The sequence below is a fragment of the Brugia malayi genome (genome assembly GCF_000002995.4).
Source record: "Brugia malayi strain FR3 genome assembly, contig: Bm_v4_Chr3_scaffold_001, whole genome shotgun sequence".
Lineage (NCBI taxonomy): Eukaryota > Metazoa > Nematoda > Chromadorea > Rhabditida > Onchocercidae > Brugia > Brugia malayi.
Window position 1 is genome coordinate 6876128 of NW_025062477.1, and position 264760 is coordinate 7140887.

General features: G+C 32.3%; 25 protein-coding genes and 1 non-coding gene across 33 annotated transcripts in view; 15 read left to right on the top strand and 11 right to left on the bottom strand.

Moving 5' to 3' along the window:
- Window positions 1–759, top strand: part of Bm1017 (Uncharacterized protein) — a gene marked incomplete at both ends in the record, with an annotated part of 2377 nt that extends 1618 nt beyond the window's left edge. Inside the window, 2 exons of the mRNA XM_043080228.1 lie at window positions 102–160; window positions 692–759. Of these exons, the coding sequence (XP_042936162.1) occupies window positions 102–160; window positions 692–759 (127 nt within the window). The remainder of the gene's footprint in view (window positions 1–101; window positions 161–691) is intronic.
- Window positions 760–8989: 8230 nt separating this feature from the next.
- Bma-scpl-1 (Uncharacterized protein) lies at window positions 8990–17037 on the top strand (the record flags this gene model as incomplete). 2 transcript variants are annotated; one of them, XM_043080229.1, is made up of 8 exons in its annotated part: window positions 8990–9902; window positions 11027–11140; window positions 11405–11574; window positions 15087–15191; window positions 15471–15620; window positions 16105–16203; window positions 16490–16576; window positions 16864–17037. In XM_043080229.1, 8 exons carry the CDS (start codon window positions 8990–8992, stop codon window positions 17035–17037), a joined length of 1812 nt encoding a protein of 603 aa, XP_042936163.1. The 2 variants fall into 2 exon arrangements, with proteins under 2 accessions (XP_042936163.1, XP_042936164.1); XM_043080230.1 differs by lacking the exon at window positions 8990–9902 and having other exon boundaries at window positions 11083–11140.
- A 4632-nt stretch (window positions 17038–21669) lies between these two features.
- Window positions 21670–22178, top strand: Bm12834 (Uncharacterized protein; the record flags this gene model as incomplete). Its single annotated transcript, XM_001900999.2, has 2 exons — window positions 21670–21901; window positions 22081–22178. 2 exons carry the CDS (start codon window positions 21670–21672, stop codon window positions 22176–22178), a joined length of 330 nt encoding a protein of 109 aa, XP_001901034.1.
- Window positions 22179–22799: 621 nt separating this feature from the next.
- Bm3008 (Uncharacterized protein) lies at window positions 22800–33168 on the bottom strand (the record flags this gene model as incomplete). Of its 3 annotated transcripts, XM_001901000.2 has the most annotated exons (25): window positions 22800–22937; window positions 23085–23197; window positions 23359–23427; window positions 23586–23733; window positions 25859–25984; window positions 26725–26865; window positions 27508–27774; window positions 28077–28169; window positions 28243–28353; window positions 28627–28802; window positions 28885–28963; window positions 29189–29396; window positions 29483–29593; window positions 29666–29786; window positions 29860–29924; window positions 30014–30125; window positions 30622–30805; window positions 31063–31226; window positions 31358–31401; window positions 31595–31763; window positions 31839–31974; window positions 32229–32340; window positions 32419–32565; window positions 32930–32982; window positions 33079–33168. In XM_001901000.2, 25 exons carry the CDS (start codon window positions 33166–33168, stop codon window positions 22800–22802), a joined length of 3177 nt encoding a protein of 1058 aa, XP_001901035.2. The 3 variants fall into 3 exon arrangements, with proteins under 3 accessions (XP_001901035.2, XP_042936165.1, XP_042936166.1); XM_043080231.1 differs by lacking the exons at window positions 27508–27774; window positions 28077–28169; window positions 28243–28353; ... (14 more) ...; window positions 32930–32982; window positions 33079–33168 and having other exon boundaries at window positions 26725–26844; XM_043080232.1 differs by lacking the exons at window positions 25859–25984; window positions 26725–26865; window positions 27508–27774; ... (16 more) ...; window positions 32930–32982; window positions 33079–33168 and having other exon boundaries at window positions 23586–23682.
- Window positions 33169–35734: 2566 nt separating this feature from the next.
- Bm14360 (Uncharacterized protein) lies at window positions 35735–36607 on the top strand (the record flags this gene model as incomplete). The annotated part of the gene is made up of 3 exons (XM_043080233.1): window positions 35735–35843; window positions 36099–36271; window positions 36437–36607. 3 exons carry the CDS (start codon window positions 35735–35737, stop codon window positions 36605–36607), a joined length of 453 nt encoding a protein of 150 aa, XP_042936167.1.
- A 2085-nt stretch (window positions 36608–38692) lies between these two features.
- Bma-pept-3 (Uncharacterized protein) lies at window positions 38693–42834 on the bottom strand (the record flags this gene model as incomplete). Its single annotated transcript, XM_043080234.1, has 10 exons — window positions 38693–38959; window positions 39135–39445; window positions 39743–39900; window positions 40008–40252; window positions 40363–40596; window positions 41293–41434; window positions 41721–41874; window positions 41963–42116; window positions 42288–42558; window positions 42671–42834. 10 exons carry the CDS (start codon window positions 42832–42834, stop codon window positions 38693–38695), a joined length of 2100 nt encoding a protein of 699 aa, XP_042936168.1.
- Window positions 42835–53455: 10621 nt separating this feature from the next.
- On the bottom strand, window positions 53456–54261 carry Bm1622 (Uncharacterized protein; the record flags this gene model as incomplete). Its single annotated transcript, XM_043080235.1, has 2 exons — window positions 53456–53583; window positions 54201–54261. The coding sequence occupies 2 exons, from the start codon at window positions 54259–54261 to the stop codon at window positions 53456–53458; spliced, it is 189 nt and encodes a 62-aa protein (XP_042936169.1).
- A 918-nt stretch (window positions 54262–55179) lies between these two features.
- Window positions 55180–67486, bottom strand: Bma-abts-1 (Uncharacterized protein; the record flags this gene model as incomplete). The annotated part of the gene is made up of 21 exons (XM_043080236.1): window positions 55180–55336; window positions 56401–56633; window positions 56759–56893; window positions 57146–57284; window positions 57578–57757; window positions 58238–58413; window positions 58674–58838; window positions 59102–59248; window positions 60363–60491; window positions 60779–60901; window positions 60992–61120; window positions 61266–61496; window positions 61671–61901; window positions 62096–62224; window positions 62313–62387; window positions 62578–62682; window positions 62871–63065; window positions 65267–65446; window positions 66024–66127; window positions 66305–66583; window positions 67156–67486. 21 exons carry the CDS (start codon window positions 67484–67486, stop codon window positions 55180–55182), a joined length of 3573 nt encoding a protein of 1190 aa, XP_042936170.1.
- A 12310-nt stretch (window positions 67487–79796) lies between these two features.
- Window positions 79797–80877, bottom strand: Bma-ubc-16 (Uncharacterized protein; the record flags this gene model as incomplete). Its single annotated transcript, XM_043080237.1, has 3 exons — window positions 79797–79810; window positions 80168–80438; window positions 80707–80877. The coding sequence occupies 3 exons, from the start codon at window positions 80875–80877 to the stop codon at window positions 79797–79799; spliced, it is 456 nt and encodes a 151-aa protein (XP_042936171.1).
- Window positions 80878–82238: 1361 nt separating this feature from the next.
- Bma-nepr-1 (Uncharacterized protein) lies at window positions 82239–84983 on the top strand (the record flags this gene model as incomplete). Its single annotated transcript, XM_043080238.1, has 6 exons — window positions 82239–82266; window positions 82444–82515; window positions 83186–83259; window positions 83358–83470; window positions 84512–84566; window positions 84933–84983. The coding sequence occupies 6 exons, from the start codon at window positions 82239–82241 to the stop codon at window positions 84981–84983; spliced, it is 393 nt and encodes a 130-aa protein (XP_042936172.1).
- A 3357-nt stretch (window positions 84984–88340) lies between these two features.
- Window positions 88341–90626, top strand: Bm5828 (Uncharacterized protein; the record flags this gene model as incomplete). Of its 2 annotated transcripts, XM_043080239.1 has the most annotated exons (7): window positions 88341–88357; window positions 88777–88977; window positions 89144–89277; window positions 89591–89700; window positions 89834–89943; window positions 90124–90226; window positions 90534–90626. In XM_043080239.1, the coding sequence occupies 7 exons, from the start codon at window positions 88341–88343 to the stop codon at window positions 90624–90626; spliced, it is 768 nt and encodes a 255-aa protein (XP_042936173.1). The 2 variants fall into 2 exon arrangements, with proteins under 2 accessions (XP_042936173.1, XP_001901041.2); XM_001901006.2 differs by lacking the exon at window positions 88341–88357 and having other exon boundaries at window positions 88784–88977.
- Window positions 90627–92878: 2252 nt separating this feature from the next.
- Window positions 92879–105039, top strand: Bma-fln-1.2 (Uncharacterized protein; the record flags this gene model as incomplete). The annotated part of the gene is made up of 31 exons (XM_043080240.1): window positions 92879–92944; window positions 93580–93693; window positions 93791–93962; window positions 94069–94304; window positions 94367–94483; window positions 94607–94903; window positions 94994–95111; window positions 95235–95396; window positions 95483–95664; window positions 95966–96131; window positions 96278–96557; window positions 96664–96829; window positions 97652–97841; window positions 98060–98298; window positions 98454–98633; window positions 98905–99189; window positions 99253–99417; window positions 99668–99779; window positions 101170–101276; window positions 101360–101456; window positions 101683–101835; window positions 101919–101995; window positions 102158–102374; window positions 102467–102666; window positions 102992–103090; window positions 103203–103424; window positions 103579–103873; window positions 104149–104187; window positions 104339–104424; window positions 104531–104681; window positions 104855–105039. 31 exons carry the CDS (start codon window positions 92879–92881, stop codon window positions 105037–105039), a joined length of 5175 nt encoding a protein of 1724 aa, XP_042936174.1.
- Window positions 105040–108319: 3280 nt separating this feature from the next.
- Bm3573 (Uncharacterized protein) lies at window positions 108320–111002 on the bottom strand (the record flags this gene model as incomplete). Its single annotated transcript, XM_001901008.1, has 7 exons — window positions 108320–108499; window positions 108843–109025; window positions 109157–109273; window positions 109826–109916; window positions 110114–110311; window positions 110423–110613; window positions 110859–111002. The coding sequence occupies 7 exons, from the start codon at window positions 111000–111002 to the stop codon at window positions 108320–108322; spliced, it is 1104 nt and encodes a 367-aa protein (XP_001901043.1).
- Window positions 111003–112892: 1890 nt separating this feature from the next.
- Bma-cup-2 (MGC82342 protein, putative) lies at window positions 112893–114478 on the top strand (the record flags this gene model as incomplete). Its single annotated transcript, XM_043080241.1, has 4 exons — window positions 112893–113045; window positions 113263–113439; window positions 113735–114021; window positions 114340–114478. The coding sequence occupies 4 exons, from the start codon at window positions 112893–112895 to the stop codon at window positions 114476–114478; spliced, it is 756 nt and encodes a 251-aa protein (XP_042936175.1).
- Window positions 114479–115819: 1341 nt separating this feature from the next.
- On the bottom strand, window positions 115820–124669 carry Bm6261 (uncharacterized protein; the record flags this gene model as incomplete). The annotated part of the gene is made up of 25 exons (XM_043080242.1): window positions 115820–116049; window positions 116339–116415; window positions 116538–116680; window positions 116872–117033; window positions 117373–117446; window positions 117562–117720; window positions 117883–118094; window positions 118533–118793; window positions 118970–119148; window positions 119336–119506; window positions 119981–120085; window positions 120399–120506; window positions 120633–120765; window positions 120887–120998; window positions 121065–121161; window positions 121251–121385; window positions 121536–121669; window positions 121759–121853; window positions 122166–122309; window positions 122507–122703; window positions 122997–123143; window positions 123235–123341; window positions 123691–123820; window positions 124002–124154; window positions 124511–124669. The coding sequence occupies 25 exons, from the start codon at window positions 124667–124669 to the stop codon at window positions 115820–115822; spliced, it is 3624 nt and encodes a 1207-aa protein (XP_042936176.1).
- A 2361-nt stretch (window positions 124670–127030) lies between these two features.
- Window positions 127031–127136, top strand: Bma-mir-5861. Its single transcript, XR_006228138.1, has one exon. It is a non-coding gene; the product is annotated as a pre-microRNA Bma-mir-5861 (primary transcript).
- Window positions 127137–127955: 819 nt separating this feature from the next.
- Window positions 127956–133630, top strand: Bm1624 (Uncharacterized protein; the record flags this gene model as incomplete). 2 transcript variants are annotated; one of them, XM_043080243.1, is made up of 11 exons in its annotated part: window positions 127956–128166; window positions 129138–129301; window positions 129552–129689; window positions 130006–130100; window positions 131125–131254; window positions 131577–131650; window positions 132035–132136; window positions 132350–132456; window positions 132636–132799; window positions 133101–133172; window positions 133610–133630. In XM_043080243.1, the coding sequence occupies 11 exons, from the start codon at window positions 127956–127958 to the stop codon at window positions 133628–133630; spliced, it is 1278 nt and encodes a 425-aa protein (XP_042936177.1). The 2 variants fall into 2 exon arrangements, with proteins under 2 accessions (XP_042936177.1, XP_042936178.1); XM_043080244.1 differs by lacking the exon at window positions 133101–133172.
- Window positions 133631–135128: 1498 nt separating this feature from the next.
- Window positions 135129–159431, bottom strand: Bm12835 (Uncharacterized protein; the record flags this gene model as incomplete). The annotated part of the gene is made up of 61 exons (XM_043080245.1): window positions 135129–135337; window positions 135423–135546; window positions 135843–136033; window positions 136121–136238; window positions 136512–136634; window positions 136719–136831; window positions 136919–137081; window positions 137481–137601; window positions 137676–137813; window positions 137922–138049; window positions 138296–138532; window positions 138930–139136; window positions 139257–139488; window positions 139661–139872; window positions 140291–140557; window positions 140775–140972; window positions 141148–141276; window positions 141347–141505; window positions 141880–142110; window positions 142344–142469; window positions 143284–143442; window positions 143560–143707; window positions 143817–143986; window positions 144107–144333; window positions 144498–144669; window positions 144770–145030; window positions 145153–145365; window positions 145503–145688; window positions 145887–146000; window positions 146186–146371; window positions 146776–147051; window positions 147249–147392; window positions 147705–147890; window positions 148109–148301; window positions 148468–148569; window positions 148812–149068; window positions 149330–149549; window positions 149922–150115; window positions 150403–150498; window positions 150642–150898; window positions 151109–151241; window positions 151381–151593; window positions 151756–151981; window positions 152307–152523; window positions 152853–153112; window positions 153347–153465; window positions 153539–153655; window positions 153733–153842; window positions 153923–154190; window positions 154408–154615; window positions 155042–155192; window positions 155295–155448; window positions 155693–155947; window positions 156093–156272; window positions 156486–156663; window positions 156996–157160; window positions 157913–158103; window positions 158196–158372; window positions 158521–158671; window positions 158910–159097; window positions 159324–159431. 61 exons carry the CDS (start codon window positions 159429–159431, stop codon window positions 135129–135131), a joined length of 10956 nt encoding a protein of 3651 aa, XP_042936179.1.
- Window positions 159432–162158: 2727 nt separating this feature from the next.
- Window positions 162159–202003, bottom strand: Bm7639 (Uncharacterized protein; the record flags this gene model as incomplete). Of its 2 annotated transcripts, XM_043080246.1 has the most annotated exons (27): window positions 162159–168038; window positions 168290–168784; window positions 170230–170457; window positions 170697–170841; window positions 171107–171292; window positions 171468–171670; window positions 172339–172590; window positions 172684–172778; window positions 172886–173082; window positions 173275–173509; window positions 173735–174020; window positions 174794–174991; window positions 175486–175731; window positions 176941–177069; window positions 177232–177412; window positions 177729–177879; window positions 178118–178220; window positions 179218–179565; window positions 181289–181477; window positions 181782–181967; window positions 186181–186318; window positions 186515–186592; window positions 187869–187958; window positions 189172–189233; window positions 196699–196913; window positions 198561–198692; window positions 201702–202003. In XM_043080246.1, 27 exons carry the CDS (start codon window positions 202001–202003, stop codon window positions 162159–162161), a joined length of 10950 nt encoding a protein of 3649 aa, XP_042936180.1. The 2 variants fall into 2 exon arrangements, with proteins under 2 accessions (XP_042936180.1, XP_042936181.1); XM_043080247.1 differs by lacking the exon at window positions 179218–179565.
- A 6434-nt stretch (window positions 202004–208437) lies between these two features.
- Bm12838 (Uncharacterized protein) lies at window positions 208438–211087 on the top strand (the record flags this gene model as incomplete). Its single annotated transcript, XM_043080248.1, has 8 exons — window positions 208438–208551; window positions 208979–209157; window positions 209369–209500; window positions 209589–209677; window positions 209758–209856; window positions 210023–210129; window positions 210439–210579; window positions 210809–211087. 8 exons carry the CDS (start codon window positions 208438–208440, stop codon window positions 211085–211087), a joined length of 1140 nt encoding a protein of 379 aa, XP_042936182.1.
- Window positions 211088–220376: 9289 nt separating this feature from the next.
- On the top strand, window positions 220377–230851 carry Bma-lin-17 (Uncharacterized protein; the record flags this gene model as incomplete). The annotated part of the gene is made up of 10 exons (XM_043080249.1): window positions 220377–220499; window positions 220676–220780; window positions 221070–221216; window positions 224001–224137; window positions 224934–225212; window positions 227128–227349; window positions 228645–228765; window positions 229243–229410; window positions 229782–229982; window positions 230501–230851. 10 exons carry the CDS (start codon window positions 220377–220379, stop codon window positions 230849–230851), a joined length of 1854 nt encoding a protein of 617 aa, XP_042936183.1.
- A 2155-nt stretch (window positions 230852–233006) lies between these two features.
- On the bottom strand, window positions 233007–235229 carry Bm3752 (Uncharacterized protein; the record flags this gene model as incomplete). 2 transcript variants are annotated; one of them, XM_001901019.1, is made up of 6 exons in its annotated part: window positions 233007–233171; window positions 233592–233796; window positions 234031–234236; window positions 234423–234584; window positions 234752–234910; window positions 235119–235229. In XM_001901019.1, the coding sequence occupies 6 exons, from the start codon at window positions 235227–235229 to the stop codon at window positions 233007–233009; spliced, it is 1008 nt and encodes a 335-aa protein (XP_001901054.1). The 2 variants fall into 2 exon arrangements, with proteins under 2 accessions (XP_001901054.1, XP_042936184.1); XM_043080250.1 differs by lacking the exon at window positions 235119–235229 and having other exon boundaries at window positions 234752–234787.
- A 2424-nt stretch (window positions 235230–237653) lies between these two features.
- Bma-wdr-12 (Uncharacterized protein) lies at window positions 237654–240754 on the top strand (the record flags this gene model as incomplete). The annotated part of the gene is made up of 11 exons (XM_043080251.1): window positions 237654–237718; window positions 237864–237961; window positions 238311–238408; window positions 238556–238662; window positions 238837–238958; window positions 239131–239334; window positions 239498–239574; window positions 239705–239834; window positions 240028–240150; window positions 240278–240407; window positions 240622–240754. 11 exons carry the CDS (start codon window positions 237654–237656, stop codon window positions 240752–240754), a joined length of 1287 nt encoding a protein of 428 aa, XP_042936185.1.
- A 771-nt stretch (window positions 240755–241525) lies between these two features.
- Window positions 241526–244339, top strand: Bma-cir-1 (Uncharacterized protein; the record flags this gene model as incomplete). The annotated part of the gene is made up of 8 exons (XM_043080252.1): window positions 241526–241597; window positions 241686–241780; window positions 241875–241991; window positions 242399–242550; window positions 242821–243080; window positions 243310–243392; window positions 243533–243645; window positions 244074–244339. The coding sequence occupies 8 exons, from the start codon at window positions 241526–241528 to the stop codon at window positions 244337–244339; spliced, it is 1158 nt and encodes a 385-aa protein (XP_042936186.1).
- Window positions 244340–245653: 1314 nt separating this feature from the next.
- On the top strand, window positions 245654–248078 carry Bma-tsp-7 (Uncharacterized protein; the record flags this gene model as incomplete). The annotated part of the gene is made up of 4 exons (XM_043080253.1): window positions 245654–245716; window positions 247016–247285; window positions 247495–247696; window positions 247924–248078. The coding sequence occupies 4 exons, from the start codon at window positions 245654–245656 to the stop codon at window positions 248076–248078; spliced, it is 690 nt and encodes a 229-aa protein (XP_042936187.1).
- A 2453-nt stretch (window positions 248079–250531) lies between these two features.
- Bma-mom-5 (Uncharacterized protein) lies at window positions 250532–255297 on the bottom strand (the record flags this gene model as incomplete). Its single annotated transcript, XM_001901023.1, has 7 exons — window positions 250532–251001; window positions 251355–251614; window positions 251917–252181; window positions 252405–252540; window positions 252767–253057; window positions 253710–253859; window positions 255202–255297. 7 exons carry the CDS (start codon window positions 255295–255297, stop codon window positions 250532–250534), a joined length of 1668 nt encoding a protein of 555 aa, XP_001901058.1.
- Window positions 255298–264760: the final 9463 nt, after the last annotated feature.

Consider the following 264760-nt stretch of genomic DNA (forward strand, 5'->3'; position numbering starts at 1 on the left):
TAAATAATGCCTTAAGTTTTCAAAAAGATCGAGAACAAGTAAAAGTGAAAGGAAACAAAATCTAAACGTTTTATATTGTTTTACTTTTCTGGATTTTACAGTGCTACCCAGAAGCTATTAATCTTTAATGGCAAATTCAGCGGGCAGTGTAACTACTCAAGTAAGCTATCCTCTTTCTGCATTGTTGAGATAAGAAAGAATAGTGTCTTTCTAAAAATTTTTCCATTGCAATTGATCACCTTTATCCTAGTGACCACTCGCACTGTTTAATATTTTTTCAAATAAAAAATAAAAGACGCAAATTGTTTTCTTTGCACAATCTGAGTATATAAATTTATATTTGTTTTAATTTTGTCATAATTTTTCTGATTATCCTGCCTGTCTCACGAATATTTTGACTTCAAACCTCAATATATATGTATTGTAAGATATAAAATGAAGCTTAGCATTCTATAATTTTGCAAAGAACATAACTGGTAGTTGTTAATGTTTAGTAACATTTCTTTTTTTCTAAAAGGGGAAGCGTATTTTCACTCTTTGTTCTTTCAATTTTTTTCAAAACTAGGACTGTTCGCTATTTCAAACACTTAATTGTATATACTCATTATTATTTCTGTGCAATCATATGTTTGAAGGGTTGTTTCAAAATACGGACTGATGTTAGTTTCACACCTATTTAATATGCTTTTAGGTGAAGAAAGTGAATATAGATATGGAAAATCAATGTTTTGCCACAGAAGAATTCAAAAATGGGAGTGAGATGTGTAGGCCATCGATGAATTCTAATAACGATAGAACCCAAAGCAAGAACTGCAAAGGTGTCACTACATCTGGTTTGTCCTTCTCCCCTACAAATTTTTGAATAATAATTAACATTCCCAATTCAATTCTGTATATTGAAGCATTTCTTAAAATATTATACTTTTTGCTATAGAAAGTGACACGACATAAGACTCGAGTGAGTTTTAACTTATGCGAAGTAAAGTGTTTCGTTTTTGTGTTTCTGTTTCCATTGAAGAAAATGCAACTTTAATTTTTAGCATTAAATCTTCTTGATTCTGATTCATAAAAAAACTTAATTTTAGATTTTTTATTACATTCTCAATTTATTAATATTAGATCAGATTAAGTTTTTGGTTGTAAAGAAAGTAAAGCTAATCATGAATTACCGCCATACCTGTTTGCCTTGTTTTCCTGTCGGTACGTACCTAGCTTCTAGAATTTTTTACTAATTCTGGAAGCTGAGTACGTATCTGCAGGAAGTCTATTTACGTTTTTGGGCATGCCATTATAAAATACATTTGTTTTAATCAAAAAATAGCCTATGCAATAAAAAATTAGTTTTCCTTCTCTTGTATATATATAGCTAATTCATGAAAGCTCTTTACTTGATAATTTTCTTAAAAATGAATATTTTGTGGAGAATTTTATTAAAAAGAGAATCGAGTAGATTGGTTAGATTGGGCTGGCAAAAGATTAGAGACGATGCGAATAAGGGAGCCATCAATTAACAAATATCTCGCGAGTTACTCACCAGGATGTTCTGCATATTAAGTGATTGAAGTTAGAATTACAGCAAATGTTGAGTATACCCATTATCAATGAATTGCCTGATTAGAAACAAATGCCGTTTTAAGACTGTGTGAATAATCAAGATGGTGTGCTTGGAAACTTCTTTTTCTTAATTGAGAAAATATCGACAACGCGATTTTCTTAAGCGAAACTAACTACCTGATTGATTGTCAAGCAGTAAATAATTTACTGATGAATAAGTTGACTAATTTCTTAAGATTGCAGTTAAATTAGATGGCATTGATGGCGTTAATGTCTTTAGACTTTTCAGCTGTGGAGAATCTGCATGAATTAATGTTTAAATCTTTAAAAAAAAATAACTTTTTTTTGTTTTTAATGTTTTAAATCTTTAAAAATAACTTTAAATTTCTGATATATTTTTTATCACAAATTATCTTGTTCTTAAAAATTAGATATATTTTATGAATGAAATTTTCAGAAATGGAGAAAAGAAATTTTTCACAAAAAAAAAATAATTGTAATTATTGTAGCCCTAACAAAAGTTCATGTTTTGGGTAAAAGACTTACAGAATTTTTTCTCTGTTGAATTGAAATCGTATCAGTCAAAAATTCATCATCACTTTCATTCATTAATGTAAGAGAATAGTGAAAGGCTATGCTGCCTTATTGTTCAACTGTAGTTTATCTTTTTTATAGAGTGAAACCTTTCACGATAAAGAGAAGTAAGCATCATTTTCCCGATTCTTAAAAATTTTATTAAGGTTTTTGAACAATTCCGACAAAAGGCCCTATTTTCATTTTCGTACTCAATAGTTGCTGTTGATATTGACATGTGGAAAATCTTTTCAAACAATGAACGGTAAACCCGCGAAAGTTGTTTGTGTCACTTGCCTAATCAGTGAGTCCGTAAAACACGATTCTTTCTTCTATCTTCTTCGCATTTTATAATATTCACTTCATTGTTATGGTTTAATTCTTTATCACTTCTCTTTTCTATCCCACTTTTATGCACATAATTTCGATTATTAGATCTGTAATGCATAAACAATGCAAAAGGGATAAAATGGGACGCAGTTCTATACTGTTAGTTCTGTGGCTCGCTCTTTAACCCGATCTCCACCGGTTTGCAATGGTTTTGCTTTAGTAGAGGTGAAATAAACAGTTTCTTCTTCTATGAATATTTCTGTTATCTTTTGACTTAATTGATTACAGTTTTTATCATGTGGAATCTCTACATTTCTGCATTATTTTTGGCTCTTAAACATGAGTTTTAAATTCTTTTGATTATGTTTGCTGAAGTGAATTGCTTCAGAGTAGAGTAGGTCAGAAAATTGAGGTGTAACTTGATGAATATTCCAAAATTGTGTAGAGTCCGGATTAATATATGCGCAAGTTCATTTCTAAGAAATAATACCATTTTTTGTTGATTTTAAACGTGTCTCAGGGAATGTATATTCGGCTGAAAAGAACAGCTGCTTCACTTTCATTTGCTACTTCATGTTTCCAACGATAATATCTGTATTTGCATACAAAAGCGTTATGAGTTATTCAGAAAAATAAATTAAGAAAAACAAACTTCTTTATTTTTAGATGCAACTGCATGTTCAACATAATCCATTTTCCATTTAATAAGCGATAGATTCCAGCATTCTAAGATTATCATAGCGAATTTGAATATAGCTTATATCAAATATGACATATGAAAATAAAGTAAGCTAAACATAGCTCAACTCATCGAATAGTCTTTTTGGCATTGAATCAGAATCAGTGTTGGTTTTGAAGTTTAACGTTTTTCCAAACATTTTAACAAGAGAAGATGTTCTATTTTGCCCTAACTTTTTCTGATTCCAAAATTATTTCTTTATCCTTCCTTATCATCCGAACTCGATGTTGAGCTTATCTTGTAGGATATGGTAAGCGTGATGAAGGGAAAAGAGTGGATGACAACATTGGGTAAAGTACACTGAAGATGGTTGTAAAGCTGAGTGCTTAATAACGTTTAATCATTTAACAATTAAATATTTGATTGGTTGGTCAGTTAACGGTTTACACTTGTTTTTGAAGAGAATTACCCATATAATTTCTGCAGAACATGTTTGGTCTGTAGCGAAAATATGAATGGAATTTTCACTGTTTCCGTTAAGGGAATTTTTTGCTGTCTCAGTTGTACCATTTAGCCACTGCGCTAACCCCTCCGAGAGTTGACTGTCAGTGGCGAAGAGAATTGTTTTTGAGTGTAATCATATGTAAAGCAAAACGAAACGATACGTTATGTAATATTACACAGTTTGTCCGGCATTTCGGAGAATTGTGAAGAATGGCAAGGTCAGCCACGTATTTTTCCTTTTTTCTTATCCACTCTTAAAATTTGAAGAAATACCCTTATCATCATATATGGTCTCAGTTTACTCGAGTGCACTCATTCCTCTTGTTCATCATTTAATGCTTCTGGTTTCAAGTCCTAATTTTAGCTTTGTTTTCGGTGTTACTTTTTGGTTCCCTTTTCATGAGAATGACATAATCAACGCGAGAATGAATTGTTCGTATCCTTATTCCTTGCAAGATAAGAGTAGTATTTCTGGATTGCACCGAGTGGGATTTCTGGTTGAGAATAAAAATGTATTATGACATTCGAAGAAAACATCTTTTTCCGGTATTGCAGTTTTCAAAAGCTTGGAGTAGAAATAAAAGTAGTCAAAGTAAATATACTGTTCATATTTATGAATAAACATTTAGTTTTCTTCAAATCCATAAATTGTTAAAGTTGATTAGGAGGAGGAGGAATAAGCGATCATTCCTAAATAATATCGATTCAATTTTATCTCAAGGATTTATTCTTAAATGACGAAATTTCACACTTTCTGTTACTTTATTTGTGGATTTAGTCGTGTTGTGAAAAGAATTATGATACTTCCCATCAAGGGAGAGGGTGGACAAGAGAAGTAGATCGCTCGGTACTATGATTGCATCGTTCGACAAGATTTTAGCTGGAGAGTTTATGCTTGCGTGACTACCATTACACGTGCTACTTGCGCTACTCGACTCATTGTTCTCGTTCATACTTGGCGGAGTGTTCCTACTATATAAAGTTGGAAACAGAGGAAAAGTAGTTTTTTTAATTAAATGTTTTTCATCATTTTAATTAAATGAATTTCATTTTCTTGTGGCACATCATTCTCACATTATCACAGTGGTTTCAGTGCTGTAACTGTATTAGTGTAGTCTTAACTTTGTTTTTGTATTTTTCCAAATCATAATTTTGAATTATACTTTTTTCCGTAAAACAGTATTATTCATCCCGTAATATTAGGATGTTGAATCATTTGCCTTTTGCTTTTTCACCAGTCAGGAGGCTTTTCCTCTAAATCTTAACTTTATGTATGGGTTTGTGCAGTTTGTGATTCATCCACTCTGGTTTGAATCTAGCTTTACTGATCGTTTTTCGCAGCGGTTATCCCATCTATTAACTTCGTTTACGAAATATGTGATGGTTTGTCTAACAGTAGTTTTGCCAAACATTGTCATTAAAGATTCTTCATGTTGTAACCATAGCTTATATCAGACTTCAGATTTTCTTTTTTTGAACTTTCTACTTTTTATTTGATATAAACATTTAATATGAAGCGCAATTTTCTGCTGGTTCATCATTTTCCAGTTGTCTTTTCATCGTCAGCAAGAAAAATATTTGCACAAGCAGTCAACTTTTTTTTTTTTGTTTTTGTACTTGAAGTCATATAGGCAGATGCTGAACAAATTTTTGATTCACTATGAAATAACAGCAAACAACTAACTAGTTTTGGTAAAGGAATTATCAAATTTCAACAAAAGTGTTTACATTCAATGAGTGATAAGTTGCGGTAAACCGGGAGAAAGAAAGAAAGGAAGTATATTTACCGTAAGAGCTTAGACGGCGGGGAAATGACAGATATTGGATAGACATAAATCATGACTGTAAACTTAGAAAACTTCATGTTTATTTGATTCTCTGTTGCACTGTTTCTCTATCTTTTCCATATTTGGCAAGAAGTTTCTCATGAAATAAAATAGATTTCTTAAATGAAAGCTATTATTCTGTGTCTAAAGAATGAATAGTTGATGTGGTGATAATAGGATGATTCGAAAGCGGAATTTTTTGTAGTTTTTTGAGGGATTGGTGTATGATTGCCACATTTCGGCCGCTAATTCTACTTTCTGAAGAGGATTTCCATTATCCTTAATTAGCAGTAGTATACTACCGCTATGCTTGAGCTAGATGACTTCTTAAAACTACTGATAAGGCGTTTCTCCCAATCTTTCCTTTTGGTATTGGTTGATGGAATTCTCAACCAGTTATGGTATTGAGCACGCTCAATATTATATATATATATATATATAATATCAGGTACTCCCTAATATCATCTAAATGATGCTTTTTCTACTATGAAGGACGCGACATTTCGTTTTACTCCTTTATTGCTTCACTCATTAGTAAGCTTTAATCCCATTTAATTTCTAATAAAATTGTTTTACTGGTACAAATATACTTCACATCTCTTTTATGGAATAATATGAAGTATGTACAGAATTTTTAATTCTTGCAGCTGCCTCTTTATATAATTTGAATTGCGATCTCGTCGCAGTTGCGGAAAGTAACGTTGTAGTATTAGTTCCAGAGAAAGGTTATGGTTGTTACTATACCCTATGTAAAAGAAATATAATCATAATTATTGAAGAATTTCCTATTACTGGTTGTTTCTAATACTGTGGTTATTCACAACAAGTCGTTACGCAGGTTCACTTCTCCATGCAAGATTATAGTGGCCAGAATTGCATCTTTCATTTCCAAAGCTAAATTCACCCATTTGTCTTTGCCTTCAATTTTATTGCTGCATTTGTCAGTCTTCTGCGTTATTTTTAGATATTCCTGAACTGAAAGAGTATCTACCAATACGGTATTATGAAAGTTACTCTTTATCTGATAGTGATGGAAAAGATTTGAGTTATCCGCTGTGATATATATCCGTTTGTGACAGTGCATGCTGCAAAGTACGTAAAGGATAGGTTGCGACGTTTGCAACTCAGGACGTGACGCAGTCCACTGGAGGGAATTTCTCGATATGAAATGAGGGGAAAGAGGTATGAATAATATGATTATTAACACGATGCAAGCATTTTGCCAGCGTGCTTGTACTGTACTTTGTGCAAGGATAAACGACAATCCCTTAAGGATCAGTGGTAACGAATTATAGTAACACAAAGTAGTAGTATTGAGGAGGTGACAGAAGTATGCTGTAACACAGTGACAACCTCGAGCAGCAGAGGAAGAGAAGACATGCAGCCAATGGTGCTAGTTAATGAAGGCCTGTCAATCTAACATCCAGACAGACCGAGCCGCTCCTCCTCCTCCTCTTGCTGATGATTTTTACCATTAGCCATCACACCAGGCAGTCAGTCTTGTCCTCCCTCGCTATCATGCGTTCATCAACTGTTGTAGATAGTAGCAGTAGCTATGTGTGAACATGTGGTACAAGTCACAATTTCAGCAAGTAGAGAGGAAGAAGCCTGTTCCTCTTATCCCTCTCCCTCCTTTTTTCTCTCCTCCTTTTCCACTTCACATCATTATCCCTTCCCACCTTCCTTTTCTTCGTCCCCCGCCACTTAGTCTAATTATAGGTGTTCATTATTAATTATCTTATTAATTTGTTACATTCTAATGGATAACCGTGCACCGAATAATATCATACATTAAAAGCAAAAGCTACTGCTGGGATGCCGTCCCTACTTCATGATAACATTCATTTTGCTCACAACTTCTTGCATTCAGATATGTTATTATTCTTCTACTTATTATTGGCGTTTTATGATGCACGATTTATGAATAGGGTTGCTTTCATCAATTAAGTATAATCTCTTCTGTATGGCTCTCTTTATGATGAGATAATCCTGAAATGTGTTACTTTTTTTCAGTGAATCAGTGATTATTATCCGTTCACATGTCTTCAAATTCTCTCTTTTCTCCTATTCATCACTTTTCTTACTTTATTTCCTAGTTTCCTTAATAATCAAATTGCTCAGTTTTTTTTCCTCTTTTGTTCTGTCGATAGTAGATATTACATCTTGACTTTGATTTCTGCTGCTAATCGTTCTTCATTAGAAGATTCCTTACTCTTCTTCAGATTTTATTTGTCTTATAAAAAGGAATTGAAATTTCTGATTATTGCTTAGTAACGATGGGTTTTGGTGATGCTTCTTTTTGATAAATGATTTATTTTAAATCCTAGGAGCAATGTAATTGTGATTTCTAAGTCGGTGATCAAGCATTAAAACTAATGCTAATAAATTAATCAAACAATCTAGAAACTTTGATTTACAATCTCTTGCGAGAATGAATATTGAAAACCAAACTTTGATTTACGGTTTTTTTTATTATTAGAGTGAGATATTTTTCGAAAAGATAATACTGGCAGCCGAAAATATTAGAGTGGCGGAAAAAAAAATTACATATTGCTGTTAATGGTTTTGACGTAAGTTTCATTAAGCTTTTTACTCTTAATTACTATTTTTTTTTTGAGAACGACTAAAACATTTTTCGAATATTTGCGTTTAATTGTATTTTTCTCAAATTTCTTGCTTACATATATCTTTAAAGAGCTTCTTTGATTTAAACTGGTATTATGCGTAGTTTGAGAAAGCCGACCGATTTTTGATCAGTTACATTTGATTTCCAACCACCTGATGATGGAATATATAAGAATTGATACATCTTTTCAAATACAATGTTTTGAGTATTAGTCGAAGCTTTTGCTAAACTTTATCTTTCATTCTATGTCTGCAACTTTTTTCTTTTTTGTCAGTCTTGATTCACTTTTTTGTGCAGCAAAAGATAAATAGCCCTGCAGACTTCAGCAAATTAAATAAATATTTTCGTAAAAATTGTGTAATCTTTATTTATTTATTTGCGATTAAGAATGAAATAAAGAAGGTGGTTATAATACGTTTATAATTCGTTCTGATCTCGTTTTAAATGTGTGATAAATAAATTTATTTGAAAAATGAATAGGACAGGCCAATCTTGAAGACTTTTTTCATTGAATCTCCGGTCATCATGTTTACGGATGACTTATTCAGATGAGCTCGCTGCATTTCATTTTCGAAGTGACGCTATAGAGGAAAACCACACAGTCTATCTATACGTTTCTCCTGCAGCTTACCTTATTGTTATTTTGTATTTCGATATGATTTCCATCTAGCTACTCATTCAGAGCCAAATATTGAATATGAAAAAAAAATTACACGCTCCTACGATTGATTTTTACGCAGTTCCATCGTGCTTTTTGCTTTTAACTATTTTGTTTTTCCAGGTACGATCGAAAAAGTTCTCGAAAATTTGCCGTATAACCGTATATTTCCCAATTTCCTTACTTAATCTCTCTCTCACTTCTTATTCTGAGGGGAATTCCGTAAGCTCTATTTTTCAATGAAAAAATCGGATGAACGGAACGGTCAGTCACTGGAAGGTTCTTCATTACCAGTTCATGGCTTACGGCGTCTTAATGTACGACAGGGGACATCTCTTTCAAGCAGCAATGTTTTAAGAAATTGTAAAGGTATTGAAGTGTTGGATGCCTCAAAATCTTTGTACCGGAAAAATAAAATTCTGAATTCATGGTACAATGCTGAGGACAACATGAGTGCAACTTGTTTTTGGAATCACGATGATATAGAAAGGACGAAAAATGACATCTTGTTGCTTGAGAATGTCATTACAAGTACTTGTACTGGCGTGGCGTCTGACAGCAACATGAATCTGAATGAAGCAAACCATAGCAGAGTAGAAGGAGCAACTTCACAAGGACTGCAGAAAATCGTTCCATGTGGTTATGCGCCCAATCGCTTTCCAGTAACTGTTACTTCTACACCTCGTTCATGTTGGCCAAAAACCTGTTACGAGAATCCATCGTATACTTCTTCCGGTGCTGTTTCTTTGCCTTCATTAAGACTTATGCCTGGTCCTCCATCTATAATGCAGCCGGTACCGTCTACATCCGACTTTGGTATATCGTCTGCTAACGAACAAATTATACATTCAAAATCGATGTTAGCATCCGATAGTGGTCCCGGTGATAGATCTCAAACGCTATTGGTCGGATTACTTCGTCGATTTGAAAATGGTACTGGGATGAGATGTAAAAACTTCACCAAAATTAATTTAGCAGACGAATTTTCCTGTCAAAAATTATCTTTTCCGAAACATAGTGCTGTCAAAGAATGTACTAATGTTGATGGAGGAGTGTCACAGCTAAACACACTCGATAAGAAAGGGTATGTTGTGGAAGGTGCTAACAGTAAACATGATGCATTGTTCATTTGGTCATTATCTAATGATAAAGGTGATTTTTTTTTGATTTAGGTTCTTATCCTCTATGTTTTACTAAGCCTGTGGTTTTTAATTTCATTTTAAGATCCTCTTAAATTTGAATTTACTAAAAATTTCAAAATTTACTATTGCTAAGTTGTTTTTTCACTTGAATAAACATGAATATTTTCTAACGTTGAGATATTAGCGGATATTGAACAATATGGTAGCTTATAACATTGATAGATAGTCTATCGTTTTCATGGAATACTTCTTCATATATTTTTTTAGTTTATGCAGATAGTACATCATTTTTTGTTCAATTTGCAATTTAGAATAATTTAATTAAGATGATTTTATCTAAACCATCTACTGCATTTCTTCCGTATTTCATATAAAATTTTTAAATTTTCAGTAGTTTAAAAAATGATTTTATCAGCTTTTCAAAATTACCGTGGGTTTCCCAAAATTGCATTTGGTTTCATGAAAATTTCATAAATTGAAGGCGACTAGTTGTGTAGATTATAAAAATAAAACAGTAGGTGCGATTGAAATTGGATAACTACTATTTGCCAGGACTACTGAAAATCAAGAAAGTGGATTTGTTGCACAGAGTTCTTCAAAGCGCCATAAGCTTTTGTTATTATGCTTCTTACAATTATCTCATTGATTGGGATTGGATTAGATGTTAACAGCGGCAGTCTATTTATAAGAATGAATTTTAGTATTGCAGTATTTTAGCAATCGGAGTTTAGCATCATATTCTTACTTTTCCTTCTCCTTAGGATTCATTTTGTATGGTGTAGTTCTTGATCTTTTCATGTTTTAGTTGAGATTCAAAATTTTGTAATTTTAGGAATTTCCTACTATCAGGAAAGCAATAGTATAGGATATCTTACGGATATGTAAAACAAAAGATCTGGTTGTCAGATTATTTTGTTTGAAGTCTGCACAATTTCATTTGGTTATTGTAACGCTTTTGAAATGCTCTAAGGTTTTGGAGCTGGGTTTTTAAGTGAATGAATTAAATAACACGTAAAAATGCAATCTTTTTTACTTTTTAATTGGTTGGATTTTTAACGGCATGAATTAATGAAGTATCATATTTTTGTATTCCATATACTGTTCAGTATCCACTAATTTCTTCAAAATTTTTAGAACCAAAAAATATCCGAAATAAATCGTCGAGTGTCGCATCACGTGGAAAGCCGCATATGCCCAAATTTCTGCAGTCATTTTGCTGTTGTATACGATCCGAAGCTACTGCTAAAAGTTCGTTTTAATTTTTTATGGACAGCTATACAGTGTAGAACTGGTAATGCAATCACTTATAGGATTGCATTTCACTAAAAATTTCCTAAATTCAGTTTATCTTTATTTTCATTAATTTTGGCTATAGCAGTTGCTGTATTATTTTCACTGAAAAGAGGCGGTGCTTTGTTATGTCGTACACTTTTTTTATTATACTATTTATTTTATAGTTGTTTGGATTGTTTTCTTTCTAAGGCTTTTATATTCAACATTGCTAATTGTTAGCGAAACGACGAACACTTCATCCATTTCCATCAACTTCAACTCCGCAATCACTGATTACTCAAGAAATAAAAAATTCGCAAAACTGTACGAATGTAAACGGAACAAATGTCAGTGTAAATGATTCCTATTCAGCTGATAGTTACGATGATACTGGCGAATACGTTCCCATGGTCAGTTTTCTTTTCAGTTTAACTGCGGTCATTGGATTTTCTTTTTATTAGGATTTTAAAATTTAAAGCTGTGTTGTTCTGATCAGTTTAAAAAAAAAAATTCATTTGGATTTCTTGGTTTATTTTTTTTAAATATAATTATTTGAAATTTACTATCTTCAGGTTACAGTAAAATAGGTTAGGACTTTAACTTTTTTTTTTTTTTATTCACAGTAATTTTTTTTAACGTATATTATTTATTTAGAAAGATTTTCAATTTTCGGAGTTTTTTGTTCAAAGACTAACAGTACTTTAAGTTTTTTACTCATTTTTGTTTTAAAAATAGTTGGCACACTTTGACGTCAAAACGTCTGTGCTCTTTTTTCTTCAATATCCAGTGTTTCGAAAAAGAGAATTATTTGTGTGGTTGTATTTGTGGTTATATTATTTATGAGGAACGTTTTTTACTTTCTTTTACGTATTAGATAAATGATGGATTATTGAACATATTTATATGACTGAACTAATTGTATTACTGTGCTGTATATACTTATATATATATATATATTTTATTTATTCATGTGATATGGCATTCGTTATATACATTCGGTACATTCATTATATGGTTCATTTCATACTGCCTACGAGGACGGTAAATTTCATCCACTAAGCACCAGCGCCAGATGTACTTCATAAACTTAAGATATGAACTGGTCAGGAATATCGGTAGATTCTCCCATCTTTAGTATGCTAATTTAATTTTACCTCCTCCGCTGACAGTAGTTGAATTGAGTTCAAATTGTAATACTTTAAACAGTCGTGTGATTAATGATTCTTTCAGTAAAAATTTAATTACTTTGATACAACTTAAGTATTTTGTTTTATTTTGAGTTTGTTGTCAACGGAGGTCGTTTTTCTTTTTAAGTAGAATTTATTTAACCAAATTCTCAAGTTAAGATTTCTTTTAAAAAGGTAAGGTATATTTCTCTACATCTCTTTATATTATCTAGACCTACTTATATTTTTTGCAGATAATTTCATGGGATTTTTCGAAGTCTTAAAAAATTGTTTTTCGAGGTTGTAAGGCATGAGAATATGAAACGTGAAAAACAACAGAAGAGTGAATAAAAGATCTTGGTGAAAAAAATGATATTTCACTTAGCATATGTGTTCTCGTTTTTCTCATGTTTTCTCATTCTACTGTTTGAATTGAAGAATGTGTTTGGTTGAGTTAAAAGCAATCGTTTTGTTAGATCAGTAGATAAAATGAGATGCATCTAGTGAAGCATGTGAAGTAAACAAATTTAATTTGCTATTTAATTACTCCAAGAGACCAGATTTAATTAACTAAGCCAAACGGAGTGAGGCTGCAGCACACTTTTAACCTGTTTTTGATGGTGAGAAGGTTATTTTATTGATGGGTTAAACTTCATTCCTTTTGCATTGTCATTTTTCCACAGTGAGAGCTTTCTTGTTCCATTTAATTCTCTCCTACAGCAATAACTCACTTCAGTGTCATCGTTAGCAGTAAAAAAACGGTCTGAGGAATGCTTGACAACAAATGTCTTATGGAAGTGTTTTAAGTGAAATAAAAAAGACAATTCATGTGCGCACTTGGTGAATTGATCTCTAGTTTTCTTGATGATAAGCCTGCATTAAAAGTGAGTTGCTTTTCTTGCACTTGCCGAAATGTTTGGAAAGTTTTGTGGTCAACAATGAACTAAGCGGTAAAAGAATGAAAGATTCTATATCATTTTTTTTTTTTGAAGACATAGAATTGGATGAAATAAATGAACTTAATCTTCAATGGAAACAAAATTTTAAATAGTTTCCAACATCTCATATTATAATATATTTTTTATATTCTACACAATTTATCACTTAAGTGGTAGTATCATGTGTTGCATTTTGAAAAAAATATATGAAGATTTTGACAACCATCTCTAGCCGCCTCCTTAACAGGTAACTTCGATTTCTTGAAATGATATCCCGAAGAATTCATTACAATCCTACTATCATGGGAAATTTGGGTTATTACTCAACATTGCTATTCTTTCGAAATTTTGTCTTTCACTAGTGCTTTAGTCTTATTATCTTTTTGTTCTATAAATCTGAACATCTGGTTTTGAATTCCGAACAGTTTTATCACTGTTCTATTTAGTTGTGTACTAATTGAAGGAAGAGATATTACTTATCTTTTGCAGCTAAATTGCAGCTAAATTCATTTCAATTGAATTTTAAGTATGTAATGAGTGGGAGCTTTTTTTTTCGCAGTTGTGTTTCCAACGATTGAGCCAAGTACGATTAGCTTTTTTGAGCTACGATTAGCATTAGCTTTTTTCATTTGGTATTATTATTTGTCATCTAGTTGTAGCGTGTTCACTGGAAACAATCTTATTTTGAAAAAGATTTACAGATAGCAGGCATGACATCGTTTTTAAGTTTTAAATGGTTGAGTGAAATGAAATGAATCCGTGCTTCGGCACTACATAACTCTTTTTCATGCCCGCTTTCGTGCTATATACGCAAAATATGTGGTAAAACTGATGTGACAGAGTTGGAATTCGCTATTTCACTAATACGCGAACTTTTGCTTTATGAAATGCACTTGAATACGTGGTTATGATCGATCAGTGTGGTCGTTACTGTTTTCGTTGTAGCGGTGGGATAGAAAAAAAGTGCTATAAAGCATAACGGCATATCACAGAACTGGATTTAAAAAAATTTTATTTGTCGTGATAAAACGTAGTATTCCCTTTGTTTTTTCATTTTTGAGATTATAATTGTTCGTTTAACGTTTGCGATCATTTAGTGTTTAAGTCATTTAGCTTATCTCTTCAGAATCACAAAAAAGTTTGATTCAGTGTTTTTTTTAACTTCCTAACTAAAAGCATGAAAATGCAGAATCAAGGTTGTGAAATTTGCAACTCAAAAAGGATTTTAAAGCAGGAAACATTTTGTTTTTTTGTTAAAACTTTGTAAGGATTGAGAAGAAAAAAATTGAACATAGGATTAGCAAATGCTACTTATTACGCCTTTTTTATATTAGATTCAAAAATTGGTCCTTTTTTTTCCTTTTAGCCTTATAAATTTTTGCGACATAGTTTTTGGTATGAGAACAAATAGTAATTAATTGCTGCTATCAAAGTTAGCCGTGAGAGTTAATTTAATTAGGTCAATACAGCTAAACTGCAACTGAGGAAGAAATGAAGTCGAAAATGTTCAAATGTAGTGAAAAAAGTGAAGTGTTGTCGTTTCAAGTGTTGGATGATGTGAAGTTAAAAATGCAAAGCACTATGTATAAATTGAAATTTGCGAGTGAAAGTAAAATTTTGAGATATGAGAGAATTTAGTATCAATGAAAGTCAGATTGGCTGCAACATTTCGTCCCTTATTTTTTTGCGCAAAGCGTAAGTTTTTATGGTGATTGGCAGCTTTTCGAATTTCGAGTACTTTAAAGGCAGTCAAGAAAATTTAGTTTATGTATTGTTTTTGAGATTGAAATATTTCTGAGAATAAAAATGAAATTTTAGCAACTCTCCGACAAGTTATTGCTTCCTCCACTACGTCCGTGTGATGGAGATAAAAAGTGTCTTATTATTGATTTGGATGAAACATTGGTGCATTCTTCATTTAAGGTTAATTTTAGCAAATTTCAGATTTTGGAGTAATTCGTTCTGGATTGTTGCATATCACAAACTTTTTTCGTGTTCGTATGTGATTCCTTGTGGAGATTTATAAATTCAAGAATTTGAAAGTCAAGCTTTATAATTGGGATATTTGTTCTAGGCCTAATATAAGATTGGAATGTTTAATTTGGTTCTTAGGTAGTTCTATCTGAGGAATTTCTTTTTGGAAAGAAATGACAAGATGTGTGGTCTTTGTCTTCCTTTTGTTTTTAATTAAATATATTTCAGCCTGTGAAGAATCCGGATTTTATAATACCAGTTGAAATCGATAACGTTATTCATCAGGTTTATGTGCTAAAACGGCCTTATGTGGATGAGTTTTTGGAAAGGATAGGTGACAAGTTTGAATGTGTATTATTCACAGCCAGCCTTGCCAAAGTATTTCTTTCCTAAGAATTGCGGATTATGGAGGGAAATGTGCAGTACCACAAAGATCTTTTAAATATCAAAATTTTGCTAGCTGTGTAGAAACACTGCTAAAGGATATTCTTGAAATAGAAACGGAATAAAATTGCACATTTTCTGCAGCGATAATAAAGAATGATTATTTCAGTTAGGATAGGAGCGCTTCTAAATGGGAGATGTAGTGAATTAGTCAGATTTGATAATTTAAGTACTTTGTTTACAAGTATTACCTTTCAACTGAGTCGGACTGATTTCTACAACTTCCATACTTTTTACGGAAGAACATTCACACAACCCTATTTCGTTGTGGTTCTCTTTATCACCGTGAGTAGAAAACGACATAAAGAAGCGACAAAATCATTCTTCCAGAGGGATTCAGCATTATTAATGAATGATTAGTAATGTAATAGAGATAAATTGCTCTTGAAATAATTTCGAGATTCTTTATGAATTTCAGTATGCCGATCCAGTTGCTGATTTTTTGGATAAACGAGGTGTGTTCCGCGCGCGTTTATTTCGAGAATCTTGTGTTTTTCATAAGGGTAATTATGTAAAGGTTTGCTTTTGTTTTTTTGTTTTTTTTTTTTTTTTTTCAAACATGTTTTCTCTGCGCTTGTTTAATCTCTCTGTTATATTATACTCCAAAGATGTTTGCAGAGATTGAAATGGTATGCATCGTATCATAATCAGTAAATAATCGCTTTCTTGTTTTGCATCCTTTAACAAACGATTTTAGCACATTCTCTGCAAATATCTTTAAGTATAAAATCGAAAATAACAGAGCAACTACAATAGGAATCGTATTTTCTTGTTTAACATTTTATTTTCTCTTCAATTTTCAGGATTTGACAAGGCTTGGTCGCGATTTAAAGAAAGTAATCATTGTAGATAATTCACCGGCTAGTTATGCTTTTCATCCCGATAATGCGGTTTGTTGATTTATTGATCCTTTTTTTTTTTTTTTTTTCATCGTCTTGTGGTCAGAAAATGTTTCCGTTTTTTACCGCTGCACTCTTGATCTATTTAGAAAACTGAGTTCAAACAAATAGGAAAATTTAGGGTATCATGGTAAATCTTGGGATATAAAACAGCTATTATTCTCTCGACATATTCGCAAGAATTTTTATTTTTGAATTAGAAGTGATGAAAGGAAAAATTATTGTAGTATTATAGCATTTAGCATTTCCAATGTTATCTCTTGAAAACACGTTTTAAGATTCCGGTACAAACATGGTTTGATGATGCGAACGATGTTGAATTGTTGGATATAATCCCAGTTTTGGAACAGCTTGCTGAAGTGGACAGTATTTATACGGTGTTAAGAAATAGTAACGATGATATGCGGAGAAGTATTTTGTCGGAGCAAATTGATACCAGTAAATCATCCTGAAATACTCTACATACTAGGTTATTATTATTGTTCCCAAGGCAAATGTGTGTTACTGGCTGAAGTCTGATTGCCATCGGTGATAATTTAAAAATCATAGTTGTTAAAAATTTTGATCTAAACTTGTTCTGTTTTGAGGAAGATAGGAAAAATCGACCTGCTGTATTAACGACCTGTTCTATATTGTACTGACTAACTGCTTTTCTAAATTTGATTTAAAGCTTTGATTTTTTGGCTACTATTAGTAAATATTAATGCATTTTTATTGTCATCCTAATTGTTTCTTTTTTATTATGAAATACAATCGTAATGTAATTTGGTTTTCCTAATTGCCTTAATTGTACACACTTATTCATTGTTTCTTGTTCTTCTCTTTGTTCTCATATTTTTTAGGAAGTTTCCCTTTTCTTGCTGGTATTTTCGCTTTCTAGCTGATATCGGTTTAACTTTTGATGTAACTCTTGTTTTGCTGCTATGTGTCATTTACTTTTATTTTTTATTTTTAGGGAGTATCTATCGAGTCCATCTTCGAAACGAAGATTTGAATTGATATGTTAAAGTAAAGAAGAGTTCACTATTGTTTTCATTATTTGTTCTTGGTTTAGCCTAGTGCATCAAGATGATTGGAAGGGCGTATTTGCATGTTTATTAATAACATAAAATAAATATCAGTTCAGATAGTTATACCCACTGATAGAAAAAGCGAAAAATGTAGAAATTTGTGGTCTCTTACCTGTATTGAATCATGCATTGTTATTAGTGTTGTTAATAATTTTGCTGAGCGTTTTATTTTTTAACTACGTTTTATTTTTTCTCCAATTCATATCATCTCCTTTATCGTGCCTTTTCATCTTGTTTAGTTTTGCATTTTCACTAGCTCGACAATTTATTTTTTCACTTACTCATTTTTGCGCAGCTTTTTGCTTCAAAACATCAAAGGAACCGGGAAAGAGAATTCAAATCTGAATTTGAATTATTATGCACTGATTGCATTTGAGTTATTTAAGTGCTTTATTTCTTAAAAACTTTTGAGTTGTAATTTGAGTAGTAGGTTTTCCCATCAATGCAATGGATTCCTCATGATGTTATGGTAACGGGAAAAAGCTAGTATGCTTAAGTCGATCGATATTTACAGAATTTCCAGACGAATAAGTAGTGCAGATGGCGGCGAGAAAAAAGTTTGTAAACTGTAGTTATTGAAATATATTCATCCTGGATGTGCCTTTTGGAATGTTATTTTCATTTACATAACACTGTCATTGTAGAATTTTTTTTTTTTGAAATGTTTGTCTAAAAGATAAAATGGATTTAAAATCTAGTGAAATGCGACGTTTATGGCTGGCTGTCCAGATGATGCCCAGTTTCATAGCTATTTGGGACTGGGTTGCAAATGAGCGTTAACCTGAATGCAGTAGATCCCATCAAATACACCACGTATGCTGATTTGTAACTGATCCAGACGAGTGCAAAATAGCGGAATGGGAGCTCACTGCTCTGCTAGATTAGTTAGTAAACAACAGACATATGCTAAGAATGGAACTAAAATATCATAAATTTTTTTGCTAAGGAATATTTTTCAGTATCGCTTACGCGGACTGAGGATGATGACTTCTTTTTTGCATGGGTGTCGTCTTTATATCCAAATAGTGTGGATGTTTGTTTATTTGAAGACCGTAAAAATAAGCTTATGTAGAGATTTAAAGTTTTAAAATGAAAACGGAAGGTCCCTGAATTTTCTTGTACTTGGTAAAATTTTAAAATATTTTGGATTTGGAAGGTTACTGCATCGTGCACTAATTGGAGAAGTTGTGTCATCACTGGTTGCAGACTGTTCTGTTCTATACTGACTGCATCGTTATGATAAATTGAGTGAGAGGTTCTTTACAGGAAAAGGCGGGCAATTTCTCAGCAGTTAGTTTATTTTCGACATCTGCATTACGAAATGAATTCTTGGTCTTTTAAGCGAACTATTAGGTAAGAGTCTGTGCCAAATGAAAGTGTAAATTTGTTTGAAAGACAAATTCCTAATTAAATTAAAGCTTAGACTGTGGTAAATCTGTGTTATTCAATTTTATTGTTGCGAATTGATCCGACTTTCTTGCAAATTTAGATACAACGGAGTAAATTGAAGTCGGTTAACTACTGTATAATTAGTCATTAAGGCTACAGACCAATTTGAGGGCGTCATGTGCTTTCGCTATTGACATTTTCGAAGCTAGTATGTTGTGATCACCACATTAAGTAAATTTGACTTCAGGTATATAAATATGATTACGAATGAAACTGTGACATTGTAACAATTGATTATTCTACTTCATCGTCGGAAACTGAACTTTTTATTCTACTGGATAAGCTTAAAGACGTTCCTTTTTTTAAAAGGCTGAAAATATTAAAACAGTGGGTATAATTTTAAATTAATATGAATAACTCAGTTTCTTGTCATAGAAAAAAGCAAAGTTATCACATGAAATTATAAGTCATTTTGGAAGAAACGATTACATTAACTGAGATTTCATTTGACCAATTTTCAAGGCATATCACAAGGGTAACTAGTAATCTCAGGAAAAGCTAGCTGTTCATAAGCAAGTATGAAGATTTAATAAATCAGCCTGCAATCTGAGAAATAAAAAATGAAATTCATAAGATTCTAAGGTGCTCTGAGTGTTTTAACTTCAGGGCTTTATATATCTGATTTAACTTCAGGGATTTATATATCTGAAAGCTCGGAGTAAAGTTCCTTCAATCTAGAAATTATTGTAGTCTTGGTAAAACTTTATTTTTAAATGTCTTCCTAATTGCTATTATATTTTTAGCGAATTAACAGATTAATCAATTTAATAAACAGTTCAATTGTTTGGAACCGAATGTTGATTAATTGTTCAATTGTATTTTACAGTTTTTTTGGATTACATCATATATTTTATTCGACATGCAAAATTCACTTAAAATTGCCGTGGAAGCACATCTTATTAAAACAATAAAAAATTTCACGCTAATTTTGATTCCCTGGCATTTTAAATGTTTTCAGTCTTCTTACACATAAATTTCAAATCAGCATCACATATTTCTGAAGTGTATGGGAATAATCTACTGGAATATAAGTAAAACAAAAATTGTATGGAAATGCAGTAAAATATTTAAACTTATATTGAATCTAACACCAATGCTGACATTAATTTCTACAGTTTGTTATTTTATTCTAATACTGCAGTTCGTTATATCATCATATCATCGAACTCTTCTATTATATACTTGACGCTCAAAATATAAACATTACAACTAAACTGACAGTTGAAGATAACTATGGGCATAGTCTTGCTGATTTATCATGGTAGCAAATTTTGAAATTAATTGTAGTTGACATCAATTCGTATTTCTCCTTTAAATGTTACTAAATTTTATGCATTTTTCAGGAATTCAAATTCATTACCTCATAAAAATTTGACGTTTTTTCATTCTAGAAAAAGTTCCTTGGTGGTGATTCCTGGGATTAGTCAAATTTTTTAAAATCTCAATAAATTTTGAACGATTGTCAGATCCAGCATTTCTTATCAAGAAGAAAAAACTGTACGGTGCAAAAAGTGCTCAAGAGTAAATGAATCAATCACACACACCCACACACTGGTTAATTGTTCATTAGCGACAGTAATTAAATGATGCTATCGCAAATACAGTCATCAGAAATGCACGTCTCCCTGTTAATTTAAAGTCCAAAATCAGTTTAAACGAAATAGAATTCAGCAATTTTGGAATTTCAAAGTTTTTTTTTAAAAAAAAAAAGTGGAGTTTTGCAGTCCAAATATATGCAACTAATAATTTAGAAACTGATGATTCATTCTAAGTTAATTACCATCATTATGTGTTATAAAAAAACACTTCCCATATAATAAGATATAAAAAGCAACTAAACACCATCAACTCAACTTGTGGTATCTCCAACTATTCAATGTAATGAAGAAAACTAATGACTGGAAATTTGTGATGGAATTAATTTCCAATCAAGAAATGACCATCATTATCATGTCAGTAGGGAAAGCATCAGCAAAATATCTTGTAAAATTTCTCAAACACTGTAATTCAAGTTTCAAATGTACAAAATCACAAGCCAAAGTAATTTATTATTTCGTAGTGATGAGAGAAATGAACCAGCTCCCTTTCATCAATTGTTAACTTCTTTCAAAGTCACATTCTTTGTCCCGATTTTGTGGCTATAAAAATGCTCCCTTTGAAAAACAGAATGCATCAACTTTCACTGCAAATTTCTTTCACAATTTTCGACCTTTTTGTAATCTCTCCTTCAACGTATTTTATTTTAACCTATTACTGGATCAAAAATCTTGCACTAAAACGGATTCATTTATTTGCATCGTATCATTTCAAACCAGGAAAATGTTAAGGATTAGCCACAAGCTCCTCTAGTCAAGCGAATTGATTTCTATGAATTTTTATAAACTTCGAACGAAATTAAACGGAATGTTTAGATGGTTCAGATTTTTTGAGAATTAGTATAATGAAGATTCGAAAATGGAGATAATTACTATTCACAAAGAATAAATGTAGAGACCATTTGGATATGTAGATTATGACTACAGCTAAATATTTCTAGTATCACTAAGTCAGATTTCAGGAAATAACATGGTTTTTAGAGGTATTGCGGGAGAAACTTTGCTGCTGATCGCAGTAAATCTCTTAGCAATATCACTAGTGGATGCAGTTCCCTATGGATACGCTAGACCTTCACCCCTAAAAGGTAATGGTGCAGAAAAACCATATGATGGCGGACCTGGACCGAGCGATGATGTAGGATATTACCAGAGTGTCAAAGATGGACAAGATGAAAGCAGCAAATATTACGGCGGTAAAAAAGGTAGCTCCATGCAGCAATTTTTATGTTCATTTAACGGAATTTTAAGACTCGAACTAGCTGTTCTCGGAAACATTGTATAGACTAATATTTTTATCATTAATTTCTACTTTTTTTTATTTAAGGTATTCAGTTCAGTTCACTTAGTTTGACAACACTTAAGTTTTTTTTTTTTTTTTCAGATATGATGCTACCCCAACCACGCGCACCTCCTAGCAGAGGATATGAAGCCATTAGCAAAAGAGGCCAAATGTCGTATGCACGTCCGAGTTATAGCTAGGAGCACTGCCATTTCTCGCTTGCAAATTCAAAATCGTCTATCATCTACTTCGTTTACACCGTCTGTCTTTAACTTTCTGCGAAGAACGTGAATTATTTCGATAAGTAATTTCATCTCCACTCTCAAGGACAAACCAAGTTTCTTCCTGTGTATTATCACTGTTTTGAGAAAAATAATAATTTTACGTAGTAAAACAATGTACAATATGATAGAATGGGACGAAAATTGCTTATAACTATCACTTTGTCAAAAAAATATAGATACAAATCTGAACATGAGGGAAATATAGTTAGTTTGCCATCTTACTAGATAAGGAGATGTTTCTCCATTGAAACACTTTTCATTCACACAAAAAATGAACAACATATTCTTCATTGATCAAATGTAATTTTGCTCTCAGAAATAAAACGACATAACTCAAAAAAATTATCATAAACACAACAGCATCTCTTTTACTACATCATTGAGAAAATGCCTTTTTTGCTAGAATTCAATTTGATGATTTAAAGATTGACTAAAATTAAATTCAGGACCTACAACTATGAACTCCTAATTGAAAATTTTCATATTTAAAGATGAAATGGCACAAAATGCATAAGAGAAAAACTTATTTGTAGTGCCTCATAAAATGACTGGTAACAATGGGTCACGTGGAACCAAACCCAAAGATTGAAGAACCACTTGACATGCTTGAGCTTTACCAGTTTTCTTACTAGTTGATGGGACTGATGGTTGATATTCAACACCATTAACAACAGCCTGGAACATGGACAATGATGGAATTTACTAAAAAAGATACAAATAGATGAAATACTATGATATTTAATCACCTATGATTTAATTCTATTTGACTAGGATTTTATTAATACCCCGCGATAGAATCTAACTATATATATGCATTCTCACCTTCCAAAGAAATCTTCGGTTATTTGATGGTCCACTCTCCAAACATGTGAATTGTGGGGCATGCCATCGTTTTTTCGAGCAAAGTTCCATAAGAACAGATACCGGATGCTTCCCTAAAATAAAAATGACTATTTTACTTATCATGCTCTTGAAATACAATTTAAGGAATCAAAATAGTTCCAAAAAGTTTGTTTTATATAGAAATTCACACCGATTTATATTAAAAAGTTATAAAGTAGTGTGAGGGAAAAAAAAAAAGGTTAAGAAATCGTACCAGCTAAATTTTTCCCAGAATTCGGGCGTAACTTCTTCAATTCTGGAAGTTCTTCCGAAGCTACCAAACCTAAAATGTAATAACTGATTAATAAACATACAAATTCATAGAACAATTATTCATAAAATTGCATTAAGTATTTTACAAGTATGTAACATCTTATATATGCCATCTTCACGATTGAGACAAATTGAACTTTTACAGTGCTTGAAAAAGTATACACAAACCTTTTCTGTCCGATTTAATGTCCAAAACTAATGGCTCAAGAGGACCATCTCTTCCTTTCCCTAGGCCTTCACCAGGTGTCCAACCCATTTTCTGCATCAGCTTTAAACCTACACCACTGTTTACAGCATTCGTCTGTTTCAAAAAATCCTGAAATACAAAAAGTTTAAGTAAGATGTACGGGGACTTGAAAAATAAAATTCAGAAAATAAAAAGAAACTAAAAGAGCCATATACAAACTTACGCCAACGGCCGTATGATCACTATTCAAAAAGGTCAAAACATCAGCTACAGTAGAAATAAATCCTTTCCCATCATCAGTTACGCTCAGCAACACCTAAACAATTTCTGTCCATGATCAATGACACGAGTTGCAAGATGTACACAAATAGCGCATGGTATAAGGATGACTTAGTAAAACATTACTTCAGCACAATCATTGTTTCAGAAAAGTAAAAAGTATTAGATATGATGAAAAATAAAAAAAAAAGTAAAAAGTACTATGCAGATATTCTAATTGAAATACAAAAAACATTTTTACTCATGCATTTGTATGTTAATTCAGTTCACTTTCTAACTAGGTCGTTAAAAATATATACACAATAAGTGCATGTCTTTCCTTCTACAATTAAGCATATTATATAAAATACCTAGAACTGTTATTAAGAGGAAAACCTGTTATTTTACGCGCAAAAAAAAAAAATGCAACTCGTGTCATTAGACCATTAATAATCTATTTCTTGTGGTAGATAACTGTTCGTCCACTTTCAACACTTTTCGACCAAAACATGAAGTCGATGATGGAATATCCATGATGAACCATTTCAAATACTGATAATCTAACAAGTAATACAGAATTGTTAATTTCTTCTAATCAGTTACTGATGCCAAAAAAGCCAGGCAGTAAAAACGATAAATGACACAAACAGGCTATATTGATGGACCAGGTAAGTGCCAAACTATAAAAGAAAAGCAATGCATATAACTGACCAGGCTTTCTGCCTACATCAAGTGCATCACTGATTAATTGTTAAGAACAAACCGCGAATTTTAGATATTTCAAAAGAAAAAAAAAAATGAATGATTCGAGGCTCCAACTGGATTCTGACAAAGGTTCTGATGAAAAATTGCAACTCAATTCAGAGACATTTAAACCTTAAATTTGCTATGGAAAAAGACTCAGACTGTTTATATAGAAATATGACAGAAGGCACAACGTTCGATAAGTCTAAAATCTGTTGTTTCTGTTGAAAAAATTTTGCTTATAAGAAATACAAAATCGTTCTCAAACATATAACAGTCTTCTCGCAGTACCTCAGAACCATTTTATCTTTAGCAACAGCAAACACATGGGCACAGAAAATTTAATGAATTACAAAGATATCTGAAATGATCTAAGCAGAAAATATTAGCCATTTCATAACATGTTAACTGCATTATTTTACGACACCAACACCAACAGTGTCACCTCGAAGATGTGAGAGAGTTTCTTAAAAGTCAGTGCTGATCCCAATAATGATCTCTAGGCTGAGAATTTTCTGCCAGTTTCACAAAAATAAGCAACGTAGAGAAAAATAAAACGAAGAATCAAGTCATAACATTCTTCATTACAAGCCCATCGACATTGCCACTGGATATGAGTGAAGCATAAAGTTCAGTTTTTAACAAGAAAATATACCATGTATAAAGAACTCACTTTCTATTAAACTGAATGTTGATCATATATACAAAGATAGCACTCTTTTCCATAGATTTTTTTTTCTTTTTTTTTTCAAAAACTTATTTGTTCGCCCGTCTATATTGGTTTTATTTAAACATAAAAAATGAATGGCATCTGCTGCAGTTCTTACAAGTCCTTACCAAAGCAATAATGCCTTCATTCATGAAATCTTATATTTCACAGTAAAAATAAGCAACTGTCTGGGACATATGACTTATTTATCATCATCGGATTTTCCACTGGCAGTTGCTTCTGGAGGAAAGCACTTCATGGAACGCAAAAGTGCAAAAACAAACACACTTAGCATTACAAAGATTATTTCGCATTTTCCTCAACCTTGCCATACAGAACCGAATGACTTCTAAAAGTCTTTATGACAAAACATTTAAGACTTTGGCAATACATTTTTTAAATAGATTTCATAGTTCAAATAGACCTTACAGGAAGAATAAAAACTTTACAAGAAATAATAAAAACCTTGAGTCATATAAAAATCTTGGGTCATGTAAATGTAGCAAAATTTCCATATAAATCTTCTAGGGCAATCCAACAAACCTTTTTTGCCCAAACACTGAAGCGCGGATCATCCGGGCCAAGCTGATCAGCTTTCAATATATTCACACCGGTGGTTCCAGTAAATTTTCCAGGTAAATTCTTTTTACTCTCAGCCCATGCTCTTATCTGTAAAGTGGCATTCACCATTTAAGTTCCAAATCACGAATGAAAAAACTTCCGATAACAATACGCATAGGTTTTAACTGGCAGATATTTGCGAAACCCAACTGAAACCTCGGATCGGCGGTTCAAACACCGTCTTCTATTTCATATGCAAAAATTTCTTCCTGCCCTTATTGTATTTTAAATTATCTACAGAAAATTCAAACTAATTTTTGATCTTGAAATCTCCAATCTTGAGACTTAAACATGTGCTAGGCAGAAAAGGGACACGCTTTTAAAAAGGAATTTTGACCAGAAAGCTAACGACTTCCAATGGTCACAGGATCCTAACTTGGCGCACTTTACTGGCTGCAACAAAATTGCAAAGGCAATTCCTCGTAAACGGAAAAGTAATTCATCAGAGATAAAATGGTTCGCATGAAAGAACAATTATATTGTTACGCATCTTTGACACACTAGTGAAAATACACAAGCATCCTGAGTTCAGTTCTACGCTTCCTTTATTATATCCACTGTGAAATACCTTAAAATCATGAAATGATCGAAAGGTTTGGAAGGTGGAATTAACACGCAGAAATTGTTGCACATATAAATTCACAACAGCATTGACATCGGACTTCCAGAAACTTCTCGCACAGAACCTAAACCATTCGGCCACTTCGCCACTACCACTCCACCAAATGAACATCCTGCGCTATACTTTTCCCTTATTTCCCGCTACACCTAGTGGATTTTTCAACCACTTTTATTATCTGGATAATAGAAAAAGTTGCCTGATCATCAGCTTCTTTCAACAGGTGCCTTGCTTCATAGTCATTCGGATCTTTCGCTAACAGCTTACTTGCTTTTATTCGTTTTGCCATCACCCTGCCAACATTTGCCGGCTAAAACAAAAGAATTTAAATCTGTACCCGCAGATACGAATGGTACCTCAGTATTGAAGTTACCAGCAGAAAATCAGAAATCGTGCACATCATGTAGGTAATCCGCAATATTTATCGAAGAAAATATGACCGATTCATAAACTTGAACCCATGGTGAGGAAATTAGAAAACACAAAAAAAACTCAGTTAGGAAACAGAAAATCATGTCTGCCGTTCCCAAACAAAGGATATTTTGCTTCAGTTGGAAGGGATCCTGTACATTGTAGCCGTATGATTCTTACTAAATTTGAGCACATAAATAGCAACTTCCAAATACGTCGTTTTCATTTATCCACCGCATGTTACTTCAAATACTAAAAAAATTACATATTCGAAGATTCTTTAACGGTGGAACACTAACCAGAAAAAAAAAAAAAAAACAATTAACAAACACACCACAAAAAGTAGCAAGAAATCAATCTCTCCCATACTTCCGATTAACACACACACACAGAAAAAGACAGAAAAACTAAGTAATGATACAACTACTGCAGCGAAAAATATCCTAACAAACAGACAGACTAGATACATCTTCTTAACGACATTTAGGACCTAGATTTTCAAATTAAATTTTGAAACAAAATTTTTTTCACAATTATATACCGTATGATGGAGGGATTCTGGTTCCCTGAATACAGATTCTTCTTCTGGCACTGTGACAACATTACCATAGTTTAAGCCAAGAGAAGATTTCTGTTGTTGATTCTGTGAAGCGTTGCAAGAACCAGAAAACAAATCAGGTGGTGGCGGAGGTGGAGGCAAATTCAACAAAGAAGAGGCAGACTGCGTAAACGACGCCAATATTGGCGGTGTTGGAGGTGGAGGCAGGACGAATGATCCGGCAGCTACGATTTCAAATGTATTGAAGATCTGAAAAAGAAATTTTTGATGATTCTGACAGTATAATTCAAGGGGTTAATTAAATGTTAAAAAGAACCTGAGTATTTCGAAACATATTTGACATATTTGAGCAATTTTTTTGTTAAAGGAGATAACAAAAATTTTACAAAAGTTATCAAATATACTCCCAGAAAATTCGAACAGTCCAATAAAACGTTAAAAGTATATTATCTATAACAAATAAGAAAGAAGCACGTAGAAATTAACAAAATTTCATACAACCAATATAGCAAATTTTTAGATTAAACTATGTTGTTTAAAAAAAGTATGACCTTTTCATTTTCCTTAGAGACTGAAGCCAATCTCGCTTTCTGCATTGGACTACAAACTGATGGTATTTCCTCCTTTTTAACTGGTATCCATCCCTACAAACAAAATTATTACATAATTCAAAATAGCGTAAATCAAGGACTAATAAGTATATTTCACTAAACTTACATTGTCCTTTTCTCGGTGCTGCGCCCCTGAAGAAACCGGATAAGCAATACGTAACTGACTTTCTTCTAACGTCCTCTGCGCAGGTGTTTTAATTGGAAGTGGAATAGAGTTCTGGAAAATAGCTCATTTAGGCATTATTTAGAGAAGTATCATCAATAAAAGTCTAAGCTCATACAAGAGGAGAATGTCAGTTGAAATAAAAATTATATAAAGTGATTGCCTGATTCCAAAAACTTCTTTTAGATTACCTAATATGAGTGTATCTTAACGTATCTTAAATATTATAATCAGCTATCAAAAACAGGGATTTATAGATTGTCCGAAGATACTACGGTCTAAAGTAGCACTAAGCTGGAAAATCAAAAATATTTAACATCAGCTTACCGGAATGTTAATAGTAATTGGAGCAGCAGGTTTCAAAGCAAAAGGATGTTTCAGGAAATCAGTATCATCTTCACCTCTTTTCTTCCTCGGTGCTAAGTCTTCATCACTCGATACGGCCTCTCCTTTCTCACGTCGTGCAGCCTTATCTTGTGACCGCTGTAATCTCTGACAAAAATCTGAAACAATAAAACATGTAAGGAGCAACACGGTCAGCATAAGATACAGCATCTAATAAAAACCAGACATGAAAGCAGTTACCAACAAGTTGATCGACAGATTGTCCGCCTGCTTTCAGTTGGGCTTTTGTTTCAAGAGAAGTATTTGGTAAATAACCGAGCTAAAATTAAAATCTTTATATACTGGATTTCATAAAAGGAAGATTATTATACCAACGGTTTTCGGAAGATGAAGAGAAAAAGTGCATCTCAGAGCGATCAATCTCAATAGAGTTGGATCTTCCCAAAGTTTTGGAATCATAACTCCTTGAAAAGATATTAAAATGGACAAACTGAGAAATTGTTGGAACTGACTCTAACTAAAAGCATACGAAAGTAAGACGAACTTGTGCCATTTGAGCTGCATTTCTTTGTGCAATCTCCAGTAACTTCTTTTTGTCAATTTTATGACTATATGATTCATCGTCACTTCGCTTTTTACTGTTACTTTCCCGATCACGATGATAATAATAATGATTGTGACCACGAAAAGAGCTTCGGACTTTACGATAGTGAGATGAATGAGAGCTTCGTGATGAAGTACTTGATAATGACCTATAAATTTTACCAATAAATTCATTGAAAATTTAACACAAGTGCAATATGCTGAAATACCAAGTAATTACACGCAAAACTAAGACCTTGTGCGTGAATGTGAACGTGAGCATGAACTTGATGGTGATCGCTTTCGCTTACGTTCCATATAAGGACTCTTCAGAGAACGAATTTGCCTCCAGCCTTTCGAACGTGTACTGAAAATGACCTCTTAAGCATTCAAGTCTCCAAACAAAATTAATCCACTTTCATATCAAAGATTTACTTACTGCATAGAAAGTGTACTAGTTTTTTCTTTTACATCTTTTTCTCCACGATTCCACTGCCATTTCGAACCTTCATGCACTCTTTTATTACTGTCTACGTAATATGATTGTACATAAAAACTGCCTAAAAATTACTTACACTTCAATTCATGACAGACAAAAATACAATGTGAAATTTTTTGATGTCAAAAACCAACCAGGCCGCCTACGAATCTTGTCAAATTCTCGTCCTGAGTATCGTGAATGCTCCTTCACTTTGTTTCTGAAAATTCGTGCGTCTAATACGAAAAAAAAACAAACCAGAATTACGAAAAATATAAAAATCGATCAATCACAAAAAAATTTTTGCACTTCTTTTCTAAAAGTTTCCACTCCTTTTCACTATCCGATGACAACGAACTGTTGCGCTTTGAATATCGCTTTCCATGCTTTTTATCTCTGCTTTCTTTCTTCCTTTTCCTTTCTGGAAAAATATTTCGAAAAAAATTTTCGTAATATGTAAATGAAAAGGAATTCAAAACAGACTAAAACTCCTCAATTTCACTAAAAATTTCAAAACTGCATTAAACACACATAATGAGAAAAAACCAAAAAAAGCAACAGAAAACTTTCCCTAATCTAATTTATATAGCCTTTTTAATGCTTATCTGACGATTATCGATGTATCAGTGTAAAAAAAAAAAAAAAAAAAAAAAAATCATACAACACGTACCAGCAACGAAAAAACAAGAAGACAAATATGCTCAAATGGTCGAACATGAAAGGATATATTTTAAACTTAATAAATGAATGCAAAGAAGTTATGATAACATTATGTATATGAATGACTCAGAGTTAGTAATCCAGCGCCTTAAAAAAAGCAAAATAAAACCATTCACCAAGGATTTTATAACCTTTGCCACATGAAAGATGAAGTTAAATTAAATGAGAGACATTTTAATGACTGATCTTTATCTTACCATCTGTTTTTCTTTTTATTTCATTTTCATTACCACTCATTCTTCGTTCCAATTTTGAATGTTTTTCAGCAACCAGTTCATCAACAGTATCATAATTTGAAAAAGAAGGTTCCGCACTTGTATCACTTACTGCGATCTCTCCATCTTTTCCCATTTGACCTCTTTTCTCATCACCAAATAGTACCTAAAAATAATTTTCATAAATGTTGCAGTTTATAAATAACTTGAAGATTAAATATTGATATAACATAGTTCTAAATTAATATTACACCTACAACTACAACCGAATAAAGTGTTCATAAGAGATACAAATCGATTTTTGAATATGCAAATATTTCACTCAAAAATTTTAATTGCAAACTGATGCGCATCCTTTAAAGAATTTCAGATAACCCAAGACTCAATAAATATTCACCAAGAAACGCAGAGTGCTACAGTTACCTTGCTTATAGTGGCGATTTTAATCAATTTTGAAGCTTCAGTTTGCTTTACTTTAAGAGGAGATAACTGCAATTCATCCTCGTCTTCAGAGATTGGCTGTGTTCGAAGAGCTTCCACTGGCCTTGGTCCATACTCAACGTCATCATGTCTAGCACCATCGTTCTCTGCAAACCCATAAAAATATTAATAGTAATGGTACCTTCCTAGTATTATCAATATTATGAAAATATGACAGATCACATCAAGCTTTCTAAGGACTCACAGAAAATTCTATACAATCGAAAGCAAAAATTACTTGGAATTATATGACTGACCACATCTGTAGTTGACTCACTAACACTGCAATGCAAAACATATAATATTTCAAAATTCAATCATGTATATAATATATAATAAGCCAATGAATAGCAACTACAAAAAGTACCAAACATTGATACGAATGTTTAAGCATGATAAGATATATGGTTTCATCCCGAGAAAGTTCGATCTTTTTTGAAAAAAAAAATATGCAAGAAATACTCGACTCAATTACCTTTTTCCGTTTTCTTGCTTCAATTTGATATTACGTGGTACAAATGTGCTGTCTCTTTCAGCTCGTACCTTCGCTAGAATTTCCGATAATGGGCGGGGTTTCTTCAATACAGGTGGACTTTCTGACTTCTTTTTCTTCTTAGCCAAAGGAAATACTTCTTCATTAACATCTGTATGACGAAGACAATATAGTTATCCTTTCGAGAACAAGTCATAAGGTGACAAAAAGAAGTAAAAAGACTTACTAAATTCTTTTGTTTTATTTTGTGCAACATTAGGAATAACTTGAAATAATGTACTTTTTCCATCCATTTTTGAACTACTAGCATTAACACTGAGGAAGTCTGCACCAACAGGAAGATCATCCTCATCATCTGAGATCTGAAACCATCACACTTTTTTCTTATCGCCAACAAGGTTGAGCTATATCAGTTTCAACTTTTATCGATTTTTTCAAATATAAATTGCTATAGGAACTTCAAAAAAAACATTTTCATTATCAAAAAAAAAAAAAAATTTTTTCATTGTCTAAAAATATTATATCAAATTTAACAGCTTAAACCACAGTATTCTTCAGCGAACAACTATCAACATGTATGGTGATCCTTAAGTTTCATAAATTATGACTGAAAAACCTTTTCCATAACAGCTTCAACGGATGGTGGTATAGTATAAGTGACAAATTTTTCAGTATTTCCATGATAAGTTTTACTCTCTAGACTTGTAGAGTGACTGTGGCTTCGATGTCTGAAATGATTTTAAAGGTAAAAGAATGATGAAAGGTAAAGCTTTTCCTCATCAATATTCTATCTCATTACAATGTACTTTTTCCTTTTGCGTGATGGTGACTTTGACTTGGATCGTAATTTATACTTCGACTTCTTGCTCTTTTTAGATTTTTTGTCCCTGTGACGTTTTAACTTCTTGCAGTATCCGTGTAATGATGAAAGAGTTTCATCACTTCTTGCTTCTCTGAAATGGAGCAGTGTTCAACACACATTATGATTAAACTATAGCAAAAATTAAATTCACATTAATAAGCAGTCACTGACATGTTGCTGAATGATAAGTTAGATGTTTTTGCATGCTTAAAACACATAATAACTCTCTTTAGGAAAAAATAATTTATGCAATTTACAACAATCAACCAAACAAAGAACTTTTGACACTCTAGAATGAATTCCAGGCTGAGTTGCAAAGAAATAATTTGTTACCTCAAGTTCATCAAAGATACTTTTAAACGACAATTAAAAAACTTCAGAGTATTGATCATACATAACAAACGCGTTTATACAAATATAACTACTCACACTCGTTCGACGCAAATTAGACTTACCTTTTTGTTGTAACTTCGAGTTTCCCACCAATTAGACTTTTCATATCGAAGGGCTGAAAATTCTCTCCTTTTGTAATGACTTCTTCATGGATTCTGTTATAATAAATGAGTTTTTTTGGTACTTGAATAAATTCGGAAAAATCAGTCACCTCATTCGTTTTGCGTACTTCGTTAATCAATGATGCAATAATGGCATCACTAGACGATGGTATTACTTCGTCTTCCTCTTCTCTTGCCATCCAGCAACTAACTAGAAGTATGAATAAATAAGTCAAACGAAACTTACGTGATTCGTGCATTCTCAAAGGACCCGTTTCCCACCTTATCAACAATATAACATAATATCCCACCAAAAACTCACAAATCCTTTTGTCCCATCGACACAGCTGCACAGGTACAGATATTGTCACTTACTCTTCCTCTCTTTCTCTCTCCGATAATTGGACTATACACTATGCAACTGTCGCGTCCTAGCCTGAAAACCTTTTTGGACGTAGAATTTTGTGTGCCAAACAAGTGGTCTCCGTATCGTGGGAGTGGCTGGTCGTTGTCGTTGGATTCGTTGTTGTCTATAGAACCCCGTGGATTACGATTGAGGATTACGAATTGTCCTAGAAGGAGGAAGTTAATCAATTGCCACTGATAATGAAAAGTTCATCTACAAGCCTGTAGTTCACCTTGATATTAGCAAAAAACAAATTAAAAAGAAAGAGCAGTAAACTCAGTGAGAGAAATAAAAAGCTAATGCATACGAAAAATCATTTCGACAAAAGAGGTCTGATGATTAGTGGAACTGAGGTTATCAGGGATGAGCAGATGAGTACTTATGAGCGCACAGAAACAGGTTTTCCACTCCATTCATATCTAAATAATTTCTACCATTCTCATATGATTCGGGAAAAAACGGTTATTGATGTGATGTGTAATTCTGCACTACCTTTATTTCCACCTTTCTGTTTTTGAATTACTCATATTTTGTCCATCTTTTCTTGAATTCAGTTTTTGGGTAGCAGCTAATCATTATTCACTTATTCGACTTTCTGTCTTCATGAGAAGGAAGTTAATCAAATGACACTGATAGTGAGTTAAAAATCCATCAACAAATTATGTCTCTTTTGAGAAACAAATAAAAAAGAAAGTATATTATATACCTTGAACCGTTCTCAAACGTTCTATGTTTTCGGGTTTTATTATTTGTACTGTTATTCAAAAGAATGTTTGAATTCCAAGACTTGACGATTTGCATTATTCAGGTTAACGGCATCATTTGTACTTTCTACAAAAGATGAATTCAGGTTGTGCATGATAGCATTATAAATAATAATTGAATAACCTCAAGAATTTTCGAAAATTTTTCAATTCCAATAGTGCAACTTCTTAATAAATTTACAAAATGGTTTTCAAAAATTAAAGACTGTACGTTAACTTATTCAGTTGAGAGATAGAAAAGAGATTTCTTGTAATTATTCTACTTGCTTAATATTCATTGAACTGAATAACATGGTGCAAACTTTTATTGTTAAATGGTAAAGGAAGACAAGATTATCATCCATCGGTATTCCTTTATCACGGGTTAATTCTATAGCTGATTGAAGAGGAGTACGGAATGGACGATGAGATGCTTCTTGAAGGAAGTGATTTAAGAAAAAACTGAACTAAACAAGTTCAGTTTTCAAATCTAATTTATCTTCTACTTTGAAATTGGATTCACGCCTTGAAATCCACTTTTCCTTTTTTTTTAAACTCAGCAATTCTAGTAAGAAAGAATGTTTACTGAATGCAGAGTAGGTGTCCAAATACGGACTGGTTCACAAATGAGTTCAAATCCTTTTTTTTTTTTTTCTTTTTGATCATAAAGCTGTATGCATTTGGAACAGAAGACTCATTGATATCATAAAGTTGAACGTGAAAGTCATTTCTGTCCTCTTTAGATATTTCTTGAATTTTATTCTCTTGGTTTTGTGAAATGTACCTATATTGCGCTTAAACTAGAATGACACTGTGATTCTATTCAGTCAGATAACCTTTTTGTTGACTTGCTTACTGGCTGAAGAAAGTTAACTTGTGGTAATCAGTACATGTCTGAATAATTTAGGCAGTTAAGAACCTCATCGGCATTGCTACAAACCTCACGATAGTAATTTTTCCACCTCTTCTTACTCTTTTATTGAACGGAATCGTCAAGCAAATTGATATGTCATTCGACGTTTTGATAATAGCTGCATTTGTTCGATGATCAGTTAAACTTGAGAAGAAGAAAGTTGCCAACAATTTAGTTGCCCAGAAATGAATACCAACTAGCCAGAATATGTCTCCATATACTAGAATAAGAGTATGCTTCGACTGAATCCGGTTATCATGCTTGTATTATTACGTCTTTCTTCTAACCAAGTTTTTCTAGTTTTTCGAAAATTGTTGACTACTGCTTAATAACAATAGTGAATAAGTTAGTTACTTATAATTACTTAGGATTCCTTCTAATCTAATATTACCAATATTGTCATAATGGAGTGGCTTTGAACGCAAAAATCTTTCATTTTTGTTTAATTTATCACTATTTCTTGGAAATAAAATTAATATAAAATAGCATTATTTTCGGAAACTGAAATTAATCTTCTTAACAATTATTAGCTCGTTATGACATTTTCAATTAAATGTTTTTGTTGTCTTCAAAAAAGCATGGGTTCAATTACCTTTCTGCCAAGCAATAAGTTCTATAATGATTTGATAACACAGTAACATCGATTTACATAAGCATTAATTTAAGTATGGAATTTCAGTGCATTAGACAGCAATGCCATCCGAATGATTGAATCCGTTGGTTCCAAATTTTTCAAGTCGATTACTGAAACAGCTGACGATCTTGGAGGCCGATTTGAAATTGCCTTTACGAATTTTTCCAATAAAATTACAGGCTGGTTGATTGGATTCACTTTAGTGAAATGTTTATTTCTTTAATCTATATTTCACTCTATTTCGAAAAGAATCTGTTTTTGAAATCTTGAAGTTAGATACCTATATTTGAATAGTTGTTTTCTTAATTCCCTCAAAATACAATAATCTATTCCAGTTAATGACAAGATACTCTTTATTACCTTTTCATACATTTGATTATACGTATCCACTGATACGCTCTCATCCACTTTCTGAATAAACTTAACTGTTGCAGAAAATGCCGATATATTGGCTTCAGAATTTATATCGTTATCAAGTCTTATCAAAATCGTACTTTCCATATTAATTATACTTCTTCTACTAATCATTTTCAAATATTTAACCCTTGGGACATTGTTTTTAAAAAATCGATGGCTTGGACGCCATAATCAGTTGTCAGAGGCACAGGTAAGAGCAATAATGAACTCGCATATTAGATACATGTTTATATTATTATCTCAACTTTTACTCAAAGAAATGTTTTTTTTTATTTCTTTACTAACATTTGAAAATATTAATTTTCCAATTAACAGTCAGTTAGCTTCCGATACTTTCATATTATAAATATTTCAGTTCCTTATCTTCATAACACCAGTGAAGGTGGAAATAGAATCTGCAACTTTAAAAAAACAGTACGATAGTTTAACAACTGTCCTTCAACTCCGAGCTACAACTTCTGATGGACAGTTCCTATCAAAGTTTCTAAAGAAAATGAAATGTCAAAATGAAGATCAACTCAGATAAATTACTTGTTCAATTCGATTTGATATCACTTGTGACTTCATAGGATTATAATGCAAGATAAATTAATCATTCTTTATTTAATTTCTTTCACTTACATTCAGTAGAATGTCTTTTTGCACTCCAATCATTTGGGTTTCTATTCATGTCTTTTTTTTCTTAATTTATTCTTACAATTACTCAGTTCCATATTTTCTTTTTAAATAATATCACGAATACTTACTGATTGCTGCCAATCATTGTTTCTTAAAGTGAGTATAGGTACTTACCAAAATTTGTTTCAGAAACTTCCTTTTAAATTGGCGTATGAAGAGAGTCTCTTTATCTAATTTTTTTTTTTGAGTATTTGAACTTCTATTTCATTCCCGATGCAGTTAGCCTTGTACTATCATTTTCAGATTAGGTACGCATTGCACTGTTTTTTGTATTAACCCCTATTAGTGCGAAAATTGGCGAAGAAATTTTTTTGCATTATTATTTATTTCTATACTCTGAATTTCCATCTGAATGCCTTCTTTACATGCTTTTATAATTTCGGTTTACAATTATCGTTGCTTTCTCAGTTTTTACTGAGAAAGATATTAAATACTTAAGAATTCCTTTCTATTCTCTATTGAACTGATCTTAGCATTTTAAAACCAACAAGAAATTTAAAGGTTATGATGCCGATGCGACTTTTTCACAAGACGTCATGTAGTCATTCCAATCGCTTCAATTTATGATTGTAAATGAAGTTTTCTAAAGACATCATTTTGAAGTTCCATAACGAATGCAAAACAAATGGGTAACATAAAATTAAGTTTTAGTTTTATAGGGTATGTACGTGCAAATCATGTGAAATTTAGAAGTCAGAAAAGTTTGTACACATATAAATTCATTTTGTCATTAAGTCCAACATCCCTTTGTTAAACTAATCTGATTTTGATTAATTTCTTTGTTTTATATTCATCAACGATTTATCTGTGTACATTATTTACTGCCATCAATACAATGCTATTAGACGTTATTTAGAGATGTGCATGAGGATTACGACGAAAAATATCATATATTCTGTGAGGAATGCGTTTAATCTCATGGTGTTTTCATTTTTAAAGTTTATTGGGTTATGAATAATGATTGGATGAAGAAAACGATAGTGTGGAATGGAAATAATTTTTGTCCACTTATTTTGTTTTCATTTCGCCATTACCTTCAATAGCGACCAAAAGAAGTTTCTGTTTTCTCAATTTAATAGTTAGTAAATCACAAACCAAAAGCCTTCTCTCGACTTTCATACAGGTTATAGAATCATTGTAGTCTAATTCAATCTGCTCTTTTTTTTTAATTTGAGGCGAAATAGATATGTTAAGAAATGTCTCATGGAAAAATTCCAAAATTGGAAAATTCTTGCTGAGACTTATTTAAAAATCTGAAAAAAGCCAACATGGAGCAAGTCTAAAAAATTCAAAAACTTCTGAAAAGATGGAGAACGAAGTACGAGGTATTGATCTTATAGACTGTTCGAGTATTAGAATATTTTAAGATTTCGGAGTTAGATCAGAAGTCATGAAGAGAGCTTTTGCCTCACATATTAAAAGGATGTCACTTCTCTGTCCAAATTGGGATGGAAGTATTTTCAAAAAGTACACTAATACTAACAGTTTCAATGTATAACTTTTTCATTTTTATCCTATTCAGTTATAGAGCATATTGCCATCTACTTAAATCACTGTCTGATTTTAGCCTGAGCTCCCGAAGTGCTAAGTTTAGAGCCAGAATGAAATGACTTCGGAGAGCCCTTCATTTACTTCATTCATGCTTCCCAAACAATTGTGAGGACTGCTGGAAAATGACAAAATCGGAAATTAAAAATATTAACACTAATTTGTTGTTCATTCTTGCACGGGTTACACTTTATTATTATGTTACAACAGATACAATACCATTTCAACACCAATTCATAAAATATTTCAAAAACCCTTTTCCTTTCTTCCAAAAGAAGAATCTAGAGATGATACATTAAGTCATACTAATCACATCCCGTTGCACACTAAGATAGTAAGATAAAAAATTTTAATTAAATTATGGACACTATTTTAACATCTGGTATTATGACGGAATGTTGCCGGAAAGTATGCCACTTTTCATTATAGTGTCCTGAGATAACGGCTTTTCGATGTATTCCATCTGTGCATCTTTATCTTCCTTATAGTTATTGTAGTCATATCTAATTGCAAGTCCGATGAATACTCCAATTACAATAACCGTCATAAAAGCATAGACGAAAAATTCGGTTGCCGGTTCGGCAACAATATGGGATCCAGAAATTAGCATATCTATCACATTTCCCAAGAATACTGTCATCAACCAAATGGCCTATAAATCAAACAAACGAATCTGTCTACTACCTGTTCCTTTTTTTCACTGTTAACTTGGGATTAAATTCAATACTCCTATCTTTTGCAAAGAAATATTTGAAAATATAATATCAGTTATTCAAATTTCACTATAAAAGGTGAAGGATCATTGTTCCACCTGTAACAAATTTTACCTGTAATACAGATTTCATATTTGGTGCTGCTTGTGAGTATGAGAATTCCAAGCCAGTTACCGAAAATAACACTTCACCAACGGTTATGACAAAAAATTGCGGTAGTTGCCAAAGGATATTGACCGTGTTTGGTCTGACAACAGTGTAGATATCAATGGCATTATCGGTGATGTACACTACATGAGCACCACCAGCTTCTGCGTAAAGAGTATAATTGTATGGACAATCAGTAACCGAGCAATTACCAGGGCCAATTTTTAACACATATTCCGGTGAACTGATTAGTGCCGGACGGATATCCAAATGTTGACCTGAGAATAATGAACTGAGATAAACGATAATTATGCTTATAAATTAAGTATAAACGCTAATAAACTAAAGCACCTTGATTGATTTGAACCGACAGCACAGCAAAGGCTCCTATTTTATTCAGAGCCTCAAATTTGTTTGTCAGGTTAGTTTTAGTTTATGACAAACTATGTTACGGAAGAAGTGAAATGAAATAAATGATCTATAATCAGAGGTTTTTTCTTAACCAATATGCAGATTATTCTTGTTACTATATTGCATTTGAATCATGCTTATTCAAAGTAAGGATAAAAAGATGCCTGATTTGGTAACTGCTTTTTGATGAATGTTCCCATGAGCATCGACAATGTAAAAACTTCCATTTGCTAGTATGGAGTCATCTGCAACCATAAGATACAATCGTGTCCCACCGTTTTCGGTTTTTTCACAGCTATAGGGGAAAGAGGAAAAACTGTTCCTGAAATGATAAACATTACAAAGGGGGTAAGAGTGATAATCCTAGGACTGATAATTGTCACATAATGTTTGACCCATAAAAACAAAAAAATTTGAAAGTGGACTGGCTTATTTCGAGATGATTCAAATAATCCGAGAACATATCCAGATCCAGCACTTGACAAATTCAATTGAAAACTTTGAGCATTTTCGATCGAACTCGATGTTACAGTATAAAGACCTTCTGGAAAATCGGTTTTGCCAAAAGTAAGTTCTGTTCCGTTGATCTCGTAGCTATACGAAGAGTTACCGATTAATTGTAGGATCACTTTACCATGCTCGGGATGCGACTCCATCGTTTTGTTCACTTCTAACTGTCAAGAAAATTTCAGTGTAATATATTATCAATTACATTGCATATTTCAGAATTTTTCCATTTTAAAATCTATATGTTAGTAAAAATGTTTACTATTAGAAGTATTACTTGCAATAGTCCAGCCAAAACAAAGGCTAAAGCAGCAAGACAACCACCAGCAGCCATTTTCCGAAGAGGTGTTACTTTGCAAATCCTTTGAATTATTGGATAAACCCATGCTTCAAATATGGGTACAGTGATAAGAACAATAAGAGGATTAAGGGTATTCATTTGATCTGGTAGTATCATAAGTGAGCCAATACGACCATTCATACGACGAGCTTGCAGCACCCATGTGCTGCCCTGAATGAAAAAAAAAAAAACTTGATAAAACTGTCACATCTAAATAATATAAATAATATTCTCATCCCATAAGCAAACTTTCCACATCCATTGACTAGTACAGCTTTAAGTTTTACTTTACTGGTGGTTATTTCTGCTTTTATGAAGTTATTGAATTATACAGACAGATATAGATTGAAAAGATTTAGTTATCAAATGACGGAATATTTTTAAAATATTACTTGAGTATTTTAACTTCATAAAAGGAATTTTCTCAAATTTAGGTAGTGGAGAAAATTCCAACTAAAAGCTTATTTAAAAAAATTCCTTTTAATATTTTTTCCCTTTAAATTCTTTTATTAGGAAAGCTGATCCAACTTTCTTTCTCCCCTAAATTTAATATCCGTAGCGGAAACATTTGTAATCTACAGATGCGTCCATTATTTCTCTCTTTTCAGATAACAAATAAGGAGAGAAAAAAAGAAAAAATCTTCCTAATTATTTAGATTTTTTTCTTCGAGAGTTGCAGACACAGATGTATTTTGAAATACTATAAATATGAGCGAACTGAAGGAAATAGTTTACTGTTTGCGAAAAACCTATTATCACAAAACGAACATGCAATAAGTGCCATTATCATGAATTAATGCGAGAATAACAGAAGTGATTTCTTAGTCAGTCCTTTGTTATATTTGTTTTAATTAACAAACTACTCACTTGCTGGTCAAACAATGCCCAAAACAGTACAACTGGTCCGAATAAAATTGAAACAGCTACTAAACTTTTAACGCCACGCAAAAATTGATTGCTATACTTGGGTGCAGCGTAATCGAGCCAGTGTTCAACTTTGTGTTGACCTCTACAGAGTACATTATTTTTCGTTATTCAATCGACTCAGCAAGAATTAATTTTGACTTTATCAGATAAAAAAGCTATGATTCACTCTAAATTTTCAATCAATATTTGATAATGATGGATTCAATATCCAATTACAATTCCTTTTTTCTATCCCCTCAAATTTTAATGAAGTTTCTTAAGACAGAGTCTTCAAGGAGATCTTAGTTCTTATAATAATCATTAAGCATTCGCATTCTCTTCTTACTGACTCAAATAATGTTTCATTTATAAGGAATTAAATATAGCACCTCAAAACGTTGCGTAATTTTTCTCGAACTGCGTAACAAATACAACAGATGACACTGAAAACGACGTTACCCTTTGCTGGTGGCACTATTTTATAATATTTCCAACCGGCTAGAAATAGTATGAAGGCCAGCAACATCAGTACACCGGGAACACCTGAATTGGAATATTTCATTAATTTCCTTTATGTCGTATCATCCTGTTCGCGAAAGAATACAAATTCACATTTATTATTTTCACTTACCAAACGCTAGTGGAAAACAATATTCAGAACCAAAGCATTTCACTCGTCCTCTCAATATCGGTGTCAATAAAATTGCTAGCAGGGAACCAGCATTGATAGCAAAATAAAAAAAGGAGAAAAACTGATTCCTTTCATACACTTGTTTTTCTTCAAACTAAATACTTGAAAATTAGATAAAAACATTAAATAAATCGAATTAAAAAAAAAAAAAAAAAAAAAAAAAAAACTTATAAAAAAGATTTGAAAGGGCAAAAAAAATAGCACTTAAAAACAAATTTACAAAATCCTTTCAATACTTTCTCATTTTTACCGCAAAAGATTCAACCTGATCAGCAGCGAATGCAGAAACACAAGGTTTTATACCACCGGTAGCAAAAGCAATGACAGCTAATCCGCCGAAATCGAATATCAAGCGGAAACTTTGATTCAGTTCTGGTATAGCACCGACTGATAACAATACATGACCAATTACATAAATAGCAGACATCCAAAGTATCACGCGAAATCGACCGAAATAGTTATCCGCTGCGACGGATCCAAGCAACGGTGAGATATAAGCAAATGCAATGAATGAATGGTAGAAAAGCGATGCTTTACTGTAAAGTAACTATATATATATAGTATGGTAAACAAATTTAATTCAATTTGATTCTTGATTACATATTTAAAAATGGCATAAAATGATAAAACATAAATGATATTGTATACCTTTCAGTGAAATGGTGCTCGGTGATAAGATACAGAATTAAGACGGCTCGCATGCCATAAAAACTGAAACGTTCGCAGAATTCATTGCCCAGCATGAAAAATACTCCTGGCGGATAGTTGCGGATACTGCTCAGTAATCCTTTACTGCTGTCACTCATATCCATGTTGCAGTAATCACGATGATGCGACTTCTTAGATGATATCAATAAAGGCTGTTGTTGGTTTGGTTCCAAAACTTTTTTTTAAATTAAAGAAGAGAAATAAGATTAAGACAAAAAGGGAAATTGACAATATTAACAATCGCATACCATTCAATGAATTTTATTTAACGATTCAATTTTTACTTAACTGGAAGAAGGGTGGAAGGGAATGATAATATTCAGTGGAAGATAAAAAGAGGAGAAACTATCTTGAAAAAAAGTGGGATAAAGAAAAGGAAAGGCGTGATCTGAACAGCAACAAATCATTTCTCTTTTTAATTCTGCTTATTTAATAACAAAGACAAACAAAGATCTCTCTGATACTATCATTTCGTGATAGACTGACAGGTATTTGAATCATCACAACTGAAATATAAGTGATAATAACCTATATTGTTGCTCTGTGCTATGTGTATTTATAGCATAGAGCTCCTACTGTTCTTTAATACCTTCTACTGTTCTTTAATCATTGTCTTTTGTTTGCTAATGTACACATAAAATAAAAATGTTAATTCTTTTATAACCGTCACACACATGATTCTTTCATAATTGTCACATTTATTGTGTGCAAATAACAACGCTTGCAACCTCTAACATTTATCATTTCAAATTATAACATATTTTATGTATGCATTAGCAAACAAAAGACAATGATTAAAGAACAGAAGGAGATATAATTATAATATATACCACAGAGTAACACCATAAAGTTATTACTACTTACGCTTTAGTTATTTCAGTTAAAAAAGCAACATTCAAAAGTATATACATGACATTATGCATCACATTTGCATATTATATCCCATTTAGTCATGCTGTTACATTAAAGACTAGTGGTTAGCACAGAAATTTGTCTGTCCATTTCAGCAGGCTAATTTAATTATGTTTTCGAGAGAGAGAAACATGTTCCAATTTATTGCCATCTAATGGACACCACTATCCATTATTTTTCCTCAGTCAAACTCTGCAGTCTATCACCTTTTATTTTAAAACAAATGCTTCAGAGATTTTGTTTATACAGGCAGTATTTCCTTCTGATATTTCATTCTAGACATAAGAAAAACTTGAATATCACGTACTGTTTTATTTAAATCCGTCAAGAAAATACGCAACAAAAGTATTCGTTCCCTCTTTTAAATAATCATAAGTAAGAATAAATAACTTTGACTGGAGGCAAATGACAACTTTAGTTCTAAAATTTTTTTTGGAAACTTTAGAAATTAGTATCACAATTATTACTCTGGAATTCGCATATTAACATCTGAGAACACTGAATTGAAAAATGATGAGTCTTACAGTTCCTATGAACAATGAAAGTTTCCAAGGGTTGGTTAAGTATAAAGATATTTCTTTTTTTATCTGTTAGTAATTTAAAAAAGAAATGAATCTGATGTCTTCCATTTTAACTGCAAGCAAATGACAACTATTCTTCGTGCGGATATTATAAAGTACTATGATTAAGGTTGGTTGAATAAGGATAACAAAAGTGATGACAGCATTTGTCGATAACATGACAATTAACAAAAGTGAAAGTTTGTGAACAATTTCTATTTCATAAAAAAAGCAATCTAAATAATTTATGACAAACTGATCATAGATTAATGAAGTGACTGATCCTATGAATAGGATCAATATATTCGAACAATGAGTGAGGAAGCGGTAAAAGCTGAAAAAAGCGATAATTGCGTTAGAAATGGATAAATCATATCATCTGGTTTCACGGCAAAGAAATAAAACCTGCTCTGAGATTCAAAATTTCAATGCATAAATTTAACTCCTTCAAAAAATCAATTTGAATCAAAAAATCGAACTATCTATAAATGAAAGTAAAGAGTTGACGGAAAACCTTCAGTTATTATTATTGGGATAATTATCTGATTGTGATTTCAACGATAATGGCTCTATGATAAATGATTATATTGACGATACTAGTATGAAAAGAAATGGTGAGAAAGAGACAATTACTAATTTCTAAATTCTTACTTTTCAAGTTTACAATCCGAAATTCGAATTGAATCAGAAACAATTGATAAACTATGAGAATATGATCTATTTTTAATTTCTTCATTTTACTTTCATTTTCTTATTTACGTTTTGTTGCCTGTTTCAGCAAGGATCAGGTGAAATTTAAATTCCTGAATGTTTGTTGTGAACTGAAACGCCGAAATTTACGCCGTCATTAAAAGATCAGGTGTAAATATAGAATAATTTGTATAACCAATAATAGTTCCATTTTCAGAGCATGAGGAAACCTGGGATGAGTACTTAGAAGAAGTTGGGAAGTAATGAAGCTGATTTAAATGGAAAATCATATGCGCAATAGAAACAAGTTGATATCATACATGGATCAGCGTACAAAAACAGAATAATTGCACTCATTGGACATCCAAAATAATAGCCATACATTCTAACAGATAAGATATCCATTAGCCGAAAAATAAAAGAGGGAAAAGCTGCTGAAAGAAATTTTTGTAGTTATGCAAATTTCGTTTTCCCTGGTTGAGAGGACACCGAATTCGTAGTTGTCACCAAATTATGAGAGGAAAACTGATGGAAGAGTGGAGGGTTATAAAGTACGATATGGAAGTGGCGTAGAAGTATTATAAGCGATGGAAGTAAGCGATACAAAGAATTGGAAGACAAAGTCGTACGTACATATGTGTCTCAAGTCAGTGCTAGTGACAAAATAACGCGTCAACATGTGGATAGGACGGTACGTAAGGATACAAATGTTGAACTGAGACTGCTACTTGACTTTGCTTCCTATCCTTGTCATTGCTTTTTTGCTTCAGTTATAGTCACTCGCAGGTTTTAAGACCAAAGTCTTAAATGATGTTGGCGAATTTTCAAAACAACTAGAGGTGACATGAAGTATTGGTGAGAGAAATCCCTCATTTCTTCCATTACTTTGTTTTTAACATATTCTATCTATTTCCACTTTCTTTCTGAATATCATCTAACAGCAAAATACTTCACTGACTATACTTTCATATAAAAACGACATTTGGTGGACTGTGTCATGCAAAAAAATTTACACATAATAGAATTTTTGAGATTCATTAATAGAATGATGAATAAAACGATAGAACGAGTTTGTAAATTTTCGCTTTTTCTATTCTAACGCATTTCATTTTTCATTTTTCTTTCTCAGAAATCCTTTATTACAAACTAATTTTTAGCGTCTTAAAATTTTGATGTTCATCATTATCATTAACACAATTCTATAATCATTAATTGGATGCTGTCAAATATCCGTTGCAGTAGTATACTTTATTAACTATTATTATTGCTCAAAGATATCGGTATTAAAGTGCTTTTTTTCACGCTTGCAAATCCGCATTTTAGCTTTTATATGCTAATGATGCAGTCACAAAGTAATGTTAGATTTTTAAAAAAAAAATTCATAGTGAAAATTTATAAAAGAATGCCAAAACGAAAAATTGTCCAAAAATACTAATACTAGTAATAATCATATACAACTAATTAATTTCCTTGTGATTGTAGAGTAAACAATTTTTATTTCTGTGCGAACACTAACGCCATTTCAATAAGCCTTGGCATATGAAGAACATGGAAGACACTATTCTTAAGCCTGAACAAAAATAATGAAGGCAATATTTAAACAAATATAAACAAAGTAATATATGATACAGAAACTTCTTCTACACATCAATAAAAATCCGAAAAGACTGTTCCAGTTTGAAAATGCTATTCCATTTAATGCTCACTAAAACTTAAAATACTTTAACAATAAAGAGGTAAGATTTGGAAAAAAAAAACTAAGAGATTTAAACAGATAATTTTTTTTTGTAGTTACATATCCATCTGCAAAATTCAACTTTCAATTAATATCAAATAAAATACATAGGCATATTCAAGTTAGCTGTTAATTTAACATTTATTAAAAATGTTAGGAGATGTGACATTGACAATTACTGTTGCCTAGTAACTGACCAAAGGTTCAAAAGATGTTTTCAACTTGTAGCAGTATTATTTCAGGTAATCAGTTCTGTGTTTGAAAAAAAGAATAAAGTGTACCGTGAATGGTCAATGCAGAAGTAAAGCGCACTGCGGCATCGCCTTATGGTATATTCGTTTGAAAAACTGGCAAGATCATTCACATCATTTCAAATCAATCGTTTCATTGATTTTGCTCATTTGCCGACATTTGACAAACGAGCAAGTGCAACACCAATTCTAATATTCTAATAGCGATAATTGTAGAATTTTGTTTTAGTGAATAGCTTATGTCAACAATCATTTAATACAACCCGAGAATACGAGATTAAAAGTTATGAAGAAAAGAATGAAGAAATGATTGGTTAGTTTTAAAACTGAATTCAGGACCTGAATGTAAGTAACAAAAAACCCCTCTGAATTTTAAATTACCCTTTCCCAACATTATAAGTTGCAATAATTCGATGAAGAAGGTATGTGTGTTCTAAAGAAATATGACTATTATGAGCAAATAACAAAAATTATAAGACCTATTTTCTTGGTCCAAAATTTAAGAAAAATTAGAATTAAAAAAAATTATAAGATATAATTGTAATTTTCCAGGTATAATGACTATTGACCCTATCAGATGGAAATCCATATATCTCTGCAACAAAAACACATCGCCAAATTATATCAGTAATCCGTCCAAAGACTTGGTGAGATTATACTAGCAAACTAACCAAAGACAGACATTTCCCACAAAAGTTATGAAAAAGAATTTACATGAATGAGCAGTATGGAAAAAGTGATAGTGAAGATGAAATAATGGGAGATCAGACGACGGTAAGATAGGGAGAATAAGGTAATATTAATGCCGGAAAGTATTTTTCATGGATAGAGAAGCAATTTCATTTGTAAGAAGAAAAGGATTTTTTTAATATCTGTTTCATCTCCAGCTAGTTTTGATAAGACATGTAAATTCTTATACTTTGCTGTTAAAGGAAATTCTTTGAACATCTTCAGCACAGATTTCTTTACTACTTTGGATGCTCAAGCTTTAATCTGTGCTATCATTTCGTTCAAACACTTTTAAAAAATCAAAAAAATATTACCTTTCATATTTTGTCCAATTGTCGACATTGATCGAATGTCATCCAATCTGAACATTTTAAATTTCACTTATGAACAGAAAAATGACAATGAATTACTACAACAAAGATCACGGAAAGTTACTTCAATTAAGTGAAATAATTAGTGTTTATCAGTGAAATGCTGGCAGAGAATTACTCAAGCATAATCATTAACAACAATGGCCTGGGCTGAAGGATAACTACTCGTTCATGGGCTATAAAGGATTAGAGGCCGGCATACAAAACGCATTGCTTAATAAATAAGGAAAATTGAGCCATATCGAAGAATGGAAAAACGATTGTTAATAATGGGAGGGTAACTAACATTAACTGGCATCAATACAACTGCCAATTGTAAACTTCTTGGCAAAACTCTGGCATTTTGTTCCAATCCATAATTGATACAGAAAGACATATTAATTGGATGTTTCACGTTAACATCACAGAACTAGATTCAACTCTTATTAAACAATCCCACCTGCTATATTTCTCATCATCCTAACTCTCAAAGTAAATCACTACCAAAAAAACGTCCAGTTTTGAAATGCTTCTTGATTCCAATCATTACATACATAATCTGTTGATCAATTTTATTCTGTTAGCACACTCAGATATGTACTAGTTTTCTATCTTTTTTAAAGCCGATTATTTTCTGGAAGTTAAAGAATAGTGTGTAACAGGTTACACCAAGCACGATAATTCGTTTTTATGCCATATAACAAAGAACGAATGGCGGAACGATAATAAGGAGTTTTAAAGATAAGTTAAGAAATCTCCTCATTAATTAGTCACTTCGTTGTGTTTGACTGGAGACATGACAGATTTCCAATGACCAGTTTGATTTAACCTCTTCTCCAACATTCAAAAAATGTTTCCCGACGGATATAGCATATATGCAGCAGCTTTATATCGGCCATGATCTAAATATTGCAAGTGAAATTCATTTGGATAACTTTTAGCATATGCTTCCGTGCACATTGTTGAAGCTGTTCACGAAATGATAACAAAGAATGGCGAGTTAATTTTAAATTTCATATTAATTTAGACTACATTCAAATATGTTCAACATGGAACCCAGGAAAACGGTTACTGGACTTCTTATAAGATTGGCTTTTCGATATCAAAAAATTTCATACTGCTTTCATCACAAATACTGTACAAATATCCTAATTACACCAAAGTAAAGTGAAATAAGAAATCATAATTCTAGAAAAGAAGACACACTTCTGCAGAGGAGAAAAAGTGCAAGCGAGACACTATCCAAAATATTAAACCTCCACTAATACTTTTTATACATACGTTGTTATAGAGTGTCATAAATATAAAAGTTTAAACCTATACCGACTGACTGATTTCGAGATTTTCGACACGAAATCACTTACTTGGCTAACGCAACAATGATTTATTGCGGAATTATCGATATTGGGGTAGTTTCAAAACGTCAATAACGATCAGAAAATTTCATCGCCTTTTTTTCTATAATCTATAAGAATTGCTATAATGCATTATTTTTTAAATACGTCTTGAGTGATTCGTTTAATGCATTATAAACTTTATTATCGAATCCCAAATGCAATATTCGTTTAACGCAATATAAACATGTAATGTTAATATTGGATGACAAGAACAAACAAAATTCCGCCGTAAATGGGAAAAGCATGGTCAAAAATTCTGATAGTTTCAGAAGCACACTTTTTTCTTGGAATTAAGTTTGAACCCCATGAGTTTTTAAAAAATCTATATTATATATACAATGCATTCATATTTTTTGTATTAACAACCATTGGATTGAACTTACTAAGAATCAAAATAAATAAAGAAAAGTTGCTCAGTGGAATGCTTACTAGTGGTAAGCAAACATTTAACAACCAATGTGACATGAGTGCAAATAATAGGACACAGAATAAAATCTGAACAGTCTATATCGATTCTTAGCAACCTGCAGATTTTTTTGAGTGATTTGTTTAATACATTACAAACTTTATTATCCACTGTGAGTAACATAGTAACATCCCACTATAAAAAACGCACCGGAACATTAGTATTAATAAATAATATCACAAAGAAATGGTTTATGATTCACATTTCAGTAATGTTATCCAACAACTCATAAGAAGCTACTCATCCTATCACTAATGCAACTCATACACTAATTGGTATGAAAGAAATAAAATAAGAAATATGAAATACATTCCAAATAAACTTTATTATACTTTATATGTTGAGCAATATATGTAATACTAAACATTCCACCTTCCTTAGCTTACAATATTTTACTCACCTGTTCTTCCGTTTCAAATGCCAAACTCGAAGTGAACGTTTCTGTAATGAATGCTCAGTTTTTGATGGAAATGAAAATATGATATGCATAGGAATGTGCTCTTACAATAAGATTCTTTACGCTACCAATGATAAATTAAACTCTTGCAATTTTATATTGTAAATAAATAACCATCACTATCAATTTCTGATAATTAATTTCACGATAAAACTGTAAACCATGAGTTCAAAGTTCATTTCATATTTGAGTCGTTATAATCGCCGAAAAAGTATTCGATGAGAAGCTTTGCAAACCACAGACTCAAGTAACATGAAATAGCTAGCAGAGATCAATGGGCATATCAAAAGCAATGCTTTCCAACAACCGAATAACGCTCCTGCTAAACGCTCTGAAAATATTTACCGTTTGATATGAAATGTGATATCTATTTTATAGAAAAAATTTCGAGAATTAAAACATAAATCGAAAGGATCAACTCGTATAGAGTATATCATATAATGTGGTGAATTTTGACCTTAGCAAAAAGTGGCAGGATTCTGCAAGAGTGTGGTGATGCCGATGGTTTAAACAATATCAACCATTAGTTTGAGTGGTTCGTAATATGATTAAATTTTTAAGATTAAATTTTTGGATCTTTTGAAAAGTTCATAGGGCAAAATCCAGGAATAGCAAACGATTGTTTGTACAAGGCAAGGTAGACAAGGCTGAACAATATTAAATGAAATGTTTCCCCCGGAAAATATCGATCGATCCTTGAATTCATATGTCATTCATTTCCATGTTATTTTTGCTTCCTTTTAAAGTGGACAGATTATACCAGAAAAGCTATCTGAATTTTCGAAAAAAGAATCCAAAGAAAAATTTTAGATTCATTTGGTACAGCGGTAACTCAAACCTAAATGAAACCCAGCAAAACATCGACTTTCCCTTATAATGAATTAGCTTTAGAATAAAAACTAAGCATACTGAAATAGTTGATAAGAACGTTGAAATCGACAATGGTTCATGAAAAATATCTACCAGGCTTATTGTGAGCTGTGTAAGGCAACAGTTGAGTCATAGGCCCTAAACGTTGAAGCATCACAATAAGTCAGAAGCGTTTGACGTGACGCAACAGTCACTCTCATCTAGATCTGCCTATTCCTCTACTCATTATGTAAGACATATGAGGAATTCATATGCAAATATGGAGAGGGAAAGAGAGAGAAAAAAAGAGAAGAAAGAAAAACGGAAGACAAAGGACTAATCTGAAATTCGATGAAAGTAACTGCTGATAAGTAACTGCTGATCACATCACCTAATATTCACAGTTCAAAAGTTATTTTACACATTCATTAGCAGATAACACTGCACTCCACTGCCTTATCACATCTACTGCACGCCATTGTTAGATCACTATGATCATTCCACTCTTTGTTATAAAAATCATGGCGTATCTATTCCTTCAATCTAATCTTGATCTTACTTAAATTTCTCTGATAAACAAACCAGCCATCTTTGATGCTTAAATGATATCCTTCTAATTCACTTCAAGCATTTCCCGTACCTTTATAGTATGGAAGAGCAAGTGATTTAATAATCAGTGAGACCATAACATCAAATAGTTACAACTTATTTCATTCTTTCCTCTTCGTCAAACGCTTACACGTATGAAAGGCACTATTGACTAACACAGATCTATACTGAACGAAACGTGTGGAAACACTTTTCCTCCCCGTAAATAATCTGGAAACTTGTTTTTCATAATAGACTTGTTTTTTCTTTCATAATTTTTCATAATGTTTGTTTTATAACTTGTTTCTCTCCTCTCTCTCTCCCTCGTAAATACTATAATTGACCTATCATTAGCAAAACATAGTTCACTAATTTTTGACATTATAGTGATTTTTGCGACTTCTTTGGAACTCTTTTGATACGAATTCACATTTCAATTATCATTGAAATTCAATTTCTATGAAATAAGTCGAAGGTTTCAAATCGTTTAAATTTTAGAATAATTTTGCCGTTGTAATTGCTCAGATTTTTTAAATCAATGCATCATAGCAATTGTTTCATGTGACAAATGTGAAAAATACTGAAAAGTTAGAATTGACACTGGGAACTTCAATGAACATAACATTGTAATTTAATTATCAAAATGAATAATTCAACATTTTGTGCTGAATTATTTGCTATTAACAGTAGCATTTAAAAAAATCACAATTGCCAGAATCTAATGTCTACCGGATACGGAAAAACATTTGCTTTTCAAGAAAAAGAAAAATAAGCATTCGAATATTTTTTTATCTATACAACAACTTTTGATCTTCACAAGAATTTTAAAAGTATCGTTAACAAAACGACTAATTAATTTATAATTTGCAACAAATTTTAGTACTAACAAATAAAATCTTACATCAACGAAATATTTAAGATTTTGGCAGACTTAATGTGCTTTCGAAGGAATTATTAGATTAAAAAGCTATTGGATAGTTGTTAAAGTGTTTTAGCACTTAATGGACATCAATAAGAACATTTTAAATTCAAAATTAATTTTCAAATTCATACAAATAAAAATTACAGCTTATTTGGTCGAAAATGAACAGAACGTATTGACTATTTACTTTTAGCAAAAATGTGTTGAAGAAAACTTAGAATTGATGCAAAAAGTTTTATTAAAATTAAATTACTTACATTGATTAATGATTAAAATTTAATTGTACTAATAGTTTTACATTATGATGCAGCGAATTCGAGTTATCCCACTAACAACTGTTTATTTCGCTAGCCTTTGTCCACCATTGGTTATTTGTTTTTATTCATACATTTGAAATCTTTGAAATAAGATAAGTTAAGCTCAGTAATATATTTTTATTATTAGCAATGTATGCACTTTACGATTTCATTTCATTCAAGCGCTGTTTATTGAATTTTCAAACATGAATTGAGTTTTGTGAATTGACCTAACAACCTAAGCTTTATTATTTATTTATTTCCAATGAGACTATCATTTTTTCAAATTAATGTTCCCTTTTTATTTCATTAATTTTCCTTTTTTATATTGTTCCCTTTTTATTTCCACCTTATCTAAAATGGAGATTTGTATCTTTGTATTGGTACCAAAATGTAGTAAAAGAATCACAATTGTTAAATTGAATTTCACCCTAAATTTAAAAATATTCAAATTTATTTTCAAAAATTGAAGAGTGGAAAATATTAATATATTGCCATCACATATATATATACAAAGATGAGTTTAGGTGATACTTAAGAGCTTTAAAAGGTTCCAGGCGCAAGATTTATCGGGCGCATTAGAAATGGCATTAGTAATTGTTTCTCCCAATTGTCGCAAGTCATTGCCAGAATGATCATATGGTGCTTTTCCTTCAACAAATATATCTAACATTCCTTCTAGCTCTTCCGAAGTGGCAAATGTTGAAATATTTTGCTAACAAATTTGAAAATATGAGCGATTCTTTGTCCATCACATCTCTCATCATGTCAAAACTATTTATAATACAAAAAATATATTTACAATATAAATTTCGTTTTACTTATTTTAATTCCGTTTTATTTGTTTATATTCATGATACAAATATTTTTATAATTTAATTTCTGGCAATGAATTTCATTTTCGGCAATGATTTCAAAATTTCTGGCAGATGAATTTCAGATTTCATCATGCGTCCCAACCTATTTTCATAGCTATAAACTGTTTAACTTTACCGAAATCATTTACTGTCTTAGTCATACTGTGTGTGTAAAGAAAATTAAATTCAAAGAGCGAATTTTCTTTAAAAAAAGCATTTTTTCAATTGGTATATATACAAAAAATTAGAGAACCACATAAAAATCTACACACTATTTAGACTATTTCAGTAGCATGACCAAATAAGTGAAATCTAAGACTATAAAATTGTTTCATTCTTGCATTATATCACGGCTTTATTGAAGTTGAATTCAGTTCCAATCAGAGCTAGAAAGATAACAAGATGACTGACTGAATAACGAAGATGGTAATAGGTTTAACCAAATGAGAAGCCGCTTTGTAGTGCAACACATCCTAAACGTACTGACATAGAAAACAACCACAGCTTTTCGAAATGAAAATTACAGCTAATTTTTAAAACATGAATTTTAATTACGACCAACTGTCGTAATAAAACTATTTATGCAAAAATTGCAATTCTTACATGACTTCAAATCTTTCGCTTCAAATAAAAGTGGTTTTCAATTTTCAATTCAGTATATTCTATCCGTTTAAAAATGAAGACAAAATACTGCAGAATTGCATGGCAAAAAAATCTATAAACTGCGTATAAATAAATTAATTTCCTTATATGAATAGATGAAGAATATATTGCAAATGGATTAAACATAGCGCACCAGTGAAGAAATTGTAAGACAAACAAATGAAAAGATATACTTGGGTATCATAAATCATCAACTTAAAAACTTTGAAGTTGACAAGATAAAGATAATTAGCAATGAATATAACTATCATTAAGGCTATTATTATTGATTGTAAAAAATGAAATAGTGGCTAAATAAAACGAAATCATGCCTGAATTCTGCATATAAATTAAACACGACTATTAAAACAAAATACTTGAGTTTATTTTTTTTAAAAAAAATAATAATACTTGAGTTTCTTAAATTCTACTTTTCAAGTTCAAAAAAAAAAAAATCGATGTAACAAAAATTCATCTAACTGCACTGTAAAAACTGTTTTGCCATTATTGGGAATCAAAATTAAGGATCTTGCAGATCACAATAATCTTTCATCATCTCTTTGGAAAAAGTTGCGCTTAATAATAATCCAAATAAGATAAAGAATCAATCAACAAAAATTTTAAGCAACCAACCGACCATTTCTTGATCTGATAAAATTGGAGAGATAAAAAAATTGAGTTATTATAAAATACTATTAATAAATTACCAAGATCATTGTACCTCAAAAAACAAATTAAATAATAACATCTATACTTTAGTTTCCGACTTCTGATTATCCAACAGTGGCGTTTCCTCGTTATTCGATTGTACATTGGCGTTTGCTGATTCTGGTTTAGTGACCCGTATAATTATTGCATCATCATCCTCTTCATTATCATCTGGAATCTTCACATCAGGCGTTGATCTGAAAACTCGATATTTGTTAAAATAAAAAATATTTTTCCAAATCTTGCAAGATAAATAGAGGCCAAACTTTTTAAACGTTCAGATAACCACATGTTTTTTGTGGCCTGTTCAAAGCGTGTTTAACAGCAAAGTTTGCAGGAATATTCACTGGATTCACGTAAATGTAGGACAACAAATTTGCATCATTAACTTACAGCAAGTAAATTTAAAAAAATCAGTACAATAATTAAAGTTCACTATGAACGTATTAACAATAAAGATAAATAGAGGCCAAACTTTTCAGCCTTCGTCACGATTGTTTTTTGGCTAAATTTCAATAATCGGTGATCCATGATTCCAAAGAATTAATCAACGCTATATTTTAAAGATCGCAGTCTCATCTTTCTTCGTACTTTTCTGTTTCCAAATTCTAATCATCAAATATACGCATTAATTGCAAATTATTTTTATCAAATTTTTGCATCAAATCTAATGTAACGGCTTCAAAGTCACAAGTTATTCAGACTTAACAATGATTATTATCTGCCTCATCCTTTCAATGGTGAGTTAAATTGAAATTACAATGTAAAAACTTAAGGAACGCAAGAGACATTATAATTGCCTTATAATTTATATTAATTTAAGTTGTAATACTTTTAGTAATAAAAACATTATGAACCTTCCCCATTATTATTAGGGCTCAAATTTCTAAAATCAATAAACTTCTCATTTATCATTCTGCAAAAAAAAAGTTTGAAAAGTTTGTTATGAAAAAATTTCACCAACAACTGCTAGTTATTCTGTAATGTGCTTTCGATGAAGATACATTTTGCTATCCCCATATAATAGAAAATGTTGGAAGAAACGCAGAAGATGTAGAATAGCTTTTGTAAATTGGCTGTGATCGAATCTTCCACTGGTTCATGTCTACATCTAACTGGCTCGGTTGGAAGTGACATTATCCAGTCGATATTTCTTTTATCGTAATAAACAAATAATATTGCATGACAAATAAATTTGGAGTGAAAAAGAAATTTCTTTTAAACTTCTATTGGTCACTTTATGGAAATACATAACACTCACGCAGCTGTTGTGGAAGACAACTGATTCGCTCCCAAAGTGATATGCTTCCACATTCCAGTTCTGTTTACTTCATTCGAAATATTCATATTGTGGATATTATGCGAAGGCTCTTGAATTGCTGCTAGAGGAATCTTGATTATTTCCCCACTTGCTGTTGGAATATGCAAATGTGCTTCTGTCTTCACTGCATGTATCGTACCTTGATTCTCTTCCAGATCTATGTCGAATTCTTCCTAAAACAGCGCTCATTTCAAACTTAATGTAGTAAAACCATTGCAAACTGTTTCATGTGATATTCGAAATTCATCCAGAAAGATATGTTCATCACGAGTGATGAAGCAAATTAATGCGAACGCACCACTACACTTTTCTTTCTCTTCATATCCTCCTTCTTTCTCAAATGGAAATCAGGCATCTTATCGTCCAGATAACGCAAATCTTTCTCCGTGAAGAATTTTTCCATAATCTTGCGAACAGCAACCATAACCACCAACTAAAAAAAAGCACTCATGATATATAGAAGCCCGAATGTAAAATTACAATCATTTTTTAACTGAAATATAGTATTATAATAAAGTTTTTATAGCAGTTTTCATTGGTAGTTTAAGAAATTTCAATGAAAATCGTAATATGTATTTACTTTTAAGCTAAATAATGTATTCAATATTATGATATCGCGTTGACGTAACATTTTAATAGTTAGCGAGATTTAAGAATCTAAATAAATTTAAATGAAAGACAATACCATAATTGGAAAAGCAATAGAAGTTCGCTTGATAGATTTGACGGTCCACAAAACTGCAAGACAGGCTACCTGGCAGAATGTGAACTTATGAATCACAGATATTGGCACATGTCGAATGTAAATTGTATCTGGCTGGTATCTAGAACTTATGACTAGTTATGAAACATAAACTTGAAAATCTTCAAGACTAGTTATCCGGTATTAGGACATCTGTATAATTTAGAAAACGGTTACATATTTGACATTACCAGATTATTCGGAAGATCGAAGATCGAAGCACAAGGTCCTTATTGACATAGTTATTACTTACTTAAGTAGAAATGAAGCAGGTTTAATTAATATTAGAAAATTATGTTTGAAATGGATTTGAAACATCGTTTAAAAAGTCAAAAAATAAAAGAAAGTTTGAAAAGATGATTCTAAAACACAAACTTCATTGGCATTAGTAAGAGAAGAATTCTATCGAAGAGTTGTATGCCTCCAAGCGCAGCGATACCCATGTATAAGAACACACCATATAATACAGGCATTGGTATATGGCTCAACACACCCGTCATTAGTACTGAAGAGCCAATAAATATGAAAGTAATGATACCAGTTACTCGCTGTTCTCTAAAAATTTTTACTAATAGTTTTTTGACAAAAAGTGTTATTTTTGAAGTCATTCATATAAATCATTCGAATTGCTTTAAATTACATTTGTCAAATCACTCAATCTATCAAATACCTATTTTGATGATTTTCTGGCTATTTTTAAAAGAAAAATATGGTTATACTTTCCGTAATCGTTTAGTTGATAATGTTTTCAATGGTCTAGGTAAAAGTATCATGTTTAACTCTTTAAGTCCTCTAAAACAGATATTCCATTCTCACTTTTTTCTTTAATGACATTCTAACATTATAAAAAAGTTTTTAAGCCAGTAATATCATTACTTAATTTTTGCAGCTGAATTATCTTTCAAAACTTATGCATCTCGAAAACTCTACTTGTATTTTGTTGTCAGGTTTCCCAATTTCTAGAGAAACAAACGTAATTGGACATAAAAATACCACCGTTTTAATTCAAGAATTTCGAAAATTTAACAAACTTACCGAACACCAATAAACTGAGCAACTTCACCCGGAGCTCTAGATTCCGATTCCAGCTTCAATGAATTAACGTGATTTATTGAAAGTACCGTCGCTGCCACATATATGGGCAATCCAAGTGTGCCAACCACGAGGATAAGAAATGCTAAAACACATAAATCCAAATGGTAACCGTAACCCTGCAAATTCAATTACCTAGTAAAAATTAATTTCATAATAAGATGATTAATATTTAGAACTTACTTTTTTTTTTTTCCAAATTTATGATCTATGCTTTCAAACAGTCAAAAAAATCCATAAGCAAATTTATTAGTGTTGATTAGGAATATTGTGCATACTGGTGATTTAAATATTTTATATTCTGGAATTTAATTTCTTAAATTCACATTGCAATGTCAAATTAAGCAATCGCAAAATGGAAAATGAAGAAATTAAATACCTTCTTTAACTTGTTTTCCTTACGATTCACGATAACAGTAGTAATTTGTTGATCCATGAAAATCAGAATACATGCAAGTATTGCTGGTATAAAAGAGACAATTACCGTCCAAAATGGATTACCATTAAAAGGTGGTACATACCAACCACGCCCTTCCCACGTAGGCTAAAATAATCATTATTACTACTTGTTTCTTTATTTGTTTAGAACTTGACACTTTACTAACTAATGACTCGTTAAAAATGAAAGAAAAATCTTTTCCTAATGCCCTTAATTTCAAAAACAGAACTCTGAAAAAAGAAAAAAAAAAACTGAACTTATGGGAATTTCCTATTCATTAAAATTTCGCTTGTATCTGAAAATTTTCAGTTCTTTGCTTCGCTTGTAATTTGACGTAAATTTTCTGTTTGCAGAATTAAAAACATTACTCGGAAAGTGGAAGGGACATTAAGTTTGGGAGTGCTGATACCAACATACATATCAACAGAAGTCATTATAATAATAGCAATCATTACTGCAAAATCACTGAAAATTTGTCGAACTCGTGATGGGAAATAACACGTGTTCCTCATTCTCTGCAAATGCAACAAACTGAATTCAAGTTGGCAGAAAGTTGAATGCTAGTTAAAAATATGCCTGGTAAACATTAAAAAATTGATTTGATACTTTTTCCCAATTGACTAATGGCAAGTACTCTTGACAGTAAAAACACAAATTTATTGAATTGTTGAATATTATGATACTGGTTGAAAGTGGTAACATTTACACAAAGTAGTACTAATGTAACAAAACAGGTTATTAAATGCAAACTGTTTTTGGAGAATACTAGGAATTTTCATGCCAAAGAGCAAAATCTATTTTGATTGGACTTTGTCAAAGTTGGTCTTATTCTAAAGGAACTGTGAGAGCAGAAATTTGTTCCCACAAATTTTAAAAAGTAAAGTGAAATTTCGAAGTGAATTTGCATAATTCAAACTACTGTGAAAACTGTTTGCCTATGAACTTTAGAGCAAATAGATGTAGGACTGAAATCACTAAACATAAACGTAGTTAAGAATAGATGCTTAATTTTTAAAAGATGAGAGATTTATAAAAAAAACAAGTAGTAAACATTTCAAATATTCCTAATTTTAATGACATTTATATTATAATAAAATTCGGAACAAAGCAAAACTTGTCGAAGAAATCTTTTATCTAACTGTGAAGAGCAATGATTTATTTGCAGAGACAGTGATGCAATATTAGGGATTGGCGTTTAAACAGTGATAGTTTTAAATCATTCTCGCAATTAAAAATAAATTTTAATTCAAATTTAAAATTTTAATATAAAAAATGTTGCAATTAGTAATAGTTATTGTATATAGAATTTGAAAATAAGTTCTAGTAATTAAGTTTTTTAAACCTTAAGATACTTTTCAAGGGTCTTTGATCTGCATATTATGATTGTTTAGAATAAATGTGCTGTTCCGTGCTAGACAGAACTGGTTAATAGCCGTGTAGTATAAAATCATCATCCCAATACTTTTTTTTTGAAACTATATTTCAAATCAGTGTTTAAGAGCTACTGACTCCCATCATGGAAAGGAAAAAAAGATTAAAAATTCAAAAAGAAAAAAAAATTATTTAAAAAAAAAAAAAAAAAAAAAACAGAAACTGTGCTATTCCATAAAAAATATAAAATGAAAATACCTTGAACATAGTTGCTAATGTAAATGTGCCCAACATTAGTACCAGTGACATTAAAAATTTATCATAAAGTATGAAACACCCATCCCCTTCCAATGTACCATACAACCTTCTACATCGATCAAAACCAACCTAAAGCGTAATAATGTTAGAGGAATAAATCAATAAATAATTTATTTTCGCATTTGTTTTTGAAATAACATTACTCTGAGAACCTTATCGCTTAATGAAACAGAAATTGAAGAAAACTGAACGACATTAAGAGAGCGTCATTCAAAAGAGAAAATCTATTTGAGAAAAATCCTATTCTGCACTCAAATCTAAAAAAAAAAAAGCTTTCGTTTCAAGATTTCAGAACGACATTACTTATAATAATCAGATTTTATGGAAGAAGAAAATGACTGATAAAGAATATTTGCCTGAGAATAATCGATGAAAGTATTATTATGAACGATATCTTTCCAATTGTTTTTCTCGATGACACCTAGAGCTTTCACTATAGAAACATCCTTACCAACACAGCGACAAATCGCATGCGGATTCTGAAATATTGAACCTAATACAAGAAATTTGGCCAACAAAAAACTCAATATTTAGACAAATGGAATACTGAAAAAGAACAAATATTTTACCGTCTTGTTATACTCAACTATATCTAGCTGTGTTCTGATCTTGACAAGTTTCATTATTGCTTCATATATAAAAATAACAGCTATTAAAGTTGCAAATGATTCTTCCGTAAAGCGCGTTATATATGATACCTGAAAATAACCTTAAAGCTTTAAAATAGTGCTGATGATTTCATGTGTATTGTGCTCTTCAGGAACCTGGTCTAAATAAAATCCGATATTCTATTATTTGCTGCAACTGTACTAATAAAATAACAAATTTGAATAGAAAACAAACCAAAGCGCTAGCATCCGTAATCACCATTACGAATAAGATGAAGGCAGTCCAAACATGAATCCAGAAACGAAATGAGAGGTAGTCAAGATTCAAACTAGCACATAAATCGAACACGATCGTCTCAAATACTAGAACTGGTCCTGTGGAACCAATTATTGTAAGAGGTTGACCACTGAACAAATGATAGATAACACCGCAGATTGCACCACCAAATAAATTTTCCATTGCTGCCTGAAAAATAAGAATTCACAAATGTGACAAAATCATTTGATAACACTTATCTGATAATAAGTAAATTCAATTAATGTATTTTTCCGTTATACCTCGTAATAAACCTAATAATGGACACTTCAGTACTACACATCTTTCACAGACTAAAAAAAAAAAATTTCAACAAAATATTACCATTCTTTGATGTGTTGCTTCTTCCAGCAGTCCTCCAAAGGTAACAATAGGTGCAAGCAATGCAAAATACATGAAACAGAATGTAGCGACACACTGTAGATTTAATGAATCGGTAAAATCGGATAAGTACCAAGGATACTTGCGCTTTATATCCAATATTAAACCACCAAACAAGTGACCAGTTCGCTTTAAGGCCGGATCGTTAGCATGAGAATCTTCCTCCTCCACTTCCTACAATTACATATTTTCTGCATATAAACTATTCATATATTTTATTTTCCTTTTAACTTTTACAGAGATAAATATTTAATCAGTTATTCTCATTTCCTACGCTGGTTGATTATTCAATCAATTTTCTTCCCGAAAATTGACTAAAAGTTTCGAAATTAATGAAAGTATTCTATTTTCAGAAAGCGAACCATTACTTTTTTCGGAGCAGGAACTTTAGTAAGCAATAATTCATCACCATGCTTTCGTTTATCCTGTGATGGCACTTTATTTGGTGGCTCAATTCTGATATTTGGATCCCACTCACCAGGTGGCAATACTGTAACCTGAAAAAGGATAACAGTATGAATTTGTATGAGCCTGAAAGTTGACGAACACTGAGATTTGAAAGTTTAGGTAGCACGGTTAACAAACCTGATCTAAAAATTCGTCAATACCATCCAAAAGATCATCACTATTCCGAGCTTTATACGCTACGTCATGGAATATCTAGAAAAACATGATGCAGCAGAATTGTGCGAAAAGGAAATGAATTTTTCAATTCAGCGAATTAATATAAAGTAACGTGCGTACTGCCAAACAATAATTCATTGAGTTGCATATCACCAAATTCATATCATAATTAGAACTATTTATAGTAATTTATTAAAATTTGGAACAAACTGAAAAATTTTTGAACCTCGTCAGACATAAGCGTAGCAATTGCACGTCCGATTTCTCGATACTGTGCAACATTACCAGTAGGACCTAACAAGACAAAAAAAAATCGTGTTGGAACCGGCACCTGAAATAAAAATTGGAATAAACTGAAAAGTTAACAATATAGCTACGAACAGATAAACGGAATGTATGATATGGGAGCGTCGAGTAATTGCATAACTTCCAGAAGTTCAAAAACACTCTAAATTTTAAAATGACAATTAACGAATTAGCAGAAAATTAGAAAAATCTGATTATAAAAAAAAGGTTTACTTCAGTGAGATCGCCAAGAGTTGCCGCATTTTTCAATCGAACAAAAGCAGTGATATATCGAGTTAGGAAGTCCACTTCACCGATTAGTACATTTGATGCTTCCGCCCCAGACGGTAATTTTTTCATGAAATGAAGATTTCCTTTTACATCGGCATGAGAACCCTCACGTGTTATCTCTTTCGGCGCTGATCCAACCTGGAATGAGAAAAAAAGTTGAGTAAAAATCAATGCAAATCCACTTATTACTGTACTAATTACTAATCAACTTATTATAATATTTCGACAAATAATGGTTTCTAACCATTCGTTTTTAATCAATTTTTAATTAAGATTCATCCCTTCTCCTAGAAGTTAAATTCCAATTTGTAATTGATCAAACCGCTTCGTTTGGTCATTTATTAGTCAAACTTCAATTTAAAATTGTTAAAACTTCAATTAAGTTTTTATTTTTTACAAATACTTTAGTAATTTCTTTAATAAAATTATGAAATAATTTAATTCAACGAAAGTGAAATATGACGAAGTGAACAGCCACGCAAAATCATTGCAAAGCTCATTACCAAATACTTCAATTCCAGTGTAATAGATTTTCTACGCTGACCTCTCACGAAAACAGTTCACAAATAATTGCAAGTATAGTAAAATTAAGTGAAATCATTTCACATGAATATGTAATATATATATCAATTACTTCAAGTAACTCATCAAGCCAAAGTATCAATTACTTAAATATCTCATATGGGGAATAAAACATGTATTAAAACGAATGAACTACATATATATATATAATGAAGTTTTGCGCTTCCCTTAATTTTCCCGGACCTAACTCCAATAGCTCATGCTCATGCTATTTCTTGCTCATTTCATATGAATAGAATCATTCTGACAGAAGCAAAAAAATACAGAAAGAAAGAAAATTATTAGAGAGATTTCTCTCGTCAACATATCCTTTCCTTAATTTCAAATTGAGCATCAAAAATACCACTAATACCACTTAGCCGGATCATGCATAGCATTTAAATGCATCTAATTCGAATTTCGACAGATGAAATGAATGAGAAGTTGAAATCAAATTTACATAGCATAATTGAGAACATGCTAAACAAATCATCAATTCCTCCTTTTCCTCTTCCGCCTTTTACTTAAGAAGTTTGTTGATAATTAGTTCATAAAATCACATCCATCAGTACTCAATTCTTCTTCTCAGAGCCCTCAGCTAATTTTTATATAATTCTCAGTTTCTTCCTGCTTTACCAAATTCATGAAAAAAAAAATATATATATATATATATAAAGATTTCGTCGATTTGTTAAAAGAAATACGAAGGTTAAAAACCGATAAATATATTTCCATCAAATCGAAAACTAACACGATGGAAATATCAGAACGATCTCCGTGAGCAGTTCATATGAATCAAATTTCTACTGGAATAGTAAACTTGCTTAATCAAAGTTTGATCAAATTACTGAAAAATGATAAGCTTCTTCGCTTCCTTTTCTTCTCTTTCTCTTCCGCTTATCACGTCACTGCAGCACTTTGAAACAAACTTCAATTTATGTCTAAATACAGTTAATTACTTCACCTATACCCTATATTGTTCCATATCAACTAAGGCTTCCGAGCTCACTCATCCATTCTAATTTTATGAATTAAAAAAAAATGTCAAATTTGTGCCTTAAAGCTTAAACTTACATATGAAAACTCAATAAATGATAAACCATTCATTTAGAGATTAGAAATTTTTGAAAATATTTAATTTATGCAGAAGGAATAAAAGCACTGCAGAAATACCGCAGTTATACACGTCTGCTTGATCTATAAATAAAGGCAATTTTAAAGAAGTCTAAATTTTAGAAGCAATGCAAACCTCTACAAAAATTAACAAACATTCGAACCTTATACTTGTTTAATACAAATAATTTCTAAAAAAAAAAAAAAATTACGTACATAATCGGGCGTCTTACGAGCGATTTTGCAAATATACATTAGGGGGTCGAACGACTTCCCAGTAACAACTAAAGTAGTGCTCAGTACCAAAATCTAATCTAAGGGTTGATGATGCTAATATCCAAACAATTAAAAGTGGGAAGTTTTGGAAAGAAGAAAACATCAATAAATTATGTAATACTAAAATTGGAATCAGGAAAATAAGAGAAATTAGGATTGAAGTGGTAATAAAAAAATATTTAGGAAAAAATGTCATAAAGTAATTTTAAATGAGTTTTAGTAATCTAATAATTTATATTACGAAATAAACACCCCTTACTCGCATCTTTTTCAAAACATTAAGTCCAATTACGTATAAAGTTACGTATAAATTACGCATAAAGTACAAAGCTGTAAGAGATTTACGAGTAGTTGAAAATACTAATAAATCCAAGAAAAAAAAGAATTACTTCCGGTAGTTTCAAATTTGGCGTTTTTGACGATGTTTCAGTTCCTTCGTTTATCGTTTCCTCCTGCAACTTTCCCAGATTCCGTCCATGTGAAAATGTTTTGCCGATATCAGATATCGAGCGCACTGCATTCAAGAAACCACTTTGAGAAGAGCCATTACCATTTCCTGCTCCACGCGCCTCAATTAGAAGGACATGTCACTTATATTTTTGCCTTCCATTCTTTCAACTTTAAATTCCTCTATTTGAATAAAGAATTGGGTCCGTTCGCTCCATTTTTATTTAAATAGTACAGAAACTCAACCTAATAATAACCAAATAATCTTTGTTTTCCTGAATCCAAGAAATATGAACCAAAGACAAAAAAAGACAAGAACGGCAAAAGTGCATGAAAGTAAACGAATTCAGAGAAGATTAAATTAGAGAACATAAAATTTGAAATGATTCATTATTAAGGTTTTGTAAGGCTCAAATTTCACTCTAACTTGAAAAACCGAAGTGATAAGAAATGTGTACCAAATTAAATGCATTCACAATATACACAACACATGTTGCAATTAATGGCCATGGTTTAGAAGGAAATGAAGATAATACTAATTGAGTAACGGAAGATATTACCTTATATACATTCGTAGTAGCGAAGCAACTTATATTGATATTGACATTGAGTGGAAGAAATGAGTGGTAAAAGATGACATTAGATGGAGTTTTTATTACTGTTTTAATATAAGAAAGAAAACTGAAGTTAATTAATCACCTGTTCATACTGATGAGTATGCCTCTTTGAAAGTACATTACGAACTTCATCAACTTCCGTCTCTTCTAGCTGCCCTGATGCCACTAAATGTTCCAAAACCTCTTCTGAAAATTCATGTCTTTTTAAATTTGTCCACTAAATGGAAATAATGTGTGTTTATAGCTCGTGGATTAAAAAAATAGTATATCAGGAATGTACTTTCACACTCATCGAAGAAAAATATGATTCAATTTTTTACATACAGAAATTAATCGAGTGGAAGATACAAAAACTAAGCTGACCAATGAGTTCTGAAAATTCTTTCGCTTCAGAATCCATGATGATAACACCGTTCATCAAGCAAGAGCGTAGTTGGAAAAGCGCATGCAATGAGAGAGTAGCAACATGCGGCTTTGACCAACGATTGCCACCTTCCTCGACATCTTCTTCGAATTTCACCCATCGGGCTGTTTCACGCCATTCTTCAATCGTTCCGGAACGGGTTAATTCACCCATCTCCGTAAATAATGCTGGTAACTCAACTTGTTCTTTTAGTAGAAACATAACTCGTGCGCCAGGAGCTGAAATCCTTGGCATGAATTTGCGGTGAAATCAAGTTTTTAGTACCATTCTGTTTATTTATTATAAATATGAATTGCAGTTTATAATAAACCTCATTGACTTGTCGATGGATAGCACTGGACACGGGGAAGTAGAAGTTTAGCAGAAATTATTTTAAATTTTGTTGATAAATTCAATGCATTTTTGAATTAGTACTTTGCATAAGAACAGTTTTCATTGAAAAACTAATTTTTACATTGTTATAGAAGAAAGTGTGACTCTTTTCAGATAGATCTTCAAGAAAATATCATTTTTGTTGTTTGGATTGGCTTACATCCTTCTGTAAGCCAATCCAAACAACAAAAATGATATTTGCTTTGCGGACATTTCAGTGGTCATTTTAGCGAGACACCAATAAAATGAGTTCGACTTGGATTCTGTGATTTTCTAAGTGGTAAAAAGGTAACAAAAAGTACTGTAGTAATATACAATAATGTTACAACTTCCGGCAATTTTCTCTTTTCTTACTCCTTGAATGCCATTTAAATACCAACTATGCAAAAGGCTATCACTCAATGAGAAAGTATCTTACCAAGATCAGCCAGATGTTGTGCCTGATCCATACTGTCGAAGTGACGGGTCATTCTTCGTTTCCGCTCAGTAACATCACTCATTTCAACATAAGTATCCCAGATGCTTCCACGATGTTTCAGGTTATGATGCTCGGTTTGTTCAGGTTCCGCAAGAGGTGCTCGTTGTGTATCATCATTGGATGCTGGTGGCGGTATTACATTAACAATAGTTGATTGTTGCCTCGAAGAAAGTAACGAAGAGGATGTTACAGGCGGTGATGGCGATGCTGACACAGATGACCCTTTACTGCTATTATCACCGCCATCACCATCAGCCTTCATATTCGACATATCTAACGATATAGTAATATTCAGGAATAAATGTAAATGTACACATGTGTATGTTTATGTATGCGCAGTAATGATTTACGTCCACAGAAAAGCAGCACCAACAACAAGTCCAGGACAATGGATGACGATTTTGGCCATATTCAGGATTTTCAAGAAACGTTTGGTCCTCAGTGTTAAAGCGTAGATAATAGAAAGTAAGTTTTGAGGAAGGCTTATAAAATGACCTACGCTGGAATCATATATAATCTCCTCAGGAACTACTACACCATGAACATAAGAAATTCAGAAACTGGTGGCTTATGGGAAAACAGGACGACTGCTAACTTTCAGAGTGTAGTCTAGGAATCGATCATCCTTCTTTCATCTTCAGGAACAAGATGTGCTCCACGTACTTCCCCGTGTGTATCTTTTGTTCTCTCTGCTAGTGTGTACCACAACTACCTATATCTATATATATATAGATAGTTGTGTACATACATACATACATACATACACACACACACACACACACACACACACAAATATATAATGTTCCTGCTAGTAATTCTAAGCTAAGCGAACGCCGCTCCTCGACCGATATGGCCTGCCGGTTTTGATCACAGCACCTTTACGAATGACCAGACAATAATGACGACATAAATGCTGTGCACTTTTGCCTCTTCCCAATTTTGTGGTTATGCTTTGAGGATGTAAGTGCAGGCGGGAGATATGACTTTCACCTGTGCATCTGCAAACAAACTTTCCAGTCCACAAAACACAAAAACACGTACTAAGCAGAACTGACAAAGTTATGCTTGTTCCCCGAATACTGATAATAACATCTATTAATACTGCTAACACTTTATGGTTCCACAGCTGACATTCCATTTAGAGGTAGCATGTAAAAAGTATGTTTTTAACCTTCCGGAAGGGAAATCTTTGTATGTTTTTGAATTTGTAGAATAATGGGTGAAATGTATAACAACAATTTAGAGTGAAGTGTGTCACACAGACTCATTAAAGTATAACTACTTTACATTAATGCTTACTTTTCAAAGAATGTTTCAACACTGCAAATTTCTTTTTCGCTTCTCACCCATTGTTAAGCTGAGCTATGATTCATTACAGGCGGTGGTGGCGTTTCCAACAAGGAAAATATATTTGCATGAAAAGTGAAGATGGGAAAAGAAAAAGTGAAATTGTAACTAAAATAATTATGTCTAATGAAAATATTTCAAACCTGCTGAATCAATGACACATAAAAAAAGAAGGAACAAGTCCGAGGAACAAATAATCGGAGAAGAGGCAAACATGTATAAATAAGTATAATGAAAAATTCCACTGATATTACTAGGAAAAAGCAAATATCGCTAGCAGTTTGATAAAATATGACATTGCAACATAGAACAGGTTAGATTTAATGTTTACTTTTCCAGATGTTTATAAATTATAGCAAAAAATTTTAGTGGCGGATATTTTATTGTCGTACTTGTATAAAAAATGAAATTAAAAAAGATTAAATAACATTCCTTGAAAAGAACAAGTACATGTTATAAATTCATTAAGTAAGCAAATTTTAAGAGTACAAGATAGTGTGCTAATAGCTAGCCATATCTGTACATACATTCTAGACCAAAACTAGAACAATTTCAGTCCATGAAAAAAAAAAAAAAAAACATCAAAATTCAGCTAACCCTCTGCCCATTTTTTAATTTTATAAAAATATTTAACAAGTAAAACTTTCTAATTTCCCACAATAATTGATTGCATCATTTAATTTTTCCACAGCTTGCTGAATGTCATTTGTGATGCTATAGGTTTCATTAATTTTAGGCCAACTCTAGCAACGAAACGTTTCATTTCACATTTTATTACCTTGATGATGAGTCATTCATCTAATGTGTTTGTTTCTTCTTTAACTTAGAATACTTGTATTGCTCAAAAATATATACAAAAAATGAGCGAGTGAAAAGGAAAACTTCAGAACAAATGAGATGATCGGTTTAATTCAAGTGAAGGATATTTCATTGAATATCAATAGTCGTTATTATCTATTTCCAATCAGTCCATTCTCCAAAAAGAATATCACTTTTCTTAAAGAATGTGGAAGAAGCAAGAGAAGGAAATAAGCTAGATGGGTCTTCATATCTTGTCAGTAGAATTTACAAAACGCTCAAACTGAAACGTTGCTGATAATTTTAAATTATGAACTAAGTTAATGCCATGGTTAAATATTGCCAATACCTCACAAAACCAAAACTGTAGAGCATATGTCAAGTTGAACGGCACCATTAATCCTTATCACCACTTGTTATCAATCCGTTCACTGTAATTCCTGTCGCTATCACTATTCTTTATTGTTACTATCATTGTTATTACTTATACTCATTATAACTGTCAACCATCACTATGAAAAAAAGTTAAATGGTAGCTATTAAATGAAATGAAAAATGATTTGATAAGTAACTGCATGGACCACAAGGCACCACTGCGCCCATGGAGTTGAATTTCATTAGTAAAATGCAATCGTAAAGCAAAATCACTATTTCGATGTATGTTTTCTATCTATCTTCACTCTTTCTCCTCCTGCCATGCACCGCTATATCCTCTAGCATTCACAGATCCATCCATTCATAAGGTAACAATATTACTCACTGATACTACAACTATAACGATCACACTCTGTCAACGTTCTTTCTATCAACACTGTCAAGTGCTAACATTTATCGATTCTTCAATTCTTTTGAAATCCGAAATAATCTAACAAAACGGAATCCATTAACAACAACAAAACAAAGGCAGGAGGAAGCAGGGAAGAAAACAAGAAAGCATATCAGCTGATAAATATTTAGAAATGAAGACAGCATAGGGATGAGATTGAAGGGAAGAAGGAAGGAGAGAAGATTTAAGAGTGAATCAGTAATAAGTTCTAATTGCACTATCCGTTGAGGTTGCATGTTGTTGCACTGAAATGGGAAGATTACGGAGAGGAAAAGGCAAACGTTTGGCCTAAAACATCACAGATATCCTAACTAGAAGATAAAAGGATGATGATGGAACACGCTGTGAAGCATTGATTATCATTCCACTGTTAATATCCTATTAACTCAGATCAGTGATACTCACCAGAAGTATCTGTTAATGATCTAATCGAGTACCACCAGCACATTTCTTCTTTAATCAAGCAGATAATTGCTAAGAACGGGTCCAGTCTGTTAGGCGACAAAAACGAAAATTATGCTTATTAATTGCTACCAGTAATTTAGCATAAAGCGAATAAAAAGAATTCCTAGAAATCCAACAGATATTTTACGAAGAAATTGGTAAAAAATATCAAATTTAAAAAAAGAAATTTGAAGAATGCTTCAAAAATAAGTACTAAATAAATAATGAAGAATTAGAATAGTAGAAGATAAAAAATGGTAGCTTGAAATTGAAGTGCAACATTAATTCTTAAGAGGGGAAGGGATAGAGGAAAAGGGAGACAGAGAGGGAGAGACAGAGGGAGAGAGGTGAAGAGGAGAGGAAGAGGGAGAGAAAAAAAGCACCAAGAAGATTTTAGCCAAAAGAATCGATACAACTAGCTTTAAATATCCTATTCTTAAGATTTCATCATACGTCGACATCATTCAGAAAGTATTGAATGGTGAAAAATCTAAGCCTACATGCATTGGTAAGTTAACCGGAACCGGTAAGACGACTGATCATTTATGATAACTGGAATAAGGTGATATAGAAATGCCATTGGGAAAGCTAAGTTTCGTTTTTTTCATACTATTTTTAGTTTCATTCTCAACAGACGGGATATTAAAGTTTTTTAAACTTTTTTTTGAGTTTTGCATTTAACATTTCGTACATAAGACGATATAAATTCCTTCTTTTGTCAACACATATATAAATACAATTTAGTAAGAGGAGACAAGTCTAAACTAGACGAAATTAAAAATTCAAAAATACAAGAAATTGAAACAGGGAAGAATGAAGATGTCGATTTTTTGGCCAAAAGTTATTCTCTTATTCAGTAACATAGTTTATTAAAGTTTAAGTTTCAGGAGTTTTTATTTTTCTATAAAACTTTAAATCAAATTCAAAAGTTTGCAAATAACTAATGAAAAGTGGAAAAACTTTCCAGCTCGATGATTCTTACTTATTTTGCTAATTTATTCAAGTTTAACCGTCCGTGAATATACGTGGAATTCAGTCCCTCCTAAGAATAGGGTTGCTGTCGTTTGGCAGATGTGAGGAGGGTGGCCTAAATTATGTAACTAAATATGAGGGTAATATGCTTAAGCACTACAATTTCTCTCCTCAATCATTGATTTGAATTTTTTAAATTTAATTTCAAATTTGCAAATTGATAAATAATTTATAGCATAAAGTTGATAAATATACTAAACGCATGAATATTTACAAATGCTAATTTATGAAAGAAAATGTAGTAGAAAACTACAAAGGTGAAAGAAAGAGGACGCAATATTTTAAACGATATTGACAGGAAAATTGAAGAGCAACTGCTCATCCTTCTCTATCCTACCGATCGATAATATTTGTGATTTTTATTATATTTCAAAAAATGTCCACACAGCAAATTGCGTAATTTGCTAGTATGTTCTAAATGAATTTTATAAAATTATTTCAATCATCCAAATCATTCCTAACAAGTGAAAAACGGGTCAAAAATCTGCATAGTTTACAGAGGTAAATAAATAAATAAAGGTATTTGCACAACATTATGTCATTAAGATGCTCTAGGAGAAGAAAAAGGAAGAATAAAGAAAGAAAGATGAAGATATCCTGACATGAAGGACAGTTTTAGCCAGAGAAATGATGAACTAAAATGCCTCACCTAATAATGATATCTTTGTAAACAGAAAAAATTCTTCTGTTACCTTATCTTACTGATGATAATGAGTGTTAATGATGATAACGTTACAATAAATTACTTTGGTCCAAATAATTAATCGGCAATTTTAAATTTCATCAAAGAAAATTGTAGAAAATAGACATTTGACCTTAACCTTTTCATTCACATTTTATAGCCAAGTGATTTCACTTGACATCTTGAAGTCTTTATTATATTTTGTACGAAGGTTTCGATTCTGAAAAGACAACAATTTGACCTAAAACATGTTGTGCCACAAATCACTGCAATCCTACTCTCTACATATTTTTTGAAATTTTCCAAAATTCACTGTTTTTTCATTGCAGGAACAAAAAGTATTCTGCTTATGTTTGTTCTACTACAAGTGCGCCCACGACTGATAAACTTTTATTTATTTATTTTTTTTTATATTTTTTAAGGCAACATCTTAAAGTTTGCATTTCCGCTAGAAGACTGAATCATTCCTTCCTTCTTAATGCTTTTTATTCCTATTGCTTAGATTGCTTAATGTAAAAATCAAATAGTCCTTTGCAACTTTGCTCCAAAAATTACTAGCCTTTAAAGGAAAAGTTTTAGACTCAAAGTTTATTTATTCTCTTCCTGGTTACAACTGTGATAACTGGTCAAATGCTACAGAACTAATACATACAAATCAAATAGTGCTTTTTCTATAAGAGATGCTGTTAAAAATGTTGCAATAACTCAAATTTTTTTAAAAATTTAATGTTAGTAGAATAACTTGCTGTAATTTTACCAAAATGGTAAGAGCAAGGTTTTTTTTTTTAATTCGTACCACTAAAAAATTTATGCAAATAGATAACAAGCTAGAGTAATGTTATTATTTTAGGATCATTTTAACAACCTTCTTTTACAATATAAAATAATAAAAAATAAGGAATGTGATTAGCAAATGGTAACACTAATATGGCTATGAAATGTTTAGCATAAAGTACAAATGCTTAGATGTAAGTTATCACCACTCACTTTCAATTCCATATGTCAACCAGCAGTCATAAATACCACATTAACTGTGATATGACTTGGCCAAATGATCCTAATCTGTAATGAAATGAAAAATGTATTATTTCATTGAGGTTAATGTACAGATTTTTAAATAGTTTGTTCACAAATGGAATGAATTATGGATATTGAAAACTTCATCAGGCTGAAATAAAATGTGCATAGATAGCACTACCGAATAATGAGAAGTATTTGTATCTCAACTCAAATCTTTCTCGAGAGTAAAGTAGGGCTACATTCAAATCTAGGAAAACATATGCTAAGTTTCAGTAAAAAAAAATATTTTAGATAGTAGAAATTGCTGTTTTTTTTCTTCCAATACTTTGTTACCGATATAATTACCTATAATAAATAGCAATAAAACAATGAATAAACAGCTAATCCTTAAGTTTGGAAGGAACGAGCAATTAAAGTCTGAAACTATGATGTTAAGAATTAATAGGTAAGCATCTATTTACATTCACCCGATCTGTATCGATTGAAAAAATCTATCTAATCCATTTACAAAATATCGATATCACGAGAGGCTATGCTTACAGTGTTTCACGAAACTTGGCTTAACATATTGAGAGAAGTAGTTGGAAGTAAAAGAAATTAAAATTTAAAAAGATTAAGCACAAATTCTATTATGATAAAGACTTATCATCGCTAAAGATTGTTTTTTCATTAAATAAAAAATTTGATTTGCAACACAACTGCATAATAGAAGACCACTAAAATTGTCCGAGCTGATCAGACAATTTTGATTCGTGAAAATAATTAATAATCCTGACTAACCTATTGTTAACTGGTAACAATCGGACAGTGTCAATAATGATGTGAAAAAACAAAGAAATTATTCATTCTAAATTTCAGGTAGCTACTGGAATTCTATTCTTTTTTTTGAAGTGAATGACAAAATGCTGTGTTGTTTTCATATTCATTTCAAAAGTAAGTCCAAAAATCTGCTACATAGTTTCCACTGAGGCTTGGAAACAATACAACCTATAATATTCCATTGTTCATAATATTTACTGCTTAAAACAGAATTAAAGTAGATTGCTTAAAAATTCTCGTCGAAAAGTTTCAATCATTTCAACTAAAAAAGAAGCTTCATGCTTTGAGCTGAGACAATGAAACAGTTCTCCCGAAATTTCATCCAAATTCCCAAATGAATAACTATTATTTTATTGTTTAATTGTACTTTTATATACCTATAACTAACAACGTTTCATAAATAATTATTTCAAAACCGAATACGAAGGTTTTGTTGAGACTTTTGCTCATTATTAAAGTATCATTTCGAAGTTTCAAAGTTTTCTAAATTATACTTCTAGATAACTTTAATCCAAAAGTGCTGTATTTGTGGCTTATATCTATTGCCAAGAATAATCTTTACGTTTAGGTAACACGAATAATCTTTGCACTTACAAAATTATTATTAATTATGATAAGGATGCCAACATTAATTCTATATGAATTAGTTATGAGGAATATTTGATTGTAGATGTGAGTTTTTAAAAGTTTGTACAAAAGTGACAAATTTAAATTTCTTTTGCAATCCTTTCAGATACTATTTATGTAAAAAATGAAATAACTGGAAACACAAAAGCACACCAATTCATACGAAAACTTTTTAGATGTAAAATCCTCTAAAAACTTTCCAGAAAACAAAGAAGATGAAAGAAGATAAAAATCCATAAGTTGGGAAATATTTTCCTTAGATAAGTAACGCTTCCGAATGCATCGCATAATTGGCGTATTTTATATTCATAACATCAAATTTTTATTATGTTTTTTTCTTTTGAAGCTGTAATGGGACTGAAGCAACTCTTAAACATTGATTCAACTATAGCATTCAATCTAAAAAAAAAAAACAAATACTGGAAGAATCATTCCGCCAGTCTTAATATTATCATCACTATCTCTGCAAAACACTGCTCTTCAAAAATATGTAGAAGATTTGTTTGACAAGTTTTGCTTCGTTCGGAATTTTGTTATAATAGAAATGTCATTTAAATTAGGAATTTTTGAAATGTTCACTTATGTTTTTTATAAATCTCTCATCTTTTACATATTTTTTCTCATTCATCCTCTAAAAATTGAAGATCTATCCTTACTTACGTTTATGCTTGGTGATTTCACTCTACATCTATTTGCTCTAAAGTTCATAGGTAAACAATTTTCACAATAGTTTAAATTATGCAAATGTCACTTTCAGACAAATGTTTTCTGAAACTTCACTTTGCATTTTATTTGAGACTAAAATTTTTGGAAACAATTTCTGCTTTTATGAAATTATAGTTCAAATATAGAAAATACCAAACATTTTCACATATAGTTTATAATATCTATAGCAGTATTTCAAAATTTGCCTAGAAAAGAAATCAATTAATGTTCTAGGGATAATCGTTTGGTTATTGTTACTAGTAGACACTGGAAAATGAAATCTATAAAAATAACTAACTGAAACATTTATGTATAAAGAGGACTGCTGCTTTCTAGATCGCTTTACCTGATAACATAAAACATAAATTTTTCACAAGCAAGTATTCAGTTGAAAGATGGCATTGATATTTTATATTAAAAGCTCAATCGTATTACTACTTATCGAATAAGCAATGCAAAAGTTGGTAGCCCAGCATAATTTATGTTGAGATAGGTTTTGAAAATGCTCCAATTTATTCAAATACCATTTGAATATATTGAGTCTTAAATTTGGTGATTAAGAACGAACTTTCTTATATTTCTGTTATCAAATTTCTGTAATACCAGCCTTCTTCAAAATAAATCGATTCGATGTAAAAAAATGATATCTTAAATATGATAAACTTGAAAATTTTTAAATTCTGAAAGTTCTCGAGAATACAAAACTCTACATCAATAAAGCATATTTCAATGGAGCAGTTCTCTTTATTAATAGCTGTTGACGTCATTCTCACTGTTAACACCACTGTCACAAACTTCGAAGATGAGATTATTATATTCGTTTTTGATGAGAAATAGCTTCACCGAGTGCTCTCTTAATGCTCTATTTGCATCTCTGTTCGTCTTTCAAATACCAATTTTTTTTAGCTCATAATTTCTAATCTATCGTTATATATGAACAATACATCCATAGATCAGGAGGAAGTGGCTAGGAATGATTAGAACAGGAGAGCTACTTTTCAAACAAATTCATTTTCATATGTACATCCATTCCGGTAGAGGCAATAAAGCAGCTCTTTATTTAAATGATCAACAGAAGCACAAGTTGATGTTCAATTCTTCTATCAGTGTACATCTGCAATTTCAGTAGTTTTTTATCATTAATTAGTGTTACAAAAGTAGTTTCATCTAATATAATCTTTTAATAATTGTTTCTTGGCAATAGTTAAGCTAATAAGTTACTGATATCCGACAGCACGATAGCTGATTCTATAAATTATCGTTACAAATTAATGGGACGACTATTCCCCCCATTCCAAAAAAAAAACTCTTGATTGTTGGCTTGTTACCCATCATGCCATAATGATTCCTTAACAAGAATTATGCTGTACAAAGTACTAATTCATTGATTGTGAATAAGTTCTACAGAAATGCATCTTACTTTTTTACTTCATTTTACTTGAAAAGTTAAAAAAAAAACCTTAATCGAGAAATGAGAGAAAATTAAACGAGTAATAAAATGAGAAGCTCAATGTGAATAGTAATAGTTGAACTTATCAGTTCATGAGAATTAGACAAGAACTAGTACGAATTTTGAATTTCGATTTTGTAACACTTCTTTGATATAGAACTGTGAATTTATTCGCAATATTATAAAAATGAGCTCCTACTGATTCTTTAAGAGTAGGTAGCGAGAAATATTTCAATATTCAAAGATCTTAATGAAATATTTCAATATTCAAAGACAAAGACAATGGCATTCAACAAAATGGTGTTCAACTAAAATCCGAACGATTTGATAACTGACTAATAAAGTCAAATGATATTGCCAACTGGTTAGTTTTTGACAATTTAAGCAAAATTTAAACTGTTCAATCTTGGAAAATAAAGCGATAATATTTTGCACGTACTTAAGAGGAAAGAACATTCGGTAGAAGAGTTAATGAATTAATATTGTGAACGCAAAATGAACTTAGTACTAGCAGTCTTTGACTAGCCGAAATGTTTATTCAAATCAAGTCCTCTAAAAGTAATCAAAAATCAATATGTTAAGGTTATAAAAATAATGAACTAAAAAAATGACTAACTATCTCTAATAATCAATAATGACTAATCCCAGTATCGACTTTCCCGGCAAAACCGGACTTTCAGTATGACAGGAAGCATCATACACATACACTTCAATACACCAACTCTCACATTTACTAATAAATGTAACCAAAAAGGAGAACTTTTTTAGTTTCAGAGATTTCATTGGAGATGTTTTTTTCTTCGATAATAGACCAAAAAGACTTGATATATACATTCGCTCAATAAAATAGAGAATTCTGTTAAAGGGGAATACTAAGATATCTCAGGCTGTATGTTGTAGACCTTGAAATAAGCCAAAAGATATTGAATGATACCGTTTCATACAGACAATTCGAGAAAAAAAAAGAGAAAAAAACTTATAAATGTTATTGATCATTAGAGACAATTACTCATTTTTTTATATAATTGCAAATGAGCTTTAAAGGAACAAAGAGTTTATCGTAAAGGGGACGCCGCACAAGGCGTACTAGATATGCAACAAAGAAAGGTAGGAAAAAGAGATACATAATTAGTTTTGGCATTGACCATGATTACTAAGATTATGTTGAAGACTTGCTTCCGATAAATGAAACAGAGAATCTTCTCAGATATGTCCGTGATTATTGTTATATCTGCCATCCAGATCCCTTTCTTCAACCGTGCTTATTCCAAATTAATCGAGTGACAAAGACATACAAGCCTACCATGGAAAATTTAACGATCCTTAAATTTCCTGTTTATGAAAGCTGCTAGAATATAACACAATTCAACACTTACATTGCAAACCATCGCTAAGACGAAAAAACGAGTACCGAGAATTTTATTGTGTTACTACTAGTTTCTATGATATAAAATGCCTCAATAATGAATACAATAATGATAGTAATGGAAAACTGAATAAACTGACTGAATATAGTTATTACAACTAAAAATCATGAATAAGTTAATCCAAGATTTACCATACAAATCATAACGCGGTCTCGTGACTTCATCTTTAGCCATGCCTCAGAAAGCGTCTGAGACCACTACTACCATACTATGAGAAATATCCCATGTAAAGCGAGAAAACAATTCTTTTAAGTAAATTCAAGTAAGTTTTAAGTAAGTGAAAACAGATAAAAACCATAAGACATTAGAAAAATGATGATAAGTGATGACATTAAAGACAAGTATTCGATAAGTAAAGACGAATGAAACAACATGCATGTCTCCTTTCGAAATATGGTTCTATTATTTAAATTTGAACCAAAGCTTAATAAAACTAAACCGAAACCAAATCTGCTTTGATCAACGAAATTGATCGAGTTTTCAATCTCCAATGAAACTGCAAGACGACTGCAAAATGTCGACCATCATTACCTTAAAGTAATTAACGGATATAATAAAACGAAGTTTTTTAAAAATCACTGCAAAGCATGGCTGAATCCTTGTAATCTAATACATAAAAAAATTGATTGCAACAATGATCGCTCTTAAAAAGTAAGGAAGAGAAAAAGATATGTACAACGACATAAAAACAGTACTGCTTTTCGAATTTATTAAAATAAGATTTCTCGATAATAAAAAATCATCTATTGAAACAAAAAATTGTGCGAAAGGTTTCTGACAGAAAGTTACAAGAAGCATTGGGTCTGAGGATCTAAAACCCATAGGTTATTTTTTAACACCACATATAACATTGAAAGATAAAAGGACTTTACTACATATACTGTTTTCACTTTTAGTGACATGAATGCTAATAACTTTTCATTCATAGCAGCAGATTTGAAGCTGTGACTTTAAAAAAGATTTTATAAAAAAAAATTGTCAGAATATCTAATACTTTCTGATACTCGAAGACAAGGAACATATGTCTTCGTAAAGTTAAATACTTTTACATGAATTTCTCAGCAATTCTTTTGAAATAAACAAATTGCATAAAAAAACTATTCAAAATTAAAAATGTTCCAAAAACATTTTACAGTACTGCTTAAAAAGCGTATGTGCACAATTAATCCTTTTACATACAGATTAAACCTAGAAATGAATGTCGTAAGCTTTGTAAGGCTGAAAATTTTCATGGAATGGGTGAATTATTTTTAAGAATGCACACACCGCAAAAACATTTAATACTCTAAAGCTTGACAAAAACGTAACTGAAAATATGGAAAACACAAAAAAATAGCTGTTGCATTCTACGGAAATGTTCAGGATGAAATTAACTCTGTATTTTCGGAGTTTGACAAATACTTGTCACACTGTATCATCTGAAATGTAAGAAAATAAGTGAATTTAAGAAACAGGATTTAAGAAAATTCAATTACCATTGAAGAGTTAACACTAATGTAGGAGAGAACTTATTTCAAAGCTTTCGGTAAATCAGAAAGAAAATTTTATATATTGTGAGTGCCAATGATCGATCATCTCAAAGTAACCAACAAAAACAATAAAATAAAATTTTTTAAAAAACTGAAAGTGTATCTGAATTTTTACCACTTATTATATAAAGAATTTAATTACAACAATCAAAATAAAAAGATATGAACATATTCGCGTAAATGTACTGCTTTTAACACCTAGTGAGGCAAGAAAATCGGTGAAATAATTACAATTAAAAAAATTACCGTGAAACCACCACCGGGTATTATTTGGGCTTTTACTACAAGTACGCACATAGACAGCATTGTCCGGTGGTCGTTTTTTCTCTTTGCATGAAGAAAGCATGGATAAAACAGAGAGACAAATAGCCTGCACAGAAAGCGCAGGAGTCCAGTCGTCACTCAAGATCGACAAACAAATGTGACCATTCGAATATACATGCGGATGAATAGGGATATTATCACCAATGAAAATAACCTCTGGTGAAGAAAAAGGATATTCATCCGGAAAACGGAACTGAAAAAAAAAAAAAGAAAAATGATGAAAACTATGACTAAAACGTAACCTGTGCAACAGTTTAATTAAAAATACTGACCGTTACATTTGTGATTTTATCTTAATGTACTGAAATGCGAAACAATGTTTCACACCTCAGACTCTAATCGTGTTACTAAACAGTGAATAAAATCTCCTATGAATTTTTTCGATTAAATCTTTTCCAAAAAAAACGGAAGCTGATTGCAGGTTAATACTGCCATTGTTAACTTAAGAAAAAGAAAATTACTCTGAGCGTAAACTGTTCTCCAGCGTAAAGTGTATTAGGAGCACCGTCAACATGAACCGTCCAAAGTCGCAAATCTTGTGTTGATTCATCCTTGACGTGGACACCAGCTGGTGGTTCAAGTGTGAGCTGTTGGTATTCTTTCGTCAAACGTTTTTGACATGATGAGTCCATCCCCAAAACTTGCCTGTAAAAGTTAGTGTGAAAGATTGTTAAGTATAATAACTTATACAACATACAAAAAAAAAAAAAGATCTTAAAACAGATATTTATTCATTGACTGGTATAATTCGTTCTGGTCTTGATAAATAACATAGCTGGAAGTGTCAGAAATTAATTCTTATGTGATACAGTATGACCAAGTGCACTTCAGTAATTCGTGGTCCTCAATTGAGAGAGTACCAACAATTCGAACGAAGCCCAATAAAATCAAATTATTAAGCAAATAGATCGACTGCTGGAACGAATCAAGTTAAGAAGACAAAATCTAATATAAGAATAGTGAATGCGGAGGAACTGCATAAACAAACTCATCTTGATGTGTTAATGATGACATTCCGGAACGTCTCTTTTTGAAACAATAATCTAAACAAATTGTAACCCACTAAAATAAAATAAAAGGATTCAAAATAATTCGAGAAAATAAAGAACAGTTCGTCCCACAAAACATAACCACAGTCTTTTCATGTGAAGTTCTTACTTTCCAATCAGCACAACCAAATCCTCTCTTTTAAGTACCCAACGATAAACTTAATCAAGGAACAAATCGATTGGAATGAATTCAGTTGAAACGATAATGACTGGAAGAAGCACTGTCAGTTGACAAAAATTCAAGAAAGCGACTCAAATGTCTTATCACTGCTACAAAAATCGGTGCTGCAAAAAGCGAAAGACAAAAGCAATCTCTCTCGGTATTTCTCGACTCACTCCATATGGCATCTTCTTCACTCCGTACATCATTAAAGAGCTATCATTGCTTATGCTGATTCATTTCGAGTGATAATCTACCAACACCACCGCTATTTCATCATCACCACAACTCATTTTTTAAACTCCCAACCAGTACCGCAATTGCTGATTCATTCTTCACTCTTATGACCACGTTTTTTCGTGATTTAGATTTGATGGCCCAGTCCCGAGAAATCTTACTAGGGTATGACAGGGTAAGGGTTATCTGTGAGGATGGGGTTGTTTGTACATTTTCAAATTTTTCAAAAATCCAATCATTTTGGGTATCACTATCATCATGAATGTGTGGCATTCTAAAAACTGAACAGTAGCGTGATATATGTGAAACACTGCTGGTAAAGTGCTGTTTATAGCTGCAACGTCAGCTTGAATTCGTTAAATAATCCCATCAGTCGCTAGAGTTTGAATTCTATGGCGCTTGAGTTTGTTGTATTATATTTGTCATTTTTTTTTGTCATTTATATATTGTCAGTTTTCATTATATTTATACTGTCTTCAGCTTATATTGTATCAATTAAGCTATCAAATTCGACTAATGTAGAAGCAAGGAGTATTTTGGTTAAACCATGGATGAGACTTCTGCAGCTTGTGAAGGTATTTTACTTTTCGTCACGAATTAGAACAGTTCCTGGAATTTGATGAAACGAGAGGATTTGAAATTTTCTTTGATGCCCAGAAGATGACAACAAGCAGTTTGTTAGGTGTTCGATATTTTAGCTTTACCTTGACTAGATATCAAAACTTCATTTGTTTTTATAAAGTCTACTGCAGACTTGCGTTACTTTGAAAGGCGCCTGACAGAAGTGATTCAAAGTATGCAACCAGCTGCAACAAGATGGCGATGTAAGTTGTTTGATGATTATTTTCATTATAACATATGCTTTACAGTTCGCATTTTGTTGCGAACAAAAAAATTAAAAGATCACCTGAGCGTTGTTAACCAATGCAATATGTTGTTTGTAGGCTTGTTAAGAAGGGCATTAGATCATTACATTTAAACCATTAGAAGGACTGCTGGTGATTTCGTCCCCCCATTATAAAGCGTACGTTGCACTGTAGTCTTCGTGAAATATTTCGTTTGCTGTCAAGCTATGCAGTTATTGCCACGAATAAGTTTTACGGCATGAATAATCCAATATGGCTTTAAAATGTATTTCTGAAAATTCGTATTAGACTGAATTATTTTACTAACTCTTGAATTTAATCTGTGTTTGATATGCAAGCAATAAAAACTTGAGCCCAGATTTTAAACTGGATAGTAAATGTAATAATATTTTTAAATGTAATAGTGTTTTTCCTTCATCGTTTGTCCATGTTATCTTGGTTTCTTTTTCTTGATTTTTTCTTTTTTCTCTTCTATTTTCCTTATTTAATCAAATGCCTCATTCATTTTTAAGAGCTTCAATTAGTATTATTATTAAAACATTCTATGTCCAATAGGCAGTAAAGATTTTATATTCTACTACGGGTCGATAGTTCTAGAATTTTTCTTGATTAAGTATGTACATTTCAGTGGTGTTACTAATTGCATTTGGATGCACATTGTGGAGCGCCTACTTCTGGCTGAAGGATCCCTCTATACGTACTGTGCGTGTTACTGGCATCTTTTAAATTCATAGTGATTTTCTGTTTTATCTTATGCATTTATTTTTAAGGTTTGATTTGTAAATTCCAAAATTTTCTAGGTAACTTTGGTTGAATCACTGCAAAATCATCTTGTCTTTTCGGCTTGTGTGCCTTCACTGTTATTTCTCTTTGGCTTTATCGGAATACATAACCGTGCTGTTGCACCAAGCATGTAAGTTGGTTTATATTATTTATGTGTGAACTCTATGTTTTTGAACAGTCTGTATTTTGCATACTTGCGTGACATATTTTGTTTATCACATATCCTGTAGTTATCAGAAGAGATGTTTCTCATTGTTGTAGACTGCCGCAGCGCAGCGTGGATCATGTTGGAATCAAACTAGAGTAATGGGACAATCATATGGTACAGGTTATGTGAGTCACGTTCAAATAACGTGTAAATATTCAGTTTATTCCCAAATAGTTGTAAATACTCATCTGAAATCACTTTCCTGCTTATGAAACATTCTGTCCTGAATGACTGAACAAGTATGACAGTTTTTGGTTCCAAACATGTTGGTTCTGTGTTATTATTGCACTTTCTTCAGTGTTTTAGTTTTTTCAACGGATTTTTTTGCTATAAAATCTGTTAATGCGGATAATTCTAATCTTTTGCAAGTTCTTTCGAATTCTTGTATTTGATATCTCAACTTTATTCCCTAATAAAACATTTTTACATGCTATTCTACAGAATTCGCTACAGAAACTTTATTGGTGTTAAATTATTGAATATAATTTAAGTACACTCATTAGTAAGAGAATTTCTAATATATTGCTCAAATTTTCCTTTACACATAGATATCTTATGGAAACAAAAAAGTAACTTTTATTGTACACGACACTTAACCACACTTCAGTTATAAGTTTTATTTTTATTTCCATCTTTTAATAAAGTTCTTTCTTTATAATTTTTCTATTCCACTAACCAAACATCTTATTTCAAAGCAATGACTTGAGAAAATTTGATATATTCTAGATTATATATTTTATTTCTTTGAAGTGTGCTTACGCATATTTTACTGTTCATATTGAGATAGTTTTTTAATCCATTTCGACGAAGCATGACATATATGTGGATGAAAACATCTGAATCTTGTGCAGTGTAATTATAAATATTTGGATTATTAGTTGGATTTTGATCAATGTCACTCATCGGTCATGTATTGATACTCATAAGTTTTACTGCTACATATTATTGCTATATTTATTTCAGCATTGCTTCACGGTGTCGAACGGTGTTGGCAGACTTCAGTCTTAGCTGTGATGATGTTAGTTTTCGCTTAGATAGATTTCATTTTTCTTTATTCAGCTTCATAATTATGTAGATTTCTCTTTTAATATGAATGTTTCGTGACAGTAAGTGATTTTTTTTTTTGTTTTAGAACAGAGAAGCAAATTATATTCCAGTATATGGATATGTTGTTTTAAACAAACAGCAGTTCGACTTTATCTTTTTGATATTGCTAAAATTTCTCATAATAATAATAATAATAAATAATGTGATTGTCGCAAATCTTTTTAGTAAAAAATGAAGTAAATATATTCTAACATAGTAAGTTCTCTATTGTTATCTTTATATGCATGGGTTTGCTAGTTCCGCTGTAAGAATTTATAGAAACTAGTTGTTCTTTCAGAGTGGGAAACTGATTGTGAGGCCGCCACATCGGGTGCATGTGTCGCCATGATTACACATATTTCACTGTTTTGAAGTTGTGGATGTGAATTTCCTGACTTCAAGATGTGAATTTTCACGGATTTGAAATTGTGAATTTAAAGGTTTTGTTTTAACTTACTGTTGTTCTTATTTCTTTAGCAAACAATTTGACCGTTAAATTTTTGTGAGTTAAGGAAAGAGATTTGGTCTCATGTATCTCTCATCGTTTTAGACGAATATGGCATTTCCTTCCTTTCTGTTATGCTGTTTTAACGCTGTAATTTGTTCTTTTATCCTGATTATTTATTTAGAATTAAAATTTCTGAAGAATTTCAATAAAAACGGTTGCTTCGTTGATAATGGTCCTTTTTGTTTTTACTTCGATTATGGTTTTCTCATTTTCATTTTGAATTTACATGATATTATGCTTCAATTTTTGATATACATAGCATTTGGGAATAAGATTCTAGGGACTTTCTGAGATCAACTGCGAAGTGTGCCATGACCATTCTTCATTATTCAGTTCAAGTTTATATGCAGCTTTATTTGGTAAGAATCGAGAAGTTGATCTTGACATAGATTTCTTTTTTATGTGGTATCACTTTGATTTGAGAAAAAAACTTATGTAACTTTCTCACTTATGAAAGTTGATGGGAATCAATAAAATTAATAAGTGTTTTGTTGCTGGAAACATTAAATTAGCCCTCAAGAGCTATATTTTTCTGTGGCACACTGTTTTGTTATATATATGCTTTTTGACGGTGATTTGTTGACAACTTAGTTGCATTGATGTGCTTTTTATCTGTCCACAAGTCATGAAAGTGTTTTGGTTTCTCAAACAAAGTGAAATAAACTGTTGTGTTGCCATAATGTTATTCACGAGAAGTGCATTTTTCTGTGTCACTTTATTGCCCCAGTTGCATAATTTATTGCACTTTTCTATTTGAGAATTTTAAATTTTCGCTTGAATTTTTTTATCGACTTCATTATTCGTCATTCAGAGAGTTTTGACGACCAACAATTTTGAGCTTCCAAAAGCTTTTTTCGAGAATTTAAATAGTATTCTGTTCAATAGCTTATAATTCTTCATACGAATTCAAGATTCCAAAGTCATTCTTGAAAAAGATAAGTAGCATTGAGGATAAAGTTAGATATCTGATAGATGGTGGGACACTAAGTGATGATTTTTCCTTTCCTGTGTTTTATTTACTTCATTTGCTTCGCATCTTATTTCTTACCGATGATATGTTTTAAATGCAATTACTAGTTCCGAAATATTCTGATTAACTTTCTGGTCCAAATATCCTGCGCCAGAACGGAAGTTCAAAGGATGCATTGAGATGCGTGACTAGATATTCTGCTAATCTTAAAGTATTTGACAATGATGACTATTGCTATTCAGAAAAAGTATGTTCTTTTCGACTTCCATGATAAATTATCATAAAAGAAAATACAACTTGTCAGTAACATAATATGTTTTTCCGTTAAGCTCTTAGAAAGGACCTTTCTTAATTGGATAATTACCTAGTAGCCAAAGTAATAAATAGCTGACAATGAGTAATATACCATATGTACAGCATGTTTAATTTGAATGTCTTTTAATTGATGTAATGATTATGGAATTTATGGGTGAATTTCACTCCTCTAATGGGAAATGATTGCAGCGTTCGAAAAATAGATATTAAACTTTTCGAGCAATAATTAGAAGTTAATGTAAGCAGTGCGGAAATGTAAAAGTACTACCGTTATCTCAGAAATCTTAATGTGATAGTCTAATCTATTAGCAAATCTAGATCGGAAACATTCCACTCACTTCAGTTAATTTCTACTTCTACTTATATCTTCTCCGTCCAATTTATGTACTGCTTATTCTATTAAACGGGCAATAACGATAATGAAATGTGTTTAATTTCAGTTTGTTTGAATCACGTGATCTGTAAGAGATGCTTTAGGATTACTGTTGGCATCTTCTTGCAGAACTTTCAAAAACCTGAAATCGGTGAATATTTCTAGTTCAGTGCTTTTCCCATTGAAGATATGATGCTTAAAGTTACTATCTTGGTTCAAATTTTCAGGTACATATTTCACTTTCCCATTCCTTCTGCTCATTTTTGGATTGCTATTAGTCTTTCACAGTTCACTGTTACCATGCATTGATGCTTATTACTTATAATCCACTGCTTCAAAAGATGTCCATGTGAGGAATAAACAGGACCTTAAAAATAAAGTGATTCTACTATAGCTGATATAAAAAAATTACTCTATTAACCTTCTTAAAAATTTTTGTTAATATTTTATGGAAACAATTCTGAGGTAGTATGAGCTTTTTATTGGATCGATTTGCTAGAAGAGTATAAATGAAAAATTACATTGAAAAATTAGAGGGGTATAAATGAACTATATCAAATAGAAGGCATAGTTTGATAGTGCATCTCAAGAAAAAGATATTGTTTCTCTTTTTATTCAATGTTAATGATTTGAAAAGTATCGTTAGGTATGTAAAATTTTCAAGTAATTTTATTATCGTGCAGAAATGTATTTGACTCTTTTGATATATATATCGGCTAAATTGGAAACATTATTAATTATTTCTTCACTTACCACAAACGGATACACAAATGTCATGTTCGGGATATTTTTTAGAAAATATTTTTCCATGATCAGTTTGGTTCTGTTTTGTAAACCGTTTCACACATATCGATATATTAACAAACCAATGTTTTCAATGTTTTATGAAGTTACAGAAGGAAGAGTAAAGGAAATGATGACTTTGCGATTGAATTAATTTACTGATTGTTTTTGTATGCTTTATGTCAACTGAGCCTCTCCAAATCAACGTCCTTCCTTTCCCAATTGATTTTACTGAAAATCTGATCAATATACATAAACAAGTACTTCCAATTACGATATTTCTTAACAGTTTGAAATATGTTAAAATTAGACTGTAGCAAGAGGGAAAAGAAAATAATAGTGAGGAATAAGATATTACTATGTTCTAACGTTTCAAAGGATCAGACGGGAATCTAGTTTCTGTTATTTATCACTATGAAAAATATGAAAATCGTTATACCATCAACCATATGTTTCATATCTGAATGATTTCCTTCGTTTTCCTGCTTTTTTTTTACTTTTGATATTTGAAAAAGAATAGAATTTCAGGGACAAGATGTGAGTAAAGTGACAGAAATTTAAAATTATGGGATTTTTGGTGCAGGTACCAATAATTGCTTTGTTTGTTGATCATTGAATTCTATGGCATGGAGTAGTCCATATCCTTGATACTACAGAACTTCAAAGACAGTGATTTTTCATCAATATAGAGCGACAGTTCAGCGAACTATCTCCACTGTCATTTAGCTGTGATAGTCTTTCCACTGAAAAGCAGAAAATGTTCGTCATTGAAAAGTTTGTTTTCACTTTTTTTTTCTTTTTCATTTTGCTGGTATGAATCATTTAGTGCATAGTTATATAACAGCAGTGGGAAGTACTTGTCAAATATTGAGATCTGTTCTATATTTGGTCACCTGCAATAACAAGCTAATACTAGAATTCCGATTAATGCAGGTAAGGACCTCCCTTTAACTTTCTATACTTACATTGTCAAACTTTCTTGAAACTCCACTATTCCTTCACTGTCAATGAAACTGTACTATTAACCTGTTTATTGGTATTTACTTGTTTATGTGCAATCTATTTGCCGATTTAATTCATCTTCTGTTAATTTAGATGATTTTTTTTAAGTCTTATTTATTATTCTGCTTTTCATTGTTCTTCCTTATTAATCTTTTCCATTGTTTAAATTATTAATCTTTTAAATCATACAGGTCAGGTATGGATCTTGTTCCGCTGGAGAAACTGTTTTTCATATCTTTGACCGTTCTCACTAAGGGTTTTATAATATTTGGCGGTTCATTAGCATACGTATTCCAATACAAAGAAATTTATGAACGAGAAGATGCCAGTGGATTTTCACTGTTTGTCTGCTTGACGTTGCTCATAGCGAATATACTTCGAATTATGTTTTGGTTAGTAAGAATCGGATTTTTTGATTTTATTTTTCATGCTTTCAATCATTTAATTAAGTTCCTGGACCATCACGATGTTAGCAGTGTTAACTGACCCAGAAAAAATATTTCCTGACATCAATATATCAATATATTTATTATTTGCTATCTTTGTCTTCTTTTTCAGGTTTGGTAAGCGGTTTGAATTAGCTCTTGTTGCTCAAAGCATAGTAATGTTAGTATCAATGATATTAATGTTGGAAATATCGGTGCGAACAAATCGAAAGCATATATATAAAACGCAACGTGTCTCTGCCTGGAGTATTTTTATAATTTTATTAGTTCAATAATATGATGCTTTTTCAGTTGATTTCTAATATCGTAGAATTTGTTTTAATTTCTCTCAAACTGGAGTTTCCCATTTAATTTAAAAAACATAGTCTTTTCACTTCTTTTTTCTTCTTTTTTCGTCTGCTTTGTATTCATGTTTTTGTTTGAACAGTCTTTTCATCACTTCTTTTTTATATCATTTAAAAAAAAAAAACTTTTTTCAAAAAAAATTAATTTACCTTTATTTTTCTGAAAGTTTTGATGACAAAGATTTAGCTTAAAAAAGCAAGTATTTTTTTTTTAGCTGGTCAATTGATAAGCCATTTTTGGCAGTGGAATGATCTCTCCAGTTATTTCACTCTAATAATTGCTTTCACTGTATTTTCGTCTATACTTACGTACTTACTGAGCGGGGTACTTTCATACCTGTTATCAACAAATAAAGAAATAAGAGACAAAAATTTACTAAAAAACAGGATTGCGGTACTGTCTCGATCTTATTTCTGTATTTTTGTCAAAATCTGAAATTGTTTGTGCATTTTTGCAGTATATGGTATATGTGGAAGTTCTTGGTCTAATTGCTTTACTTTCCGAAGCATGTCTGGGTTTCCCTCAGCTAAAGCAGAATTGCTCAAGGCGCTCTACATCGGGAATGAGGTTCAGCTAAAAATGATCTTGTATTTATGACCTGTCTAATAGGAACGAGCTAACAAATTTGTGCAACTATTCTATCACGTATTGATCCACGAATAAATAAAAGGCTGTTTTCTTTTAAATTACGATGTGATGAAAAAGTCGTTTCTGTCAAAATTCATTTAATACATTCAAGATATTTAGTATTGGCATGGTACTTGTGTGGATGATTGGAGATTGCGGTAAAACAGTTTATTTTATCTATGAAAGTAGTCCAGCACAATTTTGGTTGTGTGGAATAATACAAGTTAGTTTTGAATTCTTTTTACATATTTTTGAAAATCTCAATTAAGTTCATCTGTCGAAACTTGAAAAGAAAACACAAGATTCGTATGCTTAGTATGTTTACTTTCTATTCAAGTTACAGTGATCATTTTATGCTTTTTAATGTGTAATTATAAAATGGACCTGCTTTACTTGGTTCTGGGACTTGCTCGATCATGGATAGGATTTACATAATGGACGTGTTTTTGAGATGATTTTGTTTCAGGGTATTTTGACGTTTAATTCTTATTGCTAGGTTTTTTTTTTTTCTACAGCTTAACAGTTTTCAGATCACAATCGATTTATTAATAATGCTTCAAGTCTATTGTTTTGGTAAGAGAGCAGCAAAAAGTCGGGTACAATTGCCACAGATTGATGATTGAGGTTAGTGTTGTCACAGAATGAGATTAAGTTATGCAGATATTAGATTTTCATTATGTCACTTTCCGGATTGCCGACTTTCTGGTAGAAAAAACAACATCGACTTGTCAAAATGATGTTTTTCATGCTAGTAGGCGCTGTTATATTTGTTTTCTCTACAGTTCTTTTTTTCTAACTACTTTTTTACAAGTAATTTCTTAAAGATGCTTTATTTGTCGCAATCTTCATCACTTTTCATTATCCTCATTACTCGCAACAATCAAAAATTAATGTTATATGCATCAAGCATATCAACGCAATTTTTGTTCCAGAACAGCAAGGCCAACATTGTATCTCGTTTGTTAGCAGAGACTTATTTTGGGTTTTGCTTCTGAAAAAAAATATCAAACTAACTTTTAATAATAACATTGCACCATGCTTATTGAAAATTAAATTCATAATTTTTAACTTTATGAGATATGAGGAAAGATGCAATAAAATTAGCATTATTTAGTTCTTCATTACTTTGATATTGCAATTGAGGATTATCTTACAGCATCATCCATGCATGTAACTTTTTATACATACCGTTGTTGTTGTTCACATGCTTATGTATTATTTATGATTCACACTGATACCTGTTTAACAAAGAAATGTAAGATGAAGTACCTATATATATTCTTGTTCTCACCTGTAATATATTTGTTTCCTCGTGATCAGTTCAACTCCTAGTTCTCAGCTGAGTTTCAATAATTTTATCCACCATTTTGAAAACCAGAAATTTCATGAAATTTTTTTTTGAAGATCTTATAATTCAAAGATCGGTAAAACAAGTGGGTGTTAATTCTGAGAGCCTAGCTCAGAAAATTTTTCTATTACAGCTACAACGACTGGATGGAATTGAGAAGGAAGGTCTGGTATCAATAAACTATTAACATTGGTAAACAGCCCATGTACTTTTGAAGATAATCCACAAATAATGTGAGGATTTATTCCAATGAAGTCTTTGATTTCTAGCTGACTATTATTTCATTTTTAGGAATCATGGAGATAAATGCTGTTATTGTCATAATCACGATGTTGGACTTATTGTGATTTCTGCACCTATTGTTAATACCTCCACTTGCATTATGTTTCGGAGATATTTTGATAATGTATGAAGGCTATGAAAGCTTTGACATAGGAACACTACGTCACAGATTAACTGATTTGGGCTTCATTTTATCTCATTATTAATTCCTTAACATTTGAAATATGAATTGAGGACGAAAATAATGCGAAAAAATACGCACGAGAAGAAAAGAATACCACTTCGATCAATTATATCTCTTATTGCGCAGAACTTATATAATATTAAAAACACAAGTGTTTGAGCATAAACCAAGCTAAAAAGTCATTTAAACCAATCATACTGCAAATAGATATTCACTTGTGCAAATCAAAATGTTTTAAAAATGTCTTAAAAATTTTCAGCTGTTAAACATATAGCAATTAAGTAAAAATTGTTAACTTTCTGAACTGGTTGGGATTTGTTAGGGCAGAAACAATCCTGTTTGAACTCCTACTTCATTTGCATATCGATTTGACCGGCCCCTCAATAAAAAATGGTCAAATGCCTAATTTGTTGATCGACATCTTTATAAAAATACATGAAAAAGCAGTAAGATTCGCAACCTCAGTCAACAACTGACTTGAAATTACATAATGCAAAAAAGAAACATTTCAGTCACTTCTGTTATTAAATCAAATTGCTATTCTTTTTCCAAAATGCTTTGCACTGCTGGAGTGTTGCAATCACTATTTGTAGGATGTTTATTATGTGACAGTGACGGATGGACAACAACGCAGTTTTAAATTAAAGGACTGATGATGTTTGAATGGGGAATGAACATGTCGTTTTCATAAGTTGCAGTAATGTGGAGTAATTTCGATAGAAAACACAAAAGTCCAGGCAGAAATTAAGTTGACGCTTAACAACACAACCCAAGGCCTATAATGCGATCGTTGCTTGAAGGGATATAAATATCCGCCAGTACAATGAATATATATCACATGATATTTCTTTCAAAACAAAAACCAACAACTTCTTAAGAGAAGAAAAAGTATATAAGTAAGAGTGCGGAAAAGGCATAACTTTAGGAAGGGAAGTAGCTATTAACGATAATCATCTGATCTCATCCATTATCCAATAATCAATCAACTTCGTCTCATTGTAAGCAAAATTGCATACAACTTGATAATGCAATGAAAATGATAGTGGATGAGATCAGATCAGATGAGATGGGATGCGGATGTATGCGCAGACTGCATCAAAAGGACAGGACAAATCCGCTCATATCAAGTAAGCATATATTACGGGCATTTGCACGTCACTATGGATCTTCGATAAGTTAGTTGCTTGTCACCTTGATCTCGTCTCATTATCGCAGACTGTAGTTAGATTGAGAATGGCGGGAATGTGTCAAGTGTATGTACTGATCAGTAGAAATCGATCACCTGGACAAGATCAATCGAGTCTTCTATTCAGCTACACTTATTTCAGTTTCTCTTCTCCTAATCCTTTTCTCCTATTAATTTTTCGCAGTTAATTCCATATAAACGAATATTATATATAGATGACAAGGAAAATTATATAGTAGTTACTAAATGCATTGCAGTAAAAACCAACAATTTTTTCTTCGTATCCAGATTAATATTTGCTTATGTTTTTTGTGTGTCGCACAAAATGATCATCTTATATTTTTTGAATATTTATGTTAATTCAATTCCATTCATTATTTCATTTCATTTTTTTTTCTCCATTTTTTAAAATTTTATTTAACTCATTCAGTTTTAGTTACTTGTCTAATATCATTTAATGACTTTTGCAGATTTGATAAGTCATAAAAATAAGTAAAATTGTCCGGGAGTATGTTTTCAAAGCGATTTTAAGTTGGAAGTCCAAGATTATGAATGTGAAGGTGCGTTTCATTGCAGTTAACTATGATCGAACAGCAACAGGACGCAACGTGGAAGAGAATTCAACTGAATACTTTCACTCGATGGGTTAGGCAGAAATTAGAACAAGTGGATGTAACGGTGTCTGATTTGGTATGCTTTAAGAATGCATGAATTGTTTTGTAGTATTTCATCGTGTGCTTTACTTCTATTCATCCTCTTGCAATATTTGCCATAAAATATTCTTCAGGAAACCGATTTTGAAGAGGGTTTGAAATTAATACGTTTGGTTGAAGTACTTTCTGGGAAGTCGTTTGGTCGACATAATAAAAAGGTCATATTTCGTCATCAGAAACTTGAAAATATCTCGCTTGCGCTGCAATTTTTGGAGAACGAAGAACACATAAAACTTGTTAATATCGGTATGTCCTTTGTTTTATCTTTATTTTGGACTTAATTATTTTGCAGGTAAAAATATACCCTAAATCGTCTTGAGGAAATGAGGTCTCATGATTTGCTCATTTTTAGATAGTTCTGCAATAGCAGACCGCAATCTGAAACTGATTTTGGGTCTCGTATGGACGCTTATTTTACATTATTCCATTTCAAAACAAGTTTGGGACCATCCAAGTGGTCAATTAGGAAATGGTGAAATGTCAGCGAAAGAAAAACTCTTGACATGGCTCAGAGCAAAGTTACCAGTCGAACTTTCTGTAACCAATTTCACCTTTGATTGGAACGATGGGATTCTCCTTGGTGCTTTGGTATGATTTTATAATGCAGTAGCCTTTTTTCTCTACATGATTTAATGTGGAATTTTTTTCAGGTTGATTCTTGTGCTCCAGATTTGGAAGTTGATTGGCGAAAATGGTTACCATCGCAGGCTTTGCAGTCAACTCTTACTGCAATGAGGCTTGCTAGCGATTATCTTGGTGTTACTGCAGTATGTTACATTCTTGAGTTACATGAACTGTCTGAAAACAAATGTGTAACTGTAGTTTGATATATATTACATATCTGATTTTTATTTTCTTGAAGTATGATCATTCTTTTCTCAATTTTTCAGCTTATTGAACCAGAGGAATTGATCAGTCCGGCTGTTGATGAGAAAAGTGTTATGACTTATCTTTCGCAGTTCCCTGGTGCGAAGTATACTCCATTACTTGGTCGACTTCATGATGTTGTGTTGAGACCAGTAGTAGGAGTCAGCACGATATTTAAACTCCAAACTCGTGATGCAATGATAGTTCCGGAAATCATTATCAAAGAGCCGAATGGATCTTCAATTCGTTGTATTCAACGTCAGCTTTCAGAAACTGTTTATGAATTCGGATATCAACCAGAAACACCAGGCGAACATGAGGTTATCTTAATATTTGTCCAACTTACGTATAAACTATAGATTCGTCATGTTATCTTGATGCACTTAAAATATATAAATTGGTTGTTACAGATTATGGCAACAGTTCGTGACATTGCATCTGGTGACTCAGCTAAACTGGCAAGGACCAAAGTTGTAGCAGTTGAAGGAACGGATATCTCTTCGATTTTGGTGGATGGTCTCAATAATGGTTAGCAATTACAAGGGTCTGAAGGATATTTAGTAATTTTAATCTTCTCGACTGTCTTTTGTTTCATATATATGCAATTTCTCAACAGCGTTTAAAAATACTTGTATTTGCTTAATAACTCAGAAACTGTAACAGTTGGACAGAGGAAAGATATTGTTATTGATATTGGAAACTTGATACCTATGAAGAATGGTTTGGAAGTTATTGTGGAGGAAATTGGAAAAGTTGATAGATCAAAGTATTTGCTATCTTTAGAATGTGAGCGTAATTCACACATTTACAGAGGTAATATTCTTTACAAATTCTTTCCTAATCTTTGGACTTGTTTCACCAGTTAATCATAAGAAATGTTATTGGTAAACAATTTTCAGGCTTCTGGACAGCCGAAAGATCAGGGAAAACCAAAATATGTGTTCTTTTTGATGAAAATGTAGTTTGTGAATATCTAATTAGTGCTCGACACAGCGAGGACATAACTAAATGCCGAGCCCTTGGTGAAGGACTTGAACGTGCTGTTGTTGGTATGCCAGCGAAATTTCTAGTCGATATAAAGGTAATGTAGAATCCGATTTATGTTGATTATTTGTAATTTAAGCCTGAATTCGAGCTATAAGCAGTAGTATATATAAGCAGATGTAAGCTGATTTAGGTACTGCTGCTATATGTTAGGAGTAATAACAGTAATTGTTATTATAAAATCTACTGAAGAGTTCTAATTTTAAGACGTATAAGTTATACTTTATTTTTTGAAATGAAAATGGCAGAAATAACTACAGAGGAGCAGCTTTGTATATTATATCACCAATTAAATTTGCGTTAATGTGTTCATTCAGTGTAATTATTATAATTTTGAGGATGCTGGAAAAAGCAAAATAGAAGTAGCGATCAAGGGACCCTCAGAAGTGAAAGCGAATGTAATGGATAATTTGAATGGTTTGTGCACAGTGGAGTACATTCCAGAAACTCCTGGGTTGTATGAAATAATGATTTATTATGGAGACAAAAAAAAACAAATCCCAGGTTTTCTATTTCTATGACTGATTTGTGGTATCTGATTTTCCGTTGCTCATGCACTATAAAATATTTTTTAAGTCCACTGGAAATCACTTATCATATTGAGCTTGTGGAAATTAAATAGGATTTAAAAATTATCAGTTTTTTTAAAGGTTCTCCATTCATGGTAATAGCCGATTATGAGCGTAATCCATCGAAAATTGTAATAAGCGGAAGCACTAATGGACTAGCTCAAGCTAGAATGCCAAATTCGCTTATTATTGATGCTACGCTTACTGCATTAGAACCAGTAAGTGCGCGTCTTCCTGCCGGTTTCGAACAGCCAATTGTTGAAGAAATCAAACCTCGAGTATATCGAGTTACTTTCATCCCAAGCATTACAAGTGAAACAATAACATTGGAACTTTTGTACGGGGACGAACTTCTTGGGAAGTAATGATTTTCTATTTTGCATATATTATTGTAAAATGTTTTAATTGTTCGTCTAAACTATAGCACTTTGAATATAGGAAGATCGGCTACTGTACATTTTTTCTAGACCGATAGTTTTCTTAGTCAAACCTGAAGAAGAATTAGAATCCGTGGTATTGAGAAATTGTTCTGGTGGCTTGCTATCGTCAACAGTGCAAGCCTCCCTTCAGTTTGAAGCTCTGATCGATGTTACGAAAGCTGGGAAAATTGATGAACTGTTTGCGGAAATAAAAGTGAGACATTTTTGTAATGTTAGTCCCGATGATTTAACAAAATTTAGTGTTAACCTACTGATATTACGAATTGTGGTTAAAGCAGTTGGTTTCAGCAGTTTAACCAATTTTATGCAATCATTAGCTTTCATATTTTTATGACCATGCCTATATATATATATATATATATATATATATATATATATATATATATATATATATATATTCACCAATGCATATAATTTGCATAAATTCCGTTTTTGTCTTTTTTTACATATAAAACAGAACAAATCTCATTGAAGGGGCACTGCCATAAGTGTTGGCTTTAGCGCCCAGCAATCTCCATATGTACCTGGTTTAATTTTAGCGCCACGATCTTGAAGTCAAATTATTTTATATTCAAATTATGCAGGGGGAGGGAGAGAAGGGAGCAGCAGGATAAGCGGGAGGGTAGGAAAAAGGATGGAAGAGAATTTCTAATATTATTTAATATCAATTTCAATTAATGATGAAACGGAAAAAGAAATGCGAAGCAATTTAATTCGATATTTTTACATTAACTAACAATAGTTATCTCATCTCATCTCTAAAATAATCATAAAAGAAAACAATGCTTGTGATAATGCCACATTATTTATACATGCGAATCTTTGAAATGTCAAAACTTTCCGCTGGAGTGCCTTGCAAAAAAATGAAAATAAAAATGGTATCTGTTGATAGTCCTTAGTACTTTTTTGTTTTTTTTGTCCAACATTTTTGTAAATAAATCAATTGACGCATTCTAACCACATCGTTTTTGTAAACAAGAAAAAGACTTTGATTTTTCAGTCTCGAATATTGTAGGGTCCAGATGGCAAGGTGCGGAAATTACTACTCACCGAAAACTCTGACAAGAAAATACACTTATTGAACTTCGTGCCGGACTTGGTAGGGGTATATGTTATTGTAATATACATCAATGGGGAACCATTTTCGGATCCGTATAACTTAACTGCTATACCAGTGGGTTCAGCAGATAAATGCTTCGTGGAATGTAAGGTTTAAACATTTCAATATGTATAAAAACTGCAAATTTAAATACATCTTAAATTTGAGAATCTATGTCTTAATTTTTTTTTTTTTTAATGAATGAGATATGCTTCAAGAGATCATAGTAGTGACGTACTTTCATTTAAGGTGTTTTTGGGACAACTATCTTATTGTCCTCGGGTTTTAGTGGACACTTTTTTGTTCTACTGTAAGTTGTTTCAGCGAAGTCACTTGACAAGTTCTGGACTATTGGGGAGCCAAGAGTTTTTGTAGTGAATGCTAAAAATGGAGGAGAAGGAGCATTGAACGTTCTCTCTGAAAGAGTTGACTTGGAAACAAAAATTGACAAGAATGAGGATGGCTCTTACACTGTAACACTTACGCCACACGCTCAAGGACAGCATCGAGTTATGTTGATGTATGGAGGTGTTGATATACCTGGTGGGACATTCGATTTTGAGGTTTCTGTTTTAAAATTGAACATTGTTTATTACGAGTGCTTTATTCGTAAGTGATGATTATTTGAAAAAAGAAAATTTTTGATAGAAAAGGACAGTAAAAGGATATAATCGACAATCTTTATACAATTTTGGAAGGAAATTCGGAGTATTTTCAGTGTATTCCATCTCTTGTGAATGAAGACAGGAATATTTCTAAACAGCCAGTGGAGTCTGAAGATAACGGACATCTGATGTCTCGCAGTTTTCGTTTTTCTGTTACTTCGGAATATCAGTTTAACAAACTTACTGCTTCCGTTAAAATGCCTTCTGGTACAGATGATATAGCCTATATTAACGTGAGTTACGTCGCACTTAAGTTCATTTGAAATATTTAAGCTAGCTGTTTAAATAGGTTTGAACAGCACTTCTTTCTTAGAGCAAGAAATTATTATAGAAGTCTTTTTGAAATTTTGCAGCAGTTTTCTTTATTTTAATAAAATTACATAAAAAACTTTAGAAAGAAGGAATAACTTTAGACAACCGTATAAATTTCTATACTGGAAAGTTTATGCTTTTGAAATGTTTGTTGATAATGGAAATAATTTATGTTGATGGTTTTATTTATAGGACAATAGGGATGGAACTGTGACGGTTACATATCATCCGAAAGAGTGTGGCAGTCATTTGTTGTCAATAAAACACGATGGCATTAACATGTCTGGAAGTCCAATTTCATTTCATGTGAATGAAGCAAATGAGGAATATGCGACAGTATATGGTCTTGGCTTATTACAGGCGGTTGTCGGTGAACCAGCAGTATTTACAGTTTGTGCGAAAGGTTCACCCACTAAAGAGTTGTCTGTTGCTATTGAAGGTACAGCAAAAGCTGTAATCAAATGTCATGATAATAAGGTAATTATATTGATTTTTTATGTGGAACTTCTATTTTTGGATGTTGGTAATAATTCCTTACAGGATGGCACATGTTCTGTAGTATGGATACCCTCTATGGCTGGAGAATACAAAGTACATGTGAAACTTTCCGGAAAACCAGTGAAAAATTCTCCCTTCGTTGTATTTGTGGCAAATGAAGATCAAAAGCGAGCGCATTTGTCCCTTGAACCAACAGCAATGTCGGAGGTTTATGCAACATAACTTATTACCACTATTCCTGTACAAAAATTTTCTTGTCAGATTTAGCATTCTGAATTGAGCTAAGCAACATCTATGTTCACAAGCAAATTGATTTCTCAGTATCGATTTTGCCCTGGAAAGCTTCAAGTTCAAATATAACAAGCTATTCGTATTTATTAGATTTCGAGTGTTATATTTAGTTATATTCTATTTTACATTTTGGTGTTATTTAATACTATTTATTTCAAAATTTCAGATCTTAATTAATATTGACAATGCTGAAATTGAAGACCTGTCAGCATCAGTAATAAATCCAAGTGGGATTGAAGAGCCATGCATCATCCGTCAGATTGATGCAGCCCACGTCGGTACTCTTTTTCACTTTTTGTTTCTTTCTGCATGGTAGTTGAGTGTTAAAATTAAATGGAGTCGTTGTCTTTTTATCTTTTGCGGAAGCTGCATATGGACTTGAGAAGATGTCAATTGTAGTAATCGTCAATAAGATTAGATGACATCAGTAATTTGGAAATAAATAGTATTTGTTTTCTAAAGAAAAAAAAATTTTTTTAAATAATTCTAAAAAAGCTTCCTGAAATTCCAAAAAAATGCTTTACCAATAGTGTGACCGGGTACTGCTATCTTGAAAACTTCCAGCCGAGCCAACAGGCAATTATTCTTACCCTTGTCTGGATAAGTCCTCTGCATTTAAAATGCTTAATATTAATGTGAAAATAATTGTTGTTTCGATCATGACCTCAAATTATTTTACTAGGTGTAACATTTAACACTTTTACGCAATCATTATTCATTAATCAAAGTAGCTACTTGACACACTTTTGTAAACAAGAAATATGCTTGCTTATTTTAGCGTCACTCATTCTTTCCTTTTCAAGATTTTTGGAAAATATTTTTTGAAACATTTTCTCTCCAAATGATCAGGATATAACTGAAGAAATGATTTATCTTCTGGAAAAAGTCATTAAGCAAAAACATTGTCGACCTCAGTGTGATTATACATTGTAGAAGAAAACTTAATCTTCTTTCTTATCCAGTGCGAGTTGAAGATACTGTAACCAACATCTAATCACAAAACTAGTAGCTGCTAGTTGTGGGAATAGTAGTATACAGATACTCTCGACCTCTGTATTAATATATAAATTTATCGGAAAAGCATGAAAATTGAAATCTTTCATTAAGAGTTATAGACGTTAAATGAATCTAGGTAGCACCTGGTTTTTAACTTTTCAGCCTGTGTCTTTTATAATTGTTTTTCTGGAAGTTTGCTGGACAAATTCTTTTCTGTATGCCCTTTTGGAAAGTCCTGAATCCTTGATATTATTTTTTTGTTTCTTATATTAACGGAGATCTTGCATTCTCTCAGCAATTATTTGCCATTTGATTGTTCAGTGGCTCTTGTAATTCCAAGCATTGAGATGCCGAAAATGTCTTGTCAACATCACTTCTTTGTAGAAAAATTGAATAATTTCTTTTAATTTGCTCTTTTGATAAATCTAAATACATTTTCTCCTACATAGTCGAGTTTTGAAGCTTAGTTCGAGAGCAAGAAAGTTACCGACCTCAATATCTACTGGAATAAAACAATGGAAGTTTTAAACAATTTCAAAAGACTAAGTTGAAAACAGTTTGCTTTATATACAATCTAATTAAAGGATGATTCATGATGTATAGTGGTTGAACAGATTAATAACTTAATCTCTTAGTAGGCATGAATCATTCTCATACAGTAACAAATTTCAGGTATCTCATTCTCTCCATGTGAAGTGGGTGAACATTTGATCACTATTAAAAAGAATGAACAGGTTATACAGAAATCGAATTTCCAAGCTGAAATTATTAGAAACCAAGTGAGTGTGTAACTTTTTCTCAACATCTGTAACTGCACATTGTAAGGAGAAACAAATGACTTACGATTTGTGGCTTGTTCTAGCCTGGAGAAGCGTCTAAAGTTGTTGTTAGTGGAACAGGTAAAGCAAATGCTATTTGTGAGCAGGACAACAGTGTACAAATCAATATGCGTGATGCTGGTAAAGTTTGCTCTATCGCTTCAAAACGTCTTCATCTTAAGTTCTTGTTTGAAGTGAAGAACGAAACCCAAACTCTTCCCTTATAAAGTTCGTTCGGATAGAGTTCGTACCTTCATATTGATTTAATAACACTTTTGTTTCTAACAACATTTCCCTCCCTTCATAGCAATGAATCACCAGGTCATTTTTCTTTATCTTAGCAGCATACTTTAATTCAGTTTTTCAGGTTTTGGTGATTTGTCTGTATCAATTCAGGGACCGTCGGAAGCTGAATTAAGGTGTATTGAAAATAAAGAAGGTGTAGCTAATATTGTTTATAGACCTACCGAACCTGGAATTTACATTTTGTCTGTAAAATTTGCTGGCGTTCATATAAATGGTTAGTTAGTACTAACTTCATTATTTCTGTCCATAGTGTTGTAGTTGTGTCTTTATGAAAAAATTTGTAGAATTTGATTTTAGATAGTCCGTTCAGGATTAACTGCACCGGAAAAGGAATGGGTATCGTGAAAGAAAGCGCAAATAAGAAAGTGAAACAGGTTACATATGTTTTATGAAATTTAACTGAGGGATGAACACTGCAAATATGTGTAACGTGATGAATTGTGCTGGAATTGATCTTCATGAGTTATTATGCTCCCATATAACCACGATGATAGATGATATATGATGACCTTGATTATATTCCGTTTTATCATTAGGTTCCAGTAGTTGTACCTGGACAAGACACTGCCCTGTATTTGCAATTGAAAAACATATCACCATTGGACACAAAAGCAAGAGTCGTTGATCCCAATGGATACAGCAAAGATGTTAAAGTTTGTGATCTTGGTGACGATCTTTATCGGATTGAATTCAAACCTGTAGTGAATGGTCCACATGCAGTTTCTGTTCTGTATAAAGGACAACATATTTCAGGTAGACTTATTAGTACACATCAGTTTATCGAGATCTGGAAAGTTGATGAGTGAAAATTTTTAATAATTCAGAAAATTAATTTTTTTTTATAGGCAGTCCCTTCCAGTTCACCGTAGGACATATGAAAGAAATGGGTGCACATAGGGTACGGGCAGCAGGAGTCAAATTGAAGCGAGCAGAAGCTAGCAGGAAACAATCTTTCAATCTTTATACCCGAGAGGCTGGAAAAGGAGAACTTGAAGTAACGGTAGAAGGACCATCAAAAGCCGAATTACAGTTCCATGAACATGAGGTGAAATTTTTTTGCGCAGAAATAGGAATTTGATAATGTAATTACCGAAGCAAACAGTGTCAAGAACACATGGTACTTTTTTTCTGCTCCAGCAAGTTTTGCTGAGGACTACAGTAAGATTACAACAACTTCAGATAGCAGGAAAAAACTTGTAAATGATGCCGTGTGCCGTCCGGAGTTTTTGTCGGGTTTCTCGGGTTTTTGGTTTCCTTTTTGACAAGTTTAATAAATTCTTTGCAGTTTTGTTGGTTTCTTAATTATTAAATCTAAAAATTTTAGAATTACTAATCTGAATGCAGAATGACTTTTGACCACCATTTTTCAGGATGGAAATTGCCATTTCGATTATAAAGTTGCGAAGCCAGGAGAATACCTTATATCAGTCAAATTCAATGCTGAGCATATACCGGATTCACCATTCAAAGTTCACAATTCTCACTTCGTTTAAATTTTTAGATTATTGGAAATTATAGTTTGATCATATATGATGGAATGATTCGTTATTTTGTAATCTTATGCCAGTTTTGGTTTTTGAGGTGTTTATTGCTCCTGCAGCTGGGGAAGCCCGCTGCTTGGAATTACTATCACTCTCGGATTCTGGAACACCAGGTGAAATATGTGCTATTATGATAAATAGGAATGGTGCAAAAGGTCATCTTAAAGCAAAGCTTTATACACCGGCCAACAAGATTGAAGCAGTCGATGTCCTCCCAGTTGAGGGAAGCGATTTGTGCTGCGTCCGATTCATTCCTTCAGAGGTTTTCTTTTTTGTTTTTATGTTTTTTTTTTTTTTTTTTTATTTTTGTTTTTGTTCATTTTTAGTTTTGTATGATATTAGGATGATAAATGTCTCTTTTCCATATATTCTAAGAAACCTCACATTTATTCTTGCTTTTAATTAACAGTTTCTAGACTGGAGACTATTACGTTGATGTAACGCTTGATGGTGCACCTATGCATGACTCACCTTTCTGTTTCCGAATTGGCACAAATGGCGATAATGATCCATCAATAATAACTGTGACTGGCGACGGTATTCACGGTGGTCAAACTGGCCAAATCTGTACATTTATTATCAATACTTATAATGCTGGAGCAGGACTTCTCCATATTCTGATTAGTGGACCATCAAAAGTTACTATGAATGCATGTGAAGTTAGCGTTTATTCATTTTCATTTCATTTCGCTGTTAGTCATTTTCAAGCAGGTAAAATTATTGGTGGATTTTTGTAAACCACCGATCACTGTTGGAAGATATTCTTTCCTAATCAGATTTCTATGTTTCATAATTTTCTTCGGAGATATCCAGAATTTAATAATTTGAATAATGTTAATAAGTGATCAGAAAAAAGTGGAACCTATTGCGATTCGGCAAGTTATATTTGTTTTTATGTCAACATTATTCCAGTCATCATCCAATTTTCAACTAATGATTATTTGTTTTTCATGTGGAACAAGGCTACAAAGTGTTCTACGTTGCAGCAGTTCCTGGACCCTACTATGTGACTATCAAATATTCAGGTTTTTTTTTTTTTTATTTTTCGCAATGATATCAGATTTAGAGACCTAAAATTACTTTAAATTTTGTGTTCAGTTATTTTTCACACTTTTGTAACTATCATCTTATATCCCTTTTCTCTGGCTTGTATCTTTAACTTGTATCCTTTTATAGGTGTTCATATTCCTAGTTCCCCGTTCAAGGTAGTTGTGGAAGGTAAAAAACTTGATGATGGCAAACCAGACTTTTCATTAATCAAGGTTATTTTTCCTTCATTCTGTTTTATCATTAATTTATAGCTAAAGGAACAAACAATTGATGGTATTTTTTTTAATCTTTGAAAAGAAATATAAGGGAATATTTTAGATTGATGCGTTCCCTAAAATTAAGAAAGAAGTAGTTCATCGAGTTCCAATTCTTTCCGGAGATGCGAACAAAGTTATAGTGAAGGGTTCTGGTCTCAGTAAATTTTTTCCTGGTCAGTCGGCGGTCTTCAATGTCGACACTGGTCTCGCAGGTTTGTTTTTTCTTGATAAGTGCTTTAAATATGCAAGCTTTTTTTATATAAACGATAGATGGCCATTATGTAGAGCTGGTAAAGAAAGAATATCATAGTAGTATTTATGGATATTTCAATTTCAAAGAATAGTGAATTCGGGAAGTAACTGATAAAGTTAACAACTTGTTAAGGAGACAATATTTTGTATGTTGGTCTACTTACATCGAAGGGACCTTGTGAACAAGTTGCACTACAACATCTTGGTAATGGCCAATATGTAGTCAAGTATCTTATTCAGGAAGAGGTCAAAGGTTTTATTTATATCAAATACGGCGATGTGGATGTGCCAGGCTCACCGTTTGCTGTTTCCTTTTAAGCATCTTTTAAATTTCCGTTGTTTTAAAACGGTATTTGTGACAATTCACTGCACTTAGTTCGTGTGTGAGTGGTTCCCTGTTAATTTATTTCACAGAATTTGCAGCAGTTTTTTCTAAAATGGATTGCATTCTGTACCATTAATATTATAAACTTTGTAACATATGCTTTTGCCTAAATCATTTATTGGCTATAATTTCTTCATCGATGTTACGGAAGGACAGTGCATTTATGACTTTTTTTTCACGAATTTGTTATTCATAAGTCATCTTTTAAATTAAAAAAACTCCCGTTTAAACTCTTGTTTTTATAATGAAGTATTTCCTGTTCATGTTGTTGACCACAAACAATGCAGGAAGTAAAGGATGCAATATCATTTAAAAATATCCCGCATGTTTATTTTTTCTCTCTATTTAATTTTAAAATAAGTTAAGTAATGATACAGTTGTTTGGTTTTTCCTAGGATTAAATATGTTGCTGGAGGTGTGTAGTCCATTATTCTAGACATGAAAAACAAGTCGAGAACAAAGAATAACTTGTTTTGATGTTCCAAACTTTCCTTCAAGATATTTAGCTGTAAATATTTTGATATTTAGCTCACGAGGGTTATTTTTCACTCAGAACTGACTGTAAAGTGAATTTAGGCTTCTATTGAAGAATTAACTTTTACGATGGAACACTACTTAGTGGTTTCGTCCCCCTCCAACTCATTCCAAAACTACCTGAGTCATAATATTTCGTTGTTATTCTTTATCTCATAGTATCTTTTTTATACAACTTCCCCTAGATTACAGTGAGGTCAAATTCCTTTCAAAATGAAAATGATATTCTTGGACGTATGGTTAGTTCCATTTCATCTTCTGTTGTTGAATGCTGTTGAGTAGTTTGACCAAATATTGGAAACAAAATAGCGGTCTGATTTCGATAACCCGAAAAAATGCTTTGTTGCAGTTGATCCCGAAGTAATGTATTGTCTTATTTCCAGCAAAATCTTGTTTCATCATAAATGACATCTGAGTCAGCACTTAAAAAATTTTTTCCGTTATCTTTAAATCAAAAATTCCTTTTCTGACGATTTGGATGGAGGTTTATAACAGAAAAGGAATTTCGGAAGGCATGTCGGATTTTGCTGAATATAAAGTCGAGGACTAAGTATTTTGAGTCAAGAAAATTGTAAAACAGACCCTTTTGATCACATTGGAATCATCTTCCCCTTTGAAATATTATAAGCAAAATTCTCGTATTCCTTCCTCGCTTTCCCGCTGAAACTTCAAAGGACTGGCAGATTTCCATTAGCTTCCAGTGAATATGATTATAATTCTTCTACTTTGATAATCAAAAGATGCAGATAAAAGCTATAAAATGTTGAAGAAGTAACATGATTTATGCATTTTCAACATGTTTTTCAAGGTGAAATGAGCTCTTCTTGGTTTAATTTGAAAATACTTCGTGTGTATTATTTTGTGTGACATTAAAATCGTATGTACATGAACATCCCTCGCTAAATTAATTGCAGTCATGGCTTAAATTGTTTTAAATCTCTAATTATGATTACAAATTAATTACAAACCAGGTGCAAACTGTCCACAAACTACATGCAAATCAATTACGAACTGTTTGCAAACATGCTTCATTTCATGTATTAAAAAAAGAAATTTTCTGTGCTACTAATGTTTCAGCAAACAGTTCAAACAAAGCAAGGTGGGAAAATCCGTGGAAAAAAAAAAAAAGAAAAATTGAGAAAAGAAGCTGTACAAGGAGTTCACAAAATTCTTTTTTTTTTTGAATAAAGTTTTGACTAAACATTTCTAGAATATATATGCATTGCACTGAGAATAACTCAGCAATTATTGCTTTCGTTTTCTCTACTTTTTAAGATAACAAATTCACTGCAAACAGATTCATGGATAGATCATTTACCGTATTATGTGTACGACAGAATAAAATTAAAAAATAGAGTAAGAAGTAAATTTGCTAAAATGACGGGTCAAATAAACCATATTCATACAGATTGTTTCAATTTGTTTTACATTACTATTAAAGATAAGCTAAGGAAACATCTTTTATCATTTCTTCGCTATTTATTGCTAATTTCTTGAATTATCTAAATTTTTAGCGCAGATTAAACAACTGAAGTAGTGACATCGCCACAAATGGACAACTCCCGACTCAGCATTTCATCACCTCAGGAGTTTAATTTGTATCAAAAAACCTCTTCAAACTCTTTTAAATTATTAAAATCAGACGGGCTTTATTTCGCAAGCAGCATACACCACTATTCAGAGATATCGCAAAGTGGGATTTTGCCTGCCTCTGTTTTATTGTTTCTTAAAGATGTAGAAGCCTCTAAATCCATGCTTTTTTGGACTTTTCAAGACTTCCACTTTCTTTAGCTTGCTCGTCTCGTCGACACCTTTCTATGTTCGCACTTGGAAGCACTTAATCCGATTTGAGAAATAAAATTTGCTATAAAACTGAAACTCTAAATTAAATTAGTGTATAGAAAGATATATATATATATATATATATATATATATATCATGTTAACTGTCCATTTTCAAAATCTCACCCTCCATGAGCACTTGATTCCCTATCACCTCTTTGTTTCATTATTTTTCAGATACTCGAATCACTTGCCGCAACATTTTATGGTTCTAGATGTGATATAAGCAGTTAACTGAGGTTTAAAACACAAGGATTCTTAAAAATATTTGATTTTCGGCTTGATTCATAACGCCTCTAATTTCCAAACTTATCACTAATCTATACTTGTAACATACATAATATGCCTGAGAAATATTTTCTTCAGATAGATTCAATCTCGTAAAATCCTCCTAATGCTTAGTCATATCACCATTTTTCAGACTTCTTCCTCAAAATATAATTAAAAATTTATATTCGATCTAAGCGATTTCTTGAATGTTTTGTTAAGGCCAAGTTATTCTCACGACCACAATACTATAAAATAAGTGTAGTAATGGTTGAAAAAAGAAACCAGTCAAATTTGTTGGTTCAGCAATGCCGTTTATTAAAAAAGAAAAAGGAACAACTTTAGCAGGACAACTATTTAGAACTGAAATAAACAATGAAAGAAATCCGTAGTAGTTACACAGTCTGCTTAATAATTTTAAATGATTCCCCCAAAATTTTAAGCTGAAGGGACTCGGAATCTTTTAGTCATCTCATTTCGTTTCTCTGAAATATAAGGCAAGGATACCTTGCCATTCGTTAGTTATTTTAAAATACTATACAAGAAAAAAGAACATATTTAGAAAATATATTTAATTGATATTAACAGGTAGTGGATTGTCCGGGATAAGTGATGAGAAAAAGGATGTGATGAACGTGTAGCAAGTGCTCCAGAAAACGACCCACGCAGTCGGTTCTCGTGGTTCCTCTTCAATTCCAGTCGCCAATACTTCGTTTGTGTCCTCTGTACCATAATCTTGATTGGCATCGGCCTGGAGTGGCCAAAGGATTCGTTTTATCACAAGGATTTGAAATTTTCTCTGTACTAGTAGTCATTTAAAGCTGTTTTTACTAAAATTTTTAATATTATTTAAAAGATCAATATTATTTAGAGGATTTATAAATAAAAGAGCACAGTATAATCAATGTTCCATAAATGGTATATTAGTTCCAAATAACTAACAGGTGAAGAAAATAAACATAAGTGTGTAGTTAGCTGACAATCAAACATTCATTTTCTTCTCACTTATAACATTTGATGTATGTAGAATGCTTCAGACAGTTCCAATGAGAGTGAAATTCTTTTTTGGAAAATTTTCTTAAGCTTTGGAATACCTGTTGCGGTTGACGAACATTATCAATGGCAGCAGCAAGTTCTCTATTCGCCCTTTCACGATTATTACGATCACGTCTTGCTTGGATGAACCAAACCAGCAAGATAAATATCAGTACACCAAAAAATCGTTCCGCAGATGAATACACATATACTAACATTATCAGAAAGCACATCCGGATTGCCTAGAATTTTCCATGGTGAATTCTGTAGAAGTTTTTTAGCATATTTTCCGCAGATTTTATCTTCAAATTTTTGCTGCTGATCATTCCCGGAAAAAAACTACATCTCAGCGCTGCCGACGAATCTCACGTACCTTGTAAATGACATCTAGAAAGTCTCGTTGCTGACCATCCACATCACCAGCTACTGCTTCTTGAACTATACCACCTGCAGCAGGTGCTGCAGCCAAATTTGGTTCACCAGCAAGAGCCTAAAATTCGATAATTTTGAACATCAGATAGTATAATATATGCTTAAGTCACCTTAGATATAAACTTCGCGTTTATCTATTACTTTGCAATGTACTTGATAGAAATAAAATAAAAAGTTTGAATGGATATATTCCAAATTGGTGCATTCAAACAGCGAAATAACTAATAAACTTTTTTGGGAATGGAAGATTGAATATATCACGGAATGAAACTGCATTCTAAAAAGTATAACCTCACTTCTGGAAACCATACCTCATTTAAAGACCGAGTGTCTCCAACAATGTCTATTATCGCATAAGATGAAAACTGTCCAAGAAATTAAATTAAGAAAAGTGAAATGTGTGGACAACTAAAGTCCAAAACATGCCTCAGATTCTTTTATATAGTATAAAAGGAAATCTTTATCATTCATCATTTTATAGATTCGGCATCTAAACGATGTGCAAATGCGCAGTATGGAGAAATCAATTTACACACTATATTGATAACAACTGCTGATAGCCTTTTTTAATTCGATTTAAAATGCGTTATTCAAAAAAAGAGAAACACACTTCTTCCGGTTGATTAGCTTGCTGTGGGGGTTGTAGCATTGATTGTTGACTATTGGAATTGTTTTCTAATGCGGATATCATTTGATGCACGCTACAACGTATTCAATTTTTATGCAAATGATAATGGTTCTGAAGATGACTAAAGCAAAATCATTTGAACAATTGACAATAGACTATCGTGTCTAAATAATAACAGAATAAACAGATAATTTTGTCGTTGCATAGGTAAAACCTTTCTTAATATTTGGAAAAGTTTTTTTTTAATTTATGAAAAGGTTTGAAACTCACTAATTGTTGTATGAAATCATATATGCTTGATATGCGCTTTGAAAGTGAGAACTTGAGGAAACCAGCATTGACTGTGGTGCAGCAAAACGTCCTTGAGCGGCTGTATTAGCCCATAATGGATATGTGTAAAGTGGGAAAGCACCATTGACATTATGATTTCGTACTTCTGCTGCAGTTCCCAAAGAAGTTAAGCTTGTTCTGTAATACTATGGGAACAAATACAATAAAAAATGATAATATTAGTAATACAATTACACCAACAAAACTTCAAAAGATTCTAAAATTTTCCAGAAAAAGAAAAATATTAACTGTATACGATTGCTATTACGCCTTCTCAGCATTGCTGCATCCACGTGAGCGTTAAAATCTTTGGGCGGACAAACAAGATGTATCACGTGAACATTTCCATCATCAATTGGTCGAAGTTCAAACACTGACTTTAAGGTATGTTCATCATGCAAACAATGTCCAGCATAGATCAAACGCTGTCTTTTAGCTTCCTGGAAAAATAATGTTTAAATGAACGTCAAAGACATGATTTTGTAAGGATAACAATGGAGAAATTCGTTATAAGTTTTAAAATCTATCTCCCTTCATTGCCGAATACGACTAGGAGCAAATAATTTTCGACTCTTTCCCCATTATCTCATTATCTCTGCGGATTTACTTCTTTTTCTAGCTTTCTGAATTTGAATTTGAAAAATCAAACAAACAAAAAGCGCAACTATTATCAGGAGCTACCTACCGGTTTCGAAGGACAATCAACGGCAAGTTTTTCTTTGAGTTGAAGAACAGTCCACGATGAAAGACAATTTATGGATAGATCGTCGAATGATTGCAATGCACATCGTATTAACAAACGAATATTTTCATCATTCGATTTAGTCATTTTTCTCCTTAAAACTTATATAAATACATAAATATAAAATATATAAATGCATAAATAAATAAATATATCCGATATTCGGCTCAGTCAGTTATAAATCCTATAATCATTTAGGATTGATAACTGACTGAGAAAAAAAAAACTAAAAATTAAAATTCAATAATAAATTTTAAATGCATCATGCGCTCTCACACTAACATACAGAAGGCCTATTATGTAAATATCTTCCTATATACCAATATTATGCCTTTTATTTATCAACCCTTTACCGGTTTTTCCCGAAAATTTGTATAAACATATTCAAAATTATATATAGTAGGTGTGGAAAATGATTATGCAAAAAAAGCATGTAATCAACTAGAAATGTGGAAATAAGGAAAGCTTGGGTTATGTGATACCGTAGTTTGATATAACGTGATTACTTCCGAGATAACCAGAAATATTACAAAACATACAATTTGCAAAGATCAATCTCAGAAATTGTAAATGAAAGAAGCAACAATTAGTATTTAAAAAGATTCCCTTCTACCAAATATTCTGTAAGGGTGAAATATGTCAAACGTTCTGCACCCCTCGTTTAAAACGCTTCACGATACTTACTATGAACTATACATTTTAAATGGCCATATCATACGAGTATATTACCCAAAACTGTATGGCACAACATTCAATACAATTTCCAGGAATATTTTTATAAATATTTTCTTGAAGAGAAAAAAGTGAAATGAAAACAAGAACTGAAGAAAAACTAGTTTTAGAAGGACCTAACAAAGCATCACACAATTTACAACTGCGATAGAGTCATTCCAACAAGAAATTCCATTATAGAAAATCTTACAGAAATCTTGCCAAAATTATTTGAATGTTATCAACTCGTACCTGTCACATACTAAATCCGATCAAAATATGCAATTTAAATCATTTTGTTCAAAAGCAAAAATTTATTTAGGAAATACTAAGACACTAGTAATTTACATATTCAAATTGCTTACATATTAAATTAATGTAAGACTACCTTTGTTAGATATTTCTAAATATATGTTACTTGTCATTCCCATCTTCAGTTAATAGCTGGAATTAAAGAACTAATAAATATTCATTGACTCATTCATATTCAAGCGACAGTATAATTATAATACGAAATAGTAAAGAGTTTTAAGGCTGGAAAAATGCAATAATCTAGTGATGTTCTTCCATGAGTTTAATAGGAATTAGGATAATCTTGCAATGCACGACTAGGAAAACAGGGCAATTAGCAGTACATTTGCTTTAAAAGGTTCCTTAGAATGGAAAATCAAGAATGCAAAACGGAAGAGAATCACACCAACAAAGTCTTTCGGCCGCTGTCAGGAGACTGGTCAAGTCACACCCTGCACTCCCGCCCATCAAAATGTGACACGTGAGATAAGGTAAAGTATGACCCGTCCTTAGCAGATTTTCAATTTTCTGTGGTAGGCTATGGGTAAGTGACGTGATTTGAGACGTAGACGTGTTGCTGTGCGCGATGTGTTTACACTTAGATATTCAGTAGTTATTGCTTGACAAAACTTGCTTTTATACTTTTTCACTATCTCATTTTTCTCAAGAGAGCATGACGTATTAAGGTAAGCATGGCGTATTCGGGTAAAAAAATGATGGTTAGTTCTCCCTTCTGAAACTAAGCGACTCATCATTTTTTGTCAGCTAGCCTCTTAAACTCTTAAATTTTAAATGCGTTTTCAGTTTAATTCGGCGGTCAGTTTTTTAAATCCAATAATCATTAGTTTTGATTGAGAGTGGAATTTCATGCTGATCTGTTATGAATATATTTCAAGACATGGTGTTTCAAACAATACTGATAGATATTTCGTCCGCATTGATGTCTAATTCCGCTTCAGATAGTTTTGATACGGAATGTCTGAATTCTCGGACTGGTATTTTGGTGTACCAGAAATCACCAGATACTGGTTTACCGGAAGTGTCGTTTTGCCGCTATTAGGCCGATTTGGTTTGTTTAGCCCCAGCTTAATGCTTCTTGAATGGAATCTATTTTTCCACAAATTTCAGGTTTGTGTTTTCAATAGGACCTTTGGAATATGTTTTAATTCAATTTATATTGATTAAAGCTACAATCAAGAATTAATGCTGTGTTTCGAACAAGGAATTTTGGAGGATGACACACCTGTATTCTTTTGTCATTATAATAGTCACCACCACAAAATGAAAGGAAGGAATTTATCCCATATTATGTGTTTTCCTTAGAAAACATTATATACTGTTTCAGATATGGCGACCAGTGACAGCATTATTTTATTATCCATTAACACCTTCATCGGGTTTTCACTGGTTATTAATGCTGTACTTCATGTATAATTATTCTCGTAGCATTGAAACTGGACTCTTTGATGGTCGACCAGCAGACTATCTTTCAATGCTTATTTTCAACTGGATCATCTGCACCGTTAGTTTTTCACGCAGCTGAGAGCCATAACCATTATAAATGTAAAGTGAAAGGTCCGAAGAATAATTTTTATAGGCTTCAGAAGAGTTTTATGAAGTTTTTTTATAAGTACCGATTTATAACCGCCGGTACCATAATTTGAAAACATCTGTAATATAATATTCTGCAAGGTCATTGAACAATTTTTCTGTTACTGCAGCTGCAGTTAGAATATTTTGGACTTTTCTAAATTACCTGATACCATCAAATCCATAATAAAAATCAGAGTTACAACTTCTGTCATATTCCTTTTTAGATAATATGTCTGGCGGCTGGTGTGTATTTTCTTCTGGAACCATTGGTTCTTAGTGTGTTGTACGTATGGTGCCAGATAAACAGAGACCAAATTGTACAGTTTTGGTTTGGAACACAATTTAAAGCGATGTATTTGCCATGGATACTTGTCGGTTTCAATATAGTTCTTCGAGGAGGTGGTATGAATGAACTAATCGGGATTCTCGTTGGACATGCTTACTATTTCATAACATTCAAATACCCGCAGGATTTTGGTGGTCGCAGTTTTTTACAAACACCACAAATCTTGTAAGTTCCATACACAGTTATGGGTGGCCTGTGGTCTTGTTACCCTAATTTAATTATTTATACTGGCTTCTAAAAATTTACTACCAAAAAACCTTCCTATGGTATGAAAATTCTTAACTTCTTACCAATTTGAAGTTCATTTTTTCTATACGACATTCTCTAATATCTCGATTAGATTTGATCATTGATTTTTCCGCGTTATTAATATTCATATAATTTATACATTGTGCTTTCCTTTTCCTAATTCATTTAACAACACAAATCAGCGATTAACTGATTTCTTGGGTCTTAAATAATTTTAGTTCTAACTTTTTGTAGGTACAGATGGTTCCCAAGTCGGACCAACGTCGTCCATGGATTTGGTCAAGTGCCATCATATAGAAGAACAAACATAGGTGACGGTAGAGCAGTTAGACATAACTGGGGGCAGGGCCGTCCGTTGGGTGGTCCAGACTGAGAACTCAGAATTAATTTTACCATCCTATAAAGAGATCTTCTGAAGGTTTCCGAAAGTCACACCGCAATCAGGTTATTGATGATTCCTGAACTTGAAACTCAATCCAGTATTTCTATTATATGTTTTACTTCCGTTTGTATGGAATTCAGTTTAAATACTCAGAATGATCCCTTTGCCATTCATGCCTTTTGGTTTGGTCCATTACTGTTTGGAATGTTTGAGATGCTTCCAGTGATTTTATTTATATTTTTTAAAGAATGTAAAACCAAATGTTTACCTTATCACTTCAAATTAGACCGCAAATTCCACATGATTTCTGAAAAAAAAAAAAAAAAAAGATTGCGTTGTATTGCGACTGCTGAGACATTTCACATGAAATCAAAACTTGTGCTGTTTAGGAAGAGCCACAGAAATAAAGATGTGCTCAAATCCATAATTTATAGTAGTGTTGCTCGCATAAATAACCAAAAAGGCACTCAAAAAATTAAGCATCACTGGAAATAACTGTTTGGGTACCAAAATTTCAGGGAAAATCGTACGAAAAGCCAGTATGAAAGAAAATACATGGAGCTGTCGAGACTCCTACTTTATTATAAAAACAACTATAAAGTTAATAAGCACGAGCGAAGAGAAATGAAAGATATGAAGCACGTAGTAAAGCGATGCAAGTAATTATATAAGTAAAACGATCCCCGTATTTCTATAGGAAATAAATGTTAGATTCACTGATGTCACAAACAGCGCAAACATAAAGAGAAATTTAGACAGTCATTCTCAAAAGTAAGTTATAGGTTATAGTTTTAAAATGGAAAATATACTCTACACATGCTTTTGCATGCACGAGTAACAGCTAAGAGTGTTAAGACTCAAGGAAGGCCTCGAAAAATGGCACAGTTGAAAATTCAATTCTTGCATACATTATTTTCGAAGAAAAAAATCAGGACTCCATGTCTTCATACATTAAATATCTATAATAAAACAAAGGTTTAAAAAGTATTTTGAAAAAGTACTTTTAAAGAAATCTTCAAATATTTTCGTTCCAGAAAACTAAAACACAATATGAAAGTGGGATAGTCGAAATAGAAACACCCCAAAAATTAGGATTTTCTGCAGTTGAGAGAAACGGTAGCAAACAACGTTCATCTTATTTGTATTAACATATTGGGCACCCATAATTTTACTGACATCTTGCAAGTGGAGGTAGTACGACAGAGTAACGTAACAACTGCTTTCTCGTACCACATTTGCGCTTCATACTGAGCTGGCTTAGCAGTCCTGACCGTTTCAGGAAGAAATACGATAACATATTTTCATTTATTGAAAATATGTTATCATATCACATTACGTCCTTTGTAGCATTTTTACATTCGCAGATGAAGTGACAACTGTACGTAAAGCTTTGCTGGGTAGGTGTCGTGAATTTTTGGCAGACGATGAATGTGATGAATTAGTTGCATCAACTCTACCACCTATCTCTTGTTTTTTATGACTACGGCGCCTTCGTTCTAGTTCACACCGTAAGCACCGTGATAAATTTGCTTCACGAAGACAAATTTGATGGTACAAATGACCTAAAACATTTTGTCTGCAATAAAGATCAAGCCAACAAATAGTAATTTGCGAAATTCATTTAAAACAAGCTCAGCCCAATTAGTCATAGCCTAATATGACACGACGTCAATAGTTGGGTAAGCACTTGATAAACCTTCTGAAAGATTTGTAATATTGTCAAGCTACTTACAACTATGTTCACTATAGTGTGGCATCATTTAACTGACATTCATTCTTCTACATTTCTACAAAACAGTAAGTGGGTTCAGTAAAACGAAAATATTTTCTAAATAAGGTCCGAGCACTTACCACAACGAAATACTATAATATTCCCATCGTCCTGTGTCACTCGCGTTTTCAGCGGTAGTGTACAGCAAGTACAGTTGCTAAAAGTGATTCAAAATTAAAAAAAAAAAAAAAAAAAAGAAACAGGATAATGGTAAGAATTACTTCTTGCCCAAGAAAAAAAACTGAGTAGCAAAAAAAAAATCAAACCATAGATACTAACCCATCAACTGAAATAGTTAGGCTTCCATTCAATAATTTTGAACTGTTAACCATACCAGAAACGTCGAGAGCTGATGCTGGCGAAACAGCTCCAACATCTTCAATTGTTGAAATCTTAAGCTCTGTTAAGAGATCATTGATGACCTGGAACAATTGAAAATACCAAATATGGTGTCGAATGCAACAATTCACGAAAATAACTGTACAAATGGAAAAAGATGGACCTGGAGTGAGCACTGCTGAAACAAAATAGGATTTCGTATGTACATACGTGTCGTAATACTATGAATTAAAGGAAGCCAATTAAAATTAACTTTACTTCACACAAGTCTTACCTCTTTTGGAAATAGGTTGAAAAACCTATTACATTCGTATGCCTTCATAACAGCAAGCCACTGCCAATCCTCTATAGTTAAACATGACGCCAATTTTTTATTATTCTTTAGAAATTCGAAAACTGTATTGAGGCCTTCACAATAACGCATACATAGTAGAAGCTATAATCAGATGTTATGAAAAGTTTTAATAATGGTTCACTATCAGATTCTTAAATTTTTAAAACTATATTACGATTAAAAGTAAAAGCTGTTTTCATATGTATTGATCATTAGAATAAAGTTCATTGTTAGAAAAAGTGCAAATGTATTTTATTCTGATTGTTATGTATGAAAACACAAATTCGCTTTATCTGATGTTCATAGTAAAATCATCCATCAGTAGCAAAATCAAGAAATCCCGTCTACTAGCCAACACAAAATAACTATTCCAACTCATAAATAGTGATTTATCCATGAATCATTCATCTAATTCAAACACATATTCATAAAAAAAAAAACCTGTGAAGTCTTCACCGCTGGTAACCATACGAATTTTTCCGAACATTCTTCGAATTCGAGTTTATTTCTTGATACTTCAACATGAGAACTATCATCAATTTTTTTTTGGATCTCAGAAGATTCTAAAAAGATTCAACCACTAATATTCAGTAAATCTTTGAAATCTAAATCCATTCCAGATTAACTAACTTTTTGTAACTATTGTGACATTTTTGAAAAATGCTCGGTACACTAAATCTTGGTCCCAGTTCTTAGCCTCCATTTGCACTAAATTTTTAGTTTCCTTTTTTCTTATGCTTCTTTTTTCAATTCGTTCCACCATTTCTTGGAATAATGCAGCCTTTTGTTCTGCAAAACATAAAAAAATATTTTTTATACATTCTGTTTTTCTTTTCCATCGACTAATATTTGTGAATCTTTAAGTGTCCAGTAGCCAACATGTCTCTACTTCGAAAAAAATAAAACCGAGTTTACTGAAATAAGAAATATCGGTATCATAATGGAACAAACTTAAATGATCATCGAATTCGAAAAATACTGCGCACGCCTCACACAGATTTTCCGAGGAACTTTCACTATTTTTCCCAGTAGCAGCAGCACGATATTCAAACAATTTTGTCCACTGCTCAATTGAGGTGGGAACGCCACCAGCAGCGAACTGATCAACGGTAACTCGTAATTGTGCCATTTTTGGCCCGAATGTCATAACATGATGCCAAAGTCTGGAAAATTCATGCAACAATGAACATAGAAAACTCTGAAATTTAACACACTGCAGAATTTTTCTATCAGTTAACACAATAAAATAATTTTAAATCAGTTAACCAAAATCAATCATTATTTCACCACAGTGTTCAATTTGCTTAATTCAAAATCTGTAAATAGCCTTTGAAAAAAGGGGAGATAGTAGGATATGCAACTAAAGTATATCGTTAAAATGATGAAATGTGCATATTTGTTATATAAAAGTTATCTTTAAGACTGGAAATTTTTATCGAAATCGTTCCCCCTGTTTTAATTCGATTTTGTCACTGCTGATTCGCTTGTCAAACACAAAAAAAATTTGCAAAGTTAGCACCCCAATTACATTATTCTTTGCCAAATGTCATATCAAATATTAGTAATACTAATGAATAGATCACACAAATTCATGAACAAACCTGTGTAAGCCACAAACTTGGCAGTATAAGTTCCCTCCATCCAGCTTTCTAGTTCTTGACAAGGTCAAAGTTTCAGGTGCAATGGTAGCATCGCTGGGATGCATCAAACGTTTATCTTCATCATTTAATGTCAACGCTACTTGCAAGCTTTTCATACCAAACAAATCATTCTTTTCATCATCACCATTCACTGTCCAAGTCATTTCAATCGGTTGAACAGCTACGAAATTCTTTTCAATGACGTAACTCTTATTCAACAATCTGAAGGAAAAAGTAGGGAAATGATCTCGATGAATTATGAAAGAATAGATCAAATTAGGAGAAATCAGGGAACTGAAAATCGAGAAATTACAATTCCAATCATAAAAATTATCAAGATAACAACAATATGATACTTAGAATGTAGGAAGATTTATGAGTGAACGATATATTTCAACCTAGTATCGTTTTTTAACGACTGGTCGATCGAACTATGTCCTGAACTTTCATGCTCTTCTACAGTTTCATTGCAATTCAAGTTCAATCTTCCATTGGATGTGAGATCATGTTTTATTAGTTGCTGCTCCGCAGTCCATTCACAACACTCGGACTTTTTATGTTCGATTTCAGGCATTACCTATAACTGCTCACTAGAAACGGCAGTATCCGAACAAAAACATTAAAAAAAATTATATCTCCTATCCAACTTAGATTCGATATGAAATAAAATAAAGGCCGTCATCAGTGGCAACTTATTGTAAGGTGAAAGATTTCCTCAACCTAATAGGGTTAAAAAATGTCTTAAATCAGTAATAGATATTTACAATTCTCCTTCCAAACGGCTTGATTCCTTTCACTATCCGAGCTCCTCGTCTTGTTCGACGTATTGTTCGAAGATGTGCTACATTGACATTTATGTTTAGTGGCATACTTTCCACGCATTTTTCGAGCAATTCTAATGGATCACGTCGTCCAAAGAGAGTTTTAAAATCAAGCTAAAACAGAACATAATGTTTTAAGTGATGTTGTTTCAACACGAAAAAGATCGTAACCTCAAACACAAACATATTGTTACAGCCCAAAACTGAACTACATGAAATAATATAAAATATCTAAATAGTAATATTTCGAGGAATTTCTAGGAAATTAGTTTCAACATAAAAAGGACAAGCAAATTTTTAAAATCACTACGACGACCCAAAATATGAGAAAAATCTGTGCGCTCAATAAATAACTGACCGAATAATCAGCTAATAAATTTGAAAGATCCAATTAATCATAATTCAACTTATAGACACTAATTTTGTGTAAAATCAGGACTTCAAAAGACTCTGATAAATACAGAAATAGAAAAACGGTAAAAAATACAGAAATAGACATTCACAATTCCATAACTTGAGATTTAATCATTTCCAAAGAAATCAGGTTAACAATGAGACATATCAGTAATTCTCACATAACAAACTCACTTGCGCAGTTCGTTTTTGTTTCTGCTCATGGTTTTTATGATCTCCAATCAGTCGCTGAAATTTCTTTGCCGCTACGAGATCTTTCGTTACATCATTAATCGTTACCTTTAACATGTAAAACATTCTTCGATACTAATAGTGAATATGGAATTAAAAAAACAACTCCTGCATGCAAGTATCAAAAATACATTCCCGTCTGAGCTAAGAAAATCAACACAAATAAATAAAAGAGGTTACTTTTGACATATATAAAAACACTTCCTAAAAAATTAGTTTACTAAATAATGGCTTAAGGATCGAAAATGTTCTGGAAATTATGCATAATCAGGCAGCAATTTCAATAATTTTTCGGAACACTGCATGGAATACATAGAGAAAGTAAATGAACTATCGATCGAGTAAGAAGATAAAAATAAACCTGTTGATCAAACAAAATAAAGTTATTAGAGCTATCCAGCAGTATACGTAAAGACTCAACACTATCATTACGCATCAACTGATTTGCTGATGCTTTCTCGGCATCCAACTATAAAAAAGAAATGAAAAAATCTTTTAAATTTAGTAATATTAAATAATAGCTATTATTATCACTCAAAATTACTACTGGACAACAAGAATGCAAATAAAAGTGTAGGCAGAAAGCAAATCTCACCAACAACATTCGAGCTTCATTTATTAGTTTCTTATGACGTTGTTCTGCATCTTCGAATTTTACTTCACTCTCATCAGTTCCCATCACGGATCTCTGATTTAAGGGCAAACTTCTTCGTTTCCAGTCGTTCCTTCTGGTTATTAATTGCTATGACATCAAGCAAGATCTATTCAAATGATTTAAAACAAAATAAAATTACAACTACAGTTAAGAAAGTTACTGACAAAGTCTTGGATCATGCAGCAAAATCATACACTTCAATATGCAAAGTACTTTTGCTCCTTAATCGCAGCGGTGACGGTGCTCTGAAAGTGAAATCATCCTCATAACCACTATTTTGCATAGTTTGAACGACACGATGAATGCCTGAAAGTATGCTATCTAGAAATCTAATTTTTCAAACTACAAAAAACATGGCAGAGAAGCAAGAACCTGAACTCAAACGGTGAACTGCTCCTTTTGGTTTCTCTCCAATAGCACCATTTCTTTTCAATTCACTCAGAAGTTTGTGCAAAGCGTTAAACACATTCTACAAAATATGACATCAGCAGAAGATCAAGGGTAGAAATTTCAACTACCAAGTAGAAGAAAACCCGGAACACATATTTTGAAACTTACATGTGTTATTTGCGACTTAAAGTGTTGAAATGTTGTTATTTTATTCAGGATATCTTCCAGCTGCTCACAATTCCATGCAGTATGTGAGTTGTAATTTTTGTTCATGACATAATCTACGTAAATTAATTGTGCAGCCTAAAAAGCACTTGCTTCATTGCGAAATCCTATATCTTTTATTTCTCGGATAGCCTTTCTCAGAATTATCAATACAATTATCATTATACAGTTTCTACTATGTAGATAACAATTATGACCGAGAAGGATAAAAAATCAAGAATAACGAGCCTGTGAGTAACACTGCCTCCAATGAAGTTTTTCTACAGCTTTCTCAATCGTAAACAACGTTAACTTTCGTAAACTACCTGTTTCCGATAAAAGGAAGACATCAGCATCATTTACCGCGTATTCACTTATTGAACCTGAAATTTCTTTCCATTTCTCCATCCTTTATGTAAGATCTCATTTCCTTTCAGTGCTTTTCAAGTGAATTGTAAACTGAAGGACATACCTATACAATCCATTGTACTAATAAGTACCATATGACTGTCTATGGGATCGATTAAACAAAATGTTGTATCTGTTTTCGTCATCAAAAATAAATTGCTGAAAACCTGTTTTTAATGTGACACTTAACTAATAGTTAAGAAATGCATATATCAAAATGTGACACTAACGCATGCACAGCTATTTAAATAACAACATTAGTGAATTCCAAAGCTTTAAACATTATGTTACAACCAGTATGTAAATATTTGTTCAAGTTTGATAATTTAACTATTGAAATGAGGAGACAATATACTTCACGCCGACTCATCATGCCAAGAGTCAATATCGACACCAATTTCAAGATTAGATTCTCGAACTTCGCGTTTTCAAACAACAGCATGAAAAATAAGATCAGAAGCTAAAGTTTACTTTTGGCATTTGATCAGTGTTAAAAGCCCGAAATTGATATTTCGAACTTCATTAATACTAGCCATGCTGTCGAATAAGTTATCTTTCTTGAAGGAGACCACGGGAAATCGACGAACAGTTTTCAAATTTCGGTATTGATGAGTGCTACAATTGCAAATTCTGATAACAATAGAATTGATATTTTTTTAACTGGAACATAATATATTCAGTTTAGAAATATCAAGGAGTACCAATCACATAATAAAAATTGAATACATTTAATCGCTTCTAAAATTTGAATAGATTCAATGGTGCACTAGGTTTTAGACAAATCTTATCTCAGAAAACATTTAAACCAAAACCTGTAAACTACACCGCGACCATTAGCTTCCCATAATCGACCGCTTGGACGACTAGCAAATATCACCGTCAACTCGTTATATCCCTTTGTATTCATTGGTGTCATGCCATTATTTTCTTCTCCATATTGTGATTTCCGTTCCTGTTGGTCAGAATAAAAGACAGCGCCAAAATGACCCTTCCGCAATCTTTTTCCAACCTTAACTATGCAAAAAGTAAATGCTGACAACGTACAGTTAAAACGTTGTTCCTGCGAATGTTATTCGAGTAAGAACAATATATGACGATGAATAGCAATAAATAAATGGTTACTGAACAGCCAAAAGAAAATTGCTTTGCAAAGGAAAACAAGGTGTAACGCAAGTAATTCATCCAGTTTGCATAAAATTTGGTTAATAAAGACCTACAGTTATCACAAAAAACAACGCATTACAAGAATAGAACTTATGGATAAAAACTTGATATATAAAACGATTAAGATCTTAATCTGACCTGAATACAACTGTACGTTCTCAAATCACAAACACAGCATCGCGTTAAGGTAGAGGCAAGCAGACAATCATCACGTAAATCAAATTGAACAATTTCGCTATCTGTTTCAAATATAATATCAGTTGGTGAGCGAAAAAAGCTACGATTCTGAAACATTTCAAACCTCATATTTTGTAATTAAGAAATCTAATGATATCCTACAAGAACCTCATTTTAAAAAAAGTTTCATTACTCTTACATGAACTACAGTCCGACTAATCCGTCCTTTTGTGTCTCCAGCATATACTTTGGAACTATCACTGCACCATCTCAATTCTGTGACATGGACTGCTTGACCATATTGATCTGTAAAATTTTTTGAAATTAAGATTTTATGAAATTTTGCTTCTGACAAGAAAAATACAACACGATTAATGGTGTGAAGTAGTAACGTAATCTACATCGGCATTTCCTCGCTGCAAAGACCTTCACATGCTTATTTCATCTTCAGACGCTTTTTACAACAAAATTAAAGTTTCTAAAACAAGTAATTTTTTTTTATTAATTCCAAACCTCTCATAAGTAGAAAAGTCTTATTGTGGAAATTTATAAAATCTAATTAAGAGAAATATCTCACTTCTTGCAAAAAATTTCGTCTAAAAACGTTACCTTTCTTTCTGGTCATGAGTTTTTTCAAATAAAAGACAAAACTCACCTGTACCAACATGACTATCGGTAGTAAAAAGCGTAATAGGACTTTGGCCGATGTCAACCAGGACTGTAATTGTCAGGGAGCCTCGTTTGCTTGCTGTTGCCAAATATTTCTCATTTGGTGATATAGATAACTATAAATTGTTGAAATTACCAAGAATTTCGATAAAATTAATATATGAATGATGATCAAGTAAAACTGCTATGATGAAGTAAAACTAAATCTGAAAATCTAGAGTAAAGTTAGTATAAATTGAAGGTCAGAAGAGATTGAAATATGAAAAGTATCAGAAATAGGAAAACAAACTATGTAACCTTGATAATAGGTCCGTCCTTGATGGAAATGACTTGTATTGGGACAGAGCTTATGCGATTCCGATACTTCGAAGCAAACCTTGAAAATAAATAAACCGTTCCACTTGTCGATCCGACGGCTAGGTAATGAGCAGATGCATCCAAACAAATGAACTGAAAGTGAAGACAGATTTAGGTTCTAAAATTTGATAATGTCTAACCGCTTTAAACTATCAAGAAAAAGATATTCCAAAACTAGGATGAGAAGAAAGAAAAGCTGTACTTAATAAATTGAAAAAATAATAAGGAACCCAAAGCTGTAGGAGTTAATTTGTAAATAAAAATTCTCTTGTTTTAAATTTCAGAGGCTAAAGATGACTTCAATGGATTTTTTTAACCAAAATACAATATGCAATGTTAGATGAAGCATGGAAATTTATACTAGATCATTCCGTATTAAACAAAACAGGATATCGAAGCTAATGCATTATCAAATATTCTGTAAAAAAAAGTTAGTCTATATACCAAACCTTAATTCGAGTAGATGAACTCGTTGGAAAGCTTAATTCTTCAAGCGATGTTAATTCAACAAAAAGATGGGTGAGTGGCAAACTACTCTGTTCGTTTTCCTTCCGTTCCTCTGGTGACTTCGTACCACTACTGCTGCACTCAGGAATAAGGATATCCATGTTATTGAAATTGGTTTGCAGATTTAGTCAATGAATAAGGCTGATTCAACATCAGGAGATCGACCTAAGTACTTTTTTCTGTTCAACCATGTAACAACTGCATTTTTATGTAAACTTTCTTTCGACGAATGTTTTTGAAAAAAACAAAGTAGCAGTCACATTGATAAATACTGCAATTTTAACAGCAACAATCACAATAATAAAATAATGATAATAACAGTAGCAAAAACAACAAGAAGGCGATTACGTTATGAATCGGGGGAAATCACTGATCATCATAACAGTTAGTGACTGTAGTAAAAGTATATAGATCGACTATAAAATAGGGAGAACCAAATGCTGATAAAAACAGGTTGCAGAAGAAATGAGAAATGACGGAAGGAAAATAAGGCGTTCAAAAGAGTTTAAGATTAGAAAACAGATGTCGTTACAGTGACAAAATGACCGATATCGCGAAACAACCGAAAACACTTCAATTAAACATTCTCATAAGATACGCGATGTTTCCCGATAATGTTGGACCGGAAGAGTATCGAAAACACATGCGGGGCAAGATAACGAAAGAGAAAATGTTGATGAAAATCTTACAGGTACTGAGGAAATGATTCAGTCACTCTGAAGTTCTCAGTTCGAATCCAAATAATGAAAATTCATCCATAGCATGGCAGAAACACTACAGAAATGAGATACGAGTACTTAATATAAAGCATCATTAATCAGGCTGAGGTCTGAGGTCAAAGGTTATCCACAACTGAGTTGAATGAGCAGAGAGTGGCTGTTTATCTTTTCGTCTCACGTTGTTTCGCTGTTATCTCGCTGCAACACGTAGAGGGCACCTTCAACTGAAATTCGCCCAGCTTTAAAGTTTTGAATTCACTAGCGACTGCTTCACATGAAATGCTTCCGAAATGGAGGAGGACTGAGCGACTGAGCTCTCGTGCTGACTGCTGGCCGGTCACTACCCGGAAAGTACTCATAGTGTCGTCTTATCGATGCTTTCGTTAGTTTGACTGTCCGGAGTCCAAAAACATATTTTTCTGTATAGTAAGTACTCTCTTTATTACCCACACTCTTTTATTCCGATACATAATCCGAAAAAAACTCACTTAAAGTTCCGAGTATACATGAGGTTCTGAGATTTTCCATTAGAAGCTTAGTTATCATAGGGAAAAAGTACTGGGTATTTGACAAAATATAGAAGGATCTATAAATGTTTCCCACGAGATGCATTGCAAAACTTTAAATTTGATGATCCTTCCAGAATGGAGATGATTTTTAATATGACTGATTAACATTAAATTCATCACTTTAATTGAATTTTTTTATGATTAATCGTTTTTTAATGAAAGGTTTTCTGCTTCAGTTTTCTATAAAAAATGCAAAATTCCTGAAATTGTGTCATCCTTTGCCTATCTTAACATGGAACACATTGTTCTTTTCAAACATTTAAATGTTTGTTAAATATTTGGAAGTAATATATGATACACTTAGAAGTTTCCCGCATAAACTAATGTCATAATAATGAACTGAATATACAATATGCAGTCTATGATTTTATTTAAAGAGAATAGAAAGCTCAATGAATCTGAGTTAATTCAAACTATACCTTTGACGTTTACTTATCAATTGCGATAACCAACTGCGCGTAGTCTTTTTTTAGAAACAATTATCATGGAAACACGCGTAAACATGCATCTCTCACGTGTGCAGTGTCACCTGAATTGTTTCTAGGAAAACTCTCTTCGATGTGAAGCAGTGAATTATTTCTAAGAATATGTAATATATATATATATATATACATACATACATACATACATACATACATACACATACACACACACACACACACACACACACAATTTCCTCGATTTAATATGTTTCACCGTACATTCTGTTCTCCTGCTACCAACCAGCGGCACTCTGTTACAATGCGCCGGGCAGTATTTCCCACCATGCTTAATTGTTATTCCCTGGTGCTCGGTGCCACTGGTGCTACCGTTACAAGGCACCTTGGATCTGAGGGATGGAAAGCACTGGGATCATTTTTTTCCTGGAACGGGGCGGGGAAGATGCTTGATGGGTGTCTGTTGCAAGCGACTATTTCCTATCTGCCCGTGTTCAGTTTCACTTGTTTATCTTGCATGGATGAAAGCTACTTTCAGTCCATTTTTCCTCCTTTAGCTGCAATCCGGAATTATTGTTCCGCATGGCATCCAAATACTTCATAGTTCAACTACTCATCATACCAACTTAACGCATTCTCCTTATTCCAAAACTGGAAGTATGTAAGTCGTGTAATCATTAAGCTAAGTTACATGTTTTGGTGAAAAGTTGAACTGTTAAAATGTCGTGTTTTAGTGACGATGGGAAGTTAAGTGAGTATTTTGGCTTTCTTTGATATGAATGTAACGATTTAATATCATAATATCATACGAAAGCTGAAGATACTTTCTCTTCTTGCTGTATCCCAAAGTAATCATAGAATAGTAATAACAAAGATTCTTTCATGCGATACTGATATGCTTCTGTTTCACTGATACTATCACTATTCATTGCTGATAGCTGATTCATTGATTCAAATGCTTTCCATGTCCCATCCAAATGTGACTTATCACATCATGATCTGTATCACTTTCCAGATTTGTTGCTCTCATTTCTTATCACTTACCGGTCAGAAAGATAAAGCACAATTAAAATTTAGGTGAGAAGTGCCATTGACTGTCTAGTTTATTGTTGATTTTAAAACTTCAGTTTCATTAGAAGTCATACATTGATTCATTTTCTATGCAAAATCTATTAAATATTGACTCTCCATGGGTAAAGTTATACGTGATTTTGGGAACTCGTACTGAGTACTTGTGGACGCATAGCTCCAGATAATTTTTAAACTCTCAGATTTTTTCTTTTTGTTCTAGACTCTTCAGGTACATGTTTTTTAATTTTTATTTGTAATAGCATGATAGCGGCGTCTACTTTTACTTCATCGAAGACTTATTTCACTGAGATATGAGCAATGAGATTTATCTCGCATTTTCTAGAAATTACTGAAAGTAATTTTAATATTTGAAGACAGTACTGCAGTTGATCAATTGAAAGAATCTTAGGATATCCAGCTTAAGATTATTTCAGTTGGAAGTAAATCACTTTCATCCACAGCAATCACAAAACTTTGAAAGATTTCAACTGAGCAAGCGGCGAAAATCAAACTTCAGAATTTACATATTCAATGTTTCACTATATTTTTGCCAGATGGCTTGCATCTTGTTTGTTCTTTCACTTCGGAAGTATGCGAGGTTATTCAACGATTAGATTTTCCATTCCACGGATTCGCTTATTCTTGAAGTTTATCATTGGGGTGATCATTGTTTCACTCTCTATTACTGCATTACTCCTTTCCATTACACTCTTTTTGCTGCGTGAACGTTTCTCGCAACCCTGGCTTAATTTACGTGGTAGCACAGCTACTGGAGACGACGGCTTCTTATGTAAACAACATGGTGAGTTCTGAATTGATTTAGGAATTAATCTGAATTAATCCTAAACTTCTCGAATACGTTAAATGAGTTACTTTGATCACGTTCATCACGTAACATGAACTGTGTCTGACATATGCCGACATGTTAGCAAAAAAAAAAAATATATATATATATATTGTTAGGATAAGATCTTTGCGTATAAGTGTGTGCGTACACGTTGCAAGTGTATCACGCCAAATTTAAGCAATTTCATGAAGTCCCTTCTGTTTTATTGATTTCCTTATCTCATATTTTGCTAGGATTACATCTCGTGAAGCTTATCAAAGCGAAGAAATTTTTGCAGAGAACGAAGCTTTGCATAAATTTGTTTTGAATCACTTATGTGATGAACAAATATTTTCACACCTTTTCTTATTTACCCCTTTTATCACTGATATAGTAAACATACCAACTAGTGTTAACTGTGCATCTATTTTATAAGCAATTCAAATTTTGTTAAAACTTTAATTAAATTAAATACTTCAATTATGTGTTCTCCATTGAACCTAAATTTCATTAATAAGTGACTAATTTCACTGTATCTTTTGTCTGATTCGTTCACAGAGCTAATACCTGGCTTCCTATACTTTTGAAATACTGACACAGTCTTATGCTCAGTGCACTTGCAGGTCAATTGTATAAACATTTTATTTAAAAAATCCCTTCCAATTGTTTTACACGATTTTCAAGTGATTTAGTAGCTTACCAAGTATTGTTAATTAGAACTGAATTGTTGCTTTCAAAATGATTTAAAAAAAAAAAAAAATTTGAAATGGGCTTTGAGTTTTGTTAAAAATTTCTTTGGTACTTTCATAGAATTTCTTGGGCTTCCATTTTATATTTGCCTAGCTATTAGCAATTGGTTTTTTATTATCATAATTCATCTTTCCATTTTTCCCCGTAATCACCGGAACAATAATAAAATCCGGTAAAATCACGCGACTTTTTTTCAGCAGTACCCAATTTATTGCGGCATGAGGAATCTGCGGCGCGGAATCTTACCAGCAAATCATTGATAATAATACGATCGGTGCTTCTTCTTCAACAGGGTGAATTGTATCTGAAGATTTTGTTGCTGAAAAAGTGTGAAACGGACGTGAGTGACATACGACTGCAAGTTAGTATTACCGTCATACTCCCATTAACATCACATAGTAAAAACTATCAAAAATAATGGAGTTAAGGGAATGAAATTAATTGAATTGATTTGTCATCTGGAAGTTAGGGCTTAAAAAGTTAGAGCAAATAAAAAAATTCTTTTTATAAAGAATTTAAAAAAGAATAAGAAAATTTACATGAAGACAAATTTTCTGCTTTCAATTTCTTTCCAGTTAGGTTCTTCTAAATCAATTGCTACTTTACATCAGATTGACTTGAAGCAAATTTTATGCCCAGCAATAAAACATATTGAAAGTGACAATTGTCCATGGGATTGGGCTCCAGGATGTGCATGGTCATCGTTTATTGCAACTACAAAATTGGAGTTCGTTCCGAATCATATTCTTGCAAGTCTTCAAATTTTTCTTCATGATGTAGAGTCAAAAAGAAAGATTTTTTTGCAAAGTAACCGAAAGCAGAGTATTTTGAATAATGATTCAAGTGGGGAATTCTCGACATTGCTAATCATTGAAAGAGGATGCTAGGTGAATGTATAATGGTAAACTCCTGTCTCATGAAAAGGCTAGTGTTCAAATTACAGAAGTTTAAAGATGGAAATCATAAGCCGATTAAAATAAGTGTAAGTTTAAATGAGGAATCAATTTTCGAAATTTAAACAATCGCTTCATTCTTTGTGACAGGCGATGACACACCTCATTTTAGCTTAGTTTCAATAACCATGCTATTGGACTACATTTGGAACCATCACATCATATCGAGAATTTACCTTTTGCTGTGTGTACCCAGCCTCTTTACTGGTTAGTTCATAGATGTTTTGGAAGAGCAAGCAGGTAAGATGGAGAAGATAGCAAATCATTTAAATGTGGTGGTGATTGAAGAAGAATCAGACATACTGTACGATAAAAGTGCAAAATACAAGAAATTGTCTTAGTAAGTCAGAGAAGTCGCAGTCAGGATCACTCCTGCAAGGTTTCAAGTACATTCAAGTCACAGGTTCATCATCTGAATTCACTTGGAGTGAAGTGGCAGTAGTTTCAGTGATGCTGTTTCATCTTAATAGGACTTTTTAAAGCATGTAACACAATGTGGTATGAAAATGATTGAGACAGTACTTACCTTACTGTCATATGCATTTACTGTACACGTCTGTGTTGTTTAACTCTTTTGTTCTAGAAATTACTGAAATTTCCTTATAGGAATAGAGAAACTAGGTAACATTTCTTCTCAGTAAATCTTTACATGTAAATGGTTTATGATGAGTTAAAAATGTTAGCAAAATGAAGAGTTAATGGAGGTAAGCGATTTCCATTATAGCAAATACAAGCTTTACCTAGTTGCCAGAAATGTTATAAATTTTGGATAGTTGATGAAAAAGACTATCTGTATTAAGTACGATTTAAGTATCTTAATAAATGAATAACAGTAAAGGTAAGCGGTGATTCCGAACATAGAAGGAACACGTTGAATTGCGTATTGTACAGGTCACACCTACTATAAAAAAGAATCAGAGATATGCGCAACGTGACAGATAGCTGTAGTTGACAAAATAACCTTCAAACGTTTCAACTTTTGCACTCAGAAATTCTAGAACATATTATTGTATATGTCCCGAAGATAAAAAAAAAGTATATTGGATGATATATTGGATATAATGTAGAAAAAGGGTTTGTTTGTTGCGAGGATACTTTGATCTTGTGAGGAAAATTGTAGGAAAAAGTGTTAAGAAGGGGAAGAATGGGAAAAATGTCTTTGAGGAAGGATTGAAGTCATTTTCTTGGTCAAGAAACCTTGTGTATTTTTGCTATGTTTTATGAACTTCAGGTATATCGATTGGCTTCAAGTAATTGAATTCATTGAAATATGGTCCTTTCAAGGCGTCAATCATTTCTTCTTCTATTTTTATACCATTTCACAGCTTGTCATGGATGTATTACAATATTATGAAGCGAAAGTTCGTCACAGCACTATTGCTATACAGATATTCTCACGTGTTTGGGCATAAAATATCGATAGATCTGAACTTTGGACATAAAATATCGATATATCGATATACGTGAAGTATCGATATACTAAATTTCTCGGCCCATAGAACAATAGACTGATATGCATTAGCTTATGAGATGAGACCATAAAGATAATAATGCTTCTATCCACTTCTGAAGTTAAATATTAACAACCTCTTATTTTGGTCCTTTTGGATATTTTAGTGCGCAATTGACCAAATCAAATAGATGAAATCAATCTGTTTACGAGAATTTCTTGTTTAATTTCAGGGAACTGTAACATTACTGCCATGGAGATCATTTCCTGTCGGAGAGAATGAAAATCCGAACAGAGATGTGTACAGGTAGTTTCTTAATGCAAGCAGTCATTTTGTTCAAAACTCCTGTAAGATGGAAACTTAAACAAAGAAATGAAACTGTCGCATTTGATTATCTGCCACAGTTTCATCAGCTTTCTATGTTTCGGCTTCCGGTCGATGACAAGTAAAATTCCTCCACAAAAATCTTATTTTGTTCATGAATTTTGCAATACTCCTATCGTCCTGTTTATTTCTACCTGCAAAATGTGATGTTTTCATGAATTCTATTAGAGCGTAATAGAATGAAGAAGCAAAACGAGGTTAATATATGAATTTTGGTGCTTCAAAGATAAATCTGATGGAGCAATGAAGTTGTTTTGAAGTTTTTCTCTCTTTTAAAATTAAATTGAAATTCTAATGAATGTTTAGATTGGCACACAGTCTCGCAAACAATGATTGTTTGTGGCGCTCACAGGGTGCTCATTTTGTTGCATTTGTTGATTTGGATGAATATATTCTCACTACTAGTGGGTCAGTTCATCCCAAAGTTGAAGGCTAAAATTTCTGCGCACAAACTTGTCAATTAGTTTGCAAGATAGAAGGAAAGGAAAAAGTTCCAGACGACAACTTCAGCTATCTTAAATGAGACAGCTCAATCCTAGCAAAGGATAAAGCAGGAAGATTAAAAGAAAAATATTCATTACAGATTGAATATCTAAAATAAAGAAGTGAATTAAATTTTAGAGTGCCTCTTATTGCATTTATTGAGAAAAAAGCGGAATTATGCCCACGTTGCGGAAGTTTTGCTGCCATACACAGGAAAATGTATTATTCCTCACCGCGACCTCGGAGTTTGTTTATTTTATTTAAAGACCATCACTTTCAAGAACAAGTTCAATGCAATAGTTGTAATTCCTGTTGTTTTGGATTCCGATTAGAAGTGGCTTATTGTGAGACCTGTTTCACATCAGTTATCTCACTTCGATTTCAAATGATTTATAGCTTTAGAAGGAATGTTGAGTTGTTGCAGATGACTTCCGCTGGCATGATGTAAGGTTTGACTGGTTAACTAATGTAGGCTATGGACTACCCGAAATAGAAGGACCACACAAACAAATAGTTCGACCGGAAACAGTTTCGATTATCTCTACGCATTCAACGAGAAAGAGTTATCCCGGTTATATCGATGTCAATGTAAGTTTACTTCGTGCAAAAATTAATCATTTAGTGATGACAGTTGGATAAGAAGTGGAACTGAATGTTAATGAACCAGTTCGAGAATTATGCAGGTGATGCAGAAAAACTGCCACAATCCCGGGATTTCCCGCATAGGTGTCAGAAAGCTGAACATATTCCTTCTATTTAATTAACTTAATAGGACAAAAGAACAGTTCTGTAGCATTTCAAAAATATTTACTGCTAGTTTACTACCGAATATGTTTTAAGATATTTATAACTCACATACTTCTCATTGCTAAATTCAATCTATTTTGAGCTCAATTCATCCGAAATCGTTCTATTGCATGCATCTTATAAATGGTCCGAAACAAATCATTCAATGAACGATGTTATTACTTTGCCACAACTTTTTGTTGATGTCCTGGCATCCTTAAATTCAACCTATTATGAAATAGTCCAATTGTTGTTCAAAAATAAAACAATGCGAATTGATAGAATATTACAGATGAAAATTGCTAAGTGTATCAGTAGATAAGTTGCTATTTTCGTTTTTTCTTGAATATATGAATTTCTTTATGAAATCCGTTCTGGTAAGCATAGATGAATGATTTCAACAGTATTGATAGCTCATTTAGTAACTGAATCGAAGGCTTCGATGCAGCGATCTGAAAGCTTACTATACATTTTCAGAAATTTCATAGTTAACATACCAAAAAAATCCCTTACTGATTGATGAGCTGAGCAGTTTTTGGATATTTCTATTTCGAAATCACTAATAAGTGTCGACATTACTTTACAGTTTGTACTGACTAACATACTTTTCAGATGGCATATAAACAAATGTAAATCAGTTGATCTGTGTAAGGCGGAAATAGTTGGCCAAACAGGATGGATTTATGCGGAGAATATCAGCACAAATGAATATCAACTTATGTAAATTTACAATTTGATAAACATTGTTGTGTTTGTATATTAAAGAAATTTTTTTGCGGGTAAAATAGTAACTATTATTACCTGTGATCTCTTTCACAATTTTCACGAATTCCTTCGAACTAGGATTTTTTGCTGATTATAAAAGTCAGATAAGATATACCTTGCTATTGAATGATTTGATAGATTCACTGAATGACTGGTTGGTATCGTCAGTTATAAAAATTCTATACAGTTCGGTGTGTCGAAAAACCGAAAAAATATTTATTACATACTAAATGTTCCTTTGTTATATCCCATTCTTTGAAACAGTGAATCCTTTATCTAAATCTCAAATAGTAAATGTCTTCATTGCTAATCTGCTAAGCCAGCGCACTTTCCACATCTTTAGAAATCTTCTCTAATTAGTTAATAAAAAAGAAACGATCGGTGGCAGTTTTCTCACCGTTATTCAGTAGTACCATTCTTTCCTTAGCTGTTTCAATTATTCGACTGATATTGTATAGACTCACATTTATAAAGAAAATAAACGACATTTGAGTCGATGTTGCTCGCAGACAAGAAGTAAAAGGTCCAATTCAACCTACAAACTTAAAGTAAGTCAAATGAATTTAACTAACCCAAATCATCTACTCTTCTGACCAAAAACTTCAAATTCACGACACGGTGTGTAGGTGAGTGTATTGCATTACCACCATCTCAAACACACTGCTTTTAACACTTCCGATAGTTGATATATACAAGACACAATATTTACTCCACTCTTCCATGTCACGATTAAAGTGTCTATATAAGCTGTCTGTATTGAATAACTCAGACTGTTCCAATTTTAACTGACATATCGCTGAGTTCATAATAATTAAAAAAGACTCTACAACAAACTGAAATAATTTTAATGAAAAAACAGTAAACAACAGGTACAGTTTAGTTAATCAATTAGCATTTAAAAAGAAAAGATATAAAATAATTCTCACGTGCAGAAAAAATAATAAGCCACATCAAAACTATGACATATTCCCGCGAAAAACTAGACTATAAATTGCAGTTTTTATAAATGTTATCAAATTCTGGTTAATATGCAAAAAAAAGGTAGAGGTTATTCAGCTACAAAATCGTAGAGGTTATTCAGCTACAAAATCGTGGTAAAATATGTTCACAGTGTTCATGTAATAGGCGTAGAGAGATACCCGAACAATCACTTAGATATGCAGATGAGAAAGCGCAGATAAAGAGACTTTAAAATAATGATAAAAATAAGTGACTTGCTTTTTAACTATGTACGAAAAATGAAAAGTAAGACACGTCCAATTGTTTAAATTGTAACAAAATAAAATTATAACAAAACTGTAAGAAAACGGGGTTTGCTCCATTTTCTAAACGCTTATTTTTGGATAAATGTGGCGAAAAATTAATTTTATATACGTGGTTGAGGACTGGCTTGTGCAGATGATGCTCGATAATTGATGCCCTTCCGACCACGTAATGAAGGTATTCGTGTTGGTCGATCGCTGTCTACTGAAACATCTGAGCTTCGGCTTAGTGGTCGTGACAAATCCAACATGTCACCATGAGATTCTGAGCGTGAAACAGTGCTTGAAGCATTTGGATGCCTAATTCTTGAATCTACAATTAGTAATAATAGCAAGTGGTAACATAACTTATTTTATCAAACAAGCAAAAGCTGTGCTAAAAAATATTTAAGTTTAACCTTGTCCATTTATTTCAGTTGATTTTCTATTTGATTTCGACATATCAAGTGGCGAATTGCGGCATATCGTTGACGAACGTCCAGCACCGTACATCGGCATACTGCGCTCCGTCTTTTCCCTGATCTAAAACTTATTTCGCTTATCTTTTTTTAAATCTAATCAAGGTTATGAATGAAGTTTCCTTCGTTTCTAAATTTCGTCTGGTTTTTTTTTATTTATTGACACTCTTTAAATGAAAGAGTGTTTTTAAGATTAACAATGAAGGGAGTCTCAAAAACAATTTTGAAAGCGTTGGCATGCAAGCATTCTCCAAGCTAGTTTTATTTCTTCTTTTTTTACAGTTGCTGTGTTGAAAGGAAAATTTTTGGAAAAAAAAAAAAAAATGAATTACACAAATAGAAACAAATATTAGCAGCTACTTTTGTAATCGGACCCGGAGTTGCCTGGAAACGAGACTGCAATAATGATTCCTGAAAGCGACGAATCGACGAATCACGACTTGATGTTGATCTGTCTGACTTGATAAATGTTTCTATTGTATCGTACGCATCTTTTGGTCGAACATCGTCATAGAAATTGCGTTGCAAGTCGAGATTCGTTCGTCCTTTAGCTACAAGATATACAAGTTCTATGAATGAAGACAGTTTGCAATACACATATAGAATATATTTCACATGAGAAATTTGCCAGTACTTACCACGACAAGGATCATGTTTATGTAGAAATTCTTCCAAAGCAACCCATCCACCACCTACGCGAACCATAACTGTTGATCGAAGAATGCGGACCATACGCTTAATTTGCGTTTCACCGAACTGAAAAACTTGGCACTTCAAAAATACTGTTAATAATATCTCCTATAACGTACGTAGGAAGAGAAAACATAAATATGTTTGAATTAGTCTCTTTCATCATGAAGTTTGAGTATAAGAACAACACTATCAACTTCTCCAGTGAATTATAAAGTAAGAGATTAGAGTTTTCATGATTACTTACCAAAAAAGAAATCAGCAATTAAGCTTATAGAATGGTCGAACTAATCAGAATTGACGATTACTAGTAAAAATAGAAATAAATAAAGGACATACGCGATAATGTCCATCGCTCACTTTCTGAATCTTATATCGATTAATACAGTTACATCTTTCCGTCTGCCTTACAACTTCTTCTGTGATCTTTTCATTGTCGGTCTTCTGCTTTGTCGATAGTTTCTAGATAATAAAAACACATGGCTAAAACTACATTTATCATGAGTTCAAAGAACTATTTCTTTAGTAGGATACCCTAAAACCTACTTTCGAAAACTCGGAACGAAGCTTTGCCATAAATTCTTTCGAATCAATCATTCCATCACCTTTGTCAAACTCATCCGCAACTTTCTCCATTTCTAGTCGAGTAGTAGGAAATTCTAAAATGAAATTTGAATTCGTGGTCGCTCTCGAGGAATTGAACAAAAAGCTATGAACATGAAATAAATAGTCTAAAAAAGACTCACTAGATGCTATGATACCATCAATGAAAGAAGCTCGTGGCACTCGTCCAGTTCCACTTTTATCAATTCTTCTAAATAGATCGGAAATCCGAGCTTTTCCAGAATCAGTCCATTCTAAATACCGTTCACGCCACTGCTCGAATGAGAATGACTCCAATCTTTTCACCTTAAATTTGTGGACCTAATTAAAAACCCATGATACTTAGCTTTGGTTAGGTATCAAAAAATGATGACTAAAGATAATGAAATAAAGCGTAATCAGAAAAAGTGAATAATCTCACCAATTTTGACAACCAACTTTAGGATTATGGGATAACAGCAAGAATTCAAAAATCACTATGGTTTTAATCTCCCAGAATATTTTCTTTTTCAATCGTAAATAATCATTCTTCTTTTTTTTTCATTTTGATTAAAAATCCCATACCGAAATCTATATGGATATGGCTACATGAAAAATTATACGAATGATAATATTATAATGAAAAAAGTTAACTTTAATAAAGAAGTATAACTGCAATAAGAGATTTGAAGTGAAAATTGGGAATGAAAAGCCAAAAAACTTAACCTCCTCCAAATAATCTTTCATCTCGCGTAAATGGCGACCATAATCCATTGAATCTATCCATAGTTTTTTCCATCTACTGGAGAGCTGGTCGGATTTAGGATGCTGTATAGGATGTTCATGCCTGGAAAATGACAACATATTAATTGTGAATATTAATGATTAGCATATCATAAGCATTGCAATTTTAACCGATACCTTTGTAGTGTTTTGACACCTTTCTTTTTCACTTTTTCTTCTACAGCAAACAGCTTTCGTTGACTTCTTGTTGCTTCATCAACCATTCCTTGTTTTTCCCGTAAATTTTTCTCGAATTGTTCGTGGTCCTCAATAAATCTAAAACGATAAAGAAACGATAAATTTAATGAAACTAAATTCCTCTTCCTGCTGGTTATTATGTTCATTCTCCCAATAGTTAAACACCTTTAAAAATTAAAAGTGGACCTGTTAAGAGCATCTATTTCCTGAGGCAATGATCTCCCATTTATCATCCTCAATTCAGTACTTTTTTCTTCAATGTATTTCAACAATTCAGCAATCATTTTCTCTCTCGCACGAAGTTCCCTGAGCTGCTAAAATTCAGTATTTGAGATTTTGAAAAAATCAAAGCATGGCAAAGAAATTTCGAAAGATTTTCTTCAATCTCCTTTGAAGATCATTTTCCACCGTAATTTGAACTCAAACTTAAACACATTGAAATTTCAAACATTTTCAAGTTCCATTACCTAAAAACTAATCAATTTAGAGCTGCCGGATGAATTCGAATAATCATACAAATTTATATTAAAAAATTCCATACGATAACTTTAAATGCTAACCATTTCCAAATCATCTCTTCTGTTATCGATCGCATTCATTACTTCATCCCATCGATTTTGCAACACTTTTAACCAATATTTCATTGGTTGTTCCGCAGACGGATGACATTTGGAATGTATATCTTCCCCAGTTTTCTTGATGGATTGCATTAATATCCTTTTATCATCCATTTCTTTAAGCAGCTGTGCCACTTCATCCATTTGTTCCAGAATTTCGTTTTCACCTTCAGTTTGATTCTGAAAGTGAGTTTGAATAACGCTTTCATACCTAAAGATATCTTTTTTATTTTTATTTACCCCTTTCCCCTGCTCTAGCGCATCCATTTGTACAGTTGCCAATGCTTTACAAAATTGTATCTAATATTTAAACAATATTTTTGAAACTTCTGAGTTTAGTGTTTTATTTTTTAAGTTCAAATAACCACTATCATATTGAGATTGACATATGTCAGGATCATAAGTATGTAGCTAAGAAATAGAGACAGCTTATCATGGTAAAATTTTTTCAGCGTAAATTACATTTCAATAACATTGAAAATACCTACTAAGCTCATATATTAACAATCTACTAAGTTCAGAGAAATATTAATTAATCGGCACAACTGAAATGAAATAAGCAAAAAAAAAAACACGCCTTTGTTTTTAACCTTGCTTCAATCTTCGGTAGAAAATCTAAAAAATCGTGAATTTCATCACTGAAGTTTCTGGCAGTATCGTAAGCAATTTTCAGTTGTTCCTCTCTTTTTTTTGCTAGTTCCTGTAGAAGCACCCAGTCCTCATTAACTTTCTCCACCTTCTCCTTCAGATCATTCAGGGAATCATCCGTTTCTTTTCCTAACATCTGAAGCATTAGCATTAAACGGATTGAGACAACGGTCAAATTTTGTCAACTAAGTTAGAGAAAGATGAATATAATAAAAATAAAACACAAAACAAATTATTAAAACAATTTCAACAAAACCTGCTGCGCATGCTCCTTCACTGAATTCAACGTATCTCGATGAGCATATATTTGATCCATTAATTCTTTATGTTTATCGAGTAATTTGCTTACTGTCTCCAAATCACCATATACCGAAATGGTTTCAATATTCTGCAAAATAGGCAACGACTTTTCGAGCCATTCTCGAAGTGAGGACAAGGCCTCATCAAACTGTCCACATGTCAACAACGCATCTTCGATTGACCGCTGTCTGCAATACGATATTGAATTAGCTGCATTTAATTTAATCGGTTGAACTGAAGAAACAGTGATAAAGCAATAGTGAGGAATCAAATACAACTTATTCAGTATCGCTTGAAGTTATTCTAAATTAACTAGGATTTCTCAAATCAATCAGTAAGATAATCAAAAATAAAAATTACTTCTGCAGTGTAGCATTAACAAGTTGAGTCCATCTTTCCTTCAACAATCCATTCATTAAATCGATTTCGGCTTGTTCTTCACGTGGCGCATGCTCCGAAAGTGTCTTACCACGTTTATATATTGTCTCATATACTGCTTGTCGTTCCATCAGTTCATGTTGGAATTTCCGATGCTTCGCCAGGTCAGTTCGCAACCGATCACCACATGCCGTCTAAACATGATATTAATCACTATCAAAAAATCTGGAACCTGATTAATAACAAGAAAAAGTGCTTCTCCGCACAATCCAAATCTGATTTACTTTCACATAGTTACTGACTAATAATGTTAATTACTGCTTCTATTTAACTAAGGAAAAAAAATGCTAAAGACCGAGACATGAATCTGAGAAGCTGGAAATTCGAAACTCTTTGATTAAAACATTTACTCACACATTAGTCTTGGAAAACCATGAATTTTTTTTTTTTTTTTTTTTTATTTAGCTTCATTTCTTAACAAAAACCATTTACTGAGAATCCAACAATCGCAAAGAATTTTGTTTATAGATACAGAGAAATTGATGTCTAAGTGAACAAACGTCAGCTTGTTTGTCTGGGGGAAATGTGCTTTTATACATAAATAATGAATACCTGCGCATACTGATCATCAATCCATTTAAGGCTTGAAGTTATCGAGTCGATTACTTGAGCATGTGACTCGAAGTAATATCGTGCTTCCTGTAATGCGAGATCTAATTGTTTCATTCTATCGGCACATCTCGAAGCAACTTTGTCGAAACGATGTTTAGCAGAAACAAGCAAGTTCTTAATTGGTATCGCATCTTTTTTTTCGCAATAATATTGCAATTTGGTGCCTTTGCTGTTCAAACCACTCATTAATTCCCGGTAGTGTGCCACCTAAAACAGCTTGAAGTTACAAATGAAAAGAGTTATCATAAAGAATGAATTTCTAGCTCACATGTGCACACCAATATAAATGGTAGTGGTATCTGCACTGCCACTATTTGTACCATCAGCCTCGGTGCACTATTTGCGATATCAGACGAAAAAAATTCATTTCAAATTCACATATCCATATGCAACAATCTTCATGTTTTTGTTACCAAAATTCTACCTCAGCTTGGAATTTCGTATGTTCATTCATTTGTTTTTCTACAGTATCAGGAATCCTCGATATGTGTTCCAAACAACCTAAATAGCTTTCTGCTGAATTTAACCAGTCATTCATTTCCGCCATAGAAGAATGAAGTTGTTCAGCTTCTGTCAATGCAATTCTCAACTTTTGCTCTCTATCACCAATCTTGTCTTGCACCTGCAGAGGAAAAAAGTTATTTGATTTTTTACTACAGAATCGATAAATATTAAATTTTTCATTACTACAGTTTAGCAATCAGTCGCTTGTCGCAAATCTACTTTGGGACAAAAAATGTTCAAATAGAATTTATTTAAAATCAAAATTTATTCAGACATATTTCTTAATTATTTACCTGAACCCACTTTTTATTCAGCTGCGCTCCCCGTTGAGCAATCCATGAATCCCGATCACCATCAGATAGATACTTCGTTGCTGTTTCCAAATGAGCTTCTAGTGAAGGTCGATTCTGTTCAATTTCGGCCTACGAAATTTTTATGGAATAACAAAATCTCCAAGAAAAAAGAAGCAGAGAGAATCAGAAAACGGAAAACCTTTAAAACAAAGAAATCATCAAGTTGTGCTTGCGCGGTTTCTGGCAAACCACCTGTTGGTTTTATATGAGACAAATCCGCATCTTTATCTTGAAGCCACATAGACCAACGATCCACTTCAATGCCTAGATTTTCAGCGACTTTCCGAGCATCATCCAACTATAATGATAAGTTTCATCTCCGCTAAAATTCCAAAATCCAAAAAAAAAAAAATCAAAAATCAAAAATCAATTGATTCTTAAATGTGACAAGATTTGATAAGAAAACGAAGAAAAAAAGACGTAAATGAAATAGATCCTTTAAGTTGTAAGCAACCAAACTTGATATAACCACATATGATTTTGAATAAGACTTATTTCTATCGATTCTTAAACATAAATAGAGAAATATAATGCTTAATCTAACATTACACTACCAGATTACTGACAATTTGACAAATTGATGCTGTCTAATCAATGAAAACTATCTCAATTTTCACGGAGTCAATCAACTCAAAATCAAGGCGTTCTGAGAAATGGCCTGAAAGTTACCACCTGCACCCAAACATCCTCCAATTTATCGACCAACATATGCCAGTTTGAGTTCAACTTATCGATCATAGGCTGCGTTGAGGTTGCACTGTTCGGATCAGCAGCAATGATACGTTTAGCAGCAGTGTTCAAAGTATCTAAGCTTGCTTCATGTATTAGAATTTCATTTTGTATTACTTTATGTTTGTAAACCTCTACTTCCGCTTCCTTGAGACTGACTGGCCGAGAATTAATCTGCAATTAGTTGACTGCTAAGGTTGCAACATGCATAAGCAAACATCTAGAGTATCACGAAAAAACAAAAAAAAAAAAAAGTAGCAGCTTGCTACTGCAAAAACAATTCCAAGCATTCAAGAAAGTTATTGTTTTAGTTCCTTTCTTTTTTGCCATGTGAGAGCGTAATGAACTCCTTACAACGCATAATTTTCATGCTTTCATGGAGAAAAAATCAAAAGAAGAAAACAAACGTCATCCAAAATATGTTGCTTTTTCTCGATCCACATCAACAGTTGTTCATATGCCTGTGAAAACTGTCCCATTTCTAACAACGCTTTTTCCATTTTCTGTTGACGTTCGTTCAACAATGAGTATAACTAAACTGTTCCATGTTTAATAATAACAAATATCAGAAGCAAAATATGTGTTGGAGCAATACTGTGTTGCAGTATAATATTTAATGTCGTATTTTCAATATCTAAAAGAACAGAGGAAGTTTGAAATTCTAATTCATACTTAAATGACTTTTACCAGATAACTTTATCGAGGTGAAAAATATGACAATCCCTCTGTCTCTTCCCTTTCAAGTGGCAAATATCAGATTCATCAAATGAAATAATTTTTAAAAAAAAATTTTTCATATTTATGAAATCAAGAAATGTTATGACAAACAACTGCGGATTAGATCCTTAACTAAGGCATCTTTGCGGAGATCTGAAGAGTCGCCGTTCAAAATACTCATTTCAGAAACGTTTCCAAAATTTCACCAAAAAACTGATTTAAATCTGTATGAAAAACGGCTTAACAATGGCTAAGAAAATCATATTTAATAAATGTAAAATCAGTTCAAAAAACTTTAAATTGATTTTAATTCTTCACAGCAAAACTGCTGTCCTAAGTATACTTATGGTCAATTTACAGCAACATGCAATGTTCATATCTTAAGTGTAAAAGAATAGAATTGTACTGCTGAAGTTATGGTAAGTCGACAAACTACCATATTCATCCGTAACACATTGCCAAGCCAGCAATACATGCAGGCTCACAAATTGCTCAGTAGTTGACATATTCAATTTCTTGAACAAACGAACGGCTTCATTTTACATATAGTTTTGCCAGCAAGTAGAATCAAACATAGTAGACCAACGAACGATTTATGATATACAGTTTAACAATTAAATATAAACTAACTCGATTCCAGCGAGTACTGAGGTCATTGTTTGAAGTTCTGATGCTTGCAGACTGTTGGGCAGTACTACCAACGCAAAGGCTTGCACATAACTGATTCAACTGTTCTTTCTCCAAAGCTTTTTCGTCCAGTAACGAACGTAAATCACTCAGAGCAGCAAGCTATAAAAGATGAGATGAAATCTACAAAAAAGATTGTAAATAACTGCTTCGTTTAAGAATTGAACGTTTTAAAATGATTTCTTAAAAATTTTACAGAACTATACGCTAAATGTGTACCTCATTTCTAACATCACTCGATGATGAGCCAGTACCAGAATATAACTTGAATACTTCAGCTTCCGTTTCTTCTATCCAATTTATCAGCTTCGTTAATAAATGATGGAATTCCATTGCTTTCTCCATGGCATCAAGCAAATCTGATTCTCTGAAAATGTTTATATATTGTTCTCTGTACAATACGATATTACTAAATTGTTCCTATGAACACCTGGCTCCACCAGATAATTAATTAAACTTGAACATCTAAGACTTACTTTCGTTCGCACATACCAGTTACCATAATCCAGTTTCCTTCAATTTCATTCATTTGCTGTTCTATATGAGCTTTTTCTTCCTCGGCAACCATATTACAAAGATCACGTCCAGCGGTATGCAATTTATCCATAACTTCGGGCTTCATGTCTAGCGTCTCACTTTTAATTAACTGTAATAATGACTAAATTACTTTCTAATGTTTAACAAATAATGTATGTTGGATTCCTAGCAATTCTGAAGGAAATCTTATTTCAATTTAAAGTTTTGATAAAACAAGCAATCAACAAACTAAGAGGATGTTTTGCTGCTGCTCAATGGTTGTTGGCTCTCCAAGGGCTGGCTGTATTCCTTCAATGCGCAAACGCAATTCATTAATCGCTTTCTGATGAAACTTCAATTCGTACCAAAAATGTTCTGCTTTAGCTAACGTATCTTCCAATACATTTTCTCTTGTCGTTACACCTTCCATTAGTTCTTCCCACAAGGCATCAAGTTCTTTGATTTTAATACCGATTTCTATAGAAAAAAAGATTTCACAATTGCTATTACAAGATCTGCATGATTCATCAAACAAAACACTATTCCGTCCTATTCTATCAATAGCTACGTCCTCTTTTAAATTACTTTTTTGAAATATAATACAGTTTTTATACATTCAATTATCAACACAGTAAGTTCACCTGCAGCTCCAGTATCATTTGCTTTTGCCTGAACCAGAATCTCATGAGCATTTTCCTTCACTGATCTCAGTATACTTTCTTTATGTTTAAGCTGTTCCATTAGAGAACGATTATCCATGATTTCTGATTTGATACGCTCTGGATCGGCTAGTATTGGCTCCGGATTTCGAATCTTTAATAATTATAGTAATACGCATAAAACAATTAATCACTGAATAAAGTTGGAGATTTAGGAATTGATGGAGTATTAATGTAAATATCAATATATATACCTGCATGGCAACACCATCTAAATTCGCCACGACAATATCCAATCTATCCGTGAATTGACTATCGTGCTCAATTGCGGTTTCAAGAGCCTCAGCTCGTTGACGAACGGCATCTCGAGCAGCGAAGAATCGTTCATCTAAGCCCTCAGCTATTTTTTGAAGCTGTATTTCATCTTCTGGACCACATAATTCGCTCAAAGCACAGACATTCTTGTGAAAACGATCCATTAAAGATTTGTGTGATATAATCGAATGTTGTAATTTCTAAAAAAAGAAAAAAAAAACTATCAAGATAAAATGAGAAATTTGTTAAAAAATTCAAAGCAAGAGGCAAATGTGAAAAAAAATTAAAAAAAAATTTTGTCTAATAAAATTAAAAAACTCGCAGTATTGTGAACTTGTTGCTGCATCAAATGGTCTCGTTGATGTCCTGTTGTAACAGGTGGACAGTTTTCAATCTCATTTTCCATACTTTCTAACCAGGAATGCATTTCACCAAATGACTGATCGATTTCAAGACATAATGCCAGCGCTTGTTCCAATTTACCCAACCTTTCGCTACCCAACTGAGCTACATCAACAGATAGAGTTCGACCAGTCTTGAATGAAAATCGACATAATACTTAATGTTGTTTGATGTATGTATACATGTATTTACATATATTATAGTTCATCGTTGTTAGTAACTGCTTCTTATAAGGCTTCTATTGTTCTATTTGCTCTAAGGATAAATAACCTCAATTTTGCTTTCCAATAATAAATCTTGACCATTGGCCTCATCACCCAAAGCACGGACAACTTTATGTGCATCTGCAATTGCATCTCGCAATCGCGCTTTCATCACTGCAATATCTTCGTTCATTTGTTTTTGATTTTTGAGCTGCTTTTTAACATAGTCTGGATCAACTTCTGGTGCTGCACTCTGCAACATAAGTTAGGCTTATCGAAATATTACAGGTAATTGTTAAGTATTGTGCAAATTATTTCGTATAAACAATACTTTCAAGAAACTGAATTAAATTTCTTCGTAGAAAATTTGAAATTTTTAGTGAAAAAAGTCAGAACAAAAAAATACCAAAATGAACAACGCAAGAACTATAAATAAATCATCGAAATACACCTGCATTAAACGTTCATGAGCATCAGCAAACCATTCATTAAGATAATCTAATTCATCCAAAACTTGTCGACTTTGCTTCTCGACCGACGTTAGTTTATCACTTTTACGCGTAATCTGAAAATGATTTAATACTTGTTTTCTAGATTAACTAAAATCTGAACGTAATAACATTTTTCATCCAAAAAATTCTATTTCTTAATGAACAGCTAATTTATTCACAAGTTTTAAAAAATTATGATCTTCTGTTCAGAATATCGGCTGAAATTTCAAGTTTTATACAGTCGAAAGACCTAACTGACCTGCTCAGCAAGGTGATTAAATTTGCGCTTCATATCATCGGTCTGTATTTCCAGTTCATCCGCTCTGAAACAGACGAGATTCTGAAGCTGTTTTGAGATAACGCTAATTTTCTCAACATCAGTACGCCACTTCGTCAAATCATCTTCCATTTGAGCTAATATTGTCACTTGAGTTTCAAGTGGAGTCTGAAATACATTATTCTAGAAATGATGTAATTATTCCAAAAAAAAAAAAAAAAAAAAAAAAAACATTTCAATTTTGGGCTTCACTTGTCTTTCACAACAACTAATAAAGAGCATATCACTGCAAAAAATTATTTATATCATATCTTAGCAACAGAACGGATAATGTCAACCACAGCGTTCAGTGAGAGAACGGTAATCCTTTTGGTTACGAATCCAAAATCTTGGATTATCAACTTTTTGAGTCAAATTCTTGAATCTAAATCGGCTATTTCAATTTCATCATTGGAATCAACTCATTAGTCACAGAAACAAAAATGACTATCACTTCAAACTTCCCTGAAAGAATTTTACCAAGCATCTTATCTCTATTTTGACCATCAGTAATGTTGTATCATAACTGATACCTGATCAACAGTCTGCAAATCTTGTTCTACAGCATCCATCCACTGCTGTATAATATCATAGCCATCATGGAATTTCTCCGACAGTGGTAAAGCTTCACTCAAAATAGCAATTTTGGCATCCGTCACAGCAGTTAAATCAAGATAGCGTGCACGTAATGTTTCTATACGATTTTGGAGGGCAACTGCTTCATCGCCGGTTGTTTGTCTACATAATTCATGACCGTCTTCAACAACCATCGAGACCAGAGCTTCCTGTTTCGTTATCTCTATTGCCAACTAAAACAATAAAGAATTAAATAATAAATAATCTTCAGTTGCAAATGTTTTTCTCACCGCTCTATTACGACTTACTACATTGATACATCTTGTTTTCCTACCACAGACTTATCTCTACACAAGAAATGCTCCAATTATATAGTCCTCATAATTTTTGAAGCTATATTTATTTATAATGCAATACAGTGCAATCATACATCGGCAAGCAAAGCACTTTGCTCGTTCAGCTCTTCTGGATAGATGGAAATCGTGTCTAACTTGTCCATATCATTCTCGATCTTACCTAACCAATTCGCTAGCACGTTGGTTCGTTGCAAAAAGTTTGTTATTTCCTCACCAACCTAGAAATGAATCTTGGAGAACGAAATCCAAACGTAAAATTTTGACAAAAAAATGAGTAAAAACATTTTTTTCAGTGAGTATTAGCAAAAAATAATTTCGATAATTAAGATGCTATTATTAAAATGGTAAGACGCATGTTTTGTTTATAACCAGAATTTTCTAACTCTACTTGCTTATGCCATCATCGTAAACATCAGTTTTTTCGAAAACAAAAAAAGACTATTCAATTGCAGTTATCTATCTATCAACTGCAGACTATAGCAAGCCAGGAACCGACTTAACGAGTCAAAGAAAAAAATCTCCCCAGTCACCTGTTGCAATAAAACTCCACATTCAGCAGCCCTTATACCCAAGTTTTCATATCGTATCATATAGTTTTTAAACATTGTCTCCAACTCGGCAGCTTCTTCGTCAGACGCTAAACTTGCCAGAAGAGGACTTAGCTGCATCATCTTCTCTACATCGGTGTGTTTCATTTGAATATTTTCTTGCAATTTCTAAAACTTTGGAATAAATATCTGAATTTCAAAGCGTAAGAATACGACGATTTTCTCTTTTATCCTAATTCATTGTTATAACTAGTTTTTGCTCATCTTCTTCCGCAGTCTAACTTCATTGTTTTTTCTTTATTTGAGTGACTAAAAAAAAAAAAAAAACTTGAATAAACAAACAATGTAGAACAAAGTCACAATAGAGCATTGTAAAAAAAGGAAACCTGATGTGAATTAATTTGCTGCTGAAATTTTTCCTCATCGATTGGCACCTGCCCAAGTTCTTGTAATGCACGCTCGGTCACTTCAAGCCATGTTTTGAACGGTCCAGATATTTGCGCCCAATCCTTGGTTAGAACAATCGCATCATGCAAGCAGCTACGTCTCTCTTGCACACTTTCGACTAACATAGCGTATCTGAACATAGTTCAGTTTTAATTTATAAACGTTAAACAGTAGAAAACATTCTAAACTGGATTAAAAGCTTGTATCATTAATATAATATTTTTTATTCCCAGTCGCTCTTACGTGCTTATTTTGCAAAATATTCCGATTAATTAACTTAAAAACAATAATTGCTTGCCTTTGTGTGATATTATCTGCTTGCTCTCTCAGTCTTTCACATTTCGTAACATCTGTTATAAGTTTTATAACTTTATCAATTAATGTTTTGAAACCATCGACACTGAAAATAGTCAAAGAGATGGAAAATATATTATCAAAAATTGTCATTTTTAAATAAAGGGAAAAAATTTTTAACAGGAATATTATAATACATTATTATATTTGGCTAATACCATGGAAAAAGCATTCATGCCTTGAAGATAATTTCGAAACGGCTTCAAGTAAGTACGTATACTGTGCTTTACTCTTGGTATTTTCTGATCCCATACCTCATTTACTACAGCTATTGTATTGATAACTTACGTTTGTTGCTTTTCTTCAATGTGTTTTAGCAAAATATCATTAGCTCGAGTTTGTTCTTTAACGACTTTGTATTCGATAGAGGGCGGTCGTTGGTTCTGCAGTGATTCTTCGGTATCTTGTAGCCATACAACAAGTGCGTTATGTGCATCAGTGTAACTTCCAAGTTCTTGTAACGATGCACAAACTTGTTTTTCACGATCTGCTATCTGTTTGTTTAAAGCGTTCCAAGCACTGGTAAGTTTACTCTTCTCCTCTTCCTGAATTGAAAAAATATAACTGAAACATGTTACGCCGTAAGAACTTCACTGAATATGAAGTTGATAAATCTACAACTAAGGTGCTAATCTCAAACATATTTTGTCCTCTTTCACAATGCTCATAAAATTTCACGTCACATGTATTTTGCGCATGAGGTCCATTGACCAATATAATTCTCTAATAATACAAATTAATAATACACATTACAAATTATCTAAAGTCACTTATAAAAATCAATATTATAGTTTGTAACGATGTACCAATGATGTTGTAGAGATTCCTTCATCGGCACTTTTTATAAGATTATTGCAACTTTCCAAAACTGTAGCATAATTTTTATTAGCAGGCCGTACTTTTTCACGAAAAATTCTCAATTTCTCCTGCTCCATCCGAAGAATATTTAATTCAGTTTGAACAGGTCCTTTTAACACATCATCATTTGCAAGCTTTTCAAATTCATCTCTTAAGGCTTCTGCTTTGCTGAAATCAGCTTTTTACATAAATCGAAACATCAATATTCTTAACCAAATTTAAAAATATAGAGGAATGCATGGAAATCTGAAAAATTCAAAAGTTGACATTAGATTCTTAAATTCTTCTTATTCGAGGCAGTATAGAAAGCAGTACATCTAAATGTTGACCAAGAACACATTAATTATGTTGAATTTTACGAGGAGGAATCTCTATTTCAATATGTTCAGGAATGATATGATAATCCAGCGGCAAAATGTAACAATTCATTTCCTCACAGTCGAATGACATTGAATAGCAAAACTGAATAAGCCTAAAATCTTAACAGTTAAGAAATAATTCCTTGGTGATTCTGTTTGATTGAACATTTACAAAACTAACCAAACAAATTCTTGTGCAGCCAAAAGCGTGTTCCCAATAACACGTTTGCGTTGCATGATAGCAGCACGTTGTTTGTTGAGATCTTCTCTGATTTCGCTTACTTGTTGCATCAATGCACTTTTTTGTGCCGTTTGAGTGAAAGTGCTGCTGCTGCTACAAACCTGCTGCCATTCCAATGTCAATTCGTCCAAAACCTGAACATAAAAATGTTTCTCAAAAATTCTATCCATTTTTACATATGCAGCAATGTAAATTCTAGTGAATCCTGTAATGAACGCACATATCAAACCATGATCACATTTATCTTTAAGTTTTATGATTTAAAGGTTTCTGTCTGAGAATAGGAGTAATTATGACGATATACACGTACTGGGCTTGATGTATTATTTTATTGGATGTTGAATGATATCCTATATTTTACAACGAGAGTGGAATCAGAGTTAAAATTAAAACTACGGAAACAAAAAATAAGTCAATTAACCTTTTCTTTTTCAGCATTATTTTTCAACAATTCATCACAAACCCTACTCTGTCGTTCTAATTCTGCAACATTGCGTTCAATCGGAGGCAAAGAATCCTATAACTTTTTATCATTAAAAACAAAACCTAAAGAATCTAAAATTACTTTGTCCTACTTCATAATTCATTACAAACAAAAAATGTCGAATTGGAGAAAGCCGAATCTAAATTAAACACTTGCATCTTCAATTAAATACTCACTTCATTTACATGCCGGATCTCAGCACTTAGCAAGCTGATTTTTTGTCTCACGATATCCAGTATTTCGTCTCTCTTTTTCATTTCAAGATGTAAACCCTGGATAAGTGTTACTACTTCGGCATATTCATCACCCATTTTAAGCACATCCTTATGAAGATTTTCAGTTTCTTCATGAGTAATAACTCCTTCGACATCTTTCAAAGCCGCATGTAATTCTCGTTCTTTTTTGTGCCATTTATTCTCAAGATCATCGATAGCTGAAATCAATAATATAGAAAGAAACCAACAAATTTGAAGAACTTCTCCTTTTTGGAAAAATTTTTGCAGAAATGCAAATCAATGGGATTAGAGACCAGCAAAAATTTCAACCACTTTTGATTATGCATATGCAAAAGCATCGAATATATTTAGTGCTCCATAAAAGTAAAAGTTAAATCAATTTTTTAAAATTATTACAAAATGCTCACTTTTCAACAGAACTTCTTTTGTAATTGATGAAATGCTGTCAGCTCTTTTCAAACTTTCAGCTGTTTCTTTCGCTGCATCTAACACAATTTGCGCTTCTTCTTTCTTTTTTGAAAATTGCTTTTGGATACCCTTCTTAAAATAAGAAAATTGGATATTTTTAGAAGACAATAAATAAGATTTCATTGGTGGAAAAGCGCCTACTTCGGATTTTCCTTGCATGACGTCGTGAAAAATGTTTAATAGAAACTCAGATACATAAATGGCATCCTACCGATATTTGTGCCTTCTGCAAAATATTATTGACATCTTTCAGCAATGCTCTCAAATCTCCAGTTACATTTTCCACTTCTCTACCAAGCTTTTTCAGTGATGGTCCAGTTGTGATTACTTCCAATTTATGCAACAAAGTTTCCAACAGAGCAATTTCAAATTCATGCTTGTCAACTTCTTGTTTCATAGCAGTTAAGTTAGCTATATCACTGTCCTAAACATACCAATCTGCGTGAAAATAGACAAACATCAGAAATAAAAACTGAAAATTATCATAAAATTTTCTAAAACATTAAAATCTTCCAAGCATTGATATCGTTTTGGATTCTCATTTGGTAAACATTGAAAACTTGCAAAAATTTAATACAAAACCAGCCTTGCTTCCTGAGATTTCGTTTAACCTTAATCGATTCTCATCTACTTGCACCGTTAGAGACTTCAGTAAAGTTTCCAACTGATGTATAAGATCAGAAGCTCGCTCAGCATTTGCATGTTTTATTTTAGTTTCTTCCAATAATGGATTCCAAACGGCAGAGAGATTATCAAGAGTTGCTTTTTGTTTCGGACATCGCATTTTTTTCATCTGATTCATCAGTTTTGCTCTGGAAAGCTTACTATTTTGAAATCTAGAAAGACTTTATTGAATTTACTTCGTACAACTTGAAACTGATAAGTTACCGAAGAAATACTCTATGAAGTTGGAGATGATTAGAATTACAACGGGTTGCAATCCATGTAGTTCGAGACAAATAGTTTGTAAAAGCTATGTTATCGGCATTTTAAACCTCAACAACACTTATAATTGACAATTATGTACTGAGTATTAAACAACTCAACCATGGGATTTAACTTAAAAATTTCTATAATCTCTGGCAAACGCATCACTCAAAGCAGACACAACAAATTAAACTCTAAAGTTAAAATTACCTTAGCAAGGTAATGTCGCCTTCCATATCCAACACAACACTGTAAATTTTTCCAATTGCTGCTCGCTGTTCATTGAGTTCTGTAGAATTAACTGATAAAGGACCCAAATCAGAAAGCTGCTCCCGCATATCTTTTATCCACTTTATTGCTGCTTCGACCTCTGTCACAGTTTGGCCTTCTTCATCCTTTGTATTTGTTGCTGCTACTTTCATACTTTCTGAATAAAAAATTTGTGAATATTATTCTGATTCAGCAAAGTGATTTACCAAAAGATTGTATTTTCAAGACATTTAGTTAAAATTTGACTCAGATTACATTGATCAATTTGTAGTAGTGTCTCTCTGAAACAATAGGGATAAACAGAAACAAGTTCCAATAAAAAAGTTAGAACGAAAGAGCCTCTCATGCATTCTGATATCACCTTAGCAAAACTGAACGTACTCATAAAACAACAGGCAGGTAAAGCATATAAGAACTTTGAAAAAACTAAATAAATGGTGCGATGGTGGCAGTATGAACAGTGGTTTTTCTAGCATTAACGCTTACCTATTTTCTTATTTAATTCTTGGGCAGTTTGCAACGTTGTATTTAGCTGCTCGCGTATATCCGTTTGCAAGCTATGATCTTGCGTTATCTCGCAGATTAAATTTACAAGCTCTTTCAGTTCATCTAACTGTGGAACTATTTCGGATGATCGTATACTTGATGCATTCAGAACTTTCAATTGCTCATCAACGTCGCTTTTAGATGTTAGTGGCGAACGACTTAATTGTTCTATTGCTTCCGCAACGCCAATCAGTTGCATTCTTAAAATAGTGCATTTTAATTATCAGTTAAATTTGTCGCCTTAAATATTTCAAAAAATCATAAGCCTCAGATTTGAAAATCCTAGCTTAAACAAGTCTTAAGTAATAAGTTTTTTTTTTTTTCAGTAATAAGCTTAGTTTCATTAATAAGGTGTATAATATATCACCAAGTACATCTATTTTACATGCGTAAAAATGAAGGATGAATAAAAATATAGAATTAGAAAACTTTACTTCACATCTCGCTGCTTGCTAGAAAAATTCGAACCAAGTTCTTTAACTTTTTGAAGAGTTATTTTCTTCTTTTCCAATTTATCATGAAATGAAACCCACTGGCGATTTAATGTGTCCACCTTAAAAGAAAACTTTGATCAGAGGTTCCAATTCTTTTTAAGTTTATATTCTTTCAATAAATTATTCAATCACCTGCATGACAATCTGCTGTGCGTTTGATGGAGTTGTGCTTCTGGCCACTAAATTATGTGCCAATTCATTCACTTTACTTCGGGCTGCACCCTGATCTTCCAACTCACCTCGAAGCAACTGCAAAATTAGTAACATTTCATGGCTTATAATAAAAAAAAGGACAAAAAAATAAGTAAAAAATACGAAATAAAAACCTCAGTTTGTATAAGCTGATTGTCAATAACTTTAGGGTCAATATTAACAGTTCCAATGGCCGACATCATCCGTTCCTTTTGTGTCAACCATTTGTCAAGACTTGTTATCCCTGCAAATATTACAGCCATAAAAGTAGTATTTTGGAACGAAGGGAGATTCTCGGAGTTCTAATAAAGAAAAAAATCTTGCCTTCAAACAGCAACTCCGCGTATTCATTCCACTCCTTCAATGCTGATACCGCTTGATCCAATTTCTCCCAATCAGATTCAAGAGCTCTCTGAGAGTTCACAATATCGGCAGTTCCCGGAACAGACGGTTCACTTATCAATAAACGTGCCTTGCTTCGAATTTCCTCCATTTCTAATTGTTTCTCTTTGAGAATTTCTTCCAGCCGTTTTGCCTTTGAAATATTCGTACGAACAACGTCGTTAACAAATATTATAGGACAGTCCGTATTCTGTAAAAAAAAAAAAAAGAAAAAAGTAGTGGCATAGAGAAAGTGCACAATCTTCCTACTCGCCCAGCTCATATTGCTAACGCATAATAAGTTTGAGGAGAACAAACAGATAATTGCTGGATAAAGCAGGACAAACACAAAACTAGTCAAACTTGAATTAAGCAGCCGTTTACCTAAGTATCCCACCGTGAACTAATTTCAAGAAAGAGAAAGAAACCAATCGTTTGCTTTCATTGTTGATCCAGCGGGCAAGACTATCTCGCTGTAAGTCCCAATCTGATAACTTCGCGCTATCCATACTGATCTTTTCATCTTTTAATCGCAGAAAAGAGCCCAAAGCAGTATATTTTTGCTGCAAGGAAGACATTTCACGTAGTGTTCCTTGAACTTGCTCAGATTGTTCAACAGTTCCCTTTATTTTCATGCTGAAAAAAAGGAAATATTTTGCAGCGTAGAATTTTAGTTTATTACTTATTCCATAGAACGAGCTGTGGTGGATAACAAGTGAGGTGTAATCAGTGAATAGGCAGAAGTGTGCCTATACAAAGAGTAATTAAATTAATCAGAACCAGGATGGTTTCATGATTAATATTGCAAGCTTCTTTTGAAAACACCATCTATAACCATAACCATCACATCCCATACTACTTTCGAATATATTCAGAGTGATTGGATAGTTGTGAATATTGTTTTTTATTCCCTTTCCTATTTATAATATTGTTATTACAATTTATAATTCTTATTCGCCAACCATAACTAAAGAATAATATGATTACAAATACACTGATTTCAAAAAAAAAGTCGAACTATTTTACACAAAATAGATTATTTAAATTTCGAAAAGTTACAACCTCGTAATGCTTTCAGCTTCAACCAATTTAGAAATAGTTTCACTAAGTGTTTCAAATTCAGAGCGACAATTTTGATATTCCATTTGCAACTGCTGACATGTTGAACGTTGCTTAGCCAAATCTATCGGATTCAACGAACATTTTTCCAGAACTGAAGATACTTTAAGTTGATTCATGAGAAAATACCATTCAAATTGGCAACTTGCAAATACGCTTAAAAGTATAACTAGAAGTTCCAAATGATAATAATTACCTTGAGCTTTCGCTTCAATATCTTCTAGATTTGCAGTAAGTTTGCTTTTCAGTTCATTAGATGTTTTACACAGTTTTTTAATTTCACATCCATGACCAATAAATTCCTCAACTCGAGAAACACATTTTTTGATCGCATTATCGGTATGAGTAACCTGCAATTAACAATTTGAACAGTCATTAGATTTTTAAATGATTATGGCGCCATTAGATTGCGCGCAAAAAAGAAAAAAAAAACATCACTCACGTTTATTTTACTCATTCACTTTAGTTTGAATCGATAAAATGGTTCAAAAATCGAGGAAAGAAAACGCTGATAATTATGTAATAATTGTTAAAATTTGATTAAACATGAATGGCAACAAAATAATTCAAAATAAAAAATACGGAAAAAGGAACATTTTTTTCCAAACAATTGTCTCCAACAATGTTAGGTACGGCAAAAATCCATCTGCATTTACTTTCCATTTCTTTCCATTCGCCTTGTGCTAAATGCTTCAGTTCATTGGAAATTTCACTCAGTGAACTTATATCTGTCAGTGAAATGTTGGATAACTTCTCATTCAACAATAATAATTTCTCGTTAATCGATGTTTCCATATCGTTGAAATCAGTTAGAGCTGTGGTCAGTTCCGTAATGTTATCAGCCCAAGCCTATATATATATATATATACTCGAATAAGTACTTGAACATCGGATCTTTCCATGAATAATATCATTTATTAATGAATAAGTACTAAATACTTGAATAAATATTTGCACTTATTTTAGAAATATGGAAGAATTGAGAACATATGACCTTCGAAATCGCGAATAATGTCGCGAATTTTCTCTGAGCATCGTTACAATCACTTAGCATCTGTCGGCTAGCTACTGAATCCGGATTAGCTGCTGCTATTTTTTGAGCATCTGCTGCCAAATCGGTAAGCACTTTTCGACGTGACGAAATTTCACGTTGTCGCAACTCATTCTGATGTCGCTAAAATAAATAATTGTTCGAAATACGTCTTCTTGCCTCTTCTTGCATAAAAGGTATTCAAGAAGATGAATCTCTTTTAAAATTGGATTTTCCTATCCAGTTAACTTTCTTATCCATTTTTTTCCTATTAAGAATGTTTCAAAGCTATATTCAGCTTCAAATCTAATTCTTTCTTATAATGGACAACGGAACAAAGATCAAACAGTTACAAACCAATTCAGTTAATTTGTCTACATAGAGAGGTAATGAAATAGGTTCCGAGTACCGCTTATTTTCTTCATCTAACCAGATTATTATATTCATCACACCTTCACGAATTCCTTCCATTTTTGCTAACTTACTCCGCCATAAATCAATATTTTCCTCAATCCTTTTTTGAGCACGAGTTTTCCTGAAAGCTCTTTTATTGAAATCATGAGCATTTAAAAATACTTCTGAAAATTCAGTCAAAAATGACCCATTAAAATTTGTTTAACTCGTTAATGATGCTTGATGCTAAGTTGGCAAATGAAGCATACAACAAAATAATCTCACTACACTACAAAGGCAGTATAAAATTGAAAACATTCTTATATTATTATAGAAATATAATAGAAATAACTAAAATGTGTAAGATGAGATCCCATCAAATTAACTAAAATGAATAAGATTCGTTCCGGTGAAAATCTAACACGTGTTATCGGTAGCATTCGGAATAAAAATTATATAAATTGCAGGAATGACCTTCGTATAAGTTCCTCAATATGACGCTGATTTTCACGCGAGATACGTTCATGAGCATCAGTGCCCATAAGTGCATTGCTAAGATCTACAGCGGATCGTGTAACAGTTTCAATTTTTCCTGTCTGTTCGAATGAGACATGGTGCAATGTTTCCAACTCAGATAATCTATAATTTCCATTGTTTAAATCATTTTAAAAACTTGAGAGAGAAATGTTAGGTTTTTAAATGCTATTCTTACTTTTCAAGGAAAAAGAAATGTTATTCCCACTTTTTTGGACAAGTTTTAAATGCTGTCTTATGGATAATTAAGTTAACATTGTGAAACAGAAAGGAGAGAAAATTAACATGAAATCTTAATTGGCACCAATACCAATTCTTTGTGACTTTTTCTTCACCTTCAGAGGAAGAGATCAAAGAAAGTTAGAGAACTGTGCTTGGATCAGCTGTGGAAATAATCATAATGAATCATAGAGATTCCCACTTCAATGAAATTCTCATCACTTCCAAGCAAATCAATTGCTGTTCTTGTTTCATGGTGAAAGTCGAACTCACAACCTACGACAAATATGTAAACTAATTAATGCGTCATTTATACCACAGCTCTCTTACTTCTGCTGTTGTGTTAGATTGGAAAAGGCAGCTCCTTAATTGCTAAAAATAATGCAGCTCCTTAATTGCTAAGCAAGGAAGCTATTTTCGGTTCATATTCAAAGCATACATTAAATAACATCGAAGTACACTAAGAGGTACATCTCAAAAAGTTCACCAAATTAGTAGAGAAAATATTATCTTATTTGTTAGAAAGATGAATTCGAATAAAAATATTTGCTAGAAACTGAAATATTATCCAAGGAAACATAAATTTCTTTATAGCTGATGAACCGAAAGCTCATCCTCATGATATAGTAAATACTTACATGATGGAGCCACCATCCATGGTATTTGTGCTTCGCAAAATGCTTTCCGTTTCAGAAATTTTTCTCTCTAAACCTGTGATTGACTCGTTTAGATTTTCTACATTTTGCGTATGCGTCACTACCAGTGACTTCAGCTGACTCAAATATGCGGATAATTCATGACAATTTCGAAGTAAAATATCGTAATCAGTCTGCAAAAACTACTCTGTACATGCTTAATAATAAGCAATTTCAGCAGTGACCTATTGATTTTTTAAAACACATTTGAAAAATTGGCTTTCACCTGCAACCTAGAAATAGCACCCATTAATTCATGCGTATCTATGGACGGAAACTGAGCACTGGGATATTGTGAACGCATTTCGGTCACATAACCATCAATTTCGGATTGTATACGTGTAGATAGCGTGAAAATGTCTTTCAAATGTTCTTTTGCAGCCACCACTTCATCCAGTACTGCCTAAATATTCAGTGGAAAACTAGCTAGCACCTTTAACTAGTTCTACAGCAACCTTGCAAATCGCAATATGAATAGAAAAACGATTAAAGAAGAACTGACCAATAACTGAAAGCTATCAAATTCAATCTAGTAATCAAATGTAATCTACTTTAGCTTTCTGGCGTGACGCTTGAAACACTTGCGAGTCACCACTTTCGGCTCTGATAATGGTTAATTCTCTGGTTTTTTCATTTAGAAATGAATGCAGCAGACCTGATTCATTTGAAAATTTCAGCAACAGCTTTGTTAAAACGTTCAACCTTAACGAAAACAAATTAAAGACTCATTTATTTCATCTTATCTCATTTTTATTATTCATTATTCATTTATTTAAACTACTACAAAATGTTAAAAAATAGGAAATGATCGATGCAATATTACTCATTTACTTAAAACTACTGCAAAAGGTAAAAAATAGAAAATGATTAATGCAGAAAGGATTCAATACCTAATTACAACATTTGTTTTAAACTAATTTCTAAATAGGCTTGAATATACCTTGGAAAAATGACATCGACATGCTGCAAAAGTTGATTGTAGTTTGTTTCAAGTTTATTTCGATACTCTTTTAGACTATTAAATTGATCCGGCGTGAGAAATTCTGCGCCTTCCGTACACAAACGATCTGTTTCCTCGATATATTCTTGCACTTTGGATGCGTACGTCAACAATTCAATTCTCATTTTCTTAAAGAATAAATATCAAATACGTCGCTGTGAAGTAAACTACAAACTGATTTGAATTTCCTGTAATAACCACAAATCTAAGAAGTAATTCGTAAGATCATATTTTGAATGGAAGTATCTTGTCTGCAACTACATTCTTCCACCACCAAAAACATATAACGTAAAAAAATCTTAATGTAATCTTAATGTAAAAAAAACTCTATTATTGACTTAAAGTTGTCGAAACCTGCATTCGATCAAAAGCTGATGACACATCCTCTGACGAGGTGACCAGCCAGAAACCTTCCGAAATTGCTGTACTTATCGCACCAAATGCATTTAGAATTTCCGACATTTTTATTTGTTTTTCAGTGCATTCATTATACAAATCTTCCTGCAAATCAATATCATTAACAACTACTTACCACTTATTAAATCAAGTATCTACTCTATCTGTTCCTTAATTATTAATATTGTTTTGTCATTTTAGATAGCATAAATATGTGATAATTCCAAATTCTATAGTGAAAAAAAAAAATGCTAGTTTAGTGTGACCAATAATGAAGTAATTTTATAGGGTTTGTTACCATAATTTCTAAAAGCATTCAATTCAGACAAGAAGGATATTTTCTAAAAGTAAGCATAGTAGATGTAACGTTGAAAAGAGCAGTACCTTTCCTATCACAAAATTGCAATTGAGAAAAAAATTTCTGACAATTTACTAAACAAATCTACAATTTCTACAAATGATAAAATAAGCTAACTGCTAGAATTCAGTCTCAGAATAGATAAGATATCCCCGTAATCTGTTTTTGATGAAAATGCTTTAGAATTTACTGCTTTAGCAAACACTCTCAAAAATAATGAAAAGACTGCATAATCTTTCCACTATTCAATTCACTTTTCCACTCATATTTGAATTAAATTTGCCCAGTTTACTTCAGGTTATGACGTAAAGAGAAAATATAGTTGGAAAATTTTAATTTATAGTGAAATAACGACTCCAACTCTAATTTTTCATTAATTGATCGCCTTTTGATAAATCAGTCAATTCGGGAGACTTCATTTTTCAATCTGATTACAACTCTAAACGAATGAAAGGTGTAAAAGGACGAAGTCTACGAGGATCTGCACAGTTGAGAACACAAATTTTTTTCTTTCAATCAAATTATGGTTCATTCTCTTGCATCACCGTCACTCAGATATCTATGATGCTAGAAAAAAATTAACTGTATTCAAACATCTTCCACTACAAGCCCTTATATAAAGATTTTTCAAATGCTATGAAGTGTGATGAATTAGAAATAAGTTGATGGGATTAATATCATGAGTTTAATACAATAAATTCCTACCAAATCACTTTTTACAATATGAAATAATTCATAAAGGGTAAATAAACTCTTCATAAATAAACTTGTCATTAATTCTTTCATTTACTGCTTGTCTGTGTCATTAATCACCAGAATTTAAGATACCGAAGACTTGAAGTGGAAAACTTTTTTTTTTTTTAAATACACCGGACTTTCTTTAAATTACAAATATGACTGCTGTAGATTTATCTGATCAAACAAAAAAAGCTAACCGATTAGTTGGAATGAATTATGAAAAGCTATCAAGTTAAAGCTAATATTTCTATTTACTGAAAAGAATCCGCGGAGTTTCACGCATGCCTATTAAGTCTCCATTCAATAAGTTCAGTATTTTCTCTGTTGCCAGATTCCATACAATTCCACGAGTAGAAAAAATTCACTAATATATCCTGCTAACTCCACCATTTTAATTTCAAAACTCAACCGAAGATCTATAAATTATTAACCAATCCTTGAAATCTCAAAGAAATCAAGAGCTAGCAGTTCAAACACTCTTATTTCTAGCTTATTAGCTCGTGTTGAAACGAATTTAAAAACAATTTTACCAGCACTGCATAGATCTTTGACTTTTATAGACTGTAGATGTGTAGTGTTTCAACAAAAATAATGCAAAAAATAATTTTGCGCTTTCAAAATTGCGCAGTCTTCATCATTTTTCCATTGGGGTTTCAAACCACACTTCACATGCTATTATTTCACGATATTTCCACGAAAACAGTTTATATACAAGAAAAGAAAAGAATATTACAAAATCGATTTTAGTTAAAAGAAAAATGACAACATGAGTAATGAATGTGGAAGTGAATGCTTCTAGATGTGAAGAATTTCGAGATTTCATTCTCAAAGGATATGAAATTAACTGATGTGGGAGAATTGGGTAACTCATCACTCAATCCATTATTCAGATCACAACTGTGTAGTTAATCCATTTTGTTACCTTTTAAATAACCATATATATTTCAGTTGAAAGTGAAGCAACAATGAAGGAGTGGTAATGTCGAGAAATGCTGGCAGTGAGTAATACCTTCTGTTATTCCATTGAACAAGAAACATAATGAAATGATGTGAACTGAGTAGTAACAAACAAAAAGAACTGTAATGCTCAGATGAATGTTTCACACTAATAGAAACCACAGTCTCAATGGCAGCATACTTCCATATTTACACTCAATTCCCTTACTTAATCAAAAAAAAAAAAAACGCCTAAACATAACAGCACCTACTTCCTCAGCTAATAAAAAACAGTCATTCTGATTCTAAACTTTTGTGTAATCAAATTAAACAGTAGTTGCTTTTTCATGTTGAAATTTCAAACTCTATAAAAAATAAGAAATTTTCTACTACTGCATATTTATAGAGAGGACAATAAATGTACCGTGTCAAAATTAGGAGAGCAGCTCCATCGTTGTAAAAGCGTTAAATTTAGGATAAGGAATTAGAGAATACTAAAAATATATAAATGAACATCATTATACGAGTAAACAGTGTGTCTTGCACAATTAATTGTTGAATGTTATCTATTAAAAATGAATGACCAAGAAATTTAGGCAGATGTTCCACAGTGTTTTTGATTCAATTAGAAAGTGTGATAGTTATTTCCAACATTAAATTTTGAGGGAAAGCTTCTTAAAATAATCAATATTACACTTTTAAGGGATAAGAGCACTAAACAAAATAGCACTACAAAAATACCATCAAAACTGAGTAATTAATTACTGAGGAAACATATCAGAAGTTCGCATCGTTGTGGATGATGTCGATGATGTATAGGTTGTGTATGGCCCAAGTGGATCAGTAGTTTGTCGCAATTCAGATGGCTGGCCACGCCAACTGACAGTTTTCGTGTAAACTTTAACTCCAGATTCTGAAGGACTAACGCTAACAGATTCAACTAATGGTATCTGTCCTAACTCTTCCACACAGATATTCAACGTTTCCATCATTCGCTTGGCTGCATCAGCAGTCATCATTTTCATATGCACCGCTCGCGGAATTGAGTATCGCCGACCACTTGTTGGATGAACGATATCGCCAGTGATAACATCTAACAGGCCACTTTCTGCAGCCTCACGGATTGAAACTCGTAAATTGTTTTCTGGATGTTCGATCACTTTTTCTTCAACATCAAAGCCGCGTTCCTGTAGATTGTCTAAAAACTCGTGCTGCAAATCGGCCATAGCCTGAGGGTCATCAATTAGGCTTTGTCCTCTACTTCCTCGTGATGCTTCTGAGATAGATCTCACTCGACGTGAGAGACTAGGCTCAGGACGATGAGGTGATGAAAACTTCCCGACCGTTATCTCTTCTCTATAGCGTGGTGTGCCACTCCCAATTTTCCCTTCATTTACTGACTCCAATTTAAACCTATAGCCTTCAGCATCACGGCGTTTCACAGCTTCTGTGACTGCTTGAGCAGCTTGCATAGGAGATGCAATCAAAGCGATCAGACCTCTTGCTAAGGCATCCTTAAGTGTAATTTTGATTCCAGCGCGTATGTGGACATATCTACCATCTGGATCAATAAGTCCCTGATTCAATGCTTCCTTAATTGTCATTGTATGACTAGATTCCAGATCGTGCAATAAAGAATCACCGTCAATAATATCACGATCAACAGCGGATTTGAAGGTCAAATAAAGACCTGATTTATTATCCCTTATTCGTCCAGAAATCTCATCGAATTCTTCCGTGAACAATATATTTGCCAGATTTCGCTCATCTGAACCTTCCAAAGCTTCAACATTACCGGTATCAATATATCCTTCCTCAATCGCTTGATTAATCGACATCTGCCTTCCCGAATCGGAATCAGTAAATTGATTCTGCGCAACATCAATCATGCCTTTGCTCAACGCTTCCGCGAATGCCATTTTATCAATGCGTTTTAGTTTCTCACCAATAAACATCGGTATTTTACCCTCTGCGGTTGCACGAGAAACAGGCATAATAATCTGTTCATCAAATTGAATAGTTTTGTTTCTAGGATCCACTAGTTTATTCTGAACGGCCTCAATTAGATTAAGTTTTCTTTTTGTACGGTAATCAAATAGAAAAGGTTCTGTTATGGCTTTATAAGTTTCAGCATCAATCAAACCCTTATTAGAAGCATCCTTCAGAGTTATTATCTCTGCTGTAATGATGTTTGAATATTGGCCTGTACTTGCATCAATGAGACCTTCGGTCAGAGCAGTTAACACTGGTACTCCATATCCTTTTGTTGGATCGTACACTCCTTCCATTGTAAGACTTGTATATACCGGTTTCATGATATCTAACCAAGCTAATTTCTCATTTGTGAATGGGTTCTTCACCTCACCGGTTTTCGGATTTATAACACCGAGTTCTATAGCTCTTTGTACTGATATCCTTTCTCCATTTGCCGGGTGAGACACACCCTTTGGTAATGTTTCCGATAAAGTAACATCCACAAGACCCATATTTGCCGCTTGTGCCAGTGTCAAGGCATCACCTGTCTTTGGATTGAGGTAAGTTAAATTTTGCAAATCAACCAATTTAGCTCGAACAGCATCTTCCAAGCTTAATTTTTCACCACGAGCATCGATAACACCTCTTGTGACAGCATTTTGAATGTTCGATCTAAAAACTGAGTATGTCTTCGTCATTTGCTTTCCTTTTTTGTCAATGCGCGCAATACCAATTCGTTGAGCATCTTGCAGTGACATGACACGACCATTTCTTTTATCTCTTATCTTATCAATCCCAACAAATTCAGCATGCGGTTCCAACTGAATAGACTGCACCTGTGCAGTACTTTTCACGACGGTCTTGGCCTCAGTCATGTAGGGATCACCATGCAATTGGATCGTAAACTTCATCCCAGATGATGGATCAACGTATTCACCTCTCTCAACACCTCCTTCTCCACGCACAACTTTCACCATTACATGTTTTCCACCACCCAGATCAACGATTTCCTGACGTCCTGAACCCAAAGTACGTTGTTCCATAACAGCAACTGCTGACTTTTTAGTAGGCTCTGGCGCATAAGGAGTGAACTGCAATTTCCGCTCTACTAGGCGTGTTGAATGAGGCTTCTGTGGAGTAAACGGTCTTGAACCAGAACCAATTAACACACCACTAGTAAGAGCTTGAGGAAAGGTCATTATTTCAGTCATATTCTTGATGTAAACTATGCCTTTGATAGGATCAATAATTTTGTTCTCAACCGCTGTGTTATAAGATAATTCTTCACCTGTTGATGGATCACGGAAAATGATGCTTTGGCTATCGATAAGTTTAGCTGCAATAGCATCTTCCACTTTTACACTACCTCCATCTGCTGTTGTCACTTGACCTGTACATAAATCAAGTTTCCCAGATACCAAAGCTTCTTCCAAACTGTGAGATAAACCTTTGCTTTTTAGAAGGCCTTGTAAATGAGCTGTTTTTAGGTCAACAAATTTCCCTGTTTCTGTATCCAACACTGTTCCTTCCGTATCATTAATAATATTTTCATCTATGGCTTCTAGAAATGAAAGTTCACGCATTCTATGTTTATCTAGTACGATTGTGTCATATGGATTGAATAATCCCTTAATTATTGATTCTTTCAAGGACATTTGCTTTTGCGTCTGCGGATCAGTAAACTTACCGCTCTGAGCATTGTACCAATCTGAATTCAGAACCTTCGTCAACGTTTGTTCCGCATATTCTGCAGGCCCACCAAATAGTGCTTCCTTTTTCGATAATTCACTTCGCTTTTGTATTTTATAAGTAGTATGGATCGCATCAGAAGCATTTTCGGGTACACCACCTGTTGGAAAAACACGGTGCTGCAATGCCGCTTGGGTCAGAGAATATCTTTTGTTTTCCCGTTTATCCAAATAATAACGGTCTTTCTCATCGATAACACCCCACTTTTCAGCCTCTTCAAATGACATTTCACGTGCTGTCAAGGTGTCAAAGACACGCAGATCCTCTCGACCGATTTTACCGAAAGCAAGAGCTGCATCAAGAGTAAGCCGTTCTCCAGTAATATGATCAACTAGTTCACCTCTACCTGAATCGAATGTCCAAGATTGCTCCGTTTCTTCCACAGTTGGAGTCCCAATTGGATGAAAACTTATGATTGCTTCAGAACCTGGTGAAAACTGTATCACTTTCTTTGTCGAACTTCCTAACCCAACTGGTGGCTCAGCCTCCACTAGTACTATCTTATTATTAATCAAAGTTTCAAAATCAATCATTTGACCATTTCGTTCCATGCAACCATTTTTGTCAATTGTTTTCTTATTCATTGCTTCGGCAATAGGAACATGACTGCCAGTGGATGGATCAACGACAGTAATACTTCTACTGTCGAGGACACCCAGTTGAAATGCTTCTTGCAAAGTTAGCGAACGACTTAAATTTGGTATAGAAACAGTTCCTGTCTTAAGGTTAACATAATCTTTACGTTCTGCCTCCAGAATATGATAACCATTAGCTGGTATTTCGAACGAGTCTTTACTGCCTGTAACTGCGCGATAAACAGATACACCGCCTGGACCTCCCAATGCCGTTGTTTCTGTTTTTCTCACTTTCTTAACAGTTGTCACAGTTTCTTCAATATTTTTATCTGGATAAAACTTCGGCGCTAATTGCTGCGCTGTTTCAGTTACAGATTCAGTTATCTTTTCTTCTACAGTAGGACCAGCACCTGTTTTGGACGGAACTATCCACTCATCGGATGGATGGATTAACCCCTGCCTTAATGCTTCCTCGAAGCTCATCTCAGTGTCGCCCTGCCGAAAACGATGAGTGCGTGAATCGACTAAACCTTGTCTCATTGCTTCTGCCAGTGTTACCTTCACTTCATCAGTAGTGACACCTTCTTTTTGCCCCGGTCGTCTAATTCGTTTCTTATGATCAATTTTTTTGATTGGTGTTACCAGAGATGGATGAATGTCAAGCATAGCCGACAATTGCAATGCTCCTTTAAGAGTCAACAGTCCATCATCATAAGCCTGCTTTGGAGATAATTCCCTATTCGACCTTTTGTCAACATAAATACCTTTTTTGGGATCAATGAATTCTTTTGCTACAGCGCGAATCACCGTCATATCTTGCTTCGGACCATTTCTGATACCCAACGATGTAGTTAAGAGCTCAAAAAGCATGGGATCCAACAAATCTTTGTCCGCACAATCGGCTATAAGAAAACTTTCATTTGCAGCGAGGTCTACAATTCTTTCGGCTTGCAGTATAATTACACCACGATCTACAGCCTCATTAAAAGTTAGGTTTTCTCCCGTCTTCGTATTTTTGATACCTTTTACATTAAAAATAGAATGCCGTACACGTCTGATCAATAATCCATCACTAACTGCCTCATTTACAGAAAAAACTTTCTGCTGCTTGTGAAGTATAATTCTGCCATCAGGTTCTAGTAGTCCTCGCTCCAAAGCTTCCGCAATGGAAATCACATCTTTTTCATCAGGATCCACAATATGACGTACATCTGGATCCAATAAACCAACAGCAATTGCTTCTAATAATGTGAAGCGACCCCTGGTGCCTCCATCTATGAATTTATTTGTTGAATCAATTAAATCCTTTTGACTGATTTCTGTAAGCGTCAGCGGTTTTTGTATGAGATCTCTTAAAAAAGCTTCTTGGAGAGTAAGGGTCTGATTTTTTAGGAAATCATTAAAATTCCCTTGACGAGTATTTACTGCATTACGCACAATCGCTTCACCTAAAGTGATGCGCCGATTTTCATCCGTTTTCACTATTTCTGGAACATGCAAATTTAAGAGTGCATATTGTTTTGAAACAGCTTCACGTAAGGTAATTTTTTCACTACTATGTTTGTCCACAAATTCGCCCGTATATCCGTCAATTAGGCCAGTTTCAAGACAGTCAGATAAAGTGATAGCAATCATTGTATGCGGACGGCATCCACCAATCTGAATGTATCCATTATATAGGGCATCTTTAAGTGGCATTGTCTCTTTCGTGTATTTTCCAGTGAAGCAGCCTGTTTCCTTATTTACAACGCCTTGTTCAATAGCACTTTCTAGCGACAAGGGTGGTAGCTTTAACACACCCATTTTAACCAATCGATGTTGTGTGTCGAGTGTTATGATTCCTCGTGAGATGCAATCGTACATTGGCAGGATATCAGCAGTTTCAATATCTCGCAATTGACGAATATCCGGATCATACAAGCCGATCTGGATAGCTTCTAACAGAGACAAACTTTCACCAGTTTCTGGATGACGTATGCCATAATGAGTGTTAAGCACTTCATGGAAACCACCATCAATATATCCCAATTCTGCAGCTTTTTCCAGACTAATTCTAGCACCCGAAACAATATCGTAGAATTCCCCTCCGCCAGAATGCAAATCTAGCAATCCTTGGCGAATGGCTTCAACAAAAGTTAAAATTTCGCCAGTTTGTTTGTGCAAAATGCCCTCCATTTCATAAAATTGTGTTTTAGTAATTGTTTCTTCTTGGTACATTTGCATTTCATCCTCATGTTCAGCTATTGTCGCTCTTTCCGGAACATTCTGACTCTCTTCAAATTCTTCCAGTTCACCACCCTCGGATACAATTGCCTGTTGTATGCCATGACTCAGGTTAGGCATCTGAAACAAATTATCGGTTAATCTTCTAATTAAGGAAAGAATAAGTGCTGGATTGTGCGGCAATTCGAAAATAACTGCACAAAACATTTCGCGAGAACCAACTGAAAAACATTCCATTGTGCAAATAGTTGAAGTTGCGTTTTTTCCGGCTCGTATTTATGGACTCGAGAATGTTTTCATTCTATATATAATTCCAAAATACAGAAATAGAGATCAAACGATTTCATGGCTATAAACAAATGAGGGCCTACTTTTGGTTTTTGTTCTTTCTCACGATATCGCCGTTCTTCTTCACGTAACCGCTGTTCATGCTCCTCCTGCCGACGACGGTCTTCTTCCGCCCGTCGACGTTCGTCATCCAACCGCTTCCTTTCACGTTCCCTTTCCGCTTCATCTACTCGACGACGACGTTCTTCTTCCTCACGACGTCTTCGATCCCCATCTTCTTTTCTTTTTCTTTCCCGTTCAGCCTGTTCTGCTTTTTGTCTAGCTGCATCTTCTGCTGCTCTACGTCTAGCATCTTCTTCCATTCTTCGTCGTGCTTCATCTTCAGCTCTTCGACATGCATCCTCCGCCGCCTCACGCTCACGGCGTAAGCGATCGGCTTCTTCCGCTGCTCGACGTGCATCTTCAGCAGCTTTACGTTGCTTCCTAAGACGATCAGCATCCTCCAGTGCTTTCAGTCGAGCTGCTTCAAACTGGCGACGTTTTTCCTCCTCTTCAGCTCGTCTTCGTTCGCCCTCTTCCTAGAAAACAAATGGAAGACAACTCTGCGTGGCAGCAGGAAGATGGATGAGTGTATGTGTTGCGCAAAGTAGAGAAGCTACATGTCAAGTAATGCTATCTTATAATGGCAACACTGAAGTGTCTGTCTGCAAGTGAATGAGAGAGATAGGACAACAACATGACGAACGTTTTGAGGCCAAAACCAACCGATCTAAAAAATAGTACCTTGATGTGAAAAGAATAAGCAGAAGAAGCAAGAAATGAAAACAAAAATGCATACAATTACAAGGCAACGGTAAGACTGGAAGGGCGTATTAAAAAAAAAAAAAGTTTGTGAAGTGCAGTCTGAAATACCCAATAGAGGCAGATTACTGCACAGTATTCATAAAAATTCCGTTTTTCTTTTCAAATCCACAAGAGAAAGTTCTGTTTTTTAAAATCTACAAAGTTGCAGGCTATTCTTCCTCGACACATCCATGATTTGCATCATTGCTGCGTTCCTAAAATGTTGTTCAAAGCATGCATATAGCTTGGAGAGGTCAATTTGGTGTTAGTATTTAAATCTATATACGAATTCAAGACTGTGTTTTCTTATTTCGAAAAGACTTACGAAGTACTTAACGATCACAACAACTTTTCACGACAAAATTTTTTAGTTTCGATGTAGAAGTTATAATGATAAGCTGAAAACACTTCATCAGAAAGTATTATGAGAAGGTAATAAGCGTTCTTGGGAAAAGTGAGATTTCAACAGTGAATCTGTTGCTACTTTACTAACACTTAAGTGACATCTGGTTTGAGTACTCAGATTATCAGAATAACATGAAGAATATTTCAATTTTAAATTACAAAACAATCGTTTATCCAGTAATTCCAAAAAAAGTTGTGTCAATGTTGATTTCTGTGAAAATTAATATTTCCAACACTTCTGCTCTACTGCTGCTGCTATTAAGCTAGCTAAAAAAAAGTGGCAATAAATGGCCAAATAGAGCCAAGAAAAATAAAACAAGCCACTAAGAACTACGAATTGTGTTAGAAAAAAGTGGAAATGAATGCTAAAATATGTAAGCGTGTGTCGGCGCACAGCTGGTTACAACTTTGTTGAAATCGGTTGGTTTCGAAATTTCAGATTTTTGAAATGCCACTTAATTTCTGGAATTTTCATGTCAATAGCATCATTAAGTGATCCATGACTCATTTCACTGCAGTAGCATCTAAGTACTAGACAGGCTGGAAGCGCAGTTATCTTATCGACATTATGTTGTGTAGTCTGATTCATAAAAACAACTGCTTTTGATTTTCAGAAATTTCAATTTGCTGTGTGGTGGTAGCTAATTTTTAGCTGTTAATCCATTTCAAAAAAAAAAAAAAACACTTCTCGAAAGAAAGATACGAATAAACCCCCTAAAACAAATCATCCTGATCTTACACTGCCATCGATCCTTTGAAGTTAAAAAATACTAACTTGCTTTTTTCGTTTCCAGTTCTGGATCAATACTTGCATTATGTTACGACGTTCAAGTATTAGTGAGCTCAGCTGAGCAAATCGTCTATTTAGATGTTCTAATTCTTCCGTTACTTGCTGGACCCCATTCTTTGGTTGCGGTATTGAGCGACGGAAGCTATTCCGGCTGTCTGGACCGTGAATATTCATGACATTTTCCATGTATTGTATCAAACGATTATCGTAACCCTAAAAATGTAACCCTATTTTGAAAATAATGCTACAATTTTTCGCCCATAAAAAACATATTAAGTTATCACACTCAAATTAGATGAGTGACCACCACTGAGTTTGGAAGTCTCGAATGGGAATCAGTGACTTGAACGATAAAAAAGTTAATCTGAAAATATCTAAATATCGTTTATCCAATATCATTACAATTACCAAGTTATAGAAGTATTTCCACTTTAGAACGCAATTAAAGATACCTTCGCTTCACGAATGAATTTGCCTCCTTCACGGTTCACATTTTCTACTGCCTCAGTACGTTCCTGTAATTGAGAATACTCGGCAATAAGTTGATCCAGCTGCTGTTGGTACTGCTCTGGATGAAGTTCTTCAGGTTTACGCAAACTATAATTTTTTTTTTTCATTTTTATTGTTTGAAGAAATTTTCAGATAAATTCAAGAGTGGTAAAAAAGAATATCAACCAAGTTTCCGCTCACTATCAAGACCTCATAATTTTTCAAATAAATCCATCTGTTTAAATAAAAAAAAAAAAACTGTCAGTCACTTTCCAACCTCTAAATATTGTTTCTTTTTTCATAATATGCCCATCTACGAAACTATTAGGATAACAATAAGATATTATTGAAAACTTCTAAGACTAGTATTCACCTATTAATGGTTGTTTCCACACTGTCAAGCCATCTGATTTCGTTTTCGTATTCGGTACGGTAAACCATTTGAGTTTGTAGAGCATGTTCAGCAGTTTTTAAACGATCGACCACTTGTGAACAAACATTTTCCCAACGAACGGTTGACGTTTGTACTTCGTCTTCTAATCGATCAACATCTGGGTGACTGTAAATAGGAGTCATTGCAGTTAGGAAAAAGTTATAGCAAACTGATGAGACGTTTTTCAACGAAATAAAATTGCTCTAAGATTCAATAAATTTTACTTTTTATCGATGCTCAACGATGCATAATCAAACAACAGTCCCGTTCTTCCAATTTAAGTATAATTCTCTAAATTTACTTTGGTGACTGGCGAGTTCGTGAAACATGCTGACGTAAAAGGGCAATATTGCGATTGACAGCATCAACGATGGTCTGCTGCTGTTGCAACACCATATTCAATTCAAGCAGCTGCGAATGGACACCTCGTAATTTTTCCAAAGAAGCTGGCATATCATCAAATGAACTGAGTAAAATTTCATGTTGTCGTACAATATCAGCTACCTACAAAAACTGTTCACATCATAAACAAATTAAGCTGCTTGTTAAGTACTAATTCTATCAAAAAATTTTCTCCATTCAGATATAATGATTTGTAAACTAAGAACAGGTAGATAAGTTGAAATGGAATGTGATTATTTCCATAAAACTTACATTCAAAGGGCCAAAATATATCTTTGCACATAATATACACAATAAAACACTCTACATTTTGGTTTAAAAAGTCTATGAAACAAGACAATCATCAAATTGGTTGATCAAGGAAGAAAAGGTTAACTCAGCAAGTGAAAAGAGTTTTGATGAGAGTTGAATAAAAAGAAGCAGAGGTTAAAATCATAATAATGACAATGACAGTTAGAACAAGTCGCATTAAACCACAGATTTCCAATTCATTCTGGAATCTAAACATCAACTTATTTAAGGCTATGAAACCAATAGAAATCATAGCGAGAACAACAACAGTGATCTCCAACATATAAAGAAATCGATAAAGGAGTTTAATAGTTATTATACAAGCATTAGTTAATAGAATAAATTAAACTACGAGCATGAAAAAGCATTACATTTTCCAAGTTTTCTTGTACTGCATCTTTAAACAAATGTTCGAGACAAAAAAAGATCAAAATAAGAAGAAACAATAAGGACGTAAGCAAGAGTTATTCAAGAATTACCTCAATGAGTCCATTCAGCACAGCTTCCAAAGACTTCAACCGTTCAACATACATTCTTGACAATTCCCATAAATCCTCCCAACGACCACTTAAATGATCGAAATTAGCTCGTTGTGATGGCGTTGGTTCAAGAATTTGACGAAACAGCTCATTCACAGTTGATACATCAACATCTAATGTTTGCAATCCATCTTCAAACTCCTTATGTTCAATGGTCAGGTTTTCAAGCTCTTCTCGTGATCTTGGAATGTTCTGAAATGAATTTTTTCAATAAAAAATGAAGGCCGGAAATGTTATACAGTTTCAATCTCTCTGAGTTACATGATCATCACTGAAAAATTTTACCTGCATAACCCGATCATTTAGATTCCGATATGCTTCATCAAGTTTACCAAGCAACTCCGTAATTTTCGCATCAAACTGAGCTCCAACTTCCGGTTCTGGAATATTCCAGAACGAGATAAAAATAGCATGCCACTTTTGACTACCAAATTTTCAAAGGCATAATGGATCCAAACACTTTCTGAACTTGTAAAATCAGTGGTACCTTTGGGACGATTCATTTGATTTAGAAGATCGTAAAAATGTTCATTGGTTAGTTTTAGTTCTTCCTTAAGTCGCATTGCCAATGGATCATTCGATTCCAGCTCGGAAAGCAGTTTGTGAACATCATCATTCAAAGCTTTAATGATCGTATCCCTTTCCTCTGGAGTCATTGCAGCAAAAGTGTTCAAATTCCAACTACTAAAAACTAGAAATTTCTGATGAGAAGCAACTACGTGAATTCTCATTCTCATAAAATTTTGGTCAGATTCCCATAAGCCAAACAATCTCTCATCCAAAGTATTTTAACAATGAAAAATAGATTTTACCACTATCATTACTTCCACAGTTTCATTTCTTATTTACTATGAATTATAAGAAGCATATGTTTACCGTATCTGAGTCATTGTATTTAGCACCATATTGTATCGTACCATTCGATGTTTCTGACCCAAAAGCCGGCGTAACTTTTCCAAACTTGTATGTAATCGATTAAGATATGTTGTGATGCGAGCATCTGGCGGTAAAATACGGAACATCACAGATGGTATCAAGACTTCTGAGCCACCTGGTCCACGAATATTCCAATGGATCAGATCCGAATTGTCGGTCAAGATACATTCATCACCTAAACAAGAACAAGCATTTAATTAGAAAGAATGAAAGTTGAGTCCAGAAATGATTACTACTTAAATTTGTAAATAAATAAAGTCATAATTAAAAATCACATAATGTAATGAGACGATGTACCTTGATGAACTATGTTGCCCATCACATGAACTGTGAAGCACTGAGCTACAGAAATGAAATATATTATCAGCAAAAACGTTTCAACAAAAATCATATTTCTCACCTTCTCTAATTGTAATATCTTTATCGGTGTAATCAGCCAAAGCAATAATCGAAATCGGTCTTTGAGTCCGCTCACCGCGTTGCCATAGGGGTGGAATTTGGGAACTTCGTTCCGTAAGTGTCATCAGAATACTATGATATTTTTTGATTAATTCACTGATTTCATCCAATTCGCGCAACATTTGTTCACCTTCTTCTAGTGAAAATTCACTTCTACTGTATTTCCTTTCCAACATTTCGGACTGCTTTATCATCCATTCTTCTGCAGTATTCGCATCCTCCATGAACTGCAAAATAGTATATAAGATCTTTCACGACCAATCTTCTGTTGAATGCCTTTTTATTGTTCTATAACGTATGTCATAAATGCCTTGCGATATAAATGAGAATCAGCACCAGAACTATGACATATTTTGAACAAAAGGGCATGACTTTTCATTCTCAAGCAGCTAAGAAGTTAAAATTTTCTCATTTTCATTGAATATTACATTCATCTCGAAACTGATGACAACTAGCTTAGTCAAAATTATAAATCTCTTAGGATCTTGAAACAATTTATTAAACATTTTACCACAAACGAAAAACTACTGAGTTTTTTTCACTACTCATTATTTGCACATTGAAGTAATGATTTTGTAATCACTTTTTTTTCGCCATTTAGAGTATCAAAAATTGAATATGACAAGTCTCTTAATCGGTGTTGTATATCTTATATGCACAACATCTTTACGGATAGAGTCTCTCCAGCAGTTGTAGTTGCATTTATTCATTTGTTTGTCAAAAAAAAAAAAAACATTGTGAAAGGAGTTACTTTTAATAAAAAATAGCAGTTAAAACTTTGTATTTGAATTTGAGATCATATTTACTATGAAACAACGAAAAAGACATTGGAACAGAAAGATAGTAATATATAACAGTGCTTCGAGTTTCATAAACTTATTTTTTCTTTTCAGGTTGCCATTTGGTCAAACAATGCCATTATTTTTTTTTCAAAAAATATTTTCAAAATGTTATACTTTGTCTTTTGTATACCCTCACACGTGCATTTGTAGAATCATACCGAATTGAGGTTAAGCGCATCGCGAAGGTGTTGTTCGAGACATTTCGACAGTGCTAACAACCAATCCCACTTCCGCTGCATTGCATTCAGATAAAATTCAATTACATGAATAGCTGGATGACCTTGATTTAGAAGGGCTGCACCTTTGTTATGCACATCGTTGAAACGTGGCTCTCGAAGTTCGATTTCATGAAGGAGCTAAAAAAATCAGCACTGAAATTTGATAATAACAATTTAAAAATTAGAAAAAAGTTTTCAAATCAAATCCTAATTTGAGATACAAATTTCTCATAGACCACCAATGATTTTATCAATCACTTGATAAATCTCCAATACCTCCACAACTACTCTAATACATTCACAATTCAAATTCATTCGTAAAACTTTAGTTCTATAGAAAAGAAATGGAACTACAATAGTGCCCAAATTTCATTTAAAAAAAGTTTAGATAACGAAGTATGAAAGATAAAATCTAAAGATTTAGTAAGTCTACGAAAACAATTTCTCGAACATCTTAATCTCTAATATTTCCAGAGCTACACATATATAAAAGTCATTCTTCAACAGTAATATATTCACAATTCAAACTCAGTCCTATAAAAATGGAACTACAATAAACTGGAAAAAATTGAAAAAAAAAATAAGGATTAGCATGGAAACACAGTTTATCACAATCATACAAGATGGCATACCTGTTTGTAGTAATTCTGCAACATTGGTAAATCAAGCTGTTTAATATCAGACCAATTTCTAGAGACTTCAATATCTTCTCTCTCATTGATCCAAACAATTTCATGCTGTGCTCCACGGATAAAAGCAATCAAGGTATCCAAATCAAGCATACGCCCGGCTGATAAATCTCGCAGCTGCTGATATTCACTTTCCAATATACTAAGTAGTTCGCAATATTCATGTGTATCTTCCGCAGATATCTCTGCCTGAAAACAGAATAAAATCTACAAAATCGAATAATAATTTTTGATCCATAAATTTTTTCGAAAACTATCACTTATTTCTTATTTTTTAAATTTTCATTCCAAAATGAAATATCAGATAATACAACCAAACTTATCATTAGATTTCCTTTTATAACCATACCTTTACCTCAACTACCATTTCGCAATTCATTATATTCATATTTTACTTCGTTTTATAAATGTTCCATTTGGTATCGATGATTCTTTAGATGGAAATCACCAGTCTTTGTAGAAAACCAATTTATGATTTAAAATTACTCAAAAGCCTTTACCAATCTAGGAAATAATGAAGTAGATGGCTTTAAATAATCTTGAACTTGTTTAATTTTTTGAACTTTCATTTTGTAAAAATCTATTAAATTGCTAAGAAATTAACATGTATGAATAAATGAAGTGCTTTGTTTATCGCAATGTGTTTACTGCAATTTGATCCACAGGAAAACCCCTTGAACGTAAGTTGGTGAAACGAAATAAACGCCAATGACCTTCTCCCAAAGAGAAGGAGGTAGAAGTCAGAGATTAAATACGGAACAGAAGAGAACAAAAAGAAGGAAGAAGAGAAAATGAGAAATAGTGGAAGGCCAATTAATAGCTCCTTGGCGGACGATGTTTAAAACGATAAAGTTTTTCAACACGTTCTGCTCGATGCCAAGGTCATTCAAATCCCTATGTACTCAAATCCTACTAAAATTAAAAGACCATCAATTCTTCCAGTTGAATATCTATCGATGATGACTACACAAATGCTGTACTATCAACTGCATCATTTACTATGCAATACGGATCGTGACATAACAACTACTTCAGAAAACGTTAGGATTACTCAGGAAGGAAAAATTTCAAGAAAAGAAGGCTCAAATCAAACTTTTACCAGTTGTTAGCTTGAATCAGACATATATTAGTGGCTCAAGTCAATATGTTAGTACTGAAATATAATAAAAGCAGATTTAGAATGCTCCATTTAACCCCTAATTTTTCCGAACAGTAAATAACGCAACACCTTTAAAAATTATGCTACAAAAATCCTTCTATTTGTGACGGGTAGAACGTTATACTATTTCTAGAACAGAAATCCGTATACTTCAAGCAACCATCTAGAATTTTCGTTACGTCTGATTTTGTCTCTAATAGACGATTTACTTTATATTCAGAAAAAAGAAATTAAATAACCTGTCTAGCAATACATTCGTCAACATTCTGTCGAAAGTCTTGTATTTCATGGTTGTCAACTTTGTGTTCTTCAAACATGCCTTCTAACTGTTCCAGATCTTCGACAAATTCCATCGCCGATAATTTTTCCTGAGACAGCAATGTTTTGAAATCATTGTAGTAAAGAGGAAAATCATTTGGATTATTAAATTCTAAAACTTGGCAAAATTTCTCCTTGGCAATTCTTTTTTTTTTTTTTCCTTTTCCTAATTGTTGAGAATGCAATCTTATGTTGATTACAAAACAGCTTACCAGACGTGAACGAACCCATTGTATGCAATCTTCTACGCGCCCATATGTTGTACGACGTATTGATTCACGTCGTTGTTCATTCTCTCGCATTAATTGTTCCGTTCGGATACCAAGACGTGTCACAAACTGTGTCCGCATTCTCGAGAGGTAAGCCTGACGACGCTGTTCTAATCCATATACCCTAACAGGAACAACTTTACTCGAATAGCAACAATTATTATTATTACTATTATTATCATTATTATTAAATACGATAAATCTTGAAAAAAAAAAATAAAAAATTAATAAAAAAGTTATTAGTAATAAAAGTATTTTCAACAATTCCCAAAAGGACTATTTAAAACTCATCAATATCTTCAGATAATACCGACGAAAAATCATTTCTGTGACTGTATTGATGTTTTTTAAAAGAAAGTCTAGAATGCATCCATCCTTTGAGATAAATCATCTTGCTCATTTAATGACTAAGCTGCTACTCTCGAGAATGAGGAACATACTGTTGATAATAATCATTTGCTTCTGAATGACGCAAACGTTTAAGTTGATCCACGTCCTCAAAAAATCCACTAATCGGTGCTTCCAGTGCTATAAGATCATCAATAATCCCATCAATGAGGCGCTGCAAGTCTGCTGGTCGTAATGTATCAACTGTAATACTATGATGTTAAACACTTTCTAGTAGTAATTATTGGACCGAATACGTAAATTAAATAACAGTTGATAAGCTGAATTCACAAACATACTATTTTGCTTCTTAAGCTAAATTTGTTAATAAATAACTGACGAACTATGTGTTTGGTACAGCAATAAGGAAAAAAACTTCATTTTTAAGGTTACAAAGAAAACAATTTTTTTACTTGGAAGAAATGTTTATCTGAAAACTAACTTCGTGATTCCGCATCTTCAATTCTGTTCAAAATATGATCCAGTTTCTCATTCGTTATTCCAATACCACGCGCCAATCGACTAATAATATCAGTTGTTGAACCCTGAAAAGTTTAAAATGGAAAATTTTCAATAACAGCTGGCTTCATCAGTGTATCCGGAAAGATAAAGGGAACTTCATTGAGAAAAGCAGTTACATGCACTGTCGACTAATCTAAAAAAGATCACATCCGTATTATGAAATCATTTCTTTCTTTCTAAACCATTTGTCAAATCCATAATAAAACAAATGTCTAACGCATAACGGTAATGTTTCTAGTTTTGGCATATAACTCATGGAACCCATCTGTTTGCAAAAACAAAAAAGAATAGCACGATTTTTTAACATGCTATAAAGCGTAGAAAGGCAATTCGTAAATGGAAAAAAGCATCCCTAAAAAAAGCGTATTTTCCGAAGATCACAGTGCTAGCACCATTACTATGAAAAAAAAAAAAAACAATTATGCATCTAAAAAAATACAAAGGAGCGCAAACGAATATTAACGCCAAAAAAGGAACTTCTGATATTGAATAGGAAATATAAAAGCCTTTTTTGATCAAAGAAAAATATTTAATTTTTTTATTGGTTTAGCTCCTTTCTGTCTACACGTCTCACTGCTATAAAAGACTCTGTAGTAACTTAATAGAATACATATACCGAAATGATAATTAGGTTTATATTTTTTTCTGCTAATAACGGCTGATAATATTAATAGCTTTTTATTAAGTAAATATATCAAAAAAGTATACTCCGTTCATTACTATCAACAATGTTTTAATTTGGTACTCCATTAAAAGTCCTTCCTGCTATTATTTCCGCTCTCTTTTACACTGTGTACAATCCCACTTTGAAAAGCTGATGCCACCAATCTGTGAGAGAAGTTGGATAAAAGCATAAACTTGTTTGAACTTTTTGTTAGAGACAAACAATACATGAACTAGACAAGTGAAAGAACTAAAGCAGCATAAACCAGCTGAAAAGGTGAATAGCAAAGCATGCAGAGATTAACAATAACAATAAAAATAAATAATAAATATCCACATCATGACATCTTCAAATACCTGAACTCCGACTTGCTCTTCGATCAGACTGAATCGTTCACTGAGTGACTGAAGTAATCGTTGCCAGGATTGATCTAGGTTTTGTGTGCTTAGCTCTGTAGGAATATGCAAATGTTCGGTACATTCAAAAAGCTGATGAAGTTCAGCGTAATGATCTGCTAAACGCTGTTTTTCACGTGCTTTTGGTGACAAATCTTCAGATTTGAATCGTTCCAGGTCATGTTCTAATCGGCGTAACTCTACCAGATTTGTTGGCAATTGACGATCATCCATGAGACGGATAGCTCGCTCTACCCAGTGTAACCATTCCGCCGCTTCACGTTCATATTCATACATCACATCCTCATACTGAACATGGCAACAATTATCATCTTAGTTAGTTGGCGACATCAAACTACCCAGAGCAATAGATTAAAGTACGTGCAAAAAAAAAAAAACAATAAATGTGTTGTACAATTTTAGAAATTAAGAAGTTGTAATCCAACTATGTTTCATGTAAACTACTTTGAAGCTCCAACTGATCTCATTCCGGAATTTCGGCAAATCATTTCTGGCTAAAAGCAAAAAAAATTGACTATTTTCTCAAAACAAATAATTATTCCTCTTATAAGAGGAATAATTATATGTTTTTTGTAAGAAGTTCCACAATTCTTCATTGATATCCCGCATAATCATCTAATTTTAGTGACGTTGAGTGAAATTAATTGCAAGTCAATTCCCTATGATATGACTTTAAATAATTCGTACACTCAAATCGAATCAGAATTTTAGGATTTACAGTTTAATTCGCAGAATCTAAAAATGTTTTTATAAAAAACACAAAAAGACACCAGTCATACAAAATCTGTACTCATCCTGAAAGAAGGTCTTAGAGGAACAGTGGAAGATATAAAACATTGTCAGTGCACAACTGATGGTTCAAAAAATAGAAGCAAATAGAATGTATAGGCATCATCCATCCTTTACAGTATCCATAAATTAAACAATATTAAACAGTTTTGAAATTTATAAGGAAAACAAACGAAAACTTTAAAACCTTAAAAGTTTTTTACTTTTTTACTAGCAAATTGTTTGAAAATATCTTTGGCAATTTAATACCAACATACTAGCAGCTTATACTGAAAGTAATTAATTCAGCTTCTGTTGGTTAATACTTTAATTAGTAGATCAAATTTGTATAAATTTTGTTTAGTAAATTGACTTCTGTACCACATACTGCAGTGCAAGATGTAAATTAGTAATCCAAATTAACTTTCAGTAAATTGTTACAGTTAGTCAAACTACTAAAAATGATGAAAGAGATAATTCTCCTTTGCAAAAAGCTATTTAGCTTGAGTCCCTTGCAACATACATACCAAAATTATCAAAAACAAAAGTTTTAGAGATCCAACTAATTATTCAAAGACCGTTTCGTCTTCCGACTGCCAATTTAAATTGCATCTCAGATGCTTATTATTAAATATTATTTATATATAGCTATTATTTTTCAACCTTTTAATTCGTAACAAATGCCACATAAGTGAAACAGCTTGGTACTAGAATTGTAAATATTTCCATCTAATAACAAATCTAAAGAACCTGAAGGGATTCTAAAAATATTTCATTTTGGTGATAAGACATCAAAATTGAGATCTCCTCTCCGAAACATATAATTAAAGTAAAATATTGAAAATCATTCGCAAGTAATAAGGCTTTACTGTTATAAAAACTGAAAATGTCCCAAATCAAAAAAGAAGACACAACAGTGACTGCTTATTATTAATGTTTAAACTTATTAATGCCTAAAACGTAGGATGGAGGTTAGCCTACAATTATATCAATTCCAAAAAAAATTAATGTTATTCTATCACACCAAATGTTTTCTTGAAGATACACTTTTATATAAATTGTGTTAAAAATAAAGAAAAGTTTGTAGCACTCTTTGTTAACTAAATTTAAAATTTTTAACTTAAAAGCACAGTTAAGAAGAATGCCTCCTCTATTCTTAACCTTTTTAAGGATAATAAATCACTCTGTCGAGAATGATAGTCAAACAACCTCTAACGTTATAAATAAAGAAGATAAAACTGACTCTGCTCAATTCACTAGTATGTGGCAAAGCGTTGTATAGGGAAGAGACATAGGTGATGATACTCTTCTCATCCGGCACATCCACATCAACATCTTCTGCATCCAGCAGTCTGGATACACCGAATTCACTTTCAGCTGCTGCGAATGCATTGTTCAAACGATCGCGAGCTGATACACCTTCGCCAATTATCTGAAATTATCAACTGTTTGACGACACAATTTTTTACATAAGCTTTACAAGTTACAAGTAACACATCAGAAATAATGTTTCTTAGCTACAATTGAGATTATCCGGTTATTATTCCAATGGATGATCGGACGGGAGGATACAGGAAGATATCATCTATCAGTTATAAGCCAACATGTTACTTTCCCTAATTTCTCTTATTTAAATATACGCATTGTGTATCAGCAACGGAGGTCATTTTAACCTCAGTATCAGATCTGGATAGTAGAAAGAGGTTATTATTCAATCATGAAAAACAACAACATACTTTACTCCATTGTATAAGATTTGGTCGATAACGATGAAGGATGGCATTAAAGGCTAAACCATCTCTCCAACTGCTAGTAAAGTTACGGACATTAACGCCTGGGTATCCACGTGTAACATCTTGCGCCCACTGTAATAGAGCATCTCGTGCTGAAGTACCGTCTATGCTGGATAGTACTTCTGACACCTAAAAAAAAGTATACTTTTAGTGGGAAATAAATTGACAGATTATTTTATATGTTTAAGCAAAAGTTCAAAATCTTAGAAATTTCAGTTTTGATATTACGATACCACAAAAGAAACTCGAAAGAACAAAATCCCTTCCAATAATGCTGATACTTCTCGCCTTGAGCCCATCCTCTTAGCCTCTTTTCTCTTTCGTTATTCCTGTTAACCTGTCACTTTCGTAATATTTGCATTTATTTTCAAACATGATTTATTTCTCACTCCCAACAACATAAAGTTTTCTCAATCTGCCGTAAACAGAGTTGCTTACCTTGCAGATCCATTTCTTTTCACATGTTTCATTAATTTCTAAAAACTAACAGTGTCCATAAAAATAATGAAATATTGGGTGAAGAAAAAAAATAAATAAAATGCAGTTAGTGTGGTGAGAGGAACTTTATGAAATGACCGATTTATTTGACAAAAGAAATTACAAAAGGATGAAAAATAAATATCTTCAAACACTGTTTTCAAAGTCCAAAAAAAGCATCAAAAATTCTAAATACTTTCCAAATTAATTTTTGGAAAAATTTTTGGAATATGAATCTCAAGAAAAAAAAAAACGAAAGAGAAAGGTGTTTTTAAGAAAATGTCAGAAACGATACTTAAAGCAAATTAGTATTAGTATATGTTTAGTTATAATAATTATAAAATATGAAGGAAGGAAGAGAAGTTGTTTATTTGTATAAAGTAATATGAAAAAGGTTCATTCATCTGATTACAATAGAGAAATGAACTGAAGTCTATTGCTTTAATTCCCAAAATATGACTTATTGTTTAAACGATGTTTACTTCTTTCGACAAGCTCATGTATTCCTATAATCATATGCATTTGCATTAATAATAATTAATAGTGAACGAGGCTAAATTTAAAAGATAAACGATCTTTACATCAAAGTCTGACATTCATTCTTCATATTGAACTAATAATAATCTCATTAGAAAGAATTAAATTAACTGCACAGTGAACGCCCAGAACGTAGTAATACATGTAACTATAGTTTTCATCAATTCAAATTATACAATGAAGTTTTTTTCAACATCAGAGATATTTATACAGATTTATTTTATATTCATATTTTATTTTTAACGTTAGGTGGAACGTAAAAAGCAGAAATGAAATGGAAGAACCAACTTTGCTTTTCTTAGATTTCCGATTACTGTCTCGTTCGCCGCGTGTTTTCTTAACACGCTGAACTTTACGCTCAAAATGTTCTCGCGCTTCATAGGAAGAACTCTCCGAGAATGCTTGTCCACCAGGCCATGCAGCTTCAATGTGTCCATTTTTATCTATTGGAACAACCTGGCCATTACGTACATCTTCTATCGTGCCAACACCGATACCATAAGATGGTGTTATATTGTAAATAGGAGATGAAGCAGTACCATCAGTTACCGAATAACCATTAACTTTTTCAGTGGTGTTGGCAGTTGATCGAGTTAATTCATGCTTACGTTCCGCCTTCTTGGTATAGGAGCGCAACACTTTATACATTACCCAAATGATACGTGATGTTGCGTAGAATAAGAATAAGCTGAAGATAGAAGAATAGGGAAAAACGATACAAGACAGATAGTTTATATATGACAGGAATGTGCGCCACATATATATATATATATATATGTATGTATAGCACACGTATACACAGCACTCTCTTGTGCACCATAATTACGTAGCAAAGCTATCCCACCAGTAGCGCACAACGGGGAGACTCGAAACTAAAAATGAGAAAAAATGACTGGTGCGGTAAACAGTGTGCCCAAGTATGATTTCAACTAAATGCTGCAATTCTGATGCAGTCAAATACTACTGTTACTATTATTACTACAGAAAGGAATAGTAATATGGGGCGCAAAAAGTAGAACAGTTAAGGACGGTGCCTGTGCTTATTGCAAGCAGCTCCTCTATAGTGCCACAACAAACGCCATGTATTTCAATATCAACTCCATTGGTGATCTCTTAAATTGGAGTCCGCCTCTATTCAGGTTTTACCACTACCGGTGCCCTGAATGTAACAGATCTTCCTTCTATGAACTTTCCTTCCCTTGTTACTGTCCAATTACAAAGTATTCCTCCTGCAGCACCACAATTTCCTTCGTTCCCCGAAATATCTCCTCCCACTACACAGTACACCTCATAAGTGTATGTATATAATATGTACACATATATATATATATATATATACATATAGCAGTATATTGTATGCAGCGTTTTGAAGGCTATGAACGAGAACCGTTTTTGAGAAGAATGGGAAAAGGGAGAAGGAGCCTTTCACCTTCAAATCTATCGCAAAGAAATGAATCCAAGCATGAAATAGACCGATCAACCTTTTTAACATTGCTGCAATTCTTCACTAATAACTGCTACAGATCTCTCTTCACTGTTCATATAACCATAGAAATAATTCTAGATTCTAATATCGGGAAAGATTCCTAGTTGAGAGACTCTATTCTGATTATAGCATTCCTTAAGCACTACTGAAATGAGCAAGTGGTACAGTTTTCAAATAACAGTCTATTTACAAAACTGCTGAACGAAACATTCTTGCTAAACTTCTCTGCTCCACTAAGTTCTCTCGTTGGTGCAGTCTTTAATTACTCCTGTTCATCTCCAATTCTAAATTTTAAACATCGCGTTTAAACAGTAATGAGCAGAACAGTCAGATTATGTATATGTAAACAATTTAGTTCCAACGAAAGAGTGCAAAGTAACCCTATTTCACATAATAGCTGAATCATCCATCAATAACTATTTATTCACCACTTCCATCCGATTCTCGGTCATTTTTCATGTTATGCATTCTGAACACTCCTGTATTGTGGTATTGTGCAAGTGGTCTAGTAGCAGTCAATCTGCATCTCTGCTGCACAAAGGCTTGACGACGAATTCGAGAACTGGTTCTCTTCGCTATTCACATATGTTTTATCTATCTTATTTCTCAATAAACTTTTTTTTTCTTAAATGAAAAAGAATTTTGGAAAGAGTGAATTACTTCTCTTTCAAGTACACGATATATATATATATATACTAGAATTGAGCATTCACGTATATCGATCACAATTTCTACTGATCAGCACATGCTTTGGTGATTCATGAATCACATTTAAGTTTGAAAATTAATAAAAATCAAGACAAGTCCGCTTAAAATTCTATTTTTATCATGAATAAGTATTATAAAAACTTCAGAAGCAGAATAAACACGTTTTCTAAGCAATCATAACTGGTCGTTAAAAACATAAGACCAGCACAAGAAGAAAATTCATTGGACTGACTAAGAAAAAACTGCATTGTTCCTTCCTCCATTTATTTCCAATGCAATAAATCTAGTATGTATTTTACTGCAGATGAAAATGTTGAAATGAATATTAAAATACTATTAGATCACAGTTCTATTTTCCAATCTTATATATTTTAATTCTTTTCCATCATCTAAGAAAAGCATGTCCAGACTAAACACTGACTAGAGAAAAGTTACAAAATTCTGTAGAATAATTTATTCTACAGTTTTTCAGATCCTCATTCACTTTGTTCAACGGAATTTCATAAATTTACATTTCCCAAATTCAAAGACAAATTGGTGAGCTTAATAAAACCGCCCCCTCAACTTGTGGCAAAGTTCAAGGCTTTTATTTTAGAAGGCACCACTCAGTCTCTAAGAAAATAAATTTTTTGTAGAGCGAGAAACAGCTTCAAACGATCTGACTGAAATTCACTAAAAATAAAGCGGATGATTTGAGAAGCGGCTGTTTAAACTTAAGTGATTGAGAAAAGAAAATTTTTAAAAAGTAGAGAAATGGGAAACAAAAAATCAACTGAGATCGAGAACAGACTAATCTTTAAAATGACTCATAAACAAACCCTATAAAAGTTACAGTAAATGTTTTTGATAAAATCAATTTTGAAAAAACATCAAGCTTATATGCAGCTATTACTGCGCTAACTTTAAATTTTGAGTCTTCAATGTTTTCTGTTCTTGTAGAGAGCAAAATGAAAACAGTCTATTCAAGAAAATGTAATGAAAACTTTTACAAGAGGAAGGAGCATGAAAATAAGATACCGCTAAACTTATAAGAATATCTAAAAAGTTTAAATCACTACGTCCAACTGTTTTATCCTTTCAATAAAATATTTCATCATAATTTAAAAGAGTAGGTGAAATGAAGTTATAGCACACCTGACAACCAGAAACTTCGCGTTGACGTTGCTTGATTACAGAAACTTGGAAGTTTAAAATAATCGTCCAGATAAGTCCTAAAGTCAACTTCGGACTTCCCTCCACAATATCTTCTGGTCGAATATTGACGGTTTTTATCTGGAATTAAAAATTATTAAATTTTAAATTTATTGTAAACTTTAAATTGAACGGAATCAACTTAGGCAGTTAATTTTTTATAAAAGATATGAGTTTCCAATAAAGCTTGATATATAAGAGTCGCTCTTTACAATATGTTATGATTTTCCAAAGTAAAAATTAACTGATGGGGCTGAAATCCAAATTTAAAACTAACACTTTTCTTTTTCAAAAAATCCAGGCAATATTGAACATTTTGTATCCTATGAAAGCGTGTAAACCCATTTTCGCGAGACTAAAAAAACTAAAATTAAAACTGAAATTTGAATGATTGAAACAATCATTCCAACAATTACTCATGCTGCCCGTCTTATTGGATTATGCAAGCAAGGTATAGTAAATAGGAAATTAGAGTTGCAATGAATTTTAAACTAGTCCAAAAATTCTTCGAAACTCATTTACTGGACAGTTTACTTCATAACATAGTAGTGATTTATAATTCAACAATCGCTGTATGAGATCGAAGATGAATAGAATGCTTCCTATTGACTTATGCATTTATTTATTTAAAGCTGTTTTTCATCTGAAATTTAATATTTCTTCAAGGGTTTTCTTTTCTCAGATATGAAATCTACAGACAATACAAGGAATTTTTCAACGGAATGATTTATGATTAATTAGTTGTGCTCTCTTGTGAAGGAATTCCAATCATACAGAAGGTATAGAAGCTGTTATGAACTTTTGTAGCACTTCAGTATAAGAACAGGTTACTGGTTAATTTATGGAGCACAAAAAGTGATTGACTGATTAATTAATTTTTCTTTTCGAAAACAGAAAGTTTTGTTTTCTAAAGAAACAAGCTTTCTGTGCTGCCAAATAATGCGTTCAAAAGATGAGTCATCGAAAGTGGGGACGAAAATGAGGAAAGTTTAGTTCGCGATGAATATGTTGACAAATGAAGAATCATAAAGTAGGAGTTTAATTAAAATAAAAATTTTTGTGGTAGTGAGCTAAATTATTATCAAATTGTTATCAAAATGGTTTGTTATCAAAATTAGTAAGAAAAGAAACGGTATTAGTTTACTGATAATATGTGAACAGCTTTCTATAGCAGCTATTAATTACGTAAATGTAATGTTCAAACTATTCTCAGCTTTATGGTTAGTTTGAAAACTTATTTTTTTTTATCTTTTAAAACGACCACTGACAACAGTGTCGGAAAGCGATCAATAAAAATATTAGGACTTTCAGAAAAACGAAGACTCAAACATACCCCCTCCCCTCTTCCCTAGAACCAATGACGACTTTACTTTTGGTGTAGTTAAATGGTAAGATCTAGAAGAAAAAAACTGACATCATTGATACAAAAATGTAAAAGAAGTACTGGAAAATTAACTTGGAATAGAATTTTTATACAATATTGTTTAAAGAAATTCATATAAAAAATGCAAAAGTGCGTTGAAATGCGGTTCGACCTCTATTACTGTATGAGTAATAGTAAATAAAAAAGAAATGTACAGATTTAGTCCTAATAGAAACCCTAACAAAGTTATTATGATGAATGTGCATACCAGCTTCTCAGCGGAAAGTGCCTCCAGCAATGCAATGAGATTGTATCCATCGGTGAGATCAACAAAGAGATCTTCCACATGTAGACCAGTCTGCAGAAAAAAAGTTTCTCTTAAAAAACAAATTGAGTAATTGAATGTTTTCTTCTAAAAGATGGCAAATCCAATAACAGAATAGAAAAATGCTTTTGAAATACTTCACTTTTCCAGAAAAATTCGTATCAAACTATAGCTGCGAAATACTTTTTTCATAATTTTATGTGCAGCGTGTTCCAGAAATTTGCTCCTATTCTTCCCGAATAATAAACAAAAGCATTTGAAAAGAAAGAAATGATCATAATGACGTTAACGTTACATTACAGACATGTATAATAAGAAAATACCATGGGACGAGAAGCCAATCATTTAATATTTGCTTTTATAAAGGTCATGCGAAACATTTGCTTGATAAAGGTCATGTGAAAGAAATTACATTGGACATTGAGTTTTTTAACACCTATCCATCATTTTAACATATTTTTGCTGCGGCCAAGTGCACTTTTTTTGTTGGGATTCTTACAACTGCTATATTTCATTAACTGCATGTATTCTCCATGTATAGTACTTTAGTACCCGACTTTCGCTATTTCAAAGAAGTTTTCTAGTAGAACGATAAAATGAATATTTGCACAACACTGCAGGTGTAGTATCTATTTATATTTACATTCATCAACCACTAAATTCTTTCTAAATTTCTAAATCATCGGACAATTGAAAGACAGATTAATAGGACAATTGAAAGACAGATAATAATAAGTGATAATAATAAATGCAATAAGAGTATTTAATACAATCCATAATTCACTAATAAAGATTCAGTATTTCCAGAAGTGTACCTGAAATAGATCTATTTACTTTTCGAAGTCGAAGTCGCCAATTTCCTCAACAAAACTTGTATCTAGTAATGAATAAAAACGGCAAAAATATGTGTAATTTTTTGGAAAACTGCATGCTATCTTTCTGAATGCCATTATATACAGAAAACTTCTTCCTTCAGAGCTATTAATTACAAAGCCATACATTCACACTGAATGATTTTGCATCACGCTGCTTAAAAATGAAAAAAAAATCTTTTTTTGACTAGTTTTCTTGAGAAACAGAAAGAAGAGGAAAAAGAAAGAAATAAGAATGCGCCAAATATTTATTTCAATTATTTCCGTTGGTCTTACTATCGTCTCCAAAATTCAAAATTAAAAAATTCAAGAAGGCTTCAGATGTTTAAAGCTCAATGCTAAAGGAAATAAATTAAACAACATAACAAATTGACCTTGCCAAGATGTTTATTCACCCATTTTGTGAATGTTTTCTTTTGAATCGCGTCTCGTTCATCTGAAAAAACGGACATCTTCAGATCATCTTATTAAAAAGTTAGCAATTATAAAATTAAAACGTCAGAACTGATAAGACAATAAACTTTTCGATTAGATTTTTTCTTATTACTGAAGTCATACCATAAAATATCAAGGATAACTTAAGTTTGACAGTCACTGAATAAATGAATAACTTGTACTTTCAGCAAAATATGTTGATCATTTTAAACAATTCTATCATAAGAAAATATTCAGGAAAATTTCATTTCTATCACATAAGAAAATATCCAGAAAATTTTCAAGGAATTGATGTGAAACTGAATTTTTCATAAAAATATTGTATAGATTTGTGCAATATCTTGGTCAACAATAGCACAGAGGCTAAAAATGGTCAAGTAATCAATGCAATATCTTATACCACTTCTGGGATAAATGCTCCTCACAATATCCAACACAAGGATCCATATAAAATTTGTTTACCAAAAGCTTCAATGTTTACCTCTACAAAAATTTCAGCCACATATGAATATTTTCAAAAAAAAAAATGTACATAAAAGTTTTGTGCTAGTTGTGACTTTGAGCCGAAAAATGATTCAAATTTTTTAACAAAAAGAGTAATTCGATATATAGTTATGTCTAAATTAAGAAAGTAGTAACAAAAAATAATATAAAAAAGTACAGTATATGTCCATGACTTATTTAGAATGATGAATGATGATGCGAGATGATATGAAAGTAGGATATGAAAAGTTCGTGGAAAGTGATAAGGTTATGTCTCACAATGATGTCAGGATTAAGCTATTTGAACAACCAATATCAATCTAATTGGAGGAGTAAACAAGAGGTAAGAAGGTTGTCTGGGACCAAGCTTTCTTTTGAATTACCAAAAGTAGATGTGTTCAATCTTAGAAAATGTGAAACACATGATATATGCATTATTACCAAAGTTTTAAGACAGTACAAAAGACAATTACGTTTCCTTATGATAGAAAAGAATCCTGAAGTTAAATCAATCATTATAATAAACAGTTAACGAGGCATATTTTGCCAGACAGTTTCTTAATCCCATCCCGATTTCAATTACACAGTCCACTCTTCAAAAGTGTAAATAAAACGGATATGACAATATGGCTCACAAGTGAGAAACGTTTATAAAAGGAAAAATATAAATAGATGAAAGAGAAGTAAACTGCATGCGTAAGTATGAAAGAGATGCAGGAAATTGTCGATAAGCTTGCCGGAATTCAAATTTGTCAATAAAGAAAAATCTCACTAAAGTCAACATACTGTCATGCATAATGTGAAAATGGTAAAGCAATAAATTCAACTTTTACTATTTAATGTATTGATAAACTATTTATGACGGGATAATTTAACAACAGAATTATGCCACCTCCGATCATATCACATTCTGTCCTAATACAGTACCGTCAGATCCACTAATCAATTTCACTATCAAAAATCATTTGATATGTAACACACAACTTTATTCGTTAAGCGATAATTTTTACAACAGCTTCTAAGCAGTGTTAGTAGTATAAGCTGCGCTTTAATCTTTTTCACAATGTATCGAATTTTACCGAAAAAAAAATCAAAAGAAAAGAATTTTTCGGTTTTCTTGGAAACATGCGTAAAATACGTGTTCTTCTTATAAGAGATATGGGTGGAATAACGGACTTGAATGAATGAAACAAAGACGACCGACGAGGAATATCCTCTACTGCATGTAATTACATTTAGTGAACGATGATCTTCAGGTATATTTAAAACTGCGAATACTTTTGGCTCGTTTATCAACATATAAACAAGGAAAGAAATGCCCTGAAGTTGACTTCTCCACTAATTCTATCTCAGTGAAGTTACTTGTTATTTATTTACTAAGTTACTTGTTATTTATTTTTTTTCAATTTTTCTCTTTCAGGTCACTTTCAGACTAGTCTAAAAATTAGCCAGTAAAAGTTAGAATTCTCCTCATAGATTGGAACCATATAATAATTCAAGAGCTTTCACTTCTGGACATTTTGAGAGTCACCAATATACGGAAATGTGCAACAAAATATTTGTGTTCCTATGAAGTGATACATAATAACAGAAGACTAACTGTGATCTTTCTACAACAGAGAAGAATAAATTATACCAAAAATCATTAATAATTAACCAGTACCAAATGAAAGTGAAATAATTGCATCAAATTTTATGATTTTAATAGCAGAAGGTACCAATGTACCTAAATATTATCGATGAGAATGATGTTGGCGGGAAAAATTCCGGAATACAAAAGATGAATAGGAACAGAAGAGGTATGAAGAAAGTATGAAGAAAGTGACTATTTCTAGAGAAATTGCTAGAATAATTACTGAAAAAGAATTAGGTAAACTTACCTTTGTATTTTTCCAAATTGTTTTCATAGTGCTCCAAGCATTCAGTTTCATTGGAATCAAAACAATAATAGTCAGATGATGAAACATCCGACGAATAGCCCCGATGTGAGAATGGAGTTGACGAGAGTGACATCCTTGACGGCCGATTTCAGGAATACAATTCAAGAACCCATAACAATATGCTTAGATCATTACAGCACCCATCGGAAACTTTTTTCAGCAAAAGGTCTTGTAGTTGTAGTGCGCTATATCATTGAAAAAAAAACTAAGTTCAACTTGCAAGATCTGAAGAAAGGTACATCGCGAACAAATGATAATTACAAATAATTGACAAGCAATCAAACGATCCTAAAAACTGTATTGTGAACATATTCAGGTTTGAAAAAGTAAATTTAACTATGGTAAGATTAGGATAAGAATGATGGAATAAAAAAAGTTTCGGATAGTAGCACCTGTCACATTTGGACAGTAGCCTTTATTCATCTGAATGAATAAATAGTGGTAATAGATATTTGTGCAAGGCTGCAAAGAGTTCAGTTGATTGCTTGACTGCTTAAATAAAAAGCAATTAGTTGCCAAGTACTATTTAGAATCAGATTTACTGTTATCGATTAAGTAAAAGTAAAAAGTAAAAGTACAGTGTAACTATGGGAACTTGTTTAATAATTGAAAATGTAAGTAAAGATTTCATCTGCGACCGGCAATGAAGTAGTTTGTTGTAAAGAGATAAAGTGAGACAAGGTAAATCAGAAATTAATGAAGGTTAAAACAAATGAACATAGTGATTAGAGAGAGTAAAAGAGCAAGGAAGCGCATCAGGTCACACAAGAAGTGGTCGAAAGATACCACTGATAAATGTATCAAAGGTTGCTAACACACGACTGGAGAAGTACCGGATCCGTAGCCGGACTCACTGACATGGAGGGAGAACATTATGAGAGTGAGTGAGTGAAGAGAAAGGGATGGGATCAGTGTTTGAAAATTGCAGTCCTTTTGAATGTACACAACAAACTGGACATAGACCGATCTTCCGGCTATCATAGCTCGAGGTGAAGGTATGTGACAACATAACATTCGGGAGAGGAGAATGGAGTTAGAGAGATAGAAAGAGTGTAGGAATTTGCATATGAGAGAGAAGTGAGACAGAAGGAAGGACACAGTGATGTACAAAAAAGTGTAAGGTGAAGTGGCTGAGTTTGAAAAGCATTTGGCCCATCTGCTCCTTTCCTTGTCATTCCGTCCTTAATCGATAGATGAGGACTGCTTGGTTGAATCATTCCTTCCAGTCCATATCATCATCACCTTATATTTCCTACCTGGCTAATATATTATCATAACTGTTAAGCTTAGAAATGCAGATAAGGTTGGGACAAAACTAATGTCTTCCTTACTGTCTCTCATTTCCGTTTAAATGTGGATCGTTAAAAATTAACAGACGTTCATTTAACATTTTATCATAATTAATTTTCTATAACATAAGCTCTCCAATATCGCATTACATTCTGAGAGTTTCCTGATGCGATAACAGAAGGTTGAGAGTGCTGTAGTAATGATGGCCCATACTGTTCGAGAATTCTCCTTGTTCTCAAGAAATAAATGTGCAATGTTCAGAAGTCACAATTATCCGTGCAATCAGATGTGGGAGAAATGATCAAATTTATATGTCCTACTTTGTCTCCATGCAAGCTGATACAGCCAAGTGAGAAATAATTCAGGAATGCATTGCTGATCAATGAATGGGGGAATAATTCCGGCATAACGTTCTCGTTAGCTATTTAAAAGCGCGCATCAGCACAAAAAATGATAAATGAGGTGGTAACGCCTTTTGATTGTTTGCAAATTTGTGATCATCGGTTTGTCATGCATCCGTGCATCACACCCTCTACTGGAATCATTACTGACACACACACAGACAGACACACGACATATACAACACAAGCATGCACACATTCGTGAACTATACCAAACAGATGCAGCTGTTTTCGCTTCCTGCAATCTAAACTAAAACAGCAAGCTTTTGCATCGATAAGCTTTTGCATTCTCGTAGCTAATGTAAAGGGCGTGTAGTCGTAAATCTACGCAGAACTTCTAAACAAGCAGTAAACATAATAATGTTGCAGTCAGTTTTATACAATATCACACTTTCTTCTGGGCCCATCAATATCAAATAGCATTAGGCCAGATGAAAATCTTGGCTCTTCCCTGTAAATCGAAAAAAGCAATAATAGATGATCATGGAAAGAAGTTTTACAGCAGTATCCAGCTAAGAGAATACAGTACATCAGAGGAAGCGTTCACAAAAGTGGCCATAGAAAGAAAAAAGGAGGTGGTCGGTGATTTGAAGGAAGCAATGATTAAGAAAGACAAAACTCTTATCAGTTTTCTTATCGGAAGAAGGGACACATATGTTTCACGGAACATATGTGTCCATGTCGATATCATTGTATCACTTCCACATTTCTGCATAATATCAAACTTTTGAGGTTTACTTATTGCTTTAAGACTGAGGAATGCTGTTGAAACATAAATTAATTAAATAGAAGTTAATTGGATTTTAGGCGCATTAATAAGAAGGGATCTTGAAACAGATGGATAGATACGATATGTAACCAGACTCGATCGGCAAGCCTTAAAGAAATAATTCGATTGGTTCAAGAAATAGTGATGAAATTATCTAGATAACTTCGGGACCAATAAATATGGAAGCAATTGGAGAACACGGCACTTTGTCACTGAATTAAGATATATTTTTTTTTTTTTTTTTTGATTACGGTTTGTTTTGATCTCTGCAACTGTAAAATTTGCTAAAAATGTTTAACTCTGGAATTATTTAGTCTTCAAAGGTTTTCTCATTTCATAATTTCACCTTTTTCAGTTATTCATTTAATTTTTCTTCATATCTAAAATTTCACCAATAAATTAAATACTAATTAGGAATAATGCGCAATGAAGCGCATGCTATTTTGCGAGACTTTATTAAACGTTCCCGTTTTAATTCCAGACGGTTTAATTGTTTGTAATGATTTTGACCATTTGAAAAAAAATAGTAATAATAAAGATAATTGATTTGTAAAGCACTTAGGAGTAATATGTTTCGATATCATAAAGAAACAGTGTTTATTAGACGGAAAAATCTTTGCCTTTCTGTTCCCAAGGTTCTCAAAAATTTTTAACATTCTATTGTATTTTGATTTTTATGGGCTTTTATCACTATTTTAATAGACGAACAACAGATTTTCTGAAGAATTCATTCGATTGAAGATGGTTAAACTTTATTTGATAATAAAATGTAAAAGGTTTTTCCGTTAAGAAACCACTAAGGATATTGACTTCACATCTTTTGTTTCATTATTTGATTCTGACCGATTTCGAAATGAATTTTCATTTCAGATTTTTTCACATATAAATGGCTCATGAATTTCTTTAAAAATGGCAAAAACTCATGACGACATGACGATGTGTCACCTAATAGAAAGACTTTGATCAAATTCAACATCACTTTTGATTTCAAAATTGAAATGTTGAAATATTAGTGATGAGAAGCATTCAAGTGAAAATTGATTAGGATCTTGGTCTTGTTAAAAGAAGCGAAAGAATATTTTTCTCCTAACAGCATTAAGTATATTAAAATGATTAAAAGAAGTGACTCCGATCAATTCTAAGATCTCGGGCGCTAAATGTCTCAGATGTAGTAGAGACTTGGACGAAATATATTAGTGCTAACAATATCTCCAATCTCGACTCATGCTACATTAGAAGTTATCTCAGTGATTTTCTTCATTCTCGGAAGTATGACCGGAAAAGTAAGTCGATTCAAATGATTAAAAATTGTTACATACATATATTAAAATATTAAAACGTTACAGAAGACAATTATTTTAAGGAAGAAAAATGAGGAAGGTAAACGGAATACTAGGAAAAATTACATGAACAAATGGTGCGAGAGAGCAGCAAAATAATTTTCTCTGATGAGATGAAAGATAATGATGGCATCACTGTCAAGGTCGGATTATTCAAATTATATCAGAGAGTGCTGCTGAAAATGATAGTTTGATTTCTTTCAAAGAACTCATGAAAGAGGATACTTTTTAAAAACGCTTTTGTGAAGGAAGCGACGGAAAATGTAACTCTAGAAGCGGTGGAAATAAATATGACAGCAAGTGATAAATATCATTAAAAGTGGTATGAAAGAAGAAATCAAATCAACTGAAGTCTTTCTCGTGATTTAAAAACTGATTTTGCTTAATTATGCGCAATATTGCTCATTTAGCAAAAATATTTGAAAAAGAATTAGAATCACTGAGAAGACAGCCATTAGATGTTTGAGAAAACCATCCAGAAAAAGATTCACGATTACCTCTATCATTCCAACAAGTGGAATTTATAACTTTTTCATCTCGTTAACAAATTTTTATTAAATTAATGATTATATTTATTTAAAATTAGAATCTAAAATTAGAGTAAAACAAAAATATGTTGTAGAAGAAATGGAATCGATCTGAAGCAGATCGGATACTCCATTACATCGCAACATATTATTAATTATCACTCTGTTACACAAAGTATTATTACTGCAAGGTCTCATTATGCTGCAGAAATTCATTTCAACATTATCGCATATAGCACAGCAATCATTTTAATTAATACATATATGGCTAAAATATAATTCTAGAAGCTTATTCATCGATACATGTAACTGCAATAGTCATTTGTTGCTTTTTTCTTTTGTCTCTCAAAAATTTAGAAAAATGTCATAGCTTCTAAAAAAATTCTTTTGACTAAGAATTCCCAAAAGATTGAAAATGTAAATTATAGTAGTTATAATGGAGAAACAGCAAAGACAATATGAGAATTATGAAATAGAAAATTGAAAAATACAGAAATACTTCCCGACTCATGAAATTCAAAGCAAAGAGAAAATTACTGATCAAACTGCATTTTACATTTATTTCATGAATATATCAGGAAATTAAAATACTCCGCTGACTTCCTATGAATTAACCGAATGAACACATTGTACAATTCGACGAAATTGAATCAAATAAAAAATGAATGGGCATTTTCTACTCCATTTTCGAAAAGTTTTTGAAAAAAGAGACAAACCTCCAATTTTTAAGACTAGCCGTTCCGTTCGATCTAATCGAAGGACACTGATCGGCTGATTTCTCATCCATTCCTTCCACTCACTACTACTATGCTCTTCTATCTTATCACTCTTATCGACATCGCCATTACTTTGATGCATTAAACCATCGTTCATTCTTGACAACAACTGTAAGTATCGCTCTTGATCTCGACGATTACTTACCATATTTACGCTGCAATATGATCCAATATGCATATTTTGAAGAATTTTTTTAAAACTGAAATTGGCCTTTATTTAATACATTTCGTAAGCAAATTACCACTTATTTCGAAATAAGAAATAAGCTCATGTTGATCATATTTGAATGAATAAGAGGTAACTTATTTGTATCTGATGATAACATATGAAATTCAACTCAATAACAATCTCTGAGAGAACTAGCTGGGTGAGAATAGATCAAAGGATCAAACCATAATAAAAAAATATGTTAGATCAGAGGGTTCAAACAGTAATGGAAAAGTACATTAGATCAGAGGAATCAAATACAGTGAAAAAATATGAAATAATGCTTGAAGAAGGATGGGAAAAAGAACTCAAAAATTACATAAATTTTATTTCAATTTTATTTTTTATTTCAACTTTATTTCATAACTAATGGACAAAATAAGATTTCATACAACTAAAAACAAAAAATAAAAAGGAAAAGTAAATGTTACTTTTTTCATATTAAATCAGTCTTTTGAAGCAAACGAAATTAGAGAAATGCTTTCAGGTGCTTTAAAAATTCCAAGCTTGAAAACTTGAGAATTTCCTTCTTTTGATTTTCCTTTTGATCATTTAAAAAATATAGAAAAACAAGAAAAAAACAAATTTTAAAGAAAAGTGTACCCCGTAGCAAAATTGGTTAATGGACTGGTAAGAGAAAGTGACTTATTTGAAGTTGAAAGTTTAGTTTTCAGACTTCGTTTGAAAATAAAGAAAAGTAAGCTTTAATTTCGGTATCCTTTTCGACAAATTACACAAGGTAGATATAAGTAAACAAAAGAAAGCTTCTTTTATTATACTTCATCCAATTGTTTTGTAAACTAAGTAGAATAAGAGTGTTCTAGCTTATGGAAATTAATAGAGATATGACATGTCAGCGATGCATTGAAAATTGGTGAGGAGATTAAGTTCCACAATTACATACACATAAGTTTGATGATAAAAGATAACAACAATAAGATGCAATCCTGATACTTGTCGGAAATTATCCGTTATTGTAAAATAGATTACTTTTAATCCGGAGAAATTTACAATTTAATGTTTGGAAAAAAGTACCAAAGTATAAAGAGTACACATACAAATACTTTCGCCTTATTTTCACCGAACACTAGTATCGTCTTCCTTAAATATCTTGCTTTCAGACTCAAAAAAAAATTTTTTTTTCAAACTTTTTATCAACCATTTCAATAACGTGCAGAACAGCCTTGCACAACATAGCAATGAAAATCAATTCGTTCCATCGAAATTTTATGAAACTTCAAAACTTCTTATCGTTTTCCCAATGATATAAATTGATATTTCAATATATTTCTTTCTTTTTCAATCCAAAATAAGCTAATGAAGGGGATGAAAAAAGCGCATTTTTATAGAGTTTTAAGTTATCATAAATAATTATTAACAGACATAATCGAAGACATCAAAAGGAGCATAATTTTCTGATAGACATGTCCCCTTCCCAAGAGATATCAATATCAACAACATTGTCATCTATTAGCTCATTTTAAATGAACCAAGATCAATACTTAACTAATTATGATAGATTCCTTAATTCGATATGCTTAATCTGAATTGGTCCGATCGGTGTTGAAGTGATTATAAACGGGTCAAAACGTACTTTGGTTCCGACATTTGCCGTAGTTGGGTAGTGACACCTCGCAAATCCCTCTGTTGTTGTTCATTTCTACAGCTTGTTTGCATCAACTGTAAACTGCGTTCACTACTGGGCAACGAACACTCGTATAAACGCCTAAAATCAAATAAATACTTAGGTTTCATTAACATCCTATTTTTTTAAACTAAATTCTTCTGAATTAGCTAATTCATAAGGACTAAAAATGTCAATTTCATATGATTGCGATATGACTTTGTAACTTACGCATTGTTCGATAGATCTAAGCATAACTTTAATAATGTCACTTGCAAGATATTTATATTAAATTTTTGAACTGCAATTTTCTTAATTTTTGTCTCTCTAATTGAAGAAGCAAGAGGGATGAATGACTCATCGGCTTGTATTTATAAAAAACAAGCTATTAGATATTTCACAATATTTCCAACTAAGGAATAAATATTTTTACCTTGGATAAATATTTCTATACTAACATTAAATTGAACATTTCCCAAAAATCCATTACCGCATTATCGATAGGCAATTTTAAAATTCTCGCATTATCGGTAGACAATTTTAAAAGTTAATATTGTGAAATGGAATATATCCATCAGTAACAGCTTATCAGATTCGTCAATAATGCTTCTATTGATTCATGTTGTTCGACATTTCATAAAATAATGAAGGTTTAAAAAATAGTAACTAATGAATTAAATCAAATTATTCCAAAACTCTTCAGTGATGTAAATTTGAGGCTTACAATTAAATCCGAATAGAAAGGATAATGTGAACTGCCTTACCCTCAAATTAAATTAATTATAATATCATAATGGAAAGAATGATCAGGATTTATTCAGGGCAAACAACACTGTAATAGCATCATCGTTAATGATAAACTCATCAAAATCAAGTCAATTTTGGGTTCCACTGATTTCTTTGTCAATTTGATATAACCGCTTCACAAATTATTTGTCATTTATTTTTCTCGAACATTTTTCCTAATCATTAATCGAAAAGTGTTAGTTCCATATATAATTCTTTCACAAAGAATGGGTTTTTATAGAGCAGAGACATTATGATATTCCGACAAACATTTCAGTTACACAGATCTTATTATCTCAAGAAATGTTTGGCATTTCTAGTCTTCCAATGAAGCATGAAAAAGGTTTTAGTTTCAAGGAATGCATAAGTAATTCCTCAATATTCCACATATGAAGATATAACCGCTTCACAATAATATCCAAACAAGTATTTGGTTAGTTAAAGATAGTGGAATTATTCATATCATCCGAAGTCAAAGATAAAATAATTTGTTTTCCACATCAAATGAAAAAATCCTCCAGCTACGGAAACCGGACGACAAAGTTCACACGGATGAAAAGGGTCTAAAGAAAATGTGAAAATCAAATTTGAAAAAAGTTGGATCTTTACAGGAGTAAATAAGGCTATTTTGAAGTAGATAAATAAATAAAGAAACATATGCATTAAAAAAAAAAAAAAAAACTGTTAGATTTTCTGTGAAAACAATATATTGCAGAAAAACTAGGTCAACTATCAACACTGGCTAAGACAAGAACCTTGATGAATTTTCTTTCTCATTACAGTCAGAAAAATAAACTTAAAACATATAATCGCATTTTATGTCACATTTAGCACCTATCATTAAATATTAAATTTAACAATAAAAAAAAGGGTTTCAAAAGAATCGCATAAAGACGATCAACCTAAGCTAGAATCGAGATCAAACAGACTAAAAAGAAGTGAAATGATGATAATATTTCCTGTTCGAAATTTAATATTTCTTGAAGTTCGAATTCATCAGTAGGATGGATAACAGCATTTGCACTCCAATCCTATTAAACAAGAGTTTTTAAGAAATCAAATTCAGTTCTTCCTGTTTTTAACAATAAATGCTTCACAGTTATTTTCAATAATCCAAACTTTCAATTTTCAAATAATTGAGTGATTACTATCAGACAAACGCGCATTTACTACCACCAAAATGAATTTAATTCTTATTGCTCCAATTCTAACCAAGAAAAGGATATGTCTTCATTTTTCTGAAACTGCCAAGATCCTAAAATTTAATAAATGTAAAATATAATACAAGGGTTATTGGAATGATGAAATAAACAAATCTAGAAATTGAATTTTCTTAGTCATATTCCAACTGGTAGATATAACTGACTTAAACTTTTCAATTTAGGAATAATTAGAAGGAAAAGTTGAGGACTTAGCAATGGTGTTCTGTTTTCAAAAGTAAATTGAAAAGTAAAATGATAGGTGTCAAACGAAAATTCGAAACTATAAACCGAAAGAACCAGCTGATAAGACAATGAAAACACTTCGATTATTATCACTGTTTTTTGGAGGCCAGTTAAAATAATTGAAACTGGTTAGTATCTTATGAAATTACGTGGGTAAGCTCTATGGTTCATGTTGAATTATAATATTACATCTGCAAAAAAACGAGTTTCAAAATTTTTTGCAAATTAAGCATTCTTTTACGAAATATGAAGTATTCTCTTTTATTTTAATTTCATTTCAACCTTCATTACCATCTTTTCCTCAAAAAATTCGTTATTTCACAATTCTTTGAAAATAGTGGCACTCATCAATAGATAATAAGTGATAAAAGGATTGGTTACTTAAGCAGAATGCATATTCCTTTCCATTCATTTGATGATAACAAATTCTAATTCAAATTCCAGTAATTAACAATACAACTGTAAATAATGGTACAATGAGTAAGTAGTTATTAGTTTTACGAGTGATATCAAAAAAATTTTATGTGTTTTCAAACTTTGCTTCTAAATGAAAGGATCGTTGAGGGAGGTGTTAAAACGAGCAAATCACTTTTACGTATAGCAACGGTTAGGATGGCTTTTTAATTGTTGCTGAATTTGCTAATTTTCCCTCTTCTTTGCTTCACTCTTCAACATTCACGAAGAACACTGCTAAGCTAATTAAGTTTAATTCTTTATAAAAAATTAGAAATAATATAACTTGACACTGCTGATGACAAAAACGCATAATCAGTGACTACAGAATTAAGTCAACAAATATGTATTTTTTTTCTCGCCAATCTCGTTAGAAATCATAAAATGTTAACTTTTTAAATCAGAATTAAAAGAAAGAATCACTAACCTACGTAATGTGGTTCGTTCCTCTTTAATGTAACGCAATTGATCACCCTGATTTATAATATCAGCAGCAGAATTTGATAATTCCTCTCGGGATGTTTTCTTTGCTGGTTGTCCGGTAGTCCAGAAATGAATATTACTAGTGGAAAAGAAGAAATGCTTTCTGGCGGTATTAGCACGAGATTGTTGTGACAGAGCACAACTGGAAAGAAGAGTTTCTGCAGCAGACGATGTTGGCACCGAAGATATCTTTTCCGGTTGTGGTGTAACATTATATTGAACCGTTGAATACCGCTGGCTAGTCATTCAAAATACAGATTTGAAAAAGTTTGAAATTTTTTAACAATTTTGACTTTCTCTGCTGTACTTATTACGATTCTTACAGTATTTACTTCCAAACTAATTGTGAATGCAACAATTTCACTTCGTTTTTTTTGCGCCAGATGTTTTCATCGGTATAATTCCCTAAAAAAAGTATAATGAATTCGACGATTATTAAACGCAGCAGAACGAATGAAATTATTTCTTTAGCAGTAAACAAAAAAAGAAAAGAACTAAGAACAAAAATCACTTCTGTAGTAATATCTCTAAAAAGTGACCGATGTGATTAGGTGATGAATCATCGCCCGAATTCCTTAATTAAGTACAACGGTATCTAAACTATAAGCAAAGAAGAGAGGGGAAAAAGAAGTCCTAAATGAGAGAGACATCAAGGTGATAAGGACTTCCTTTGGTCACAATAAACAATACAATGTAGACGTTGACGTATCCTCGCAAGCTTAAAGCGTCAGTTGGTTAGATTGTCAGTGTTTTGATCAGTATATTTTCTCAACTTGCTGAGAGCTTCCGGAAATGTGTCCTGTTCTGTTTTAACACATCCGGCTTAGTTGCACTTCTACAATAACAGATGAAGTAATTTAAAATTGTAAGTTTGAAATTAGAAAGCCGAAAAACTAATTATAATTAGCGGTAATAACAAATATTTTATTGTCAGAGAAAATTTTAGTCTTTTAGTATGACAAACTGAAACTTGAACTTAAGCTTAAAATATACTTACATAAAATGGATAGACAGAGAGTGCGTATGTGAAAATTTTGAAATATATGAAGTAGTTTCACAATAAACTGAAAATTTGTTGCTGTTGTGAGAAACAAAATGGAATTTGTGATAACAATATTTCGGAAAAATTGATGCAAAGTTCCGGAAAGGATTAATCCAGCTGTGTGATGCCTGTCTAATCCACAGATAGAAAAAGGAGAAGTGTGAATCAGAATGCAACTGAGGTTATAAAATGACGAAGCGATCAATAAATTAGATACAATTATCATAATTGCTGCGCCACAATTTTTTTAAAAAAGTCATCTGTGAGTTACTATTTTCGAGGAAAATCATTAGTATCATCGATTGTTTCGTCTTTTACAATTATATTTAAAACAAAATGAAAAGAAGAATTCTAGTAATCACAGTTACTTTAAAAGCAAACATTAAATATACTATGAGGAGCTACCATAACTCAAATGGTTAGTTTACTAATTAACCATGATAACTAATTCTAAACTGCTGTAAAATATTAGTTGAAATTAAAACTGTAAAAAGACACCCATTCAGACATTCTTTACTTTATAGCACAGTCAATTGATGAATGATTAATCAATCATATATCAAAATTTTGAAGTTCTAAAATTTGACTATTTGTTTATTTATTTATTTAGTTTTTTTTTTTTTTTTTTGAAATTGATGCATTTTTTTGAACTCTTAATACAATTTAAAATAGTGTCATCGATTTTATGGTCTGCGTCAAAGCAACATCATCATGTCATAAACATGGAGAATTTGCATTTGTCGTTTACCGATAGCTAGTTAATCAAACTAGTGAAGTTTAGAGGGAGGAATAATGTCGATAACAATCATTACCTCTGGAACTTTCGACTACTAGTAAAGTTAGAAGTTGGAATAAATATCTCGAAGCATTCTCATCTGGTACTCTGAGTAACATCAGATAAAACGACACTTTTCATTATAAAGTAAGTGAAATAATCATGCCGTAAATAAACACAGAAAGATCGATCAAACAAAAATCTTCTGGAATTTTAGAGAGATCCAATGGTGGCATTGGTGCTGTTGTAATATGGATTCGTTTTTTTTTTCTTTTTTTTTCTGTTACGGTGACTCACAACAAATATGTCATAGAGCAGATGTAGTCAGGATAGAATGAAGAGGACGAGGTGTGCGACTGACTGACTGACCGTGCGAGAAGGAAGAATTCGAGGGAAGGCAAGGGAAGGGAAGGGAAGGGTAGGGTAGGGTAGAAAACGGGGATGCGTGTTGTGATTTCATTTCAATTTTGATGGCTTTTTCCATTTTACACGATAGTTATTGCCATGTAAGTTTGTGATAGCGATTTCCAAGCGTCTCGTTTCACCTACTACTTCCAGAAAGTGGCTGGGGATGATCTGAATAATCATTGTCTGTCTGATTAACAGTAAAAAGTTCACCTTTATTTTAAAGTTGCTAACTTCATATCAAAGTTTGTATGTGAAAATTCAGATTTTCATCAGATTTCTTCAGTAATATATCATCAGTAGTCTCTCTTACCAATTAAAATATTAAAATATGACGAATGATCTCTAAAAAAAATTTTTTTTAAAAAAAAAGATAAAGAGATAAAAATAAAAAGGTCACATCCAAATGAATAAAAAATAAGGACCATAATCACATGAACCAAATTAATCTTTAACGAAACAGAATTTGAAGGTCTTATAGAACTTGCAACCATTTTTTAAATATGTTTTTAACAGATAAGAAGGACAACAATGGATGACAGTTTATCCTCGAAGTTTTGAATTCGTAGAAAAGTGATCTCGGAAATATTTCACTTTCTTTTTTTCTTCACTTCATTTTTATCTTTTGTTGCTGTTTGAAATAAAGGTGAAAATCGAGAGTGAACGCATACAACCAATACATCCTTTCATGTCGAATTAAGGAATTCTGACAAATTTCCAAAATTTCTAGTAATTCAGCAAATCTAAAGAATACGATCATTGCATAGTGTTTAAGTTATAATAATTCCATACTGATTTGGCTACCAGTCATATTCTCAACAGTCATAATTCGGGCAGACGACGCATGAAGCAGACGACAACATACCTTCCTCCTTCTTAAATTATGAACATAGTTTTATGAAATTTATATTTGATCATTGACAGTGATTTATTTGTGTCGACATATTCGAAGAAAGCTGCAAGCACAGATATGGCTATAGTATTAAAGAAAAGCTTACTCAGATCTGATGAATGGATTATCGCATTGTCAATTATCAAAAATGTCTTTTACCCTTCCGGTAAATCCAATGATACTTCTGAATTATATTTGTTATGATTTTGTACAGCATACAATATTCTCAAAAGCAAAGTAAGTTATAAAAATTGTCAAAAATGATTTAAACCAAATATTTGGACACATGAAATAAATGAAAAGCTAGATAAATGACATATTAAGAAATTACTTCGTTAAAAACTACAAGAAAATTGAAAACAAAACAGAAATAAAAGGAAATATAATAATATCTATATAATTTTTCAAATTATTAAAAAGAAAGAAATTGAAAAATAAAATTTCCAGATTAAAATAGGAAGATATGAGCAGAAGTAGGATAGTGGTGAAAATCTATAGAATGTCGTACAGATCCGATCAATCTGTGATGATCGAGAGCACAGCTAGTTTTTAGCATCGCATGAGGATGTACGTCAATCGGTTTGTATGACAAAGAAGTAAAAACGGATTTAACTTCTCCGGCCTCCCTGTTGATTATTTGCTTAAAGTGAGAATGAATGATATGTTGCTGTCATAATTCGTTTACACTGAATTTTCTCATAAATGTGTCCAATCCCGATCATTTTAATTGCTAATTTTAAACGGGATATTATAAACTTTCTTAAACTAAAATAAAAATATAAAATACTTTCTTAAATCAAAATAAATAAAGTGCACTTTTAATGATCAGAAGAATGTCGTACAGATCCGATCAATCTGATGAAGTATTGACAATCTTCTGAACTCTCTCCATTATATTTGGTAAAAAGTGAAAGTGTCAGTAAATAGAATGCCAATCTGTTTAGTGGATAATATGCCAATGAAAATTTTTGTAATTCTTTTGAAATTATTTCAACTAATTTTTATACGTTGAGAAGGTTTAAACTAATTACACGCACAATTTTATACGTTGAGAAGGTGAGCTGTTAAGTTAATAATTATTAAAATTAAGAACAGTGATGAAGTAAAAGCCATGAGGAGTCATGAAATGAGAGGCAACACTATCAGAATTTAAACATTATATTGTTCACAATTATCTTTAATTTTGGCTGAAATCCGTAATCTTTTACTGCTGAACCTTTGATTAGTAAAATAAAAGTGTTTTTACCGTTACGCTAAAGAAGAATGCAAATACAATGCAGATTACTAATAATCTTTATAATATTTGTTTTTTGTATGCATTTCTAGCTTTTATTGTTTTTCAGAATAAAGGTCATGGACTGATATAGTATTTCGAGGAAAAAACAGCAGGAAAGTTACAGTTAGTCTAGAAAAGTGAAAAATATTGAATATTGTCAACATAAAACTGGTTGGGAAGAGTACAATTTTGATAAATTCAAAACATTGAATATAAATTTAAAATGGAATTATTGTTGTGATTAATCCGGAGGCAATTTCAAATTTAATTTTAAATCCCGAAAAGAAATGGTGTTCCAAAATTGAGTTTTGATTGAATAATTTGAAGCAATTGTAATTGAGAAATGGAACCTACAAATCTCATACATTTGAAAAAGATTAAAATAAACATAAGCAAAGCTTAACCGCATTTTATAAAATTTGAATTTATAGTACAAATGACTGCAGTAATCAATTTATTCCCTATTTAGAGCATTTAGTCGAAAATAATAAACTTTTAGTTTAAAAATTTTTTTTTAGAAAGAAATTGCATTTTTGCATCGAATAATTTGTTTTAATATCAAGGAGCGGTAGTAGCAGTGGAGAGGTGGTAAACTCCGAATTCATTTTTTCAGATAAGTTGTCTATGAGCTTAAGAAAAAAAGAACAACTGAAAATATGAAAACAACATATTACATCGTTACATATTTAATCAGAATCGCTCATCATTCAGTGCAGTAGGGAAGAGCAAAAGTCAGTTACGTGTCGGTGTTATCAAAAAAATCTAGGATATCCATGTTAGACAGAAAACCAAACAAATCAATATGAATGATCATGACTTAGAGAGTAAACAAAATATTTGGGAATGCATTAAAATGTGAAGAAATGCGTCGTCATTGCAAATTGTACGTACATTTTGAAAGAAACTCCATTGTTAATCAACCATCGATTAAATCACTGACAGAAAACGATTTGCCTCCTATTCTCTCTTTTTATTCAATTCTGCCTCATTAATTCTCTCTTTTCAATTCATTTGGAACATTTTAAATCAGACTTTCTAAATGAATTCGAAAACATTTCACAATGAAATACTTATCATCCTAAAGGAATATTTCAATTCTCATTCATCAATGGGAAAAATCACTGAATCAAAATGAAAAAGAGATTTTGTCCATCAGTACTTAAAGAATACTTGCAAACCAGCATTTAATAAAAATTCAAGAGTCATCAAAAGCAAAATCTACAGAATAATTTAAAGTCTAAATGAAAAAAAAAAAAAAAAAAAAAGAAAACAGGTAGTACTAGAATTTCTTTTTGAATTCTTTTTTAGAACTCTACTCTCTAGCTTGAAACAAAATATAATGATATAATGAGATGTAGAATTAAGCTTCAGATCTTCTTATTCATGAAGATCAACATAATGAGGAGTTTCGAATAACTGTTATCATTAACAACTAAAAGGATGTCAGTTTTTGCTTTTGTCCATAAAATCATCACGAGCTCATTTTCCTTTATGTTCCAGAAGACATCCTCTGAAGCTCACAAAATCATTTTATTTTGAATTGCCCACAATAAATCAGAAAAAACAGAAAGCAATTAAAATCAAACTACAAAATCGTAGGGAAATATATAAAAATACCTCCCCATTACAGTTAAATATTTTGCAATGATAGCTGTCAGATATTGACGGGAAAAAGTGATAAGACTCGAGAAAAGGGAAAGAAATAAACCAACGAGAAGTGTGTGACGTTGAAACATGCGGAAAGTGTCAATGTCCGTGTGGCAATTATTTGCAAGTAAACAGGTGACAGACAGTGTGTGCATGTTGATGATGTATAGTGTTTGTGTTACCTAGATTGAATGGTAAAGTACCGAGAATGATGAGATGAACGATGGCTCACCACTAGAATATTTAGTATCTCGGATGTTGCTGTCCCATAATTTCATCGTTCATTGCATGCAACGGGGATGCGAGGACAATCGAGATTAAAAATTCCGATAGGCGGAGAGTGGGGTAGAGAATTGTTGTAAAGTTCCAGGTTGGAACAGAACTGACTTTGTATGTTCTGTAAACTGAGATTGATTTGAATGGTTTGATTTTAGACAGCAGGGATTCCCCGAAGTGTCTTAAACTTTTGGTGGATTAAGTTATATATCTATTTAAACCTTTTGATACCTTAGAAGTAAGTGAGTTCATCATTAGCAGACTGGAATATTTTTCGGGTAGGTCATAGTCTTGGATTTTTCATTAGCATCATTCCTTTTGTTCTTTTATTGAACCTATTTGAATATTATCGATTTTGAAATAGGATATGGAAAAAGCGATCAATTCAATCGGTCCTAGTCAACCCTCTATCAAGAAGACGAATAAAACAACATTTAACAAGGATATTTCCAAAATTGATAGGCTGGTTAAACTGTATAAGGTACGTACGTGACTATAGTGCGTGTGTGTGTAATAGCATTAAGATGTAGTTAGAATAGATGTTATATTTCACACTTCTTCTTTGACTATTTGTAAAGAAACTATGAAGTGTGTGAAGCGATTACTTATTTACTTATGTCTGCCGTTCAACTGTTGTAAAAATATATTTTCCAACAGCATGAAGTCAGAGAGAATCAAATTTTGGAAGCTTCCAATGATTGGGTAGATAATGTTGTTAATCTTCTAAAATCATACGAACATAAGTGATCTAAACAACAAATAAAATAACTTGTTGAAGGTAGTGCTTTTTTTGTGGTGCTGTTGTATACTTTTTTAAAGTACAAATTTGTTTCTTAATTTTTTACTAAGGGAGGCAATTATTTCTTATATTTGATATATTAAACTTTGAGGTATTAGTGTACTTGTAGCAATTGAGATTGGCAATAACGAAACTGGAGAAACGTGAAGTATCTTTTGGTGAAGATTACGATGAACAATTTGAAGAAGCTTGCAACAGACGTCTGCTAAAACTTACACAGAAGCATTTACGTATACATAAGTATTTGGTTCGGAAAGGGATTTTTGTGAATGACACAGGCGAAACCATGTAAGTTATGCTTTATTTGTCTGTTATATTTATAGTTCCTACATTCGAATATTTTAGATGCAAAGGAAATATTTGTTGGAGGAAATGTTTCATTTATGTCAACATAAAGCATTTTCAAGAATTATTTTGTATGGCATAGAGCGATTGCTTGAGTTTTCTGTTTTTGCAACAAAATATTTTTGTCTTTTTGAGAAAAAAAAATGTTTTGTAGCTTTCCGGATGTGAAGCCAAAGCTAATGATAACTTCAACAGGTGTTGAAGATCTGAACATACTTTTGACTGAATATGTTAATCAAGAAACTGACTCTGAAGTTTTGGGCTGTAAAGTACGAATACCTTACAAGTAAGTTATCAAATCATTGCTTGTTTGAATTATTTTCTGAGAATATGTGGTATAAGCTGTTCCATTTTAACTCATTTGAAATTTTCAGACATGTTACTGTGAACGACGTGAAGATGCTGGTAGAGAAATTAAAGGAAACGAACAATCAACTTTTTCGAGATGATCCTTTGGAATTCGGTGAGTGTGGAATCTTCACAGTTGGAAATAATCAAAAGTTTACTGGCTTGTATTTTTTGAGTTTCAGCGTTTATTTCTAGATCAGTTGATTCAGAATATTGCATGCGAAGTAAATAAATTGGTGAAGCGGTTCATTGAAGATAATCACCGGATGGGTCTTGCCGATTGGGTGGTTTCAGGTATAATGAATATTTTAATTTAGTCTCATATCTTGTTTCGTTATTGCAAAATACCAGCTTACTCGTACTGCATAGCTTGTTAACTGCACTGAGCATGCATTCGAGTAATTTTCTATCCACATCCCGTTTATTCTTTATTGAGTTTTACTGCTGCCATCTTTTTCAGATCAAGCAAGTGAATGTGGAAATCTCCCTTCTACGTCAGCTGATGTAGATGCTATAGAAGATAGAGAACATTCGTTGAACGTTCCAACTTGGGATATTGCTAATATAGTAATTCTTTGAAAAGAAGTTAATAAGTAGTTGGTGATGAATACAAATGTAGGAAATATTTTTGATTTAAATGACTGTGTCCACTTCTTCAACCATAAAACATAGGATGCTAATTCTTATATCATATTTCGTTCGTGAATTATATTATGCAGTATTAGAAATTTTTTCTTTAATGATGGGTATTGTATAAAAAAGTCATGACCTGAAAATGAAACAGGTATAAATCAACTAAATAGTAATTTATGAAAATTGTTATACAGTGATTTCTTACTATGCAGAAAGTGTTCAAATAGAATTTATGCTTTATAGGAATTGCATGAGGCATGTGGTCGAGGCGAACTGGACTGTCCGGAACCTGAAAGCAGTGGCGATATAGATGATACTGAAATGTCGCCGACCGCTGATGAGGAGGAAGACGGAGAGGAATGCGAGGATGACACTCAAAATAGTGTATCATTTTGTTTTCATTCAGAAAATTTCTTTGCACGTGGTTTAAATGCAGTTCATTACCAATTCATATTTGTTGACATCTTAGGCAAACTACTAGATCTAATTGCATCGAGGACATGGATTGAACATTCTTTTAATTTAATTTAATTCAAATAGCTCTTAAATCAGGTTTAATTTTTTCCAGAATTTCTAATTTTGTATGTGGCATCAAGTAGTTATTGTTCTGTAGGCTAATGAAGATATGGAGAATAAAAATAACAAGTCTGATGACAGTTGCTGCATTGTTGAAGAACGAGTACATGGAAAGGGCGAGAGAAGTGACGACAGTGATTGCTGCATAATAGAAGGTGACGAAAAGGCGATTTTAGAAAGTTTTATTAACGAAGATATCGAAAACAAAGATGCACATTCAGTGAATGATGCAGATCTTTCGGAAAATGGAAAGGAGCATACGGAATTGGATGGAATAGTTAATGATGATGACGATTGTTGTATTATCGAGGACTAATATTGGTATTTGTTGTATCACATTATTAAAACAGTATTTAACAAATTCTTAAAAACTGGGTTTGTTCTTATTAGAAGTTCTATCCCGTTTTCGTTTTCTCCAGTTCCTTCGGAAAGTTTTTTTTTTCATTTTAAAAGCTCGTTTTACAAGGTGTGCCAATCTGCTTTTGAGAACTCCATAATAATTGTTATTGTGTTTTGTCAGTCGTAATTCCGGACTGTTAAACTGCAAAAGTAGATTGTATTAAAAAAAATTTTAGCGTTATTTGTAGTTTATTTGTATTCTGATTACTATGGCCTCTTAAGTTTCTAAATTTTTGTAAAATAGACAGCTTTTGCCTCCACCGATATACTTTCCCACGTTTAAAATTCTATTTCGATATCAAAAACGATTCCATCAATTTCTATTAAAAGTAAGGAGATCAGTCTTATTTTCCTTATTGTATTGTTATAACATGTATCTTTATGTTAGGGTTTGAAGAGTAGTAAAAGGCTGAAAACATTTTATCATCCTGTTACATCCATTGGAAAATATCCTGCTGAATGAGTTTTCTGTTACTTGCCGGTGATGCTTAAACAAAAATTGTCTTTTTAGCTTGTTACATATACCATGTACATGCTACGTTAAATATGATTACTGAATGTTGACAATTGACTGTTATACGTCCTGTTAAGGGTTTAAAGATCCTGTTTTTCAAAATCTCGTTGGATGAGTTTTCTCATTGTTTGAAAACTTACGTAAGAGTTGACTCGAAATCGTTTAGGCTTTAATAGAACTGATGTTGGTGGTGCCATTGGGAATTCGTCAAGCAAATTGTTCTCCTTTTTTAATAAACAATTTTTTATGGAACAAGTAAACATTGACACATCAATGATTAAAATACACAATTTAATGGTGGAAATGGTGAAGATGATGACAAATGTGATACAGTGTGAATATATAAACATAAAATGATTATTCGGTGATCCATTCATTATTTAAATTTCTCCTTCAGGTTTTTTTGGAAGGATAAAGTACTCCAGAACTTTCATTGGTACCAACTTGTTTCTTTTTATTGAGAGTTGTGTTGATGTTTAAAAGAGTTTAATCTTCATCCTAGGCCTATTGAGTTCCTCGTAGCATTGTCGTGTAGAATAAACTGAAAGAAATTGATTAGAGAAGAATGGATAAAATTAGGAGGAATTGAAGTAATTATGATTAAGAATTTCTCGTTTGGCTTATGAGATTTATTGAAGAATTAAATTTTACCTTAATTTTATTAAGAAATTATCTTTTGCAGCACAAAAATGGTACTGTAGAACGGATTATTCTTGGAACATAATAAATTAATTTAGCAAAAGTGTTGTTTAGTTTTAATATTACATAGTTTATCAATTTGCGTAGTTTTTTGGTTAATTTACTTCAATACCATCATTCCATCTACATTATTTTTGATTAAAATCATCTAAGTCAACTAATTAGTACCATCGAGTTCCAATTAATTTAACATCTATTTGGAGATACAAAATGCTTCGCCATCAACTTGCAAAGTATATTCATTCATTTCACATATAATATTTTTTGAAGAAGTTCAACACATAAGAAGCTAGCGCTACATATGCCATAAGATGGCAATGATCTTTTGAATATCGTTGAATACACATCGGTTACTTCAAACCGATTTACTTTAAGAGAGTATCATTAACATTTCGAATGTCTTAATGAACATTTTGTGTTCCATATGCTTCCAAAACATAGCATTAGATTTTTTTTCGCATTTATCTTCAATGAAAAATGATACATTCAATAGAAAAAGGAAATTATTATGGATTGAGTTTTGTTTAGCTTAGATTTTGTGGGACTCAATTGAGTGCTTTCAAGTTTCGAATTATTGCTGATATATTTAGATTCAAGTTTAAATTGCAGTTTAGTAATATTGTTCGATAGATTTCACGTAAGTGCGATTTTTTGAGCTTAGACTGCAGATGTGATAGGATAGAAGACAATAATGTACATTATTACCGAAAGAGGAAGACATAAGGTAGAGCAGCTGCTTCCTACAATATATCGCAGATGTAAAGTTAGTTACTCTCTTTCTCGGTCACTTCATTTATATTTTAGCAAATTAATTTATCGAAAAAAGAAAACTTTATTCCAATTTGGCCTTTTTCATGCATCTTTAGTTAACTTGAATTGTTGAAATTCAATACATTATCGTACTGTTTTAATCATTTCTAATTATTTCGCTTTCAAAGTTTTCTTTTGATACGTTGCTAAACAGAGAAAGGCTTCCGAGATAACGACACTTTTCAATCAATAAACGCTTCTCGAAATTGTAATTTGGAAGGGAAAAGATTCACATTGAAGGATGATATTTCTTTTCATTAATAATGTCAATTTCTTTAATTACAATGCAAGAGATTGACGATTAAGGGTGATGAATGGACGTTATCATAGTTAATCTTGATTATTTCATTTATTTAACGAATGGTACCAAGTATCAGTTAAACAGTATCTTTTCTCCAAACAAATTAAGCTTACTTCTATACTGTGTCTCCTTGGCTTACTTATATTTCCTGGGATATTTACCGCTTTGTACTGCTCATTTGATATGTATTAAATCTCTCTCATGCAACCATGTTTTCCTGTTTGGTTGCATGGTAGCAATATTTACTCTTCTGATTTCAAAATAATTTTATAATTATCGAATTATTACTCTTCTTAGGCAATTTCCATTGTCCAGATATTATGGCTTTTGCTGCAAGATGCTGAAGTGAAAATATTGCATTAAATTATATATGTAAGCTCCATCTTGTTTGAAGGCGTTATTCAATTAATACGTTTTTAACACCGTTGATTTGCACGGCAAGATCAAAGAGGAAGTTATTGAAGATAAAATGAAGAAAGTTGAGGTGTAGAAGTAAATAATGTTCAATTGGCATAATGTGAAGTTGTGGATACCTGGAAAAATAGTACAACTTTTGGAGAAGTTCGGGGAAAAAGTGGTAGGGAGTTTTGAGTTTCCTGTATGACTGTATCGCTTAAAAAGAAATTCTCCCATGGCAAACAAGCATTTGAGTTTAAATCGACGACGGCACCTGCCTGCCTAATATATTTGCCCCGTTGTGCCGTAGTAGCAATCTAGAAGGGTAGACAAAGCAGAATCTAATAGGAAGAGAAGATAATTAATCATTAGGATGGGAAATTAAACCCCTCGCACATGTTCCTCCTTAAACTTACGAATTTTCAAAAAAAAAAACTACCCCAGTTTGGTCATTTCAACTAACTCTCATCAAATAGAGCTCATGTCTTTGGTAATGTGTAACAAATATCAATCTATAATACCTTGGAAGTCTTGATTTTTTTAATCAAATTCAATAAAAAGAAAAAAGTTAAATCTCTTAATGTACCTGATATGTGCATACACTAGAAGTATTGAAGTCTTTTAATCTCTTGACCTCTTTGCTCCTATTAAATAATACTTAACACTTTAGTTAATTTAATTCTTGTTATCCAATGAATTTGTTTGTGAAGATAGAATTAACAAGTTTTCGTGTGAATATGTAATAAGAGAAAGTAAAATAATCCAAATGAATTCCATTGAGAAGAGTGAATGTTGGCTGCTAGGAATTTGCACATGATCTCTACTCTTCACTTATTTATAAGAAAATTTGTATCCATACTGTTGACTGTCACACTTATATCATATGCACCTGCTTCTCACAGTTCCTTTTTCCCATTTTATTAGAATTATTAATTAGTGCTTTCCTAGTATCTTTGCTCATTTGCGCTTCTGTGAAAATTATGAGAGCAATCTTTTACAAATGTTCTATCAATAAATAGTGACGGGATAGTTGGAATGATTGGTTACTACATAAAACAGTTAAACATCCTTTTCACCATAGAATGATTGGAAACATAACAAATTTGTTTATAATTTGTGAATATACTTCAATCTGATTTTAAAGTGGGATGATTATAATATGAAGGTTAAATTGGTAATTGAAGATGGATATTGGCAAATAAGATAAGAAATTTTTATTTGTATTGGCATAAAAGACAAAATGTTACTTACATATATGATTATTATGACAATCAATTACAAAAATTTTTGCCTAATAATGTAAATCTAGAATTTTTGATATATGTATCTAATCTTGGTGTAAACTTAACCAGTTTTAAGCTTTTCGAAAAAGCCCATCATATTTTTTCTCTATTTCCATCTTTAAATACATCTATGGTTACGCGAACAACAGTGTAATTTCATTTTATTGAAAAAAGTGAAGTTTGAAGATGTTTAAATTGATAAAATAAACTAAAAAGATAATCACAAATATGTTTAATTTGCAGTTTTTCAGAAAAGTTCTGCTCATTTTTTCGGTTTCTTCATTTTCCGCTTCATTTATACAACTTTTAAACATTTGACCGTAGATGAAACCCAATTTCTGTCACTAATACAATTTGTTGAATGTTTCCAAATACCATAAAATGATGCCTCAGTTATGGTTCATCTAAGAAGAGTTACGGGATTTCTTTTTTTTTCTTATTGTTAGGACGACTCAAAGCCTTTGCATTTTATAGTTTCTTAGGAATTGGAAACTGCACTGGAGCCTTATCGGGCGATGCAGACAAAGATGATATCAGTGATTAAGTGATAAGTGAAAATAATATTCTCCGCTTGTTTAATCCCTTAATATTTTTTCTGTTCTGAATGACATTTCAGAAAAATATGCAAAGCTGATGATGGATGAGGAGGTTTAGTTGGAAATTAAATGGTTGTACGGTGAGACTGGCTGAGAATCAAGAACGATAGGTCCCTGCTCGGATATTATAATTTATTGGAGTTGGGATTGTGGTGCTGGAGAAATTTATGTGAATTTTTATTCTTAGTGCTCCTTGGCTAAGACTGAAGAATTATCCGGTATGAAAGCATGTAATATACTGTGTTCCGTCAAATGGGCAGCAATTTTCTTTATCAGTTTTGGATAATTTTTTGAAATAGTGGCAGTGATGGGAAACATATTTTACTTAATCGTATCTGGCTGATTTTATCTGACACACATTTAGTCCAAGATCATAAATTCAAAAACATAATGTGCGTCCACTAATGAATGACAAGCTAACTATTCTTGCGAAAATTCCAAAATTTGGAATAGGAAAACCTCGAAAAAAGTGGGTGAAAAATACTGAATAGACGAAGTATAAAATTGAGCCTATTAAAAATTACAAGACAAATTAAAAGGTTGTTGGAAAAGAAAACTGGTCAAAGTTTCTTATCTTGCTTTCAAGATTGTATAGACTATAGAAGAGCTTTCTGTTTTTCTTAGGACTATTGGAATGAATCCAAATATCTTTCAGGATAATATTTGCACGTGAAATTTTGTAAACAGTCTTTTCATTCTATGGACTAAATTGCAGAAATATGCTATTTAATTTTTAATATTGGCTAGTTGATAACATTTAGAGATTGTGCAGTTCAATTCAGGCCAAAACGTGTCGTTAGTAATTTTTAGATAAAATTTTATAACAGAAATTAGTTGCTGTTTTAGAGGCATATGACTGACGAGATAATTTGAGATGTTACATATTAATTATTTCATAGATTTTAATACGTTTGCTCCACGCTATTTCAAATTTTCTCACGCAGAATGAAAAACATTCAATCCGACAACCAAAGAGGATAATCAAACTTCAAAGAATAATAGTAACTATTTAGCACTCATGTATTTGCATCTGTTAAAATAATTTAGAATTTTCTTTTTCCACAAAACAATGGGAAATTGAAGTATAGTAGGAAATAGTGATTTTATTTCAAAAAGCCGAATAATTGATGACGTAAAGTTGGTCGATTCAAGAAGTACCATTAATAATTCTTTTTTCTCTTTGAATAAAATCGAAAAAATCTTTAGAAAAATAAAAATAAAATTAGACACTAATTGCTTTCTTGCCACATATTTAATGATTTAAGGCAACATACATGTCATACCAATCATATTATGTTTAGGTGATAGGTAATGTGAGTAATATGATGTTACCATGCTGTTCTACACCTTTGCATTTCATCTTTTCGACTAAAATTCAATGCTCTTACTGATTCTGGGAAAGATAAAGGATCATCCACATTATTTCAAACATAAATTCGACTTGAATTAATGAGAAATTTGAAAATTGAGAATAAAGAGGAAATTAAGACAAAATCTTGAATGGATGAATTATGAGACTTAATGATTGCAATGGAATCATCTCAGGTGAATTTTTGTCTATCTTTAGAAAGTACCGCTTTTAGGAGTGATGAGATAAATGAGAATGAATCTTTTGTTCACTTCTGTGATCATATCGATGTCATTCTGTTCGTCGCTGAAAACATTTTCATTCTCTTCAAGGAAACAAAATTGCTGTTAATAGTTGCAAGAAAGAATGCAATAAATGATGAAAGAGAGCTGTGATGATAGGATGAGCTGAATGATAACATAATACTAGAAATAGTTGTTGATAAATGTGATCACATTCAGTGTTGCTGATTAACTGAACTCAATTAGATTGTATTGATTTATTTACAGCAATGAAATCATTTCCCTCGATCTTTCTGTCTGTTTTTTTTTTTTTTTTTTTTAGAACTGAATGAATGAATGCATATAGGTGAAATAAAATTCATTCACAAATAAATGAAGCTTTATGATAGGACGACAACGACAACGACATATACGAAAGATGTGCAAGCAATAAAGTGGGCGGTTATTTTCCATGCACCTCTCTTTAAAGGTCTTTGTTAAAATTCTACTTGAAGCTTATTACAATTAGAAAATAATCATTGGCCATCTCTCCTTCATGCATTTTATAACGATTGTGAAAAGAGCCCAGCAACAATATATACCCTTCCTCAAAAAAAGTGAAATTGAAATATTTGTACGAACTGCGTGTGCCTTACATGTCAGAGTATCCATCCATTTTGGGAAATTCTTACAACATCTATCGAATGGACAAGAGAAGCAAAGGCTATAATAAGAAAGAGAGGTGCGATAAAACTGTTAGCGGAAAAGACTGCCGCTCGTCCCTCTTTCAACTGATAATTTTATACAGCAACAGAGCATCATTATCAGAGGGAAAGAAGAGCATAGATGAGCAGAAGGAAAAGGAAGAAGGTACATAAATTTGTATTGAAATGTAGTTACTAACTATTTTATTTAACTTGTAACACCTCTTTTTTATTATATATAATTTACTAATTTGTGTGATACATCGCACTTTCATTATTTTTCGTCATTGGGATTTGTGCATCTCGTGGATGATGTGACAATTATATAGATCTCGAAGGATTATGTTAGCAGTCTTTTTTGTGGCAGATTGCATCACCATATTTGTGTTCCTTCAAGGGTTGAGACACAAAGTTGTATTTCTCTACGGGAACTGTAATTAATTGTAGTCTGGCGATGAACAGTTCCTTTTAAGGTGAGATAAACAGCATTCAAAAGATATCGCTAATTTCAAATTGACCCGAAATAATTGGTATGAATTCTGCATAGGCAGAACTGTAACGCAATTTTCGTTCTTCAGCAGTAGAATGGATGATCGACCAGTTATCAATGATAACCGCTTTCAATTAGTGCTAATAAGTTTTTATCAAAGATTATTTGGTTCATTCCTGGTACTGTTAGGTATTGTTTTTTCTCTAAATATACCTCTGTGCGTGATTTATTCCTCCTGGTGATAATTTGGGTAACATATTGATAACATATAAAAATGAATAAGGGACAAAGAGTAAGAGGAGAGAGATCAACCCAAAGGTTAAAATGACAACAAACGGTGCACACTGTCTGTTGCTCAGTCTGGGTAATAAATTTTGCTTTTGGATATAAAATATTGGCCATATAAGTGGGAATACTTAAAGCAATGTTAAACACATACACACACACGCATACACATATATACACACATACACACATACACACACACACACACTACATACATACACGCACAGACAAGCGGAAGATTTTAGGGGCGGAGTGGAGGGGTTGCTTACGCCGCGGTGATGTGATGGCGATGATTGGGAACCGAGTGTTGGGCACTGTCGCAACCTTCTACGAGATTCAGTGGCCTCTCGTACTCGCTCGCTTCAATTTATAATCCTCGTTGAAGTTAAGTGAATTGTTCCTGAATAACACTACGGTACATTATTTTACTTACCCATTCATCTCTTTAATCCATTTGAATTACCCATTCTCGTAGTTACTGAGTCGTTTCACACCATTTTGAAATATAGTCAAATTGTTTTGATACAGAGTTAGTAGTAGACCTATTCATTTCAGTATGGTCGGTTTTAATGAAATGCTATGAAAGATGCCATGAATATTGCACTTATGGCTTGTCTCAGCTAAGCTATTCATAAATGAAAATTTTAAGATTTATTTTATTAGGGTCAGCTTTTCATATTTTTTTCATCAATCCAAAAAACTTAAAAAAATTATAAAGCCAAAAAAAAAGAAGTTAAAATGAAAAATAACATAATAAAAACTTTAAAAAATTGAAATAAATTTTAATAACCTTAAGTAGAATAAAATCTATTGAATGCTGTTTATCTTACTATTCTTACTATAATATCCTACCGAAGCATCCGTCAATATTGGGAGTTCTTTCACATTTTGCTTTAATTAACTTTCCCCGTTACCTTTGCTTCTTTATTTGTTACATATAATTGCCTACATTATTCACATTATGTTCACCTTTCCACCTGAACTAAATGAATTCTTCGGCAACTTTTTGAGGGAAGTTTGGGAATTTAATTGCCCTTTCTTTCTCTTCTTTCCTCTCTTTCTGTCTTTCTCTCGCTCTTCCTTTTTCTCCTCTTTGTATTTTATTGCTTGCAATGATTAATGTTTTCATTTATATTTTAAATTCATAAAGTAATCGACCATAATTTTAATTAATCAATCTTAATGAATTACTGTCGTTGAGTTCATTCATCAAGATGGACTACAAAGTGTTAGCCAAAGGAATATTGACAAGATAGACTGAAAAGAATGAGCCAAGAAGAATTTTTTATCATAAATGAAACTATGCTGAATTGATCGCGTCCGTACATATTTAATAATTATTCTATCAAACAAAATTATTTCTTCTCTGGAAAGGAGAAATTCTGGCAAATTTCCTCACACTTCATTAAATAACTGTGTTACTTCATTCATTCATGCGGAATTCGAAATAATTTATATATTTTAAGCAATAACTTTCCAGATTTTAGACTGTAACGAGTAACTCGGAGGATAATTTTGATATTATCCGTTGGAGAAGTGCTTCACTGAACGGCCAGTCGATGTCACTGCGAAGTACAACAAATAATTCACTCTGTCATAATTTCATACTTATTTCATTATTATCATTATTATTATCACTTTTACTATGCGCCAAACAAGTCACAGCGTCAATTTTTGAGCAGGTTTTAAAATTTCAGAAATTTACATTCGTTTGTAAGAGGAATAGATGGAAAATTTTCTATCATTTGAACCTTTTTTAATTTTAAAGTTGAAATTTAAATGTCACTTGTTACAACAATTGTTTGATTAATCTTCAGTTTATGATTGCTTTTGGATTTCAGTTAATTTGATATTTCAGGCTAGTCGAAGCCGCTGTGAACCTATCGAAATTCCACTATGTAAAGACATCCCATACAAGTATACTTATTTCCCGAACTCGCTATTACAACCTGATCAGCAAAGCGTTAGTTTTTCCCAGAAAACACTGCTAAAAGCTTTGTAATTTTTTCAGCTTTATTTTCTATTGAAAAAAAAAACCAGAAAATAAATTTGATTTTCAAATCTTCAAGTTACCTTTATGATTCTGTTTACTTAGAAATGCCGACAAAAATAACACCGAAACATCAGTGATCTAATTTAACCTGACGTCTATGAATCATTCCTGAACATTTTACAATTTCCTGCCAGCGTTATAGTGATTTTTTTATAATGTAATCACGAAATTTTCACGGTATTTCTTCTTGACATTTCAGCTACAAACACAAACAGAGCATTTTAAACCGCTGATTAAGACGAATTGCAATCCGCACATCAAATTTTTCATATGCAGTGTATTTGCACCAATGTGTCCAGAGCATATGCCGCAAGCGGTAACCAGTTGCCGGTCCGTATGTGAAGAGGTACTAATTAATCGCGTCTCATAGACAAAGTTACTAAATTAGAAGATCATTGCTTTCTAAAATTAAATCCAAATTAAATGTAAAAATTTGATCCAATCTGCATAATATTGCTAATCAAATGACCCTACTACTATCACAAGTAAATTAAAGTTAATTGCTAAACAGATCAATATCTTTTACTAAGATTATCTCGGGATTAAATATTTTTCACCAAAGACTTTCAAATTTTCAGCTTTCAAAAAAAGACAATAACTCAGAAAGTTTTGAAAAATTTCTGAGTTATTTCGAATTTTTCTTTTTTCTCTCTCTTCCTTCTTCTCTGTGTTTTTCTGAAATTTCTTCAAGCATTGCCTAAAAGAACGTTTTTCATGCTGTTTTCAGGAAATGTGTCCCATTATTACCGGTTTGTACCACTTATCATCTTGGCATTAAACATTAATTTTTTGAAACTAATAAAAGGAAATTTTTTGGTTTAAATTTTTTGATGCAGTTAATATATATATATATATAATGCAAATAATTTGCTTAGCATAAACTTTCACCGATTAAAATATATTTTAGTAGTAGTGATATTTGCAGCAAATTGATGGGCGATTTATAAGAATGACGGTAATATAATATTTACTTTTATTTACTTATATATTTCGTGGCGATGATTTTAGCTTCTTATCAGTCATGAACTGATTGTTTATTATAAGGAAAGGTTTGAAGTTAAACTTGGTCACATTTCTATTACATTCAAATCATTTTCATGAAATGTTTGGAATAATAATTCCATGTAAATTAATATTATCATTTGGCCTATTCAGCATTTCTTCTTGTCCCATTTTGTCATTTTTAGTTTCATTTCAAATTGCACTTTTGCTAGAAGAAACAGCCTTCTTCTCTAATAAATTTTGAGTTAATGGCATTGGAAGTAGCAGCAATCCATCGTATCTTTCCCCTTTCTTTTTGATTTTTTCTTTCCTTGTCATCGGATCACATCAAAGTGCCTCAAAACATTTTATTTATTTCACCCAAACTTTTCTCCTTTGGTCTTCCCTTTATTTCTTATGATCAAATGTTTTCTTTCAATTTTTTTTCTTCTTTTGAACCCCAAAAAATAAAAAATGAATCAATGTTCGATCTGTTTTAGACAGAAAACAGAGAGAGAGAAAAACAAAAAGTTCTAAACATTTATGAAATATTTAGAGTTAACACCTTTTAAATGGTACATATTAATAATACTAATATAACATTTAATAAAGACACATAAAATAGTTGAATAGTAAATTGTTATCTAAGTATTGGAGATAGAATTCATCGTTGTAATTAATTATTACTTATAATTTGAATGAATCTTTTTTGTATGAGAGAAGCAAACATTAGTTATCGAAAAGGTTTGCATTTTCTTTTTTATAAACAATAGCCTTAATCTTAATTATTAATTCACCTGATGGTTATGGAGAACTTTTAATGAAATATCTTAGATCTGAGAAGCTCTAAGCCTGGAAAAAGCTAATACAACTACACTAAAAATGTTTGCTCTGATGTTTGTCATCACGTTTAGAGCAAAAATTGATTTGAGCTGAACTTTCGTTAAACTACAATTTTAATATAATAATAGACCTGGTTACGTTACGCATGTAGCGATTCATGTATCACGCAAATATCGCTAATAATTGTTTTTAAGAAATAAAATAAAATTTATAAGTAATGCGGAGATTGCAATTTAAGTATTTATGGAAGAAAACTGCTGAGATATCGATTATCATTTTGAATAGGTCGACTTTTAGTGCGAATAGTAAGTAGTAATATATATTGGTGGAAGGGTGAAAGCGGCGACATCATTGCGCCGGAATCAATAGGGACGGTCTTATTGCCCATTTTACAACCTTCTATAAAACCATTACCCGGGCGGAACCCATCATCTCTCTGATGTTGAAATGTTTTCAACCATTATCCCATAGATCGATGTGAAGTGATACAGCTACAGCGATGAGTGAAATTCTTGATTTAGCGAAATTACTAGGTCGGATAACAATTGTCGATAAAGTTAACCGGATAGCGGATCTAGTAATCAAAATGTGAATGTGCTACGGAGATAGTTGCGCCCGTTATACAAATCCTTTTTGGAATAGATGAAATCAGATTTCTCAAGCAAATTTTTGCTATGATATATAATTCACAACGCTTCAACTCGTTCCTGTTATTTTCAGATACTTTTAATTTGCTTGAAAATTGATCTATCTAAACCACACAGTAATCAAATAACAGGTGGGACAGAATAAACAAACAGGTGGTTGAGTGGTGGGCAGGAAGATTGGAGGGACTTGAAAAGGTCACTGTTGATGCTATTGTGTTCCACCCGTTTTTGGTCTGCAACTATTCGTCTTTCTATTTCAATAAATATTTGAAAAATCTTTTTTACCTCTTTTAAATTTTAATATAATAATTTGTTATCCATACAGAGTGTAATTTAATGAGAAAACTGACGAGAAGCAGGTGCATCCCTTATTGATTTGAACTAAACGGTGTATTGAATCACTTTAAGCTTGATCAGAAGATGGAAGGTGGGGGTGGATGGATCAAGCCTAAAACATCAGAAGATGGAACAGGCATTTTAAACCAACCATTTCCTTAACTCTAGTGATATTTAATTATTTAGATATAAAAGGTACTTGTATTCTTGGAAACAACTCTGCTTTTACTCTACTTTTATCAACATTTTCAAGTTTTCATTCCGATTTTAAGTTTTCTATTTTCAATTGTTTTTCAAATTTTTCCTGATTTTCTATTTTTTAGGTTAAACGAGACTGCGTTTCAATTTTACTAGAATTCGGAATCGATTGGCCGGAACCGTTAAATTGCAGTCGATTTCCGGAAGCACCGAATTTGTGCATGAAACCGACCAACGACCAGAATAGTTATTTAGGACCAGAGTAGGTTCACTCTAATGCGGAATATTTCGATGTTTATATCTGACACTGCTTAGAAGAGATCATTTGCCTGACTCAGTTATCAGATCTTCACAATTAATTATTCTTAGTTATTCCTCGGTCGACATGAAAACCACTCTATAAAGCTTTCTTTTTCAAACAACCCTCATAAGCTTCTTCAGAACTTAATTCCTTGTCACTAATAACTGATAACTTTATTATTTTGGTTTTTGCACTGTTATCACCCATTCTGATTCGGATTTGATGAATGGAATCAGTTTTGGCTTTTATTGTTGTTGTTAGGTTATGAGTGACAATATTAGGATTACCTAATATGGATGCATTAAGGTTACTTGAATGTTTTGATCTTAGCTAGGGAAATAAGGATTAATAAGGTTTATATCGTCATTTTTCTCTTTATTACTAACTCCTTGATTTGTATTTTTTTTCTAGTTATTCCTAATCTTCATAACTAAAGGAACTTCCGTTAATCGATTTTGAAAAATTCCACATGTTTATTGATTGTTATGCTCTTTTAAAACTATAACTAATGGGTTTCAATTAATACCTTTCTTCCTTTTATTAACCATTTCCTTTCCTGACATTTCACACACTTATTTCTAGCAAACATCTTAATGAATTGGTGATTGTGGCACATTTACTTCTAGTCTAGATAAGCTTGGCTTTCAAGTGTAGGTTGACACTATCCACTGGCACATACTTCGACAATTTTTATCATCTTGAGAGTCTTGATTTGAAATATTCAGAAAAACTTTTTGCATAAGTTTATCATTTTTAGACAGTTTGATACAGATCATCGAGAGTCAGTGACAAGTTTGGAAGGACGGATATTTTCTAAAACGATGATATCCTGTCCGCATGATCTGGTTAATCTGGATCCGACTGATCGTCGTGGTTTATGTGTTTTTCAATGTAATCGGGAAGGGATGTTTGATGTTTCCAAGAAAGAATTTGCTCGATTTTGGATGCTTTTATGGGCTTCCATTAATCTTGGTGTTACCGCTTTCACTGTTCTTACATTTATAATTGATCGGCAACGTTTTCGTTTTCCTGAAAGGTTGGTCAGATTTCTTCTTTTTCTTTTCAGAATTCATTTTTCAAGGTGAATGTGCCAGTGAAATTTTTTTTATTGTATACTTTTAAAAATTTTGATAATTCTTTTTCATAGATAACTTCAGTTTGATGTATTAAATTTTGATGGAAGAATATAAATATTTCCAAGTGGTTTGGATAAATGCTTAATGTAGTACTTTCATCATATCTTTTCCTTTTTTCGCTCATCTATTAGTTCGATTTCCACTTTGAAACATAGATATTAGTCAATGAATAATGATTTTGATACCCTAATTTATGCTAGACTGATATAACTATATGTGAGGGAAAATTAATATCTTCCCAGTCATTCATTCCACTTTCATCCAATAAATAAGAAAACTTTTTCAATAAAATTTTTTTTCTTTTTTTGCTAGTTAAGTAATAATATGCTTATGTGTCATTCATGTTAGCTTTGCCTTAGTGATCAGAGAGGGATTTTTTAATTGCTTCAAAAAATTAACGGTTTCGATGGGCTCTTTCTTCATATTGAAACGCAAGAGAATGTTATTTATTTTATAACGGCTTTTTCTTTTTCTAAATCACTTTTAGTTATATTTATTTGGGAATGAGAATGGGTTCACAGTTTTAGTGCAGTGTTAGTAGGGTGTGCGAGTTCGAAGAATTATAAAGTAATGGTTCTTTTTTTGGACCTCACGCTGATTATACTTTTTTCAAGGAATTTCAAATATATATGTTTTGTAATCTATAAAAGAATTTTCAGTTTTAATAAATGCTAATCAAATTTGAGAAATACGAAAATTAATTTGATCATTCATTTTGAAAAGATCCTTTCAGGTTGTGTTTTATTAGTCTTAACTATGTTCTTGTACAATTCAATAAAATATGGAACAAACACTGTTACATCAAATTTTCTTTGTCCTTTTTGTTTTACACTTGGACTCAATTATATTTCTTTAACATAACATGAGCTTCGTACAAGAAAGCTATTTGGCTGACTTAATGAGCCAGATCAAATTTAGATTCAAAATTTATTGGCCATATTCCGGTCAGTGTTTGATAGTTCGACCTTGGACGACTACTTCAGTAAATGATTATGTATAAAGTAGTGCTGGATCATGGAAATATAAGTTCTGGATGATTTCGTGCTGTAACACAGCGATATCGGGTTGTTCAATTTATTGCTGTGTTGCAGAGGCGGCAAGAATAAAGGAGTTTGTCAAGATTTAAGAAGTGAAATGTAAGCCTTACTTCTGAGGTGCCGCACTCACTTGGATAGCATACATACACATAGACAAAGGCCTCAGTCAATGACAAATGATGAGTCTAAGGCCTAGAAAACTTATGATTATTGCTATACGTTACTCTTTCATTCTAATGATTTACTGCAAGTACCCTTGCGCCTTTGTCCATTTCTCTGTGCTCATTTCGTCAGTTCATATCAGACAGCTATCGAATCGAGTGTTATACATATTGCCATGCAGTGGTAATACTGTCATATTGTTATCACAGAAGAGATCTATGCAAGCAAACAGTCTTCTCTCTAATTTATCTCTTTTAATGTGAAAAATTAATCTACGAAGATCTTCTTGTTTTCATATAATCCTACCATCATTAACATTTTTTTTTTTTGATAACATTTCTTTTCATCCTTTTTAAATTTCAAAACACATTAAATGCAACGCTAGCTCTGCATTATCTTACATTCTTATTATCAAATGACCACCTCATAACAACTAATAGCCAAATACAAACAATTACTCAAATTAAATATTATATTAATTTTAATGGAACTATTAAGCAGAGAAATTACTAAGTTCATACGAAGGAACAAGTTTTGATTTAATGATAGATTCAGTTGCTGCATTTATTTTTCAGTAAACGATTAATTGATGGAATATTTGGTCTTTGAATTTCAGGTCAATATTCTATTTATCAGCTTGTTATATGCTTTTTTCATTACCTCCGTTAAGTCGAGCAGTTTTCCCATATGAAAGAATTGTTTGCGATAAATTACCAACCGGCCAAACGTTCCTTATCGCTGGAACATTGGATAATACGTCATGTGTTATGTCATTTATACTTACCTATTATTTCTCCGTTGCTAGCAGTTTATGGTGGCTTATGCTTACTTTTACATGGTTGGTACTTTTTCAATTTTCGTGCATTGTTGCATTGCAGTAAAGACAAGCAGTAAAATACCAATGCATGATATGTAATGATGACATTTCTATTCATTTAGAAAATACGCAAAAAAAAAAAAAAAAAAAAATCGGAGGAATTTCAAGGGAAATATTCAAAATCGCTATTAATAACTAGTTTTGAAAAATTACTCCCATTTTCATAATCTTTGTTGTTCTTGCAAAATTGCACTGCAACATAATTGAATTTCTATTTTCTAAAAATGTTAATCTATTTTTGACGACTTCATTTAGAGCACATATTTGTAAATTAGTGAGCGGAGCCAGACTAAGGAGTTGAATGGAAGACATTGCAGTTTTTTTTTAAAAAAAAAAAACTTCAAATTCGGTTTGATTATTCTTTGTTTACATCAGATATATGAGCAAATAGTGAAAAAGCAGTTATGACTGAAGTCCAGACCAGAAATTATCCTTTTTCCGTAGTAACTTAATCAGTCTAAAATTTAATTAAATGTATTCCTTTTCTAGGACTAGCCACTAGACTTAAACTGGTCTGTTTCCTTTTAATGAATTGGCATAAAAATTTCGTATCAGAATTCCAGGGTAAGAGAAAGACTATTCTATAAGATCTCACTTGTCCTATGGGAATGAAACTGAAGGTACTTCATTTAAATTTACATTTGAAATTATATCATATTAATCCATTCAAACATCCTTCCTAATGAGAAAACACTTTTTTCCAAAATGCTGATAAGTTGTTAGTTCTGCAGCTTTTCTGTTTTTGCACAATTTGATATGAAAAGAGTCTTTTTCTGCCAAAGATATGAAAAAATGACGATAATTTAATCAATCAGAATAACCTTAATCTCTCTGCTATATTTATTTAAAAAAAAAAAAGAAAAATTATGAAACATATGAAAAAAAACAAAATAGCACCGTGTAATTCTTATAAGTCTCACTTTACGATTTGCGGAGAATGGCAGAGAATTTTCATTACTTGTCGACTTGGAAATCACCGTATAGAGTTGTATGATATAGAAAGTGAATTATTGAAACCATAAAAGTAGTTAGTATTAAATAACCGAAGTACTGTCCTTTTCCCCCGCAGTTGGTTAATCCTACCCTTGAAATGATGAACAGAGCACTTTGAACTGATAAATCAAGTAGTAAAATATAAAGCAATCACTTCATAACTATCTGCAATGACAGAAAAAAAAAACGTATACTGAACAGAAATAGCACATATGATTGTTACTATTATTATTATTATTATTAATATTATGTTAAAATTTCAGGTACCTCTCAGCTGCTCGTAAATGGGTTCCAGAAGGGATTGATGCATGGAGCAGTTATCTTCACTTGGTTGCTTGGGCATTACCAGCTATTTTAACTATCGCAGTACTTACTACCCATAAGGTTGTTCTTCATATTCATCCAGTTTCTTCAAAAATGATCTTTACCGAATGCAAGTTCCCACATCTCAGTTGCATGTCAATCTATTTTTGTGATTTATTTGCATCTACCACGAAATAATTAGTTAACACTAAGCGACAAATTGTTAATGTCATCTTGGAGACGCATATGAGAAGAATGGTACTATCTAAACCTTTTTTTAAGCAGTAAAGTACGTGATGCATTTGAATACCATGAACAATTTTCATTGATATAATATGTGTTCATTTAAATTAACAATTCCTCATTTCTGCTTATTGACATCTATGCTATGAATAAATTTTAATCCTAATCAGATTTTAAGTTACTCTATAAAGATTACTATCGAACAGAAATGTTTACTAAGCACTTTTAGTAACCAGGCTTAAGGAACAAAGATTCACAAAGAAAGTAGCATTGATTCGTTAGTTCGATAATAAAATTTGAAACTTTTTTTTGTAGGTGGATGCAAACGAATTAACAGGCCTATGTTCAGTCGGTAATGTTGATCCATGGGCTTTATTTGGCTTTATTATTGTACCAAAATTGATTTTTGTTGTAGTTGGAAGTTGTTTGATTGTTGCTGGTTTCTCCAGTATGTGCCGAGAACGTGATTCCTTTAGAAGACGAGTAAGTTTACATTTTGAAATTAATTCACTATCAAATTCAAAATTTACCAAATTTAATCCTTATGAATTTGTCCTTTTGTCACACTTTGTCGTACTTCTTTTCCAAATTTTAATGTAATTAAAATTTAATAAAAATTTTTGCTTCAATAGCATTGGAGAGTATGAAAGCTTTTTATATTATTTTGATCGATATTATCTACAGTTTGAGATTTAGATTTGTTAAACCCATAAAATCGATAACATTCTTTGTAATGGCTACTAAATTGCGCATACAAATAAACATTTTCCATGTTTCTTTGCTTTGGTATAATTTATTTTGAAATGTACTATATTTTTTTTTATTTGAATTTTTAATAAATACAATTTGAATAGGGAACGGATACATCAAAACTGGAGAAGCTAATGGTGAAAATGGGTATCTTCAGTGCGCTTTATGTAATTCCAGCAATAACAATAATTATCTGCGACAGCTACCATATGTTCATACTAATGAAATGGCATCCAACAACTATTGCTTGTAAACTACATGGTGGAATCGAAAAAGGTCATTGTAAAAGGCCTCCATTACCACAGGTATGCAAAAAGAAAGCTGTATTCTCTGCAGTACCAACTATGGGCTTATTCTGTTTGAAAACTTATCAAATAGATTTTATATGCTACGTTTGTTTTGATCTACGGATGAGCTATCTACTACGGTCTAACTTTCTTTAAGGATAGTAATTACGTTTAAATTTTCACACTCATTTTTTTAGGTTTTTGAATAGAAAAGTAAAATTTCTACATGGTGCTTCTATGTTTTTTGATTTACTCTCCCATATAATTCAATATCTGAAACGTTTTTTTTTTTTTTTTTTTTTTTTCCAATTTATGAATTAGAGAAAAGCAAATGGACATTTGTTTGACGAAAAAAGCATTCGTTTAGTGATAAATATCTGAAAGAAGAAATTTTTTTCTTGCGAAGAGGCATCATGCGGGAATTTATTTGCCTTCAAGAATGTAAATTTAGAAAGATTATAAAATATTTAGTTTTTTTGTTTAATTTTATGATTAAAGATTTGTCGTTAAATCACTTTTTTTTTCATTTTTTTCAGGCTGAATTGTATTTTTTGAATATATTCATGTCACTAGTGATTGGCATTTCAACAGGAATGTGGACTGTTTCGTCAAAAACATTTCATTCCTGGCAACGAGCTATCTGTTGCGGTCTATGCTCTACAGCACCTGCAAAATACAGTTCCGGTTGCGGAGTGACTAATTCCGCGACGCTTGCTCCAGTAGGTGCTAATCGACCACTCATCCCACTAGCAAATCCACCGCCCGCTCCACCACAGCATCATCATTACATGCCAATGACTGTATCCTCTTTACCACCGAGCCATATTACTGCGGCCCAAAATGTTACTTCCGCTGTTGTTGCCTGGAAGCAATCGAAAATTATGTAATTTTCTGAAAATTTGGAGCGAAATCGAAATGCTTCTTATTTCTGAAAAAAATTCACTTGTAAAGTTAGTAATGGATTAAAAGCATCAAAATCTGGACATCCAAACGGAACAGGAAGTAACATTCATCTTTATTTAGCTCTTCTGCACACACAGAATTTTAAAAATTAGGTGAATTATTCAGAACTGACAAATTAACTAGCTCGCAAGTGTCCATGATAATTATTGATGTATATTAATTAACCAATTAAATCAGAAATTATTCTGTTAACTGTTTTCTGAGCTGAAAAATTGATATCAAATATGAGAAATTTGTATATTTATTCGAAATTCACGAAAAAATGATATAAGAGAATCATTAAAACAAATCACTGTTCTACCTCGATTTGCTTACAAGCATATAATATCTTAATTTCCTCTTTCTTCATCCTATCTTACTGAATCACTACTTTCAAGAATACATCCGTATTTATGAGAAATAACCTTTTTTTTTTTCTTTCTATTCTTATAAGTGCCATTGCAATATGACAATCCATGACAGTATATTGTGTAATCTTCTGTTGTTTTTATTGTGCCGGACAATGTTTTAATTCATTTGAACTCATCATAGATATATTCAAATAGAAGATTTTTGGTTTTTTCTTATCATAAAGTTATCTAGATAAGGATATTAAAAGGCGGTGTGGTTTCAGACGACTAATTGCGAAAAAATTTGCTCACAAAGAGAAAAGGTGGTTACTCCGTAAAACTAATGCAAGTTTAACGTGTTTATCTGCAATATACTGAAGATGACGTTTACAACTTTTCAAGTCGTTTTCTGACAATTCTTGAGGAAGCTCCATTTGATTTAAAAAGCTGGAATCTCTTATAATTAATCATTGAATTTTAGCAATGGCTGAAGTAATCAAACAGATTTGAAAAGTTCTAAAAGTCAAGGGAATAAAAACCGTTGCTGACGGTTTTAATAAGTGTAAAACTGCTTTTATAAATTTGAAAGAACTCTGTACAAAATTTTATACTTCATTTCTAGAAATGCTAAGGAAATTATCGAATGTTCATGCTTACGAAACTATATCAAATTAGGTGTATAAAATGCGATCCTTCATATTGTTGCATGTTCTTTACTGCCAGCATACTTTTTACTTTATTTCGTCTTCGGTTGTTTTTTAATGAAATTTATTGCATAGTAGTGAAGTATACTATTTATTTTTGCAGATTATTATACTTATTATATTATTAAATTCATTAAATTGTTACATATTGACACCATGGAGTTTTTAAGCTAAGGCAGGAGATTTTGAAATTTTAATTTTAATAAAAGTGACCAAAAGTTGTTTAGCAAAAAATTTTAAATTGGATAAAATGAAAAATGAACTTAAGAGAAAAAGATGATAAAACGTTCCACGTTCCAATTCTGTCTATCATTATCTGTCGCCGTATCATACTTCGGTTTATTTGGTTCCCATCTAGCTGCTTTTAAACGTTTTTTTTTTTTTTTTTTTTTTTTTCACATATGCTTTAACCAACACATTTTGTTCGATTTTGCACTTTTTTCTGCAAAACAGAATATATTAAACGTAGCAAATAAGAATTTTTATTGTTAATATGTTTACAATACTAAAATTTCATTAAAGGAAGCCTTTTTATAAGTTAAATTTACATTCATTTATCCTTACATGAATAAAATATAAAACATCAAAGGAACCGATTACTGGTTTTGTAAGCGGAAATGAAGACTTCTTTGATGTGTTATGAGTTGTGAATTGTGCACAATACAGTAACATGACTCATCTGCAAAGGGGAAAAGGAAAAAGCATTGGACGAACTATTTTCTTCCGGAAGTGATGCTGCAGAATGTTGGGTGGTCAAGACAAGGAGCATTTATATGTAGCTAATTGTGATTTAAGTGGAGCAATTTGTTATTTAATTACATTTTTTGGTAATCTAACTGATATCATAGATGAAATGACAACAAGTTTAGTAAGGAGAGTCAGCAGAATTTGATGGAAAAGTCCTCAATTTGAAAAACGCTATTTGATGGAGAGGATCTTTTCTTCTTAAATAATAGAATTTGATTTGTGAAAATCCATTTCCAAATTGATAAACTACTATCAGTTATGAAAATTTCGACCTTTATTTTGAGTGAATAGAAAAAAATTTATTTTGTAGTTAATGACATCACAGTAAATTGCACAACGATCAGCCATATCATGACGATATATTTATTCACAGACAGCTGCGCATTACTTCTTTCAAAACATTTCTGGTCGATTTGGAACGGAATACAATTCTCAAATTGATGTTCATACGATTCCCAGGTCATCTAAAAAAGCCAGAAATACATGTGATCCTCTCGCTTGATGGGGAATGATTTAAATATTTTAAATTTTTAGCATTTTTCATTTCAAAATCAAGGATTTTAAAAACTGAACTTTATCGTTTCAAATCATACTGATCATCTATTGATATTATGATGAGCATGGGATAAGTTATCTTTAATCTCACAGTAAGTTTTCTCTACTACTAAAAGTTAATTAATTATATAGTTAATTGAAATTAGGAAGCATGAAGATTATCAAATCTAAAGAAAGGAAATCTTTTTTAATCTTAGTGTTGTGTAATCATTGGCTAAAATCCTGTAATTAAGAGTGCGAGATAAAAATGATACTTATGAAGAACATAAATAGTTAGTTCATCGTACAAACATGTAAGCACTTATTTAATTAACTTAATTAATTCAAACCTTATAGCAAACTTCATGAATTGCATGCGATGGTATCAAAATAAAAGTATCGCTCATCCAATCGTCCACTGTACGGTTCCCTATCAAACTTATATAATGTACATGATTATCGAGACGGATGCGATAATGAATGATGAATGAAATCGGTTGCGACCAGTTTGGATTTATATTTAACGAAAATTCCGCGTCATCGCAATTTATTGACCTGAATGAACTATTCATTTAAATGAACCTATTCATTTGAACTTTAAATGAGAATTCTTCCTTATTTACAGTCTTTAGAGCTTCTAAATTATTTAAGATATATTTCTATTTCTGAAAGGGATTATTGGAAGAATAGTTTACATAACTATCCTACTAAAAATTTACCGAGAGTTTAAAATTCTTCGTAGACTAATTTCTTCATTAATTATTAGGAATTTTCAGAAGTATTACTTACCTCACTTTAAATGAAATAAGTTTTGGAAGCCAATCTACCTCCGTGTAATTGGTTTTGGTCAGAAAGCGGGGCATGATTAAAAAAATGCTGGAATGGTTGGACCAGAATGTTCTGTAAACTTTTTTATGATAAACTTCATAACGTATCATACTCTTGAAAAACACTTCATACCACTTGCCGTGTGTAAAATCACATGCTAGATAATCCTGAAAACATAATGAACATACCTAATGATATGATTTTGTGAGTTGAAATTCATTTAAAAGAAATAAATCCAGAAACTCATCCAGCAAATTATGTAGTCTTATTAAGGCGTTTGGGCATTAACAAAAAAGTATTTTTCCATCTCAGAGCATCTCGAAATTCTGATAAAGAATTACGTTTAGGATTACCTCATAACTTTTCGGTAAACTCTTCAGTGGGCAGTTTGCGTTACTGGTATTCCAAATTGGTGTCTTTCTAATAGCTAACTGTGATATGTAATGTGAAAGCGCTTTTTGACATCCAATGTAATATCCTAGGTCGGGTGATATTCGATAGTTTTCTTGATAACCCTTTAAAAAACTGCTACCATTCTAGAGATAAACGATACTATTAATACCTAAATAATTAAATACATTCATTATGAGTTATCATAGATTTTAAAAATTGACAATAACAGACTTCATTATTTATAGACTAAATTATGTCAGAATAGAATTATGTAGTATTAGAAATGAACCTTATATTCCAATTCACAAGTGTTTGGATTACCCATTTCATGCCAAATAATTTGCACAGTAGGTTCTAGACTGGTAACATGTTTCAAATCAGTGTTGTAGTCGTCATGTCTCTTACTGGTATGAAACGATCCACAAGATCGTACTGTTTCTGGGAATAACTAGAAAACAATGATGAAAGGATTTTTTCTAATCACTGCAATGAATTAGGATTGGCTGCAGAGATTTCCGATGAAGTGTGATATCCCTAATCTAATACGCTGGAATTTATACAACTACTTAATAATGAGTGCGACAAAAGCGCAGCAACTTTTATCTGTTCAGGAAATAGTAGCACAAAATATATGTATCATAAAAAAGCGGACATACAACCATAACGTTATCTTTGAGTGATTGTCTTTCATATGAGCAAGCTTCTAGTGATAAACTGATAAATTTCTCCGGAGATATATGATAAAATGCTATAACATGTTGCACCATAGAGTACCACCAAAATGTTAGTAGTATCTTGACCATTATGACCATTATTATATAGAAGAAGGCACCATTCAGACAGAAAATTCCAAGACTCGGCACGATAAATCATGATATAACATAGTCTCTTGAATTCTTCTGAATTTACAAACAGAATTTTGTGGCTTAAGATACAACTTGATTATTCTTAACATCGTCACTTATTTTTCAATATATGCAAATTAATCAGAAAGAACAATTAGACAAGTCTCTAATTGCTTCTGCAAAAGAGATATATTTTTCACTAAAAGATGTTTTTTAAAAAAAATTGTACCAACCTAAGTTCGTCATAAAGCAGAAAAAATTAGTTAATAAAAACTTCAATTGACACTTATGATAATTTATATCAACCAGATAAGTGTCGAAAAATGAGACAATATATAACTAAAGTCTGCATAAAAAAATAACAGAAGCATAGCAGAATGAATCTAGCAATTTGCTTCTTCCCATGAGTAAACTAAACTTTCCTGCATGGAACATTTCACAAACACATTGTTGGAAATAGCTGACTCTTTTCCAAGCCAAGACCCTCTCATTTCCCTTTTTTATATCATCCAATGCCATGTTCTCGGAAAAGTATTAGAAAATAACAAAACCTTTTTTCTTTTTTTTTTCTTTCCTTTTTTTTAGAAAAATATACCATCTGTGCATCAATTTAAAAAAAAAAATGAAGCACAGAATGTCGTCGAAATATTGTTCGACACAATTAATTTATCCACCACATATCAATGATGGTAAACCACAAACCTGTCGTATGACAATGTTTTCCAATCAATCACAACTGCCCAGGTAATTGATGACAACTTCAACTATGAGAATTATTACAATTCGCTATCAAATAATGGCATTTTCACCTCATTTTGACTACTACTGCAACATCAAATCATTAGCTTATTCCTGCCAAATCATTCATTCGAGAATCTATATATTATTTTAAACTGGGAAGAATGTATTTTACTTATTCACTTTAGTAAATAGCGAGAATTTGATTAAAAAAAATTGAGGGCTGCAAAAATATTTTTAACTTTGGTAAAAAATAAAGCCTGAGTCCTATAGAAGCGATGAATTATATACTCAAAAATTTCTCTATGCCTTCCCTCAGATACAACATCCGAAGTTTTTCCTATGAATTAATGTAATAAACATTAATTAAATAGTCCTCAAAAGAGAGTTATAAAAAGATCACTATTTGTCATGTTTCGAAATTTGTAATGTCTAGAGGAGAAAAATTAAAAATCCAAACGTTCTTGAAACTTCAACCTGCAAAGTAAAGTACTGAAGGGATGAGTAAAAGCAAATGAATGAATGACAAAGGAAAAAATGAAAAGCTATTTTTTGTATGTTCAAGTAAATGTCTGACCAATAAAATAATGAAGTTTTAGACAGATGATAATGACATTAACACAGTATCAAGAAAAAATGTTGGAAAAAAGTAGCCAACATGCTTATGAGATGTAGTCTTGATCATAAAAGAAGAAAATTTTTCTATCATTCGCATTATTGACTGAATCATCTTGTCACAGTCATCTTTTATACTGTCAAATGTCTTTATGAAACTATTCATCATCGACTTTTTCTGAAAGACATTTAGTCATCTTCCACGAGAAACAAAGATCCAGAATAATCACACAGGACGTGATTTTTGGTTAATAAAGTCTATACTCTTTTTTCGTGGCCTGAAGTATCCGTCGCGCATTTCAGGTTTCAATTCAAATACAGGAATTAATTTGATAATGTATTTCTGAATTCAATAAATTGGCAAGGATCTATAGACCATGAGTGACTGCCAAATGGAAAACGCTATATTTAAATGGTGACAATCTCATCCTTAATTTTTTGTATAGGAAGTAGACAACCAGCAAAGAGGAATCACACAATTGCTTAAGTTAAATATTATGATACGTAACGTGAAACTCACGGATGCCTACCATGAACTGCGTTAGCAACTGACGTAACTATCTGAATTGCATGTGTCTCATGAGATTAATGTTTTCATGGTGGCCTGCGTTGGGATAGGATGTGGAAATTGTTGGCAAATGTGGTGTCAAATGTGGTGTCTCAAGGTTGGGAAGTATTTGTTGAGGTGTTTGTGGTGAGGTATGTCGAGTATGAGACAGTCGTACCAATCAAAATAGACGCTACCAATTAACGAAACATCATATGATAAAATCCTAAAGGAATAATTGGACGTGCAGTGAAAGTTGATGGGACAATTAGTAAAAAAACTTAGGTTGTTTAGTAAAAAATTAGTAAAAACGACTGTCTCATACTTAAAATACTTCTTATCTTTTCCTTTCGTATTGTTGCTTTTGATTACTCCAATTTGTTGCAGTTATAAAGACAGGTGGATAAGGTAGGTATTTACCAAAGGAAGTGTTTCAGTTCTTAATTATGGATAATATATCAGCAGACAGTAAGCCTCATTATCAGATTTCGTTTTACTGTAACAATGAAAAGTAAGTCATGTTTCTTATCTGTTATTTTCTCATATCTTGTCTTTCTCGTACGATTGTTTTTGCGCATCGTAAATATCTTTTATAGTTCTCCAAAAAGTGAGGAATGCTTCTGATCTTGCATGTTTTTAATTCTCGTTTATTGCAGTTATCGCCATATTCCAAGTCATACTTTATCTGTACCGACTGATATTACAGTAGATAAATTAAATATGCTCGCAAATAAAACATTGAACAACATATCTGGTTAGTACTTGACCATTTATGTTGAATAGGCTTTCGATTGGTAAATTTTCTGCCTTTCCTTCATATCTAAATTGGACTTTTAATTGGCAATTTTTTCGCCTTTTATTCGAATTCTATAAATTTTTTTTTGAATTTCGTCTGTTACACTTAAAAAGTGCTAGTGATTGATAATGGTATATAGTTATATTGGAAAGTCTTTTTATGTTCACAAGTATACATAACTGCATAACTTTCAACAATGAAAAAGAAAGTTGACCTTGTAAAATGGAAGGTCAATGACTGTTTTTACTAATTTTTTGAATTTTCCTATTACTTTGAGCAGTTCATTAATTTGTAAATGTCTTTAAAGATAAAGAGTTCGAATCAGTTGCTTTCGATTTTCTCATATCGTCTACCATTTTGCGGACGACGTTAGAGGAATTTGTCCAGGAAAATCATGTTCCAGTTGTAAGTTTCTAATCCTAACTTATTATATTTTCACGTAAAAGTTTAGAAAACGTTCTTGCTTCATTTTTAGTCATTAAACAGTTGGTAGATTACATACGAAACTATCCAATGCTATTTCTGAAATTGTAATGAGAATCACTTTTTCAGGAATCAGTTATCAGCATTGAGTGTATTGTTCAGGAGCCAGCACCAGAACCTGATTCTGATATTGCCTTGCTTGACTGGATTGGCGCGATTAGATGCAATGACAAGTTGTAAGCTTTCCATGTATGTATTAGTTGGTTTGATATAAATCATCGGTATTTTTTAGTTCTACAAACTTATTCAGATTGGTATAACAGTGATTTAAATTAACATTATAATTAAGTTTGCTGACTGGTTGTTGTACTAAACAGAGACTTTTTTTAAAATCCCTTCCACTTTGCTAGCATTGCATCTGCTACATATGGTGGTGAACTTGTGTTGTGGAATCATTATGGGAAGAAACTGACGTCATCAGTTTTACATGAAGAAGCTATTAAGTGTCTCGCACTTCTACCCGATCAAAAAGGTTGATGAATTTGAGATTTTCAGTTTTGAATCAAAATTACTTTAATTTAACCGCTTATTTGATTTCATTGATTTACTACCAACTTCAATTACGAATTGATATTGGAACTTAGTTATTTATCTAGTTTCATAAATTGCATGAATTAATTTTTGAAAATAGCAGTACTTTTCAGAGGATCGAATTGTCACCGGCGGACATGATCAAGTCCTGATGTTAAGTGATGTAGAAACACATGGATCATCCACTTTTATAAAGCCAACATGTGTATTGCGCGGTCACGAAAGAAGCGTTGAAGCTATTGCCGTGAATACCGATGGTACTCGAACGGTTTCAGGCGGTTTTGATAAAATGTTGAAAGTATGGAATACGGATAAAGGTTAAATTCTATTTTTCTATCATCATTTAGAATCGAATTTTCATTTATCATTTTATTCCATCATTTAGATGGGAAAATTATTTTACTGAGTTTGCCGAAATTCCAGTTTAGTGAATTGGAACTTTAATTTCAGTATATTTGATTTTAAAATTGTTTTATACAGATGATACGTCTACTGTTTTCGAAAAAACAAGGAGTGAGAAAACGGGAAAGAAGAAGAGAACTGATATTATCACTAAGGTATACATCACCGTTCCTTGAAGAGTTATAATGATCTGTTTTCATGCGGTTTTAAGACTCTTCAAGAATATTAGGAAAGCGAAAGGTTCCTTTTGTTTTCTCACATCACTTCATTGGAACTGTTATCTAGATTCCTATGGTTACTTTGTCTGGTCACAAGGACGCTATTGTCAGTGCAGTTTGGTCCCCTAATTCTGCAAAAGAAGTGTTAACAGTTTCATGGGATCACACGATATCCATCTGGGATTTGGAACTAGCAGGTATGGTATAGCTTAAAGAAACTATTTACTAGTAACGTATTCTGCTTAATTCATATCAGTAATGCATGTCCTTAAATAGTAATATTATAGAAATTAGAACTGCTGTTAAATGTGATAAGTGACATAATGAAAATACAATCACTAGAGCTTTTAATTTTATCAGAAGCGATGTAATGTCATTCTACACTTTCAGGTCAGATAAATACTTTAGCAGCAAAGAAGGCGTTCACAAGCATTTCAGTTTGCTGTTCAAGTGGCATGCTCATAACTGGTTCAGTAGACCCGGTTGTAAGGTTATGGGATCCACGAAGTCATGGTACTTTTAACAGTAATGAATTTTTAGTTCAAATTGATTAACGCAACAAAAATTTACATACAGTAAATGATTCTAGTATCTGTAATTGTCTATTTATTTAACAATTTGTATCTTGATGCAAATTTAGAAGGGACATTAGTGAAACAGTCATTTATTGGTCATTGCGGTTGGATCTCATCTGTTTTTTGGAACAAAGTAAAAGAAAATCTCTTTATTTCCGCCAGTTTTGATAAAACAGTAAAAATGTGGGATGTAAGGTAATCTTTTTTCTGATACATATTTAAAGATATATAATTATGATTTTTATCATATTCCAGCTGCAGATTATAAGATTCCAACCTCATTCTTCATATACATAGTACTTTTGCGAATTTTCCCTATACTCAAACAAATTAACCAGACAGGCGAATTAGTCGACTTTGTTTTTTTTTTTTTTTTTTTTTCACTGAAAGTAGTTCCGGAGATTTACAGAAGTAACAAAACTCCTTTGTACGATCTCGTTGGCCACAGCGATCGTATACTATGCTGTGACTGGTCAGTGAACGAATTAATTGTGAGTGGTGGCGTGGATTGTACAATGAAAACATATCGAAGGAAAATGTGAAAGTTAATCAGTCGGTGATAATTTGAAACAAAATTATGAGCAGTGATATGCATAAAAAAATTATTAAAATCGCACTTGTGGGATGGTACTTTTTTTAATAAAAGTTTAAGGAATAAAGTAAGATAACTGCTCAATTATTCCTGTCGTTTCTGGATTATGCAATTAGAGGATGCTCAAATATTGGAAAAAATGTACTAACATTTGTCTTCTTATATTTTATATGATATTGTTATATTCTTCAATTTATACGTTTCCGGTGCTTATGTATATTTTGTTAAGTTTCTGAAAAATAAAACATTATCAGTCAATTATTTTCTTAACTTTTAAAAGCTGTTTTTGTCCAAAGCATATTTCTTATCCATTTTTGTTCGGTTTCATGGTTCTATATAGTCTATATTTATATGTTCTAGTTCTAACATCATAGTGAAATTTTAAAACAGTTGCGTTTTCAGATAACATTAGGTTGGCGAGGTTATATATGATTGGCAAGCTTGAATAAGAGTTGTTGTTGATAGCAACCAGATGTTACTCAAAAAAGTATTCCACGCTATGAAGTATAGGGAGAGTAATTTATTCGCGACTGTTGAAATCTCATAATGTATGTTATACCAAGACAAGATTCTAGCAGTCATCTCTGTGTGCTGACTGTTGATGGAAGATTTTGATGCGGACTATTTTCCAAACGAAACAGTATTCAAAAGTTGAATTTTTTAATGGAATTATTTCAGGTTTTTTAAATTTTCTACTGGTGATACACAATAAAGAGAAGTCATGGGGAAAGGTTTTCAGAATTTTATGAGCAAAAAGGATTTCCATCCAAGTGCTTGGTGGAATATCAAGAAGGTATATATTTCTTGATAATTTTACTTCTTATAGTTTTCACGACTATACACATCCTTTGGGGAATTCTTTATGCATGATTATTTTTTAGGTATGGGAAGCACGTCAGAAAGATGAGATGGAAAAAAAACGTCAGGAAGATTTGCGTGTTGCATACGAGCGAGAACAAGATATACTCAATAATAAGTATGGTTTTTTTCATTGATAACCGAAATAGAAAAGTGGTAATTACTGGAAACTAAGTATAATATTTGTGATAATAATACTGAGTTTATTTCAGAGCTCTTCTGGGAGATGAAAAGGCACGTATGGGTCTTTCGTTCATGTATGATGCACCTCCTGGTATCAACAAAAAAGAAGAAGATAAACCCGAACCAAAATTCGAGTGGCAAAGAAAGTACAACGCACCGAGAGAAGAGCAAGTTTTTTAATTTTTCATATATATATAAATCTTAATAGTTATTTTATATTCTTATGATTTAGTACCTATTTTTTTCGTTTCTTTTATTTACATTTAACAACTAGCAGAAGAGAATTATGGTTCCTTCTCATTTTTGCTCTATTTAAATAAAATCTTACAAAAAAAATTTTTTTTTGTTTTCATCGTCGTTAAAAAATTTTCGTATTGGCTATTAAGCATAAAGTATTTTGCTAGTCTAGTATGTATATGAATGAAATAAAGCTGGAATTTCATATCTTTTAGTAAAACATTTTTCTTCAACATTTGTAGTACTTGTTATTCGTAAATATGGATCTTAATAATGTTTAATAATATATATGATGCAGATGATTGTTATGATTTAGCTGGGCCAAAAATAATGATGCCATAACTGATCAACCCTTCGGCATACAAGTACGTAATGTTCGATGTGTGAAATGTCACACATGGGGACATTTGAACACAGATCGTGAATGTCCGTTATACAATATGAGTGGAAATTTCGAAGATCCAGGGTGTAAGTTGCTTCCCTTTTTCTGTAATTCATTTTTTTAATTTTCATAGAAGAAAAAAAAACGTGTTTTTCTTTTTTTCCACCTCGGGTGAGGAAAGTGATTTAGATAAATGAGTCTGAAGTGTCTTGAAACAGTAGACATTTCCTCAGTCTTGTTTTGCTTCAATGTTTTGAAATTTCTTATACAGGATTTGCTAGAATTGAGCAAAATTTATTCTAGATACATATATCACTTTTCGTGTTTGCATAATTCTAAATATTTTAACTTTCTAGATGCAAATAATCCATCTGATTTGTTCAAACAGCTGCAGAAGGATCGCACAGAGGAAAAGGCGTCTCAAAAAACAAAAGTGAAAGAAGCACTGAAAGTTCGATCAACAAAACATGTTATTACTACTGCGAATGATGAAGAAAATGAAGAACAATGGGAAGAGTTAACTTATGATCAGTTAGCAGAGAATATGAAAGAAGAGCATGGGTTGACCCTAAAGAACAATATATTTCAAAATATGCGTGCTGAGGAAAGCATAATGGTATGTTACATTAAATATTCCATCACCTACCAGCATCTCATAAAATTAGATTAAATGGTTGTCATTACTACTACTTCTATATAATTGCGGTTTTATAATCAGTTCGTTTTCTGTGTTAAAAGATATCATTTATTAAATGACCAGGAACTTATTGATCTAAGCGAAATAAGATTAAACCATTGTGTTAAAACTTTGCTGTTTTGTAGTTATGCCTAAGTAAATATTGCAGAACATGGGTTTAAGGTCAGAGCAGGAAAAAATGGCAGTATTTTTCAATACTCTTAGTGAAAAAGAAAAACGTAAATTATCAAAGTAATTTTTGTTTTTTTTTTTTTTTTTTTGTTTCCTACTTCAATAACGAATCATATGATTTTGGTAACATTTAAGTTGCTGATTCTTAGTTTATTTCGGTTGACGAAAGACGGAATCCCTAAAAGTCAATAGTTTTTCAGAAAACTTCTATCAGCTACAAGTGACAGGAGTGATAAAAAGAAAAGGAATAAACGGATGAAGAAATCAAAATCTGAGAAAAATGAGAAAAAAAAACATAGAAGGCGAAAAATTGGTTAATTTTTGCACTATTATAAATCGTCATATGATTTATGTTATTCTTTATGTTTATGCTTGAGATATTAAGAAATTCTAAGCAGGTGCATTTCCATTCTGGATAGTTTTAATTTTCAACACTTCCCCACTTTCACCTTACTGTCAATTGTACTATAAAGAGTAGACAAAAGTTGTTATGTACTCCGTGTTCTAATGAATGCCTTTAATTCATTCTTTTTACTCAAAATGTTATTGATTACTGCGTTATGAAAGATACAGCTTGTAATGTCACACTGGATTTTTTTTGAATTCAAGATTCATGTTCTTAAAAAGTTTGAAAACTTGTTATCCGCGTACCTATGATTTTATGTATAAAGACAAACATGAAATCATTTGTGCTGTCCAAGTCCTTCTGAAAAGCACATAAAAAAAATCTTTATCTTTCAGAAGATTTCGGTGAGTCGTCAATGCCAGAGACTGTTCATGATGAAAAACGGAGAAGAGTAGACAAAAATGGAAAACACAGATCTCATGTTGGTTTGGATGGAAAAACGGGCTGCTTTGAAGCAAAGGAATTTGGAACCACGAGACGATCAAGAATTTCATCATCACAGTCAACAGACAAGACATCGAAAAGGCAAGACATCGAAATCGTTGAGAAGGCAAATCGTTCACGTTCGCATCATAAATACCACCGTAGTTATGATCGGTAAGAATTGGAAGGAACATTTTAGTGAACAATTGTTTTGCTTTCGGTGAAGAAGTATTTTTTTTTTACTAAAAATTGTTTCCATGAAATATTTTACTCTCCGTAACTCGCTTTCTGTATGACTTTTTTTAAATAAGCTCATGGAGTTTAACGAAAGTGACCTTCATTCTTAAAAGTTAACATTAAAGGGCAGCTTGAATTGAACCAGGAGCACTGATAAATAGATAGATAGGTCCCATCCTCGCAAGAATACCCGCACAAAGCGGTATGGAATTTCTGAAATTGTTCTTCATTCTGATACTGTACTTTTTTATTACACAGTGGAATTCTTCTGTAATAATGATTGGTGACAGTTCCTCATATAATACATGAAAGCCTTCAACGAACCCAATAAGCAGTTAGTAAATAGTTTGTTGTCATCTCTATGTTGATGGAGCTGATTATTAATGCGTGAAGGTACTTTTAGATTATTTAATTGAAATTTGATTTCTTTTCATTTATCAGAGGATTGGATATATGATTCTTTGGTAGCACTGGGTGAAAAGTTCATCGAAGCAATTTTTATGTATTCTAAAGCCTTTATAAGCAAAGGCTAAATGTGCTTTATTGATATTTTTTGCTGTTGTCTGCTTAACATGAATAAATATTGACAAACAGACTTAATTATCAATGACAGTTTTTTTCCTTGTTCTATTCTTTAAGGCTTTATTCATGTGAATCTTTAGGTGCAGTCTGCTCTGGAGCAGTATTATTGAGATTTTGGAGGGTATATTATTAGCAGACATTCCGTAGTACGCTCTTATTTTCTTTGACTTTCTTGATGAAGTTTTGGATTTTGGTTGTATTAAAATTTGTTGCTTTTTTTCTCTTCATTAAGCCTTGTACATATGGCTTCATATTGTTGAAGTGAATAAACATAATGAAAGTGAAGGAAACAAGCCTCTGAAGACGAATTTCAAAAATCTGTGATCCTTAAAGAAGGATGAGTCTTTATGAATGATTGTGAGATTGTGAGGAGGGCTAACAGAGATGCTGAGCCTAAGAACAAGGACGAGTAAGAGTATAAAAAAGGGCCCGGTTGTGGTTTAGTCTTGTCAGTTAGGTCTTACTGAGTGTCAGACTTGGTAAGCTTAGCTAAACTGAATCAAACAGCAATTCAGTGCCTTTTCGTCTTCAATCCTTCCTTGGATATGAGATGAGCAAGCCTAGTAGTGGTGGTGGTGCCGCTGGGTCTAACTGCTTATCGAGCTAATATTCTTGGAACCCGCAGAAGGATAACAAAATCGATTCTAATTTTCAAATTTGAAAACCGACGAAGATGGTGGAAGGAGGCATTATTCTTGTCAAATATTTGCTTTTCCTTGCTAACTTCATTTTATTGGTAAGTTAATGGTTGAATATCTTAATTTCTGCTTTATCTATTTATTTCACATCACTTTACCATACTCATTTCCAGTTCAATATGGTGCGTATGGCATTTGTGATAAGATTTATTTACTGAAAATCATTTGACACCGCTGAATTTTATTTAAAATTGATGAAGTGATGTTAAGTGAAAAAAGTTTCCTTAGCGTAAATAATGAGATCAGGGAAAAGAAATTCTGCTAAACAACTAAGTCATTGATTGTCAACTATTTTTAAAGCTTCCTTTAAGATCAAATTGAATTTGTAAATAGGTTCGCTCTTACAATGAGTAATGAAGTTCTTTTGAATGGATATGGGAAACTCTGTTCAAAGAAAGCAATGTTTTCAAGAATAGATCAGTTCATGGAAAAAATCTCTAATAATGAAGATATATGAAAATAATTGTATTGGTTGATGGAATTAGGACTAAAATTTGGGGAATTCAATAATGTAATCAAAATAAATTAAGTTTCGAAATCAAATCTACAATGAGCAAACATTTGAAAATGAAGAATTCACATTACAACAACATTTTTCAGCTGATAGCTTATCTCACTTATGCAAGATACTATTAAGTGCATTGATTAAAAAAAGATAAGACATAAAAGATAAGACAAAGCCTTCAATAAAGAATTATTCCTTACTGATTTAATCATATTACAGAAGTACTCGAAAATTAATTTGCAGCATTAAATTTAAAAAGATCTGAAAGAATTTCTGAGCAATCCATTTAATGCATTTTTACTTGATGGATCAGTAGTATTGTGGACATCCGAAATTTCTCATATTGGAAAGACTTTATGCAAGGCATCGTATTATTACTGGAAATAAACCGAATGATTTATTCATACTGAGAGTGACTGAAGCGGAATTGTTTCATCCCATACTTCTTATTGATTTAATATGTGTGAAAAATTGCTTCAAAATTGGCTGTATGTATTATGATGGACGAAATTCAGCTGAATTTCAAGCTTTCCACAAAGTTAATTAATTGCTGTATGGAAAAGTCTGTTTTATTAATTATTGTGATGTTACAACTAATTTATTTTTATCCGTTAGAAAGTTGGAGGTTTTAGAACGTTTAATGATTACGAATAGTAAATTAACTATTTATCATAGATCGCAAGTGAAAAACGAAAATGAATCACTCAGAAATAACAGATTCAAATTGAAAGTCATCAAACTTTCTGTGAGTTATTAGAGAAGAATAAATCTTTAACAGCAGATGTATTCTGTACCTTTTTGCAGTTTTAAACTTTCTATATTATAATTTTAGGTAGGTGGTCTAGGTCTAGTAATTGCGGGTGCGGTACTACAGTTCAAGTATACCGGTTTACTGGATATATTGGGAGATGAAAGATTAGCGACACCAATATTGCTGCTTGCTGCTGGCGCACTTTGCTCCCTCTTGGGTTTTTTGGGATGTTGCGGAGCAATTCGAGAGAATTATTGCTTAACGGTAAGCTTCGCTGTTCTCCTAACTCTGGTACTGACGATTGAAACAGCTATTGCTATCGCGGCTTACGCATTACAGGAACCGCTTCAGGTTAGCAGTTTATGGGAATTTTATAATTCTAAAAGTTATTCTAAAGACTATCCTTTTCCAAAATATTAGTTTTCATATTTAAATTCAAATTCACAAAGGGTAAAATTTCCGCATCACTCGTCCTACAAGTAAACTAAATAATCGATGTGAGAAATAGAAAGAAAGCAATTAGAGTATGATTACGTTGATATATTATTTAAAAGTTTTAGGCCTCCTTATCGCAACAATTAACGTTGGGTTTACAAAGGTACAATCGTTCAGCAGGTGTTCGGATGGCTTGGGATCAAACTCAAAAACAATTTGCATGCTGTGGAGTGCACAATTTTACAGACTGGAATACTCCGCCAGATTCATGTTGTATTCAGGTTTTACCTGGTTGTCGACTGATTCATCAAAATTTACAACCTTCAGGTTTCCCTAACGACCATTTCTTCGCTTTCATAAATTAATTAATCATCAAAAACTTGAAATTTTGAACTCTAATTCTCGATTGGAGCGAACTACACGTAAGTAATGACGATTTTATTAGGAAAACTCTTTCTTGTTAATAATTTCAATATATATTCTCTTTTAATATGTAATTTAAATGTGGAAAAAGATAGCTTTATTTTAAGAATTTCCTGAATGCATCATTTCAGGTTGTATGGAACGTTTAGAGCATTGGCTGATCTTAAATGCAGCAATGGTTGGAGGATTTAGCGCCATTGTTGGCTCATTACAAGTAATCGGGATTTGTTTTGCTTGCTGCTTGTCCAAATCGATACTAAAGGACTTTCACGATTCCTATTACTAACTAACATTAACAGTGTTACATTTTCTCTCTCATTGATGATCCTTCCTTTAGATCAATCCACATTTCTATCAGACATTCTGCTCTTCTTAATAACATAATTATACCAGGAGCAAATGTAGATTACTCAAATAAGATAAAATTAAAATATTTTGGAATGAATTCAAATTATATTTGTAAGTACTCGAGAAATACGAAAGTGTAAAACTGAAATAACAAGTCATGCTTGCAATGATATGATCTGCATGTATTCGATATGAATGAAATAAAATCTGAGCAGAAAAATTACGCAAACGTCAGTATGATCCATGTGGCAATTAAATGAAACGAAGTAGAAAAAAAAACCAATGGAACTTGTAGAATTAACTCCAGGATTTCAAATAAATAATGAGCAGGAATTATGTGTACGACAAAAAAGATATGTATTCATTTTTTTTCTTTTCTTTCACTAATGTATTTTTTGAACACTTCATAAATTCAAGTGAAAATCACTGTACAAAAGAAAAATTAGAAAGATGAAGCGATGGTGAAGCCAGCAAAATGTGCATTAACTGATGAAAAAAGAGAGGAATAAGGAAAGAAATACCCTGCTTGGTAAATGGAGAATAAGTATAAGTTAAGTAATAGCAATGATGATAATGAAAAAGGGAAGAAGATACCTTGGATAGAGCTGTGTCAACTACATACGCATTCGTACGCTGGATGGGCCACTTTTAACATTTGCCTCAAAAATGTGGTCATTCTTTGTTTTGTTTATACTTGACCTTCTAGGTCAGTAATTTCATTTTAGATGGCTCATCCTGTGCACATAGGAAGCAAGCAATAAAAGCACAAAATAAACTGAAATTAGCACCCATTCTTGTAATAGGCAATAATAGCAAGATTTTTTGCCAAATTTTTCAGTCCTAAATTAAAAACAAATTCCAAAAAATAAGGATAAGCCAGAAACATTGATGAATAGAACTTGATGAACGAATTTTACTAATTTTCAAGCAAAATATTTAAATTCACTTCTTATTTCTTCATCTCGCACTAGTAGTTTCATTTTCTGGTTTGGTGATTAACAGGACATCCAGTCAATTTTTCCCAAGAAATTGGAATTTGTTAGTAGATGAACCCCTGACAAAAAAGCGAATTTCACTTTGTAAAATATAATTATGTCTAAAGGAAGAGAAGTTAAAAGCCAAGTTAAAAGCATTGCCAGCATTAGAGAAAGAATAACAAATCCGTGATATACATAAATTTGCATAGCATAACACAATTCGACACAAGAACAACTAATCAAAGTGAAAACATGGCTTACTATAAAAACGTTCCGTGAACACATATTATATTAAAAATCAAGATAGTGCTACCAAGAAATATGCATTAGCTTCAATTAGAAAGTTAGATAAAAGTAACTCAATCATTTCTTCTAAAAGACTATTTCACTACTGTGATAAAAAAATCATCATGCTCCACGATTACTTTCAATTTCTTAAAACCGTAAGTATGATAAGACTTGTCAAAAAAAAAAACACACAGGTAATATATCTTTGACATCTACTGTAGTGGAATTCTAATTCAAACAAGCCATGTCCTGCTTGAAAAATGAGAATAATTAGGTATATCACCACCACAATTATTCTTCCACTAATCAATTAGAAATAGAAAAAAAATATAAAATTTGAATAATTCGTTATAAGAAAAGCTCAGAATCTTTATAAATAAGAAATTTACTTTGGAGAACTCTGTATATCTTTGGTATAGCTATTCGCACAACTTCGTTCATTTCAGCAAATCTTTTCACTTCTTTTTCTGGCAGTGATTTAAAGATGAATTTATAGTTTGATTAAATTAGAAAATGATTACTTGAAAAGAAAAATCTGTCCTATTCTTTCTTGAATTAACTGGAATATTGCTTCTCTAAATGATAGATGACTTAGTATGAAATCAAAATTTTTTCCTGAAATTCCGGGCAAAAATTTTTCAAATTCTGTTACTTCTCTAATTCTCTGAATACTGCTCAATACCTTTAAAACAGTTTTAAAATAAATGAAGGAAAACCGCGAACTGACATTTTGAACACAGCTGGTTTCCTGCAACTAAACAATTATTCTTCCACTCATCAATTTCCCTTCCCATCTCTTCTCATCCTCTTAAAAAAAAAAGGAAAAAAAAAAAACCAACGCCTTCTTCATTGCTCATCCGTACGGATAAAATACCAGTTTGAATTTTTTAAATTTTGACTAAAGCAAATTTCAGAGACATGATGGAAAAATACAAAAATAACAAGCATCAAAAGAAAGCATAAAACAAATCACATTTTGAATGACTTTTGTGAAGCAGAAAGTTTATAATGAATTATTAACAAATTTCAGAATAAAAGTAAAATTCTATCAATGTTCATCAGAGGTTAGTAGTAGTGAGGTTGGAGGTGAGGATATCAGGGCACAGGAATTCTAAATACCGAATTTCTAATGAACAATAGTGGGTACCTGAGATCGACCATGTACAATCCTAGCATATGCTTGTGAATAACTACTCAATGTTTTACTGCTACATACCCATACAGCACATGTTATGCCGACCACAAGTTCCATTAAATATTTGAAAAAATAAATCAGTAAATCCGGTGGTCTAACGTCTGTTTGAGATACACACGTTTGACGTGGCTGCGCAAAACCAAAAGCAGCGCGATCAGGCCTCGTACATCGGATAGCCAACCAATTAGCCAACCAGCTTTCCATCATAAATGCTTCATAAACAATACATGCAGCACTAACCATTGTTGGGAGGGTATACATAAAAGCAAATGCTGATATTCGGAGCATCAATTTCTCCAATTTCCGGATATTTTGATCAATATCACTATGTTTGAATTTAATGTAACGGCGTATCCGAAGCATTGAAATAATGCCACATCCCAATAATAATAAACCAAGTGCTATAATTAGAAACCAAGAAAATTTTTAAATTTGGAATTATTTACGATCATTAGCGGTGTTACTGTTATATAGCGAAGGAAGATTTGTTTCACGAGTTAAACATCTCATTTTAAGCACATCTCATCTTAGGTAGCGCGAAATATGATTTTAATTTACATTTGTCAGAATTGAATGATTAAAATTTCATCCCGAAACAGTTGTAAAGTAATAATTAACAGAAGAAAATCTAAGGATGCTTTCATTCCTCATTTAGTAATATATTAATCCAACGACAAAGTTTAAAAATAGGGTAACTTCAAATCTTTAAAGTATGCACTGAAAATGAAAGAAAAAAAAATTGAGAATCACTCACCGATGCACACGAACATTGGCACAAAAACAAAATTGAAAAGAGCTGATGGTCTCAAATTTCCTACTGAACAAATTCCAGTGAATAAATCACCATCGATAGTATTCGTAACAAGAATAATAATTGCTAGAAATGCTGGGATGCCCCAGGCAAGAACATGGAAATATGAGGCTAAGCTTTCAATAGATTCCTGCGCCCATTTTAGATTTGCTGCCAAAAACCAAGCTAAACATAATATCACCCACCATACACCACTAGCTACGCTGAAAATATTGAATTTTTTTTAATTTTATTTAGCATAAATAGAATTCCTTGTACTAAATTTGTTTGCCATGTAAATAATTTGTGAGAAAGTTGCCAAAGTTATTCCTATCTAAACGTAGACGTTTAAATTACATGCCCATTTAAAAGAATCACACTATTTACTTACAAAATTTCTGAATATAGATTTTCGAAAAAAGCAAATCCGACAAAGTGAAATTAATTTGATATTAACAAATATCGGATTAATCTATTAGTTATTTAAGCCGGATGATCCGTAATTAAGGCTATTAATGAAACTAACCTGAAATAATAATGTGTGACCGCAATAACAGTACATGAGAAACTGTCGATACCTTGAGAAACGAGTGGACTGTTACTGGCTGAAATGGCGGAGCAGGATATTTTATCCTCTGCAACCAAACCAACCATATAAACGAGTGATATAAACAGATAGCATAATGCTAAATAATGGATAGGTCTAACTGGATAAGGGAAACGTGCCATATCGATTGAGAATGTTAATACTGTGAACAGTGAGCTGGCACAACATGCTACTGCCCAAGCACCTGAAAATTGAAGACCAAAGAATTTCTGGGACTGTCAAAAGAGCTTAGTTTTCATGATATGTCCCAGACTTATCCATTAAGCTCTGTTTTGTTTTTCAAAACATCAATCGAGAATATGAAGTGATAACCAAGCAATATTTCTTGATTGGTCAATAACCATTCTTTAACGCAAGATTTTTGGTGACAGAAACTGAAAAAAAAAAGACGTTATAAAGTGACCAACCTGTCCAAAATCGTAAATATCGTCTTATTCGAGTGTCGAAAAACATTGGTACTAAATTATCAGCAGAACACGGCAATGAGCATTGCTCCAGTGTGGTATTCGAAATTTTCAAAGAATACCTTGATTTACTAATAACCTACAAAAATATTAATTTGATCAAGGAATGTTTATTTCTATAGTACTCTTGTCATTTTAGAGGAATTCATTCTTTTTGTAACTGAAAAACTTTCCCTTAGAAATATTAAATATTGAAAAATTAAAATAAACTAGAGATAATGAAATCAGTTTGTGCTTCTGACTTAAAGTAGTTTTTGTTTACAACAAAAATAAAAGAGATTCATTCGTTTGCGAATCACCGTTACCTGCATGGTATGAGGGCATTCAATTTGTGTAATCGAAGTTCCTGATCGTGAATGCGGTGCCTCGGTGCTCGTATCCGGCTTATTTTCCCCGACACACATGCCATCTACGGGAAAACGCTCGCACGCCAGCAAAGGTGGCCACTTGAAGCCAAATTTGTTCATTAAATTTTCACATCCATTTTTGGCAGACAAACAGAGATGCCGGCATGGCGGTATAGGACGTTCGAGCACAGTGCATACAGGTGCATATATGGTACAAAGGAAAAATTTCAGATCCTCGCTACATTTCACCTGGAATCTTTTCTTTATTTGAAAGTTTTATCAAGAAAAAAATTTTTGGATTTGGAAGGCTTTCCCCTTTACTGACTAACTCAGCGGTGATAAAGGAAAACTATGAAGAATTTTGAATGTTCTCAATAGTGAACCAATTAGTAAATTTTACACTTCTGTGTACTATGAATTGAATTTATCTATTCTGGTAGAGAATTGTGCTTTGCAATATCAGTTTATTAGTTGAAGAACTCTTGGAACTTTATAAATTATGAAAGACTATTGGAAAAATCGACTTTCAAGAAAAGACAAAGACAAACTAAAGGCTAACAGTTTTCACTTTTATTCACTGGTGCCCTTTGTGCTAAAAACAATTACTTTACTTAATTATTTTTATTAAATAAAATTAGATTAATTAAACAATTAAATAGAATTATATTAATTATTTGTAATAACAATTGCTTGCTTGAAATAACAATTACTTGTTGAATTTGTTACTAAAAATCATCCACTAAATTTGCAAAAGCAGAAGTTGACGGCAAAAAATGAATCAAAACTGTAGTTCTAAATATATGAAAAAAAAAGAAAATTAATCAATTCAATTTTATTTAACTATAAAACCTTTACGATAATTTTATAAACTCTTTGAATGCTTCCTCAAAGAAAAGACCACCTTAACTAAAGGTAGAAATTGATGAATTTCGAGGGATGCATCTTCTTCTTTGGTGTGTCCTAAAATATTTGGGAATAATGTCATATTGTATGGTATATCTCGGCACATTTGCATTGTAATTGGGACGCATTTGTCGTTTGCGGCTGCGTTCTGAAAAAGCCTTCATTTTGTGGAGAACTTCTTAAGTTTTTGGAGATCCTTTTTCATTGAATTCGTAATTCTTATCACTTCCATAGAAGTATGAAAAAATTATTATAAATTATTATTAAATTCACTCATAAGTATTGTATGAGTGAATAAGTAAGAAGTTAGCAAAATATATACAAATGATTTGTCCTGAAATATTCAAGATCCAGTAATTTGTCCGAATAAATAACATAAGTTAAAGCTCAGTCGCTGATCCATTTAATTACATTATTACATTAAGATGTTTAAGAATTTAAGAAGAGCTTTAAGATTACTTTGGGTAGGATTTTGCTTCTTTCCAGATCATTATTATTGGACAACTAAGTGATGAAGAATCTATTCTTACACATGTTGTAAGTAATTAAATAAATATAATCAACAACAAATTAATAAATGTGCAAAACCTCTATCTCATAAAAGATATCAATACCAAATAAACTGTTCCTTCTCTGCAGTTGGTCACGAAATTTATTAGATTAAAAATAATGAATGACCAATTTGTTTCACTACGTCGTAATTTGCTCTCGACGATATATTATTGCCGAGTTAGAGGTTTTTCGATTTCGAAGCAACAAAGTCATTAATTTTAACGAGCTATTGCAAATTCCATAAAAAAAAAAAAAAAACAAGAAGTTCTTTGCGCTGTTGTACTTCTTGCGTATCACAAAAACTATCCTTATTCAACAATCAGTGAACTTTTTAAAGAAATAGTACAACACTAAACGCAACCATGGCACTATCTTTCTTTTCTCGAATAATTTCTGGTCATATGGTAATTATAATGAAGATTTTATTTAAACTTTTTTTGCTCTAATACATTTAATTGCAACAATGTTGTTTTGCAAAGACAAACAGATAGCACAGCTTCCAGACACTATGGCAAAAATGAGAGCATTATGCTAAAAGGTAGAGCTATTCTGGTGGCTGATAAGCAACACCAAAAATTACAGCATATATTACTTCTAACCTCAGTAGGATTCTTTTTTCTTTTGATCAGAATGCTATTAACAGATTTGCACAAATGTGGGTAAAAGTAGAATTGTCTGATACTCTTCACTAAAATACTGGAAAAAAGAATAATTATATTTACCTCTAGATATTCAACATGCAGCAATGTGACACTTTGACATTTCTGAATTATAATCGGTTAAATTTCATTTCAGTAGCTATATGATCTCATATCGTCATAATGTGAGAGTGGCAATGAATTAGAGAAAATATAAGGGCTTGCATGTGGATAGTTATTAAACGCAAATGAGAGATGATGAAGATCAGGAATAGAGTAAAGAAAAAAAAAAAGAATAACCTGATATCCTTCGCTTACAATGGCCACATTAGCGTCAATAGTATAAAACGAAAGGTAAGTTAGAAGGATTAGCATAAGTGTAACTGGTCGCATCATTGATATTGCCTCTTCTTGTTACCTTTCACAGAGCACTACTCTCTTCATATTCATTCAGAATCGAATGCAACACAGCACAGCGCAGTTCGTCGTTTCGCTCTTCTTAGTACAGATTGTGATCATTCATTTGCAACTCCATTTTTTATCGCATTCCTGAAATCAAACCCAATACGGCTATTGTCATTCTTCACATATTATTCTTATCAGGTCGTTAACACTACAGATACTGCTGAAACGAATACAGCACACAGCGGCCACTGATGAGAAAAATCCGTATGAAAAATACACATTGAATAAATGTCTACTTTGAATGGAATAACACTGTTTTGGGAAGTAATGATGATCGCATCAACACTGACTATGAATTAATAATATGCAGGGAAGATCAGTAGATAGCAGCTAGAATAACACAGTTAATTTATGCGGTATCAAACAAAGTGTGATTGGAAAAGAAAATGAAATAATTCTTTTTGATCACAGATCTTTCCTGAATGAATTTAAATTTCGAAACCAGAAGTCATTTCAGAAAATTCATATTGGCAATATTGAAATTAATAAATCAACAAAGGATGAAATAGAATCCTAACTGAAAGGTTTAAGCTCATCTGTATGCCCTAAACTTGTTACTAAAAATTTAAACAAAAAATATAAATTCTTGTTGTTTTTGGAGTTTTTTTTTGAAAAAGAAAGAATGATTAAAAGGGATTGAATGCATCTGTGAAAGGGAAGTAACAAACGAGTAGGATGGCATCAGCAGTAGCAGAATGACATGAAGAATGAGAACGAACTGTGAGATGAAGGAGCAATCTATCTATCTATCCACCCATCCATCCCGAGGCGATCCGTCAACCTTCATGAGAAATTTGTCACTTAAAAGTGCAAAAAGCTTTACCATCTCGAAGCAATTCTTTTCACTTATCTTCACTAGAAAATACAAAGGAAGATATTCTAAATATTCACTACAAAGAATGGACAGCATAAACATTTGAAAATATTTCCGATATGCTAATGAACGTTGACCTATCTAGTGACTTCAGTAAATTGTCCTCAGGTGAAAACTTTTTATATACTTCGTGATATTTACAATAGACAGGGAAGAAAATCGGAGAAATGTGCGTCGTCGTATTGAAACAATCAAACTTGTAAAACTGTAAAATCATGCATAGGAAAATCTTACAAAAGCTTGAATAAAAAAGGTGAAGTCGCTAAAGTATTGGTCCTAATGACTACACGAAATATTCCAATGCATTAATGAAAACAAATCTGTTCCGGCAGTTTAAAGACATTGCCTTTAAAGGGTTAATATAATCATTTGGCTTGGAAAGTAGAAATGACTTACTAAGAAAAGCACCTCGTGTAAAAAGAAAAATAACGAACGAAGTTGTTTAGTTCAAATATCTGAATTAAGCGGTTTTATGATAATAACTTCTCACACAAACCATGACAATTAAATAAGGGGCAAATTGAAAATAAAATTTCAAACCAAATTAGAAATGAAATTTGGACTTTAATCAATAATAATGATAAAGAATTTCAATAATTCACTTCCATCAGTGATATTCACTACAAATAGATAAAGAATAGTGTGAAATATTAAGAGACACATTTCATATTTCAATATGTTATGCTCTATTTCCCTTCCAGGGAGGTAAAGAAAATTCTCTAAAAAGGACTCGTACAATTCAGTATTAACCTTCAGTTTCACAAGTATGAATCTAAGCAGCAAGTTCTACAGCAGTCAAGACCTATGAATTCTTGGAAATAACTCATCACCAAGCTAAAATATCGGATACACACACACACACACACACGTCATACAATCACGTACACACTCAATGACATGAAGGAGTGCTAAAAGGAATAAAGCCTAAACTTAAATTAAATTTGCAGCAAAAATGCCATTTCCCAATTTCCTTGAATCACAAAAATCTTCAATTTTTGTGCCGACTTTTCATGAGAAACTTGCAAAATGTTAACCAATGCAAGCTCATTCGTCCAATATACGGATTAAAACAAATAGTGTAATGTAGTGGTTAGCATCGCATGAGACAACTTTAATGCAGTGGCATCAAACGATTTAAGATACTCAAAGTGACCTAAGTAAATTAAATGAATTAGTCTCTAAAAGTGACGTCAAATCAACAGTTTGTTGAAATGGAATGGAATGTAATACCTCGAAGAATATTACTATACTGCAAGAAGTCATAATCAATGATAGCTTTTATCAATAAGCTTTTTACATGTCTATAACTTGAATCTGATGCAATGAAGCTTTGTTAAATTTCAATAGGCAATATAACACATCGTTAAAAGAAAACAAATAAGCAACATTTTATCGGGTTGGCCATAAATTTTGTTCAATGAGCATTAAAAGGATAGATGTGTTTGGAAGAGCCAACAATGAGACAATCAAGACATAAATTAAATGTTACTAAGCCCTTGCCTACCCCTCCAAACGAAGTGTGCGCCACTACCCTACCCAAGCTCTTGACCACTGCGCGTCCACCTCTCTCGTTTGATGATGTCCTCTTCCCCTCCTCCCGCCGTATTTCATCATTTGCTTGTTGAAAAGTGCTGAAAAGGAGACGAGCACTGCGATACCACACACACACATGTAAACACATATACTGTCTCACATGAGGATGACCTTTACCCTTCAGTCTCTTCAACAATAACGGACTGGGTTAGAATGAGGAGAAAGATACTGGAGAAGTATGAGACAAAAGACTGCCAAGTAAATTCAATATAATTTCCCTTTTTTCCTTACCCTCCTTCTTCTCTCTTTCTCTCTCTTCTTCCCTACCAAAATAAAGAAAGAACAGTTCAAAAACGAGAAAGGATCAGGAATGAATATTTGGACTGCGGGGAAGAAGAGGAAGAATAGAAAATAGTAAGCTGATGAGGCGGGGATGGTAAGAATGATTAAGTGCGCCCCCTCTCCCCATCCCGCCTTCCTTTGCTTGCATTTGATGGATGGCTCAAACGACTGACTGATGACTAACTGACTGACGGACTGATGGACTGGATGGGATTGCAAAAGCTAGGCCAAATGACAAGCAAGCAATTTCTCGATGAATAGATGATGGCTCGATGGAAGGAAGTTCGATCCCAGTTCTCAGTCATGATGGATTGTCGAAGACATTGGGATGCATTGCGCACACAAAGTTTACCTTTCTCGACTTCCTCTTCAGCAAGCACCCCACGCGGATATCTTGGCTGGCATCTCAGAGTACTGCCAGTCAGGATTCTCTTTTGAGCCTTTCTCTCTCTTGTCACTTCAGCTGTCATCCTCGCTTCCTCATTTCATTTTTGTTCCAAACTCGAAAAATGACTTCGAACTCTTCCTTATTTTTGTGATAAATTGTTAGAGGAATAACGCAGCATTAGTTTTTCATTTAAGGAACCTGAAAGAATGAGAAGTTTTGGTAATTCCAGAAATACTTTTATAAGGAAAGCTTGGATTAACTAGTACTTTATCAGTGTTTCATCGTTCAGAACAATGAGCGCAAACAGGAGCGGTTCTTCCTTTCTTTCTCAACATTCGAATAATTATCTTCCAACAAATCGACAGCTGGCCCAGATAATATGCATAGCATATTATTGCCTACTGAAATATTGAATTTGCATATTAGAAGATTTCCGTCTACTGACGCTGTGCAATGTTCTTCAGTTCAACACTGAAATTTAAATACAAAGACTGACAGGGAAACGTATAAAAGTTATTTTAATTTCCCTCTAACACTGCACGAACAGAAATAACAACAATCATTTTTAAACGTTAAAATTAAACTATTCACGTGATACACCTATTGCGTCGTATTTGAATATTTTTCGGTTTTGACATAATCGTCTCTTCGGTACAAATTTAAATTGCCAAATAGATTGGAAGAATTGGAGTGAAATCCTTCGGAGGTAATAAATATGCACTTTAATGGAAAATAGTATTATATTTACATTTATACATAAAAATTGTTTTATCAATAGCATGATTTCAATGCATTTCTCTGTCTTCTGTTATGACAATAACTTTGCAAGTGATGCTTCACGTGTACTTCGGAAATGCTGATCCCTTCTACCGTCTGTGTAAGTTATCAATCATTATAAAATTGTTTTTATAAGAAATACTTGCAGACAATTTTCTCAGTAAATTACTGATTACTTGGAAAAGTTGTTATTAACAAACTTTCTGGTCTAATGAAGTATTAAAGCTGCCAGACTATTTAATAAATATCTCCTTTAATAATACAGTGACAAGAGATCGAATATAAAAAGTTTCGTATGGCAATATAAAGAAGTGAATAAAATGCCACCGTCATATTATACGTCTAAATATAACGTTAGTTGTTTGGACCAAATGATTCTATGTCCCAAAGAATAATGGATGAATTCTGCCATGGCTGGAACCTGTTAATCATATGTCACATCATGTCATCATGCCATTGCTATTTGCACTAATTAATCGCCGTAACGTACGTATCCAGCAGATTTAATTTTACGAGAAAGGATAAATGACGCATTTGGGAACAAAAATTAGTCCATTTTGTCTATTAATGATGATACAAATTAATATGTATTTCAACTTTTACCACTAATTTTATTGCAATGCATGTAAAAATATAGGAAATTGAAATGAAATGGAAGGGAACAGGAAGCCGACAATAGCGTGAAACTGATAACAGTTCTGTGTTGAGGTGCATATAATAGTATAGATAGTGGCTCCTGATAAATCGTCCACCAGCTATATATATCATGTCTTTTCTTCCTCCACTCCAATAATTCTTGACAATATTTACGAATAAATCATTGTAAAGTGTCTAGTGGTAAGTTTTATAGCCTAATAAATTACGTGGGTAACGTATCGTTTTGTGAAGGGTGAAAATTAAAAGCATTGTGCAATATAATATATAGCATCACACATTTAGCTATCATATCGACATTTTATTGTTTAAATCATTGACAACTATGAAATTGTCATTTGCATTTATAATTACTTTTTCTTCATAAGCGTTTCATTAATTTCTCTCCATTAATTAATTACAAGGACTATTACTATAATTAACAAACATATTGAATTATCGCAACCGAACAAACAACTGAAATGTTTCTCTCATTCTGATGCAGTTATCACTAACGCTTGGGTTGACTGTAACTGTTTTTACTTCAGTACTGGGAACCCGAGGAAAATCCCCCGTCGATAAACTATTTGATTTAATCGAAAATGCCATTGTTACTACATGGTGGTCATTCCGACAATCGAACAAATCATTTTCTGTTGTTGATAAATTTGTTTTAGACGACAGACAATTGAAAGCTACCGTACAGTTAACAGCCATAGTTTTCGCAACTACTAATGCACAAACGAAATTTCTGAAAAATTTATGGCTTGTCGAAAATAAACTTCGGAAAAATTTTTGAATTTAGATCGAAATTCTCCTACGCCAACTCTGTCGTTAGTCCTTTCACCCATTTCGTTCATCTTATCCTACACACCCACTATACGTTGTGGACAGTTATATTAGCACACACACGTCTGTATAAGTCTACATACGTGCCTATATGTGCATACACACTGAATCTGAATCATACACGTTAGAATGTGCATCAGTACAGCCACAGGAAACAATTGAGAAAGAATACTGCAAGTTTGCGAGATGAATGCAAAAATTAAAAAAAGAATTACAAAAGCAGAAATGCGAAGAGTTGTTTTTAAAAAAAAGGGAATTTCGTAGACTAAAAACAGTGCGCGCCATATGCATGCAACCACCACATGCTCACATGCACATTCCTGCATCTAAATGAACTGTATATTGAGCATATAGAAATGCATGCTTGTATGCAGCAACACAGCAACATTAACAATCTATCTCCCTGCTTTCAAATTTTAAAGAACGTTTTGAATAGTAGCTGTTTTGGTCAGAAGTGTTGAAAAATAACAAAAAAGCATCTACAAATATTGCGATAAGAGCCAGTTTGCTTTGGACTATTTGAATAGCTTTAAAGATATTCTTTGAAAGGCTCAAATGCAAAGTTTAATTATCGATTGTGAAATATGCTAGGCTAGCTAATAGTGAAAATAATAGTTTACCTCTTCATATAATACTATATAATATAATTTTCTTCAATCTTTCTTTTTAAAAACATATAAAAGCATATGAAAAACAGAGTTATGCAATATTTTTTAAAAAATTTATTGAATGGAAGTTTCGGAATATAGAAAATTCGAACATTTAAATTTAGGTTTTGCACGAATTTGTTGTAATTTTAAAAATAAACATATAAGTAATATACAAAAATATAAAAGAATTTTATTGGTGAAACTCACATAACAAAATTTACAGCTTCTACTTTTGAAAAATTCAAAAAGTAATTTAGAAAAGAAATAATATTTTTTTAAAATTTGAAACTAACTGATGGAATCCTTTTTTGCAAATTCTACAGTTGTTTAAGTAATTCAAGCAATCGATTTATTAGTTCAAAACATTTTGAGCTAAATGAAAGCTTCGGGATATTAGAAAGGTTCGATTATTCAAATTTATTTAGTATTTTCAAAGTAGTTTTCGAATAAATTTATTATTTATGTATATTAATATATGATGAGTAAGGTACAAAAAAATGTGCCTAAAGAGTGATTTATTAAATCATTGCTGAAATATTTCATTAGCTCATTTTTTTTTTTCGGATTCTTTTTTCATTTATGAATTTTGAAGCACATTAAAAAATAAAAAACTATTCAGGAATTTGAAGATCGACCTGTATTCTAGATTCTACTTTGAGGCTAACTTAGAAAAGTCATTAAGGTGACATAATTTTAGCGCTCAGAAATAACATTTTTTTCTTAATAATACAGACTTGTTTCTATTTTAATTATTGCATCTGTTGCATTGGCCCCTTGACCGGAAAATTCACTTCTTACATTTTAATTAGAATTTGTATGTGTTCATTTTCAAACTGCAATGAAATATCTCCGCCAAATCCCAAATCATAAAAAAGATAACTCAATGTTTATCAAATCTATCAGCAACTACCAGCGTTCGTACGAAAAATTATGATTATTACAAACTATGAAGACAGTACATAGAAGTGACAAGAATAAGAAACTAAAAATGGAAGTAAATAACTTAAAACTAATAAGCTTCAAACTCGTAAAAAAAAATGATATGCTTAAAAAATTTTTCTCTCTCAAACATAAAAGTGCCACCATCTTAAGAAATATTTTATATTTTATTAGGATATATTATTATTTAAATTTTGCTAATGAATACAATTTAGTTTTGGTGTAATTAAAACGATTCGATATATATTCTATAATCCAGAGCAAACAAGATATTTTCTGATACTATGATTTATTGTGTTAATAATTACAAATGAAGATTGAAAGATTGCTAAAACTGTTGATGAGGTTTTCAATCGAAGGCAAAGCGAGTGGATCGTTATTCCGCAGCAATCGTTGCACCTCTTTTCAGTTTCCACTTGTTTTTCATGAACTTAGCTAAATTGTTAAGTTCATTGATTAAAGTGAGAGAAAGCTTTGAGATCAGCGATCAGCTAAGACGAAGTCAACTGGAGATACATCATCACGAGAATGTTGATAGGACCGAACAGCTGTCCCTACTGATAATCTCAAAGAGAAATCTCGATCAGGAGATAACGTGACACTGAACTGTTAGGCCCACAGGGTTTTACATAAACTTCCTGTTGTGAGAATTTTTTTTTCGAATTCTCTTTGTTTATCTTTGTGCATACGTATGCATATATGTATGTGTTTCTATGACATAACAAATGTAATGCTGTATTGTCGTATGCGACAAAGCCGCTTTACTCCACATTTTCCTGTTTTTCTTCTTATGTCCTTTTATATGAATGAATATTGTTGCCGGCTGTATTGCGTAAATATTGGATTAAAAGAAGTTTCTGTTAAAGAAAGAGAAAAAACAAGAGAACACAAACAAAAGTGAAGTTGTATAAGAACAGGGTGTTACTTCATTTCATAGCGTTCTATTCTTGTCTCACGTTTCATGACTTTTGTCCACCTTTCACAGCCATCTTCAATTCACTCTTCTCTCTAATGTCGTGTGGCGATGAAAAGTATACTTTCATCATTAAAATGACCCTCACTTTTAGCACATCATTCTTTTATCATAGTAGAATGGACACATCGAAGCGACGGAATAGCTGTCATCTCTTGTCCCAGATATTCTTTCATAATTTCCTTTTAGCATCAACTTTTAGAGTTCCTAATGAATCTTACGAAATAATTTTAGCGAATACTGGCCAAAGATATTTCATTGATATTTGTATGACAGCTGCTGCACACTACTGAAAGTGTTTTCCCAGAACCTAAGCTAAGCTTGAGACATTCATATGGAAATACTCCGAACAAATCGCGTTGTCAGACTACTGGATGTTAGATACTAATAATGACTTAATAACTTTAGCATACAAGTATCAATGACTTGCTTAAGAGAGAAAGGGGTCAGTCAAACTACAGTTAATTTGATTTGATTGATGCTAACTTACAATGCTAATTACATTAACTTGATTACCAATAATTTTGGAGTATGTACATCAAGTTATATAATTCCATGACCTGACTTGCATGAATAATGCATGCATGCAAAATAATGCAGCAGTGTCCTTTTTGCGCCATATCAAGCACCATTTCAGTATCGGTAAACGCTGTGAAAATATTACTTTCGCCAGTACATCTCACACTCCATCACTACTACTATGGTTTGTAATTTCATATTTATAGAATCCATCAGCTGACCTAAATTTCACGAAATCAACTTATCTTAATTGGTATAATTGAAAAAAGAAATATTGTTCAGGTCCTTCATTTATTTTGCTGTACAATAAACTGTTCATCTTTAACATAATTTAGGGAAATTTCTTCATCTCTTCGTTGTTTTTTTGTAGTTTAATAAGCATAGAGCAAATTCTTTGATATATGCACTATTCACGACATTAAAAGTCTATTTCTTGAAAAAGAAATGATTAAATGAGAAATGATTTGCTAAAGAATTCAGATCTTATGTAACCGATGTATTATTAGTTAATTAATGATTTTTTTTTTTTTTTTTTCATAAAAAGTTCTTTTTTCTTATTTTTATCACTGATCCCCAACGACTTATTAATGTGATAAAAAATGCATTCAAAAGATGCATTATTCAACTAGCAAATAAAGTTAAGACTGCATGGAGGAATCTTATGAAATAAGAAATTCTGCGAAGCCATATACCCAGACCATTGATCTTCTCAGCGATTACCGAAAACCAATGGATGAATTTCCCGTACCACAATAAAAGTTCCACAACGATCGCACAACAGTATTAGTACTGAATTTTTCCCCGAAAATTTCTTGAATATCTTACTTATTGTTTGTTGATAAGCAATAAGACTACCCCTTAGGGGTTTTTACCTATGCTTGCGCAGTGGAACCTGTTGACGTAAAGAGTGATGGATC